At 44.5% G+C, this 288,358-nt stretch overlaps 3 protein-coding genes, 1 long non-coding RNA gene and 1 pseudogene across 9 annotated transcripts; 3 read left to right on the top strand and 2 right to left on the bottom strand.

The window, feature by feature from the left end:
- The first annotated feature begins 543 nt into the window (after window positions 1–543).
- Window positions 544–37,222, top strand: cdk5rap1 (CDK5 regulatory subunit associated protein 1). 4 transcript variants are annotated; one of them, XM_070896065.1, is made up of 14 exons: window positions 544–873; window positions 4,148–4,251; window positions 7,037–7,071; window positions 7,974–8,074; window positions 11,163–11,373; window positions 12,836–12,956; window positions 14,138–14,368; window positions 15,507–15,604; window positions 16,914–16,969; window positions 18,130–18,260; window positions 18,971–19,120; window positions 29,692–29,832; window positions 30,303–30,548; window positions 36,621–37,222. In XM_070896065.1, the coding sequence occupies exons 1-14, from the start codon at window positions 573–575 to the stop codon at window positions 36,732–36,734; spliced, it is 2,040 nt and encodes a 679-aa protein (XP_070752166.1). In that variant the 5' UTR covers window positions 544–572; the 3' UTR covers window positions 36,735–37,222. The 4 variants fall into 4 exon arrangements, 3 of the variants coding, with proteins under 3 accessions (XP_070752166.1, XP_070752167.1, XP_070752168.1); XR_011596101.1 differs by lacking the exons at window positions 30,303–30,548; window positions 36,621–37,222 and adding an exon at window positions 20,012–21,332 and having other exon boundaries at window positions 29,692–29,778; XM_070896066.1 differs by lacking the exon at window positions 30,303–30,548.
- Window positions 22,992–24,832, bottom strand: LOC139277695 (kinesin-like protein KIF15-A; annotated as a pseudogene).
- On the top strand, window positions 36,916–102,977 carry LOC139277520 (bactericidal permeability-increasing protein-like). Of its 3 annotated transcripts, XM_070896068.1 has the most exons (17): window positions 36,916–36,994; window positions 56,262–56,326; window positions 56,833–56,980; window positions 60,930–61,038; window positions 62,894–63,022; window positions 72,677–72,829; window positions 73,812–73,875; window positions 77,195–77,255; window positions 77,338–77,429; window positions 84,174–84,350; window positions 86,674–86,733; window positions 88,686–88,853; window positions 92,023–92,090; window positions 94,433–94,475; window positions 94,752–94,815; window positions 98,183–98,259; window positions 101,771–102,977. In XM_070896068.1, exons 3-17 carry the CDS (start codon window positions 56,857–56,859, stop codon window positions 101,852–101,854), a joined length of 1,473 nt encoding a protein of 490 aa, XP_070752169.1. In that variant the 5' UTR covers window positions 36,916–36,994; window positions 56,262–56,326; window positions 56,833–56,856; the 3' UTR covers window positions 101,855–102,977. The 3 variants fall into 3 exon arrangements, with proteins under 3 accessions (XP_070752169.1, XP_070752170.1, XP_070752171.1); XM_070896069.1 differs by lacking the exons at window positions 92,023–92,090; window positions 94,433–94,475; XM_070896070.1 differs by lacking the exons at window positions 94,433–94,475; window positions 101,771–102,977 and having other exon boundaries at window positions 98,183–98,258.
- A 10,049-nt stretch (window positions 102,978–113,026) lies between these two features.
- Window positions 113,027–129,774, top strand: LOC139277026 (uncharacterized). The gene is made up of 3 exons (XR_011596017.1): window positions 113,027–113,127; window positions 115,536–115,629; window positions 126,495–129,774. It is a non-coding gene; the product is annotated as an uncharacterized lncRNA (long non-coding RNA).
- Window positions 129,775–206,215: 76,441 nt separating this feature from the next.
- LOC139277027 (iroquois-class homeodomain protein irx-1-B-like) lies at window positions 206,216–210,355 on the bottom strand. Its single transcript, XM_070895031.1, has 4 exons — window positions 210,113–210,355; window positions 207,626–208,442; window positions 206,893–206,948; window positions 206,216–206,319 (listed from the first exon to the last, which is right to left on the bottom strand). The coding sequence occupies exons 1-3, from the start codon at window positions 210,353–210,355 to the stop codon at window positions 206,911–206,913; spliced, it is 1,098 nt and encodes a 365-aa protein (XP_070751132.1). The 3' UTR covers window positions 206,216–206,319; window positions 206,893–206,910.
- Window positions 210,356–288,358: the final 78,003 nt, after the last annotated feature.

Genomic DNA, 288,358 nt, shown 5'->3' on the forward strand with positions numbered 1-288,358 from the left:
ATGCCTTTTATTGTTAAAAATTGAGTTTTATTTTGAATGAGTTTTCAAACTTTATGTTAATATAATTTTCAAGCCACACATTCGCTCCTTATTGACAGCTTTCATGAAGAAATATTTCTCCAATCACTTCTGACCAACCTTATTTGCTTTAGGAAACGCTTTGCTAAATACCCCAGGAATAGAAGCAGACGATTCATATATTATGCAACTTGGTGGACATTCATTTTAACTAAATTCTCTTTCACTAAAATGGCGATGCAATGGCGTCATTAGTGCTTCATGCGTGCGGGGAAGGGTTAGCTCAATCTACTATACTAAAATGGCGGCGAACTGGCATCACTGCTGCTTCACGCGTGCGGGCAAGGCGGAACTCATGTGCCTTTACCAAGATGGTAGCGGCTATCCTACACGCGTGCGAGAAGCCAAGACTCATCCTCCTTCACTAAGATGGCCGCGGATCGACGGCACTGCTGCTTCACGCATGCGGGAAGGCGGGACTCCGCCAACGAAGTCTCGTCCATTGCCAAGTGTCGCGATGAGAGTGGCCGCGGGCCAGTGGTGCTGTCACCGCGATGGGGACTTTAAGGGCCGTGAGCAGGCTGTTGGATTACAGCGTGTCGCGGGTTAATGGCCAGCTTGGAGTCGGGCTGCGTGCTCCGGTGGCCGGCACCGCGGTCAGACGGTACAGCCCGGACCCGCCTGCCAGCGCCAACACCTTAACATTGGCCGGCGGGAGAGCCGGAGCCGGCGACGGGCTCGGCCTGCGGGACTTCATCCGAGCGGCGTCCGATGAGCCGGCCGGCGGGCTGGCCGAGGATGAGGACGAGCCGCCCTACCTGAGCGGGGTCACGGCGGCGGGCGGCGGCCGGAAAGGTGGGTGCCCAGTGCGGCTCCCCCGTTACCCTGGAGACGGGATTTTCCAACATCGGAAACACCCAGTTTGGATCAGCCGGGAGTTGCCTCAACATTCAACAACAACAACAACTTGTGTTTATATAGCGCCTTTAATGTAGTATAACATCCCAAGGCGCTTCATAGGGCCATTATAAAACAAAAACTGACCCGCCCATCCTGCACTGTTCGATCCCAAATTTACTGCCGCATTCATATTAGCAAACGCCAGAACGTTAAAAACCAGCCTGGGAAAAGCGCAAATCGTGCACCGTATTTTTAAGTCCCTCTTAAGTATGACAATTAATGTTTGACATCATCAAACCATCATATACACATGTTAGGTACAGCATGTCTTTTAAAATGCACCTGTGGAAGCTTTATCATTTTTAATGTGAGGCATTCTGATGCCATAAATACAGAACCGTCACTTGTCGTCATCATCATAGGCAGTCCCTCAGGGTCGAGGATGACTTGCTTCCATACTAAAAATGAGTACTCGGGTGACTGATGAATTCATTTTAAACGTGGAAGATGTCTGTGCATGAATTCTTTTAACATGGGGTGGCTATTGCACATCAGCCACCACACGGGCTTGACAGAGCAAGGTCTTGATCCAGTGGTAAGGGGATCCAAGACAACTGGAGACTAGGCTCTGTTGCATGTGCCAATACATACACACAAACTCAAACATACTCCTCCTGTCCTCCTTCCCACAGGACCTCTCTCTATGTGGAATTCATAGTACGTAGTGTGAGCCTCATGACCTCACAGCCTCATTTTTGGCCCGTGCTGCACTTTCCCTTGGTCTTGACCATGCTGCTCCACCTCTGGACTCTGAGCCTCGTCCGTCCTCTCCACTTCCGATCTCCGGACCTCGCCCGTCCAGACGTCGCCGGTCCCTCCTTCCGCTCCTCACCGCTTCCAACCTCCGCTCCTCGTCACTTTCGAGAACAGTTGCTAGGATGCTTGAAGTTAACATGGACCAAGGGGCTGACACTGCTAGTGGCAGTAACTACCCGTTGTACTGTTAAGCCCCCCTACCTTTGCCTCCTTCCGTGCTGCCTTATAGTAAGAGTGCCCTGTGGCCTTCTCACGTGCCTCAAACTGCATCACCTCTACTTTGCTCGCCATCAAACAGATGATTGGAGTGTTGTGCCACTCCATCACTTGGCCATTTACTTGATTTCTTGTTGCCATATTTCTTATGACAATCACTGGGTTTTACCAAGCATTCACAAATGCTGAAATTATAGTTTTTTTAAAAAGCCAACCTTTATAATCGCCATAAATATTTTTATTGCCACATACACCTGCTTGTCTTTAACTGGCAACATTACTTCAAATTTACCCATTCCACCCCCCCCCCCCCCCAGTAAAGCTTCCTGCACACAGTTTTCCCATCCCTTCACCCTTTCAGTGAGCTAATGCCAGGTCCAGTGTGGGCTGGAGCTTGCCTATAATATGTAAGTGAAGCTAACCCTGCATACGAATAGTCTCTGCCTGCTCTGGCCCAAATTGAAAAATCACCCAATTGTCTTGGTATACTCATACAGTCAATAAAGGCTTCTTTCTCAGATCTGAAAGTATTGGTTTTAATCTTAACTAAACAATGTCATCTGATTTCTAGCTCTACTCACATTGGGTTTAACATTAACGATTTAGATGAAGGAATTGAGTGTAATATCTCCAAGTTTGTGGATGACACTAAACTAGGTGGTGGTGTGAGCTGTGAGGAGGGCGCTAAGAGGCTGCAGGGTGACTTGGACAGGTTAGGTGAGTGGACAAATGTGTGGCAGATGCAGTATAATGTGGATAAATGTGAGGTTATCCATTTTGGGGGCAAAAACACAAAGGCAGAATATTATCTGGATGGCGGCAGATTAGGAAAAGGGGAGGTGCAACGAGACCTGGGTGTCATGGTTCATCAGTCACTGAAAGTGGGCATGCAGGTACAGCAGGCGGTGAAGAAGGCAAATGGTATGTTGGCCTTCATAGCTAGGGGATTTGAGTATAGGAGCAGGGAGGTCTTACTGGAATTGTACAGGACCTTAGTGAGGCCTCACCTGGAATATTGTGTTCAGTTTTGGTCTCCTAGTCTGAGGAAGGATGTTTTTGCTATTGACGGAGTGCAGCGAAGGTTCACCAGACTGATTCCAGGGATGGCTGGGCTGTCATATGAGGAGAGACTGGATCAACTGGGCCTTTATTCACTGGAGTTTAGAAGGATGATAGGGGATCTCATAGAAACATATAAGATTCTGACGGCACTGGACAGGTTAGATGCGGGAAGAATGTTCCCGATGTTGGGGAAGTCTAGAACCAGGGGACATAGTCTTAGGATAAGGTGTAGGCCATTTAGGACTGAGATGAGGAGAAACTTCTTCACTGAGTTGTTAACATATGGAATTCCCTGCCGCAGAGAGTTGTTGATGCCAGTTCATTGGATATATTCAAAAGGGAGTTAGATATGGCCCTTAACCACTAAGGGGATCAAGGGGTATGGAGAGAAAGCAGGAAAGGGGTACTGAGGGCATGATTAGCCACGGTGCAGGCTCGAATGGCCTACTCCTGCACCTATTTTCTATGTTTCTATAAATTTGTGTTATCTTTAGGGGTGCAAGAAAAAGGACATTGACTGTTTCCGATGATTTCGGCCCGTGTTTGTTTTTCTAATTTGAGTATTTTCTAATTCGAATAGTTGGAACTGTCCAATAAAACCAGTCCGATCAACAGCAGAAAACTTATCTGCTTTGTTTATAATGTAGGGGATCCAAAGGAAAATTGTTGTGGAAGACTATTTTCAGCATTTTTATATGGTGCATTTTGACATTATTTGTGAGAGACCCTGAAATAAATTGTACTCTTTTGCTGGAAATAAATGAGATTTCACAAATTGTCAAGTCTAGAAATGAATTTTGATGAAATTGGGCAAGGTATAATACTTCACTTGTCCTCACAGCAGGGGAAAATGTACAATTGATGGGTGCTGAAATAGTTTGTTATTATTGAGTGTATTGCTGAAATAGTTGGCATTTATATACCAGTTTTAACTATTAAACACAAAACTACACAACAACTTGCATTTATATAACAAATGTAACATCGTAAAACATTCAACAAGAAGAGGAATACATTCAAGAGATTGCAAGCATGTTCCTTTTGAGTTATGCTACACTTGAGCTGCTGTTACCCACAGCTTGTCTTGATTCTTATTTCTAGCATTTGATTTGTTTTATTGTTTTGTCGTTTTCAGTGTATTTTGAAACCTATGGGTGTCAAATGAATGTTAATGACACAGAAATTGCTTGGGCCATCCTCCAGAAAAATGGTTATGTGAAAGCCAGCAGCTGTACTGAGGTAAACTACATTAATATAAAACAATTATTGTTGATCTATGGCTATTACTTTAGACATTAAACCACATCGTAGGCAAACCCAAAGTCTATTGGAAACAGAGCTTTACAATACCTCATATAACAAGTCATTTTTTAAAATGTAAGCTTTAAAATTAGTTGTATTAAAATAATTTGTTTGTCTTGGGTGAAGTGGGGAGATAATACATGAATAATGACCAGAGTTAACTGAATGTCAAAATTCGATGTGCGTCTCTGTTTCTGGAATTGTCAGATCAGAATCTGATCTCGTCATTTGGGTTATTACCACGAATCTCAAAATGTAAATACTTGCAAACTTGTTGAACCCTCGGGAGTTGTTCTCAGAACTAATTTGTTGAATGTACCGGGCAAGTGTCAAAAGCAATCAAAACGCAGCACAAAAACTGTGTGTCTATTCACAGTCTTCAATCTAAAAAGTAACATTGATTAGTAGATAATTATCTGCCTAGTGTTGTAGAACTCCTTTGATCTTGTGTGTTGTATTCTGCCTTGGAGACAGAGAGGAATTATGTAGTAAGTATCAATTTTTCTCTGTTTCATCAGTTATTTATATGACTTGTCAATTTTTGCATTGTAGCAGTGGGAGGGGTTATGTGGGGCTGAAGAACCCATATGATCTTTAGCCACAACTACGTTAAAAGTTTAAAAAAATTATTTTCAGAATCAGTTTAAGTATTATGGAAATCCAGCATTGTATTCCTGATTATTGTCTGGAATCTCTTGCTTATATGTAATCTTATTCCTTGCAAATAAATTTGACTCGCAGTTTTTCCCCGATCTGTACAATGTGCACAGGAGTACATGGTGGGCACTGCGCAGAACCTCTGGTGTGAATTATTGTGATTAAAAAGGTGACGATTAATCCTGTGGAACATTATTCCCACTCGTTGGAGTTCAGAAGGATGAGGGGTGATCTTATAGAAACATTTAAAATAATGAAAGGGATAGACAAGATAGAGGCAGAGAGGTTGTTTCCACTGGTCGGGGAGACTAGAACTAGGGGGCACATCCTCAAAATATGGGGGAGCCAATTTAAAACCGAGTTGAGAAGGAATTTCTTCTCCCAGAGGGTTGTGAATCTGTGGAATTCTCTGCCCAAGGAAGCAGTTGAGGCTAGCTCATTGAATGTATTCAAATCACAGATAGATAGATTTTTAACCAATAAGGGAATTAAGGGTTATGGGGAGCAGGCGGGTAAGTGGAGCTGAGTCCACGGCCAGATCAGCCATGATCTTGTTGAATGGCGGAGCAGGCTCGAGGGGCTAGATGACCTACTCCTGTTCCTAATTCTTATGTTCTTATGTACTCCATGCATAAGATTGCAAATTGCAGATCACAGCAAACAGCACAGCAAGAGAGTTAGGAGAAACTCTGAATTGTGCCACAAAAGTTATCTGATTTTCACATTGTTGGCCTCTACAGATGTAATGAGGCTTCACTTCTCCAATAGTTTACTTGCTAGTTTTCCTGTTTTCACCCTCCATAAGCTAAAACAGGATCAAAATGCCACTGCCATCTGCACAAAACACCCCATTTCCATTGTTCCCAACCCCAGTAAGCTCCATTGACTTCCTATGACCCAGTCAACTGATTTTTAAGGTCCTCATTCTACATAGCTTTATCCCCCTAACCTTGGTGATCTCCAGCCGTCCTTCACAGCACACATCCTCCACTCCACCAATATTAACTATCTGCTTGTTTCCCTCACCCTTCTGCGATCAGTCAATGTTCCAGATCCTGTGCCTCGGCTCTCTGGAACTCAACATCTCTGCTTGGTCACCTCTTTACTGCTTTCTAAAGCTACCTAAAATCCTTTCTGTACAGCTTTGCCACCCTCCCCTCCCCCATCCCCACCAACTCTCCTCTGCTTTCTGCTCAGTACTGATGGCCAGTAATAGTGTAATTGTGTGTAAATCTTAATATTGTGATTTTGCAACATAAAATTGTCAGGATTTCGCTATTCAGATTATAAGCACTTTTGCTTAATAAATATGCTCAGTGCCCTCTAACAGTTAAGTTTTTTTTAATGGACTTTTCAGTTTACTTTTATACTTGAGAGAGAAATCTATCAGATTAATTTCAGTACAGGTATTACAATATGCAATATAATAAATTGTTGAATGACATTTAAAATCCAATAAAGTGATGTTTCTGCCATGAATCATTGCATAACCTTCTCTCAGTTTGGAAGCATTATTTTTGATACGTGACATTCCACCAATCTTCTTTATAAAGAATTAGCTGGAACAGGCAAAACCACAAGTGTGTGTTACAAGACAGCAGCACCTCCCTGGTTCAGATGATTTTGTGCTTTGCTATTGTGGGAGGTCATCTGAATCTTTATCATGTATTCCAACAAGACTTCAGTTCAGATGTGTGGTGCAATCACAGGAGGCTGTCATTTGCCATGAAACTTGTCAGAAACAAGGGAATAAAGTTTCACCCAAGAACAGAATAAAACCACTCGCTTCACCTGTATGTGTTTAATGCAGTAATAGGCTAGTGTGTGGTGCAGGGCCACGAAACTTGTTTGGGTTTGAATTATGTTGATAAACTGGTCAATATTTATGTTCCTGCCTGGCACAATAATCAATTCTATGTGTTAGCTCATTGTTTCAGGGTATGGCTGCAACACTGGGCTATAACTGTATAAAGTACACTCTGTACATGATTACTTTGCATTTCTATTCATTATTGATCGAATGAGTTCTCGAGAACCATTCTGACTTGTATTTCTTTTGTTGCAGGCAGATGTGATTTTACTCGTAACATGTTCAATCAGGTATCTTTTTCCATAATCTTTGTATTATTTTATGCATTAACACTGTTTTAATCAGTATTTCTGAAGTTGTCTTTGCAAGTATTACATTGAATATACAGCATAGAAACCGGCCATTCGGCCCAACCAGTCCGTGTTTATGCTCCACTCATGCCTCCTCTCGTCTTTCCTCGCCTCCTCCCATCTTTCCTCATCTAACTATCAGCATAACCCTCTATTTGCTTATTTGTCATCTGCTTATCTATTCTCCCCTTAAATGCATCCATACTATTTGCTTCAACCACTCCCTGTGGAGCGAGTTCCACATTCTCACCACTCTGGGTAAATAAATTTCTCCTTATTCCCCTATTTGACTTCTTGGTGACTAGCTTATATTGATGGCCTCTAGTTTTTCTCTTCACCACAAGTGGAAACATTCTCTCTTATCCACTCTATCAAAACCTTTCATAATTTTAAAGACCTCTATCCAGTCACCCCTCAGCCTTCTCTTTTCAAGAGAAAGGAGACCCAGCCTGTTCATCCTTTCCTGATAGGTATCTATTGCTAACAGTTGTATATCCAACTTAATCTCATTCAGATACATTGTAGGGTAAATTTTACAAGAACACCTGTTCTGGCAGGGTATTGCGGGCATTGGTTGCAAAATCAAGCACCTTGCCTCCCACCACTGATTTCTGGGATAAAAAATAAGGCTGTGCTGGCAATGTGCACACAGATGCAAGATCTTCCTTACATTGGCCATCCAGCCGAAAGGAAATTGAAGACCTCTTTATTAGCTGCTACCTACATGTTGGATGAGGGAGGGAAATCATTTTAAGACAACCATGGGGAGACTGCAACGTTGGTGTAGCACAATGATAAAGATAAGTTGTGAATGTAACATAAGACTTTACTTTTAATTGCAGGGAGAAGGCAGAGCAGACCATCTGGAACAGGTTGAAGCAGCTTGCATCCCTGAAATCCAAGCGGACAAAGTCTCAAGTTCCACTTAAAATAGGAATTTTAGGTAAGTTGGTCTCTCTAATGTTCTTGATACAGACATATAGGTAACCAGGCAGGTAATCCATCTATCTCATTTTGTATCTGTGTATGAAAGTTGTCCAGTCCTTTTTAACTAATCCAATCAAATCATCCATGAAGAGATTTTAGATAGAATCATGGAAGTTTACAGCACAGAAGGAGGCCATTCCGGTCCGGTCCATGAGCTCCTGACAATGGTTGTCGGAGGTAAGGGTGAGGGCGACAGGGGAGAGGGTTTGGCAGTGGAGAATAGAAGCCAGGGTTTATCTTTACATTCCGGAATGGCTAAACCAGTTGTCTGCCATATTCCTTCAAGTCTGCGTCCCTTGGATTTAAAGGAGCAAAGATCGGGGCTGTACCAGGGAGAACGGCCGGGGTGAGAGGGAGTAATTGTTTTAACGGGGACTAGGGCATCAAAGGTGGTGGTGAGGGTGTGATTGAGCAGATTGGTAGCTGCAGAAATGTCATGGTGAATGGAAAGCCAAAGGCTGGACAGTTGGGAGTTGATAAGTGCAGCTGTAAGAGAGTCGACGGGGAAGAGTTTTTTTCCGGGGCGGACACAGGAGGAGATAGGGTTGGGGGTGGAGGGTTGGAAGGGGGCAATTCGAGGAAGTGGTCAGAGATGGCCTTATCTGTGATTAACATGGTGGGAGTAGCAAGGCCATGAGAGATGGCAAGGTCAAGGGGGTGGCTGTGAATATGGGTTGGGGAGTTTACATGGAGGGAGAGATTAAGGGAGGATATGAGGCTAGTGAACTCAGAGGAGAGAGAAAGCATGATGAATTAAGATGGAGTTGAAATCACTGAGGATGAGAAGTCATTTGGTGCAGAGGGAGAAAAGTGGTGAAGAAATAAAACATTTATGGTACTCGGGTAGGCCCTAGAGAACGAGAATTTGAAACGCAGAATTCGCACAGACAGCGAACAAGAAACTGAGTAAGCTTTTAAAATTCTAGCTTAAAAAATTTTCGAGAGCAAAACAAATAATGGGGAAAAGACAAACCTGCAATAAAGATGAACAACATTTAAAAACATTTAAAGTGTCTTAATTTTAATTAAAATGATAAATTTCACACTACATAACATTAACATTAGATTTACAGGCCCACAACATTTGTTTAGCAGTCAATATGCTGTTAAACCCCCAGTTACACCTAATCCCTTTGGGTCTAACTTTTGGTGGGGAATTTAACAGCGTAATTACCGTGGAAGAGCCAAAGTTTTTGTCAGTTTCCCTGATGTGATTTCACTGATTGCCGGCTCTTTGCGGGGCGGGTTGGTGAGGACGGTGGGGCAGAACATAGCCTTTATCGGAGCTGTGAATGACAGTCCACAACTTCAGGACTTCCACATGCGCCTGCACAGGCGACAAATCCCGAAGTTATGGTCAGTTTCAAAGGCAGAATGACGGCGAACGCTGCCAGTTCACCATCATCCAGACCGCAAATTCCAGGCCATCACTTACAGGGTGTTGAGTTGTCTATCTAGAGCCAAAGCAGTACACATCAGAAAAGGTTAGAAGGAATATTGAAGGAAACAAGAGTGACCCACTGATGGCGTTCACATGGGGATAACCTACATCTATAATAAATTTATGTATGTAATGCATTCCTTGTAATTCTGTCATGCCTCTGACATTTCAATATGATTTTCCCATTGTCAACCTACCTGTTGCGATCATGCACATTTGAATAGTGCGTCATATAGGTATGAAGATCTGTTGCTCCTAAAGCAACAGATCTTCATACCTATATGACGCACTATTCAGATAGCGGGGATGGAAAACTGGAATGGGGAGCAACATCGGTCCAGCAGATGATGACAAGCAGTCGTGCCAGGACCGGTGGAAGCAGTGGTTATCAGGCTGGTGCTCTCGGCCAGCTTGCCCGCCGGGCAGTTTTCAGTTTTATGAAGAGCAGTGGGGGAAAAATGCCATTCCACAACAGGCTGGTAACTGATGCAGCAGTCAGCTGAAAACAGCCAGGGTGCAAAGGAGTGTGAGGGGCGCTCTCTAGAATTGGGAGGTTTTGGGGCGCAAAGGCAGTGGGTAGCCAAGCCAATGGCCCAAGGAAATAAATTTTGGGGGCAAAAATCTCCTAGAGGGGGACAAATAAGAGGTTAGTATTATTTGCAGTTAAAATATAAATTTAAAAACTTGGAAACTAAACAAAGTAAAGCAACCATCTTGTAAATCAGAAATTTATCATGCTGGAGAGGAACTGCTCTGACGTACCGCATAGTGGCCAGAATCTGCAACTGCAGGCTGGCTCAAAGCTGTTTTTTAAAACCATATTCTCACTATTAAAGAGCAGCATTTGTGTCATACTAGGGGATCTACATTGTGACTGAAAACACATCATTGCACCACCTATAGGTTTAACGGATATTGCTCGTAATGTGGACACCTTTCATAAAGGGATTTCCTGTTGGAGATGGTTGACTGGAGTGTTCAATGCAACCAGCACCAAAAAATCCTGAATTTAATCCTGAAACAAAACACATGCAATATTTGGGTTTAAAGACACTGGTTCATTTTTGTTCTGGTTATTAACTTTATCTGCGGCTTGTGGCTTCATTGTTATCGAACAGTGTACATTATTTTCTCTGGATAGTAATATTTGATTTGAATGTAGCCACAGATGTTTCAATAATGTAGGTCCAGTATAAACTTTTACAGTGTTTAAAATTAAATTGCGTGTAAATGCTGAAAGTTTAGAAGTGATCACAACATGACCTCTAATTAAAAACAGAATAGATCATACTTTTGTTATAAAAGAAATCACCATTTTTAACCAAGATTTGAATCAGTTATAATAGAAAAGTGTAAAATATCTGCTTACGCTTATGATTTGCAATAATTGAATCAGAATATGCCTGCACTACTGAAACATCCAATAGTGCACATTGTTAAATAAACATTTCTTTGTTTAAAACATATCCATTCTGGTGAAAATGATGCAATAATTTAAAAATGTAGAAGTGTGGGGTTGCATAATGACATGAATTACTCACTTTTAAATTCTTTGAAAGCTGAAATTGAGCGGATTAATACTATTCCTGTATTATGGCGATAGGCTGCATGGCTGAGAGACTGAAAGAGGAGATCCTGGAGAAAGAGAAGCTTGTCGATGTACTTGCTGGACCAGATGCATACCGCGATCTTCCAAGACTCCTGACGGTGGCCGGCGCAGGACAAAAGGCTGTGAATGTTTTATTGTCATTGGATGAGACCTATGCAGACGTCATGCCAGTTCAAGTCAACTCTGAGACAAAGTCTGCTTTTATGTATGTGTAATCTCAATTTACTCATTTATATTTTGGAATGGGAGCCGTAACGTACTGATCGAAGTACATGCTGATCCTTTGCAACCAGTCCATTAAGAGGCAAGCAAGGATATCGGGGAACTGTAGGGAAAGCACCATACCATCACTTAATAATTCTCAGGTGGAACAAGTAAGATCATAAATTTGCCATGTTTGGAACTGCAGGTGTGTTACTGACCCCAGTACTTTAGGGCAACAGGCATGATTCAGAAATTGCTATGTTACTGGGCTTCTCTCATTTTAGATGTGTTAACAATATTTGATTGGTGATGATGTGACAGGAAGCTATGTTAAACTCGTATAGATCCTTGGTTAGACTGCACTTGGAGTACTGTGAACAGTTCTGGTCTCCATATTATTAAAAGGATATAGAGACACTGGAGAAGGTGCAGAAAAGATTCACTATAATGATACCAGAACTGAGAGGTTATGCCTATCAGGAAAGATTGAACAGGCTGGGGCTCTTTTCTCTATTATAGGTTTTTAAGATTCTGAAAGGAAATGACAGGGTTAATCGAGAAGATATCTGCACTTGTAGATGAGACCAGAACTAGAGGTCATAAATATAAGATAGTCACTAATAAATTCAATAGAGAATTCAGAAGAAGTTTCTTGACCCAGAGAGTGGTTAGAATGTGGAATTCACTACTACAAAGAATAGTTGAGGTGAATAGCAGATGTGGAAGCTAGATTATCAAATGAGGGAGAAAGGAATAGAAGTATCTGCGGATAGGGTTGGATGAAGAAAGGTGTGCGGAGGTTCATGTGGAGCATAAACACCACATGGACCTGTTGGGTCGAATGGCCAGTTTCTGTGCTGTAAATACTTTGCAATAGTTTTGTTTTCAGAACCCATTTAATACTTTCCCATTTTCAAAAATTTAGAGCCGCAAAAGCTTTTTTAAAAAAAACAGTATTCCTATTGGCTGCAGAGATATAAAAGGTATTACGTTCTGGTTTCCCCCCACCCAGAGAATACCGTTGCCATTGATCTTTTTATTTTATAATTTATACTCCCTCTTTCCCTTTTGAACTTGAAGTAGTATCCACTATTCCTGTTTGGTTAAGGAGAGTGGTCAGACAGTAGGACTTGCAGAAGAATGTCACCATGTGATTTGTCTCTATGAAAGAGTGCCGAGCTTCTGCTTGATGCTCCATCATCGTGAAGTGGCTGAGATCATAGTCTCCATGCGATGAATCTCGGTGCTGAGCTCTGTATCTCACTGCTTTGTCTCAAAGCATAGTGGAGATAAACTTTTCAGCGCTAGGGTGCTTCCATACTCTATTAAAGTTTGTTTAAATATTCAGCAGTACCGTATATTATATAGGTGTTACTGCTCTCCAGGGGTAATTACTAGGGGGAGACTAGCATGGATAAAACTGAACAGACTCTAGCTAAAAGCAAGTGTTTCTCTTGTTCTAGCTCTATCATGCGGGGGTGCAACAACATGTGTAGCTATTGTATTGTTCCTTTCACCCGAGGACGGGAGAGAAGCAGACCCATTGCTTCTATTTTACAAGAAATCAGAATGCTTTCAGATCAGGTAACCCCAGTTGTGAATGCTTAAGATTTATAAAGCTTTGACCTTAAACCAGAAAGGAAGGTGCAGTGAGATTAAAATTGTATATATTCTTGCCCATTCGATATTCAAAAAAAATAACTGAGAAATTGTTCTTGACTTTTTGTTGAAACGACATGCCAGATCAGATCTTCTTTCCACAGAGCTGCTCTGAAGTCACAGATTGCAAGATGCCCCAAGCAATTCCATTGAAATCAGCAGCTAGGAAGTGTTATCAGCCTAGAGGTGTACCTGACTGGTAGCATGCTTCATAAACAAAAGCAAAATACTGTGGATGCTGGAATCTGAAATAAAAACAGAAAATGCTGGAAATCTTAGCAGGTCAGGCAGCATCTGTGGAGAGAAACACATGTTTCCTGTTTATTGGCTAAGGATCAGCTCCTAGGCCAAATTGTCAGAAGTGTTGAAGCAGTTTACCTAGCTGACCTTTTGGTTGACAAATAATTCACATGGGATAATTAAAGAAGGAAAAGTAACTTCTAAAAGTCACTTCATATAAAACTACTAACATTTTTGTCTTGGATGATGCATATTATGTCGAATCTGAAAGTTTACAATAACATAATCTGACTCTAATTTTTAACTGGAACGTGCATAACTTAACTAAATGAATATGGAGTAAATTGATTAGGTGAATAAGAAACAGCTGAGAATTTTTTTTAGTTGCAAAATGGAGTGACCAATGAAATGCATGACTTTACCAGTGATGCTTGGTTCTTTTAAGCAAATCCATAAATATAATTGGAGTGGAATTCTCCTGAAAGGGGAAAAAACATCAGACAAGCTGGCACCAAGAGTTAACCCGCTGAAGGACTGTAATCTTTACAGGCTGGAATCCACTTCATGTTCTAGATTCAGCACGTAGTGAATTCTCAGTTTGACATCTGCAGAAGCAGCCAGTTATTGTGTTTTTTTTCTGTGGACAAGTGATGCAGTGATTTCATGTGTCCCAACTCTGGCTAACCAATTACAAAATTACCATGATGAGACGTGGAAGCCCTGCCTATCCTCTTGAAGAGTAGCAGGTGTGTTGTGTGAGTGATCATCTATAGGGACTTGTAAAAGCTATTCCAAGATAGGGTGAAGATTAATGTAAGAAAGGTAGATGGGATTCACAGTAATTAGTATGTGCCTCTTGATTACAGGGAATGAAGGAGGTTACGTTACTGGGGCAGAATGTCAACAGTTACTGTGATACATCGGAGGTTCCATTTGACATGAAGGAGCCTACACATCTGAGCCGTGGGTTTAGGACCATCTACAGGAATAAACTTGGAGGCTTGCGTTTTGCTGACTTATTAGATCAGGTTTCGAGAATTGATCCTGAGATGAGAATCCGTTTCACATCTCCTCACCCCAAGGATTTCCCAGATGAGGTATAATAGTTAGTTTTGCACCAAACAGGTGCAATGTCCCAAATCCGGAACCCCAAAAACCAGACATTTTGCACTTAGCTGATGGAGTTGAACAGACTTGTTGTCCAAAATCCAGACATTTTGCGCATCCCAGATGCAGTCGTCTGGAATTATTGTCTGAAAACTGGACATTTTTGAGGCAGCCAACAGTGGGGTGGTTCAGTTTAGTAGGAGGAATAAAGAGGCTACTTACTGATAAAAAGCGCAGCGCCCGGGTGGCTGTGGGCAGTGGGAATCGGCGAGGAACAGAGTGAATCGGGGAGCGGAGTGAATCGGCGAGCAGCAAGGTCAGAAATCCAACAAACCCCGAAATATGGCACGGATTCAGTTGAGGATTCCGGATTTCAGACAAGAAAATCAGTAGTCTGAAATCTGGAATCCTCGACCGAATTCCTGCTGGATTTTGGGTTTTGCCAGATTTTGAACCTCGCCGCTCAAAACCCAGCATGGATTTGGTCGAGGATTCCAGATTTCAGACTGATTTTCTTGTCTGAAATCTGGAAAAACCCAAAAAGCGGCACGGACACGGTCCTGAGGATTCCGGATTTTGGATGTTATACCTATACCAAAGTTTCTCAAAAGTATTGTGGTACTTTCTATAGTTATGCATAAATATATTTTGCAATGGTGTGTCAGCAAAATATCACTTGAGGTTTGATTTTGAAGCAGTTGTACATACTGGAAATTCTGGGAGCAATGTTCCATGAAGCAAAGGGGAACAAGTCCAAGAAGAAATTATAATTTTAAAATTCTATGATTGATGTATACAGTAGGAAACAATCAGCAGACAAATCCAGAGATATCTACTACATGGTCCATCTCAATAAAGAACTCACTGTTACAGCGTTGGACAGGCTTGTAGTAAGCTGGTAGAATCTGATCACATTTTGTTTATATTTTAGTTTCACTACTCTTTGCATCTTGTTTGCTATTCTCGTAATAAATTTCAAAAAAATGAAATTTGTGCAACATTTATATCTAACTGCGGATAACTGTTCAGTTGAAATCTTTACTTTTTTTCTTTTGGTTCAGTATTTGTTAGTGAGTGATCTATCTTAAATGGTGTTTTTTTTCCCTTTTTTCATTTCCACCTTCATAGGTTTTACAACTTATCCAGGAGAGAGCCAACATTTGCAAACAGATCCATTTGCCAGCACAGAGTGGGAGCACTGCTGTCCTTACAGCTATGAGACGAGGGTAAACCACTTACTGCTAATAGAGTTTATAAAAGTCCCCTGTTAAATAGAGTTCATATTATTGACTTGGAGATTACATAGAATATACAGCACAGAAACAGGCCATTTGGCCCAACTAGTCTGCTGGTATTTATACTCCCCAGGATTGGTAGCATTGTTACAATTTAAGGGTGAGGCTATACTGCAGATTATAGCTAGGTTGTACTCTGTTTACACTGCCTGGCTGAAACTTCCATTTTGCTGCCCAGGAGAAAACTGCATGTGCATTCTTGTTCACAGCTGCTCTTCCAACAATTAAAATGTAAATGTTGAGTCCCTAAACATTTAAACTAACTCCAGGAAAATGAAGAAATACTCAGAGGAGCAACCTGTCACTGCCTCAGACATTGCATTGAACTGTCTGAGCCTTGCTACTTCTTTCCAGAATCTAGTTGGGCACTAACTCCATATTTATACTGCACTTTTACAGTTGCTGCAAATGGAAGCCATTTCACAGAAATACTGAAAATACTGTTTTTACTTTGTCAGTATCACAGCACCGTGCATGAATAGAACTCCTCTCCAACTCACAGGAAGTGTACTAATTCCACGCTAGCAGATGTAACGTAACCTGGATCTAAACGTTCTGATCAGTTACGATCTGAACATCTGACATCGGAGTCTCAAGCTACTCTCAATCTCTTCAGTTGGCAAATGTTAAGTGTCCAGATCAGATTTTGTACAGGCTAAAATTAGTTCTTTATACTTCAATCATATGCACAAAAGGCAAGAATTGAACAGGGTTAACTAGGTGGTGAATTGAGATGTAGCCTTATTGATCCCAGGGAATGCATAAACAATGGCCTAGGTCCAAAACCTGGCCTGTATCTCATTTACCTATTGCCCTGTTTTTATTGCCCTCTAGTGGCTTCTCTGTCTCCCAATACATTAAATTCAAAATCCTTCACAATTCGCTTCATCATCCTATCTTGCCTTGCCCTCTGCAACCTCCTTCAGCCAAATTTATCAGCATGTTCTTCTGTCTGTGGCCTCCTTTGTATCCCCCACTTCAAATTCTGTGACAGAGCTACTACTCTCTGGAACGCTCCAATCCCTTCAGCTTGCAAAATATCTCCCCATCTTCAAAAATGTCGTCTTCCCCACCCTCAAATCTCGATGTTTGATCATGCCTGCAGTCACCTCTTCTATTCCACTACTCTTGGCGTATGTTTTCATCCATATAATATGCCTTTCCTACATTTTAAAGGTGCTAAATAAAAGCTAATTCTGTTGGTGGACTGTGTTCTTTAATTGTCTACATTTCATCACAGGTATACTAGAGAAGCATACTTAGAACTTGTTGAACACGTGCGCAGGATCATCCCAGGTAACTTCACCTTCAGGATTTTATAATAATGCCTTACTACAATATGTGGTATTATTGAATTTAGAAGTTTGTGCATTCAACTTTTTTAAATTTTGCTTCTCTGAAAGTAGAGAGATCTAGGTATGCATGTTTTTTTTTAAAAATAAGTTAAGATAGAACTTGTCTGATGGCCACAGGCAGGCTCTTGTGATCTGAAGATTAGTTAGGATACAGTAAATTTTGTTTTAAAGGTGGTGGTTGAATTTGTGGTCCCTGGAAAGCCAATTGTTTATTATTTGTAGAATGCTATCTGATACGAAGAATTGTTGAGCTTGGATGTCAAAAGCAAATGAAGCTCCTGATGGCTGTGATCACTGGTCACTTGTTATCTAAAATGTTAGAAATTGTTTAGCTTAATTTCCCAGCCATTGAGAATCCTTCTTATTTCGGGGGGTTTGCTGGATGTGAGCAATGTTGGCATGATCACATTTATTGGCTTCAGATCAATGGAGGTAGGGGAATTGAGGTGTGGAATACCCAATAGGGTATTGAAAAATAAATTGAGGGGTGGGGGGGTGGAATTCTGTCGTTGGGTGGGGAGGAGGTTTCTGTAAAAGGGGAAATGAAGTGAGATATGGGTATCATGTGAAGGCCAGCTGCAGCCAGTGGGAGATTGGGGCAGGAGAGACTTGAGAAGGGGGTGGAATTTGTCAGCCAGTGGGTGTTAGATCAGGAAATGCAGCCACTGGGATGGGGAGTGGGGTGGGGTTAGAAAATGTGACCTCAGCAAGAGGAGGGGCTGAAATCTTTTTCCGATGAAGTTGCAGGCACCTAAATTCTTGTTGGGCTGAGAGCCAATAAATTGACTGCGGGAGGGTCTGAGGGTGAAACAATTCCACAGTGGGGAGGGGGTGCTTGAGGTCTGAGATTTGAATTCGTGAGGTGGGCAGGATTAGGGCCAAATTCTGGCTGAGTGACGGTGGGCTATAAAATAGTTCTTTTGTGGGTGGATGTTGGGTCTGACCCCATTGAAGCCAAATGTTCATGTAATGTTACACTTCTAGCGCCACCTGCAGTTGCAGTACTATTCAAGGCTACATGCTGTTTTTAATTTATTATAGCCGGCTTACTGTATTTATATTTAATTTATATTTTCCTGTGAATGTACTTTATAAAAACAGGTGTAAGCTTAAGTAGCGATTTCATTGCTGGATTTTGTGAGGAGACTGAGGATGATCACTTTCAGACCATATCTCTTCTTAGACAGGTCCAATACAACGTGGGATATCTTTTTGCCTACAGCATGAGAAAGGTGAGCTACACAGACCATTCAATCTTCCTGATATATTTAGAAGAGGTGGCAATGGCGGAGCATTGAATTTTGTAATAGCATATCTCCATTACTACCATTCTTTTCATTTGTAAGTTGCTTATTCACCTCTGTTTTAACTTGGCCTATTCACAAAAAATATAAGTGACTTTAGGATGCATAATTTAGGCACACTTATTTAGATCCTTCACTAGCTGTATTCTATTTCAAAACCAGCTCGCAAAAATAGACTTCTTCCTAAAATGCCTGAGCTTGCTTGTTCTTTAGCCCCATTCCATTCCTCAGCAGAACATGCCCCCATAATTTGGTATTTACTGATTAAACCACCTCATTTAGAAAGTTATAGCATGGGAAAATTAAAAAGTCATGGGCGGCCACTTTTCTGATTTTACAATTCAGGCTGATTGTAAAGCCAAATTACAGGAAGCTTTAAATTGCAGTTAATTTTACTCTTCCCAAAACGTAGATAATTTTCCATTCCTTCATATTGTGGCCTGTCAAATTTGCAACAAAAAGAAAAAGTTATTCTGAGGGAAGTAGCTAATGTGATGTATAATTCACTGTATTCTTTACCGTCATCTAAACCCCTCAGTTTGCTGTGGACATCATTGCTGTCAGTGGTTAGCCACAGAAGCCTACAATAAAGTACATTGCCTTGTAAAAAGTCATATTGTAATTTTTGTCTTTTCTAGAAGACACACTCATATCATAGACTGCAGGACAGTGTTCCTGCAATTGTGAAGCAGCGTCGTTTGGAAGAACTCATCGCTGTGTTCCGAGAGGAGGCAGCTAAACTCAACTCTGAACTTATTGGGACTGAGCAAGTTGTGCTAGTGGAAGGGGTAAGTAGAAGCAATCTTAAAGATGTTTGAAATGGGAGTGTATTTCTTGGAATAAATTTCATCAGCAAGAAATAGTGAAATAGTAACATGATCCAGATCAGAATGCTGTGCCGAAAGTTTAAAACAAAATGTAATTCACATATATATAAACACTTGTGTTTATATGAATTAACAGCGTCATGGAGCTTACAAAAATGATGATCTGTCCTCTGACTTTGCGAATACCTCATGTCCCTTTACATCCCTGTGCAAAATATTGGAAAAAATGTCTCGATTGGGACGTGTATCCAAAGAACAAGTGAACTAACTGGGGATGGGACAAAAATAACAAGCAAAAGTCTGCAGGTCAATCAGAGAAAAGATGATTAAGGACCATGATTAAGGAACTGAAACAGAAAATGATAAAAACGATTACAGGTGTGCTATGTTGGTCTCCCTGAACTTCACAATCATTTTGTTTAATTGAAGTATCTTTTCTTTTTTAGCACACACATCTTTAAGTTAACCAATTTTTTCCTTCAGGATCTCCAGAAAGCAATTCTTCCATTCATCACCACCAACTTCATTTTTGTCCTCCGCCACGGTATCTCTCTCAGCCTCTACCCCCTGCGATATTGGTCCTTTTGACAGCTCAGAAAGCTGTTCCTTAACTTTCTTGATTTCTGCCTGTAGCTGGTGGACGTTGTTTTGAGTATCTTCATTCACTATGGCCGTATTTTTGATTAACTTAGTTCTACAAGCAAACTGAAGTGTAGAGAGTGTTTCACTAAAACACCTCGATCCAAGGTGAACACTTGCAATGATGTAGGTCTTTGCATTTCCTCCAAGCGAGTCCCTCAAAAGGAACGTCAGCTTAGAATCTCTAACAGATGTGTCTGTTTTTTCCATTAGCCACGTAGATTCCGCAGGTGAGGGAGGATTCCTATAGGGATGCCCGCCTCAACCGCACATATCGTTTCTTTCGGACCCTTACTTCAGGATAGGGGTGGCCATACCCTTATCGAGGCATGTGTGGAAGGGCAGTGAGAAATTAACACAGGGTCTGCCGGACAAATGAAGGTTGAGGTGGTCCTAGAGGAAGGGGATTCCCCTCTTCAGAGACAGTACCCCATCAGTCCAGATGCATCAGGATCAGTTACTGAACAATCAGAGATGAAAGCAGTGGGAGAAGCTTGTTCAAAAGCATTTAAAGTTTCTGTAGGAATGGGCTGTCTCAGAACTGATGAGATGTTCAGTGAAAAGCTCAAATGTGCGAGTTACAAACATGATCTTAAAGGATGCGAAATAGAAGTTGGATCGTTGTAAATGTCGATCGTTACAAATTCCGAAGGCTGAACTGAAAGAAGGACTGACTATTCAACATTTCCGTTATCCTTTACTTTATATTGTTACACTTCTCCCACAAAGCAGAGGAAATTGTTAAAAACTGCAGAGGGCAACAGACTTGGTCGAAGACACCGATTGCGAGTTTACATTTCTGAATGTAAACATCATGGAATTCAGTCGAAAGCATCAAAAATTGAAAGTTGACTTTTAAGTGAAAATGGATATGGTGATCACAGACCAACGGATTTTAAAATGGCATCCTGAGAATCTGCATCTGCAGCAATCCTACTTTGACCCTAATCGTGCTGCTATTTGGAAGAAGGAAATGCCGAAATGGAGTACAAGATTTCAACAGCTACAGAGTTTGAATCAAGCAATCAAATTAGACATGTAAGCTGGTGGGAGTCATTGTTCGGATGGAGTCCGACGGCAACTAGCGTGACGAACACAATGATACACCCTGTCCTTATGCTGGTGCTGTTTCAGTTGATTGTGCTGGTCATTTTGATTTATTGGAGAATGCTGTTGAACGAGCTCAAATGGCCATACAAATGTTACCCAGATAAGACCTGCAGAAAGGCAAAGAGAATAAGTGGTGGAATGTGGGAGCGCAAGCCTGCATTTCTGATTCCATTTAGAAGTCTTCCAAGGGACAGAATCCCTTTCAACGTCCATCAACGTGGTGCTTAAAACCCATAGCATCTTAAGTCAGCAAGTTTCTCCCAACGTCCTTGCACCAATGATGGTACACTCATGTGCATTTGAAAACAAAACAGCTAAGCCATACAAGACTCCAATCCTTTCCTGACTTTGCTTGCCTGTCCAGGATGTCTAACTTGTAAGACAAAGTATGGCCAGACTCATCATTGGCACCTTAGAAAATAGAGTAAGTAATTTCAGAAGTTCATTTTAATTTCAAACAAAAATCAATGTACTTTTATTTCATCCAGAGCCACGGTTTAAATTATGCACTTCTCTCTGTTCAGGCATCAAGACACTTTACTTAAGAACAGAGCACATTATCTGTGAAAACTTGTTTCAGCCACTGGGAAATGCTGGAGAGGGGGCAAATGTGAATGACACCCTCTTCCCTCTTTCCCTGTTGGAAAGTGCTTGCTCTCTATTTGGCACTGATCCCCCAGATAGTATGGCGAGATAGGAAACTCGGTGTGTGGTAAATTGGGCAAGTGCATCCATAGCATACCAAGTGCTGCACCACATTTACAATGGTTTCCAGTTTTCACATTGTATGGAATAAGGAGTATTAGGACATGCTACAGTCCAAACCTTTTGCTTGTTTCCATTTCTCAGATGAAAGTGAACAATGAATCAGATGAGGTACTAAGTTAGCTCATATAATTGCTAAAGTGTGTCTAAACAAGCGGTAGGAGGCCTTTTGTCTGTTGTTGTCCCCCAAGATGACAGCCCGTTAACAGCCTCACATTGTCCACTAATTTACATACCGTATACACACACACACACACACACACACACACACAGATATGTATCTATATCAATAAATACACTCTCTTGGGAATATCAATGTGTCCCACTGTACTATTCTGATTCGCTAGCCAATGATACTTAGGTGGTTGCAACCAAGCTAGCAGGAGGTAGGGAAAAAAAACAGCCTTTCTACTCCTGATTGCCATCTGGAAACCTGTGCTGAAAGTCTGTGTGTGTGTGTTCTCGATGATCAAATGTCAGACACCATTCAGGCCACTCGGGCAGGGTACTGGAGGGCTGCTAGTTCTCAATTATACCCTTGCAGTCATCCTTTTCAGGAGAGATTGTTGGAGGGGAGGGGGGTGCGGGGGCGGGGGAAATATGGGATGGAATCCAACAAAAGCATGGCACGGTCAGTGAAAGATTTTATCTGCCGCCAGTCCTTGGCACAATACTGAAGTCAGGAATTCAAAGGAACTCTTAGAATTCAAACTCCAACTTGGAGTGCTGCAGCAGTCTGAAAATGATCACCGAAATGGGGTGATGGAGACTCGCAAGTTATTTTTGAGTGCCTGCTTGGGTATTTTAATTTCATTGTGTACTGCTGAGAGTCAGCGGCAAGATGTTGCAGTACAATTACCTGGTAGGAATTGTCCAAATTTAAAATTCCCCCCAAACCAACCAATCAAAACAGTTACTGGCCATGTGCAGAGACATAAAAAGCGAAACCGCAATACTTTGATACTAATTAAAGGATAGTTAAGGACAGTAATCCAGTGGTGACAAAAATATACCACTTTCAAACTGTTCAGTGGAATAAAGAGACAACCATGCCACAAGCTATAGGCTTCGGGAAAACTTTAGCATTAGGTAATTGAAGTTAGTTTAATATAAAATGAAGCACCTCACTGGAGGGTAGCTATGCACAGTGTAAGGATTGCAGCAATTGTGACGTAATCAGTTTGACACCATCAGCTTTGCTCAAGGATCCGATACGATGCTTCAAATCCGATTGGCGTTAAGAGGTTAAAAAAGGGCAGAATAGGTTTGATAGCACCTAGTAGAACGTGAAATAGAAAAACCCACACACATCTACACATTATTCCTGCACGTTTTCATTCTATTCCCTCAGCACACAGTCTGACATATCGAGCAAAGTAAACTTATTCAGGTCATGTTTCTTGAGCTCTTTTTAGCTTGGAGTTCTCCAATTTCAGCACATTCACTTCCTCTAGGAGTCTAACATGGTCCTTCTTGAGCTTAACCAAATCCTGGATTTTTTTGGTGCAAGTTCTGATGTCCCACCAACTTTCCATTCTCCAAGGCTGACCACTTGTTCCCTCAGAGTTTCAACTTTCCAAGTAAGTCTTTCTTTCTCTTCACAAGCAGATTCGAGCGCTGACCAAAACACTTCCTTGTCATTGAAAGCTTTGACTTCTAAACTCCTGGTCCGCTCCAGCTCCTCCTGAAACTCTTTCATGGAGCACTGAATTGCTTCCAGCGTTGTGGTTTTCTCCGTCAAGTCAGCTTCCACATTGGCCAGTGCTGCTTCCTTGGCCTTTAATTCTTCTATTAATTTCTTCTCTGGCTCGTTCGGATGCTGCGACTCGGTGATAGCATTGCTTTTCTGTGCATCTATATGGCTTTCCAAATTCCGACAGTGTCTCTCCAAAGGATCCGTTTCCAGCCGAAGATTTTTTGATTTGCATAAGTGGCTCTTGAGTTGTAGAATTTATTCATTCTTGGCCGTCCTTTCCAAATCCATCTCTGACAACAACATTTCCAAGGTGGCCTGGGAATGCCCTTCGGTCATACAATTCCCTCTGCTGCAACTCCAGGATTCTGACGGGAAATGCTTGGAAAGTCGAAGGGGTTCTTGGAGTCTGTGGCAGACCAGCAGAAATCTCTGAAGGATTCAATCTGCCTCAGTTTATTTTGTATTCACAAATTTCAACGTTTTTCCCCTTCAGCTGGTCCTGAAGCTCTTTCACGGTTGTTGCATTTTTCTCAGCTTCTTCCTGCATCATCGGCAATATCGCTGCCCGTTTCTGGGAGTACTCTGTCAGCTGTTCGAGCTGCTGGGTGGCATTGGTCAGATCTTCACAAACCATCTCCATCTGCACATTATAAGAGTTCTCCTTTCTTTCTGCAGCCTCTCTCATCTCCAGGATTTCTTTCTCCTTTCTTTCGATAATGGCTTTGTTTTCCTCCTTAGCAGCCATAACAGTGCTGTACTTCAACCTGATATCCTCCAATTCCTCGGTCAAGACAGAAATAGCTTCAGTTTTCTGACTACATGAGCTTCTCATTTTCTGTATTTGATTCATCAGCACGATTACCACTTCCTTATCGGTGGCATTCTTCTTCTCCAGATCAGTAATAACCCTTTTGGCATCCGCCAGGCTCTGTTCCAGATTTTTCAGCTCCGTGGCCTGTTGCTCAGACTTCAACAATAGTCCAGAAGACTGCTTCTTTAACAGATCTTTTTCATCCAAAGCCTTCAAAAGCTCTTTGGAGTTGTTCTCTATGTCCTGTTGAAGTTGTGAGCCAAGTTTTTGGTTTAGTTTCTTTTCAGTTTCTAAAAGCTCCATTAAAGAACTAATTTCAGTCCATAATGTGTCAGCTTCATCCTTCATTTGTTCCAGATTCTCACACAGCTGATCAATTTCATACGCTTTGAACTCCACAACCTCCTGTCGATTATCGTAAGCGTCTTGGAGTGGCCGCTTCTCTTCCAATATTTTCTCATGCACCAGCCCGAGTTTATCCAACTGTAACTGGACATTGATGAACTGGTCAGAAAGTTGACTGCTCTGCATCTTGTTCAATTTTGTAGGAGCTGCATTCATTCTTTACGGTCGTAAGTTCCTTGTCAGCTGAATGCAGCATAACACATATGGACAGTTCTAATCCCAATGATGATCCCCTTTTCAATTTCATATCTGTATCAATAACAGAATAACAATGATGCGTCTCGTGTGCAATTCCTGTCTATCACACCATGTCATACACTCATATCTGTGTCACAATGTGTTTTTAAACAAAGCAAGAAGAAACCAAGGCAGTCATTTTGAATATACAGGTGCAATGTCCTGAATCCAGAACTCCGAAAACCAGAATTGTCCAAAAACCAGACATTTTTGAGGCAAAACCCAAAATCTGGCATGGATTCAGTTGAATATTTTAGATTTTAGACAAGGAAATCAAGTCTGAAATCCAAAATCCTCAACCGAATCCGTGCAACGTTTTGGCAAATTTCAGATCTCGCCGCTCAAAACCCGGCACGGATTCAGTTGAGAATTCCGGATTTTAGACTTGATTTTCTTGTCTGAAATCCAGAAATCCCCCAAAACCGGAACGGATTCGGTCCCGAGGATTCCGGATTTCGGACTTTGTACCTGTATAATAAAACCAGTCACAATATTTTTTTAAACAAAGTAAGAAGAAACCAGGACTGTCATTTTGAATATACAAAGAAACACTTCAGAAACAATAAGTATTGGAGCCAAAACACCATATTTGAACTTTTAAGAACTAATCCTGTGTTTATCAGCAATTAGACTTTTGATGGCTTAAAAGGGGATACAGCTTCACTTTAGCAGCATATATTTTCAGCATAATGCTCCTTTGCTTATTAAATAGTGTCATCAGACTTAACATGAACAATGTCAAAGCGATACACTAATATAATACAGAATGTAAAAGCAGTACGCTGTTGGCACACTATCTGCTACGTGTGTTTGTCTATCCATCTGCAGTGGGAAAAGCACTTAATTATTTCCCAGGAGCCAATCAAAAAATAATATTTCACAGCCTCTGTATGGAATTCTCTTGCAAACTACTGTTTCCAAATTCAATAATTTCTGATATGCACCCATCCTGTATTCCCACGCTAGTCCTCGTTTCCTCTCTTTCTCTCTCACAATCCACCTCTCCTCCCCCCCCCCCACCCACCCCCTTTGGAACACTATAACCTAAGTCTGCCTCTCAATACTTCCTGCTGTCCCTACTTCCCCATTCTCTTCCAGCATGCGTGTCTAATCCTCTACTTTCTATTTCATTTCCATATCCTCTTTTGAATTCTAAAAAAGTAAGCCTAAAAAGGTAAGATTAAAAAGTGAGGACATGGGTAATAAAAATATATAATAATAAAAAGTGATGATTTTTATAGAAAAAGCAAAGCACTCAATTTGTTCTCAAAACACTGGTGATATTTCCAGAATAAAATATGAATGCAATCTGATGTATTTAGTCACTAAGTCAGCACCCCTGATAATACATTGTTCATTCCGTAGCATAATGCCCTTATGAAGCAAGGATCCTCCATACACTGCCCAAATTGCCATAGCAGATCTGCTGATAATATAATCAATACAGTTGTGTGCACTTTTTGTTTATCATATTTTGTTCACTGGTTTAAATTTCATATTCATAAAACAAGAAAAATCAGAACTGAAGAGTAGGGAACGTATGAATCAAAAGTGAGGAAAGCGACTAGAAAACAACCAGTGAGGAATTACTAAGGATGTGTGAAAACTGTCTATCCTAAATGGCCAGTCAGGAAAACATACTGATAAAAGTAAGAAGCAGCAAGCCAATGAAATTAATCCAAAGAATTTGGTTTTAACCGACATCTCAAATCTTCTTCCAGCATAACATTTACCGGTAAAAGTTATGTTTAACACAAACTCACTTTAAAAAGATTTTTTATTTTTTTAAGTTCAGCAACACTAAATAAAATGGTTAATAATAATAATAATCATCATCGTCATCATCATCATCGCAGTCCCTCGGAATCGAGGAAGACTTGCTTCCACTCCTGAAGTGAGTTCTTTGGTGGCTGAACAGTCCAATACGAGGGCCACAGACTCTGTCACAGGTGGGAGAGACAGTTGAGGGAAGGGGTGGGTGGGACTGGTTTGCCGCATGCTCCTTCTGCCTGCGCTTGACCTCTGCACGCTCTCGGCATTGAGGCTCGAAGTGCTCAACGCACTCCCGGATGCACTTTCTCCACTTAGGGCGGTCTTTGGCCAGGGACTCCCAGGTGTCAGTGGTGATGTCTCACTTTATCAGGGAAGCTTTGAGGGTGTCCTTGTAACGTTTCCGCTGCCCACCTTTGGCTCGTTTGCCGTGAAGGAGTTCCGAGTAAAACACTTGCTTTGAGAGTCTCGTGTCTGGCATGCGAACTATGTGGCCTGCCCAGCGTAACTGATCAAGTGCAGTCAGTGCTTCAATGCTGGGGATGTTAGTCTGAACGAGGACACTGATGTTGGTGCGCCTGTCTTTCCAGGGGATTTGTAGGATCATGCGGATTCATGGAGTTGCACCATGAGAAAACATTTTATCCTGAGGCTCAATTTGGAGCAGTGATTGGAGTTTTAGTTGGACTTTGCTGTCGTCGTTGTGGGAGCGCAAGTCTGCATTTCTGAAATGCTTTGCTTCGGCCGCAGTCTGGAGAAATCAAAAGGGTTAAAAGTTGGAAGATTCAAGATTGGATTAAAACAGGCTGCTAGACGATATGGGGTCATATATCTTGAGTATTTGAGTGTAACTTGTTAGTATGCGAATAATCATTTGATGACATCGTCTGTACGTTAAACGATCTGGTTCGTGTATAGTAATTCAGAAAGCTGTTAGCCGTGATTTCAGGACAATGCCATTTTGATTCTACATCATCTGCATGTTAATTGTCTAAATGTACTATGCAAAGAAATAAGCGTTTAAAGGCTTTTTTGGTATAAAGATGAGAGTTTGACACTAGACACTGGAATCTTGGAAGGTGTGTGTCACAAGCAACCATGGAAATTGGAAGAGCTGCCTTTGTGACGTGTCTCAGTAACTTTCATTTAGTATGAATGTCTGAATAAAAGACCTGATCCTGCATTTACTACAACTTTGTGTGTGTGTGTAATTCGACGTTTAAAGCAACGAAGTGAAAAGAGCACGACAGCCGTACAAGAGCAATCACATTCAACATATTTTCAGTTATGCAGTTGTTCTTCCATCTAGTCACTACCTCTGTCCTTTTTCCTTTTTAATGCACTCTGAACTTTCTCAGCACTTAATATGGCGATAGCTCCTTTTTTCTGCTCTTCGGGTGGCTGTTTCTTTCTTTTATGTTGTGGTTGTTGCTGTATTATTCTTTCATTTTGTGGTTAAGGCTTTCTTTTCTGTCTGATGGTGCTGGTAGCTTTCAGCTTTCTTTCTACAGCATCTTCTGCTGGCCCTGATGTGGCAACTTTCTCTGTCCCAGGTTTAGTTATTTGCAAGCCCGAGGAATAATCAACATCAACATCACCACCGCCACCACCAGCATTGCTAACACACCCCCGACAGCTATCTTGCCAAGACCACCGTCCCAGTGCTAGTAAAATGCAAGACTTCCACTGTTCTCAAACTCTAGACCCCCTCACCCCACCTATGCTGTCAGAATTCAGGAACGATCCAAGTATTCCTCCATCATCCCCGAGTGCTCCCTGATCCTAGGATATGCCTGACTTTTTTTTTAAACTACACTCAGTTTTTGCCAGTACTGACATCCACCTGTAGGGTGGTGTCAGACAGACTCTCTCCCCTGCAGTGCATCAACAACCCAATGCTGCTAACCCGCTGAGGCCCCATTCACCATGAGTACTTACAGATGGCTACCCTTCATCCAGTACTTTCGTATCCCATCCCTTACTCCACTCCTTCCATGGAACAGCTTCCTGGTTGGGTATTTCCAATGTTTAAACCTGTCATTTTTGGACAGAAGGTGATGCCAAAAGAATTTGTGAGAGGGAAAGAAACAGAGAAACAGTTACAGGAAGAGATGACCCAATATCACAGAGGATCAAATGTTGTAATACATTCTCTGTTGCACGGCATAATGCTCTCATGTCAATATAAAATTGCATATCCCCCAATGAAGCATCAGCGATGACATGTGAGATCTGCCAAAATTATTGGTTAAACATTTTTTTTGTTGATTTAGTTCTGAGTACAATCCATATAAAAATTCTTCATTGGTTAAATGCAATTTAATATTTTTTTAGCTTTTTTTTGCAAGAGTTAAACAGTGCTGTTTTTCACCGGACAAAAATTATTTTCCAATAGTATTTGTAGTGTAGAGCACAGAGATATTTCAGAAAACTGCACCCCTAACTGATGGCACGATTTTCCAAGAAGCTCCACAGTGGCTTGCACATCAGTTTGAAGTTGCTGCTCTTTGTAGTGAAGCTGCCACCAGGTATTACCTTTAATTGGCATTAAGGGAGGCCTTGTTCAAAGGTCTCCTAAGCTGGTAGGAAAGCTGACATGTTCAAAAATTAAATTTATAGTAAGTTCTTCTTATGATAAGGGAAGAAGGAACAAAAAGTACTTTCCTTCAGCTTTTCTTTCCCTTTTAATAACATACATTTACAGGGTTGAGTTGATATTAGTATTTTTTGTGAATGTTTGCCCTAAGCATTTGACTATTCTGACTTTCTTCTTATCCCAGCAGTTAATAGTGTGGGATATTTTCCCAACTCTGCCTTTTGATAAAATGCGCAATAAGAGAATGGGGCTAGTTTGATACTGTAAAACGTAGCTATTGAAAATGTAACCTACAATGTACGGCAAGCATTTTATGCCTGTAACCAATGTTCTCTCTAAGCTGCGCGCGAGCTCGGCCGACAGCAAATTTAAAGATACAGCGCAAAAAAAAAAATTTTAGAGGGAACATTGCCTGCAACTGTCCTTAGATTTTGTGTCCTAGTTTTAAAACCAATTGTACAGAAACCCATTACCAATTGTTTAATTTTGTCACACATTCGCAGGCTAGTAAGCGGTCGACGGTGGAATTGTGTGGAAGAAGTGATGGTAACATTAAAGTAATATTTCCTGCTGTGGAGATACCATGCGACTGGTCATCTGGAATGCTTGCTCCTATCAGACCCGGAGACTATATATCAGTGCAAGTAAGTGAATAACTGAGGTTTTGTAGGAATACTCCTGATGTGCATTGCATGTTTGTGAAATTATGTCACATTTTTGTAGAATACAAAATATGCAGTGCAAGCAAAACAGGTATTACATTAATGGTTTTTATTCGTCAAACTGTTTTTAAGTTATGGGGAAGCAGAACGTCTGCGTCTGTATATCAAACTATTCTATTAATACAACAGAAAATATTGCAAGAATACTGTTAGCCAAATCTCTTGAGGCTTGTTAAAAAATCTTTGAAACAATGACCATTTTATAAAGAAAATGTTTACTTTGTTAATGGAGACCTAAACATCTTGTTTTAGAGAGCATGATATGACCTACCACTGCATTACTTCGAAGAGGCTGTAACAACAGTTTGTGCATCTAATACTGCACCTGCCAGTGTAGCACTGATAACATTACTGCATCAGTGTGCAGTTACTGTTGCCCTATTGTTTATTAGGAATACCTCCGCAGGTCGGGATGTAAAAGAGCTGGAGCGCCGGGCCCTGGAACATCGTGGCCCCCCCGACCTGCAAGAGAACAGCTCCGCAGGTCGGGCTATAAAAGAGCTGGAGCGACATACCACTTCAACCTCCAGTGCGAGCTGCTCCAAGTGTGCGACAATTTTGAGATGGGCGACTGGATGACATCATCAAAACCCTGGTCGCCGTTTTGGAGTGTGGGTAGGAACATCGGCAGGACCCAGGTACAGAGGAGTGGGAAGGTTGGGGCGGAGCGGATGAGTGGCAAGTGTTTGTGGCGAGATGCGGTGAATGTTTATGGCGATGAGCGGCAAGAGATTGTGGCGGAGGTGCGACAGATGAGGGTACGGGGCCCAGAAGAACCGAAGGCCCAGGTGCAGTACAAGCCTGCTCACACTGTAATATGTGAGCGCGCTAGGTCCGTGCAGCAGAGTAGGTCTCCAGTCGTCTTGGTTAATCCTTGCCACTGGACCAAGGCCTAGCTCTGTCAAGCCTGTGTAGTGGCTAGTGTGCAACGGTCACCACGTTGTTAAAATTCACGCACGGGTATCTTCCACCCCTCAATTGGAGTTCAGGACTGGAACATCGGGTCCTTCATCGAAACACCTGTGAACTCGTGGAAGCAAGTCATCCTCGTTCGAGGGACCGTCTATGCTTGTTTATTTTGCTGTGGAGTGGTGGTGCAAGTTTTGAAATACTGGCACAGAGCACAGCTATTGACCACCAACTGATTCACATCACCACTTTTCAATTCCGAAGAGCTGACAAGACAGTCAACTCTCTTCACTTGCAGAAATTACAAGGTAGTTTGTTTTATTACCAAAATATTATTTTTATTTTTTTGTTAAAATTAAGTTTAAAGAGCAGGCTTTGCATTGTTTGCAGTTATATTGTTGCCAAGTATCAGCAGAACAGAGCACTGGCCATCTTATTACTGATGTGGCATCAGTGCCAAAGGTGCAGTTTAAGGACAGCTTAACTAAGTAACTTTGTGAATTGGTGTGTTTGTATGTTTGAAAGATATTGTGATTGACTTCGTATATTTGAGATTTATGTTAAATGTGAGACAGTGAGGCCAATATGGTCTTGTAGGCAAATAAGTCTTGGAAAATTGTAATTTTATATTTTGTAATAAATTTATTTTGAGCTATTGCCATTCCAATTTATGAAGTATTTCTCCTTCCTTCCTCTAATGATTCATTGAGTTATATTTCCATGTATGATTTGCTCAGTTCAATAACTTTCTCGAGGAGCTATTATTTGTTATTGAAGCCAGACATTTACATTGTTTTGAATGTGGGGTCCATCACAGTCAAGCCTGAATTTCTCACCCGACAACATCAGGAAAGGATGAACAAGACTGGGTCTCCTTTTTTTTTCTCTTGAAAAGAGGAGGCTATGGGGTGATCTAATAGAGGTCTTTAAAATTATGAAAGATTTTGATAGAGTAGACACAGAGAGTGCTTCCACTTGTGGGGATGGGGAAGAGCAAAACTAGAGGCCATCAATATAACATGGTCACTAATAAATCCAGTACACAATCCAAGAGAAACTTTTTTACCCAGAGATTAGTTACAATGGCCCCAAGTTTCCACATGATTTGCTCCTGATTTTTAGGAGCAACTGGTGTAGAACGGAGTATCTTAGAAATTGGAATTCTCGTCATTTAGTTTGCTCCAGTTCTAGTCAGTTAGAACAGTTTCACTTTGGAACAGAATTTCTTTTTCAAAAGGGGGCGTGTCCGGCCACTTGCGCCTGTTTTCAAAGTTTCGTCAGTGAAAACTTACTCCAAACTAACTTAGAATGGAGTAAGTGAAGATTTTTGTACGCTCCAAAAAACCTTGTCTACACTTTAGAAAATCATGCGTAGTTTACAAATCAGGCGTAGGGAATGGTGGGGGGGGGGGGTGTTTAAAGGGAAGTTTACAAACATTAAACACTTCAGTTTTACAAATAAAGAGCCATCATCAATAATAAATGATAAATACATCAATAAATCAATCAAAAAAAATTAATAAGAAATAAAAAAAAATTTTAATCAATAAATAAAACATTTTCTACTTACCGACTGCAGCACCGGGAGCCCTCCAACAGCGTGCTGGGATGCCCCTCTCAGTGTGTCTCTGTCAGTGTCTCTATCTCTCTGTCTGTCTGTGTATCTCATTCTCTGTCTGTCAGTGTCTGTGTTTCTGACAGCGAGGGGGGAGTAGGGGGAGGAAGGGGGGAGGGTGGGAGAAAGGAGAATTGGGGGGGGGGAAGGAGATTGGGGGGTGGGGGGGAAGGAGAAGGAGGAGGGAGGCTGAACGGGCCGGGCCCGAGACTTCGGGCAGGGCCCGTCCCCAGCACCAGATTTACAGGTAGGTGGCGTTGGGTCGGGCCGGGGGGGTGGTGGGAGGGAGGTCGGTTCGGTTTGGGTCGGAGGGAGGGAGGGAGAGGGAGGTCAGGTCGGGAGGAGGGAGGTCAAGTCGGGACCGGGGCGGGTGTCGGGTCCGGTCCGGGGAGGGGCGGGTGTCGGGTCCGGTCCGGGGGGGGTGTCGGGTCCGGTCCGGAGGCGGGAGTCGAGTCGGGTCGGGAGGAAGCAGGAGCTGGCCGTGGGAGGAGCCTTATTCATGCAGCCCCAGTGAGGCCATTCGGTGAGGGCTAGGGGCTGTGTGCTTCGGGCCCCTCCCACACAGTTTCGCGCACCTGGAGCTACTGCACTTGCGCGCCCAATGTAGCGCGCATGTGCAGAGGTCCCGGCACTGTTTTCAGCGCAGGGACCTGGCTCCGCCCCCGACAGCTCCTGCTGCGCTGCGCCGAGGGCCAGAAGACCTGCAGGGAGGTGGAGAATCTGGAGGTTTTTTTAGGCGCACTTTGTGGCGTGAAAAACGGGCGTCCAGGTCGGGACTGCGCCGTTCTAGGCGCGGCTCGAAACTTGGGCCCAATGTGCCACTTGCTACCACATGGAGTAGATGAGATGAACAGCAGCACGGACTATTAATCCAGAGGCCTGAACGAATGATCCAGCGACGTGAGATGAAATCCCATCATGAAAGCTGGGTAATTTAAATTAAGTTAATAAATAAAATCTGGAATAAAAAATAGTATCAGTAATGGTGACTATGTAACTACTGGATTGTTGTAAAAACACATCTGGTTCACTAATGTCAATTAGGGAAGGAAATCTGACTTCCTTACCCGGTCTGGTCTATATGTGACACCAGATCCACAGCAATGTAGTTGACTCTTAACTGCCCTCTGAAATGGTCTAGCAAGCCACTCAATTAAGGGCAATTGGGGATGCGCAATAAATGCTGGCCTCGCCAGCGACGCCCACACCTCTTGAATGAATTTTTAAAATGAATAGCATAGATGCATTTAAGGGGAAGCTAGATAAACACGAAGGAGAAAGGAATAGAAGGAGGACATGGACAGATTTGAAAACAAGTATGAGAACTTTAAAATTGAAGCGTTGCTGGAGTGGGAGCCAATGTAGGTCAGCAAGCACAGGGGCGATGGGTGAACAGGACATGGTGCGAATTAGGATACAGGCAGTAGAGTTTTAGATGAGTTCAAGTTTATGGAGGGTGGAAGATGGGAAGCTGGCCAGGAGTGCAGTAAAATAGTCGAGTCTGGAAATAACAAAAGTATGGTTGAGGGTTTCAGCAGCAGATTAGCTGGGGCAGCGTTGGAGATGGGCGATGTTACAAAGGTGGAAGTAGGTAGTCTGGGTGATGGAGCGGATATGTGGTCGGAAGCTCATCTCGGTGTCAAATAGGATGCTAACGGTCTGGTTCAGCCTCAGTGATCAAGGAGTGGGATAGAGTCGGTGGTTAGGGAACGGAATTTGCTGCAGGGACAATCGCTTTGGTCTTCCCAATGTTTAATTGGAGAGAATTTCTGTTCATCTAGTACTGGATGTCGGAGAAACTGTCTGACAATTTAGAAACAGTGGAGGGGTCGAGAGAGATGGTGGTGAGGTAGAGCTGCCTGTCATCAGCGTACGTGTGGAACCTGATGTATTTTCCAATTATAAGAAATAATAGGGGACAAGGACAAATCCTTGAGGGACTCCAGTGGTAATGCTGCAGGAGCGGGAAGAGAAGCCATTGCAGGTGATTGTCTGGCTATAACTACATAGATAAAAATGGAACCAGGCGGGAGCAATCACACCAGCTGGATGATGGAGGAGGGTGGTGTGGTCAACCGTGTCAAAGAATGCAGACGAGTAGATAAGGATGAGAAGGGACAGTTTACCACGGTCATAGTCACATAAAATGTCATTTGTGACTTTGGCTAGAATGCATGAACTCATTTCTCTTATTTGGAAGGAGGAGAGCATGCCAGGGGATCTCAGCGACGTCATAATCGTGACCATCTTCAAGAAAGGGGACAAGTCCGATTATGGTAATTACAGAGGAGTTTCCCAACTGTATGCCACAGGAAAAGTCATCGCAAGAATCTTCCTCAACTGCCTTCTCCCTGTAGCTGAAGAGCTCCTCCCAAAGTCGCAATGCGGATTCCGCCAACTAAGGGGCACAATGGACATGATCACCGTGTGTCAAATCCAAGAGAAATGCAGGGAACAACATCAACCTCTACATGGCCTTCGACACTGTCAACCCTGAGGGATTATGGAGCGTTCTCCTCAAGTTCAGCTGCCCTCAAAAGTTTGTCACTATCTGCCTCACGATGACATGCAAGCCGTAATCCTGACCAATGGATCCACGACAGACCGAATTCACGTACGGACCGGGGTCAAGCAAGGCTGTGTCGTCGCACCAACGCTCTTTTCGATTTTCCATGCTGCAATGCTCCACCTCACCCTCAGTAAGCTCCCCGCTGGAGTGGAGCTAATCTACAGAACGAACGAGAAACTGTTCAACCTCTCGCCTGCAGTCCAGATCCAAGGTCGTCCCATCCTCTGTCATTGAATTACAGTACGCAGACGACGGTTGCATCTGCGCACACTCTGAGGCTGAACTCCAAACCATCATCAACAATTTCACGAAGCGTACGAGAGCATGGGCCTCGCACTAAACATCCGTAAGACAAAGGCCTCTACCAACCTGCCCCCACCACACAGTAACGCCCCCGATTATCAAAATCCACTGGACAATGTGGACCATTTTCCATACCTCGGGAGCCTACTGTCAACAAGGACAGATGTCGATGACAAAGTCCAACACCGCCTTCAGTGTGCCAGTGCAGTTTTTGGTCGCCCGAGGAAGAGAGTGTTTGAAGACCAGGGCCTCAAACCTGGCACCAAGCTCATGGTCTACAGAGCAGTAGTGGTACCCACCCTCCTATATGCTTCAGAGACATGGACTATGTACAGCAGGTACCTCGAAGCACTGGAGAAGTACCACCAATGCTGTCTCCGCAAGATCCTGCAAATCCACGCCAGCATCTCCAGCATCAAAGCATTGACCACGCTCGATCAGCTCCAATGGATGGGCCACATTGTCCGCATGCCCGATTCGAAACTCCCAAAACAAGCTCTCTACTCTGAGCTCTGACACAGTAAGCGAGCCCCAGGTGGGCAGAGGAAATGCTTCAAGGACACCCTCAAAGCCTCCTTGGAAAAAGTGCAACATCTCCACCGACACCTGGGAATCCCTGACCCAAGACTGCTCAAAGTGGAGGAAAAGCATCCGGGAAGGCACCAAACACCTAGAGTCTCTTTGCCGGGAGCAAGTGGCAGGAGCGCATGACAACCCAAGCACCTCATCCAACATCCCTTCAACTACCATCTGCCCCACCTGTGACACAGACTCGGTCCCTCATTGGACTCATCAGTCACCCAAGAACTCATTTTTAGTGTGGAAGTAAGTCATCCTTGACTCCGAGGGACTGCCTAAAAAGAATAGTAATTTCAATACCTTGATGGGGGCGAATTCTTGATTTCAGGGGGTTCAGTACAAACACTATTTTCAGCAGAGATCACTAAATGAAAAATCTTGAGTGGCATTTATTTATGCAGTCCTTAGCCTGATGGTGCTGGGGTCAATTATATAGCCATTAAAAAAAAATAATGGCTCCTGACTGAGCCTTTAACCCAACCTGCTGCAAGGTTCTATCAGTACTGTGCTTGACTGGCCCACTGGGACGTACATCAGAGCAGCTCAGATTCACTTTGTTGCTGATATATTGCTTTCTCTTCTCTTTCCTCCTCCCTCCCCCCCCCCCCCACCAAAGAAAGTGGTAATTGCAAATATATGAACTATTTTAAATAGCATGAAATTATTATTTGTTTTCAATAAAATAAACTGTGTTATGGATAATATTGAATTCAATTGTTGTGCCTTTATTTTCAGATAACATCTGCCAGTTCTCAAAGTTTAAAGGGTGCCCCCATCTGCCATACAACACTGAACGATTCAGCAAAGATGATATCTAAACAATTGCGAACTGTCAGTAGTGGACAATAACATTTATCCAGGACAGAAGTTGAAAGAAAAGTCTTTTATGTGCTGAAAGATAATTTGGAGAAAGTATCAAGTATGTGCTTCAGCACTTGATATAATACTGAGGATTGCAAAGTGGAACTTGATGCATTCTTTCACCATTGAGGAAGTACATGTCATTTGGAATTCACAGCCAGTGCGTCTGTGCTTTTTGAGTTCAGATCCTGATGATGAGTTCACTTCCAATTCAAATCGGAGATGTGATTAAAGGCTTCAGATACTTGGTTGGTATTAAAATAAATGTAACAAATTATTCTGGTGATGAGAGACAAATAATTGTAAAAGTAATACATATGTACTTTGTGATAGAGAGATTTCAAAATGTATGCAGTTGGTTTCTTTCATTTAGGGTGAGGCATTTTGCAATCAAGCTCGTCAGACTTAAGAAGAAATTGAAATATTGAAGTTGTTCAAATCATTTGATTAATTGAAATTATTGAGATCTGTTTTCACCTGATTAGTCATTGTGTTTTATTTTGTCTCAGTTAAACCTCAGTAGTCTTTTATCATTTTTCAATCTCAGTAATGGGGAAGCTACCAATAAGCACTAGCTGTGAATATTGCTTTAGGCCAGTTGATGATTTTATTATTTCTGAAGAATTGTGTGTGCCACTTGTGCATTATATAGTCTCAGATCTCTTGAGCTTGTTGCCTCCCTCAAGCTCATCCTTCACTTTCCCAGTCGCAGCTTTGGCTCAGTGGTAGCATTCAAACCTCTTAAGTTAATGTACACTTAAAAAAAAATCCCATTGCACTAGTCAAAGAAGAGCAGGGAGTTCTCAGTGGCTGGGCCAATATTCGTCTCTCAGTCAACACCACAAAAGCAGATTATCTGGTCGTTTACCACATTTGCGGTTTGTGGACCGTACTATGTACAATGTTGGCTGCTGCAATGCCTTGCACTACAACAGTGACGATACTTCAAATGTACTTCATTGGCTGCAAAGTGCTTTTGGAAGTCCAGAGGACCTGAAAAGACGCTTTATAAATGCAAGTTTTTTTAATTTAACATTCCCACCCACTTTCGTGATCATCTTTTCAATCTCATCTACACACACAATATCTCTCTGGCCTTTTATCAACAATGAGGTTCTTTCTGAGCACTTCAACTCCCTTCTGGTATATCACCCTCTTTTTGCTCCAAATGTTTCCACTTCCAACTTGCACCCCTGGACAAAAACTTTCCCAACTCCCTCACAAGCTCTAATCTTTCCTTCTCTAGTCTGCCAGCTTTGCTGATATTGAAGCCTCTGTCTATCTCTTTCACAACTGCATCATCTCCACCCTTTGCTCCTAAATGATCTTGCTGCTTAAATCTATGAATCTAGCTCAACTGCACATGGTCTGTGACTGACCTTGCTATCCATCCCCTGATCTAGCTGACCACTGTTAAATTTTTTTAGGGGTTTGCCAAATATTTCCCTTTTGCCCAGCACTGGAGATCACTCCTGCATGCAAACACTCACCCCCTAGAAACCAGAATAGAAACATAGAAACATAGAAAATAGATGCAGGAGCAGGCCATTCAGCCCTTCTAGCCTGCACCGCCATTCAATGAGTTCATGGCTGAACATGAAACTTCAGTACCCCCTTCCTGCTTTCACGCCATACCCCTTGATCCCCTGAGTAGCAAGGACTTCATCTAACTCCCTTTTGAATATATTTAGTGAATTGGCCTCAACTACTTTCTGTGGTAGACAATTCCACAGGTTCACCACTCTCTGGGTGAAGAAGTTTCTCCTCATCTCGGTCCTAAATGGCTTACCCCTTATCCTTAGACTGTGACCCCTGGTTCTGGACTTCCCCAACATTGGGAACATTCTTCCTGCATCCAACCTGTCCAAACCCGTCAGAATTTTAAACGTTTCTATGAGGTCCCCTCTCATTCTTCTGAACGCCAGTGAATACAAGCCCAGTTGATCCAGTCTTTCTTGATAGGTCAGTCCCACCATCCTGGGAATCAGTCTGGTGAATCTTCGCTGCACTCCCTCAATAGCAAGAATGTCCTTCCTCAAGTTAGGAGACTAAAACTGTACACAATACTCCAGGTGTGGCCTCACCAAGGCCCTGTACAACTGTAGCAACACCTCCCTGCTCCTGCACTCAAATCCCCTCGCTATGAAGGCCAACATGCCATTTGCTTTCTTAACCGCCTGCTGTACCTGCATGCCAACATTCAATGACTGATGTACCATGACACCCAGGTCTCGTTGCACCTTCCCTTTTCCTAATCTGTCACCATTCAGATAATAGTCTGTCTCTCTGTTTTTACCACCAAAGTGGATAACCTCACATTTATCCACATTATACTTCATCTGCCACGCATTTGTCCACTCACCTAACCTATCCAAGTCACTCTGCAGCCTCATAGCATCCTCCTCGCAGCTCACACTGCCACCCAACTTAGTGTCATCCGCAAATTTGGAGATACTACATTTAATCCCCTCGTCTAAATCATTAATGTACAATGTAAACAGCTGGGGCTCCAGCACAGAACCTTGCGGTACCCCACTAGTCACTGCCTGCCATTCTGAAAAGTACCCATTTACTCCTACTCTTTGCTTCCTGTCTGACAACCAGTTCTCAATCCACGTCAGCACACTACCCCCAATCCCATGTGCTTTAACTTTGCACATTAATCTCCTGTGTGGGACCTTGTCGAAATCCTTCTGAAAGTCCAAATATACCACATCAACTGGTTCTCCTTTGTCCACTTTACTGGAAACATCCTCAAAAAATTCCAGAAGATTTGTCAAGCATGATCTCCCTTTCACAAATCCATGCTGACTTGGACCTATCATGTCACCATTTTCCAAATGCGCTGCTATGACATCCTTAATAATTGATTCCATCATTTTACCCACTACTGAGGTCAGGCTGACCGGTCTATAATTCCCTGCTTTCTCTCTCCCTCCTTTTTTAAAAAGTGAGGTTACATTGGCTACCCTCCACTCAATAGGAACTGATCCAGAGTCAATGGAATGTTGGAAAATGACTGTCAATGCATCTGCTATTTCCAAGGCCACCTCCTTAAGTACTCTGGGATGCAGTCCATCAGGCCCTGGGGATTTATCGGCCTTCAATCCCATCAATTTCCCCAACACAATTTCCGGACTAATAAAGATTTCCCTCAGTTCCTCCTCCTTACTAGACCCTCTGACCCCTTTTATATCCGGAAGGTTGTTTGTGTCCTCCTTAGTGAATACTGAACCAAAGTACTTGTTCAATTGGTCTGCCATTTCTTTGTTCCCTGTTGTGACTTCGCCTGATTCTGACTGCAGGGGACCTACGTTTGTCTTTACTAACCTTTTTCTCTTTACATACCTATAGAAACTTTTGCAATCCGCCTTAATGTTCCCTGCAAGCTTCTTCTCGTACTCCATTTTCCCTGCCCTAATCAAACCCTTTGTCCTCCTCTGCTGAGTTCTAAATTTCTCCCATTCCCCAGGTTCGCTGCTATTTCTGGCCAATTTGTATGCCACTTCCTTGGCTTTAATACTATCCCTGATTTCCCTAGATAGCCACGGTTGAGCCACCTTCCCTTTTTTATTTTTACGCCAGACAGGAATGTACAATTGTTGTAATTCATCCATGCGGTCTCTAAATGTCTGCCATTGCCCATCCACAGTCAACCCCTTAAGTATCATTCGCCAATCTATCCTAGCCAATTCACGCCTCATACCTTCAAAGTTACCCTTCTTTAAGTTCTGGACCATGGTCTCTGAATTAACTGTTTCATTCTCCATCCAAATGCAGAATTCCACCATATTATGGTCACTCTTCCCAAGGGGCCTCGCACAATGAGATTGCTAATTAATCCTCTCTCATTACACAACACCCAGTCGAAGATGGCCTCCCCCCTAGTGGGTTCCTCGACATATTGGTCTAGAAAACCATCCCTTATGCACTCCAGGAAATCCTCCTCCACTGTATTGCTTCCAGTTTGGCTCGCCCAATCTATGTGCATATTAAAGAATGTGACTCTGGAGACAAAGTTTTCGTTAATATAGCATTGCCCAGGGTCAAATAGAAATCTATTATTGTAATTAGCTCACTGAATTGTCACAAGCCCCCTTGTGTTTTTCTAGCATAAAAAATAAACATGCCAATAGCCCCTGCAACTTAGGATATAAACTACAAATCAGGTTTATTAAAATTAGTGACTAAAAATCAATGTAGCAGATTTTCCTTAATAACTTTTGATTAAAACTTGCAACAATAATGAAAAGAACAAAACTTTGCTAACTTTCTTTGTGAACCTTGATCAGTGTATGCAACATAAAGCAACGTTAATATTTTATCCAGCCACCTTGGAGACTCGAAACTCTTTAAGATAATGGCTTCAGACGAACTGAAGAGCTGGGCACATGCTGCCTGAGATTTGCCTCTCATAACTTGAAATCAACCTAGGATCTGGAAGTAAAAAAGGTGTCTTCTGCAGTTGAACAAAGGTTGAAATGCCAAGGATGATGTCATATGGTGTAGTGACTAAGGGTTAGAGAATTCAATGAGGAAATCAGCTGGGGGCTAGTAGATGGAGTGAATCTTGAAGAGTGGGTGTAGTGATAAATGGTGATAATATTGATCTTGGGCAGTGAGCCAGCGGGTAATTGAGATCTGGAGACGGAAGTCATGCTTACACGATGATGGTTTGGGAGCATATGATTGAATGGGCAGGACGGCCCTTGGTGAGGGTAAAGAGGTTGCTGTCCTGCGACAGTTGGAGCTGGTGCTCTCCACACTCCTGCGACAGTTGGAACTGGTGCTCTCCACTCTCTCTCCTGCGACAGTTGGAACTGGTGCTCTCCACTCTCCCGTCCTGTGACAGTTTGGACTGGTGCTCGCCACTCTCCCGTCCTGCGACAGTTGGAACTGGTGCTCTCCACTCTCCCGTCCTGTGACAGTTTGAACTGGTGCTCGCCACTCTCCCGTCCTGCGACAGTTGGAACTGGTGCTCTCCACTCTCTCTCTCCTGCGACAGTTGGAACTGGTGCTCTCCACTCTCCCGTCCTGTGACAGTTGGAACTGGTGCTCGCCACTCTCCCGTTGGTGTAGGAGGGAGGGCTTTAGTTTCTTGAACAATTGGGACCGCTTCTGGGGAAGGTGGGACCTGTACAAGTCGGACAAGTTACACCTCAAGAGATGGTTGGGAGGGCTTTAAACTAGCTTGGCAAGGGGATGGGAACCCAGGAGAGGGCTCTGAGCTAGTTAGAGTGGATGAGAGCTCAGATGAACAGAACCCCAAGAAAGAATGCAAAAGGTAGGAGGTAATAGAGCAGAGTAGCACTGGGGTAAGTGTAAACCACAAGGTGATAGGAATGAACAATATGTATGAATATAAAGGGGCTGCAGGAGGGGTCAAAACTAAAAATCATGGTTTAAAAACTAGTATTAAAACACTCTACCTAAACGCACGCAGCATTCGAAATAAAGTGAATGAGTTGACGGCACAAATCATTACAAATGGGTATGATTTGGTGGCCATTACAAAAACGTGGTTGCAGGGTGGCCAAGACTGGGAATTAAACATACAGGGGTATCTCACAATTCGGAAAGACAAACAAGAAGGGAAAGGAGGTGGGGTAGCTCTGTTAATAAAGGATGATATCAGGGCAGTTGTGAGAGATGATATTGGCTCTAATGAACAAAATGTTGAATCATTGTGGGTGGAGATTAGAGATAGTAAGGGGAAAAAGTCACTGGTGGGCGTAGTTTATAGGCCCCCAAATAATAACTTCACGGTGGGGCGGACAATAATCAAGGGAATAATGGAGGCATGTGAAAAAGGAACGGCAGTAATCATGGGGGATTTTAACCTACTTATCGATTGGTCAAATTAAATAGCACGGGGTAGCCTTGAGAAGGAATTCATAGAATGCATACGGGATTGTTTCTTAGAACAGTATGTTACAGAACCTACAAGGGAGCAAGCTATCTTAGATCTGGTCCTGTGTAATGAGACAGGAATAATAAACGATCTCCAAGTAAAAGATCCTCTCGGAATGAGTGATCACAGTATGGTTGAATTTGTAATACAGATTGAGGATGAGGAAGTAGTGTCTCAAACGAGCGTACTATGCTTAAACAAAGGGGACTACAGTGGGATGAGGGCAGAGTTGGCTAAAGTAGACTGGGAACACACTAAACGGTGGCACAATTGAGGAACAGTGGAGGACTTTTAAGGAGCTCTTTCATAGTGCTCAACAAAAATATATTCCAGTGAAAAAGGGCGGGAAGAGAAGGGATAACCAGCCGTGGTTAACCAAGGAAATAAAGGAGAGTATCAAATTAAAAACCAATGCGTATAAGGTGGCCAAGGTTAGTGGGAAAATTTTAAACGACAGCAAAGAATGACTAAGAAAGCAATAAAGAAGGGGAAGATAGCTTACGAATGTAAACTTGCGCAAAACATAAAAACGGATAGTAAAAGCTTTTACCGATATATAAAACGGAAAAGAGTGACTAAAGTAAATGTTAGTCCCATAGAAGAAGAGAAAGGGGATTTAATAATGGGAAATGTGGAAATGGCTGAGACCTTAAACAATTATTTTGCTTCGGTCTTCACAGTGGAAGACACAAAAACCATGCCAAAAATTGCTGGTCACGGGAATGTGGGAAGGGAGGACCTTGAGACAATCACGATCACTAGGGGGTTAGTGTTGGACAGGCTAATGGGACTCAAGCTAGACAAGTCCCCTGGTCCTGATGAAATGCATTCCAGGGTATTAAAAGAGATGGCGGAAGTTATAGCAGATGCATTTGTTATAATCTACCAAAATTCTCTGGACTCTGGGGAGGTGCCATCGGATTGGAAAGCAGCCAATGTAATGCCTCTTTTTTAAAAAAGGGGGCAGACAAAAGGCAGGTAACTATAGGCCGGTTAGTTTAACATCTGTAGTGGGGAAAATGCTTGAAGCTATCATTAAGGAAGAACTAGCGGGACATCTAGATAGGAATCGTGCAATCAAGCAGACGCAACATGGATTCATGAAGGGGAAATCATGTTTAACTAATTTACTGGAATTCTTTGAGGATATAATGAGCATGGTGGATAGAGGTGTACCGATGGATGTGGTGTATTTAGATTTCCAAAAGGCATTCGATAAGGTGCCATACAAAAGGTTACTGCAGAAGATAAAGGTACACTGACTCAAAGGAAATGTATTAGCATGGATCGAGAATTGACTGGCGAACAGAAAGCAGAGAGTCGGGATAAATGGGTCCTTTTCAGGTTGGAAATCGGTGGTTAGTGTGCCACAGGGATCGGTGCTGGGACCACAACTGTTTACAATATACATAGATGACCTGGAAGAGGGAACAGAGTGTAGTGTAACAAAATTTGCAGATGACACAAAGATTAGTGGGAAAGCGGGTTATGCAGAGGACACAGAGAGGCTGCAAAGAGATTTAGATAGGTTAAGCGAATGGGCTAAGGTTTGGCAGGTGGAATACAATGTCGGAAAATGTGAGGTCATCCACCTTGGGGGGGAAAAAAAACAGTAAAAGGGAATATTATTTGGATGGAGAGAAATTACAACATGCTGCAGTGCAGAGGGACCTGGGGGTCCTTGTCCCAAAAAGTTAGTTTGCAGGTGCAGCAGGTAATCAGGAAGCGAATGGAATGTTGGCCTTCATTGCGAGAGGGATGGAGTACAAAAGCAGGGAGGTCCTGCTGCAACTGTACAGGGTATTGGTGAGGCCGCACCTGGAGTACTGCATGCAGTTTTGGCCACCTTACTTAAGGAAGGATATACTAGCTTTGGAAGGGGTACAGAGACGATTCACTAGGCTGATTCTGGAGATGAGGGGGTTACCTTATGATAATGATAGATTGAGTAGACTGGGTCTTTACTCGTTGGAATTCAGAAGGATGAGGGGTGATCTAATAGAAACATTTAAAATAATGAAGGGGATAGACAGGATAGAGGCAGAGAGGTTGTTTCCACTGGTCGGGGAGACTAGAACTAGGCACAGCCTCAAAATACGGGGGAGCCAATTTAAAACTGAGTTGAGAAGGAATTTCTTCTCCCAGAGGATTGTGAATCTGTGGAATTCTCTGCCCAAGGAAGCAGTTGAGGCTAGCTCATTGTATATATTCAAATCACAGATAGATAGATTTTTAACCAATAAGGGAATTAAGGGTTATGGGGAGCGGGCGGGTAAGTGGAGCTGAGTCCACGGCCAGATCAGCCGTGATCTTGTTGGGTGGCGGAGCAGGCTCGAGGGGCTAGATGGCCTACTCCTGTTCCTAATTCTTATGTTCTTATTAATGTTGGAAGTCCAGAACCAGGGGTCACAGTCTAAGGATAAAGGGTAAGCCATTTAGGACCGAGATGAGGAGAAACTTCTTCACCCAGAGAGTGGTGAACCTGTGGAATTCTCTACCACAGAAAGTTGTTGAGGCCAATTCACTAAATATATTCAAAAAGGAGTTAGATATAGTCCTTACTACTAGGGGGATCAAGGGGTATGGCGAGAAAGCTGGAATAGGGTACTGAAGTTGCATGTTCAGCCATGAACTCATTGAATGGCGGTGCAGGCTCAAAGGGCCGAATGGCTTACTCCTGCACCTATTTTCTATGTTTCTGTCAGCCAGGTTTTAGTCAAGCACAGGATATCTGCTTCTGCAAGTTGAAATCAATGTATCGGGAAGGCCTTGTTCACAAGAGAGCAATTATTTTGCAGGTTGATGTGAGGGAGGTTAGCCAGAGATTTGTCTGAGGAGTCGGGATGACTAAGGGAAACTTGCTGCAGTGGGAGGAATTAGAAAGGGGTTGGAAAAAGGAGAGTGGAATTGGGACGAGCTCATTTCTGATCAGGAAATGGGAACTAAAAATTATTGTATACTGGTTTGATACTGTAATGAAGAATATGACCAAACATACAAATATGGATGTGCAAGACTTTAAAATTTAAAATTACAGAAAGGAAAATCAATTTGAGGAAAGACTTTCAGTATAATTAAGATCTCACTAATCTCACTCTAGTACAAGAAGAACTGAAATTAATGGAAAATTTATTTTTACTTATTTTGTTAACTTTGCTTACTTCTGTTTTTTTAGTGGTTGTCATTCCAGATATGAAACTAAAAATTACCGATTTACTGAAATATCAGAAATCCTAGCAATGTATTTTCCACTTACATGTAGTACTGCTAAGGTTAGATTCATGTCAGTATTTAGATGTGAGGGTTAAAGACTATCCAGTCAATAACTATCAGTAGTGATCGATAGTTCTGTTTAAAGTTCCATTGAGCACATTATAATGCAACCAGGGAAAATAATTGCACATGGTTCAACGTATAGTGAAATTGGAAACACGTTCTTGAATGTTGGTGTACAAGACCAATTCCCTTCTCCGTGTCCCTGTGTGCCTGTTTTGTTTACACCCAAGTAAACATTGGCAAAAATTGAATAATTGTACCAGAATCGATTGCCAAATATCTTGAGTCTTGAACTAAGAACTGTTCAAAGAGTGCTATGCACAAAAAATAACAATGTTTGTAATATTCGGACAGCTATGGCAAGTTTACACAAATCAATGATGGTGTCCAAATGTTATATAGTCATACATGAGGTATTATGGCTCCGCTGGGCAGGCCACATAGTTCGCATGCCAGACACGAGACTCCCAAAGCAAGCGCTCTACTCTGAACTCGTCCACGGCAAACGAGCCAAAGGCGGGCAGAGGAAACGTTACAAGGACACCCTCAAAGCCTCCCTGATAAAGCTTCCCTATTGACACCTGGGACTCCCTGGCCATAGACCGCCCTAAGTAGAGGAAGTGCATCGGGAGGGCGCTGAGCTCCTCGAGTATCGTTGCCGAGAGCATGCAGAAATCAAACGCAGGCAGCGGAAGGAGCGTGCGGCAAACCAGGCTCCCTGCCCACCCTTTCCCTCAACGACTATCTGTCCCACCTGTGACAGAGACTGTTGTATTGGACTGTACAGCCACCTAAGAACTCATGCTAAGAGTGGAAGCAAGTCTTCCTCGATTCCCTATGATGATTATGGCAAAAAGACAAAGCCAGAAGAGGATGATTTGAAGTCCCATATTAAACTAGAACCATGATTAAAAGTTGTTATGCTGCATTTAGTAGCTATAATGTGATTTTAAGGCCGCAAGAAGGAGCACATATCAAGGGTATTATCATTATGGACTAAAGGATAACTCTAGAAAATATGTGACTGGGGGCAAAATGGAAAAATTTTGAAATCACACAGTTACGCACAAATGGACTCCAGGATTGAAAGCAATGCATTCCATTCTGTAATGTCAGGTTGACAATTCAACCTCCCGGACACTTGATAGGTATGATAAAAAAACTTTCAGTTGCCTCTGTTGTCTTTTCCTCACTGCCCCTGGACATTTTACTGAAGGGAAAAGGCTGCAGACCTGTTTGATAGTATAGGTACTGTGGACCATTCTTCATCCGTGTTGTGCATTAAAAATTGTCTAAATCACTTGTAAATTACATGCACTTGCATTTAGCAACTCCACATAGGAGTAAGTCTACATGCGCTTAATAATGAGCAGATGGAGCAGAGCATGATCAAAGAGATTCTTTTTTTAAAGGCTTTTGAAGGAAGTGAGAGCAGAGGCAAGAGCAAGTGATTTAAAGAGGGAATTCTAGAAGACAGGAGCATAGTGATTAAAAGATCAGCCACCAAAGAAAAATTGAGGGGATAAAGAGTAAATCGTAAGCTGGACTCAGAGGTGTGGAGAGTAACCTCTGGGTAAGGAGATCATACAGGTAGGAAGATGCAAGGCCATAGAAGGATTTGTAAATGAGGACATCAAAATCAATACATGGGAACAAGGAGCCAATAGAGCTGGACAAGGTAATGAGAGTGTGATCTGCTGCAGAAACGGACTTCTGTCATGGAGTTTTGGATCAACTAGTTTGTGGAGGGGAGAGGCTAGTAAGAATGGCATTCAAGAAGTTGATCCATGATGTGATGAAAACATGATTTAGGATTTCAGTGGGAGAGGGACAGAAGTAAATTGTATGCAGGCAATGTTCTTTGGTAGGAAAATGTAGTCTTAGAAACAAACTGGATGTGAGGTTTAAAAAAAAATCATTTGGAGGTCACACTGAAAGACAAAGTTGCAAACCACCTAATCAGGCAGCTGAGAAAGTTGATGGAAGCCATGCCAGCTGTGCTGGAGGAACCAAAAATTCATTTTTGCTACAGTTGAGCTGGAGGAAATTACCACTTAACCAGACCTTAGTGCAAGGGATGCAGTCAGATAGAAGAGATACCCTTAGGGTCAATGGAACACAGAATTGAGAAATAAAAGTATCCCGAGACCCAGAGGATGTGTAACAGCAGAATAGATCCCCTCTTGATACACGGCTAGCACAGTCTGCACTTCTGTTGTTGCCTGCTTTTTTTTTCACCATATTCTTGGGCAACTGGAACTTTCTCCACTTTGCCTGATTTTCCAAGCTTCCCTCCCCTCTGCTATTCGGCTATTACCATTTCAGATAAATTGTTTATTTCTCACTATTGCCTCCTTTTGTCCTACACCATTATCATTTCTGTCACTGAATTATTTCATGTCCTCTACCTAATCACAGACCGTTCTTTTTTTGTTTCTTCCTGTCTCGTGTTCCCGAGCTCTGTTCATCTTACACCTTCCGGTCATCGACCTGAAATGTGAACTCTACCTTCCTCTCTCCACAAATGTTGCCTGACTTGCTCAGTGTTTCCAATATTTCAGATTTCCAGCATATGCAGTATTTTGCTGCATCTTGAAGTCTTTTATAGTCCTACCCGCTGTTTGCCAAATCCCCTACCTTTGTGTTAACAGATTTTGAAATTGTGCTCCCTATGTCCAAGTCCAGATCATCTAATTATGCTGAGAGCAAAAGTGGATGGAGCACCAGGGAGAGAATGAGATGGTTTTCGAGGTGTCAGGTGAATGTGAATGAAAAAAGAGATGAGTAAGTGTGTGGCGATGGCCTTGTCAGTTCTAGAAAATAGGTAGGTACTGAAGTTTAACATTATACAAAAAGTAGAACTGCAATCGATCCATCATCAACCAAACCAACCCAAAGGGACTTTTGCCTTAACAGTTGTTGGAAACCCAAGTACAGCCCTGACATTTAAATTTTAAATGCCCCCGTTGCCACCAATAGCAATGCTTTCTACAAGAAATACATTGGTATTTCTTGTATCAGGTGTTGCTAGGGCACAAATGACACAGGTTATGCCGTATGACATATTTACGTCAGTTGCAAAGCACTTGAATACATCTGTGCAAATATGGGATGGCAGGACATCCCTGATGTGGTGGGGACAAGCACTGACCCGGTGGAAAAAGTTTCCACGAGTATTAGGCCTGAGACAGCAGGCCTAATCTGGATCAAGAGCCAGCTGTATATACTTAATAAGGCTGATGTCATAAAATCCAATAAGGATAATCTACTACAACTTTAACAATTGAAAAGCTCACTGTATTCCAGTTTCACTGCCTCAATGCCAGGACTGGAAAATCCATTCTTTAATTAAATTCGAATGTTACAATTACGGTATTACACTGTAAAGTACTTTGGACCATCCTGATGCCATGAAAGGCGCTATAAAATAGAAACATAGAAAATAGGTGCAGGAGTAGGCCATTCGGCCCTTCGAGCCTGCACCGCCATTCAATGAGTTCATGGCTGAACATGCAACTTCAATACTCCATTCCTGCTTTCTCGCCATACCTCTTGATCCCCCTAGTAGTAAGGACGACATCTAACTCCTTTTTGAATATATTTAGTGAATTGGCCTCAACAACTTTCTGTGGTAGAGAATTCCACAGGTTCACCACTCTCTGGGTGAAGAAGTTTCTCCTCATCTCGGTCCTAAATGGCTTACCCCTTATCCTTAGACTGTGACCCCTGGTTCTGGACTTCCCCAACATTGGGAACATTCTTCCTGCATCTAACCTCTCTAAACCTGTCAGAATTTTAAATGTTTTTATGAGATCCCCTCTCATTCTTCTGAACTCCAGTAAATACAAGCCCAGTTGATCCAGTCTTTCTTGATATGTCAGTCCCGCCATCCTGGGAATCAGTCTGGTGAACCTTCGCTGCACTTCCTCAAGTTAGGAGACCAAAATTGTACACAATACTCCAGGTGTGGCCTCACCAAGGCCCTGTACAACTGTAGTAACACCTCCCTGCCCCTCTACACAAATCCCCTCGCTATGAAGGCCAACATGCCATTTGCTTTCTTAACCGCCTGCTGTACCTGCATGCCAACCTTCAATAACTGATGTACCATGACACCCAGGTCTCGTTGCACCTCCCCTTTTACTAATCTGTCACCATTCAGATAATAGTTTGTCTCTCTTTTTACCACCAAAGTGGATAACCTCACATTTATCCACATTATACTTCATCTGCCATGCATTTGCCCACTCACCTAACCTATCCAAGTCACTCTGCAGCCTCATAGCATTCTCCTCGCAGCTCACACTGCCACCCAACTTTGTGTCATCCGCAAATTTGGAGATACTACATTTAATCCCCTCGTCCAAATCATTAATGTACAATGTAAAGAGCTGGGGCCCCAGCACAGAACCTTGCGGTACCCCACTAGTCACTGCCTGCCATTCTGAAAAGTACCCATTTACTCCTACACTTTGCTTCCTGTCTGACAACCAGTTCTCAATCCACGTCAGCACACTACCCCCAATCCCATGTGCTTTAACTTTGCACATTAATCTTGTGTGGGACCTTGTCGAAAGCCTTCTGAAAGTCAAAATACACCACATCAACTGGTTCTCCCTTGTCCACTCTACTGGAAACATCCTCAAAAAATTCCAGAAGATTTGTCAAGCATGATTTCCCTTTCACAAATCCATGCTGACTTGGACCTATCTTGTCACCTCTTTCCAAATGCGCTGCTATGATATCCTTAATAATTGATTCCATCATTTTACCCACTACCGATGTCAGGCTGACAGGTCTATAATTCCCTGTTTTCTCTCCTTTTTTAAAAAGTGGGGTTACATTGGCTACCCTCCACTCCATAGGAACTGATCCAGAGTCGATGGAATGTTGGAAAATTATGGTCAATGTATCTGCTATTTCCAAGGCCACCTCCTTAAGTAGTCTGGGATACAGTCCATCAGGCCCTGGGGATTTATCAGCCTTCAATCCCATCAATTTCCCCAACACAATTTCCTGACTAATAAGGATTTCCCTCAGTTCCTCCTTTCTAGACCCTCTGACCCCTTTTATATCCGGAAGGTTGTTTGTGTCCTCCTTCATGAATACCGAACCAAAGTACTTGTTCAATTGGTCTGCCATTTCTTTGTTCCCCGTTATGACTTCCTCTGATTCTGACTGCAGGGAACCTATGTTTGTCTTTACTGACCTTTTTCTTTTTACATATCTATAGAAGCTTTTGCAATCCATTTTAATGTTCCCTGCAAGCTTCCTCTCGTGAACTCTATTTTCCCTGCCCTAATCAAACCCTTTGTCCTCCTCTGCTGAGTTCTAAATTTCTCCCAGTCCCCGGGTTCGCTGCTATTTCTGGCCAATTTGTATGCCACTTCCTTGGCTTTAATACTATCCCTGATTTCCCTTGATAGCCACGGTTGAGCCACTTTTCCTTTTATATTTTTATGCCAGACAGGGATGTACAATTGTTGTAGTTCATCCATGCGGTCTCTAAATGTCTGCCATTGCCCATCCACTGTCAACCCCTTAACTATCATTCGCCAATCTATCCTAGCCATTTCACGCCTCATACCTTCAAAGTTACCCTTCTTTAAGTTCTGGACCATGGTCTCTGAATTAACTGTTTCATTCTCCATCCTAATGCAGAATTCCACCATATTATGGTCACTCTTCCCCAAGGGGCCTCGCACAACAAGATTGCTAATTAATCCTCTCTCATTACACAACACCCAGTCTAAGATGGCCTCCCCGCTCGTTGGTTCCTCGACATATTGGTCTAGAAAACCATCCTTTATGCACTCCAGGAAATCCTCCTCCACCGTATTGCTTCCAGTTTGGTTAGCCCAATCTATATGCATATTAAAGTCACCCATGATAACTGCTGCACCTTTATTGCATGCACCCCTAATTTCCTGTTTGATGCCCTCCCCAACATCACTACTACTGTTTGGAGGTCTGTACACAACTCCCACAAACGTTTTTTGCCCTTTGGTGTTCTGCAACTCTACCCATATAGATTCTACATCATCCAAGCTAACGTCCTTCCTAACTATTGCATTAATCTCCTCTTTAACCAGCTCCTTTTCCTTTTATTCTATCCTTCCTGAATGTTGAATACCCTTGGATGTTGAGTTCCCAGCCCTGATCATCCTGGAGCCACGTCTCTGTAATCCCAATCACATCATATCTGTTAACATCTATTTGCACAGTTAATTCATCCACCTTATTACAGATACTCCTTGCATTAAGACACAAAGCCTGCAGGCTTGTTTTTTTAACACCCTTTGTCCTTTTGGAATTATGCTGTAGTGTGGCCCTTTTTGTTTCTTGCCTTTGTTTACTCGGCCTTCCACTATTGCTTTTTACCTTTCTACCATCTGTTTCTGACTCCATATTACTTCGCCCTGTCTCGCTGCATAGGTTCCCATCCCCCTGCCATGTTAGTTTAAACACTCCAGAACTGCATTAGCAAATGTTACCCCTAGGACATCAGTTCCAGTCCTGCCCAAGTGCAGACCGTCCCTCTTGTACAGGTCCCACTTCCCCCAGAACTGGTTCCAATGTCCCAGGAATTTTAATCCCTCCCTCTTGCACCACTGCTCAAGCCACGTATTTATTCTAACTATCCTGCTCCCTCTATTCTGATTAGCACGTGGCACTGGTAGCAATCCAGAGATTACTATCTTTTGAGGTCCTACTTTTTAATTTAACTCCTAGCTCCCTAAATTCAGCTTGTAGGACCTCTTCCCGCTTCTTTCCTATATCGTTGGTACCTACATGTACCACGACAACTGGCAATTGCAAGTTCTTTCTTAGAAAAGGTGCAGAAATGAGCAACAAAACGAATCCTAATTGTAATGGGGATGGAGCAGGTATTAGGAAAGATAAGGGAAGCTTAATCTTTACAATCAAACTTTAAAATCAAGCTTTACAACCATTTACCATTGCCGATCTCTCGAGAACAAAAGTAAGTAAGGGGCAAAGTAAGACGTAACTGGAAATTAATGAGAAGTAAACTTACAACAGGTATCAAGAAAAAGTAGCCAAGCAAAGTAAAGGAAGCAAAATATTATGATGAGAGACCAACCATAATATTTTGCTTCCTTTACTTTGCTTGGCTACTTTTTCTTGATACCTGTTGTAAGTTTACTTCTCATTAATTTCCAGTTACGTCTTACTTTGCCCCTTACTTACTTTTGTTCTCGAGAGATCGGCAATGGTAAATGGTTGTAAAGCTTGATTTTAAAGTTTGATTGTAAAGATTAAGCTTCCCTTATCTTTCCTAATACCTGCTCCATCCCCATTACAATCAATGATGAGAGATACTATACTGTATTGGAGGGTTAACATAAGAAATAGGAGCAGGAGTAGGCCATACAGCCCCTCGAGCCTGCTCCGCCATTCAACAAGATCATGGCTGATCTGATCTTGAACCCAACTCCACTTTCCTGCCTGTTCTCCATAATCCTTGACTCCCCTATAGTTCAAGAATCTGTCTATTTGAGCCTTGAATATATTCAATGACTCGGTCTCCACAGCCTCACGACCCTCTGAAAAAATAAATTTCTCCTCATCTCTGTCTTACATGGGCGACCCCTTATTCTGAAACTCTGCCCCCTAGTTCTACATTATCCACGAGGGGAACCATCCTCTCAGCATCTACCCTGTCAAGTCCCCTCAGAATCTTATGTGTTTCAATAAGATCACCTCTCATTCTTCTAAACTCCAATGAGTACAGGCCCAACCTGCTCAACCTTTCCTCATAAGACAAACCCCTTCATCCCAGGAATCAACCTCGTGAACCACCTTTGAACTGCCTCCAATGCAAGTATTTCCCTTTTTAAATAAGGAGACCAAAACTGTACACAGTACTCTAGGTGTGATCTCACCAACGACCAGTAGCAAGACTTCCCTACTTTTATACTCCATCCCCTTTTCAATAAAAGCCAACATTCCATTTGCTTCCTAATTACTTGCTGCACCTGCATGCTAACTTTTTGTGTTTCATGTACGAGGACACCCAGATCCCTCTGCACCGTAGCATTCTGTAATAATGTTTAAATAATATTTTGCTTTTCCAGTCTTCCTAGCAAAGTGGAAAACCTCACACTTTCCCACATTATACTCCATCTGCCAAATGTTTGCCCGCTCCCTTAATCTATCTATATCTCTTTGCAGATTCTTGTGTCCTCCTCACAATTTGCTTTTCTACCTATCTTTGTATCATCAGCAAATTTGGCTACAATACACTCTGTCCCTTCATCCAAATCATTAATATAGATTGTAAATAGTTGAGGCCCCAGCACTGACCCCTGTGGCACCCCACTAGTTACAGTTTGTCAACCTGAAAATGACCCATTTATCCCAAATCTGTTTTCTGTTAGTTAGCCAATCCTCTATACATACTAATATATTACCCCTAACATCACGAGCTCTTATCTTGTATAGTAACCTTTTATGTGGCATCTTATCGATGTCTTTTTGAAATCCAAATACACTACATCTACTGGTTCCCCTTTATCCACCCTGCTCATTACTTCCTCACAGAGCTCTAATAAATTTGTCAAACACAATTTCTCTTTCAAAAAAAACATGTTTATTGTGCTTGATTATATTATGATTTTCTAAATGACCTGCTGCTACTTCCTTAATAATGGACTCCAGTATGTTAGGCTAATTGGCCTATAGGTTCCTGTTTTCTGTCTTACTCCTTTCTTGAATAAATGCGTTAGATTTGCAGTTTTCCAATCTGCTGGGACCTTTCCAGAGTCTAGGGAATTTTGGAAGATTACAACCAATACATCCACCATCTCTGCAGCCACGTCTTTTAAGACCCTAGGATGCAGGCCAATTGGTCCAGGGGACATATCAGCCTTTAGTCCCATTAGTTTGCCTAGTACTTTTTCTCTAGTGATAATGATTGTTTTAATTTCCTCCCTCTATTTTGCACCCTGATTTTCTATTATTATTGGGATGCTTTTAGTATTTTTTACTGTGAAGATAGATACAAAATATTTGTTAAAAGTCTCTGCCATTTCCTTGTTCTCCAGTCTCATCCTCTAAGGGACCACCATTTACTTTAGCTACTCTCTTTTTATATAATTGTAGAAGCTCTTATTGTCTGTTTTTATATTTCTTGCCAGTTGAGTTTTGATGGAGCAAATTACTTTTCTCATTCATTTTTCATTGAACTTGATGTTTCTTCTCTTATTGCCAAATAATTAAAGCAAGTTCAGCTACTGAGTTTTCACCCTTGATACTGCGTATGTTTGTGTGGTGAAACCACTTCAAATGAAGTCTATATATGCACATTGCTGATGACGGTAGATCAGGACAATATTCAACTCCAGCTCACCCATTAACCCGGTGCTCGCTGACCTACATTGGCTTCTGGTTAAGCAATGCCTTGATTTAAAAATTCTCATCCTTATTTTCAAATCCCTCCATGGCCTCGCTCCTCCCTATCTCTGTAATCTCCTCCATCCCCACAACCCCCCCGAGATGTCTGCGCTCCTCTAATTCTGCCCTCTTGAGCATCCCTGATTATAATCGCTCAACCATTGGTGGCCATGCCTTCTGTTGCCTAGGCCCCAAGCTCTGGAACTCCCTGACTAAACCTCTCTGCCTCTCTTTCCTCCTACCAGACGCTCCATAAAACCTACCTCTTTGACCAAGCTTTTGATCACCTGCGGTAATTTCTACTGATGTGGCTCACTGTCAAATAGTTTATCTCATACTACTCCTGTGAAGCGCCTTGGGACATTTCACTATGTTAAAGGTGCTATATAAATGCAAGGTGTTGTTGTTTATAGCTGTGGCTTAACATTATATTTGACATTTGTCTAGCAAGTTTGATAAGTGGGATGCATGCCTGTGTGCCGTAGTATCCACATTCTTCAGAAACTTGTCTAGAGGAGGGTTCAGTTTATATAGTTTTCTCGGGAATGGAAGGAAAGGGAACACTAAACATTGAAATAGCCTGTACGTGCACGCAAGGTTGAGGACTGTGTGTTGCCACTTTCTAACTGTTATCAGTGCTTAGAAAAGAAGCAGTTTGTGATGGTTGCATATTTATATTAAGATCAATTATAAAAAGAATACAGTGGATTGGTGTTTCTCTTGTGTTCACTGCCCATTTATAAACATCTAAATTCTTCTTAATTCATTTGCATTAATCTGCTACTCTCATCAAAGCTCCTGTTTTGAGACATTGAGTTAAACACACTGTGGTTAACACGATGGTATCTGTTCTGTCGTTGATCTAACGTTTCTTCCTGTTTCTGTTGAAATGAAATTAAAATACTTTTGAGAAGTACATTTTGCTCACATGAAGAATTGGCTGCATTTGAATGCTGCAGATACTCTCACTACTGGGAAGGTAAGCTTATCGTGATTAAAAACATCTTCCAGTCCTTCATTTGATATTTGCAATATATTTATTTTAAAACTGTACTTTGTAAAAGTAAACATTACAACTGTTTGTGCACTTTTATTGCACATAATATAGATCTTGACATGTTTAATCCCTTCAAAAAGTATGCTATGTATTGCAGAAGCTGGCTTTAGAAAGCCTGTTTGCTCTGAAGTTGACCATTGACTTTTTCCTGTTACTATAGTTTGAGAATCACATTATCTGAGTAAAATATCTGGAACCAACAACAGCAAATCCTTCAAACCCTAGTTCTCTCATTACACAATAAATTATGCCAAGTGATAATCTAATACTGCAGGGGATTGTTTGGACCACCAGTGTTGGAGGTTACCAAGCAAGAAATGTTTCTTTTAACAATGTAATCCTGAACTTTTTGTTAACATTACTGATATATGTGTGAACTTCAAAAAGCGTAAATAGGAATCTTTGTTATTTAATGTAATATTTTGCAGCTATATCCTGCTGATTCAAATTGAATGTTTGAAGCAAAAATGTACCCATCAGTCTGTATTACCCTTGTTCTGATTGGAACTACACTTGGAGAGTCTGGTCCCAATCCAGGAATACAAAGTAAAATTACACAGAAAGCTTTAGAATATGGTACGTATACTATGAATACTTTAAAAAAAAATCTGTGTTTCATTTTGAGTCATAGCAGAATTCTGAAATGTCATTGTTTTTATCGAAGTTCTGAAGGACCATTCTGTGTGTGTGATTTCTGCATTATAAACTGGGCAAGAGATTGTGGCCTACCCATTTCAAACTTACATTAGAATCGTGTAGAAAAATAGATGCCATATTTTAGCCATATTTCAACTGAAGAAAAAAAGAACAAGTGACAAAAGATCCGAGGAGGCTAAGTTGAAGGTGCCAAACTGAGCTAGGCATTAGCAATACGTTCGTAGTGTCATTTTCTGGCTCCAGTCAAAGGGAGGATGGTCTATTCAAGCACCCATGCTGTAGATTTTAAGACACTCTAGCTCAGGAAATCGGATTGGTACTTTTGAAAAATGAGGTTGATAAGTCATGGGTGCTGTGTGATTTTAACATGTGCTGGAGACATACATGATAAATTGAAGGAATAGATGCAATAAATGTATACTGATCAAAAAATGTAAAGAAAGAGTTATGATCCTGGAGAGAAGAGTACTGAACATTATGGTGGGAGGGGGGCTGGTGAATGTGAGGGAATTTTACAGGTGAATGGCTAGAACTGGGCTTGATAGGTAAAGCATATCAGGTCACTGAAGGAAATGAGACAGGGCAGTGGTGAGTAATGGGCTCAGTACCTCAAGAGCAAGCATATAGGGCCCAAGTTTCCACATGATTTGCGCCTGATTTTTAGGAGCAACTGGTGGAGAACGGACTATGTTAGAAATCGCAATTCTCCACATTTTATTTTTCTGCAGTTCTAGTCAGGTAGAACAGTTCTACTTTGGAACAGAATTTTTTCTTCAAAAGGGGGCGTGTCTGGCCACTGACGCCTGATTTGAAAGTTTCCACAGTGAAAACGTACTCCAAACTAAAGTAGAATGGAGCAAGTGAAGATTTTTGTAGAACTGAAAAAACCTGTTCTACACATTAAAAAATCAGGCGCAGGTTACAAATTAGGCGTCCAGAACGAGGTGGGGGGGGAGGGAAGTCATTAAATTCTATAATAAATCCTTATTTATACTTATACAAATATTATACAAATAAATCCAACCTGAATAAACATTTATAAGCAAAGAAAAGATTAAATAAACCATCTTCCTACCTGTGTGAAAGTGCTTCAGGCAGGCCTTTCGGGACCGAAAGCTGAACGGGCCGGCCCGAGACTTCAGGCAGGGCCCGTCCCCAGCACCAGATTTACAGGTAGGTGGCGTTGGGTTGGGTTGGGTCGGGTCGGGGAGAGATGGGAGGTTCGGTTCGGAGAGGGAGAGGGAGAGGGAGAGGGAGGGGGGAGGAGAGAGAGAGAGAGAGGGAGGGGGAGGAGAGAGAGAGAGAGGGAGGGGGGAGGAGAGAGAGAGAGAGAGAGGGAGGGGGGAGGAGAGAGAGAGGGAGGGGGGAGGAGAGAGAGAGGGAAGGGGGAGGAGAGAGACAGGGAGGGGGGAGGAGAGAGACAGGGAGGGGGGAGGAGAGAGACAGGGAGGGGGGAGGAGAGAGACAGGGAGGGGGGAGGAGAGAGGAGAGAGAGAGAGAGAGAGAGAGAGGGAGGGGGGAGGAGAGAGAGAGAGAGAGGGGGGGAGGGAGGGGGGGGAGGGAGGGGGGGGAGAGAGAGAGGGGGGGGGAGAGAGAGAGAGAGAGGGAGGGGGGGGAGAGAGAGGGAGGGGGGGGAGAGAGAGGGAGGGGGGAGAGAGAGGGAGGGGGAGAGAGGGAGGGGGAGAGAGGGAGGGGGGAGAGAGAGGGAGGAGGGAGAGAGGGAGGAGGGAGAGAGAGAGAGAGGGCGGGGGGGAGAGAGAGGGCGGGGGGGAGAGAGAGGGAGGGGGGGAGAGAGAGGGGGAGGGGGGGAGGGAGGGGGGGAGAGAGAGAGGGAGGGGAGGGAGGGGGGGAGAGAGAGGGAGAGGGGAGGGAGGAGAGAGAGAGGGGAGGGAGGAGAGAGAGAGGGGAGGGAGGAGAGAGAGAGGGGAGGGAGGAGAGAGAGAGGGGAGGGAGGAGAGAGAGAGGGGAGGGAGGAGAGAGAGAGGGGAGGGAGGAGAGAGAGAGGGAGGGAGGAGAGAGAGAGGGGAGGGAGGAGAGAGAGAGGGGAGGGAGGAGAGAGAGAGGGGAGGGAGGAGAGAGAGAGGGGAGGGAGGAGAGAGAGAGGGGAGGGAGGAGAGAGAGAGGGGAGGGAGGAGAGAGAGAGGGGAGGGAGGAGAGAGAGAGAGGAGGGAGGAGAGAGAGAGAGGAGAGAGAGGGAGGGAGGGAGAGGGGAGGGAGGGAGGTCAGGTCGGATCCAGTCCGGGAGCGGGAGTTGGGTCGGGTCCAGTCCAGTAGGGGGCGGGAGCGCAGGTCGGGTTGGGTCCAGTCGGGGGGGGGGGGGGGCGCGGGGAGCGGGAACAGGAGCGCGGGTCGGGTCGGGTCCAGGCGGGGAGCGGGAACAGGAGCGCGGGTCGGCGCCTGGAGCTACTGCACTTGCGTACCCACTGTAGCGCACATGTGCAGAGGTCCCAGCACTGTTTTCAGCGCAGGGACCTGGCTACGCCCCCCCCCCACATCTCGTGCTGGCTGCGCCGAGGGCCAGAGGAGCTGCAGGGAGGTGGAGAATACCGAGGATTTTTTTAGGCGCACTTTGTGGCGCGAAAAACGGGCGTCCAGGTCGGGACTGCGCCGTTCTAGGTGCGTGTGGAAATTTGGGCCCAATATAATGAATATACAGAATATTTTCCTGATCCACAGTCTTCAGTACTGTCCATATATAGGTTTCAATGAAGTAGTTTCACCACACAAACGCACACAACATCAAGGATGATGGGCAAAGCCCGGTGTTAGAACTCACGTTTTGTTTTTTTTGGCAATAAGATAGAAAAACATATTGGCCCAGATTTTGCAGTCAGTGTCGAGTGCACGACACCACATTCATTACATTTAAACTTGTCCATAGACCTTTGCACTGGAATGTACTGTGATTAGATAGCCATTTTGGTGCAGTGTCCCCTACAGAGGATATGGGACTTGTGTGAACAGGGCATGCAACTATATATCTCCTTAGCCAATCAGATTAAAGAATCGTTAATAAGACGGCAGAGTTTGAACCAGGAAGTGTCAGTTAGAATATTAAATTCAATGTCAATGCAGGTACAGAGAGCAAAATAAAGAGAGGAAAGAAAGATGTGATTAAGAGAGAAATAAAAGAAGCAGAAAAAAAAATGTAGTTACATTTTTAAATCTCCAACAATAATTAAAAGCTGAAGGAATGAGACGCCACACTTGTAAAGCTGGAAGTTGCTGTCCAATTTACACTTTAATAACAGTAAGCGCTGATAGCCTCGCTGTTATTTTTACCACAAATCTGAGCCCATGTGAAAATGATGGTATTGCAATAGCACAGTATGAAATATCATACTGGCCACAGATTAGTTTTGTCTTAACTTCATCAGCATTATCTCGTGAATCAAAAACTGGTCATTAAAACTTGGAAATACACTGTTACCTAAAATATTGGTTGGTTCCAGTAAAAAGATACTTTACCTGTGCAGGTTAATACGGGGAAACTGTATATGATGAACATGGTCAAAATAACAGATGGCTATAAGACAGTAAACTGATTCAGATAATTGATAAATGGTGAGAATGCAGTTTAGGAGGTTTGGAAATATCACCTAGCGTGACCCCTTGAACATACTCCCAGAAATCTATTATTTTTAATATGTGCAGATTTCTGTCAGAGTTTATGTTCTCTAGCAATGCTGCTGATGCAGCCTTCTGATTGGCAATCTTCATTGTGCTCATTCACATTTTATAGGACAGTTTTCCGAAGCTAGATCAAGGTTTTATTTGCATCTAATGGCAGAAAGCAAGAAGTTTAATTTAAAATGTTTAATGTGGGTTTTACACTCTACGTATTATATCCCTGTTTTAAAATAATTAGCCAGGCAAATTGGCATCAATGTTGCTGAGAAGATGATTAAAGAGTTTCAACTGCCAGAATTAAGTGGGACAATAGACCTCCTTGGGTGGATAGAATATCGAATCACAGGGTATGTATGACAAGAGGTAAACATGTTTTTTATTGCATCAACAGCTCTTACTGCATTATAACCTGCTGAGCCTAAGTTCCATTGTAAGGTCACAAAGTGACTATACTGTAGAAAGTGATGAAATACTGACTGATTTAAGTTTATTACTACAGTTCCCTTCAAACTACCTATCAGAAGGTACCATGAATCAATAAGGAAACAAAAATCTATCTTTGTAATAAAATATTCTATGTCTGTTTATGTCTGTGTCTATCCTATGTCTGTCATGATCATCATGACAATATGTCTTGACTGTAGTGTCAATGTTTTTCATTAGATAAAATGTGTGTACTCTTTTATTTTCTGCTTTCTAATTGTTTATTTTCTACTTTTATTATCCTACCAATTATATTGCACAAAATCTTTCTTCCCAGCATGTTGCTTTCTGAACACTGAGGAGTCCACAAATCACACCTGTTCAGTGGTGTTTGACAGCTTTTGAGAACAGGAGTCCAATGTGGAGCATGTAGCTCCTCTATGGCTGAGCACTCCTTAACAGTAATCCTAAGAACAGCCGTGATTTCTCTTGGGAATATTCTAACCGATGCTCCGGTCAGTACACTGGTGTGGGCTCTAACAACTTCATTGCACGCTGCAGTCTTCTCCAGCACAGATCACAGGACTTGCTGAAGGTGCACCAACAGCAGAAGTACGTGGTGGTAGGCACAGATCAGCTTCTCAAGGCTGATGTAACATCTATGCCACTCAACCAAAACTCAAGTGACCTATGGAAGTTTAAATCTGCACTACTCTCGGATGTGATGCAGTTGGTTGTAGAGCCATCTTGTGAGCTTACACAAGGAAGTGCACAGCCACTGCTCTCCCAAGAGCCATCCTTTGAGAGCGAGGAGCCTGCCACCTCACTTCCTCCTTTCCTATTAGGTAGTACGAGATTAGACACAAACCATGAACAAACCATACACAACCACCATGGGGAAACCCCAGGGGAGAAGCAACCATTTTGAACACTCCTAGCACTGTTAAGTGAAAACATTATTTGAAGTCCATTTCCATGAAGGGGAATAATTTATTCACCAAACGATGGGCTCAGTCCAACTGAATCCCCAACTGAAATCAATGGAATGAAAATCGGGTGGGTTCTATAATCGGATGGCAATCTGCTCCTTCAGATTACTGCCCATTCAAAAACTTACCCCATAGTTTTCTCCCAAAAAAGGAATGACTTTTCATCTAAATGTTGCTATTGGTTGCCATTGAAACTGAGAGTATAGGAAATACTTGCAGCACACCTTTACCATCACCTCATTGTTTCTGAATCTTGGCATAAACCGAGTGTGCTGGGTTTCTTTTCTAGTATTGACAACATTTTACAGTCAAATAAAAAAAGATATAGGTGGCTTATCTATAGTTTCATAGACTGGAGTTTCTTACAATTAAGTTTTTGTGGCAGTTGTGTGCCAACAGATAAACAGAATATTGTGCAACCTAAGGTGAGTTGTAGGTATTCTTTCATTAGTGCCAGAGACTATCTCACCTGCTGTAGTGCTCATCAGTCGTGAGTCTTTCATGAGAGTAACATATTATCACCAATGAGGTGTTCTTGATACACACTATAGTCTCCATTATAATGGTGTGTAGGTCTCTCCCATTTTTTGTGGCTGCTGTTTCAATAAGAAGTAAAAGTCACAATCTATGTTTCAAGGGTATTGAAATGTTCCTGACAGTGTGACTTTACATTGGATTTGTGATAATATTATTAGAAACTACTTCTGTTTATTTTGAAATCAATCTTCTTATAATATTTCTCCATCCTTGTTCATAAACGTACAAAGCTAATGTTTGTTTTTATTCACAGGATGTACATTAAGAGTTTTGGATTGCCTAACTCTGACATAGGACTCGTCCCCAACTCTGGTGTCAAATTTTCAGTGGACAATTCCCACATTGACATTGGCGGAAATTGGCATGTGACATTTGGACTGATGTAAGTTTTTCTGATAGCCTAATGTTGAAGGATTTAGTGTATAATATTCTGTTAAATGTCAAATGTTTATCATGGACAGCAGTGCAACATGTATGATCAAAATACAGCAAAGTATTAACCTCTCTGACTGAGAAGTGTGAAAAACAAATTAGCATTTTGAGGTTGCTGTATACCTCACTTCTGTGACGGCAATACAAAGACTTTTCCTGATGTGTGCCTCTGTGCATTCATTTTAACGAATATATAAATATATCTGCAGTGTGTTTCTAGATTTGTTAAATGTAATACATAGAGCAAAATGTTGGGGCTACACTTAGAGAACATCGTAAAATTTGAGAATGCCACCTCCAAAAAAGGGACAATGTGATTACAAAGTGTCAGCCATGGCTCTCAGTGGTAGCACTCTTGGCTCCGAGTCAGAAGGTTGTGGGTACAAGAGCACGACATCTAGACTGATGCTCCAGTGCAGTACTGAGCGAGTGCTGCCGTGTCGGAGGTGCCGCCTTTCAGATGAGACTTTAAACTGAGGTCCCGCCTGCTCTCTCAGGTAAATCCCATGGCACTATTTTGAAGTAGAACAGGGGAGTTATCACCGGTATCCTGGCCAATATTTACATAAGAACTTAAGAAATAGGAGAAGGAGTAGGCCATTTGTCCCCTCGAGCTTGCTCTGTCATTCAATAAGATCATCGCCTCAACTCCACTTCCCCACCCATTCCCCATATCCCTTGACTCCCTTATTTTTCAAAAATCTGTCTATCCCCACCTTAAAGGGATATAGACAGGCTAAGCGAGTGCGCAAAACTTTGGCAGATGGAGTATAATGTGGGAAAATGTGAGGTTATCCACTTTGGCAGAAAAAATAGAAAAGCAAATTACAATTTAAATGGAGAAAAATTGCAAAGTGTTCTGGGGGTTCTTGTGCATGAAACACAAAAAGTTAGTATGCAGGTACAGCAAGTAATCAGGAAGGCCAATGGAATGTTGGGCTTTTATTCAAGGGGGATAGAGTATAAAAGCAGAGAAGTCCTGCTACAACTGTACAGGGTATTGGTAAAGCCACACCTAGAGTACTGCTTACAGTTTTGGTCTCCGTATTTAAGGGACGATATACTTGCATTGGAGGCTGTTCAGAGAAGGTTCACTAGGTTGATTCCGGAAATGAGGGGCTTGACATAAAGATAGGTTGAGTAGGTTGGGTCTATACACATTGGAATTCAGAAGAATGAGAGGTGATCTTATCGAAACATATAAGATAATGAGGGGGCTTGACAAGGTGGATGCAGAGAGGATATTTCCACTCATAGTGGAAACTAAAACTAGGGGACATAGTCTCAGAATAAGGGGCTGCCCATTTAAAACTGAGATGAAGAGGAATTTCTTCTCTGAGGGTTGTAAATCTATAGAATTCTCTGCCCCAGAGAGCTGTGGAGGCTAGGTCATTGAATATATTTAAGGCGGAGATAAACAGATTTTTGAGCGATAAGCGAGTAAAGGGTTATGGGGAGCGGGCAGGGAAGTGGAGCTGAGTCCATGATCAGATCAGCCATGATCTTACTGAATGGCAGAGCAAGATCAAGGGGCCAAATGGTCTACTCCTGTTCCTATTTCTTATGTTCTTATGTAAATACATTCAATGACCCAGCCTCCACAACTCTCTGAGGTAGAGAATTCCAAGGATTCAAGACCCTCTGAGAGAAGCAATTCCTCCTCATTTCTGTTTTAAATGGGTAGTCCCTTATTCTGAAACTATGCCCACCAGTTCTAGATCCCCCCACGAGGGGAAACATCCTCACTGCATCTACCCTGTCAAGCCCTCTTAGAATCTCATACATTTCAATAAGATCACTCCCTAAGTCTTCTAAACTACAATGAGTGTAGGCCCAACCTGCTCAACCTTTCTTCACATGACAACGCTTTCATCTCAGGAATCAACCTCGTGAACCTTCTCTGTACTGCCTCCAGTGCAAGTATATCCTTCCTTAAATAAGGAGACCAAAACTGCATGCAGTACTCCAGGTGTGGTCTTACCAATGCCCTGTATAGTTGTAGCAGGACTTCTCTACTTTTATACTCCATCCCCCTCGCAATAAAGACCAACATTCCATTTGCCTTCCTAATTACTTGCTGTACCTGCATGCTAACTTTTTGTGTTTCATGTACAAGGACCCCCAGATCCCTCTGTACCGCAGCATTTTGTAATCTCTCCCCATTTAAATAATTTGTTTTTTTATTTTTCCTACCAAAGTGCATAACCTCAAATTTTCCCACATTATACTCCATCTGCCAAATTTTTGCCCACTCACTTAGCCTATCTATATCCCTTTTGTAGATTATTTGCGTCCTTCTCACAACTTGCTTTCCCACCTATCGTCGTGTCATCATCAGGAAATTTGGCTACATTACACTTGGTCCCTTCATCCAAGTCATTAATATAAATTGTAAATAGTTGAGGTCCCAGCACTGATCCCTGTGGCACCCTACCAGTTACAGTTTGCCAAGCTGAAAATAACCCATTTATCCCATCTCGCTGCTTTCTGTTAGTTCGCCAATCTTCTATCCACGATAATATATTACCTCCAACCCCCTGAGATCTTATCTTGTGCAGTAACCTTTTATGTAGCACCTTATCGAATGCTTTCTGGAAATCCAAATACACGACATCTACTGGTTTCCCTTTATTCACTCTGCTCGTTACATCCTCAAAGAACTCCAGCAAATTTGTCTAGCATGATTTCCCTTTCATAAAATCATGCTGACTCTGCTTGACTGCATGATTATTTTCTAAATGTCCTGTTACTACTTCCTTAATGGTGGACTCCAGCATTTTCCCAATGACAGATGTTAGGTTAACTGGTCTATTGTTTCCTGCTTTCTGTCTCCCTCCTTTCTTAAATAGGGGCATTATACTGGCGGTTTTCCTGTCTGCTGGGACCTCTCCAGAATCCAGCGAGATTTGGTAGATTACAACCAATGCACTATTTCTGCACCCACCTCTTTTAAGACCCTAGGATGCAGGCCATCAGGTCCAGGGGATTTGTCCACCTTTAGTCCCATTAGTTTGCCTAGTACTTTTTCCTCTAGTGATAGTGATTGTTTTAAGTTCCTCCCCCCCCAATAGCCCCTTGATTAGCAATTATTGGGATGATTTTGGTGTCTTCTACTGCGAAGACCGATACAAAATATTTGTTCAATGTCTCCGCCATTTCTCTGTTTCCCATTATTAATTTCCCAGTCTCATCCTCTAAGGGAACAATGTTTACTTTAGCTTCTCGCTTCCTTTATATATACCTGTAGAAGCTCTTGCAGTCTGTTTTTATATTTCTTGCTAATTTAAGCTTAAAGTATCTTCTCTTGTTTTATCATTTTTTTAGTAATCCTTTGCTGGTTTCTAAATATTTTTCAATCCTCTGGCCTTCCATTGTTCTTTGCAACACTGTATGCCTATGTTTTCAATTTGATACCATCCTTTACTTCCTTAGTTAGCCAGCGATGGTTCATCCTTCTCTTAGAGCCTCACTAGAATATATATTTGCTGAGAGTTATGAAATATCTCCTTAAATGTTTGCCACTGCTTTTCTACAGTCTTACCCTTTAATATATATTTCCCGATCCACTTTAACCAGCTCTGCCTTCATAACTTTGTAATTACCTTTATTTAAGTTCAGGACACTAGTTTGAGAACTAGCTTTCTCACCCTTGGAACAGTGGAGGACTTTTAAGGAGCTCTTTCATAGTGCTCAACAAAAATATATTCCAGTGAAAAAGAAGGGCGGTAAGAGAAGGGATAACCAGCCGTGGATAACCAAGGAAATAAAGGAGAGTATCAAATTAAAAACCAATGCGTATAAGGTGGCCAAGGTTAGTGGGAAACTAGAAGATTGGGAAAATTTTAAACGACAGCAAAGAATGACTAAGAAAGCAATAAAAAAAGGAAAGATAGATTACGAAAGTAAACTTGCGCAAAACATAAAAACAGATAGTAAAAGCTTTTACCGATCTATAAAACGGAAAAGAGTGACTAAAGTAAATGCTGGTCCCTTAGAAGATGAGAAGGGGGATTTAATAATGGGAAATGTGGAAATGGCTGAGACCTTAAACAATTATTTTGCTTCGGTCTTCACAGTGGAAAACACAAAAACCATGCCAAAAATTGCTGGTCACGGGAATGTGGGAAGGGAGGACCTTGAGATAATCACTATCCCTAGGAGGTAGTGCTGGACAGGCTAATGGGACTCAAGGTAGACAAGTCCCCTGGTCCTGATGAAATGCATCCCAGGGTATTAAAAGAGATGGCGGAAGTTATAGCAGATGCATTCGTTATAATCTACCAAAATTCTCTGGACTCTGGGGAGGTACCAGCGGATTGGAAAGCAGCTGATGTAACGCCTCTGTTTAAAAAAGGCGGCAGACAAAAGGCAGGTAACTATAGGCCGGTTAGTTTAACATCTGTAGTGGAGAAAATGCTTGAAGCTATCATTAAGGAAGAAATAGCGGGACATCTAGATAGGAATAGTGCAATCAAGCAGACGCAACATGGATTCATGAAGGGGAAATCATGTTTAACTAATTTACTGGAATTCTTTGAGGATATAACGAGCATGGTGGATAGAGGTGTACCGATGGATGTGGTGTATTTAGTTTTCCACAAAAGGCATTCGATAAGGTGCCACACAAAAGGTTACTGCAGAAGATAAAGGTACACGGAGTCAGAGGAAATGTATTAGCATGGATCGAGAATTGGCTGGCTAACAGAAAGCAGAGAGTCGAGATAAATGGGGCCTTTTCGGATTGGAAATCGGTGGTTAGTGATGTGCCACAGGGATCGGTGCTGGGACCACAACTGTTTACAATATACATAGATGACCTGGAAGAGGGGATAGAGTGTAGTGTAACAAAATTTGCAGATGACACAAAGATTAGTGGGAAAGCGGGTTGTGTAGAGGACACAGAGAGGCTGCAAAGAGATTTAGATAGGTTAAGCGAATGGGCTAAGGTTTGGCAGATGGAATACAATGTCAGAAAATGTGAGGTCATCCACCTTGGAAAAAAAAAACAGTAAAAGGGAATATTATTTGAATGGGGAGAAATTACAACATGCTGCGGTGCAGAGGGACCTGGGGGTCCTTGTGCATGAATCCCAAAAAGTTAGTTTGCAGGTGCAGCAGGTAATCAGGAAGGCGAATGGAATGTTGACCTTCATTGCGAGAGGGATGGAGTACAAAAGCAGGGAGGTCCTGCTGCAACTGTATAGGAGGGTATTGGTGAGGCCGCACCTGGAGTACTGCGTGCAGTTTTGGTCACCTTACTTAAGGAAGGATATACTAGCTTTGGAGGGGGTACAGAGACGATTCACTAGGCTGATTCCGGAGATGAGAGGGTTACCTTATAGAAACATAGAAACATAGAAAATAGGTGCATGAGCAGGCCATTCAGCCCTTCTAGCCTGCACCGCCATTCAATGAGTTCATGGCTGAACATGAAACTTCAGTACCCCCTTCCTGCTTTCTCACCATACCCCTTGATCCCCCGAGTAGTAAGGACTTCATCTAACTCCCTTTTGAATATATTTAGTGAATTGCCCCAACCACTTTCTGTGGCAGAGAATTCCACAGGTTCACCACTCTCTGGGTGAAGAAGTCTCTCCTCATCTCGGTCCTAAATGGCTTACCCCTTATCCTTAGACTGTGACCCCTGGTTCTGGACTTCCCCAACATTGGGAACATTCTTCCTGCATCTAACCTGTCTAAACCCGTCAGAATTTTAAACGTTTCTCCGAGTTCCCCTCTCATTCTTCTGAACTCCAGTGAATACAAGCCCAGTTGATCCAGTCTTTCTTGATAGGTCAGTCCCACCATCCCGGGAATCAGTCTGGTGAATCTTCGCTGCACTCCCTCAATAGCAAGAATGTCCTTCCTCAAGTTAGGAGACCAAAACTGTACACAATACTCCAGGTGTGGCCTCACCAAGGCCCTGTACAACTGTAGCAACACCTCCCTGCCCCTGTACTCAAATCCCCTCGCTATGAAGGCCAACATGCCATTTGCTTTCTTAACCGCCTGCTGTACCTGCATGCCAACCTTCAATGACTGATGTACCATGACACCCAGGTCTCGTTGCACCTTCCCTTTTCCTAATCTGTCACCATTCAGATAATAGTCTGTCTCTCTGTTTTTACCACCAAAGTGGATAACCTCACATTTATCCACATTATACTTCATCTGCCATGCATTTGCCCACTCACCTAACCTATCCAAGTCACTCTGCAGCCTCATAGCATCCTCCTCGCAGCTCACACTGCCACCCAACTTAGTGTCATCCGCAAATTTGGAGATACTACATTTAATCCCCTCGTCTAAACCATTAATGTACAGTGTAAACAGCTGGGGCCCCAGCACAGAACCTTGCGGTACCGCACTAGTCACTGCCTGCCATTCTGAAAAGTACCCATTTACTCCTACTCTTTGCTTCCTGTCTGACAACCAGTTCTCAATCCACGTCAGCACACTACCCCCAATCCCATGTGCTTTAACTTTGCACATTAATCTCTTGTGTGGGATCTTGTCGAAAGCCTTCTGAAAGTCCAAATATACCACATCAACTGGTTCTCCTTTGTTCACTTTACTGGAAACATCCTCAAAAAATTCCAGAAGATTTGTCAAGCATGATTTCCCCTTCACAAATCCATGCTGACTTGGACCTATCATGTCACCATTTTCCAAATGCGCTGCTATGACATCCTTAATAATTGATTCCATCATTTTACCCACTACTGAGATCAGGCTGACCGGTCTATAATTCCCTGTTTTCTCTCTCCCTCCTTTTTTAAAAAGTGATGATAGATTGAGTAGACTGGATCTTTACTCATTGGAGTTTAGAAGGATGAGGGGTGATCTTATCGAAACATTTAAAATAATGAAAGGGATAGACAAGATAGAGGCAGAGAGGTTGTTTCCACTGGTCGGGGAGACTAGAACTAGGGGGCGCAGCCTCAAAATACGGGGGAGCCAATTTAAAACCGAGTTGAGAAGGAATTTCTTCTCCCAGAGGGTTGTGAATCTGTGGAATTCTCTGCCCAAGGAAGCAGTTGAGGCTAGTTCATTGAATGTATTCAAATCACAGATAGATAGATTTTTAACCAATAAGGGAATTAAGGGTTACGGGGAACGGGCGGGTAAGTGGAGCTGAGTCCACGGCCAGATCAGCCATGATCTTGTTGAATGGCGGAGCAGGCTCGAGGGGCTAGATGGCCTACTCCTGTTCCTAATTCTTATGTCCTAATGTCCTTACCCTCAAACTGAATTTGAAATTCTACCATGCTATGATCACTCTTCCCAAGAGGATCCTTCACTACGAGATCATTAATGAATCCAGACTCATTACACATTACCAGATGTAAAATAGTCTGCTCCCTGGTTGGTTCCACAACGTATTGTTCTAGGAAACCATCCTGCATACATGCTATGAACTTTTCCTCCAGGCTACCTTTGCCAATTTGATTTGTCCAATCAATATGAAAATTAAAATCGCCCATGATTCTTGTCGTACCTTTCTTACAAGCCTCTATTATTTCTTGATTCATCCTCTGTCCTACAGTGTGATCTGAAGTAAAAAGGGAATGAACTACACAGAAAGGTTAAAGAAACCTTACAGTCTAGAAAGAAGAGGGTTAGTGAGGACCTCATTGCAGAACACAACCATTAAATGGTACAGATTAGTAGCTCAAGTGCACCAAGAAAGTGGGACCAGAAAAAACAAATTAAAATTAGTGAAAACTACATTTATAACTGATGTCAGAAAAACTTAATTCAAAGAATGAGAGATGTTTGAAATAATCTACCAAGCAAGGTAATAGAGGCAAAAGCATTGGAGTTATTAAAATATAACCAGAGATGTAATGTGAGAGATAATGTAGCAGAGAGATGAGCTTTGATGAGCTGTATAGCCTTTTCTCATCCCTGACTTTTCTTCTGCTCACTTTCCTCCTGAATTGTCACAATGCCCATTTCCATTGATTCCCTGTGAAATCAGGAATCTGAGCACATCTTTTATAAATGCTTGAATGGAATCTCCACTCACAGTAGTTCACCAAGATCCCAGATGCCTCGTTGCCCTCGGCTTGCCGTTATCAGCTCACATTTCCAGCAACTTTGTGGGCAAAAAATGTTAAAACCTAAACATGCACAAACATGTCTAACTAACGGGGTACAGATGGCCCGCTCCCACAAAATCTGGCCCCATGTGTCCCCTGCCCTTTCTGTTTACAATGAGAACAGAATGGGTTTCTGTGACAACACTTCATTGTTGATTTAAGACCCCAATATCATCCTTGGCACTTTGTTCTGAGCTTGTTTCAGTGCCTGTATTTTTTTTCTCACAGGTATGGGAATCAAAACAAGACTCAGTATTGCAAGTGAGACCTCATTGGTGGATTTATGCTCTGTGTTTATATTTACATTTAACAAAAAGACTTGCATTTATATACCACTGTTTACGACCACCGGATGTCTCAAAGCGCTTTACAGCCAATTGAGTACTTCTGGAATGTAGTCACTGTTGTAATGTGGGAAACTCGGCAGCCAATTTGCATACAGCAAGTTCCCACAAACAGCAATGTGATAATGACCAGATAATCTGTTTTTTTGTTACGTTGACTGAGGAATAAATATTGGCCAGGACACTGGGGATAACTCCCTTGCTCTTCTTCGAAATAGTGTCATGGGCAGACGAGCCACAACTGGCACTATACCCAAATATTTCCCGATGTAACATTAACTCAATTGTTTTAATATTACATAGCAACATTCTACAGTGTTCTGTTGCGTTGAATAGCCATTCTAACAAGATTCACATGACTGAAATAATGCACCATTCCTCTCTTAACATGTTCTGGTTCCTGATCTCTGCTTTTGTTATGGCCATTAATGGGTGCATAGAAAGAGCTTAGGGCAATCAACCTTTGTATTTTCTAACTACATGTGGCAAAGCCCATAATGCTAGCCCATAATGTGGTACCTCACCCAATACTAGAACTGGATAAGAATAAGAACTCTTAAGGTAGGGATTTGGGGGCATCCTTTTTATGAAAACCTCTATTGTAGTTATATTAAATTTTTGTTAATCTCATTAGTGTTCAAAGTGTTAACAGGCCCATTTAATTATGTGATAGTGGTTAAATCATCTACATTTGATTGTGCTCTGATTTTAAAAAAAAACAAAAGAAGGTTCTTCAAGTTTATTTTCCTGCCTTGTATCTGCCACAGAATCCATTCTATAATATTCTGCATTATGTGGCAGAACCTGGACTTAATTTTACAAGTATAAAGGACTTGAATTGGTTGTTAACTACTATTCTGTATCTATTATCATCAAAGCTATGTACATAGGTGCGAGGGACAAATGCTGCAAGGAAGATTAACGTTCAGAAGGGGAGACAAAAGATTATGACAACATTTAACAAGTCAGGAAATGATTTTAGTGTGAACAGCATTATGTAAGATAATATATTCCTCATTTTATTGATGCGTGATGATGCTTTGTTTTGGACACAAGTAGCAGTTTGGAAGACAAACTGCACTGGTGAGGGTTGACTATTTTATACATGATTGTGGCAGATGTATCAGCAATTGTTTCATGTGCATTACCTTTCAATAGAAAAGATGGAGGAACCTTTGAGCTGAACATTAATGATCTTTCAGCTGCATTCTTAGTCAACGTTTCTCAGGACAGCTCTCGACCAGTGCTGAGCTACAATGACTGTGACGCAAGCTTAAACAGCTTCAACCTTCAGCTTCATGGAGGGGGCAGGTAGGCTCAGTGCATGTTTTACCTTCTATGATGCACAAAGTATATGCATTGTGAGACACCCAAGGTGTACACATTGTGAGACGCCCAAGGTATGCACACTTTGAAACACCCAAGGTATACACATTGTGAAATGCCCAAGTATACATATTGTGAAACATGTATAACAATATAGCAGTTTCCATAAAATGTCAGTTTCACAGTGACCTGATGCTGTAGGTTACTTCACAATGGGGGATAATTTTCATTTTCGATGCGAGCAGAAAACTGGCGTTAGTGGATCGATGGTCCGTTATAAACCTCTGCTGGATTGCTTTCCATTAATTGCAATGGAACAAAAATCAGGCAGTTTTTATAATGGGTGCCGCCATGTTGTGTTAATCAGAGAATGTAATGCAGTGAGGATTGGAAGGGAAGAAAATAGCTAAATGTGGAAAGGTATTTGAGTTGCTTCCTATCCTGAAGGTGTTGGATCATGTTGTTGTTTAGTTTCACAGTAGCTGGCAGCTTTCTAGTACCTCGTCCAATGGCAGTTCTTCATCTGTCAGCAGGTATTTGCATCCTTGAGTAGGACTGCAGTCAAGCCCAGTCCTATTCTTATACACCATCGACAGTGTGCACTTTACACCAGAAATGTTGGAATCAGGAGCAGAATTCCTGTTTCCCATTCAGCCCCCTCCCCAGTTCCTAGTCCAACAATAACAAGTTGGCAATTGTAATCTCCACACTATATGTACTTTGTCCGAAGTTAGCTAACTTATCTGGGGACCTGCCTTGCCTGTACAGCTCAACATAATACTGGGTGGTGAACTAAGTCATTGGGGATTAACTAGTAGTTTTACACATTATACAGCTTAATAAAAATCTAAAAATGTGGTTCCAATGCCAGTCACTCTTAGAAGCAAAGCATGGATTGGTAACAAAGAATGTTATTGTCTCGCACCATGTTACTGAACTTCTGATAACTTTATTTTTCTTTACAAAGCTGGTTTTACGATATGTTCCTTGCTCAAATGAAAAATGAAATTAGACAAGTTGTTCCCCAAAAGGTAAGCCAAGACTCTCTTATTCTTTGTCCCTTTAGATCCAAAGTTCTAATCAACTCTAGAGCAGAATGCAGTGCATGAAATGGAGCCTGTGATAGTCACTCATAGGATTGTGTGTGCCATAAGAAGATGGATATAATTGAATTAAGGCCAGAGATTTTCATATTATCTGAGTGTAAAATGCTTAGAAAGGATCGAACAGATAAGCCGGGGTGGGAGAGAGGGTAAGGAGTAAAAGGGGATCGTTGTTGGTAAGGGAAAAGTTAATTATAATACAGACTTTAAAAAATTTGCTCCTGGGATGTAAGTGACACTGACAAGGCAGTATTTGTCGCCCTGAGGCCATTAACAGTTACCCACCTATTGGAATCACATGTAGGCCAGACCAGTGAACCAGTAGGATTTTTACAATAATCCAGCAGCATTTTAATGGTGATTTTCTAGTGCTAGCTAACATATTAGTAGACTGGGTAAAGTGAGATCCAAATCAGTCTGAATGAAAAACTGTGGCAGCACAGGATGAAAGCTGATTACTGGCAACTCCTACAGCCTGCCTACAAGAAGGTGATTGATATGCATTCACTTGAAAGAGTGAAAAGTCCATCAGAAACTGAGGTTGGGGGTGAAATTGGTCTTCACCAGTAGCACAGAACACAGCCATAGCGAATCAGCAGCCTGCTTTACACCACGCTCAAAAATTATTTTCCACTAACGTCAACGGGAAAGGTAATTGGACGCAATGTAAAATGGGCTGACGATAAAATGAGTGCGTTTCACTCTATCGGTGAAGAGCAATTTTACCCCTAGTTTTATCCTCACTAGAACTGCTGGTCACTTCAGCCTGATTCAGCTCAGCTCCCATGAAAATATTATTGGATAACCAGATGGATGGATATTGAGGACTAGAAATTCGAGTCGTTTGCATCTCCCGTTAGTGCCCCCATGTGACGGTGCTAACGGGGCGCAAATAACTTTTGGCCCAGGCGCGGGCCGCAAACAACTAGCACTAAATTCCGTAGCGCCCTGCTCCGCTGCGCCAGTAATGACAGTCATCACCGTGCGCAGCGCCCCATTAGCACTCCGGACCCTAAATTGGGTATCGTCCCCTGAAACTGCACCGGGCGATGCTAGCAACAGCTTCAGGGGATGTGTACCGGGCGGCAGACCTCTCGCGGGGCAATACACAAAGGGCGGGTGTTGGCCATTGAAAAAAAAATTTGCCGACTTTCTTCTGCGCTGGTGCTTCGAACACGGGGTCCGTGCCGCGATCGGTCAGCTTGGCACTCTGCTTGAGTGCCGGACTGTTTGCACCAAACCCCCATTCCCAGGTGGTCCAGGGAGGCCTGTTTCTTCACTGAAGAGTTTGCAGCTTGGGCTCTTCCCTTTGATGAAATAAAGAGCCCCTCCTACGTGACAACGCTGCGTGGCCCAGTGCATAGCGCCACGCCCTGCTCCTGACCCATCCGCCCCACTACCGCCACACAAAGGAAGTGAAGTGCGTTATTTTGCGCTCCACTTCTTTTCGGGGGCGGTATCCTGAATTTTTAGAGCAGGGCGGGACTTCCTTGCTTGGCACAAAATGTCCCGCCTCCCAGATATTACCACCCCCAAACGGGGTGCAACGGAATTTTTCCCCGAGTGTGCAGTAGATTAAAGTTGTAAATTTCGGAAAGATGTGATGAGACTTAACAATTGTGCAGACAAATTTGAAATGACACTTATTATGAAAAATGTAAAATTATATATACTGATACTGGTATGGTAGCTTCATGATTACTGGACTAGTCCAGAGAATATGAGTTCAAATGCCATCATGGCAGTTTGAGAAGTTGAATTCAGTTTGAAAAGTCTGGAAATCGTAAAAGTGACCATGAAGCTGTCAGATTGTCGTTCATTAATATTCTTTAGGGAAAGAAACCTGCCATCCTTACCTGATCTGCCTTATGCAACTCCAGTCCCACACCAAAGCGGTTGAAACTTCCCTCTGAAGTGGCCTAGCAAGCCACTCAGTTATATCATCACTTCAAGCATGGACTGCAGAAGGCCCACAGCCACCTTCTCAGGGCAACCATGGATGGTCAACAAATGACAGCCTTGCCAGTCCTAATAATGAATTTTTAAAAGCTAAAGATAACATTAAAGGTTTGTCACTAAATAAGTTGAGTAAATAAAGATATCTAGGTGTAATAGTTGGCCAACAATTGAAAGCCTTAACACAGTTTATAGCACCCATTGCGAAGCGGATTGTTATTAGGTCATAGAATATAAGTGCAAGCAAGTAATAGGAGCAGTCTATAAAGTATTAGTATAACCATGTTGTGTTTAACTCTAGTCACTATATTTAAGAAAAGCTGCAAAGGCAGTGGGAATGACTGAAAGACACAAATTACTCCAGAAGGCTAATTTTCCCAATGCATCCTCCTGGCGTGAAGCCTCACCCACCAGGAGTGCATATCAGGAAATACATAGGAAATCATGGACAGCAACAACAACAATATTGCATTTATGTAGCGCCTTTAACGTCGTAAAATGCCCTAAAGCACCCAAGGAGCGTAATCAGACAATAATTGACACCGAGCCAAAGACAGAGACATTAAGACAGTTGACCAAACACTTAGTTAAAAAGGTAGGCTTTAAGTAGCGTTTTAAAAGAGAAGAGAAAGGTGGAGAGGCAAAAAGATTTGGAAAGAGAGTTCCAGAGCTTAGGGCCTTGGTGGCTGAAGGCACGGCCACCAATGGTGAGGTGAATGAAGTGGAGGATGCACAAGAGGCCAAAGTTGGAGGAATATGGAATTCTTCAAGGGTTGTCGGGCTGGAGGAGGTTACAGATTTGAACACGAGGATGAGAATTTTAAATTTGAGGTATTGGTGGACCGGGAGTGAGGTCAGAGGTGATGGGTAAATGTGACTTGGTCCGAGTTAGGATACGGATAGCACATATGTGATTTCCTACGCTGGGAGCATCCATTCACAAATCAGTCCTCAGATTTATTGAGTTGTGAAGAGAAGCTAAGGAATTCAAATTTATTTTCAGGCAAAAGGAAATTGACTTTTTTCTTGTTCCACACTTTCTTATAAACAACAACCCCGGCTGAATAATGTTAAAATTCAAAAGCTGATAGTTCTAATCTGAAGCTATTTTGAAAGACAGTACTAGAAGGAATATTTTATCTGAAAAGCATTTTTTTCAGCCAGCACAGATGCAATGGGCCGAATGGCCTCCTTCTGTGCCGTAAATCTATGATTTTAAGGATTGTTGATGAATTTCTCCATACATCTCTCTCCTTATCATTTTTAATTATTCATTGTATGTATTGTGCAGCTGTGTACTGAGTTTAGAAATGAGATTGAAAAGCTTGAAGCCTACATCCAGACACTGAACAGTGAGTATATCCATAAGACACGTTCACTTTTTGTGCGAGTGTCTTCTGCGGACTTTACAGTTTGTACTCTTTTTCTTTTCAGTTTCACGGCAACTGGACCAGTACGTAGAACTTGATTATTCTTTGGTTGGAGAGCAGGTGATCACAGCTGATTCCATTGGTCTTCCCATTAAGGTAGAGTTGCCACTCCTGATTAAAGTCCCTAATGGTAAAAATATCAATTGTTGAATAGGAAGTTATTTTCTTAAGTTTGGTGCAGTTTTCCCAAACTTGCATTTTGAAATGCAGTAGCATTTATTTTTAAATGTATTTTTTTGTATAGCCATCAATGCATTCACTCCACAGGCATAATCTGAACAAAACGAAATTCATAAAAATCCCATTGCAGAACCACGGCATTTAGAACGTAACTAAGGGAACTAAAACTACATTGCCCTTCTGCTGTGAGAGTGCAATGAAAGGGCCCCAAAATAGACCAGGAAATGTCAGGTCCTGGCCTACACCGGAAGTTGCCACAAGGCCTTGTAAGTGGTGGAACCTCCACCCACAAGGCCAGTGATGCAAAGTGGGATTTAGCCGGGGATGGAGACTCCCTCAGTGGGACCCAACATAAGGTCGACAGCCACTACGCCCAGTGTGATGTGATGTACCGATCCCCAGGGGGATGGTGCAGGTGATGCTCACTGAGGGAATCTAGGCCAGGGATGGAGCCCCCACCTCCGAAGATCAGGCACATTTGTTTATTATGTTGCATTATGATGGGGGTCAAAGAGAGCACAGAAATAATATTTCCGGGGCTGGGGGAGGAACTGTGTAATTACCTCCAGGTGATAAAAGATGCTAGGGCTTTAGACGGGTTGGTAGGCACCCAAGATCTGTCCATAGTGACACGGGCACCTGCCGACCCCATACCAATGAAGTGCTCTCCCACCATCCACACACACTCCGACAGGGTCAGTGTAAATTTGAGGTATTGGTGCACCGGGAGCGAGCACAGAGGTGATGGGTGAATGTGACTTGGTTCGAGTTAGGATACTGATAGCACACATGTGATTTCCTACGCTGGAATGGAGTCCATGCAATTTTGGGACCACGACACCCAGAATACTTTCACTAACTGAAACATAACCCAGGCAAGAAGCAATGTTTTGTGCTTTTATCAATTAACTAGAAGTGTTAAAGGCCACATTTATAGGAGCTGTTATTAAAATAATTAGTATGAAGAGACAGTACAGTACCTCTTTATAATCACTAATTACTTTTTGGCCACTTTGGAAAGGCTTTGCTCTCTCTCTATATATAAAATGTCATATCTCTCTATGGCAACTTGCGCCTGTAACTCGTCAACCTTATTTGTAACACTTCTCGCATTAACACACAGGCATTCCAACACCATGCTTTGTTTTTTTCCTCCATTTAATTCCTGCTCTTTCTGCACTATTAATTTTGTTGCTGTTTGTCCCTCCTAGTTTTCTATGCACCTTGTCTCTCCTCTGCTGCTACATCCTGGTTCCCATCCCACTGCCAAATTAATTAAAACCCTTCCCCCACAGCACCTGTTAACCTTCTTGTGAAGTCATTGGTCCCAGCCCTGTTTAGGTTCAATCCGTCCAGCTTGTATATGTCCCTTCTGCCCAACTTCCCCAGGAATCTGAAGCCATCCCTCCTGCACCACTCCTCCAATCATGCATTTCCCTGCACTATCTTCCTGTTTCTGTACTCACTAGCACGTGGCACTGGGAGTAATCCAAAGATGATCACCTTTGAGGTCCTGTTCTTTAATCTCTTTCCTGACTCATGAAAGTCTACCTGTAGGACCTCAACCCTTTTCCTACCTATGTTATTGGTTCTAACATGGATCGCAACTTCTGGCACCTTCCCTTCATAGAATGTCCTGCACCCATTCAGTGATATCCAGTACCCTGGCACCAGAGAAGCGGGACTCATGTCTGCAGTTGCAGAAATGCCTGTCTATTTCCCTGACTATTGAATCCCCTATAACAATTGTATTTCTACACTGTATTGTGGGCCCCTGTCCAGTTGAGTGTCTCGTAGTACCATGGATTTTCTTCTGACTGCACTTCCCCGAGGTGCCACTGGTCTTCAACACTGAGTGCCGGTTTGTGAGTGCCACAATCCCAGCGGATTCCTGCATCACCTGCTTGTTCCTCCAAGTCTGCCTGGTGGTCACCCACTCCCTCTCCTCCTGAACTCTCTGTAGCTGCAGGGTGGCCACCTCCTGAAACCTGCTACCCATAAAATTCTCAGCTTCCCGTATGCACTGTAGTGATGCCAATCGCCCCTCAAGCTCCGAAACTCTGAGCTCGAAATCGATCATTGCCGGCACTTCCTGCATATTGTGGTTTTCCAGGACACACAGTGTTCTGGAGTTCCAACATGGCACAGGATGTGCATTCGGCAGGCCCCAGCTGTACTGCAAAGTTAGCCAACAGTCATTTCAAACTGCTTATTTTTAGCTTTAAGGCTATTTAACTGTTTAACTAACACTAACTCTAACACTAAAAAAACAAACCAATAAGCTAAATACTTAGACTAACCATCAAAAATACTAACCAATAAACTACTAAATACTTACCTGTAAATACTAACCAATAAACTACTAAATACTTACCTGTAATTTACCTGCGCTGATCCACACTCAGTGCTGACTATGATGACATATTGGCCTGGATTTTCTGGGGCCTATAACCATGTACATGGTGTGTACATGGTAGTAAGTGCACCGCAGGCTCCGGGTTTCTGCATGCGCTGCACATGCACGAAAATCTGGAACTTGCGATCTGTCAAGATGTAGCTTGGCAGATCCACCGTGAACTCGGGAAATGGACATTCGCTGGTGGTGAGTTGGGCTATTTGCCCAACTATTGCCCTACCCTTGAGCAACTATTGCCCAGTGTATGGCCATGATCCTCTTACTCCTGGTAAAATCAGGCCATTATGCCTTTTACCAGCATAAGAGTTTAAATAAATATTACATTTTTAAAAGATTATTTAAACATAAAAAATGTAAAATTAGTTATAGGTGATTTTTAGCCCCTTTAAATCATTTACATTTATTTTTCAAAAAATTAAAAGTTTGTTTGAAATGTTTAATTTAATTGCAGTTTAATTAATTTTGAACATATAATGATTTATTTTTATTTAACTGGTGTGGAATTGTGTTTTTAGGGATTCCTATTCATGCTTATTTGGATTCCGTACTTAAATGGAATCCCCATAAGAATAATGGGGATCCTCTTTTTCATTGGTTGGCCTAGCCCACGTGATCCCAGGGGCGCTTGCGAACCACCTGCGCCTCTGGGATACGTGGGCCTGTACACGTACACGTAGAGGCCCAGGTGCGTGAGTCTACAAACCTCGGGAACCATCAGGTAGGTTCTCTTGAGGTTCGGAGGCATTCGCCCGCAGGAAGCCTCTGACCGCAAATTCAGGCCCATCGAATTTTTCCCTCTGTTTGTCTGGTATCTGCTGCTCTGGGTCTGTTGGTGTTCTTCCAAAATTCTTAATGAAACATCTTTTACATTTACATTGAATATGAGTTATATATATTAAACATTCTGAGTAGGTTGCAATATTTCATGTCAAAATCTATTGAAAACTCTTATTCCAGGCTCCGTCTATGGCAAAATCCAGCTTAAGTCGTGAACATGCAGTGTCAATTACAGCTTTTCTTCTAAATGGCTTATGGGCTAGACTTTAAGTAGGAATACCTGCTTCCAATTTTTTGGGACACTTACTACAACTCAAAGAAGATCAAGATCAAGATTGCACTGTAATCATAGAAACATAGAAAAATAGGTGCAGGAGTAGGCCATTCGGCCCTTCTAGCCTGCACCGCCATTCAATGAGTTCATGGCTGAACGTGCAACTTCAGTACCCTCTTCCTGCTTTCTCGCCATACCCCTTGATCCCCCTAGTAGTAAGGACTTCATCTAACTCCCTTTTGAATATATTTAGTGAATTGGCCTCAACTACTTTCTGTGGTAGAGAATTCCACAGGTTCACCACTCTCTGGATGAAGAAGTTTCTCCTCATCTCGGTCCTAAATGGCTTACCCCTTATCCTTAGACTGTGACCCCTGGTTCTGGACTTCCCCAACATTGGGAACATTCTTCCTGCATCTAACCTCTCTAAACCCGTCAGAATTTTAAACGTTTCTACGAGGTCCCCTCTCATTCTTCTGAACTCCAGTAAATACAAGCCCAGTTGATCCAGTCTTTCTTGATAGGTCAGTCCCACCATCCCGGGAATCAGTCTGGTGAACCTTCGCTGCACTCCCTCAATAGCAAGAATGTCCTTCCTCAAGTTAGGAGACTAAAACTGTACACAATACTCCAGGTGTGGCCTCAGCAAGGCCCTGTACAACTGTAGCAACACCTCCCTGCCCCTGTACTCAAATCCCCTCGCTATGAAGGCCAACATGCCATTTGCTTTCTTAACCGCCTGCTGTACCTGCATGCCAACCTTCAATGACTGATGTACCATGACACCCAGGTCTCGTTGCACCTCTCCTTTTCCTAATCTGTCACCATTCAGATAATAGTCTGTCTCTGGTGTTTTTACCACCAAAGTGGATAACCTCACATTTATCCACATTATACTTCATCTGCCATGCATTTGCCCACTCACCTAACCTATCCAAATCACTCTGCAGCCTCATAGCATCCTCCTCGCAGCTCACACTGCCACCCAACTTAGTGTCATCCGCAAATTTGGAGATACTACATTTAATCCCCTCATCTAAATCATTAATGTACAGTGTAAACAGCTGAGGCCCCAGCACAGAACCTTGCGGTACCCCACTAGTCACTGCCTGCCGTTCTGAAAAGTACCCATTTACTCCTACTCTTTGCTTCCTGTCTGACAACCAGTTCTCAATCTATGTCAGCACACTACCCCCAATCCCATGTGCTTTAACTTTGCACATTAATCTCTTGTGTGGGACCTTGTCGAAAGCCTTCTGAAAGTCCAAATACACCACACCAACCGGTTCTCCCTTGTCCACTCTACTGGAAACATCCTCAAAAAATTCCAGAAGATTTGTCAAGCATGATTTCCCTTTCACAAATCCATGCTGACTTGGACCTATCATGTCACCTCTTTCCAAATGCGCTGCTATGACATCCTTAATAAGTGATTCCATCATTTTACCCACTACTGAGGTCAGGCTGACCGGTCTATAATTCCCTGTTTTCTCTCTCCCTCCTTTTTTAAAAAGTGGGACTACCCTCCACTCGATAGGAACTGATCCAGAGTCAATGGAATGTTGGAAAATGAGTGTCAATGTATTCGCTATTTCCAAGGCCACCTCCTTAAGTACTCTGGGATGCAGTCCATCAGGCCCTGGGGATTTATTGGCCTTCAATCCCATCAATTTCCCCAACACAATTTCCCAACTAATAAGGATTTCCCTCAGTTCCTCCTCCTTACTAGACCCCCTGACCCCTATATTTGTAGTGTAATTTGTTACTGTTGCTTGACGCACTGCTTCACTTACATTCTATCTTGATGATCTTTGAGTTGTAGTAAGTACCCCAAGAAATTGGGAGAAGGCAATCCTACAAAGTTTAAATCTTATAGGCCATAAGCCATTTAGAAAAAAAAGCCTTATTGTTCCAAAAATGATAAAATCTCGGCTCTGTGGAGTCCCTCCACCACCCACCTTGTGGCCCCTGGTTCTAAATAGAGTAAGATGGCTATCCCCATAAATTATTATAAATCTATTGCTTTACTGACCCAATCCCCTTCCTCCTTTCCATTCCCTTTCCCCTCTCTCTCATCTCCATCACCTTCCCCCCCCTTCTTCACCTCCAGTCCTCTTCCCCCTCCCCATCTCATCCATCCTCCCTCTCACACCCCACCCCTCTTTGCCCTCCTCCGGTCCCCACTCTCCTCTTAGCCTTTCGCACCCTCTCCTCCAAGTCTCTGTCCATTTCTCTCCCCCCCCCCCCCCCCCCCCATCCCTCCACTCACCTGGTCATGGCCCAATCATCCCCCTACCCTCTAATCTAGCTTCACCTGGAGACTACACTTGAAAACTTCACAACACCTTGAGAGATCAAGGGAGTGAAGGGTTATGGGGAGCGGGCAGGGAAGTGGAGCTGAGCCCAAGAACAGATCAGCCATGATCTTATTGAATGGCGGAGCAGGCTCGAGGGGCCAAATGGCCTACTCCTGCTCCTATTTCTTATGTTCTTATTATCAGCTGGTAATTTATAATTATACATGATCAGTGCAACAGAATGTGAATATACATTGCATAACATAGCCATATCTTTAGTGATGAGAAATTGGAAATTGTGTTGAATAATATGAAATAATTCCATGCTACCTTGTAAAATATCTTTCTGGGTTCAGTTACAACTAGCACCATTGCAACATTGTCCTTGGGGACTCCATTATTTGGTACATGCTATCCTGCTTACTGTTCTATCTCTTTCTACTTATTCCACCATTGAGTTTATAGTCAATCAGTTCTGGAATTTTTTTTTATTTATTCATTCCTGCGATGTGACAAGGCCAGCATTTATTTCCCATCCCTAATTGCCCTTGAGAAGGTGGTGGTGAGCCACTATTTCAGAGGGCAGTTAAGAGTCAACCACATTGCTGTAGGTCTAGAGTCACATAAAGGCCAGACCAGGTATGGACAGCAGATTTCCTTCCCTAAAGGACAGCAGTGAACCAGATGGGTTTTTACAACAATCCGATAGTTTCATGGTCACAATTACTGATACTAGCTTTTTTTCTAAATTCCAGAAATAATTTAATTGAATTTTAAATTCCCCAGCTATCGTGGTGGGATTTGAACTTTTGTCTGCAGATTATTAGTTCAGTAACATTACCACTATGCTACCATTCCCTTTATAATTATTGAGAATCTTCTGTGCTTTCCTTCAGGGTGAATTGTATGATGTTCGGCACCATCAGGAGTCTCCGTTTACTGCACGATCATTCAACCTCCCGAACACCACTGCCCATATGTTGATCCTTGGCCTGTCAGAGTACTTTGTTAACACAGGAGGATTTGCATATTTTGAAGCTGGAGCTATGCAAATCAACATCACGGATGATATGGTAAGTGAATTACTCTTTTAAAGTACACTGATTGGAAAGAAAAGCTGTGGTGATTGACCAATTCACTCCCAACCAGGAAGTACAAGTTGAAATCCCAGGCTATGCCTTGTCATTGGAATGTGCTTACCCTCTTTAGATGCATTTTGCCAGTTCTTGACTAAGCTGTTGGTTGGAACCATCTGCTGCTTTGTCAGTGGCTCTAACAATAGTCTAGCTCAAAGATCCCTACATGTTTGACTGAGGAATACATAGTGATAACGTGGACAACTCTAACCCCTGTTCACTGAAATTAGAACCAAGGAGCCTTTAATATCTTACTTGATAAAGAGATGGTTGTCATCAGTGCTGATTATCATTACCAGGTGTATAGGTGAGAATCCAAGTCAATAGGTTAAACTCTAACAACTCTAAATGTATGCAGTCTACCAAACAAGTCAATCTGAGGCTGCATATTAATAAAATTGGTCAACATTTTCCTCTGCCTTGTCAAAGCTTTCCTATTCAGAATAATCACAGTAAGGTTCACATAGCAGGGCAAATGCGGGTGATCTATCTGTTAGTGTTTCTTTACATTTAATTTCCATCTGCATTGTCGATTATCTGTATCTTTCATCACATCTCTTACTGCAGGTTCCTGATTGAAACCGGGCAACACTGAGTTAAACTGTGTTCTCAGGGAAGATGAAACTTTACACAAGAATGGTTAAACATATGTCCACTCAGACTGTTGGTTCAATCTTTTAAGAACATAAGAACATAAGAAATAGGAGCAGGAGTAGGCCCTATGGCCCCTCGAGTCTGCTCCGCCATTCAATAAGATCATGGTTGATCATCGACCTCAACTCCACTTTCCCGCCCGATCTCCATTTCCCTTGATTCCCCGAGACTCCAAAAATCTATCTATCTCAGCCTTGAATATATTCAAAGACTCAGCATCCACAGCCCTCTGGGGAAGAGAATTCCAAAAATTCACAACCCTCTGAGTGAAGAAATTCCTCCTCATCGCTGTCTTAAATGGCCTACCCCTTATTCTGCAACTGTGCCCCTAATTCGAGACGCTCTCCAGCCCAGGGGAAACAACCTCTCAGCATCTACCCTGTCAATCCCCTTCAGAATATTTTACGTTTCAATTAGATCACCTCTCATTCTTCTAAACTCCAGAGAGTATAGGTCCATTCTACACAATCTCTCATCATAAGACAGTCCTCTCATCCCAGAAATCATTCCAGTGAATCTCCATTGTACTGCCTCCAAGGCAAGTATATCCTTCCTTAGATAAGGAGACCAAAACTGTGCACAGTACTCCAGGTGTGGTCTCACCAAGGCCCTGTACCAAGGCCCTGTTAAGTTAGTGAAGCTTTAATAACATTAAAAACTCAAAGGGCAGTGCCTAGGATCTTTCTAAACTTTAAAAATAAAGTTTGATAAGTTATTTTTTTTATGCCAGTTGAGGATGTACTGCAGCCAGTGTGAAACCCTTCTCCAAGTGATCTTGTGTCACTGGTCATATTTTGGTGCAATGTTGGAGTTTCCTGCCCCAGTCTTTGTGTCAATGTAATATGAATGTCATGGGCCCAGAATTTCCTGGGAGCTGCTCATGCTCCACCGTGCAGTTTAACCGGGCTGCTATAAACTGCAGAACACCAAACAAAAATCACGACCGGAAGGGAGTTAAACAGTTCAGTATTCCTGCAATGACCACCTTCAGTTGAATAATCTGTGCTCTGTAATCCTCTTGTTAGCACCTTTGCTAACAGCATCCACGCACATATAGAACACATGCAAAGTGCATTGGTCAGACAATGGGCATATTTATAATGTTGCATTTAATTTCAGAGCTTTGCTGTTCACTCCTTACTAGTTTGTATGTAGTACTACGGCACACATATCTAATAACATTTACTGTTTATACAAAAGAATAGTTAAGAATATCTGCATTGACAAGCTGGAAGAATTCAAGGATATTTTTACAACAGTACCTAAGAATGCAGCATATCATATTGAGGACATGTGCACAAATCCTTCTTCCCCGATCCTAGGTCAGTCTCCAAATCCAGAGTAAAGCCTGTTAAAGTGACGCAATATCAAACCAGTGCATATAGGTAATATGCCAAGAACATCTTGATGCTGCATCACTTCACTTACTCTTATTCCACGATACAAATCTAGTTTTTAAAAAAGCAATTCATCCATCAGGACGATTGATAGCTAAAATGTTGAGGTCGGACTCCTGATTAAGTTGCATAGCAGGACGAATTCCTCAAGAATTCTCAGGCAGTATCCATATTTCATATGGATGTTACATTTTTCCATCTCATTTCAGATTCCAAAGGATATACCAGTGCGACTCAACACATCCAGTCTGAAACTTCTAATGCCCGAGGTACTAAATATCAGTTTGATTTACGTGACCAGTTTTGTAAAATATTTGGGTTTGTATTTATTCAAATGATACTACTGTGTATTAACTTTTTTCTAGATGTAGGAATCTTTTGTAAACTACGAGAATATAAATTGCATTTACCAAATAATTTAATATTACATGCATTCTGATTTTTAAAGTTGTTTTCTTCACTTTTGTCCCATATTCCTCCCTCACACATGGAAAATGAGCAAATACTGGCATCTTAAAGATATAAACATAGACGGAGTCTCTCACCATCATTTTCCAATACACTGGTTGAGTTTTCTTTGACCAATGTAAAGACCACTAAAACACTATCAGTTGCTACTGATCTGAAATCATTTGGTTAATATTTGACTTTGCCAGAAAGCAATTTGTCAGCATTGGTCAAGTTGATGGAAAGGATGGTGGCAGCTTGGTTCAGTTTGTAGCACTTTTGCCTATGGTTATGGACTCAATCCCCATTCAAAATTGGAGCATATAATCTAGTTGAGGGAATGCTGCATGGTTGGAGGTGCAATTGTTTGGATGAGACTGCTGCGCGCTCTGGTGGTGCGGCTGGCATTAAGGATCTCTATCAACATAATCAACATAACAAGATTATCTGGTCGATATCACATTGCTGTTTGTGGGAGCTTGCTTGTGCGCAAATTGGCTGCCGCATTTCCTACATTACAACAGTGACTACACTCCAAAAAGTACTTAATTGATTTTGAGACGTCCGGTGATCGTGAAAGGCGCTATATAAATCCAACTTTTCTTTCTTTCTATTCAAAGAAGAGCAGGGAGTTCTCCTGTTGTCCTGGCCAACAATCTTCCCTCAAATAATACCACAGAAACTGATCATTCATCTCACTGTTGTTTGTGGGAACTTGCTGGGGTCAATTTTCACTTCTATCGCCTGGAGCTGTAATGGCCTCAAAATGGTGTCAGTAGCCATACTTGGACACTAGTGGGCATTTCCAGTTTGAACTGGTCAATGCATGTGCCGCGCCGTGCGCACTTCGTCCAGTTGCACGGGCGATGAAGACGAAGAGGCCCAGCCAAGGTAAGTTTTGGTTGGGCCTGAAAGAAAAGGTGTGCGCTTCTGTGCCCCACAAAAATAATCTGGGCCACTGCTACCACAGAACCCCCACCCTCCACAATCGTGATTTTCCCCCCCCCCCTCCCCCCACCTACCTCACTGGTGGCTGGGACAGCCCAATATTGGGAGGCCTCAATCCAACGAGCTATATTAGGATGCTCATTTGGCGGTCCACAGCACTTCGGCCTCATGTTAATGAAGCCAGTTCATCAAAATCGTGCCCACCTCTTCACCGTGGGTGCAGGCGATAGGCCGCCACGTTCTGCCAGGTGGTGCCCAAAAGTCAAACTCGACCCGCTGGATGCAAATGGCTGCCGTGTTCACCCACTAAGCAGCAGTGACTGCATTTAATAGTAGGTGACGCACTTTGGAATGCTTCTGAGAAATATAAGATACTATGTAAATGTCACTTTCTTTCCTGCTTTGTTTTGGAATGCAATCCTGAACAAGGTTAAATCATTGATATTGTCTTACTGTTTTTTTTTGATAAATGGTTGTGCCTCAAATCTGACTTGCTCCTCTAAGCAACCAATCAGAAGACAGCACCCGCCACCATTCACGTCTCAGATTTAGTGGGCATGTGGTTCTCATGAACCAAGTACAGCAGCAAAACAGACCATTATTTACAATTCATTTTTGTAGGCATACAGATCTGCATATTCTACACAAAAGTACAATACTGTAACATCAATGTGCAGACCGTATGAGGTTGGAACTGTCTGAAAAACTTTTGAAAAGGAAGAAAGTCAATTAATTTGTTATCTTACTCTTTCTTTTGGGATGTTAAACAAATCGATATTGCAATACTCTTGTTAGTCTACTATAAGATGTCCTTGGCTACTTCCAGGTTGCAAAGCAGTATCCCAACCTGCTGATGAAAATCGCAGTCAGTGCCACGAAGCAACCGGTTGTGAAGCTCGTTCCGGGAAAGTTTATTGCCGATGTGTTTACTGCAGCCAAAGTATTTGCAATCCTTCCAAACAAATCCTTAGCAGAGCTATTTGTGCTGGGTATTGTAAGTATTGTTATCTTCACCCACCCTTTCTGTTAAAACAAGAATGAGTAAAAGAGGCGAGACTGAGGTTGTAGGAAACAGATCAGAAAAAATAATAGACTGTGTGCTAGCCAAAATACACGTTTAGTGATAAATCAAGATTTTTTATTCATGTCCATGTGTGTACAGCCAGGTCTGATTTGGACCCCCTTTGAAATCAAAAAAACTCCACCTAAGTGTATTTTTAGTTTCCACGTGGTTTTGAGCTATGATGTTTTAAGTAGAAAATCTTAAGTACATTTGAAGCATAAAGATAATTTTAGAGTAGGGCTTACCACTATTTTGCTTCAAACTAATAGCCATTGTTTGGCTTGACCACATCGCAATCTACCTACAGGCCTTACACTGCTCTGCCAAAATGGCCCACTACTCTAGGATCATCCTAGAAGGCAAAGATAACCCAGGTTCCTTTTCTCAACTATTAATTGCCTCTTTAAACCCTTCTCCTCTGCCCTTATCTCTAATAAGAAGTATGAGGAGCTCCCAAACCTATATTGTCTCCATCGAATAGACCTTCTACTTATACATCTATAAAATCCCCCATCTCAGTCCATCTACCGCTAAAACCCATATCCATGTCTTTGTCGCTTCCACACTCAGCTATTCTAGTGCTCTCCTCCAACCTCCAGAAGCCTCAGCTCATCTAAAACTCTGCCACCTGTATCCTGTCCCGCACTAAATTACACTCACCCATCACCTTTGTCCTCACTGACCTATATTGGCTACTTGTGTCACATATTTTAAATTTTCCTCTCTTTGTTTACATCCCTACATTGGCCTTGCCCTCCATATGTCTGTAACTTATTCCAGCTGTACAACCATCCCCCCCCACCATTACTTTCCATTCTTTTGCTGCTTGTATCCCCCCCACCAACCATGCCCCACACCACTATTTGCAACAATGCCATCAACCAACTAGGGCTTATTCTTTGGAATTCCCTCCCTAAACCCCTCCAACTCTCCCCTTCTAATTCCTTTCATAAATGCTTTCTTAAATGCTTTTGGTCATCTCGCCTTTGGTTTGGTGTCAATTTTCTCTTTTGGCTTTATTAAGCACCTTGGGACGTCTTTCTAACTTAAAGTTGCTATATCAATGTGAGTTGTTGTTGTTATCATCAAGGGTTGGGATTCGTAAAGTGTTGAAACTATTTATTTTGGTGACGGATGGCATCAGTAGCAAATGGGGCCTTTTTCCAGTATGAATACACTAGCAAGATCAGTGGATATGATGTCAGATGAAGTGTACAGTTGTACCAGCATTTCTCAAGGAATTTGCCTGAACTCCCAATGACCTTTTCGCTGTGCTATTATGCCTTCATTTTGCATGTTCTATTGCATGATCTCATCAGACATTTCAAAATGAATAACTTAAAAATATCCCACCTTCTTCCTCACTTTATATGTAAGCTTTTCTATTCAAATATATTTGTTAACCGCTTTTGGATTTTCCATAAATACTGCAACAAAAAATGTTGAGGGATGAAGGACGATAACTTTGTTAAAATGTTCCTATACTTTGCTATGGTCTGCTGAAATACTTGGAAGAATTCCCCTGCACCATTAATAAAAATGATAGGCGAACTCCATTTGGAGTCTCTGACATCATGTAAAGCTAACCAATGTCTCCCCTCTCTGCAAGTGCAGTAAACTTATATTGAAGAAATAGAAAGATGTATTGAAGTATTCACAAATAGTTCCCCCTGCCCTCTGACCCCCCCCCCCCCTTAGTCCCAATCAACATCACTAATATTTTACTCTGCCATCGGAAACAATGTATACGGTTACCGGGTAAATAGCATGCACGTGACCTCTCAAAGTAAGATTTATCAAACTGATTTGCAGATTTCTTTTTTTATTCGTTCCGGGATGTGGGCACACTGGCATGGCCAGCATTTATTGCCCATTCCTAATTGCCCTCGAGAAGGTGGCAGTGAGCCGCCTTCTTGAACCGCTGCAGTGTGTGTGGTGAAGGCCCTCCCATAGTGCTGTTGGGGAGGGAGTTCCAGGATTTTGACCCAGCGACGATGAAGGAATGGCGCTATATTTCCAGGTCAGGATGGTGTGTAACTTGGAGGTGTTGCTTGTTCATCAGAAAATATCCCAGCTCAATGTACTTCGACAAGGGTTAGGAGTTGTCATAAAGTGGGGACTTGTCTGACCTTGATTGAGACATAATTCACTAAGTCCAGCACAGTACTTGAAAACAACCATTCTATAGCGAATAAATCTACTTCACCCTTTTCTTCAATCTGTTCCAATCTGCACATACAAAGTGTGCTATTCAAAGTGTTGTATTGGTGTTCTAAATCACTGTCAAAAGATATCTTTAGGAGAGCATGAGCCTTTAGCATAGTCATTTTTAACCTCATCAGTGACCTTTACACCTCATATTCTGCAAATTAAATACATGCGAGATTGACAATATTCAGCAAATAAAAACAGAAAATGCTGGAAATCTCAGCAGGTCAGGCAGCATCTGTGGAGAGGAAGCAGAGTTAACGGTTCGGGTCGATGATCCTTTGTCAGAACTGAAGAATGTTTGAAAAGAACAGATTCTTAACAGGCACTGAAAGGGGGAGGGGAAGAAATAAAAGCGAAGGTCTGTAATAGATTGGAAGACAGAAGAGATTAGAAAGATAAAAGGGATGATGGCCCAAATTCAAATGGTAATGCCAGGAGTTAGAAAAACATTAGTCAAGATAGAGTGTGAATGCCGGGTTAATGACCAACTGCCATTAGAGACAAGGAGAAAAAAAGAAAGAAACAGGCTCTGAGGTGGCCTGGGGGTGGCTGGGGGGGAGGGGAGGAGGGAGCGGGGGAGAGGGAGCCAGAGATTAGCAGTTACGCTCTGGACTCAACATGGAGTTCAAAAATTTCAGAGCCAATCAAGATTTCCAGCATTTTCTGTTTTTATTCCAGATTCCAGTATCTTGCTTTAATATCCAGCAAAGTTTGGCCGATTGTTTTAAATAATTAAAATTAAGATCATAGACATCAGCCTGAATCTGGTGCAGTTAAAAATGACCTTTGTTCAATACAGAAAGGCAAAGATCAGGGAATTCAAGTTGTTTTTCTTGTGATCAAAATTCATATGTTGTTATTGTTATAATAAATTGTGTGTTGATCACAGACAGGCAGTGTGCGTGGGCAGATGTTCACTTCAGACAGGAAACTGTGTGGGTCACTGTTTTTGAATAGGTAAGAATTAAATCAGAAAAAAATATTTTCTTTCTTTAAGTAGATCCTAGCTTTACTATTTTAGGCCACAAAACTATAGTATTTAGCTCGACACGGAAAATAATCTGTAATTGCTGACAATTGACAAACATTAATGCTACAAGATAGCTCTCTGGATATCTCTACCTCCTCGAGTAGTGCAATATATTTGCATAAAACATTAAGGTATGTCTGTTTTTAAAACAAGTTCTGCTTCAATTTATCCGTATGAATAGAATCCTCACATCAATCAAAGATATGTCTGTGGTTTTCACCAAACGATTTGTGAGGAAGAGGTCAAGTTAGTTATTCCCTTGTGTTGCTTCTCTCAATCACAAGAGAAACTCCCTAAAAATTTGTTGACTATAAATTGCTTAAAACTATTAAACTGGGACATCTCAAGGATTGTTTTTGAGGGTTTTTAAAATTCATTGGGATATAGACATCGTTAGCAAGGCCGGCATTTATTGCCCATCCTTAGTTACCCTTGAGAAGTTGGTGGTGATCCACCATCTTGAACCGCTGCAGTCCACGTGGTGAAGATACTCCCACAATGCTGTCACCTAGGGAACTCCAAGATTTTGACCCAGCAAAAAAAGAAGGAACAGTGATAAATGCAGCCTCGGACGGTGGGGCCATGGGTGTGCCTTGCTGCATCCCACTGGGACCTGCAGCTTTGGATGGTGGGAAACCATGGAATGTTCCAGCAACACTCGTACCACTCAGGAAAGGGGCTGGCACCTCAATGGGCGACCTTAAACAACCTCCAAAGTGAGTACAAGAGATGGGGCTTCATCCATCCCCTCCCCATCCCCATCACCCTCACCCCCATGCTCTTGGTCTAGAAGGTGGGATTGGAAGATGATCTCCACTTCAGGCTCATCCTCGTCTGAATCTTCTTCTGCATTGTCAGGGTTGGCCTCAAGTTCTGCAAAATATAACAGAACAGACAAATGGTTAGCAGCAGAGGAGGGGGCAGGGTGGGTGGCATGAGTAGGCTCACACAGCCCAGGCAGCAGGCTGATTTGAAGGACCACGATGGCTGATAGCATATTGCATCAACCGAAGCATAGCTGATGGAGACATCCCCAAGAACCGAAGCATGGCTAGCCTGCGCAGTGCGTAACATTTAGCAAAGCCAGACTGTGGAATTTGCAGGACTTACCCTCTCCCTCGAGTGTGGGCCTAGCTTGTGCAGTGGTGGTTGCTTTTCTCCAGGCAGGACCCATCAAAGCAGCGACCCTCTCTTCCAAAGGTGTTGATGGGTGCAGATTTGCCAGGCCTCCTCCTGTTCGAGTTCTTTCCCTTTTGTTATGCGGCACTTCCTCTGCAAAGATGAAAATACAACTTTTTAGAGAGGGTGTCTTTCAGCTGAGTGGGACATTACAGCTGTTCACATTTACAATTGCAATTCCATTGAAAAATGAAAATATTACTTACACTAACTACTTCACCAAGATCCTGCCACTTTTTGCACTAGCCTCCAGATCGCGGGGTGGTCACCATTGCACAGTAATCTTTGCAAGTTGGTTCCAGCGTTTTTTCATTTGTTTTGGTGGAACTTTTATGTGACCTCTGCTTGTGCCCAGCTCATGCCATCTGCCCTCAACACAGTAACTAGTGCCTCCACTTCATCCTATAAGAAATTCTTGGTCCTTGCATCGCGTTGCATCTTATGTTGCAGCACTGATTTTTCCAATGATAATTGAAGTTCTCACACAGCACTCAACATTCTCAAACACACAACTGGCTCTTTAAAAATGGCCGATTGCAGACCGGGAGCTGTACTGCGCATGCGCGCCCATAGAAATCACGTCCAAAACGGCCGTTTTTTTTGTCGCACATGTGCAGAAGGTGCGGCATCGTTTTTTCGGCGCAGACAGCAGACTCCATCCCCCGAACTGACTGGACTCGCTGCGCGCCGCCAAATTTGAAAAATACAGCTCGGAAACTTGGCACACATATTTTTGGACTTTTTCTGGCTGAGAAAAATGGGCGTAACTGTGGCAATACGCCAAAAAACAGCTTTGGGCAAAATTGAGCTCCATAGGAGGCCAATAAAATGTCCCTTCGCTGGAGAAAAGCACCCCGGCATCCACTGAGGCCTTTTTTCCACAGAAGGTCCAGTTGAGAAATCAGGAATTCACCATAAAGAACACTGTTGGCTCAAACACACATCCACCGTTCCATTGCTCAGGGCACTGGAGTCCCAGCATGATTTGCCAAGGACCTCACTTTGTTGCAATTCATCCATTTATGTGATTTGCACGGTTAATCCATATAAAATTGAATCATTAAAAATATCTTTCTAACTTTTACATTAGCGTGGACCTCACTGCTGAAGAGTCGACAGTGGGACCCATTCCTGTAAGTCTGATTTTCCTCGCTTATGTCCGTAGTCATTATAAACTGACTGTGAATTACTGCTTGTTCATTTTTCACAAAAAAATGCCATTGCTGCAAAGTCCTGCTTTTATTATAAAGAAATCCTCACTGCTAGGAGTGACCCTGATTTTATTAGTCATTGTAAACCTTCGAGTTGTTCATTCTTAAGAGAAATTTTTCTGGAATATAAAAAGGTCGTCTTAGGCAGGGCGCTTTGTTAAATTAATTTTCACTATAATTTACTCTTATCATACAAAGACCATGGCAATGGAACTAGTTCTGAAGATGGGATTGCAGAAGATGGTGCTTCCAAAGATAAATGGTACGTCTGTCTGAAGATGAAAATTCTATTGCTTAAATTGTATTTGTACAGCGATAATGGTGGCGTTTCGGTCAGGAAACCCTGATGCTGTGGTCTTGTAAATCCACGGCGTGCGTATACTTTTTCATGACAGGATTCCCACCCAGAAGTCAGTCTGATTAACAGGCTTGGCTTCCAATCGGGTGGGGAGCACTCCAGAGCAGGTCACATCTGCAGGTAAGGAGCTTGCAGGTGCTAGTGAAAGTGTGTGTGGGGGGGGGGCGGGGCGGAGGGGTTCAATCCGTGGCCCCAGGGGGGGATTCCGATCCATGATGGGGGTAGGTGTGATGATGGGTGGAGTCCGATCCCCAACCCGGGGGATCCAATCCTCGATCGGCGGGTGGGGGGGCTGTCTTTGAATGAGGGCCGGGGGGTGGCGGGGGGGGGAGGTGTCTGATGGGAAGTAGGTTTGCTTGGGAGACTGGGGGGAGGGGGGCGCCGCACGGTTGCGGAGAGCACTCCCGCTGCTCCTGACCCGCAAGCAGTGCTGTAAGGGCACTGTACAGGTTAAATGGCTAAAGAAAACGCTGTGGGCTAGGAAACCTGTATGTGGGGGGATTGTGGGGATGTGGGGGGGGGGGGTGCGGGGGTGGTTTGGTGGGGGCTGCCTATGATCTCCACTGCCTTCTCCATGAAGCTGACCTCGCCTCCATGCCAGCCGGCAAGGATTAAACCTGTAAGGGAAACTCCCAGCCTCATTGTAATATTTAAATGGCCAACCCACCTCCTGGGAGCAAGTTGGCTGCCTGACCCACCCACACCCCCAACCTATCTCTGTTAAATCCGGAAATGGGCGGGTTGAAGGTGGGTTGGAGTCGGGTTTGAGATTTTAAACACTTTTACATCTCACCTGACCCCAAACCCTTGTTTTTGGGGTTTAAATTTCTCCCCAATGTCTCTTTGCAGGCCATATTTTTATTCAAGTAGTCCAGTATCTCTGCTGTCATAGGTATGCAAGAGCATTAGAAATTATAAATTTGTCGTTTAGATACAAAATATAAGATAGTGAAGAAATATTATATTTTAAAACAGTATGGTGCAGAAATCCCGGTTTCTTCTTCCTGCGGGCGTTCGACTAAAAATAAGAGAACATTTGCGCACTTACCTTTTGGTCGAACGCTCACCAAAGATCCTGGACTTGAGGCCTCCTCTTCTTGCACAATGGAGCGCGTTCACGTTGGTGCATCCTCAGGAGTTGCGTGGGCCTGAACACCCAATCACGATAAAGTATTTTCTCATCCATAGTAGTAGGAGTTTCGTAAGTCCGAAACTTCTATTGCTATGAATGAGAAACACACCCAAACACTACATAAAACATTTAAAAAACACCTCACATAAATCCATTATAGAAATTAAAGTTGATAGAAATGTTTTTGAAACAAAAATATTTGCCGATTTTTTTTAAAGTTTTAATTATGGTTTAAAATAAAATTGCCTGAGCGGGCAGGGTTTTTAACAAATATGTATTTTTAAATTTTATTTTTATATGTTTTTAAACTCTTACACTGGTAAAAGTAGGCGATGCGCCTGCTTTTACCAGGCGCAAGAGTTTTAAGGACATTCGCAGGGCAAGTGGGCAAATAGCCCAATCTTTGCCGTGTAAATGTCCTTCCCCCCGATATGTGGGAGATCTGTCAAGCCAGAAACTTGACAGATCGGAAAAGCCAGTTTTCGGCGCATTTGCATTGCACGCGGAAAACTGGCTTTTCCGATGCCTTCTCGGGTCTGTACACACTCCATACGGACCCGGAGAGGCCAGGATTTCAGGGCCTATCAGATTTCCTGTGGTGGTGTTCAGGTTGGGCCTGAGGTGAATCTGTGGTGGGGAAGTCTTCATATCTCCACTGTAAGAATTTGGAAAGTCATCATCATAGGCAGTCCCTCAAAATCGAAAGACTTGCTTCCACTCTAAAAGTGAGTTCTCAGCTGACTGTACAGTCCAATACGGGAATTACAGTCCCTGTCACAGGTGGGACAAACAGTCGTTGAAGGAAAGGGTTGGCGGGGAGTCTAGTTTGCTGCATGCTCCTTCTGCTGCCTGCGCTTGTTTTCTGCATGCTCTCGGCGATGAGACTCGGTGCTCAGCGCCCTCCCGGATGCTCTTCCTCCACTTAGGGCGGTCTTTGGCCAGGGACTCCCAAGTGTCGGTGGGGATGTTGCATTTTATCAAGGAGGCTTTGAGGGTGTCCTTGAAACGTTTCCTCTGCCTAAATACTTTAAGTATTTAGCAAATGGCCTCCTCAGAGACCATCCAGTTAGTGTTTTCAGAATGGTTCCTGGATGTTAAATAAATAGAAGCTGAAAACATTCCCTGGCAGGTTACTCATGGCCTTCTCCTCCTGACCCTGTGAACTTGAGGGATCAGCGTGGAGATCATAGGCAGCACATGCCAGCACCCACCAACACCATTTCCCCTCCACACCCAACCGCATGCACCCCCACCCCCTCCACACACACAGGTTTTCTAGGCCACGGGGTTTTCTTTAGCCATTTAACCCGCTACAAGTTAGTAAGTACCACAGTTACATAAAACTCTGCACGAATGATAGAGGAGCAGCTTTTTAATCATTTATTTGTTGTCTGGATTTACACAACACTGGCAAGGTCAGTGACTGTACAGCACTGCTTGTGGTACGGGAGGTACAGGAGTGCTTTCTCCTTGGCCCCCCCCCCCCCCCCCCAAGCATACCTGCTTACCTAGAATCAGACCCCCCCCCCCCAATCAGACCCCACCCATCCAAAGAGCAATACCCCCACCCAGGAGTTAGAGATCGGACCCACCTCTGTGTGTATGTGTGTATGTGTGTATGTGTGTGTGTATGTGTGTATGTGTGTGTGTGTCCCACGCTCCCACTAGCAGCTGCAGGCTCCTTACCTGTGGTTGCGGCCTGCTCCAGAGTGCTCCCTGCATGAATTCCACTCCCTCCTGCCCCTCGCAAAACCCATCTCTGTCGCTATTGGAGCCATAGAGGTGAATGTCTGTGGGGTTCTCCTACCTGTCCACTGTAACTTCTTGAAAAAGCCGCGGAAACACTGGGAAATATGGCATAAATTCACCCCCAGCGTGATTGCGCACAGTAACCAAATAGAGAAAAGTTCCTCAGGGCCTGTTCTTCATCTTCATTCCACTCTGAACTACTTAATTTTATCATTTTTGCAGGTAACAAACTGATAAGCAGCCAGTTTTTTTCTCAGAAGCCAAAGCTGGTCATTTATATCGCCAAAGAGATAAACAATGTTTTTATTTAAAATACTTTTTTATTAACAAAATTGATATTTGGTTATAACAAATATATTTTTCCTCTTTCTTATTCTAAATGTTTTATAGCAATGCTGAAAAAGGGACTCATCATACCAACCATGCTCAATGCATCATTGATCAATACACTCCTTACAATTGACCAGGTAAAAGATTCACATTTATAACGTGCTAAGGAAAGGGAAGCTACAGATTGTTCTTAGCTCTCATTTACTCAAACTAGAGACCTAGATGTGTAAATTAGCACATGTATATATATGTCACAGTGGAGTACACATTAACATTTTATGTATAGTGTTATGGGAATCAATAACATTTTAAATGTTAAATTGTGCTTAAAATATAATTAAACCTGAGGTCACCATACGAACGCAAGAGTTTTAAGATAATATTACTGATTTAACAATGTAATCGATCTGAATTATTTTCAACTAGTCATTAGTTTGTTAATTTATCAATTGTTGTAGGACCTTTGCGTGTTTGCATTTTTTGCTTTATGACTATATGCCTTCTCCAAAAACAATCATCAAATAACAATATAAATAACATTATGATCAACTTGTGATTCAAAATGCAGCAAATGATTCGAGATTGGTTACATTTTCTTGTTTTTTTTTCAAAAAGTTATTAGAAGTTGGCCTAGAAGTCGGATTAGTCACCCATCAACGTTCCCGCTAAGCTGCGTGGCCGCGCAGTGATCTGGAGGTCCCGCACAGGCCGCTCAACGGTTTTATAATAGAAAAAAAACGCGCATGCGCGATCATTTGAATAGGCTGCACTGCCCCTTAAAGTGGCCGTGCATCCAAAAAAAAATGAATGAAACATTGCCGCCTGTTATACACTGCGCCTGATATTCAGTATCAGGCACTGCATATAATCGGTGGCCGATCCAATACCAACTGTTTTGCACCACCGCCCAAGACAAATTTCTAGGCCGTTGTATCTAAGCTATTTTAGAAAAAAGCAAGAATCCTTAAAGGTGTGCAGAATAGATTCCTTTGCACTAAACAATAACAACAGCAACAACTTGCATTTAATAGCGCCCTTAACATTGTGAAACATCCCAAGGCGCTTCACAGGAGCATTATGCGATTAAAAAAAAAATTTGACACCAAGCCGCATAAGTAGAAATTAGCGCAGGTGACCAAAAGCTTGCTCAAAGAGGTAGATTTTAAGGAACGTCTTAAAGGAGGAAAGCGAAGTGAAGCCAATGTAGGTCAGCAAGCACAGAGGTGATAGGTGAGCTGGACTTGGTGCAAGTTAGGACCCGGGCAGCTCTGGATCACCACTAGTTTATGTCAGATAGAATGTGGGAGCCCAGCCAAGAGTGTGTTGGAAAAGTCAAGTCTAGTGGTAACAAAGGCATGCATGAGGGCTTCAGCAGTGGATGAGCTGAGGCAAAGGTGGAGACGGGAAATGTTATGGAGGTGGAAATAGACAGTCTTAGTTATGCTGCAAATATGTGGTCGAAAGCACATTTCAGGGTCAAATATGACACCAAGGTTGCGAACAGTCTGGTTCAGCCTCAGACAGAAACACAACACATTCAATGATATTCTGTCCATTCACATTATTGGAGGGAAAATCACGGTCTGTGGACCACGATATCCTGGCTAGCGCTCCCTGCAAGTGCTGCTTCTTGCTCACTCGTGGAATCAGCCCAGCCATTTTATAGTCCAGTTCTTCTCCTTTGTTGATGGGTCATTGCTAATACTGAATGAGCTGATTTTGTGAATACACACCAGTAGCAGGGAGCCTTGCCCATGATTTCCTGCCTTCACATGCAGTCAACATGTGAGTCTTCATTAGTGCTGTCAACTCTGGTTGGATGCTTTCCTGAAGGTTTCATCATGTGACCTCATGCCTCCAATCGCCCCGCCTTCACATTTCTGCCATCAATCACCTAAGACACCTAGATGAAGAGACCGAATGAAATGTTTGCTGATGATACAAAGCAAATTGTGAGGTGGACACAAGAAATCTGCAAAAGGATATAAACAGGCTAAGTGAGTGGGAAAAAAATTGGCAGATGGAGTATAATGTGAGAAAATGTGAGATTATCCACTTTGGCAGAAAAAATAGAAAAGCAAATTATAATTTAAATGGGAGAAAATTGCAAAGTGCTGCAGTTCGGAGGGACCTGAGGGTCCTTGTGCATGAAACACAAAAAGTTAGTATGCAGGTACAGCAAGTAATCAGGAAGGCAAATGGAATGTTGGCCTTTATTGCAAGGGGGATAGAGTATAAAAGCAGAGAATTCCTGGTACAACTGTACAGGGTATTGGTGAGGCCGCACCTGGAGTATTGCGTACAGTTTTGGTCTCTGTATTTAAGAAAGGATATACTTGCATTGGAGGCTGTTCAGAGAAGATGCATTAAGTTGATTCTGGGTTGATGTATGAAGATCGGTTGAGTAGGTTGGGCCTATACACATTGGAGTTCAGAAGAATGAGAGGTGATCTTATTGAAACATATAAGATAATGAGGGGCTCAACAAGGTAGATGCAGAGAGGATATTTCCACTCATAGGGGAAACTAAAACTAGGGGACATAGTCTCAGAATAAGGGGCTGCTCATTTAAAACTGAGATGAGGAGGAATTTCTTCTCTCAAAGGGTTGTAAATCTATGGAATTCTCTGCCCCAGAGAGCTGTGGAGGCTGGGTCATTGAATATATTTAAGGCGGCGATACAGATTTTTGAGCGATAGGGGAATAAAGGGGTTATGGGGAGCAGGCAGCGAAGTGGAGCCGAGTCTATGATCAAATCAGCCATGATCTTATTGAATGGCGGAGCAGGCTCGAGGGGCCGTATGGCCTACTCCTGCTCCTATTTCTAATGTTCTTATGACACCCATCCTTGCGGTTTACCGTTTTTCCCTACCAACTGGAAGGCAAACAGATTCTTCATTGCCTGATCGGATGATTCTTGACTGTGTCAGAGCGCCTCTTTTCCAATCCCCAATATTTTTATAACCAATAACTGAAAGTGTCCAAATAAAATGAAAAAAACACTTTTTTAATATCCCATGATGTTTCTCCTGGGGTGCTCACAGCAGTGACCTGGAGACCATCCTGGAGACTCTGGGATAACGATGGAGGGTTTGCAACCCTGCCAGTAATACTCATCGAGCTAAGGTTGCAAGAAAGTGAATTTCAAAATGGACAATCATGGTAATTAAAGCGTTTTTTTGTGATTTTAAATTATTTCTTAAAAAGGTTAAATTTCGCAGGAAGCAAAATAATGTTGTTGAAAGATGTATGGGATGACTTGATGCTCACAGAATGGTGCCATCTGCACTCACATCTACGACATGCCAAACATTAAGTTCCTAGTTTCACTGTGGCTCTGAAACGAAAGCTGCCATGATGGAGGTGGGGATCTTCCATACTGGCACTAGAAGAAATTCGGTAGCTGGCCCGTGTCACTCTCAATCAACTCCTGACGGTTGTTAAAAATAATGTTGGCAGAGACCTGGCAACAGTTTGCCCCACCTGCTCTTTCTATCTTTGAAAGGTGGGTGGGGGAATGAGGGGGAACTATAGGCACCACAACAGATAATACGCTGAAAGTCTACAACTGTATCAAACATGTAACAGTGTGGGGTATCAAGTTGTGAACATACCTCTGATTTAATAGTTCATCTGTTTATCTTTCAGGATTTAATTGTGATTGCTACTGATATCCAGTATGGAAGCAAGTTTACCTCAAAACGTAACACCAAACTGAAGACTAACTATTAAATTCATCTGTAATTAACAAACAACATCTTCATTTATCTCATTGTGCTCTTATATGCTTCATCTGAACGACAACATAAATTAAAATAGCTTTGCACCAATGTGAAACTAGGCCGAGAACTGTGTCTCTTTGTACTAATGCTTAAAATTCTTAATCAGAGCTTCCCTGATGGCTCAGCAGACCTACACAATGAGTAGATGCAGTATGCACACCTGGAAGGAACCAGATTCAATCCCTGGTTCACTGATTGGGCAATGGTTGGTGTTCTACAATTGGTCTTATTAAACCATCGGCTCGCCAAGAATTATTGAATATTATCTGGACATTGCGTTTTAAAATTATTCACTGCAGAAAAGCTGGAAGCCTGTTTGTGGGAGGGGCCCAGGTACTTTTCCATCCAAGTCTGATGGGCGGGGCTGGTCTGGGAAGACAATGGCCAGGATAAGGCAACTCACCACAGATAATGGGCAAATGGAGGGTCCATTGTTAAGCAATGTGAAATCGTCAGAGTTAGATCAGATGAACTGATCAGTGATCAAGCCATTAACTGGATGAGAAAGCCATTAAGCCCCAAACCAGTCGGAAGCGAAAACTCATCACTGGACTCAAAACCCGAAGCCTTGAAACAAGGAAAACTTTATTGGGCCAGAAGAGGCAAACAAACAGGATCCTCGAAACAAGGAAAAACTTTATTGGGCCAGAAAAGGCAAACAGTTTTTGCATATAAAAGGGGCCATGTGGCCACATCTCTCTCTCTCTCTTGCTCTCGCTTGCTTCGCCTCTACAAGAACCGAGCACTCCATGTGGGACGGAGAGAAGAAACCAGTACGGAACCAGAAGCGACACGTTTTCACCAGGGGAAGCAGCGAGTAAGCCAACAAATCAGTGAGCATCATCCCTGCCCACGCATCTTTAAGATCACAGCCACTGTGTGAGGAGGTGTCGTGGGTTCTCCCAACCAAGCCTTAGTAAGGTTTTAGTGGGGAGGTTTTGCTGCAAGGACCATAGGGGCGTACACTGGATCGAGCAGAGGGTTTAAATGGGTACTTCGCGATAGGGGCGATTTAGACACGCCAAGGTATTGTATTGTACTACATCATCACTGTGTTTACTTGTTTTGCTATGTTGGGGTAGCTTTAATAAAAGCATTGCCGGTTGAGACCGAGGTATTTGTCCATGACTCATTCATCTGTTAAGTACAGTAATCACTCCCAGGTCGAGAACTATTGTAATACTCATTCATCTGTTTAGTATAATAATCACTCCCAGGTCTAGAACTATTGTAACGTCAAACACCTATTGCCCTTGAGATGGGGAAGTGAAAATTGGCTCCTGCTCCTGATCAGTATCAATTGATCAGTTCTGAAAATGCATGGACATCACTGAGGACATGAACTGGCTTGGCTGTGATGGACTCCCCTGTGGACAAATTGCATGTTGATGAATAATTGGCACTTAAATAAGGTATCAGAAAGTACCCATTGAATCATGTCCCAGCAAAGAAGACTAAGCGGTGGAAATTCGGTCGCGCCTCATTTGGGGCGGTAACCAGGCGGTGCGATACGTTTAGCGCCTTGAAATGTTTGCAGCTTCCATCCAGAAATTCGGCAGAATCGGTTGAAGAGCTAACTGGGACGATAAATCAGCCGTTGTACATCAGAGTTGGGGGGGATCATAACAAAAGTTCGGTTGGTAAATTTGGCGGACCCATTGCGCATGCACGGAAATCCGAATCAGATCCCGGGAAAGCAAAGTCTTAAAGGCACGGCATAGTAATGTACCCATTAAAGTTTTCAAAATCACTTGTTTTCAACCTGCACTGTTATGTCTGTCTGCCGCTGCAAACTCGGAGGCTCACGCACTGTGCTGTGTGTAAACATTGCACTGACTGTGACCTCTGAGGGATGCGCCTCCTCATCCCTTTAAGTAGCCACCCAATAACGATTCTGCAAGCCTGCACCGAGTGTCGGATCCAGCTGTTGTTCTTGGCAGCCGCTAAATGAGGCGGCCGCACCAAATTTACCGACCGGGGCGCAAGCATGGGCATTGCACCAGGACTGATGTCAGGGTCGCACTGATCATCAGCAGGCAGGCACTACTGTGAGCCTCTAATGAATTTTCGGTCGGGGCGCTAAAAGCAGCGCTCCCAGTCGGTAACCACTTACCATTACCGGCTCCCATTAACGCCCCCTCTGGCCACTAACTGAGGCATCAGTCCAAATTCTTTAGTAGAGGACAGAGGAACATTGGTGCCTTATATGAAAACTAAAATACATATCTACGAGCATGATAATATGATTAAATGTAGAATTTATTGAAATAAAAGTGATGATAGAAAAAGTATGAGTCATTAGAGAGGCAGATGCAGAGCTGTGCCATGTGCTGCAAGGACCCCTGTAGCTACCATATAGCTCCGGCACAATAATGGTCAGCTCTAGGCTCAAACTTAACTGCAGTTCTTTACAAGTATGCTCCAATGCTGACCTATGGGGATTATACTATTGACACTTACTCACCAATAACTTGTTCACCGATGCTCAGTTTGGGTTCCGCCAGGATCACTCGGTTCCAGACCGCATTCAAACCCAAAAGTTAATGCACCATTCCCATTGAAAAACCTCCGTTATCAGGATTTGTATTCCTGTGTGTTTCGTGTACAAGTGGCAAGTAATTTCAGAAAGAACATGCTTACCATTACTTTTCCCTCCTCCCCAAATCTCAAATCTAACTAGTTCCCAGTAATCAGGACCAAGCTACTAGCCTCAACCCTCTGAACTACACTGTTCCCAACACCTGAGGCTGTGGAAAGAAATGATGGGCTGGAAATCCCGGCCTTCTTGGTCCATACTGAGTGTTTACGGACCCAGGGAGCCATTGCAAAAACCGGTGTTGAGCACACAATGCGCATGCGCTGAAAACCAGTTTTTACGATCTGTCAAGCTGGAGCTTGATAGATCCAACACATATCGGGAGCGAGGACATTTGCAAGGGCAAGATTGCGGGATTTACCCATATCTTGCCCAGCAAATGTCCTCAAAATGTAAAACTCTGACAAAAAAAAATTTTCTAAGCTATTTATTAACTTTAATTTCAATTAATTTTAATTGTGAGGTGTGTTTTTTATTTTTTATTACATGTGTTTAGTGTGTTTGGGTTTTTCTTCTCATTAATAGCAATGAGAACTCGTAGATACGCAGTTATTAATGAGAAAGCTGTGGAATACAGTACCTGATTGGCTGAGCAGTGATCATCAGCAGGCAGGCACTACTGTGAGCCTCTAATGAATTTTCGGTCGGGGCGCTAAAAGCAGCGCTCCCAGTCGGTAACCACTTACCATTACCGGCTCCCATTAACGCCCCCTCTGGCCACTAACTGAGGCATCAGTCCAAATTCTTTAGTAGAGGACAGAGGAACATTGGTGCCTTATATGAAAACTAAAATACATATCTACGAGCATGATAATATGATTAAATGTAGAATTTATTGAAATAAAAGTGATGATAGAAAAAGTATGAGTCATTAGAGAGGCAGATGCAGAGCTGTGCCATGTGCTGCAAGGACCCCTGTAGCTACCATATAGCTCCGGCACAATAATGGTCAGCTCTAGGCTCAAACTTAACTGCAGTTCTTTACAAGTATGCTCCAATGCTGACCTATGGGGATTATACTATTGACACTTACTCACCAATAACTTGCTCACCGATGCTCAGTTTGGGTTCCGCCAGGATCACTCGGTTCCAGACCGCATTCAAACCCAAAAGTTAATGCACCATTCCCATTGAAAAACCTCCGTTATCAGGATTTGTATTCCTGTGTGTTTCGTGTACAAGTGGCAAGTAATTTCAGAAAGAACATGCTTACCATTACTTTTCCCTCCTCCCCAAATCTCAAATCTAACTAGTTCCCAGTAATCAGGACCAAGCTACTAGCCTCAACCCTCTGAACTACACTGTTCCCAACACCTGAGGCTGTGGAAAGAAATGATGGGCTGGAAATCCCGGCCTTCTTGGTCCATACTGAGTGTTTACGGACCCAGGGAGCCATTGCAAAAACCGGTGTTGAGCACACAATGCGCATGCGCTGAAAACCAGTTTTTACGATCTGTCAAGCTGGAGCTTGATAGATCCAACACATATCGGGAGCGAGGACATTTGCAAGGGCAAGATTGCGGGATTTACCCATATCTTGCCCAGCAAATGTCCTCAAAATGTAAAACTCTGACAAAAAAAAATTTTCTAAGCTATTTATTAACTTTAATTTCAATTAATTTTAATTGTGAGGTGTGTTTTTTATTTTTTATTACATGTGTTTAGTGTGTTTGGGTTTTTCTTCTCATTAATAGCAATGAGAACTCGTAGATACGCAGTTATTAATGAGAAAGCTGTGGAATACAGTACCTGATTGGCTGAGCAGTCACATGTGACTGCATCTTCTGCGTGGGAACCTGGAGGATGGGAGCGCGCTTCACAGCGCGGGAAGAGAAGGCCTCCCCACCGGAATCTCACGCTCCTCTCTGACCACTAGGTACTTTCGTAGAAATGTTTCAGGTCGGTGGCATCCGCCCGTGGGAAGCTTCTGACCGCAGTTTCAGCCCCACTGTGTGGAAACAGAAAGAGCCTGCCTAGCAACAAGCCAGTTTCCATGTCAGCCCTATACCAGAACACTTCAACTTATGGACTCACTTGTTGAAAAACCTGTTCACTTGCATTACATGCCTAGGTGGGGTGCAGCACAGGTCTACGTTTGAGTGTTGCAACCTAACACTGGCCTCTCTCACAACTCAAGTGTACTGTGAAACCAACCGGCTAAGAAAAAAAGGCTTTAATAAATTTGGGAACATAGGAACAGAATTCGGCCATTCAACCTCTCGAGTCTGTTCCGCCATTCAATTAGGTCATGGCTGATCTGTATCTCCACTCCAATTACCGGCCTTGGTTCCATAGGTTTGAAATTTTCACAGCCCTCTTCAGTCCTCCTGCAGCGTGCCTTGTTCTATGGACAGAAGCTTGGTCATCAAGAACATGATGTTGAGTCCCTATCTTTCTGTTTCATCAAACAACACCTTGCTCATGACAATGGTTCCACCAAGGATGCGATCATTTCCATTTTCACAGTGGCAATGAACGATGAAGTAAATTTTATAAATTCACGTTCTTGGTGTAGAGCATCAGGCTGCGATTCCGTATTAGAAATTCGGGGGTGGGGGAAATCAATCGGCCCCGCATACATTTCTGGCCATTAAAATTGATGGATGGAAAATCCTAAGGTGCCTGCTGATCCTCCCTCCATCCCCTATGCCCCACTCCCCGTTCACCCTCCCCCAACCCCCACCATCCCCAACCTGAATTCCTGATAGGCATGGTCTTTCATCCAGGGTGCATATCCCACTCCAGGGACTTGAGCGCATAAATCCCGGCTGACACTCCATTGCAGTGCCTAGGGAGTGCTGCACTATCAGTGGTGCCATCTTTCAGATGAGACATTAAGCCGAGGCCCCGCCTGCCCTCTCAGATGGATGTAAAAGGTCCCATGGCACGATTTTGAAGAAGAGCAGGGGAGGTTATACCCAGTGTCCTGGCCAATATTTATCCTTCAATCAACATAATAAAAACAGTTTATCTGATCATTTTCACATTGCTGTGCGTGGGAGTTGCTCTGTGCAAATTGACTGCCGCGTTTCCCACATTACAACAGTGACTGCACTAGTATTCATTGATTGTAAAGCACTTTGAGACGTGAAAAGCACTATATAAATGCAAATCTTTCTTTAAGTCTTTTATTTGTAAAATCCACCCATAAATGTGAACACAGTTGGATACAGCACAGTAACTGCAGCAATGACTGCAGACAGAGCCTGGGGAAGGTTTCAGGCTTAAGTTGTAAAAGTAATTGGAGCTTTCAAAACTGAGATTTTTGTTAGGTAAGGGTATCAAAGGAGTTGGAGCTAAGGATATGGAGCTAAGGTGGGTAAATTAAGTTGAGATTTAATGGAATGGAGGAACAAGCTCAAGGGGCTGAATGGCCTACTCCTGTTCCTATGTAAGCAAAGGTTTTATTATAGTAATTCTGTACGGGAATAATTTAGTGTTTTGTAATAAAGTCTCCAGTAAGCCATAAAGCAATCTAAGTGTTATTTCTTTCTGTTGTACACCACTTTCCACACCTTTTTCCTTGTAGTATTCATTTTAGTTAGTAAGAAATTCCTTCCATCTAAAACCTTCTCATGGGCCCAGCCCCCGCCAACACGCACCCCCCCCCCTCCCCCCCAACCCTTGCAAATACCTGACTCTTGTTTCCCACATTTTTTTCTTCTTGCTGCAGTTCCTCTGTGAACTCTATTATTCCTTTCTCTTAAATGTCATCCATGGCTCATTAGTAACATTTTTGCCACTGAGTCAGAAGGTTGTGGGTTGAAGTCCCACTCCAGAGACTTAAACACAAAAATCTAGGCTAACACTCCAGTGCAGTACTGCGCTGTCAGAGGTGCTGTCTTTTGGATGAAGTATTAAACCGAGACCCCTTCTTTCCTCTCAGGTGGATATAAAAGATCCCACGGCACTATTTTGAAGAAGAGCAGGGGAGTTATCCCCGGTGTCCTGGACAATATTTATCCCTCAATCAACATCACAAATGCAGATTATCTGGTTATTGTCACATTATTGCTTGTGGGAGCTTGCGGTTCGCAAATTGGCTACTGCATTTCCCACAATACAACCGTGACTACACTTCAAAAGTATTTTGTTGGCTGTACAACGCTTTGGGATGTCCTGAGGTCATGAAAGGCATTACATAAATGCATGTCTTTCATTCTTTCATTGGACCCAGTCCTTGGCCTCTGAAAGGCCTCTCTTCTTTGCTAAGTCACAGCTTCCTCTGATTCAGCCTCAACCCACTGTTCCCTTGGTTGTCTTTGAAATAGCAGCGAACCTGGGGACTGGGAGAAATTTAGAACTCAGCAGAGGAGGACAAAGGGTTTGATTAGGGCAGGGAAAATGGAGTATGAGAAGAAGCTTGCAGGGAACATTAAGACGGATTGCAAAAGTTTCTATAGATATGTAAAGAGAAAAAGGTTAGTAAAGACAAACGTAGGTCCCCTGCAGTCAGAATCAGGGGAAGTCATAACGGGGAACAAAGAAATGGCGGACCAATTGAACAAGTACTTTGGTTCGGTATTCACGAAGGAGGACACGAACAACCTTCCGGATATAAAAGGGGTCAGAGGGTCTAGTAAGGAGGAGGAACTGAGGGAAATCTTTATTAGTCAGGAAATTGTGTTGGGGAAATTGATGGGATTGAAGGCCGATAAATCCCCAGGGCCTGATGGACTGCATCCCAGAGTACTTAAGGAGGTGGCCTTGGAAATAGTGGATGCGTTGACAGTCATTTTCCAACATTCCATTGACTCTGGATCAGTTCCTATAGAGTGGAGGGTAGCCAATGTAACCCCACTTTTTAAAAAAGGAGGGAGAGAGAAAACAGGGAATTATAGACCGGTTAGCCTGACATCGGTAGTGGGTAAAATGATGGAATCAATTATTAAGGATGTCATAGCAGTGCATTTGGAAAGATGTGACATGATAGGTCCAAGTCAGCATGAATTTGTGAAAGGGAAATCATGCTTGACAAATCTTCTGGAATTTTTTGAGGATGTTTCCAGTAAAGTGGACAAGGGAGAACCAGTTGATGTGGTATATTTGGACTTTCAGAAGGCGTTCGACAAGGTCCCACACAAGAGATTGATGTGCAAAGTTAGAGCACATGGGATTGGGGGTAGTGTGCTGACATGGATTGAGAACTGGTTGTCAGACAGGAAGCAAAGAGTAGGAGTAAATGGGTACTTTTCAGAATGGCAGGCAGTGACTAGTGGGGTACCGCAAGGTTCTGTGCTGGGGCCCCAGCTGTTTACACTGTACATTAATGATTTAGATGAGGGGATTAAATGTAGTATCTCCAAATTTGCGGATGACACTAAGTTGGGTGGCAGTGTGAGCTGCGAGGAGGATGCTGTGAGGCTGCAGAGCGACTTGGATAGGTTAGGTGAGTGGGCAAATGCATGGCAGATGAAGTATAATGTGGATAAATGTGAGGTTATCCACTTTGGTGGTAAAAACAGAGAGACAGACTATTATCTGAATGGTGACAGATTAGGAAAAGGGGAGGTGCAAAGAGACCTGGGTGTCATGATACATCAGTCATTGAAGGTTGGCATGCAGGTGCAGCAGGCGGTTAAGAAAGCAAATGGCATGTTGGCCTTCATAGCAAGGGGATTTGAGTACAGGGGCAGGGAGGTGTTGCTACAGTTGTACAGGGCATTGGTGAGGCCACACCTGGAGTATTGTGTACAGTTTTGGTCTCCTAACCTGAGGAAGGACATTCTTGCTATTGAGGGAGTGCAGCGAAGGTTCACCAGACTGATTCCCGGGATGGCGGGACTGACCTATCAAGAAAGACTGGATCAACTGGGCTTGTATTCACTGGAGTTCAGAAGAATGAGAGGGGACCTCATAGAAACATTTAAAATTCTGACGGGGTTAGACAGGTTAGATGCAGGAAGAATGTTCCCAATGTTGGGGAAGTCCAGAACCAGAGGTCACAGTCTAAGGATAAGGGGTAAGCCATTTAGGACCGAGATGCGGAGGAACTTCTTCACCCAGAGAGTGGTGAACCTGTGGAATTCTCTACCACAGAAAGTTGTTGAGGCCAATTCACTAAATATATTCAAAAAGGAGTTAGATGAGGTCCTTACTACTCGGGGGATCAAGGGGTATGGCGAGAAAGCAGGAATGGGGTACTGAAGTTGAATGTTCAGCCATGAACTCATTGAATGGCGGTGCAGGCTAGAAGGGCCGAATGGCCTACTCCTGCACCTATTTTCTATGTTTCTATGTTTCTATTTACATCTGTTTATTCCAAAGATGAAATTATAGAATCATAGAAGCGTACAGCACAGAAGGAGACCATTTGGGCCATCATGCTTGTGCCGGCTCTTTGAATGAGCTATCCAATTAGTCCCACTTTCCCTGCTCTTTCCCCATCACTCTGTAAATTTTTCCTCTTCAAGTATACATACAATTTACGTTTGAAACTTACACACATCGCCAAAATACTTGGCAGTCTACCACCAATCCTGCAAATCCCACCTGTGTAATTCAAGTGTCCTGAGGGTGTGGACAAAATTAAATACAAACACGGCCTTTGTGATTCATTGCAAATGTTCATGTGGCAAAACTGTAGCTGGTTTTCTAAATCCAATTTTCTCCCCTTTCCTCTCCCCAGACCTGTGCTGTGCATCTTGCCCTTTGATCTCTACATACCTCTGCTACCTCACCAAGTGGCCATTTCTCATATGTGAGCCTAGGAGTGGGCGTCTTCAGGGTATGTGACCATGGATAGGCTGGGTTTGTTCTCATTGGAACAGAGGAGGTTGAGAGGAGACCTTATTGAGGTGTACAAAATATTGAGGTGGAGGGGTCTATTACGAGGGAGCATAGTTTTAAGGTGGTTGGTGGAAGGTTTAGAGGGGATTTGAGGCGGGGGGGGGATATCTTTATGCAGTGGGTTGTGAGGATCTGGAACTCACTGCCTGGAAGAGTGGTGGATGCAGAAACCCTCACCACTTTTAAGAGATGGTTGGATGGGCAATTAAAGTGCAGCAACCTGCAGGTTTGGCAATTGGGATTAGACTGGATAACCTCTTGTTGGCCGGCGCAGATATAATGGTAAGTACTGCATGGAATCGAATATGGCCAGGGTGATCTCCTGGACTAGTTTCGATCACCTGGATGGGTCGGAGAGGAATTTTCCCAGATTTTTTTCCCTAAATTGGCCTGGGTTTTTATCTGTTTTTTGCCTCTCCCAGGAGATCGCATGGCTCCGGTTGGGGTGGAATGTAGAATGCTTTAGTGTAAGGGATGTCGCAGTTTTGTGGGGCGGTCTGATTGGGCTGGGTGCTCTTTACCTTTCCACTATTGCTTATTGTTCATAGGTTTATATGTAACCTTCAGGGCTGCTGACCGAGGGCCGTACGGCTCTTTGTTGGTCGGCGCGGACATGATGGGCCGAAATGGCCTCCTTCTGCGCTGTAAATTTCTATGTTTCTACGGGAGCCATCGAAGCTGAGTCACATCCTGTCCTCACCCAGGGCTGGATTATCCATTTGGCAGTGCGTGAGCAGAGTGAACATTCTCCATCAGTCGCTGTTGAGGGGAGAGGCAGAGTAAGATAATTCATTTCAGAGTTAAGTGATCTAACAGAAACGATGCAGATCTCAGCTAAAGCAGGTTTATAGAGTGATTCTAGACATTCTCAGGCTCTCGGTTAAGCAATGTCTCAATTTTAAAAGTCTACTCTTTATTTTCAAGTCCCTCCATGGCCTCACTCCTCCCTATCTCTGTAATCTCCTCCAGCCCTACAAACCGTCGGAATCTCTGTGCTCCTCCAATTCTGGCCTCTTGAGCATCCCCGGTTTTAATCGCTCCACCATTGGTGGCCATGCCTTCAATTGCTACACCCTGGAATTCCTGCCCTGTATCTCTCCGCCTCTCTATCCTCCTTTAAGACGCTCCTTAAAACCTATCTTTTTGACTAATCTTTTGGTCACCTGCCCTAATATGTCCTTATGTGGCTCGGTGTCAATTTTTGTTTATAACAAAGCGCCTTGGGATGTTTTACTATGTTAAAGGCATTATATAAATACCCTGTACAAGTTTTGTAGATGTTGCAGGGTGAAATAAAATCAGCCAAGGTTCCAGTGCATGTTCAGGAAAGGAGGGGAGACTGACCGAAATACTGACACCAATTAAAAAAGATACCGTCAGCCACCTTTAAAAATAATTTGGAAATGTCGTTAATAATTCTGCTGGTGTTAAGTTGCTGATATAAGTGGGGTGCTTTGGTAGTCTGACTTCCAGTTTGTAAATGAAGGAGATTTTGTTTGCCACTGACGTTTTAAGAGGAGGAAACTTTTTTTCCTCACTGAATTTGCTTTGTGTAGACAAGTTCCTCCCAGTCATTGGCTCTATCACAGTAAATATGGGACGGACGAGGTGTGGTTACTGGTTCTCTGAGATGTCAGTTAAACACATACCGTGCATTGTTTCCCATGTAAGGCTGTGTGTTGCCCTCCCTTGTTCTGGGTAGCGGTTCCTCCTCTGGATCTCAAACACAGGAAACGGAAAGTTTATTCTCGACTTGGCAACAGGTGGAGTGTGCGCGGCGCAGGGAGCTACAAGATAAGCAAAGCAACTTCCACCAGGAACCGAGAACTCTACAGTAGGTAAGTGCCCGATATGTCGGTTGTGCAGTGAGTTGGAGCAGCCTTGCTGGAGAGGGTCGGAAAGTTAGCAGTGGGTGTCAATTTCCACGTTCATTCTCAGTCCAGCGTTAATCTCCGGTTAATTTCAAGTTTGAGAGAGTGCATTGCCACAAGGGCACTTTGGAGCCTTTTGTCGTTTTAACATAGACGTGGTGATACATGAAGCAATTGCCCCTTGCGTTGTGTAGAATGGATGTCTGCAGATTAATCATTTTGTCAAATATCAGTATCTCAAAACAGCAACCCAACAATCATCAGTCATCACAACTTTAGAGAGGGAAATTGTTGCCTGATCTCCGTGACGCAGCGACAGGTTAACTATGGTTACCCCTATGACGTTGTGTACTTTGCCTTCCAAAAGGTATTTGATAAAATTCTGTATGTAAAATTACTAATTACGTTCAAAACTGTGGGGATTCGGGGCAACGGCTTGGGTATCAATAAGAAACTGACTGCAAGGTAGAACATAGCAGGTACTGGTTAGAGGGATAATGTAAGGGTGGTGGATGGCGGGAAGGAGGAGACGTGAATGAGGTGTCGCAGGACTCTGTGCTGGGACCCCTAGTGTCTCTAATTTACATTACTGACTTGGATTCTGAAACTCCGATGCAAATTGGTTACATTTGTGGATGATGTCCAACCAAGAGGGGCAGTGGAATCGAGGGAAGCAGCTCAGAAACTGCAGAATAAGCTGAACAAATTACCTGAATGAGCCACAGAACAACTGATGACATATGGTCAGGCAAGTGCAAGGAACATAGGAACAGAAGCAGGCCATTCAGCTGCTTCAAGCCTGCTCCGCCTATCAATGAGAGCATGGCTGATCTGTACCTCAACTTCATTGACCTGTAGCTTCATATCCCTTGATACCCTTACCCAACAAAAATTTCTAGTAAGGTATCGCGCACAAGAAAAAATTGTGCATTCTTCATGAATGTTGAAAGAGGCAAGGGTGCAGTTCAAAGAATCCGAGGAATCCTAGTAGACTCAATTGCAACAGAACATAGTCAACGCAGTAGATCACAAGTCAGAGGAAGTTATGATCAAACTATGTAGTGCTCTAATTAGACCACACCTTGGTTACTGAGTCCAGTTCTAGTCATTGAGAAACAAGTACTGGAGGCAGTACAGAGAAGAGCCACAAGGCAGCAATGATTCCTCGTATTGGGGGTCTGAGTTCTAAGGAAAGAAGGGAGACGAGCTTTTCAGCCTGGAAAGGAGACATCGAAGAGGTGATCTTATGGATGTACCGAAAATAGTAAATGGTATGGAGAAGGTTAATCCAGTCTACTACTTTAAATTAAACTGTGGGAGTAGGACAAGGTGAAAACTAGTATCTTTATGACTGATATCAGGAAGATCTTCTTCATGCAGAGAGTGCTCCATCCTTGGAATGGACTCCGGGGCAGAGTGGTGGAAGTGAAAACCCTGGAATCATTTAAGAAACAATTGGATGCAGTACTGGGGGAAGTGTAGGGTTGCTCAGGATGGATGCAATAAGATGGTCTGAATGGCATCCTGATCTGCTTCAATAGGAAGTAGCCCTTTTTTTTAAATCTGTCACTGTAGCTTTGCTCAACTTCGAGATGAAATGAGAAGAGGCCACTGTTTAGAATAGGTGAATGAACCCATTCATCACTCCTTCAATCATTCACATTCCCATATGAACAAAAGAAATTCAATACAGAAAGTTTATCTTGAAGCTCACCGAAAGGCTCATTTGCTAAATTCAGTGTTTAACTCAGCTGTACTGGAAGATCCCAGAATCCATTACATGACAAAAGTCCCTTCCTGGATTTTTTTTATCCCATGTAAAGTACTTTGCATTTCTCTACATTGAATTTCATCTGCCACCTGTCTGCCCAATTTCCAAATACCGGTATATTCAAAACCTCCTGTAGTTTTTCTGGTTCAGCTTTGGAGTCTATCACCTTCCTCATCTGTAAATGGAGCCATTGTGCGTGTAACTCCTCGCTCCAGATCATTTAGAAAGATATTAAACAAAATAGGTTCCCAAACCGATCGCTGTGGGACCCTACTTGTAACATTCTCCCAGGCTGATGATAATCCCTGTACCACCACCCTCTAGATTCTATTGGTAAACTGTCATGTATGTATGCTTGGGTTTACTAGCCACCAGGTGGCGCCACTGTCTGAGGTCAATGAGCTGTGCGCACGTGTGCGACCCAGGTATAAAAGGTCAGCCATTTTGTAATGTAATCACTTTGGGCCCTAATAAAGTAGAGCAGGTTTGTACCTGTTCGGAGTTTACAGTATTCAGTCTATTGCGTTATTGCATACACAACATAAACCAATTTCGTGTCGGTAGTAAAATATTTCCCACTGATTCCCACTTACTTTATTTTCAGTACGAGCCTTCCAGAGCAACTATATCAAGCGGTTTACTGAAATCTAAGTACAGCACATCCACTGCCTCATTATCAAGCTCCTTCAAGAAAACCAGTAAGTTAGATTGATAATGATATTATATTATAAATGAAAATAAAGAAATGGCAGATATGTTGAATAATTACTTTGCTTCAGCATTTACAGTAGAAGTAACAAGGTAACTAATACTGAATCAGGGATGGGAACTCACCAAAATTAACGTAAGCAAAAATAACAATAATGAAGAAGATAATGGCACTCAAGTGTGACAAATTCCCAGGACCAGATGGTTTCCATCCCAAGGTTTTAAAGGAAGTAAGTGAGAACTTTGCAGATATGGGTACAGGTATGATGGTTACATTACTAGACGAATAATCCAGAGGCCTGAACGAATGATCTGGAGACTTGAGTTCAAATCCCACCATGGCAGTTAGGGAATTTAAATTCAGATAATTAAATTTTTTTAAATCTGTAATAAAAATCAGTAATGTTGACCATGAAACTACCACATTGTCGTAAAAACCCATCTGGCTCACTTTAAAATGTCCTTTAAGGAAGGAAATCTGCCATCCTTACCCGGTCTGGCTTCAGACCCACAACCATGTGGTTGACACTTAACTACCCTCTGAAAAGTCACTCAGTTGTATAAGGCAGCTCACCACCACCACCTTCTCAAGGAGAATCAGGAATGAACAATAAATTCTGGCTTTGCCAGCGATGCCCACATTCCATGAACAAATAAATTAAGAAAAAAAAAGCCCTAACTATAATTTTCCAAAGTTCTCTCGATTCAGGAACCATTGCTTTAGATTGGAAAATTGTGTATTCACTCCGCGATTTAAGAATGGCTAGAGAGGGAAACCATAGAAACATAGAAAATAGGTGTAGGAGTAGGACATTCGGCCCTTTGAGCCTGCACCGCCATTCAATAATATCATGGCTGATCATTCCCTCAGTACCCCTTTCCTGCTTTCTCTCCATACCCCTTGGTCCCCTTAGCCGTAAGGGCCATATCTAACTCCCTCTTGAATATATCCAATGAACTGGCATCAACAACTCTCTGCGGCGGGGAATTCTACAGGTTAACAACTCTCTGAGTGAAGAAGTTTCTCCTCATCTCGGTCCTAAATGGCCTACTCCTTATCCTAAGACTCTGTCTCCTGGTTCTGGACTTCCCCAACATTGGGAACATTCTACCTGCATCTAACCAGTCCCGTCCCGTCAAAATCTTATATGTTTCTATGAGATCCCCTCTCATCCTTCTAAACTCCAATGTACAAAGGCCCAGTTGATCCAGTCTCTCCTCATATGTCAGTCCAGCCATCCCTGGAATAAGTCTGGTGAACCTTCGCTGCACTCTTTCAATAGCAAGAACGTCCTTCCTCAGATTAGGAGACCAAAACTGAACACAATATTCCAGGTGAGGCCTCACCAAGGCCCTATACAACTGCAGTAAGACCTCCCTGCTCCTATACTCAAATCCCCTAGCTGTGAAGGCCAACAAATGCCAACTGTCAATGACTGATGAACCATGACACCCAGGTCTCGTTGCACCTCCCCTTTTTCTAATCTGCCGCCATTCAGATAATATTCTGTCTTCGCGTTTTTGCCCCCAAAGTGGATAACCTCACATTTATCCACATTATACTGCATCTGCCATGCATTTGCCCACTCACCTAACCTGTCCAAGACATCCTACAGCCTCTTAGCGTCCCCTTCACAGCTCACACCACCACCCAGTTTAGTGTCATCTGCAAACTTGGAGATATTACACTCAATTCCTTCATCCAAATCATTGATGTATATTGTAAAGAGCTGGGGTCCCAGCACTGAGCCCTGCGGCACTCCACTAGTCACTGCCTGCCATTCTGAAAAGGACCCGTTTATCCCGACTCTCTGCTTCCTGTCTGCCAATCAGTTCTCTATCCACGTCAGTATATTACCCCCAATACCATGTGCTTTGATTCTGCTCACCAATCTTTTGTGTGGGACCTTGTCAAAAGCCTTTTGAAAGTCCAAATACACCACATCCACTGGTTCATCCTTGTCCACTCTACTAGTTACATCCTCAAAAAAATTCCAGAAGATTTGTCAAGCATGATTTCCCCTTCATAAATCCATGCTGACTTGGACCGATCCTATCACTGCTTTCCAAATGCGCTGCTATTTCATCCTTAATAATTGATTCCAACATTTTCCCCACTACTGATGTCAGGCTAACTGGTCTATAATTAGCTGCTTTCTCTCTCCCTCCCTTTTTAAAAAGTGGTGTTACATTAGCTACCCTCTAGACTATAGGAACTGATCCAGAGTCGATAGACTGTTGGAAAATGATCACCAATGCATCCACTATTTCTAGGGTCACTTCCTTAAGTACTCTGGGATGCAGACTATCAGGCCCTGGGGATTTATCGGCCTTTAATCCCATCAATTTCCCTAGCACAATTTCCAGCCTAATAAGGCTATCCTTCAGCTCCTCCTTCTCACTAGACCCTGGGTCCCCTAGTACTTCTGGAAGGTAATTTGTGTCATCCTTCGTGAAGATCGAACCAAAGTATTTGTTCAATTGGTGTGCCATTTCTTTGTTCCCCATCACAAATTCACCTGAATCCGACTGCAAGGGACTACATTTGTTTTCACTAATCTTTTTCTCTTCACATATCTATAGAAGCTTTTGCAGTCATTTTTTATGTTCCGGTAAGCTTCTTCTCGTACTCTATTTTCCCCCTCTTAATTGAACCCTCTGTCCTCCTCTGCTGAATTCTAAATTTCTCCCAGTCCTCAGGTTTGCTGCTTTTTCTGGCCAATTTATATGCCTCTTCCTTCGATTTAACACGATCCTTAATTTCCCTTGTTAGCCACGGTTGAGCCACCTTCCCCGTTTTATTTTTCCTCCAGACAGGGATGTACAATTGCTGAAATTCATCCATGTGATCTTTAAATGTTTGCATTGCCTATCCACCGGCAACCCTTTAAGTATCATTTGCCTGTCTATTCTAGCCAATTCATGCCTCAAACCATCGAAGTTACCTTTCCTTAAGTTCAGGACCCTAGTTTTTGAATTAACTGTATCACTCTCCATCTTAATAAAGAATTCTACCATGTTATGGTCACTCTTCCCTAAGGGGCCTCGCACAACAAGATTGCTAATTAGTCCTTTCTCATTACACATCACCCAGTCTAGGATGGCCAGCTCCCTAGTTGGTTCCTCAACATATTGGTCTAGAAAACCATCCCTAATACACTCCAGGAAATCCTCCTCCACCGCATTGCTACCAGTTTGACTAGCCCAATCAATATGTAGATTAAAGTCACCCATGATAACTGCTGTACCGTTATTGCATGCATCCCTAATTTCTTGTTTGATGCTGTCCCCAACCTCACTACTACTGTTTGATGGTCTGTACACAACTCCCACTAGCGTTTTCTGCCCCTTGGTATTCCGTAGCTCCACCCATACCGATTCCACATCATCCAAGCTAATGTCCTTCCTTACTATTGCATTAATTTCCTCTTTAACCAGCAATGCCACCCTGCCTCCTTTTCCTTTCTGTCTATCCTGTCCAAATATTGAATACCCCTGGAAGTTGAATTCCCAGCCTTGGTCACCCTGGAGCCATGTCTCCGTGATGCCAATTACATTATACATGTTAACTGCTATATGCACAGTTAATTCATCCACCTTATTCCGAATACTCCTCTCATTGAGGCACAGAGCCTTCAGACTTATTTCTAACACACTTTGCCCCTTTAGAATTTTGTTGTAATGTGCCCCTTTTTCCTTTTTGACTTAGGTTTCTCTGCCTTCCACTTTTACTTTTCTTTTTTCTATCTTTTGTTCTGCCCCTATTCTACTTCCCTCTGTCTCCCTGCATAGGTTCCCATCCTTCTGCCATATTAGTTTAACTCCTCCCCAGAAGCACTAGCAAACACTTCCCATAGGACATTGGTTCCGGTCCTGCCCACGTGCAGACCGTCCGGTTTGTACTGGTCCCACCTCCCCCAGAACCGGTTCCAATGTCCCAGGAATTTGAATCCCTCCCTTCTGCACCACTCCTCAAGCCCCATATTCATATGAGCTATCCTGCGATTCCTACTCTGACTAGCACGTGGCACTGGTAGAAATCCTGAGATTACTACTTTTGAGGTCCTACTTTTTAATTTAGCTCCTAGCTCCCTAAATTCGACTTGTAGGACCTCATCCCGTTTTTTACCTATATCGTTGGCACCTATGTGCACCACGATAACTGGCTGTTCACCCTCCCTCTTCAAAATGTCCTGCACTCGCTCCGAGACATCCTTGACCCTTGCACCAGGGAGGCAACATACCATCCTGGAGTCTCGGTTGCGGCCACAGAAACATCTATCTATTCCCCTTACAATTGAATCCCCTATCACTATAGCTCTCTCTCTTTTTCCTGCCCTCCTGTGCAGCAGAGCCACCTACGGTGCCATGAACTTGGCTGTTGCTGCCCTCCCCTGATGAGTCATCCCCCCCTCCCAATAGTACCCAAAGCGGTGTATCTGTTTTGCAGGGGGATGACCGCAGGGGACCCCTGCACTACCTTCCTTGCACTGCTCTTCCTGTTGTTCACCCATTCCCTATCTGGCTTTGTACACTTTACCTGCGGTAAGACCAACTTACTAAACGTGCTATTCACATCATTCTCAGCATCATGGATGCTCCAGAGTAAATCCACCCGCAGCTCCAGTGCTGCAATGCAGTCAGTCAGGAGCTGCAGGCGGATGCACTTCCCGCACACGTAGTCATCAGGGACACCGGAAGCGTTCCTGACTTCCCACATAATACAGGAAGAGCATAACACGTGTCCGAGCTCTCCTGCCATGACTTAACCCTTAGATAAACTTAATTTGGCAACAACAATGCTAAAAGGCTACTTACTGATAAAGAAAAACTACTTACCAATCACTTACCCCCTTGGCTGTGACCTTACCTTTCGATTTCTTTCTACTTTTTTGCCTTCTCTCCCTGCTGCAGCTGCATCGGCTCACCTCCTCGCCGAACTCCCGAGCCTCTCCGACGTTGGGCCTCTTGTAGGCATCCTTGATCTCCCCGCTCCGCCTCCTCGCCGAACTCCCGAGCGCCTCTGACGTTGGACCAAGGAATATAGACCAGTTAGCCTAACATCTGTTGTCGGGAAATTAAGAGTCTATAATTAAGGATAGGGTGACTGAATACCTTAACGTAGCATCAGTTGTCATACCCTCACCCAATCTCACTTTCCAAGACCCCACTTTATCCATCTTTTTATCTTAATATAACTAAAAAGCATTATTATGATCCTTCACTTCTCCTGCCATATTCAATTCAAATTTATTCTTTGCCATTTTGATGCCCTTTTTACACTCCAGGCATGCCTTTGGTATTGAATCCATCTTAATTCTGTGCCTATTTCATTCAAGGCCTTAAATGTTTTTTTTTTGTTATTTTATGAGTTGCTTGGTAGACCTGTTCTACCTTGGTACCTTTGCTTTGTGTGGATACAGATTAGCCCATTGCATTCAGAATCACCTCCTTGAAGGAACTCCATAGTTCATCTGTTCTCTCATATTCAAAACTTCCAGGCCCACTCTGACAAGACTTCTCAAGTACATAAAGTTGTCCCTCTTAAAGTTTGGCAATTTTGTTTGGGTTTTAGTAACCTCCAATTCTTGTAATGTCACGTACGATCACACAATAATCACTAGTACTTAATGCCTCACCCACCTTTGTGTTGATGATTTGATTGTTACTATTACAATGTTTTCTCGTTGGCTCTCTTACACACTGAGACATAAAACAGTCTTCCATTAACTCCAGAATTCCCTCCCCTGTCTTACCAGTAGAGACATTATTGTCTCAGTCAAGTTCTGGTAAGTTGACATCTCCAGCTCGTACTTTCGGTCCCTTACTGGTATTTCAGGGCTTTCACCCTGGGGTCTATAGCGTACCCCCAGAAATAGTTTACCTTTGTTAGGGTCTTAAAAGAAGTAGCGGCAAGGATTGTGGATGCATTAGTTGTAATTTACCAAAATTCCCTGGATTCTGGGGAGGTCCCAGCAGATTGGAAAACTGCAAATGTAACACCCCTATTTAAAAAAAAAAAGGAGGCAGACAAAAAGCAGGAAACTATAGATCGGTTAGCCTAACATCTGTGGTTGGAAAAATGTTGGAGTACATTATTAAGAAAGCAGTAGCAGGACATTTGGAAAAGCAAAATTCAGTCAGGCAGAGTCAGCATGGATTTATGAAGGGGAAGTCATGTTTGACTAATTTGTTGGAGTTCTTTGAGGATGTAACAAACAGGATGGATAAAGGGGAACCCGTGGATGTGGAGTATTTGGACTTCCAGAAGGCATTTGACAAGGTGCCACATAAAAGGTTACTGCACAAGATAAAAGTTCACGGGGTTGGGGGTAATACATTAGCATGGATAGAGGATTGGCTAACTAACAGAAAATAGAGAGTCGGGATAAATGGCTCATTCTCTGGTTGGCAACCAGTAACTAGTGGGGTGCCACAGGGATCAATGCTGGGACCTCAACTATTTACAATCTATATTAACGATTTGGAAGAAGGGACTGAGTGTAACATAGCCAAGTTTGCTGATGATACAAAGATGGGAGGAAAAGCAATGTGTGAGGAGGACACAAAAAATCTGCAAAAGGACATAGACAGGCTAAGTGAGTGGCAAAAATTTGGCAGATGGAGTATAATGTCAAAGTGTGAGGAAAAATCAAAGAGCAAGTTATTATTTAAATGGAGAAAGATTGCAAAGTGCCGCAGTACAGCGGGACCTGGGGGGTACTTGTGCATGAAACACAAAAAGTTAGTATGCAGATACAGCAGTGACCAGGAAGGCCAAGGGTATCTTGGCCTTTATTGCAAAGGGGATGAAATATAAAAGCAGGGAAGTTTTGCTACAGCTATACAGGGTATTGGTAAGGCCACACCTGGAATACTGCGTGCAGTTTTGGTTTCGATATTTACGAAAAAATATACTTGCTTTGGAGGCAGTTCAGAGAAGGTTACTGCAGAGATTGATTCCAGGGATGAAGGGGTTGACTTATGAGGAAAGGTTGAGTAGGTTGGGCCTCTACTCATTGGAATTCAGAAGAATGAGAGGTGATCTTATCGAAATATATAAGATTATGAGGGGGCTTGACAAGGTGGATGCAAAGAGGATGTTTCCACTGATTGGGGTGATTAGAACTAGAGGGCGTGATCTTAGAATAAGGGGCCGCCCATTTAAAACAGAGATGAGGAGAAATTTCTTCTCTCAGAGGGTTGTAAATCTGTGGAATTCGTTGCCTCAGAGAGCTGTGGAAGCTGGGACATTGAATAAATTTAAGACAGAAATAGACAGTTTCTTAAACGATAAGGGGTTATGGGGAGTGGGCGGGGAAGTGGAGCTGAGTCCATGATCAGATCAGCCATGGCGGAGCAGGCTCGAGGGGCCGTATGGCCTAATCCTGTTCCTATTTCTTATGTTCTTATGTTTCCATCAGTTAATTCAACCCAAAGTGATTCTGGGTCTACCAATCTTCCCTCTAATTGTTTTTTCATGCGTGGTTCACTTAAATTTATCGCACGGCCACTGTGCGGGACCTCCCGATTGATGGGCATCTGCGCGGCCACCCACCTTTTGGGGGAACATTGGTGCCTACCCTTTCTTAAATCCTCTCTCACTTGTGCCTTAGTACTGTTTATATATACCTGATATGATCTCTTCTAAAACTATCCTTCCAGATATGTATCAGTAGATAAAATCAAAAGAATGAGCTTTTATCTAATTTGTTGAACCTTGGAACTGCTCCAACAATTGGAGTAAACTTTCAATTTCATCTAACTTTGGTATAACAGAAAAATGTTGGTGAATTACTTGAAAAGCACCTGTTTCCAGTAGATCATACGTACTGTAGCTACAGTCCACCAGTGGTGCAAGGGGGTGGCTATTGAGCCTGGTTACAGGGTGCCAGTCAAGCAAACTGTTCTATCCAAGATGGTATTTAACTTCTTGAGTGTTGTTGTGGCTGTACCTATCCAGGTGAGTGTTGAGCATTCAATTACACCCCTAACTTGACCCTTGTAAGTGGTGGAGAAGCTTTGAGAGGTCAGGAGGTGAACCACTGATCAAGAGTACCCAGGCCCTACCTTGCACTTAGTGCTGTGGTGTTAATACGGCTGGTCCAGTTAAACTTCTAAAACTGCTTTGATAATTTTGCTGTTAGATTACTCCTAATCAGTGCCGTGCCTTGAGATATGCCTGAGTTGATTTGAATGACTAGAGGTCCCTTATATGGTGGACTATAAAGGACCTCATTTTCAAGTGTATTTAGAGTTAAATAAGTCCATAATCAAGGCCTCTGTAATCCTTTTTGATCTGTCCTTACTGATCCAAAAGTTTGGGTATCCTGCTGTACACAAGATCGCAAGATAAGTAAAGGTGAGGATAGACATTCGGCCCATCTTAGTTCATCCATCCACAAAGAACCTGCTACCTCAGTCCCCCCCAACCCTCCTATTTTGGGGGGCTGTCTCAGCATTCTGAAGATTTTCAACAGTATTTTTGAGTTTTGTAGGTTAACGCCGATGAGGGAATGCTATAAGGCAAAACACAGCTTAAGCAGGGAATAATGAGAGACTTAAACAAACAAATGAGGCAAACTCATGATGCTAAACCATACTATTGTGAAACCTGAAACTAAAATATCAGGATATTTAATTTAGAAAGCTACTAAAATGGCTCACAATTGTCAGATTTCCCGGTTCACTTGGTTGGAAAAGACATTGTCCAGATGGAGCTGAACCACACTGACCAGGATGATTCACAGGTTCAATTTTCAATTCATGCTGAGTCACTTAACTTCAGGCAAAGCAGCTCTAGCTGTGCAATAAGTGACCTCAGTGACCCAAGAAAAGAAAGGGGAGATAGCTTTGGGGTTCCCAAACGTGGTCACTATCCAGTAACCCCTGTATCCAGTACACATAAGGTAAGTACAGGATTGAGCTGGGTCATGTTGCACCAGATGTTCAAGTATCCTCACTGCCTAGGCTCACACGTGAACATAAGAACATAAGAAATAGGAGCAGGAGTAGGCCATTTGGTCCCTTGAGCCTGCTCCGCTATTTAATATCATGACTGATCTGATGATGGACTCAGTTCCACTTCACTGCCCACTCCCCATAACCCTTTATTCCCTTATCGCTCAAAAATCTGTCTCTCTCCACCTTAAATATATTCAATGACCCAGCCTCCACAGCTCTCTCTGGGGCATAGAATTCCATAGATTTACAACACTCTGAGAGAAGAAATTCCTCCTCATTTCAGTTTTAAATGGCCATGGCCCTTGGCTAGGTACTGGAGTACTGCTGGCACTTTGGGTAAATTCAGCAACCCCACATTCCATGGGGTAGCCGCATTCAAGAGGAAGGTGGTTCAAAATACTGCTGCAGCAGTGTTGTAACCCTATATGCAACCTGTGCTCCCATCAAGCACGGCTCTCCGCTGAGGGGCCTTCACATTTGAGCATAAGTCAGTGCTTTTAGGAGAAAGGAAAAGAAAATTAGATTTTCTTTCGGCTACTATAAGTGGTTTGTTCTGGTTAATGGGTTGCCACGGCAATTTTCATTTCCAGTGATTACTCACGCAGGGGTTGAAGTTCTTGTGTATGCTGTTTGTAGCGTACTAGTTCGTCTGCTCACATGATCAGTGATGTAGAGGCTACGGAAAAACTTCAGAGTAAGGCCACTATGATTCGCAGCTTACAAAAACGTAGTTACTCAGAGAGGCTTTAGAAGTTGAGTCTATTAACTGTAGAGATGTGTAGACTTGGGTGATTTGATAGAGATAGACCAAATAGATAAAGTACTAAATTGATCGATTATCAATAGATTATTTCAATTTAATAAATTGGAGATGACATGAGGTCATTACTAGGTTCAATGTTAGGGGTTCTTTTCCCAAAGGGCAGTGGATCTTTGGAATATGTCTCCATCTCGTAAGGTGAGTCTCTGCAAACACTCAGACGAGAACTGAACCAGTACCTGGCTTGGGTGGTGATCACATCTTATAAAAGGCAGGTGAAATACCAGGTAATATAATCATGGTTAATGTGGTCTTCTGCACTCATTTTTGATCACCTAGAGGCATCTGAGATGATTTTCCCATTTTTTCCCCTAATTGGCCAGGGTTTTTAATCTTTTTTCTGCCTCATCCAGGAGATGTCATGGCTGCTGTGGGAAGGGGCTCTTTATTCCTGATGCTTCCTGATGACTGTGTGGGGAAGGCTTGGTGGACTAGATGGTCTTGTCCTGCCTGTCAGTTTTGTATGTTCCTATGAAAATTCCCATGGGTGCTGGTATTTAGTATACTGGCCTGTGTGTTCCCGTCAAATTCCTCTCTGCTGTTTTCCCAAATCTTTAATCTTGTGAGATGAATTACGTGTTAAAATAACATGCACAACAATTTGATACAATGCACTTTGGCTAGTGGTTAAAAATAATGCACAAAGGAATTTCAACTCTGTGTTTTCCCAGCCTCGTCCATTACATCATGGTTCTGGGCTAAGGCCATGATTCTCTAACCCCTTCCCAGGTGAGAAGGAAAATCAGTGGTCATGTCCTGTCTGACTATTATCCCTCACCTCCTAACAACTACTACCAGGGATCTGGGACCTCATCTCCAGGGCACCCCCTTGGATAGGCAAGGAGCAAGGAACACTTTAGGAAAACTAAAACTGTTCATTTGACTCTGCCACCAAGTTGGTCTTCAGCTTTCCTCCTCAACCACGCTGGTCTCTCTCTCTCTTTGTCGTCTCGATCTCCCTTCTTCATCTCTCCATTTCAGCCACTTTGCAAATCAAAGAAAAAAATAATTGACAGCTCAGTGAATAATGAGGTTGATTTTCCTAATTTATTTTTTAACCTTCTCTTTCAGCAAAATTAAAAAGATGGGAACCATCACCAGCAAAAAAGGAAAAAGAGCAAAGCCAGATCAAACTTGGATGACGACTGGACTCTACGATGGGAAGAAGAAAAAGCAAAAGAGCAAACTCGGCTCTCATAATGCCAGCAATGTGCATAACTCACACTTGTTCTACTCGACTAACCACCACCATGACTCTTACTTTAGCGGAGACACGTCTGACTCAGGAGGAGGTTTCTTTTCAGGGGATGGTGATTATTCCGGGGGATGCGATTCCGGGGGATGCGATTCCGGGGGATGCGATTCCGGGGGATGTGACTAGCTATTTCTCAGAACTGAGGCCAATAAATTTTGAGGGTTTCTAGCTGCTCTGAAACCTATCAGCGGTAGTAACTGTACGACCATTAAACTTCAGAGACCAGCTCATAGAATCATAGAAACTTACAGCACGGAAGGAGGCCATTTCGGCCCATCATTTCCGCACCGACCGACCAAGAGCTATCCAGCCTAATCCCACTTTCCAGCTCTTGGTCCATAGCCCTGTAGGTTACGGCACTTTTAAAATGTGGTGAGGGTTTCTGCCAATACCACCCTTTCAGGCAATGAGTTCCAGACCCCCACTACCCTCTGGGTGAAGAAATTTCCCTTCAAATTTCCTCTAAACCTTCTACCAATTACTTTAAATCTATGTCCCCTGGTTGTTGACCCCTCTGCTAAGGCAAATAGGTCCTTACAGACATAGATCCAATATCTACATCGCCCCTCTCTTTTGTGAAAACAGATGCAAAGTATTCATTAAGAACCATACCCACGTCTTCCGCCTCCACGCATTACCTTTATGGTCTCTAATAGGTCCTATTCTTTCTTTAGTTATCCACTTGCTCTTAATGTATTTATAAAACACCTTTGGGTTTTCCTTGATTTTGCTTGCCAAATTTTTTTCATGCTCTCTCTTTGCTTTCCTAATTTCCTTTTTAATTGGATCCCTGCACTTTCTATACTCCTCTAGAGTTTCTGCAGGATTGAGCCCTCAGTATCTGTCATAAGTCTCCCTTTTTATCTTTATCCTACCCTGTATGTCCCTTGACATCCAGGGGGTTCTAAATTTGTTAGTCCCACCCTTTTTCTTTAAGGGAACGTATTTGCTCTAAACCTTCAGGATCTTCTTCTTGAATGCCTCCCATTGCTCTGACACAGATTTACCTTCAAGTTTCCAGTCCACTATGGCTAAATTCCATCTCGGCTTAGCAAAATTGGCTTTTCCTTAATTGAGAACTTTTATTCCGGGTCTATCTTTGTCTTTTTCCATAACTACCCTAAATCTAACTGAATTATGATCACTAGCATCAAAATGCTCTCCCACTGATACCCCTTCCATCTTCCCAGTTTCATTCCCTAAAACTAAGTCCAGAACCGCCCCCTCCCTTGTTGGCCTTGTTACATACTGGCTAAAAAAGTTCTCATGAATGCATTTTAGGAACTCTGCACCCTCTGTACCATTCACACTAATTTTATTCCAGTTAATATTAAGGTAGTTGAAATCCCCTACTATTACTGGCCGATTGTTTTTGCCACTTCTCAGAAATTTGCCTACATATTTGCTCTCCTATCTCCCTCTGACTGTTTGGGGGTCTATAAGTACAGTCCCAGCAGTGTGATCGCCCCTTTTTTGTTATTCAATTCAACCCATATGGCCTCATTTGATGATTGTTCGAACATATCATCCCTCCTCACTGTTGTAATTGTTTCTTTAATCAATATTGTGACCCCCCCCCCACTTCCTTTTTTTTAATTCATTAACGGTTCCTTGGATTTATCCATAATACCTGAATCATACAGAAAAATCCCAGTGTGCATTGGAATGGGAGCACATAGCTGTTAATGCCCCATCCTGGGAAGCCCTGCGTCGAGAGCACTAAATCATAGTCTGTTAGTGCCAGATAACTGCTGTGGCAGTGATCAGAACTGTACAGTCCACTCACTTTAATTCACAGTCACCTCATTCATATTATCTGTCCATTCATGTTTTTTTTGTGCAAAATATGACTTTGAATTAACAAAAGTCGGAGGGGCCGAAATTGCCCCGCTTCCCGATCGAGGGAGGTAAACTTCCCGGCCGGTACTTTTATCGCCCGGCCTGGACGTCCCTCCCCACCCGCCCCCCACCACCACCGAGGCACTGCATAGCGCTAACCCACTACAACGCACCTCCCCTTCCTTTAAAGAGGAGCGCCGCTGCAAACACTGCAGGCCCTTTGGTGGCCGCCACTGGGCCACCAGGAAGACAATCGACCGGGCCAGCACCCCTGCACCCATGATGACATGTCGGGCTGCACAATGGCAGCGCGGTCGATGCGAGGGCCACCATTGTCAGGCCAACGGAAGAGTCAGCCGGCAAAAAACATGCCAGCCCACAACGCAAATGCCTTCCCTTTAAAGGGCGCCTCAGCAAAGCTGCCGGCGAGATCTGCTGGCACCATCCTCGTGGCCCACGGGCAATTTCCCCTGCGAGGCGAAAAGGGGTCGGCGTGTATGGCGATGACGTCGGTGCCGTACGCGCCGACCCGGGACAGAAATTGTGTTGCCAGTACATCACCTCCCAAGTCTCCAGGGCAATTTCCAGGGAGGCGTCATCATCCCCCTCGCCCGGGTAAAAGTTTCATTGTGCTCCGTTACTGCCTCCCGGAGGTGCTAACAGGGCAATAAAAAGGGGCAATTTTGGCCCCGGACTGTTTTGCATTGGTTGTACTGGAATATTCTGCCTATTGTTACTTCTTGGCATCATTCCCATTGAGTTTATGGTATTGTTCTGTATTCCATCCATTATAGCCTAGAAATTCATGGTGTAGCTTTTAGCACATGATTGCTCAAGACTTGGCTGACTTTCCTGTCTCCTATTCTAATAGAAGCACTAATCCATTTATTTTAAGCTAGTTAACATCTCCGTTAAAATCTCGGAGGAGTGTTGTATAAAGTGTGACACACTAAGATCGCTAACAGTAATTTTTAAGCTTTGCAGTTAATGTTAACCTAATTTGCCGGGCTGGAAGCACACAGGATCGGGTGGAATGGCAGTTTTACACCCCGCCCAATGTGACACTCCATTAACTTCAACGGAGAAAAATATTGGGCGGGTTGTAAAATCAGCATTGCACTCAATCTTGGCAATTTAATCAAACGTGAGCTCTTGAATATGATCTTTCATTATTTTATTAGAATTAAACCCATTATTTGTTTCTGACTTATTCATGTATTGGATTTCATGTATAAAAATAAACCTTTTATTTGTGCACTTGTTGCTGGTATCTTTTCTGGAAACTGAATAAAGTTAGTATAATGTATTTATCCTTTTCTACTTCACATGCACAATATGAAACATTATTATTAGTCATAACCATTTGAAACCAATGGGTGTTGGTGAGGGTTAAAATTCTTCCCACTGATTTCTGGAATCTGGGATTGAGTTCTGCTCAGATTCGGTTTGAAAAGGAGGTGAATTCACTCGGTCAGCAGAACTCGGAGGGAGGTATCTCAACAAATCACAAACTTACAGAAATCACAGATTGTAGGATAATGACTAAATGCATCAGGGTAAGAGTAGACTGCTACATTCCAACCTTGTCTAGCTGGCTAACGTAATCTATTGATCCAGCTCATGCAAATTGTAGCCTAGCACAAAATTACATCGCATATACAGCACAGAAACAGGCCATTCAGCCCAACAAGTCTGTGCTGGTGTTTATACTCCACACAAGTCTCCTTCTATTCCCTTTCCTCTCATGTACTCGTCTAGTTTCTTTTTGAAAGCACCTAAGCCATTTTCTTCAACCACTTCCTGTGGTGGCAAGTTCCACATTCTAACCATTCTGAGTAAAGACATTTCTTCTTATTTCCCTATTGGATCTATCAGTAACTATCTTGTATTTATGGCCCCTAGTTTTAAATTCTTCCACAAGTGGGAACATTCTTTCCACATCTACCCTGTTCAAACCCATTCATAATTTTAAAGATCTCGATCAGGTTATCTCTAAGTCTCTTTTTTCTAAGGAAAAAGGCACCAACCTGTTCAAACTTTCCCAATAGCTATAATCTCTCAGTTCTGGTACCATCCTTGTAAATCTTTTTTGCACTTTCTCCAGTGCTTCTCTGTCCTTTTTATAGTATGGGGATCAGAACTGTGCACAGTACTCTACCAGGGTCCTATACAAGTTTAACATAACTTCACAACTTTTGAATTCTATACCCCTAGAAATAAATCCCAGTACTTTGTTAGCATTTTTAACTGCTTTGCTGACCTGTGATGCTGCTTTGAATGATTTGTTCACCTGTATCACTGGATCCCTTTGCTCTTCAATCCCATTCAGTTTCTTGTTTTCTGAGGTGTTTCTGCTTTTCCAACCAAAGTGCGTCACCTCACATTTATCGATGTTAAAGTTGATTTGCCACTTAGCTGCCCAGTCTGCAAGTTTTCTAATGTCTTCTTGTATTATGTTGCATTTTCCCTCAGTGTTTGCTGTATCTCCCAGTTTGGTATCATCTGCAAATTTTGCTAGTGAGTTACTTATTCCTAAATCCAAATCATTAATGTAAATTGTGAATAATAGTGGTTCCGGCACTGATCCTTGTGGAACACCGCCTTCTACCTTTCTACCTACCATATATGTTTGACCAGGATTCACCTCCTCTCCCATCGGCATACTCACAACAACTGAGATTCATCCCCCTTCTCGACAGGAGGTTCCATCACACACACACACGGGCACACACATACACACACACATATATACAAAAATCTGAACTGACCAATGATGAGAGATTTGCATTTACAAGAGGCAGCTTACCACCAACAGTGGGAATATCTCAATATGCACATTTATTGCTGACTACCTGTTGAAAGCCATTGCGTTTCTTGTTCAATTTAACAGAATTATCAAATTCAGCATGAAATATGGACAGTAGAACTCAAATAAGGATCGCGATAGAGGCGTTAATATAAAGTCAACTCCATATGTGGAGGGGGGAGGATTTTGGGTTGGGGCCCAGTTGGGTGTGATATTGGTGGTGCATCCACCCAAGGCCACAGTTGAGAAGCTTGAACCGCTTTTAGGTTCAACTTCATTTAAATTTTACTGGCAAACAGAGGGAGCCAAAATGGAGCTGCAAAAAAATGAATGGGGAGTGTGGATCCTAGGGATGAAGAGGAACCTGGAGACATAAATGATCCACAAAAATTAGTTTTTAAATGAAGTGAGTATTGACCTCCACTGTTCCTAGCTTTTCACCATTTAAAAACTACTTGGATGTATCCTTTTTTGGTCCAAAGTAGGATGATCGAATACTTACACTTGAAATCCCTCTGCCACAATTTTGCCCACTCACTTAATCTATCAATGTCTCTTTGTAATTTTATGCTCCGGTTCTCACTACTTGCTTGCTATGCAACCTATCCTTGTGTCAGCAGAAAATTTGGCTATAACAACAACAACTTGTATTTATATAGCGCCTTTAATGTAGTAAAACGTCTAAAGACAAATAATTTGACACTGAGCCACATAAGGAAAAATTACGGTAGGTGACCAAAAGCTTGATCAAAGAGATAGCTTTTGTTTGGGTGTTAAAGGGGGAAAGAGAGGTGGCGAGCCGGAGAGGTTTAGGGAGGGAGTTCCCAGAGCCTGGGCCTAGGCAGCTGAAGGCACAGTCACCCATGATTCAACGATTTTAATCAGGGATGCTCAAGAGGGCAGAATTTGAGGAGCGCAGATATCTCCGGGGTTGTGGGGCTGGAGGAGATTACAGAGATAGGGAGGGGTGAGACCATGGAGGAACTTGAAAAAAATCTGAGAATATTGAAATCGAGGCTTTGCTTAACTGGGAGCCAGTGTAGGTCAGCGAGCACAGGGATGATGGATGAGCAGGACTTGGTGCAAGTTAGGACACGGACAGCCGTGTTTTGGATCACCTCTAGTTTACGTAAGGTGGAACGTGGGAGGCCAGCCAGGAGTGCATTGGAATAGTCAAATCCAGAGGTAACAAAGGCATGGATGAGGGTTTCAGTAGCAGATGAGCTCAGGCAAGGGCAGAGACGGGCAATGTTACAGAGGTGGGAATAGGCCGTGGATATGTGCTCGGAAGCTCATTTCAGGATCAAATATAACACCAAGGTTGCAAACAATGTGGCTCAGCCTCGGACAGAAGTTGGAGAGAGCATTGGAGTCAGTGGCTAGGGAACAGAGTTTGTGGCGGGGACCGAAAACAATGGCTTTGGTATTCCAAATATTTAATTGGAGAAAATTGGATGTCGGAGAAGCAGTCTGACAATTTAGAGACAATTTGGATGGGTCGAAGGAAGTGGTGGCGCGGTCGAGCTGGGTGGCGTCGACGTACTTGCGAAAATTGATGCTGTGTTTTTGGATGATGTCGCCTAGGGGCAGCATGTAGATGAGAAATAGGAGGGGAGCCAAATATAGATCACCAGAACTAACAATGCGGGAGTGGGAAGAGAAGCTGTTGCAGGTGATTCTCTAGCTACGATTGGATAGATAAGAATGGAACCAGGCGAGTGCAGTCCCAATCAGCTGGACGATGTGGGAGGGGCGTTGGAGAAGGATGGAGTAGTCAACCGTGTCAAAGGCTGCAGACAAGTCATGAAGGATGAGGAGGGATAGCTTACCTTTGCCACAGTCACAAAGGATGACATTTCATGTCGGTACTGTGGCAGGGGCGGAAACCTGACTGGAGGGATTCAAACATGGAGTTGCGATAAATTTGGGTAAAGATTTGGGATGCGACAACACGTTCAAGGACTTTGGAGAGGAAAGGGACGTTGGAGATGGATCGGTAGTTTGCAAGAACTGAGTGATGAAGGATTTTTTGAAGAGAGGGGTGATGATGGCAGATTTGAGGGAGAGGGGGACAGTACCTGAGGAGAAAGGACTGTTAACAATGTCATCAAATATAGGAGCCAGAAAATAAAGTTGGGTGGTCAGCAGTTTAGTGGGAATAGGGTCGAGGGAGCAGGAAGTAGGTTTCATGGACAAGATGAGTGCGGAGAGGTCATGAGGGGAGATCAGAGAGAAACTGGAAAAAGATGTGAGTTCAAGTCTAGGGCGGGTGGGAGGGAACTTCGAAAAAGTTTGGCCCAGTGGGTTAGGGGAAGAAAGGGAAGTGGCAGAGGCAGCTGAATGGATGGTCTCATTCTTACAGACAAAGAAGACCATGAGCTCCTCACACTTATTGTCGGAGGTGAGTGTGGAGGCGACAGGGGAGAGGGGTTTAAGAAGACAGTTAGCAGTGGAGAATAGAAACCCGAGTTTATCTTTGCATTCCAGATGGTGAGCAATTTTGGCAGACGAGAGCAGGACACGATAATGGTCCAAAAGTTGTGGTCGGAGGCTTCCCGCGGACGCAAGCCTCCGACCACCGAATACGATGTGCACCTACCCTCAGTCCCTGTGCACACAGAGAATTACGGTTAGAACCGGCAGCGTCCTGGGCAGCGCATGACATGACACCACCCAGGAACGCAGCGCACACGAAGCCTGTGGCTTTGTTCGGAAATAGTTCCGCTCACAAGACCTGTCACAACAGTTAATTTGAATAGGCCACACCCCCAGTTTAGTTTTTTAACTCCAGTCTTATTGTATGGAGCTGCCATTACTATGAATGGGAATAGCCCCAAAATCAAAGAAAACATTTAGATAATTTTTTTTTAAAAGCTCACCTATTTAAAATTAATAGTTGAATTAAATTAAGTATTTTAGAATTTTTTTTAGTATTTTAATTTTTTTAATGTTTTAATAGTGTTAAAAATAAACTTACTTTAATGGACAGGGTTTTTAATATAAAAATTAGTCGCAAAATTAATTTTTTTCTATCTTTTAAAACTCTCATGCCTGCTTTTAGCAGGTGTAACAATTATAAGGACATTCACTGGAGGAGTTGGGGAAATAGTGATTAAGGGAGGATAGGAGGCGAGTGAACTCAGAGGAGAGAGAGCATGATAAGTGGTATGTATGTAAACATTGTAACTGTGTAACACTTGCCACCAGAGGGCGCAACTGTTGGAGGTCCTTGGGTCACCTGCACACCTCGTGCAAGGGAGTATAAAAGGTTGCCATGTTGCTTAGGCACTCTGGAGTTGTATTAAAGCGACTAAGGTCACATCAGTTTTAGCTCACAGTACTCAGTCTTGTAGAGTTCTTCCATACCTAACAATTGGCAACGAGTAACATTACGAACTTTCACGCGGTCATGGCTGCCGTTGGTAATTTAGAGAGATTTGTAGAGGGTGATGATTGGGAAGCCTTCATTGAGCGTCTCGACCAGTACTTTTTGGCCAACGTGCTGGATGGGGACGATAAAGCGATCAAGCTCAGGGCGATTCTCCTCACCGTGTGCGGGTCCACAATGTATGACCTCATCAAGAATCTGCTAGCACCGGAGAAACCAACGGAGAAGACATATACAGAGTTGTGTATGCTGGTTCAGAACCACCTCAAGCCGAAGGAGAGCGTCTTAATGGCCAGGTATCATTTCTACAGGCACCACCGCTCCAAGGGCCAGGACATGGCAAGTTATGTCACCGACCTGAGACGCCTTGTGGGAACTTGCGAATTTGCTGGATTTTTGAGGGAATTGCTGCGGGACTTTTTTGTGCTTGGTATCAGCCACGAGGTCATTCTTCGCAAGCTGCTGTCCGCCGAATCCCTAGACCTGAGCAAGGCCATCACGATAGACCAGGCATTCATATCCACGAGCGATAATACTAGACAGATATCTTCCCAGCATCGAAGCTCACCGGCAAGTACTGTGCATAAAATAACGTCGCTAGCAGGCAGAACTGCATATGGCAGGGCCTACACGTCTGCAACTGCAAGACCTAAGATGACTCAAAGTCCGCCATCGGGCGTGAATGCAAATCCATTAGCATCATGTTGGCGCTGCGGGAGTAATCATCGAGCCCATCAATGTCGATTCAAGTACTGCGTGTGCAAAGGTGCAAAACAATGGGGCACATCCAGCGAATGTGCAAGAGTGCTGTGACTCACCACATGGCAGACTCGGCAGTGGATGATCGATCTGGGGAGGGTCACGCAGAACAAACAAGAAAGGCAACTCAACCCGAGGAAGAAGTGTATGGGGTACACACCTTCACCATCAAGAGCCCTCCTATCATGCTGAAAGTCAAATTGAATGGTATTCCGGTATCAATGGAGTTGGACACGGGGGCGAGTCAGTCAATTATGCGCCAGAAGGCTTTTGAGAAACTGTGGGGCTCAAGGCACAAAGGCCCAAACTGAGCCCAATTCAGACAAAGCTGTGCACCCACACCAAAGAGCTCATACCAGTCATTGGCAGTGCGGCAGTTAAGGTATCGAACGATGGAGCTATGCATGATTTATCACTGTGGATTATACCAGGTGATGGCCCAATGCTATTCGGCAGAAGCTGTCTGGGAAAGATTCGATGGAACTGGGACGACATCAAAGCACTATCTTCAGTGGATAATGCCTCATGTGCTCAGCAAGTTTCCATCGCTATTTGAACCAGGCATCAGCAACTTCACAGGGGCCAATGTGCAGATCCATCTAGTCCCCGATGCAAGGCCGTTCATCACAAGGCTCGAGCGGTTCCATATATGATGAGGGAAAAAGTCGAGATTGAACTGGACAGACTTCAACAAGGGGATTCATATCGCCAGTCGAGTTCAATAAGTGGGCCAGTCCGATTATTCCGGTGTTGAAAAGCAATGGCACGGTCAGGATCTGCGGAGACTACAAGGTAATAATCAACCGAGTCTCGTTACAAAGCCAGTACCCGCTACCCAAGGCGGATGACCTGTTCGCAATGTTAGCAGTGGGGGAGGGGCGGTGGAGTTGGACCTAACCTCTGCCTACATGACACAGGAGCTGGCTTAATCTTCGAAAAGTTTGACGTGCATCAACACGCACAAAGGACTGTTTATATACTACAAGTGCCCTTTTGGGATTCGCTCGGCTGCTGCCATCCTCCAGAGGAACATGGAGAGTCTGCTGAAATCGGTTCCGCGCACCGTTGTGTTTCAAGATGACATCCTGATCACCGGTCATGACACCACCAAACGCTTGTACAACCTGGAAGAGGTTCTAAGTCGACTAGACAGAGTGGGACTCAGGCTGAAACTCTCCAAGTGTGTTTTCCTGGCGCCAGAGGTCGAATTTTTGGGGAGAAAGATTGCGGCAGACGGCATCAGACCCACAGACTCTAAGACAGAGGCCATCAAGAATGCACCCAGACCACAGAATGTGACGGAGCTGCGTTCGTTCCTGGGACTCCTCAACTATTTTGGTAACTTTATACTCGGTTTAAGCACTTTGCTGGAACCGTTGCACATGTTGCTACGTAAGGGTGATGACTGGGTTTGGGGTAAATCTCAAGAGACAGTCTTTGAGAAGGCCAGAAACCTACTTTGTTCTAATAAGTTACTTGTACTGTATGACCCGTGTAAACGATTAGTGCTAGCTTGTGATGCATCTTCGTACGGGGTCGGCTGTGTGTTACAGCAAACCAATGTATCGGGCAAACTTCAACCGGTTGCATACGCATCTAGAAGTCTGTCTAAGGCTGAAAGAACCTACAGTATGGTCGAGAAAGAGGCGTTAGCATGTGTATATGGGGTTAAGAAAATGAATCAATACCTATTTGGACTTCGGTTTGAGCTTGAAACCGACCCACAAACCGTTCATTTCGCTGTTTTCAGAAAGCAAAGGTATAAACACCAATGCTTCGTCCCGCATCCAAAGATGGGCACTAACATTGTCCGGCTATGACTATGTTATCCGCCACAGACCAGGCACGGAGAACTGTGCTCATGCCCTCAGTCAGCTACCATTGCCCACTACCGGGGTGGAAATGGTGCAACCTGCAGACTTGCTGCTGGTCATGGATGCTTTTGAGAGCAAGGGGTCACCCGTCACTGATTGCCAGATCAGGACCTGGACCAGCCAGGATCCTGTGCTATCACTTGTAAAAAGTTGCGTCCTCAATGGGAACTGGTCAGCCGTTCCCGGGGAAATGCAAGATGAAATTAAGCCGTTTCACCGACGCAGAGATGAAATGTTCATCCAGTCGGATTGTCTCATATGGGGTAATCGCGTGGTTTTGCCAAAGAAAGGCAGGGAAATGTTTATAAACAACCTACACAATACCCACCCAGGCATAGTCATGATGAAGGCTATAACCTTGTTTGGTGACTCGGCATTGACTCGGACTTAGAGTCATGCGTACACCAGTGCAACACGTGCTCACAATTGAGCAATGCGCCAAGGGAGGCGCCATTGAGTCTGTGGTCATGGCCTTCCAAACCGTGGTCCAGAAACCACGTAGATTATGCTGGCCTCTTTCTCGGAAAGATGTTTTTAGTGGATGCTTATTCTAAATGGATTGAATGCAAAATCATGTCATCCAGCACATCTACTGCCACCATTGAAAGCCTCTGGGCTACGTTCGCCAACCATGGTTTGCCCGATGTCCTTGTCAGTGACAATGGACCGTGTTTCACCAGCTCGGAATTCAATGAATTTTTGACCCGCAATGGCATCAAGCATGTCAGGTCTGCCCCGTTTAAGCCCGCATCCAATGATCAAGCAGAATGGGCAGTCCAAACTATCGAGCAGTGCTTGAAATGCATGACGGAAGGCTCCTTGCAGACCTGCTTCTCTTGGGTTCTGCTCAGCTACCGGACGCGACCGCACTCACTCACTGGGGTTCCCCCTGCAGAATTGATAATGAAGAGAGCATTCAAAACCAGGCTCTCCCTAGTCCACCCGGATCTAAATGATCATATGGGAACCAGGCGTCACCGGCAAAACATGCACCACGATCGCACGGCTGTATCGTGTGACATTGATGTTAATGACCCTGTGTTTGTCCTTACTTACGGTCATGATCCTAAATGAGTCGCTGGCACTGTTTTGGCCAAGGAGGGGAATAGAGTGTTTATAGTCAAACTATTGAATGGACAAATGTGCAAAAAGCCTTTGGATCAGACCAAACTGTGATTCACCGACAACTAGGAACAACCTGAAGAGGACATCACCATCATAGATCCACCAACACACACCCAATCAGCAATCAACCTCGCTGTCAATCAAGAAGATGAACCCACCATTCCCACCAGTCCTGTCAGGCCAGCCGCACCGCAGTGGAGCAATGGTCCGACCAACTCACCCATGCCAGAGTTTGAACTCAGACGATCAACCAGGGAGGGTAGGGCCCCGGCTCATCTCAACTTGTAAATAATTTGTATCAAAGACTTTGGGGGGGGGAGTGATGTTATGTATCTAAACATTGTAACTGTGTAAGATTTGGCACCAGAGAGCGCAACTGTTGGAGGCCCAAGGGTCACCTGCACACCTCGTGCAAGGGAGTACAAAAGGTTGTCTGCCATACTGCTTAGGCACTCTGGAGTTGTATTAAAGAGACGAAGGTCACATCAGTTTTAGCTCACAGTACTCAATCTTATGGAGGTCTTCCATACTTAACAATAAGAACATAAGAAATAGGAGCAGGCGTGGCCCATACGGCCCCTCGAGCCTGCTGCGCCATTCAATAAGATCATGGCTGATCATCGACCACAACTCCACTTTCCCACCCGATCTCCATGGGCCCGAACTCGGTCGAAGCCAAAGCCTGCCCAAGTGTTGCCCAAAGGACTGCCGATGGCCGCCGAAAGACCGGGCGGTACTTTGCCTGGAAGATTCCTCTAAAAGAGATGGCAGTACCGCCCGGCGACCAAACAACGGCTTACGCCGTCAATCTCGGCGGCAAATGCGCATGATGGAGTCGGGCCCAGGGCGGGTTGAAGACCTGCAAATAAAAATCATGGCAGAAAAAAACACCGCAACACCTTCAGGGGATCCCATCCAGGTAAGTCGCTGTAAAAAAATGTTTTAAAATATGTTCACTAACCTTTTTTTCCGTCCTTCATACCTGCCGTCGGGGTTAGAACAGCCTCCATGCAGCGGTCCTTCCCCCTGCTGGCGCCGACTCCCTCCTGCAACAATCTGGCAGCTCAGCGGACGGGAGGCCACTTACACTACTTGGCCACTAGAGGATGTCAGTGGGCAGTTCCTGGCAGTGCTCCCCTCCAGTCCATGGAAAATGGCAAAGAGGGGAGACCAGCAGTAAAACTCGGTGGCAGCAGGTGGCAGTGGGCGGTAAGGCCACCAATATCGGGGCCCACATCCCTTGATTCCCCTGGAGTCTATCTATCTCAGCCTTAAATATATTCAGAGACTGAGCATCCACAGCCAGCTGAGGCAGAGAATTCCAAAGATTCTCAGCCCTGTGTGTGAAGAAATTCCTCCTCATCTCGGTCTTAAATGGTCTACCCCTTATCTTGAGACTATGTCCCCTAGTTCTAGACATTCCAGCCGGGGAAACAACCTCTCAGCATCTACCCTGTCAATCCCCTTCAGAATCTTGTATGTTTCAATGAGATCACCTCTCATTCTTCTAAACTCCAGAGAGTATAGGCCCATTCTACACAATCATCATAGGACAGCCGTCTCATCCCAGGAATAAATCTAGTGAATCTTAGTTGCACCGCCTCGAAGGCAAGTATATCCTTCCTTAGATAAGGAGACCAAAAGTGTGCACAGTACTCCAGGTGTGGTCTCACCAAGGGCCCTGTACAATTGTAGCAACACTTCCTTACTCTTATACTCCAAACCCCTTGCAATAAAGGCCATCATGCCTTTTGCCTTCCTTATTGCTTGCTGTGCGTGCAATTTCCCCAGCAGGGCACAAAGGGGTCATCGGGAGGTGGTGAAGGGTCGGCGTGCTGGGCGATGTCATCGCCGGTTTTGCGCCGGCCCGGGGCACTAATCACGGGATGTGGTGCTGCTGGGGCAGCGCTCCCTCCAAACCTCCTTGCCAATTTCCCCAGGGGCGGCCCCTCTCACCTGAGCAAAAACAACATTGTGCCCCATTAGCGCCCCCTGTAGGCGCGAACTGGGCTTTAAAAAAGGGGTAATTATGGCCCCTCTGTGTTCTCACAGCTTACTATCCCACCGAGCCTTGTAACTTCAGCAAACTTGGATACATTACACTCAGTCCCTTCATCTAGATCATTAATATAGATTGTAAATAGCTGAGGTCCCAGCACTGATCCTCGTGACACCCCACTAATTACAACCTGCCAACCTGAAAATACCCGTTTATCCCTACTCTCTGTTTTCTGCCCGTTAACCAATTCTCAATCCATGCTAATATATTACCCCCATGAGCCCTTATCTTGTGTAATAACCTTTTATATGACACTTTATCGAATGCCTTTTGGAAATCCAAATATACTACATCCACTGGTTCCCTTTATCTACCCTGCTAGTTACATCCTCAAAAAACTAATACATTTGTCAAACATGATTTCCCCTTCATAAACCCAAGTTTACTCTGCCTAATCATGTTATTAATTTTCTAAGTGCCCTGATACCACTTCCTTAACAATGGATTCCAGCATTTTCCAAAGACTGATGTCAGGCTAACTGGTCTGTAGTTCCCTGTTTTCTCTCTCCTTCCTTTCTTGAAAAGTGCTGTTACATTTGCTACCTTCCAATTCACTGGGACCGTTCTAGAATCTAGGGAATTTTGGAAGATCAAAACCAATGCATCCACTATCTCTATAGCCACCTCTTTCAAAACCATAGGATGTAGGCCATCAGGTCCAGGGGATTTATCGGTTTTCAGTTCCATTAATTTCTCCAGTACTATTTTTTTTTACTAATACTAATTTCTTTCAGTTCCTCATTCTCACTAAACCCCTATTTCTAGGAGTTTTTTCGTGTCTTCTTCTGTGAAGTCAGACACAAAGGGCTGGAAATTACTCAACCTTCAGCCACGTTTTTCGGTGGCATTTTGCTGTTTTGGGCGGAAAACGGCACAGCAGGAAATTGCCTGAAGTCTTCCGCCGGTGGTTTTGAAATACCGCTTGGGAGCGAACTGTCAGCATGCAAGACTGGAAAAAGCGCTTTCGCCTGAGTTTGGCCACAGCGGTGACCGGTAGATAGGTTTTTTCTCTGCGTTTTTTTGAACTTGTCAGTGCAGCCCTTGGAAACGGCGGTAGATATGAAAACCTGCAAAAAAGGTAAATTAAAGTTTATTTTTTAATTCTTTTGCCGCGATTGACTAGAAAATGATCTTTTGAATGTTTTGCGATTTTTTTGGGGGGGGGGTTTTTTGGAAAAATATTTTTTGTGTTTTCCCCGCTCCCTAGGCCCAATTTGCAGCAGTATCGGCCTCGGAGAAAAGTTGCAGAAAATTCGCGACTTACACCCGAATCTTTGTGCAACGCCAATTTTTCCCGCCGGGTGGATTTCTTCCCATTTTTTTCTGAATCTTCCACCTCGAAATCATAGAAGAGTCATAGTTGTATTTTCCCGCCAAAAAAAAACGCCATGACCCAAAACCGAATTTCTAGCCCTTTAAAGTATTTGTTTCATATTTCTGCCAGGTCATTATTCCCCATAATAATTTCTCGTGTCTCAACCTCTAAGGGACCAAAGTTTCCTTTTGCTACTCTCTTCCTTTTTACCTACTTGTAGAAGCTCTTACATCTGTATTTATATTTCTTGCTATTTTTCTCTCATATTCTATTTTTTCCCTTTTTATCAATTTTTTGGTCATTCAATGAATGATTTGAGGTAGAAATTGAAATCACCAAGGATGAGAAGTCGCTTGGTGCAGAGGCTGAGAGACGAAAGCAATGAAGATATCTTGGTGCTAAAATGTTTATGCTATTTGGGTGGGCCAGAATAAGAACACGTGAGAACGACAATTTTAAATGAGAGGTGAAAGAGGTGGAATAAGGTGAGATGCTCAAAGGAGGAGAAAGTGCTGGAGGAGTAGGGGGACAGACCAAGATGTGACTTGGTGATGAAAGCCACACTGCCACAATACTGATTTTAGCGGAGCAAGTGGTGGAAGGTATAGCCAGGTGGGGAGGTTTCATTTAAGAGTAAGGTGTAATCGCCCCTCAGTCAAATTTCTGTCAGGGCCATGATGCCGATGCAATCATCCACAATAAGCTCATGGATGGGAAGGGCCTTGTTCGCAAGCAAACGGACTTTCTGGAATGAGATGCAGAAAGGGCCAGTAATGGCTGATCAGTGTCCACATGGGCAGCGCTAGGAGGGTGGAGTTGGACGGGGAGGAGATTGGCAAGATTAGCCCCCAGGATGGGAAAGTTAGGGTTACTGCTAGTAAGGAGGCAGCAACGCTGGCCTCGATGGACCCTTCGTAGGATGCCACGAGAGACACAGAGGGAAGCTGTAGGCTTATGTAAGAGGGAGTCGAGCCTGGGATGGCGGCAGCAGAGTAGGAAGGTCAAAGAGTAATGAAGGATTGGGGTAGGAATTTTGGAGGGCAGACTATCCGAGAGAGGAGAGACGAAAGGAGACTTGACGACAGGAGAGCGTGGTCAGGGAGGGATAGCGAGAAAAGGAAAAGGGGCAGAAAAAAGTGGAAAAAGAAATGAACGGCTTGGGTCCGGAGCAGCAGTCAAAGTGCACATGAGAATGGACGCAGGGAAAAGCTCAAGTTACATAGGTCTGGTTATGTAGTAATTAATGGGATACATATATGGCTCTAGTGTGTTCCCTAAGTCATTAATAAATATATTGAATAGTTGAGGGTGAAGCCCCAGTACAGATCCTTGTGGGACACCACTCATCACTTTCTTCCAATTCAAGTACATACCCATTATCTCTACTCTCTGTCTCCTACTGCCTAATCAATCACCTAACCAGGTCAATCATTTACCTTCAATTCCATGAGCTTTAATTTTAGCTAACTGTCTCTTATGTGGAACCTAATCGAATGCTTTCTTGAAGTCCATATAAATTACATCCATAGACATTTCCTTGTCTACCACTTTAGTTACCTCCTCAACAAATTCAATTAGGTTTGTTAGACATAGCCGACATGACTTTACAAATCTACATTGGCTCTCTCTATTCAGCTCACATTTCTCCAAGTATTCAGTCACTCTGTCCATAATTATAGATTCCAATAACTTCCCCGCAACAAATGTTTGACTAACAGGTCTCTAATTTCCTGTTTTTCCCTCTCATCTTTCTTAAATAATGGAGTTACATTTGCAATTTTCCAATCTAAAGGGACAATTCCTGAATCGAGAGCATTGGAAGATTATGGCTAAAGCATCTGCAATTTCTTCACCTACTTCCTTTAAAACCCTGGGGTTCCAGTGAGTTCCAGTCCTTGATTCATTATTATTTCCCCTGGAATGTCAGGTAGGTTATCCTCTTCCTCTGCTGTGAAGACTGGCACAATGTAATTATTAAAAAGTCTGCCATTTCCTTATTTTCATTTACAATACCTGTATTACCCGCATCGGTTTTAAAAGGCCCACATTACCCTTAGCTACCTTTATTTTTCTAGTATAATTGCAAAAATGTGTTAATCTTGATGATCTTCACAAGTTTCTTTTCGTAATCCTTTTTGCAGCTCTTCTTATATGTTTTTGTCTTCCTTTGCTGTTCTTTAAATCTATTCCAGTCTCCTGGATCGACACTATTTTTTACATTTTTGTATATGCTTTCCTTTCGTTTTATATTATCTCTCACCTCTTTTGTCAACTATGGCTTCTTTTATTTTGTAACTAGTCCTGTATTAAGTTAAAGCCTTTGAGCATCTCCCACTTTTCATCTGTGCTTTTACCCAACAGCAGTTTTGACTAGTTTGCTCATCCCGTTAAAGTTAGCCGTACCAAAATCTAGAATCATAGGGCCCAAGTTTCGGACTGCACCTGGAACGGCGCAGCTCCGAGAGCCATGCCTGTTTTCAATGTTGAAAAGTGCGCCAAAAACTCACTGAGTAATTCTCCAATGTAAATCTGCTCCATTCCAGGTCGGCACGGCGTGGAGAGATCTGTGGGGGGGTGGCGCCGATTCTGTGACTGCAGTGGGGTAGGGCTAGGTCGGAGAAGCCAACGTCGTGCCGGCAGCCCTGCGCATGCACACTGGAGTGTGCGCGCATGCGCAGTGTGAAATAAACATTGGCATTCGGCCATTTTTAAAGCTACATCTGCAAAAGTGCCGGCGTCTATCTGTGGCCCGCCTCACGAACGTCTCCCGCCACTGTCTCCTGGCCGAACGGCCTGGCAGCCTACAAATAACTTTGCAGCTCAGAGGCTGCTGCTGCTGCTGCTGCTTCAGACAGGTAGGAAAATTAAAACATTTTATTATTTGTTTTATTTATCATTTATTATTCAGGATTGCTCTTTATTTGTAGAAGTGAAACTGTTAAATGCTTGTAAAATGTAATTACTTCCCTTCCCTTCCACACCCCACCCACCCCCCCTACCCACCCGGCACCGCCCCCCCCATCTCTCGTTCCCTACACCTGACTTGTAAATGTAGGCAAGGTTTTTCTGAGCGTACAAAAATCTACACTTACACCATTCTAAGTTAGTTTGGAGTAAGTTTTCGCTGCCTAAACTTGCAAAACAGGCGTAAGTGGCTGGACACGCCCCCTTTTGAAAAAAATCTGTTCTACAATGAAACTGTTCCAACTCACTAGAACTGGAGCAAACTAAATGCCGAGAATTGCAATTTCTAAGATGCTCCATTCTAAACTAGTTGCTCCAAAAAAATAGGAGCAACTCAGGCCGAAACTTGCCCCCATAGTAATTGTGTCAAATTTCTCCTTTTCAAACCTAACCTTGAATTCGATCATATTATGATCATTGTTGGATAAATGTTGCTTACTATTAAACTATTAATTAAATCTGGCTCATTAACATAATAATAATAGTCTGTGTTCCACTGTTAAAGGCCTTAATCGTCCCATAAAACAAACAAACAAACCTAAAGACAGTGGATTCGAATACCTCCAGTGCTGTAGCAGCAGCTTAGTCATGTAAATCACAGCAAACAGATGGCAGTGATATGGGGAGGTCCTTAACTGTCCCTCTGCCAAAGGCAAAGATTGGCAATTCAAATTCAAGAAAGTATTCACTTTGATCACTCACAACAGGCCCAGGTGTCAGCTATGTTCTAGCCTCAAGGGAATTAGCTGGGGGGCTATTACTTTTCTAAAACTAAGTTTTTACATGACGAATGTGACGCTTTAGTCAGAAAGAGAGAAAGAGAAAAAGAAAAAAAGACTTGCATTTATATAGCGCCTTTCATAATCACTAGACATCTCAAAGCACTTTACAGCCAATGAAATACTTTTTGTGGTGCAGTCACTGTTGTAATGTAGGAAACGCGGCAGCCAAGATGTGCACAGCAAGCTCCCACAAACAGCAATGTGATAATGACCAGATAATCTGTTTCTAATGATGCTGATCGAGGGATAAACATTGACTAGGACACCTTGGGATAAGTCCCCTTCGAAAAAAAGAAAGAAAGCAAGAAAGCAAGAAAGAAAGACTTGCATTTATACATCGCCTTTCACATAGAAACATAGAAACATAGAAAATAGGTGCAGGAGCAGGCCATTCAGCCCTTCTAGCCTGCACCACCATTCAATAAGATCATGGCTGATCATTCCCTCAGTACCCCTTTCCTGCTTTCTCTCCATACCCCTTGATCACTTTAGCCGTAAGGGCCATATCTAACTCCCTCTTGAATATATCAAATGAACTGGCATCAACAACTCTTTACGGTAGGGAATTCCACAGGTTATGAACATGAAACTTCAGTACCCCCTTCCTGCTTTCTCGCCATAACCCTTGATCCCCCGAGTAGTAAGGACTTCATCTAACTCCCTTTTGAATATATTTAGTGAATTGGCCTCAACTACTTTCATGACCTCAGGATGACTTAAAGCACTTTACAGGCAATGAAGTACCTTTTGAAGTGTAGTCACTGTTGTAATGTAGGAAACGCGGCAGCGCATTATCACACAGCAAGATCCCACAAACAACAACATGACAATGAGCAGGTAATCTATTTTAGTGAATGTTGGTTGAGGGATAAATATTGACCAGAAACATAGAAACATAGAAAATAGGTGCAGGAGTAGGCCATTCGGCCCTTCGAATCTGCACCACCATTCAATAAGATCATGGCTGATCATTCCCTCAGTACCCCTTTCCTGCTTTCTCTCCATACCCCTTGATCACTTTAGCCGTAAGGGCCATATCTAACTCCCTCTTGAATATATCCAATGAACTGGCATCAACAACTCTTTACGGTAGGGAATTCCACAAGTTAACAACTCTCTGAGTGAAGAAGTTTCTCCTTATCTCAGTCCTAAATGGCCTACCCCTTATCCTAAGACTGTGTCCCCTGGTTCTGGACTTGCCCAACATCGGGATCATTCTTCCCGCATCTAATCTGTCCCGTCCCATCAGAATCTTATACATTTCTATGAGATCCCCTCTCATCCTTCTAAACTCCAGTGTATAAAGGCCCAGTTGATCCAGTCTCTCCTCATATGACAGTCCAGCCATCGCTGGAATCAGTCTGATGAACCTTCGCTGCACTCCCTCAATAGCAAAAATGTCCTTCCTCAGATTAGGAGACCAAAACTGAACAAAATATTCCAGGTGAGGCCTCACCAAGGCCCTGTACAACTGCAGTAAGACCTCCCATCTCCAATACTCAAATTCCCTAACATACCATTTGCCTTCTTCACCACCTGCTGTACCTGCATGCCAACTTTCAATGACTGATGAACTATGACACCCAGGTCTCGTTGCAGCTCCCCCTTTCCTAATCTGCTGCCATTCAGATAATATTCTGTCTTCGTGTTTTTGCCCCCAAAGTGGATAACCTCACATTTATCCACATTATACTGCATCTGCTATGTATTTGCCCACTCACCTAACCTGTCCAAGTCACCCTGCAGCCTTTTAGCGTCCTCCTCACACCGCCACCCAGTTTAGTGTCATCTGCAAACTTGGAGATATTACACTCAATTCCTTCATCTAAATCATTAATGTATATTGTAAAGAGCTGGGATCCCAGCACTGAGCCCTGCGGCACCCCACTAATCACTGCCTGCCATTCTGAAAAGGACCCGTTTATCACGACTCTCTGCTTCCTGTCTGCCAAGCAGTTCTCTATCCATATCAGTACATTACCCCCAATACCATGTGCTTTGATTTTGCACACCAATCTCTTGTGTGGGACCTAGTCAAAAGCCTTTTGAAAGTCCAAATACACCACATCCACTGGTTCTCCCTTGTCCACTCTACTAGTTACATCCTCAAAAAATTCCAGAAGATTTGTCAAGCATGATTTTCCTTTCATAAATCCATGCTGACTTGGACCGATCCGGTCACTGCTTTCCAAATGCGCTGCTATTTCATCTTTAATAATTGATTCCAACATTTTCCCCACTACTGATGTCAGGCTAATCAGTCTATAATTACCCATTCTCTCTCTCTCTCCTTTTTAAACCGTGGTGTTACATTAGCTACCCTCTGGTCCATAGGAACTGATCCAGAGTCGATAGACTGTTGGAAAATGTTCACCAATGCATCCACTATTTCTATGGCCACTTCCTTAAGTACTCTGGGATGCAGACTATCAAGCCCCGGGGATTTATCGGCCTTCAATCCCATCAATTTCCCTAACACAATTTCTTTATAAGGATATCCTTCAGTTCCTCCTTCTCACTAGACCCTCGGTCCCCTAGTATTTCCGGAAGGTAATTTGTGTCTTCCTCTGTGAAGACAGAACCAAAGTATTTGTTTAACTGGTCTGCCATTTCTTTGTTCCCCATTATAAATTCACCTGAATCTGACTGTAAGGGACCTACATTTGTTTTCACTAATCTTTTTCTCTTCACATATCTATAGAAGCTTTTGCAGTCAGTTTTTATGTTCCCAGCAAGCTTCCTCTCATACTCTATTTTCACCCTCCTAATTAAACCCTTTGGCCTCCTCTGCTGTATTACAAAATTCTCCCAATCCTCAGGTTTTCTGCTTTTTCTGGCCAATTTATATGCCTCTTCCTTGGATTTAACACTATCCTTAATTTCCCTTGTTAGCCACGGTTGAGCCACCTTCCCCTTTTTATTTTTACTGCAGACAGGGATGTACAATTGTTGAAGTTCATCCATGTGATCTTTAAATGTTTGCCATTGCCTATCCATCGTCAACCCTTTAAGTATCACTCGCCAGTCTATTCTAGCCAATTCATGTCTCATACCATCGAAGTTATCTTTCCCCAAGTTCAGGACCCTAGTCTCTGAATTAACTGTGTCACTCTCCATCTTAATAAAGAATTCTACCATATTATGGTCACTCTTCCCCAAGGGGCCTCGCACAACAAGATTGTTAATTGGTCCTTTCTCATTACACATCACCCAGTCTAGGATGGCCAGCCCTCTAGTTGGTTCCTCGACATATTGGTCGAGAAAACCATCCCTAATACACTCCAGGAAATCCTCGTCCACCGCCTTGCTACCAGTTTGGTTAGCCCAGTCAATTTGTAGATTGAAGTCGCCCATGATAACTGCTGTACCTTTATTGCACACATCCCTAATCTCTTGTTTGATGCTGTCCCCATCCTCATTACTACTGTTTGGTGGTCTGTACACAACTACCACTTGCGTTTTCTGCCCTTTGGTATTTCATTGCTCCACCCATACAGATTCCACATCATCCAAGCTAATGTCCTTCCTTACTATTGCATTAATTTCCTCTTTAACCAGCAACGCCACCGCACCTCCTTTTCCTTTCTGTCTATCCTTCCTAAATGTTGAATACCCCTGGATGTTGAGTTCCCAGCCTTGGTCACCCTGGAGCCATGTCTCCGTGATGCCAATTACATCATATCTGTTAACTGCTATCTGTGCAGTTAATTCATCCACCTTATTCCGAATACTCCTCGCATTGAGGCACAGAGCCTTCAGGCTTGTCTTTTTAATACCCTTTGCCCCTTTAGGATTTTGCTGTAATGTGGCCCTTTTTGCTTTTTGACTTGGGTTTCTCTGCCCTCCACTTTTACTTTTCTTCTTTCTATCTTTTGCTTCTACCCCCATTTTACTTCTCTCTCTCTCTCTGCATAGGTTCCCATCCCCCTGCCATATTAGTTTGGCCCCTCCCCAACAGTACTAGCAAACAGTCCCCATAGGACATTGGTTCCAGTCCTGCCCAGGTGCAGACCATCCAGTTTGTACAGGTCCCACCTACCCAGAACCGGTTCCAATGTCCCAGGAATTTGAATCCCTCCCTTCTGCACCACTCCTCAAGCCACGTATTCATCTGAGCTATCCTGCAATTCCTACTCTGACTAGCACGTGGCACTGGTAGCAATCCTGAGATTACTACTACTTTTGAGGTCCTACTTCTTTATTTAGCTCCTCGCTCCCTAAATTCGTCTTGTAGGACCTCATCCCATTTTTTACCAAATTGGTGGTACCTATATGCACCACGACAACTGGCTGTTTACCCTCCCCCTTCAAAATGTCCTGCACCTGCTCCAAGACATCCTTGACCCTTGCACCAGGGAGGCAACATACCATCCTGGAGTCTCGGTTGCGGCTGCAGAAATGTCTATCTATTCCCCTTACAATAGAATCCCCTATCACTATAGCTCTCCCACTCTTTTTCCTGCCCTCCTGTGCAGCAGAGCCACCCATGGTGCCATGGACTTGGCTGCTGCTGCCCTCCCTTGATGAGTCATCCCCCTTAACGGTACACACATATCTGTTTTGCAGGGGGATGACCGCAGGGGACCCCTGCACTACCTTCCTTCCACTGCTCTTCCTGTTGGTCACCCGTCCCCTATCTGGCTGTGTAACCTTTACCTGCGGTAAGACCAACTCACTAAACGTGCTATTCACGACATCCTCAGCATCGCACATGCTCCAGAGTGAATCCACCCGCAGCTCCAGTGCCACAATGTGGTCTGTCAGGAGCTGCAGGTGGATGCACCTCCCGCACACGTAGTCGTCAGGGACACTGGAAGCGTCCCTGACTTCCCACATAGTACAGGAGGAGCATAACACGTATCCGAGCTCTCCTGCTATGACTTAACCCCTAGATTAATTTAATTTGGCAACAATAATGCTAAAGGTTACTGACTGATAAAGAAAAAGAAAAAACTACTCACCAATCACCAGCCAATCACTTACCCCCTTGGCTGTGACATCACCTTTTGATTTCTTTCTACTTTTGTGCCTTCCCTCCCTGCTGCAGCTGCACAGCTGGGCCTTTATAGGCCGCTCTGACGTCCCCGAACCTCTTGCTGTGATGTCACACTTCGTTTTCTTTTCCTCTCAGGTCGGGGAGTCAGCACTGGTGGGAAAAACAAGACAAAGCAACAGCTCCCGCTCCCACTTGCCCGAAATCTCCCACTTACTAAACTCTTACCTTTGCACTCTGACCTGCCGCTGCACTCTGAGCAAGACTGCACCAAGCTCCCTCTTTTTATGCTCATCTTCGAATAGTATCGTGGGATCTTAACGTCCACCCGAGAAGGCAGATGGGACCTCGGTTTAACGTCTCAACCGAAAGAGAATCTCAGAGTAACAGTAACAGTCACCACGAGATTGAGGTATATGCATAACTTTAAATTTCCTACAGAATTTCTGTTGCTTTCGGAATTATCATCTTGATAAACAGGCCCTATAGTTTAAACAGAGGGCTTTCACTACTGCTGTGAATGATGGGATAACCCTACCTCCATGGCCTTCTCTGGTTTTCTCTCAGTCTCCAGCTAGAAGAAATACCGACAGATTCCACAGCTAGTGGGAGCTCTAAAGAGAGAAAGGGAAATACAGAAAAAGGAGAGTGGAAGAAGAGGAAAAGGAAAGATTGAAAAAAGATGAGAGAAAAGAAGAATATATTGCTGCCTTGTGTCAAAAGATCACAAAATAAATACAAATGAGGAAAGCCCATATTAATCCTATCTAAGCTTTTTAATATTTGTATATTATTAGGTTCTCTCTCAGTCACATCCTTTCAAGGCTGAAGAGCTCCAGTTTCTCCAGTCTTTCCTTGTAACTTAATCCTTCGACATTGAGACCGTTACTGCACCCACCCACAGGTTGGATGTATCCATTTTGTTTTAGTGACCAAACCTGAATACAACACTCAAGGCCAATCCATTACTGTGCCACATGACGGTGTTTCTGTTGCACATTGACACAAGTTTATGCTGCCCGGCTGGTAAATCTCACTACCTCGGATCTGTATGGCGCTGGCAGGTCGGCAAACTATTCTGTCGGAAATTCATAGTTGTGGATATAGCACAGTCCCGAGGTTACTGTTACACTGAGATTCTCTGTAATTCAAAGTCAAAGAGCAACAACAACAACATAAACTTGCATTTATATAGTGCTTTTAACATAGTAAAATGTCCCAACACAGGAGCGTTATCAAGCAAAATTTGACACCGAACCACATAATGAGATATTAGGCAGATGACCAAAAGCTTGGTCAAAGAGGTAGGTTTTAAGGAGTGTCATAAAGGAGGAGAGAGGTAGAGAGGCGGAGAGGTTTAGGGAGGGGATTCCAGAAATAAAGCTCGAGGCAGCTGAAGGCACGGCCGCCAATGATGGATCATTGAAAATCAGGGGATGTACAGGAGGCTAGAATTGTAGGGGGCAGAGATATCTGGCTACAGTGTTTACCATATACATTGGGCAGGCCACATCATCCGCATGCCCAATACGAGACTCCCAAAATAAGCACTCTACTCAGATCTTCAAAACGGCAAGTGAGCCCCAGGTGGGCAGAGGAAACGCTTCAAACACACTCAAAGCCTCCTTGAAAAAGTGCAACATCCCCACTGACACCTGGGAATCCCTGGCCCAAGACTGCCCAAAGTGGAGGAAAATCATCCGGGAAGGCGCCGAACACCTCGAGTCTCTATGCCAAGAGGAAGCTGAAGCTAAGCGTAAACAGCGGGAGGAGTGCACGGCACCCCACCCACCCGTTCCTTCAACCACCGTCTGCCCCACCTGTGACAGAGACTGTAGGTCCCGCATAGGACTCATCAGCCACATGAGAACTCATTTTTAGTGTGGAAGCAAGTCATCCTCGACTCCGAGGGACTGCCTAAGAAAGAGAAGAAAGTACCATTAGAAGATGCACTGCAGCAACTCGCCACAGCTTCTTTGGCAGCACCTCCCAAACCCACGACCTCTAGCACCTAGAAGGACAAGGGCAGCAGGTGCATGGGTACACCTGCAAGTTCCCCTCCAAGTTACACACCATCCTCACTTGAAAATATATCGGCCATTCCTTCATCGTCGTTGAGTCAAATTCCTGGAACTCCCTCTCTAACAGCACTGTGGGAGTACCTTCACCACATGGACTGCAGCGATTCAAGAAGGTTAGATGATGTACTGATTAAAGATAATGTACTGATATTTCAATGTCTGCTATATATGGAATAATGTGACTGACCAATTATATTTAATGTGGATTGTTTAAATTATTCAGAATGTAATGTGACCCAAGCGAACAATTCAGATTGTATCTGCAATAAAGTATTGATCTTGTAAAAAAAAATCCAGTACGGTCTCGATGCTATACCATGCTATAACCATTCTATGACTCTAAGGCAGCTCACCACCACCTTCTCAAGGGTAATTAGGGATGGGCAATAAATGCTGGCCTTGCCAGTGATGCCCACATCCTGGAATGAAGATTACAGAGATAGGGAGGGCTGAGGCCACTGTGGGACTTGAAAAGAAGGATGAGAATTTTTAAATTAAGGCATTGACGGACCGTGAGCCAATCTAGGTCAGCGAACACAGGGGTGATGTGAGTTAGGATAAGGCCAGCAGAGTTTTCGATGAGCTCAGGTTTACAGAGGGTGCAAGATGGGAGGCCGGCCAGGAGAGCATTGGAATAGTCAAGTCTAGAGGCAACAAAGGTATGGGTGAGGGTTTCAGCAGCAGATGAGCTGAGGCAGGGGCAGAGATGGGCGATGTTACGGAGGTGAACGTCTTGGTTAAGGAGAGGATATGGGGCTGGAAGCTCAGCTCAGGGTCAAATAGGACAGTAAGGTTGCAAACAGTCTGGTTTAGCCTCAGACAATGAAAGCAATGAGCTGTATGGCCTCATGTGACAGCTCATTCTGAGTTGAGTTAATATTACAGAGAGAATGCTCCTTCAGAGGTTCAGTACTGTGTGCTGCCATGCAGTGGAGAAACCCAGCTATAACATGACACTTCACACCAGCAGAGGGTAGCATTGCTTCAGATCAATGTATTTCGTTGAATGTACAAGTTTATTTCTGAAAGCCAACTTTGAAAATGAAGACCCAGTACTATATGTACTCAGTGAGGCAAGATTTTGAATGGACCATTTATCCCTGGATAGGGTAGATGTAGAGAAGATGTTTCCACTTGTGGGGAGACCAAAACTAGTGGTCGTAAATATAAGACAGTCATTAATAACTCCAATAGGGAATTGAGAAATCTTCTTTACCCAGAGAGTGGTAAGAATGTGGAACTCGCTACAACACGGGATAGTTGAGGCAAATATTATAGGTGCATTTAAGGGGAAGCTAGATAAGCACTTGAGGGAAAAAAGAATAGAAGGTGATTGGGTTAGATGAAGAGGGGTGGGAGGAGGCTCGTGTGGAGCATAAACGCTGGCATGGCCTGTACTCATCTCTTAAGAGCTTTATTGATTGTTGTCACCCTGTGTTCCAGCTGTGGAACAGGAACTTTAAAGGTTTTGGTTATAACTTTTCAATTAGACAAAGTTAGTAGCACTTGCCTGGTGGTTGCACATTTATCTTTGTAGTTGGCTTCTCCCAGCTACTGGGCTTTTAGAGGTGGTGCTTTCTGTCTTCGAAACTAACTGAACATCTCACACTGAGTCTCGCTCTGTGGGATCCACTTGTTTTTCTCTCTTATACACTTACACACACTCACAAGCTCACACACACAGTTATCATCTGCTTCTCCAACTCTGTGTCACACCTACACACATAACTGTCTCACTCTCTCATGCTCTCTCTCTCATTCACGTACACATAATCCATAGAATTACTTAGAATCTATAGCACAGAAACAGGCCATGCCAGCGTTTATGCTCCACACGAGCCTACTCCCACCCCTCTTCATCTAACCCTATCACCTTCTATTCATTTTTCCCTCAAGTGCTTATCTAGCTTCCCTTTAAATGCACCTATAGTATTTGCCTCAACTATCCCGTGTTGTAGCGAGTTCCACATTCTTACCACTCTCTGGGTAAAGAAGATTTCTCAATTCCCTATTGGAGTTATTAATGACTGTCTTATATTTACGACCACTAGTTTTGGTCTCCCCACAAGTGGAAACATCTTCTCTACATCTACCCTATCCAGGGATAAATGGTCCATTCAAAATCTTGCCTCACCGAGTACATATAGTACTGGGTCTTCATTTTCAAAGTTGGCCTTTATTTGTCAGCCATTTGGTCCAGGATACAAGTGTCACCTCTTAAAGGGTCAGCTCTAATATCAGCTCAGGGATGATTCGGCGGGAGGTAGGGAGGGTGGTTTCACCCAAGTTGGCTTTATAAGAAAACAAATGAGCAGAATTAACAAAAATAACAAACTTGTTTTAAATCAGTAAAACTGATGCAAATCAAAAAAAATTCCAAGAAAGGTCACCTGATTTCTGGCAGAAACAGGAACTTTAATTTTTCCCCTTCTTATATTACAATCCAGCTATCACAGTGCAGGCTAGAGATTGAGCCTCGGGTCTCCCCTGGTTTGTGTTCAATGCCACAGTGGGCAGCGAATGTACTCAATGAATCATTGGGGAGATGCCTATTCAGTTTATCGCAATGCTTTCCCATACTGACACACCAAGACACAATAGTCCCCTTGCTTTCCAAATATACGCTTCCAATCCCTGTGAGTCTATCTTCAGTCTGCTGAACTCTGCTTCCTGTCCTGTGTTTACAGCAACAGAAAAGGAGAAACTTTAAATGATTTGGATCCAGAAAGAAAAGAAAGAAAGAAAAAGTTCAGAGGCCGAAACTGAGGTCAGAGCTGAGAAAGGCCCAGTTGGATCTTGACTTGGAATAAACTGTAAAGTTCTCAGCTGTATCAGTAAACATGCATCCGTTTCCCCGGCACAGAAACAAGCGGATGTTTGTGTTCACGTTACACAATAAATAATCTAAATGCACCTCTGGGGTGGTCTGTGCTCGTCAAGCAGAACAGCACGTTGACACAGCCAAGCAGCGAGTGATTGGTGCTGGCTCACAGTGTGAATATATTCACAGGCTTGGCAGTCCAGGCCGTGCATGGCAGTTTTCTGGGCCTTTCTTTCAATCATTCATCTTAAAATCCCAAGTGATTTTGATTGTTCAACGTCTTTATTCCAAACCTGCTCTCCGTATTGTAAACTCTGCTGCAGTTTGAAAAGACATAAACATAAAATCGACACTGAGAACCATAGAATCGTACCGCTCAAAAGGAGGCCATTCAGCCCATCGTGCATGTGGCCGGCCCTTTGAAAGAGCGATCCAATTAGTCCCACTAGCACGGCTCTTTTCCGCATAGCCTTGCAATTTTTTTTCCTTTCCAATATTCATCCAATTCCCTTTTGAAAGAAATCGATCATTTTCTGCCATTTGCTGCCCAGTTCCGCCTGTGTCAAACTCCCCAGTCACAGCTTCACACAATCTATGTGCATATGAATCAGTTGCTCAGGAACATTACTGTAATGGGTTTTTTTATTTACATTTTGGTCCCTGGAAGTCCGACATGTTGTGAGGTGCAGCAGATGAAAGCAGTGTCGGTAAAAGTAATGAACAGACACTGAGGTGAAGAGGTTACTGTTTGTTTTCACAGTAATGGTCTATTTTACTTGTTGCAGATGTGGCCTTATGGAAATCTTGTTGAACAGAGCATGTCACTCCTGGTCTGAGTGCAGATTTAACTATGTTAATGGTAAGAAGCCCTTGTCAAATTTGCCCTGCTCAGGTGGATGTAAAAGATCCCAGGGCACTAGTTCAGAGAAGAGCAGCGGAGATCTCCCCGGTCACTGAACATCCCGAAAAAACATTATCTGATCATTATCTCATGTATGTTTGGGAAGCTTGGTATATGTGAACTGGTTACCTTACAACAGTGACTACACGTCAAAAGTACTTCATCGGCTATACACCACTTTTGGACATCCTGGGGTGGTTCTTTCAAATAACTGAAAATGGCATCTTATTAACATCAACTGTTTCTCATTTCAGAAGGAAAAGAGACGATAGCTAACGGTGAGGTAGGAGTAAATCGAATTCAGTAAATAGAATATATCCTGAAAAATAACATTTATCTAGGGACTTATCACACCTCAATCTTGACCTACAGTTACTTTGCAGTGCAGTGTTATGTAGTCAAACACAGCAGCAGCATTTTGCACATACCAAGATCCCACTAATCTTAAATCCACCACCTTAAACATCCACGCCCTACATGGCTGCAGTCTGTACTATCTACACGATGCACTGCAGCAACTCGTCAAGGTGTTTTCACAGCATCTCCCAAAACCGTGACCTCTACCACCTAGAAGTACAAGGGCAGCAGGCACATGGGAATACCATCACTTGCGAGCTCGCCTCCAAGGCACACACCATCCTGATTTGGACACATATCACCCATCCATCATCGTCGCTGGGTCAAACTCCTGGAACTCCCTCGCCAGCAGCGCTGTGGGAGCACCTTCACCACACGGACTGCAGCAGTTCAAGAATAAGGCTCACCATCATCTTCTCAAGGGCAACTAAGGATGGGCAATAAATGCCGGCCTGGTCAGTGACGCCTATTTCCCAAGAATGAACTTAAAAACCAGCGTTGAGGTGAAAGACCAACATTTGATGCCGCTGGTTAAGGGAAGCTTGTTGGACGGGACAACCTCCTGCGCCTCTCCAAGTAGTGTCACAGAATCTTCATCATGACAGGGCCTCAGTTAAACATGGCATCCAAAGAACAACAGCTCTGACAATGCAGCACTGCACTGGAGTGTCAACCTAAGATCAGATAATCAAAGACTAATACAGCACAGAGGGAGGCCCTTTGGCCCATCGTACCAGTGCTCTTTGGTAAAGCTATCCGATTAGTCGCACTCCCCTGCTCTTTCTCCATAGCCCTACACTTTTTCCCCCTCTTCAAGTATATATCTAATTCCTTTTTGAAAGTTACTATTGGTTCAGGCAGTGCATTCCAGACCATAATAACTCGCTGTGTAAAAAAAGGTTTCCTCATATCGCCTCTGGTTCTTTGCTAATCACCTTCAATCTGTATCCTCTGGTTACCGTCCCTTCAGACACTAGAAACAGTTTCTCCTTATTTACTATATCAAAATGCTTCATGATTTTGAACACCTCTATCAAATCCCTTCTTAACCTTCTCTGCTCTAAGGCAAATAACCCCAGCTTCCCCAGTATCTCCACATAACTAAAGTCCCTCTTCACTGGTACCATTCTGGTAAATCTCTTCTGCACCCTCTCCAAGGCCTTGACATCCTTCCTAAAGTGTGGTGCCCAGAATTGGACACAATACTCCAGCCTAACCAGTGTTTTCGAAGGGTTTAGCATAACTTGCTTGCTTTTGTACTCTATGCCTCTATTAATAAAGCCAAGTATCTCATTTAAACAGCCTTCTCAACTTATCCTGCTACCATCAAAGAAATGTGTACATACAGCCCCAGGTCTCTCTGCTCCTGCATTCCCTTTAAAATTGTGTCATTTTATATGCTCAAGTCCTGTAGGGGGCTTGAAATTCACATATCTTCTGACTCAGAAATAAGAGTGCTACCAACTGAGCCAAGCTGACAGCCTAAAAAGTAGCTGCCTGTGACTCTTGAGTAACACACTGCTGGCTGTGGGACTGAGCTATACAGACTAGGATGGTGCTGCAGAAAGGGAGGTTCACTGCACTGTTAAAACCAGGCTGATTGGAAAATCTAGGCTCACACATGAAGAATAGATGTTTGTTTGAGAAAGAAAGAAGGACTTGCATTTATATTGCGCCTTTCACAATCTCAGGCCGTCCCAAAGCGCCGTACAGCCAAAGAAGTACCTTTGAAATGTAGTAGCTGTTGTAATGTAGGAAATAAATCATCCAATTTACACACAGCAAGCTCCCACAAACAGCAATGTGATAATGACTACATAATCTGTTGTTTAGTGATATTGGTTTAGGGATAAATATTGGCCAGGACACTGGGGAGAATTCTCCTAATCTTCTTCAAATAGTGGCATGAGATCTTTTATATCCACCTGAAAGGGAAGATGGCACCTTGACAATGTTCCTGCACAGGCCGCTTGCCGGTTTCTCAATGAGCGGAAGTTTGAATGGGCCACACAGCCCCTTAAAGGGACCGTGCACTCCCCAAAAAATTAGAGGGAACACTGGGACTAGGTTTAACGTCCCATCTGAAAACAGCACCCCTGACAGTGCAGTACTCCCTCAGTACTGCTCTGGAAACGTCAACCTAGATTTTGTGTTTAGGTCTGTGGAGTGGGACTATGAACTATGCTGAGTGTGAGGCGAGGGTGTTACCCACTGAGCCTTGGCTGGCACAGATGTTTACTGGGAAACTGCCAGCTTCCTGTGCAACCACATAGCAGCACGAGTCAGCACCTTCAGGGGAGAAAACTGGCAGACAAAAATGTTAATATTTATGATTAAGGTTGAAATATGAATGTTTTTATTTCATCACCTCTTCATCTTCAGCCCTGGCTTTCACAGAAGCAATGTGTCAGTGTACCAGCAGATGGCAGCGCTGACACTCTTAGCCCCTAGCTACAGGTTCTAAGCAATTATGTCCAGTTACCCCGTTATATTGGCAGTGCAGGCACAGAACTGGCCCACAGTGAGGTGCAAAGGTCAGTGGTGAGGGATCTCTCGGAATAGTTTAACTCGTCAGTAGCAATGCTCCTCGTTTCAGGGTGTCATCATCATTATAGGCAGTCCCTCGAAACAAGGATGACTTGCTTCCATGCCAAAAAAGGATGAGTTCACAGGTGTTTCAATGAAGGACTTAATATTCCATATCCCGAACTACATCCTGAAGGTTGGAAGATGCCTGTGTGTGGATGTTTATAATGTGTGGTGGCCGTTGCACACCAGCCATCACACAGGCTTGACAAAGCTAGGTCTTGGTCCAGTGGCAAGGATTAACCAAGACGACTGGAGACCTGCTCTGCTGCACAGACCTAGTGCGCACACATATCGCAGTGTGGGCTGACCCGTGCTATCCCTGGGCCCCTGGCCCCGAACTCATGCTTCCCCTGGACCCCGATCACATCCCTGTACTGTCTCTCGCTGCTCCTTCACCCCCATCTCGCCGCTCCTGCTGTATCTGCCCATGATCCAATCACCGACCTGGACCTTGACGATGTCACTCTTCGCTGCCGTTGCCCTCCTGCACCAGCTCGCACTGCCCCCTGGAGTAGTATGCCTCCATGCTGCTCCCGAGGCCTCAGGGTGTAAATAGATAATGGCCAGCAGTGAGGTAAAGATCGAGTTAAACAGCAACCAGAATTCAGCCAGCCAACTCCCATCCCTTCCCTCAATTAGCATGAGCCCTCATACCAAGGTCCTGCATCAGTGAGACAACCAATCGGCAGCTAAGAGGGGCTTTTGATGTATTTTTTTTTACCAGGAGAGGTGGTTTTAAAAACTGCTGTTCTTGATTTTATCCTGAATAGTTTTTAAACAGAAAATTAAAAACTGACAACAATTACATAAAATGCTGGAAACATTCAGCAGGTCAGGCAGCCTCTGTGGAGAGAGAAACAGAGTTCACGTTTCAGGTCAGTGACCTTTTATTAGAAGAGAAATTATAAGGAGCTGGCTCTTCCTCTTCTATGCCCCCATTTTATAGAGTGGATGGGATGGACCAATTTCCCTCAGCAGAAGGGTCAATAACCAGGGGGCACAGATTTTAAATAATTGGTAGGAAGTTTAGAGGAGATTTGTGGAGAAATGTTTTCACCCAGAGGGTGACAGGGGTCTGGAACTCACTGCCTGAAAGGGTGGTAGAGGCAGAAACCCTCATAGCATTTAAAAAGTATTTGAAGTGCCGCAACCTACATGGGCAGCCGAGTTTTGGATGATCTCAAATTTACGTACGGTAGAACGTAGGGGGCCAGCCAGGAGTGCACTGGAATAGTCAAGCCTCGCGAAAACAAAGGCATGGATGAAGGTTCCAGCAGCAGATGAGTTGAGGCGGGGGTGGAGACGGATGATGTTACAGAGATGGAAATAGGTGGGAAGAAAGGAAGGAAAGAAGAGAAGAAAGAAGAGAAGAAAGAAGAGAAGAAAGAAGGAAAGAAAGAAGAGAAGAAAGAAGGAAAGAAAGAAGGAAAGAAAGAAGGAAAGAAAGAAGGAAAGAAAGAAGGAAAGAAAGAAGGAAAGAAAGAAAGAAAGAAGGAAAGAAGGAAGGAAGGAAGGAAGGAAGGAAGGAAGGAAGGAAGGAAGGAAGGAAGGAAGGAAGGAAGGAAGGAAGGAAGGACTTTACAGCCAATGAAGTACTTTTTGTGTAGTCACTGTTGTAATGTGGGATATGTGGCAGCCAATTTGTGCACAGCAAGCTCCCACAAACAGCAGTATGATAATGACCAGATAATTTGTTTTTGTTATGTTGATTGAGTGATAAATATTGGCCAGGACATCCAGGAAAACTGCCCTGCTCTTCTTCGAAATAGTGCCACGAGATCTTTTACATCCACCTGAGAAAGGGGGGCCAAGATTTAACGTCTCATCCTAAAAATGGCATGGATATGTGATCGGAAGCTTTTTTCAGGATCAAATATGACACCAAGGTTGCAAACAGTCTGCTTCAGCCTTAGACAGATGCTAGGGAGAGGGCTGGAAGTCAGTGACTAGCGAACAGTTTGTGGTGGAGACCGAAGACAATGGCGGAGAAATTCGGTCGTGTCTCTGTTGCGGCATTAATCCAGGCGCCTTAAAATTGCACCACCTGCCCAGAAATTCATCAGAATCGGTCGAAGAGCTGACAGGGGTGCTAAATCAGGCTTTACACACCAGACATGGGCAGTGGTGGGCGGGGGGTGCACTAACGAAAGGTCGGTCACTACATTTTGCGGACCCATTGTACGTGCTCAGAATTCCAAATCAAATCCCGGGAAAAGCCGACTCTTAAAGGCGTGGCATAGTAATGCACCCATTACAGTTTTCAAAATCAGTTGTTTTCAATCTGCACTATTATGTCTGTCTGTCGTTGCAAACTCGGAGGCTCACGCACCGTTCTCTGTGTAAACGTTGCACTGACTGTGACCTCCGAGGGAAGCGCTTCCTCATCCCTTTAAGTTGCCACCTGTCAACGACTCTGCAATCCTGCACCGACTGTTTTTCCAGACGTCGTTCTTGGCGGGCGCTAAATGAGGTGCACGCACCGAATTTACCGACCGGGGCACAAACGTAGGCATTTCACCAGGCCTGATGTCAGGGCTGATCATCAGCAGCCAGGCGCTACTGGTTTGCGCCCCCGTTGAGCCCCTAATGAATTTTTGGTCTGGGTGTTAAAGCTGCACTCCTGGTTGGTAAACTCTTACGCTTTCATTAACTCCCTCTCTGGCCGCCAACTGAGGCGTTAGACAACCGAAAATCCAGCCCAATGGAAATAAAAACTGGGACAGATGTGAAGTGGGCTGCCGATTCGCTATTACCCACTTTACACTTTACCCGCTTCAAGAAACCCCTCAAAGCCTCCTTGAAAAAATGTAACATCCCCACTTAGGAATTCCTGGCCCAAGACCATTCAAAGTGGGGGAGAAGCATTTGAGAGACACTGAGCACTTTGAATCTCTTTGTCGGGAGCACGCAGAAGCCAAGCACAAACAGTGGAAGGAGCGCACGACAAACCAAGCACCCCACCCACCTGTCCCTTCAACCACCACCTGATCCCACCTGTGACAGAGACTGTAGATCCCACATTGGACTCATCAGTCACCTTAGAACTTATATTACTGTGGAAGCAAGTCATCCTCGACTCCGGGGGACTGCCTAAGAAGAAGACCCACTTTACACTATAAAACAAAGTCAAGATTTGGTTGAGGGAGAAATTTTGTCCGGGGGACACCAGGAGAAATTCCCTGCTCTTCTTCGAATGGTTTAGTGGGATCTTTAAAGACTGCTTGAAAATACCGACATTAGATATTTTAGGGAGCAAATTAACCCTCTAGTCTTTCAGGAGACAGATTTAGAGAAGAGGAATGGTGTGGTCTGGATACCAATATAAATGGGAACAAATCATTTGCTGAGTCACCTTCCCGAGGTACTGAGAGGCCTGCAGAATTACAGCTCGGTTTACTACCTGTTGATGGCTTTGTTTCTCACCTCTTTCATATGGTTTGTGAGCGGTAACAGCAGGATTAGGCAGCTGATGGGCTTGTTGATAGGCCGCTGTCCTCAGATGAGATTTCTAATTATCTATAGATTAGTGGGGTGGACTACTGAATTTCCATGTAAACTGAAGGGAGTGTCCCTTTCATCCTATCTGTCTCATTCAGTGCGGCTGAAATGCTCACCCTGGGGACCCTGGGCCTAATCCCTCTGCTGCTTGCTAGATGGTCAAGATAATACAGCCAGGACCTCTGCTGGGAACCCCTGTGCTTGTCACTTTACTGCTACAGGAGCTTTAGACTGATGGTGGGGGAGGGGTACGTAAAATGACACACTCATAGTTTTACTAAACTTCTCAAAATTATTATTTATTTAAAGGAAAATAAATGAAACCTGCAACCATGTCTAAATATTGTACTTGGCAAACAAGGACTGAATTGAAGGGGCCTGAACAAAAACCGAGGAGAATTGCTTTTTCCCACTTGTCATTTTCCTCGCCTCCCTTCCTGAATATTTTTACTCTCTCATACAAAGAAAGAAGACTTGCATTTATCCTTTCACAACCTCAGGATGTCCCAAAGCAGGTTACAGACAATGAAGTACCGTTCTAGTGTAGTCACTTTTACAACCATAGAATCATAAGAACATAAGAAAGGAGTAGGTCATACAGCTCCTCGACCCTGCTCCGCCATTCAATAAGATCATGGCTGATCTGGTCTTGGCCTCAACTCTACTTTCCTGCCCACTCCTCATAACCCTTAACTTTCTTATCGTTCAAAAATCTGTCTTTCTCCACCTTAAATATATTCAATGACCCAGCCTCCACAGCTCTCTGGGGCAGAGAATTCCAAAGATTCATGACCCTCTGAGAGAAGAAATTCCTCCTCATCTCCATTTTAAATGTTTCTGAAACTATGCCCCCTAGTTCTAGATTCGCCCACGAGGGGAAACATGGCATCTACCCTGTCAAGCCTCCTCAGAAACTTATAATTTCATTAAGATCACTTCTCATTCTTCTAAACTCTAATGAGTATAGACCCAACCATGGAATCATACAGCACAGAAAGAGGCCATTCGACCCATCGTGCATGTGCCAGCTCTTTGGTAGAACTATCCAATTAGTCCCACTCTCCTATTCTTTCCTCGTGGCCCTGATTTTTTTTTTCCAGGATGTCAAAGAATCCTTGCCCTGTTTGAAATAGTGCCATGGGATCTTTTATGTCCACCTGAGAGGGCAGATGGGACCTTGGTTTCACATCTCATCTGAAAGACGGCACCTCCGACAGTGCAGCACTCCCTTAGCACTGCACTATAGATTATGTGCTCAAGCCTCTGGAGTTAGATCAACTAAATTAGCACAACCTGGAGCTTGAACCTGGGATGATCCTGGTCTGAAGGTTACTGGATAACCTTGCTGAGCCACTGGAGAAGCAGGGAAGTGAAAAGAATGCAGCAAAATCTGCAGAAATGGTCGGTGATGCTTGCCATTATTTGGCACCAAAATGAGAACATAGGTTTGTGCTATACCCACCTCCTCCAATATCATAGGTACAGGAAGATGGTGGCATAAGAACTTATGAAAAGAAATAGGAGCAGGAGTAGGCCATAACGGCCTCTCGAGCCTGCTCCGCCATTCAATAAGATCATGGCTGATCTGGTCTTGGCCTTAACTCCACTTCCCTGCCTGTTTCCCATAACTCTTGACTCCCCTATAGTTCAAGAATCTGTCTATCTCAGCCTTGAATATATTCAATGACTGAGCCTCCACAGCTCTCTGGGGTAGAGAAGGGGTAGTGACTGTCATTTGTATCTTGTTTACTGGTGCCCAGATCGGCATCGTTTCCCTATAGATGGAGAATAACAAAGACTAACAAGAGTAATCTCTGCCATCCAGTTTTGTAATAACACTGATTGGGCGAGCACAAATGTAAAGATGTTTTCTATCTTTCTCCCTTTCTCTCCTGAAAGTGCTGAATCTTGCTGGCAATATATTTTAAAACAACGCCCCCACCCCGCCCCACCCCCACCCATGTCCATCATCCAAGTGTCCATTCTTCATGAGGGCAGCCCAGACAGGGAAAGGTTCGTTTTCACTTTTGGCAAGGGGCAGAACACTGGTAGCAGTGGATTGGCCATCCAGTGTACAACCTGCAAGATTTTCGCTTCCATTGAATTCAATGCAAAGGAAAACGGAGCGGGTGTGCAATGGGAGGGTGATCCACCATTGCCAGTTTGCCACCCATATCGATAGTGAAAATTACCGTTGAGTGTCACAGGTTATTCAGCTGTGGAGGGCATCACAATATGCAAGACCCTTGCACAGCGGACAAGCACACATTCAACTTCCCAAGCCACCCAGTTTCAATTATTGGTCTGTTCACAGTTAGTTGATCTCAACCAGCAAGGCTGTAACAGTTGATCTCAGAGCTTCTAGGGTAGGAAGAATTTATTTTGTGGGGGGGGGGGGTCAAATCACCCAGGATATCCATTCCCAATTACTAACTGGGCAAAAGTTCGCCTGGGTTCGGGACCAGTTTCGGTGCTGCGCAAGCTGCAACCAAGAGGCTCGAGGCCGGTCTGCAATTGGGCCTCGGGCCCCATTAACGTTTTACACAAGAGCTCCAGCACCTGTGGCACCACCATGAGCAGCTCACGCAGTTGAACAGCACCAACATGGAGCCGCTTGCCAGCCAGCAGTGGACCAAAGGTCAGTCCTGGGAGGAGGGTTGAAGTAGGCAATAGGGAGAGGAGGCGATCGCGATGACTATGGAGTCGGAGAGCGCTCCAACTCTTCCTGGATCCACAAGAAGGTTTTTCTTTAAAATTTTGTTAAAAAAATCAGCTGCCTTTTATTGGCAGCCGTTGCCGAGGCCTGAGTGAGATAGGCCCAGAGCCTGCCCAGCTCATCGCTGTCCAGTTTCTGTAAGGGGACCTAAAACAGGCATTAGGCCCTCATTTATATTTTTGTGGATCCTAATATATGTGTTACAACCCAATTGCAGGTCGGATATTTTTCAGCTGTTCTTGGGGTGCAGGACATTGGGCCTCATTGCACCCATTTTACTGCTTGTAAAACATGCACAGCAAGGTCCAATTTGTACCTCAATAAGTGTACCCAGCCTCATGTTGGTGTGGCCACATGGGACACAGGCTGCGCAGATACAAAGTATTGCAAAGTATTTACAGCACGGAAACAGGCTATTCGGCCCAACAGATCCATGCCGGTGTTTATGCTCCACATGAGCCTCCTCCCGCCCTTTTCATCGCAGTTCATCAACATATACTTCTATTTGTTTCTCCCTCATGTGTTTATCTAGTTTCCCCTTAAATGCATCAAGTGTCAGCTGTGGCTCAGTTGGTAGCAACCTCGTCTCTGAGTCAGAAGGTTGTGGGTTCAAGTGTCACGCTAGAGACGTGAGCACAACAATATAGGCTGACACTCCAGTGCAATGCTGAGGGAGTGAAGCACTGTAAGAGGTGCCGTCTTTTAAATGAGACATTAAACTGAGGCCCCGCCTGCTCCCTCAGGTAGACTTAAAAGATCCCATGGCACTATTTCGAAGAAAAGCAGTGGAGTTATTCCTGGTGTCCTGGCCAATATTTATCCCTCAATCAACATCACTGAAAATAGAGTATCTGGTCATTATCACATTGCTGCTTGTGGGAGGTCGGAGCATCACCATCATAGGCAATCACGCGAGCAGAGGGGCACAAAATCAAAGTGTGACATCACAGGAAAGCAGGCAAGTGATTGGCTGGTTGTGAGTATCTCTCTATTTCTCTTTTTTTAACCTTGGGCATTGGTGTAAATTAAGAGCTGCAATTTAAAAAGTAAACATTGACAAGTGATATTTCTAAACTTAAAAAGCTCACTAATTAAAAAAGATATTAGGAAAGCAAAGAGACCATGAAAGGATGTTAGCAAGTCAAATCAGGGAAAACCCAAAGATGTTTTATAAATACATTAAAAGCAAGAGGATAAGTGTGAGGTGATGTATTTGGGGAGATCTAACAAGGCAAGGGAATACACATTAAATGGTACGACACTGAAAAATGTAGAGGAACAAATCCCTGAAGGTAGCAGGCCAGGTAGATAAGGTGGTTAAGAAGGCAAATGGAATACTTGCCTTTATTAGTCGAGGCATGGAATTCAAGAGCAAGGACGTTATGCTTGAACTGTATAAAACACTGGAGAGTCTGGACCACCCGTTAACTCTGGACGAGATGACAAAGGCCGGCCGGTCCATTGCGACAAGTAAAACTCCCGGAAGCGACGGCTTACCGGTCGAGTTGTATTGGGCTCTGTGGGACTGGATGGGCCCAGACCTGCTGGAAGTGTACGAGGGTATGCTTCTGGCTGGCAGTATGTCAGAATCTATGAGGAAAGGCATTATCACCCTCATCTACAAGCAGAAGGGGGAGAGGGAGGAAATCAAAAACTGGCGGCCCATTTCGCTGCCCAATGTGGACTACAAGATCCTGTCAAAGGTCATCGCCAACAGGGTCAAGTCTGCTCTTGAGCTGGTGATTCACCCAGACCAGACCTGCGCTGTCCCCGGCAGGAAGATCTCTGATAGCCTGGCGCTACTCAGGGATACGATCGCCTACGTGCGGGACAGGGGGGTGGACACCTGCTTAATCAGCTTAGACCAGGAGAAGTCCTTTGACAGGATATCGCACACGTACCTGATGGACGTGCTCTCCAAAATGGGGTTTGGGGAGGGTATCTGCAATTGGATCCAACTGCTCTACAGAGACATCAGTAGCGCAGTTCTAATCAACGGGTGGGAAACTGAAAGCTTTCCGATCAGATCTGGAGTCAGGCAAGGCTGTCCTCTCTCATCTGTCTTGTTTGTGTGTTGTATCGAGCCCTTTGCCGGGTCCATCAGGAAGGATGCAGGCATTAGAGGGGTGACGATCCCAGGCAGCGGAGGCGCTCGGGTCAAGACCTCCCTGTACATGGATGACGTGGTCATCTTTTGCTCGGATCCGCAGTCGGTCCGCAGATTGCTCACAATCTGCGACCAGTTTGAATTGGCCTCGGGAGCGAAGGTCAATCGCAGCAAAAGCGAGGCCATGTTCTTTGGCAACTGGGCCGACCGATCCTTTATTCCCTTCACCGTTAAACCAGATTACCTGAAGGTGTTGGGAATATGGTTCGGAGCGAATGGGACGTACCCCAAAAACTGGGAAGAGCGTATCGCCAAAGTGAAGCAAAAACTGGGATGGTGGAAGCTGCGCTTCCTCTCCATGGCAGGAAAGAACCTGGTCATCAGGAGTGAGGTGCTCTCGGGGTTGCTACACGTGGCACAGGTCTGGCCCATCTCTCGCTCCTGTGCTGTGGCAGTCACCCGGGCCGTCTTCCACTTTATCTGGAGGTCCAAAATGGAACGTGTCCGCAGAGACACAATGTAAAAATCTCTGGACAGTGGAGGAAAAGATGTTCCGAACGTGGCCCTCATCCTGATGGCCACCTTTGTGTGCGGCTGCATCAAGCTGTGCACAGACCCCCGGTGCGCAAACACCAAGTGTCACTATGTGCTGAGGCATTGTTGCGAAGGATGGGTCTGGCCACGCTGCCGCGAAACGCCCCCACCAGTTGGACCATGCCTGTCCACCTGTCCTTCGTGGAAAAGTTTTTCACAAAAAACCCCTTTGACCACAAGGCCATAAATCAGTGGTCAGCACGTAACGTCCTGGACGCCCTACGAAAGAAGGAGAGGGTGAACCCTGTCGGGTGGTCCCCTGAGCGGACTGTCGAACTCGTTTGGCAGAACGTCTCATCGCCAGAGCTTTCACACAAGCACCAAGATGTAGCTTGGTTGGCGGTGAGGAGGGCCTTACCCGTCAGAGCAACACGGCACGGTGCCCCCGAGTCGGCTGCAGGACGGACAAGACTGTCACTCATCTCCTTCAGGATTGCGCCTTCGCAAGACAGGTTTGGAAAGAGATGCAGTGTTTGCTGTCGAGGTTCATCCCGAGCAGCTCCATAACACAGGACTCTGTGCTCTACGGGCTGTTCCCAGGGACACACACCGAGACAGACATCACCGGCTGCTGGAGGGCCATCAACTCAGTCAAAGACGCTCTTTGGTCTTGCTGGTCTTCCAGAACAAGGAGATGTCCATGTCTGCGAGTTGCAGACTGGCGCAATCCAAGATCCAGGATTACATGCTGAGGGACGCACTTAAAATTGGTGCAGTCGCCGCAAAGGCATGGTGGGGATGGGCCACAGTTTAAAGCCCTTCTGCCACGGTAAACCCGGGGGCAGGAATCAGTACAAAACTCCCCTCGGGCTGTACTTGTAACCTCCTTTTTGTGTGCATGGAGCACCATGATCTGTAAACACCTATGTAGTGCCATGTACAATGCAAGGTCTGTTTCGTAATGCACGTTGAAATGAAAAATGTAAATGTACCGTCACCCATTCCGTGTACTGTATAGTGACACATGTAATGTAATTTGTTGAATATATCCCGTATTGTACCGAGTTGTACTTGAACTGAAAAGCAAGGAAATGTATCGAACGGAACTGCCGTCAGCACCCAAATGTAGTGTATGGGATTGCTGACCGCAGCTAAATGTACTGAACTGCTTTTGAATGTACGGTACACATTTTTATATGAATAAAGTATATTTTGAAATTTAAAAAAAACACTGGTTAGGCCGTAGCTGGAGTACTGTGTGCAGTTCTGGTCACCGCATTACAGAAAAGATGTGATTGCACTGGAAAGGGTGCAGAGGAGATTTACAAGATTGTTGCCCGGACGGGAGAGTTTTGGCTATGAGGAAAGATTGGAGATGCTAGGTCTGTTTTCTTTGGAACAGAGGAGACTGAGGGGAGACCTGATTGAGGTGTATAAAATTATGAGGGGCCTGGATAGAGTGGATAGGAAGGACCTGTCCCCCTGGCAACAACCAGGGGGCATAGATTTAAAGTAAATGGGGGGAGGTTTAGAGGAGATATGAAGGGAAATTTCTTCACCCAGAGGGTGGTGGGGATCTGGAACTCAATACCTGAAAGGATGATAGAGGCAGAAAGCCAGCACATTTAAACAATACTTGGATGTGCACTTAAAGTGCCGTAACCTACAAGGCTATGGACCAAGAGCTGGAATTAGGCTGGATAGCTCTTGAGCAGTTGGCATGGACACAATGGGCCGAAATGGCCTCCTTCCGTGCTGTAAATTTCTATGATTTCTATGATTACAACAGCATCAAAGATGGCTGTAATGCGCTTTGGAACATCTGGTGGCCATGAAAGGTGCTATATAAATTCAAGTCTTTCTTTCTTTCTATCTTTGCTATTTGCCTCAACTACTCCCTGTGATAGTGAGTTCCACATTATCACCACCCTCTGGGTAAAGAAGTTTCTTCTGAATTCCCTACTGGATTTATTAGTGACTATTTTATAATTTATGGCCCCTAGGTCATGTAGATCTCAACCACAAGTAAAAATATCTTCTCTACGTCTACCATATCAAACCGTTTAATAATCTTAAAGACCTCTATCAGGTCATCCCTCGGTCTTCTCTTTTCTAGAGGCAACCTTTCCTGGTAGGTATAGTCTCTCAGTTCTGGTATCATTCTAATAAATCTACTGACCAGATAGCCACTGACCAGTGCAAAAGCAGCCCCAAACATTGACCCGTCTTCTCTTTGTCCAGAAGCTGGCAGAGCTGCTGTCCATCATCACAGAATCATACAGCAGAGGAGGCCATTCAGCCCATCATACTTGTGCCGACTCTTTGAAGGAGCGATCCAACCATCTCACACTCCCGCTCTTTCCCCATAGCCCTGCAAATTCAGCATATTCTGTTTTCATTTCCAATTGCTCCAGCATCCAGATTTTCTTTTCAACTTTACTTGATCAGGATAATATTACATCCTTCTCAAATAGGCCTGTGGGAACTTGAAAGGACTTGGTGCTTGGTCTCTCTGCCCTCAGTACACAGGATCATTAGTTAAATTTAAATGGATTCATTACCTTTCAGCTGTAAGGAACAATAAGCAGGCTTCATCGCTGCTAATTTCAGAGGATTAGTGATTTATTTGCAGCTATGCAAATCCCTTAATGATCTAATCAGGGAATTAAGGTCCAGTACAAAAGAAGCCCGTGAATGATAAAAGAAACATTTTCCCTTCAAATGCCAATGTCTCCAGGACACAGATAATTCCTCTTCAAAGTAAATTCTGCAGATAAACAATTCAAATTAAAAGCTTCACTCAAAAAGTCAGTGATGAAGGAAGATGTTGCAGTAAGCTGTGTGGTACCTTCTACAGCTGATTGTTCTGTGAAGTTACCCTATTATTAGTTTATTTACTACATCCAGGTAAACCTGTTTCTCTTTTTTTTTTGTCTCGTACTTACCGGAAACTCTACCATGTTAAGGTGCTTTGTTTAGTTCAGATTGCTGGAGAGGTGCTCTCATTCCTTAGACCAGGTCCCTTAAAGCAGCGACAGAAATATAGGCCCATGCTCGGTTCTGCGGCCATGAATACAACGGCAGTTCGAACAGTGTGAATGCGGGGAGCCAGACTACTGATCACAGTCTGAAATAAACAACAACAACAACAACCTGCATTTATATAGCACCTATAACATAGCAAAACATCCCAAGGCGTTTCACAGGAGCATAATCAAACAATATTTGACACCGAGCCATATAAGGAGATATTCGGGCGGATGACCAAATGCTTGGTGAAAGAGATAGGTTTTAAGGAACGTCTTAAAGGAGGAGAGAGAGAGAGGCAGAGAGGATTAGGGAGGGAATTCCAGAAAACAAGTGCTAAATGTTCAAAAAAAAGTCTTTACTTGTGTTGAAAGGTTTCTTTCCTCATTAGTTATTCTCCCAGTGTGATTAAATCCATATTAATGAATGCAAACGGAATGTAGCAGTGCACACCTGAAGCTAATAGCTGGCAATGCGTTTATATCACAAAACTGCTTCAGGAAGCATTCACATGTTCGAGCTGTTTCTAAAAATGATGGTTTTGAAACTTGTATAGGAACCTTAGTTAGACTACACTTAGAGTACTGTGAATAGCTCTGGTCTCCATCTTATGAACAGGATACTGGAGAAAGTGCAGAACAGATTTATAAGAATGATACTAGAACTGAGAGGTTATAAATTATCAGGAAAGACTGAACAGGCTGGGGTTCTTTGCTCTAGAAAAGATGAGGCTGAGGGGTGACTTATAGAGGGCTTTAAAATGATGAAGGGGAAGAGAAGATGTTTCCAGCTGTGGGCAATGTTCCCTCTAAGCTGCGCTTTGTTGTGTGTGGCCTGTTTATTTCAATGGGCAGTCTCTTTAAGTTTCTGCGCATGCGCGGTATTTCCAAAGAAGAAGCTTGTGAGTGCAGCTTTGGGGAAACATTGCTTGTGGGTTAGTCCCAAACTACTCCCTATGGTAGCTAGTTCTACATTCTAACCACTCTCTGGGTAAAGAGCTTTCTCCTGAATTCCTTATTGGATTTATTAGTGACGATCTCATATTTACGACCCCTAGTTTTGGATTCCCACACAAGTGGAAATACTCTGGGCTAGAGTTTCCTCTCAAATCGTCCATTTACCACCCAGATTTCGACCGGCAGTAAATTCCACAGTCATTACCACCGGGTGATATTCGATATTGTCCACCCATATATTACCGCCTAAATAGTGCCCAAAATGGAAGTTTCATCATTAAGATCCGTTTACCACCAGACCTTAATACTGTTCTGAAAAAGCAGGTCTTACTGGATTTTAAATGGATCTTAAGTGGGCGGTATGTACACAGAGCTGACAGGTTTGTTTAATATTACACAGATCTTTATTGTTCTCCACAACTTGTATTTTTAAATGGATTGTAGTATTTTCTAGTGTTAGGCAATAATATAAATGGTCGAATAAAGCCTTATTTACTCGTTTAGTCTCTCTTTCTCACTAGTCTCACTCCAGTCTCTGCACCCCCCCCAACCCCGGTCTCTCCCCACCCCCAGTCTCTCTCACCCCTCCAGTACCCCCCCATACACCCCCCCCAGTCTATCTCACCTCCTAGTCAGTCTCACCCCCTACTGTGATATCTCCTCCCTCCCACCCCCCCCACATCGATCTCACTCTTCCCCCCCCCCCACAACGATCTCACTCTTCCCCCCCCCACCACCCCTCACAGCGATCTACACTCCCTCCACCTCCCCACAGCGATCTCAGGCCGGCACAATTTATGCGACTATAAAGTAAGAGGTTAATAAACTTAAGTATTCTGAGATTAATTCCTTTGACCCACCAGTGATAGGAGTTACACTGATCTTTGGTAAATTGGGGAAACTGAAATCGGAAGATGTTAAGGCGGAAGAGCAAGGATTCATGAGTAAACTTGTAGAGGAACCCTGCTATCAAGGCCTATAACTTTAACCATCTATCCTGTTCTATACAATACTTGAATAAATAAGAAATGTATCCTGACCATTGCTGGAAGCCTCGTATGTTTTTGCATGATGTGTATCCTAAAGCGAACAAACAGAGTTTATGTCTCTGACGATCTGTGTAATTAGACAGATTAGAGAGGTGCTGACAGAAACTAGAGTCAACCTGTAATTAACAGTGACTGAGGGGATATGATTCAGTTACATGGGACCGCTCTGACTAGCCTCGGGCTGGTAACCTGCACAGTGCCTTCTTTACACAACCAAAAACATTCATTAGCTTTTGACATTTTTTTAAATTATTATTATTAATCTTCTAACCAAAACTGTTACCCACATTTGCAACTAATAGAGCCAAGATACTGAAATAAGTTTTGTGTTTTCCCAAACTCTGCCATCGGTTGTCTGGTTAAGAGCTTGGAATTGCCATTTGGTTCAGTCAATAGAACTTCCTAATACTAGGATTGAACTGTTTATATTAAATCAGGCTTTGACTTCAGGTAAAGGTGTCTTGAAATAGAACATGGATAATCTACAGCTGAAATTCAAAAAGAGAACGAGATTAAAGTGAATGGTGCAAATGTGGTCCTGAGCTACCTGTGGAGCACCGCTTTAACTCCCCCGCCTATTCCCACACTGATCTCTCTGTCATTGGCTATGTACACGGTTCAAACATAGCTCAACACAGATTTCAAGAACAATATCTCATCTTTCTCCTAGGTATCCTGCAACCTTCTGGTCTAAACAGTGACTTTAATAACTTTCAGCTTTAGCTATATCCTGTTTACAAACCTGTTTGCATCCCACACCTGACCCCCAGGTTTTCCATCGTTCCCATGTTCTTGCATTTCCCCAGGCCCCTTGAATCCTTGGTTATTTACACAGCTTTTGTCTCTTTAATGACTCAATGTTTGTGTCCATTATTTGACTGAGGTTACATCATTCCACTCATGATTCCTCTCTGGATTTTCTATATATATATTCCCATTTCCCCATTTTCTGATTGCAATAATTCGTCTGATCATCTCTTATTGTTTTGTTTTGAAGAGCATCCGAAATGTTAACTCCACTTTTTTCTCCACAAAGAAAGATTTGAGAGAAAGATTTGCAGTTCATGACCTCCGGATGGGCAGGCCACATAGCTCGCATGCCAGACACGAGACTCCCAAAGCAAGCACTCTACTCGGAACTCGTCCACAGCAAACAAACCGCCAAAGGTGGGCGGGGAAACGTTACAAGGACACCCTCAAAGCCTCCTGATAAAGTGTGACATCCCCACTGACACTTGGGAGTCCCTGACCAAAGACCGCCCTAAGTGGAGGAAGTGCATCCGGGAGGGCACTGAGCTCCTCGAGTATCATCAACGAGAGCATGCAGAAATCAAGCGCAGGCAGCGGAAGGAGCGTGTGGCAAACCAGGCTCCCTGCCCACCCTTTCCTTCAACCATTGTCTGTCCCATCTGTGATTGAGACTGTGGCTCTCGTATCACACAATACAGCCACCTAAGAACTCATGCTAAGAGTGGAAGCAAGTCTTGCTCGATTCCGAGGGACGGCCTATGATGATGATGATGATGATGATGATGATGATGTCCCAAAGCACTTTACAACCAATTAAGTTCTTTTCAAGTGTGGTCACTGTTGTAATCTAGGAAATGCAGCAGCCAATTTGTGCACAGCAAAGTCCCAGAAAGTGCGATGTGATAATGACTAGATAATCTGTTTTAGGTGTTGGTTGAGGAATAAATATGGGCCCGTTTATTTGTACTGCAAAAATGGCCAACATGCTCCACCCTATGTTTCTGATTGGTCCCCTTGGAGGTAAGCCACACCCTGAAGTTTCACAGGAATGTGTCATTGGAACCACCCATCCCAAATTGTAACTCGATCCACTTTGACTTCCTGAAGCGACAAGAGGACAGAGCTCCCCAGAAGACAGCAAGGGTCAGCCAAAGTGCCTTACCCCGGTCCAAGTACATCCAAGTGTCTTACCCCAGCGCACGTGCAACCTTCCCACCATCCCACCCCTCGCCCACCATCCCACCCCTCGCCCACCATAGATGGGGCATTGTGTACAGATTGTTAACAGGTTTATTGGCTATGAAGTGAATAGTGATAGTGTCGTGACTTCTGGATATCATCACTCCAACGATGTCTCTTGTAGGGGGTTGGAAGAACGTGATCCATCTTCCCTGAGTTCCCTCTCTCCCCATCGATTTCCCTCCCCCCCTCCCCACGCTGTGTCTCTCTCTCTCTCCCCCACCCCTGCCTCTCTCCCCACCATCCCCCCCCCCAGCCTCTCTCTCTCACCCAGCTTTATTTCTCTCTCTCTCCCTCTCCCCAAGCTCTCTCTCTCTCTCGCTCTCTCTCCCCCAGCTTCTCTCTCTCTCTCTCCCTCCCCCAGACTCTCTCTCGCTCTCGCTTCCATCCTCCCCCCAACCCCAGCCGCCTGCCGCCGCTCAGGACTAACGGCCCTCGGGAGGCCAGAGAAGCAGGCTCGTGGAAGAGCAGCTGCTCGGTCGAAGAACCCGTGGAGTAGCAACGTGGTCAGACTGATCTCAGGGCCCTATTACTCTCTCTCTCCCAGCCTCTCTCTCGCCATTGGCCTCCCCGGCCGCCATCGGGCCCAGGCTGGCCGGGGGTGGGGGCGCGGAGAGAGTCGGAGCCTCGGGTCCTGCTTCTCGGCACCACGCGCATAGAATGATTAGGCCAGGATGAGGTGCGGGGCTTGACAGGGGGCGGGGCTTGTCACCTGTCAGTCAAAAAGTGCAGTACAAATAGCCCCATAAATATTAGCCAGGACATTGCTCTTATTCTAAATAGTGCCATGGGATCATTTGTGTTCACTTGAGGGGGCAGAGGGAGCCCTGGTTTAATGCCTCATCCAAATGATGGCACCTCTGACAGTACAGCACTCCTTCATGTGCTCAAGCCTCTAGAATGGGACTTGAACCCACAATCAGCTGACTCCAGGAAGGCGAGAGCGCAACCTCTGAGCCACAGCAGACTGACCTGCTGAGTGTTTCAAGCATTTTCTGTTCCTTTCAGAATTCCAGCATCTGGAGTATTTTGCTTTTTACTTGCGAAGTAAATGTTCCTTGACTATTTTGGATGCTTGGACAAGGTATTGAAGGGTGGGTGACAGATACAGAACTATTTCTCTGTAGGAGTTAAGATTCAGTGGCATCAGGAAAGGTGAGGAGAAACAGAGGAAGAAAAATGAATCACCAGTAAATACAAAGGAGAGGGGATACTTTATATTATTATATCCCTCTGCACTTAATAACTGGGTGACTGAATATATCTTGCAGAGGTCAAGGTTCATAGCAATGCTTGATGGCTGAGCTTCAAATGTCTGCTCAGCTTCTGGTGAGCACAATATATTTATACAATACATCCCCTCATGAATTATTCATTAAGTGCCCAATATTGTGAGTGTTGTAGTAGGGACTGGATGTTTATTTAGCCAGCATTGCTCCTTCTCACTATAGGCTGGTTCCTGCACTTGCTGCCAGTTGTACTGTGCCAGATACTAAGCCTTTACAGCACGGCAGAGGAAATATGAGTGATGCCATTTGAACAGTGTTATAATTATTATTAACTTCATCATGTCCCTTTGTGGAGGGTTACATTGAATTACAGCTGACTGAAAGTGTGTCACAAGGCTGTAATGCGATCTTAGCGACCTAATAGCAATCTGTTGGGTTATGGGGAAAGAGCAGAGGTGTGGAACTAATTGAATAGCTCTTTCAAACAGCACGATGGGCTGAAAGGCCTCCTTCTGTGCTGTGTACTTCTATCCAATGTTGCTTTATCTCCAGAGGCCCCTTGGCCATCCATCTTGTGAGGTGGGTCTTGATGGGCATTGCAGGGCTGCCCTTTGAGGCAGTGACATAGTATAAATTCCTGCACAATTCCCTTTTTAATGTTATTATTGAATCTGATCCACCACCCTTTCAGGCAATGCATTCCAGATCATAACAACTCGCTGCATTAAAAAAAATCCTCGTGTCGCCTCGGTTTCTTTTGCCAAATACCGTAAATCTGTGTTCTTTGGTTACGGACCCTTCTGCCACCGGAAACAGTCTCTCCTTATTTACTCTATTAAAATTCTTCATGTTTTTGAATACCTGTATCAAATCTCCCCTTAACCATCTCTGCTCTAAGAAGAACAACCACGGTTTCTTTCGTCTCTCCACATAACTAAAGTCTCTCAACCCTGGTACCATTCTAGTAAATCTCCTCTGCACCCTCTCACAGGCCTTGACATCCTTCCTAAAATTTGCCCAGAACTGACCATAATAAGCCAGTTAGGGCCTAACCAGTGTTTTATAAAGTTTAGCTTTTAATGTTCATGAGGGTAACTTCCTTGCTTTTATACTCTATCATAACATTTTGCAGTGGTGGGCGAACAGCTAGAACTCATGGGCTTAATTTGGCTGGGGAAAGGGCACCTGGATGAAGCATTAAAGAGGGGGGATAGAACAATAACTTGTATTTGTATAGCACTTTTAATATAGTTAAATGTCCCAAAGTGCTTCAAAGGAGTATTATGCGATAAAAATTTGACACCGAGCTGCTTAATAGAAATTAGCGCAGGTGATCAAAAGCTTGGTTAAAGAGGTATGTTTTAAGGAGCGTCTTGAAGGAGGAAAGAGAGGTGGAGAGGTTTAGGCACGGATTTCCAGAGCTTGGGGCCTAGGCAATTGAGGGAGTGCAGCGAAGGTTCACCAGACTGATTCCCGGGATGGCGGGACTGACCTATCAAGAAAGACTGGATCAACTGGGCTTGTATTCACTGGAGTTCAGAAGAATGAGAGGGGACCTCATAGAAACATTTAAAATTCTGACGGGGTTAGACAGGTTAGATGCAGGAAGAATGTTCCCAATGTTGGGGAAGTCCAGAACCAGAGGTCACAGTCTAAGGATAAGGGGTAAGCCATTTAGGACCGAGATGCGGAGGAACTTCTTCACCCAGAGAGTGGTGAACCTGTGGAATTCTCTACCACAGAAAGTTGTTGAGGCCAATTCACTAAATATATTCAAAAAGGAGTTAGATGAGGTCCTTACTACTAGGGGGATCAAGGGGTATGGCGAGAAAGCAGGAATGGGGTACTGAAGTTGAATGTTCAGCCATGAACTCATTGAATGGCGGTGCAGGCTAGAAGGGCCGAATGGCCTACTCCTGCACCTATTTTCTATGTTTCTATGTTTCTAAGGCACGGCCACCAATGGTTCAGCGATTATAATCAGGGATGCTCAAGAGGGCAGAATTAGAGGAGCGCAGACATCTCGAGGGGTTGTAGGGCTGCAGGAGATTTCAGAGACAGGGAGGGGTGAAGCCATGGAGGGATTTGAAAATAAGGATGAGAATTTTGAACTTGAGGCATTGTTTAACTAGAAGCCAATGTAGGTCAGCGAGCACAGGGGTAATGGGTGAACGGGACTTGGTGCGAGTTAGGACACAGGCAGCCAAGTTTTGGATCATCTCTAGTTTATGTAGGGTAGAATATGGAAGGCCAGCCAGGAATGCATTGGAAAAGTCAAGTCTAGAGACAATAAAGGCATGGGCGAGGACTTCAGCAATAGATGAGCTGAGGCAGAGGCAATGTTACATAAATGGAAATAGACAGTCTTAGTTATGCTGCGGATATGTGATCGAAAGCTCATTTTGAGGTTAAATATGCCACCAAGGTTGCGAACAGTCTGGTTCAGCCTCGGACAGAAGTTGAGGAGAGGGATGACTAGGGAATGGAGTTGTGACAGGGACGGAAAACAATGGCTTTTGTCTTCCCAATATTCAATTGGAGAAAATTTCTGTTCATCCAGAACTGGATGTCGGACAAGCAATTTGGCAATTTAGAGATCATGGAGAGGTTGAGAGAAGTGGTAGTGAGGTAGAGCTGGGTGTCATCAGCATACATGTGGAAACTGATGCTGTGTTTCTGGATGATGTCACCAAGGGGCAACATGTAGATGCGAAATAGGAGGGGGCCATGGGTAGATCCTTGGGGGACACCAGAGGTAATGATACGGGAGCAGGAAGAGAAGCTGTTGCAGGTGATTCTCTGGCTACAATTAGATAGATAAGAATGGAACTAGGCAAATGCAGTCCCACCCAGCTTGGCGATGGTGGAGAGGTGCACAGAGGACTGTAAGAGACAAACAGCATTCAAATAAAGAGTAAAGAAAGAAAGACTTGCATTTATCTAGCACCTTTCTTGACCACCGGACATCTCAAAGCACTTTACAGCCAATGAAGTACTTTCACTGAAGTGCAGTCACTGTTGTAATGTTGTAGTTCAGAAATAGGAGGGATCAGGCAGAGAGAAATGCGAGGCAGACTAAGATGGGTCTGGAATGCATGTACGTAAATGCACGGAGCATGATAGATAAGGTTGGCGAGCTGCAGGCACAAGTAACCACATGGGATTATGATATAGCAGCAATAATGGAGACCTGGCTCAAACAAGGGGAGGAATGAGCACAATTTATTCAGGAAAGATAGGGAAGGAAAAAAAAGGAGGGGTGGGACTATTGATCAACAATATTGTTACAGCACTAGAAAGGGATGATATACTTGAGGGTTCAAAGACAGAATCTATTTGGTTAGAATTAAAGAACAATAGAGGAGTTATTTAAAAAAGGAGGCAGACAAAAAGCAGGAAACTATAGACCAGTTAGCCTAACATCTGTGGTTGGGAAAATGTTGTAATCCATTATTAAAGAAGCAGTAGCAGGACATTTGGAAAAGCAAAATTCGGTCAGGCAAAGTCAGCTTGGATTTATGAAGGGGAAGTTATGTTTGACAAATTTTCTGTAATTCTTTGAGGATGTAACGAACAAGGTGAATAAAGGGGAACCAGTGGATGTGGTGTATTTGGACTTCCAGAAGGCATTTGACAAGGTGCCACATAAAAGGTTACTGCAGAAGATAATAGTTCACGGGGTTAGGGGTAATATATTAGCATGGATAGTGGCTAACTAACAGAAAACAGAGAGTCGGGATAAATGGTTCATTATCTGGTTGGCAATCCGTAACTAGTGGGGTGCCGCAGGGATCAGTGCTGGGACCCCAACTATTTAGAATCTATATTAACGACTTGGAAGAAGGGACCGAGTGTAATGTAGCCAAGTTTGCTGACGATAAAAGATGGGAGGAAAAGCAATGTGTGAGGAGGACACACAAAATCTGCAAAAGGACATAGACAGGCTAAGTGAGTGGCCAAAAATTTGGCAGATGGAGTATAATGTTGGAAAGTGTGAGGTCATGCACTTTGGCAGAAAAAAAAATCAAAGAGTAACTTATTATTTAAATGGAGAAAGATTGCAAAGTGCCGCAATACAGCGGGACCTGGGGGCACTTGTGCATGAAATACAAAAGGGTAGTATGCAGATACAGCAAGTGATCAGGAAGGCCAATGGTATCTTGGCCTTTATTGCAAAGGGGATGGAGTATAAAAGCAGGGAAGTCTTGTTACAGCTATACAGGGTATTGGTGAGGCCACACCTGGAATACTGCATGCAGTTTTGGGTTCCATATTTATGAAAGGATATACTTGCTTTGGAGGCAGTTCAGAGAAGGTTCACTAGGTTGATTCCGGAGATGCGGGGGTTGACTTATGAAGAAAGGTTGAGTAGGTTGGGCCTCTACTCATTGGAATTCAGAAGAATGAGAGCTGATCTTATCGAATGGTATAAGATTATGAGAGGGCTTGACAAGGTGGATGCAGAGAGGATGTTTCCACTGATAGGGGAGACTAGAACTAGAGGGCATGATGAATAAGTGGTCGCCCATTTAATACTGAGATGAGGAGGAATTTCTTCTCTCGGAGGGTTGTAAATCTGTGGAATTCACTGCCTTAGAGAGCTGTGGAAGCAGAGACATTGAATAAATTTAAGACAGAAATAGACAGTTTCTTAAATGATAAGGGGTTATGGGGAGTGGACAGGGAAGTGGAGCTGAACCCATGACCAGATCAGCTTGGTGGTAGATTTGAGGGCCTGGTCTTCGAACACTCTTTTCCTCAGGCGGCTGAAGGCTGCACTGGCGCACTGGAGGCGGTGTTGAATCTCCGCATCAATGTCTGCTTTTGTTGATAAGAGGCTCCCAAGGTATGGGAAATGGTCCACGTTGTCGAGGGCCGCGCCGTTGGTCTTGATGACTCGGGTTCAGTGCTGTGTGGCGGGGACAGGCTGGTGGTGGACCTTTGTCTTATGGATGTTAGCGTAAGGCTCAGTAAATACATTGACTATATCCTGGAGTTCAGCCTCAGAATTTGCGCAGACGCAGGCGTCACCCACGTACTGTAGCTCAATGACAGAGGTTGGGGTGGTCTTGGACCTGGCCTGAAGACGGCGAAGATTGAACAGGTTCCCACTGGTTCTGTAGTTTAGTTCCACTCCAGTTGGGAGCTTGTTGACTGTGAGGTGGAGCATGGCAGCGAGGAAGATTGAGAAGAGGGTTGGGGCGATGACGCAGCCCTGTTTGACCCCAGTCCGGACATGGATTGGGCCTGTAATGAATCCGTTGATAAGGATCACGGCCTGCATGTCATCATGGAGCAGGCGAAGGATGGTGACAAACTTTCAGGGGCATCCAAAACGGAGGAGGACGCTCCATATACCCTCACGGTTAACAGTGTCAAAAGGCCTTTGTAAGGTCGAAAAAGGCCATGTATAAGGGCTGGTGCTGCTCCCTGCATTTTTTCTGCAGCTGTCGCGCTGCAAAGATCATGTCCATTGTGCCCCGTATGGGACGAAATCTGCACTGTGACTCCGGGAGGAGCTCCTCGGCCACAGGGAAAAGACAGTTGAGGAGAACTCTAGCGACAACCTTCCCAGTGGCTGATAGCAGGGAGATTCCCCTGTAATTGCCGCAGTCGGACTTGTCCCCTTTTTTAAAGATGGTCACAATCACTGCATCTCTGAGATCTCCCGGCATGCTCTCCTCCCTCCAGATGAGAGAGATGAGGTTATGTATCTGCGCCAACGGTGCCTCTCCGCCATACTTTAGCGCCCTCCTCAGCAGGGATTCCATCCGCTCCCGTAGCCTTGTTGTTCTTGAGCTGTTTTATGACTTTTCCTACCTTGTGCAATGTTAGGATTTCATTGAGTGGTGGCAGGTCGCATGCTGCGGGATGGAGTTGAAAACACTCGAGTCAAAGGCAGAGTCTCTGTTCTTTAGGTCCCGCGTTTTTTGTTGGACCTTAGCCTTGAGCCGCCTGTAATGTGTTTTGCTGCTTCCGAGTTGGTTGTTGCTTGAGGCTCAGAAATGCTCTGCGCTTACGATCTATTAGTTCTTGGATCTCCTGACCATTCTCATCAAACCAGCCCTGGTGTTTTCTGGTTGAGTGACCAAGTGTCTCTTCACAGGCACTAGTTATGGAGGCCTGGAGGGCAGACCAAGCATTGTGGGCATTCTGCGTCTCGGGGTCATCAATGCACGCCAGGTTAGCTGTGAGGCGCTGACTGTATAGGGCTCTCTTAGCTGGGTCTTTCAGTGCTCCGGCTTTGCCTTTTTTGCGGCACTGCTTCTGCTGCCCCCTCCGCTTTGGGGTTATGTTGATGTCGATGATGGATCGGATTAGGCGGTGGTCCATCTAGCAGTCATCAGCTCCTGTCATGGTGTGAGTGATGCGTACATCCTTGCGATCCCTGGCTCGGACGATGACATAGTCGAGCAGGTGCCAGTGTTTGGAGGGAGGGTGTTGCCACGATGCCTTGTAAATGTCCCTCTGGCGGAACAGGGTGTTGGTGATGAGAAGTTCATGTTTTTGACATTTTGTCAGGAGTAGGGTACCTCTGGAGTTGGCTTTCCTTACCCCCCTCTCTGCCAATCACGCCTCCCCAGAGGGCTGTGTCTTTGCTGACCCTGGCATTGATCCACCTAGGAGGATCAATTTGTTGCCTGCGGGGATGCGGGACAGGGATGTTTCGAGGTTGGAATAAAAGCCCTCTTTGGTCTCATCCATTGCATCGAGTGTTGGGGTTTACGCACTGATGACTGTGGTGCATTGGTTCCGGGATAGGGTGAGTCGAAGAGTCATGAGGCATTCGTTAACCCCGCAAAGGGAGTCTTTGAGGCGGTCGACCAGCTCATTTTTGATGGCATAGCCAACTCTGTGAAGGCAGTGTTCTTCCTCTGGTTTTCCTTTCCAAAAAAAGGTGTAACCTCCACCTTGTTCCTTGAGCTGGCCTTCCCCTGCCCGCCGGGTCTCGCTTAGGGCAGCGATGTCAATGTCAAAGCATCTAAGTTCCCGGGCATCTATGGCAGTGCGGCGTTCCGGCCTGTCTCTGTTGGAGTTGTCCATGAGGGTCCTGATGTTCCAGGTCCCGAACTTCAAGTGGAAGATGCCTGTGCGTGAGTTCTTTTAACGTAGGGTGGTCTTGGTCCAGTGGCAAGAGGGTCCAAGATGACTGGGGACCAGACACTGCTGTATGAGCCTAATTGCCTATGGCGAGATGTTGGCCGCAAGCTCGGTGCCGAGTAGCAGCCTTGATGGTAGATGGCCCAAGGCTTGGTTGGAGGCAGGCATTAGGAAGGTCAGTTGTCCGCTGGAGTTCCAAGGGATGTTTTAAAAGTTTCTTCCAAAGTTTCTGAGGGTGAGTGTGAGGGGTGGCTATTGAGATGAGGATGTGATAATATAGATAAGAGAGGGATGATGGAGGTGCAAGGTAAGTTGGTGTGAGTAAGGATGTGCAGGAATAGGGTAGGAAAGACAGAGCGATGGGGACGTGATGAGAAGCACAGCAGGATGAAGGTGAGTGTGGCTTTGTACTAACATTTCGTGATCGATTGAGATCATTGAAAGGTTCGCGGCACAGTAACCAGGTCCTCCTGACGACATCCCTGCTGTGATCTCCTCTGCAATGTGCAACCAGGCTGTGTTGTCCTCCTGGGGAGGTCTCTTCTGCCCATGGGATGTGAAGAGGACCTTCCTGCGTGCACAGAATCCCTCCATAAGCATATGGGGGGAGTCATGGGAGAACCTGGGTGCAGCCCTGCACCTCTGTGCAGTGATTGTCAGTGTTTGCAGCATTTCAATGCTGTAGAACACTGACAGCACAAACGTCAAAAGTAAGGTGGTGATGGTCCCTTTAAGGAAACCGGCTCAAGACGCATCATGAAAGACATCACCAGAGGCACTCCTTAACGAGCCCTATCAATGTAAATTCATTTTCCAGAGCGGGATGGAGCCAGCAGCAGGGCCACGACCCGCCATCGACCTTCGCCCACTCTGGACCCGCTGAGGTAAGGAAAATATTGGCCATAGAGTACAAAAAGAATTTATGCTAAACCTTTATAAAACCTTGGTTAGGCCCCAGCTAGAGTGTTGTGGCCAATTCTGTGCACCACTATTTAGGAAGGATGTCAAGGCCTTAGGGAGGTTGCAGAGGAGATGTACTATAATGGTACTAGGGATGAAAGACTTCAATTATGTGGGAAGACTAGATAAACTGAAGTTGTTCTCCTTAGAAACAAAGACATGCACTTATGTAGTGCCTTTCATGACTTCAAAATATCCCAAAGCACTTTATAGGCAATTAAGTACTTTTGAAGTGTAGTCATGTGGTAATGTAAGAAATATGAGAGCAGAGAAGGTTAAGGGGAGATTTGATAGAGGTGTTCAAAATCATGAAGTGTTTCGATAGAGTAAATGAGGAGAAAGTGTTCCCAAGGCAGAAGTGTCGGTAAGCAGTGAACAGAGTCTTAAGATAATTGGCCAGAGGTAGTATGAGGAAACAAATGATACAGTGAGTTGCTATGATCTGGAAGGGTGATGGAAGCAGATTCAATAACAACTTTCAAAAGGGAATTAGATCAATACTTGAAGTGCAAAAATTTGCAAGACTATGGGGAAAGAACAAGGGAGTGGGACGAATTGGATAGCTCTTTCAAAAAGCTAACACAGCCACAGTGGGCAAAATGGGCTCATTCTGTGCTGTATCATTCTATGATTTATAAAGCCAAAGATCCCTTATGCCTTGGAACCAACAGCACTAACACATACTTGTCCTGCCACCTTCAAAGACTTGTCTCTCAGTTCCTGCACTCCTATTACACCATTTAGTTATAGTGCCTCTCTTCATGCTTCCTACCAAAATGAATCACTTCATACTTCTGATGCCACTATTTTTCTGATCATGTGCAGGTTTGAACACCTGACCTGGCTGTGATCTCATTACTTAGTTTACTGGTATATTTTGTACAAAACATTACAACATAAAAATGAGTTTGTGACAACTCAAAGCTCTTTAACGTAAGAACATAAGAATTAGGAGCAGGAATGGGCCATTCAGCCTCTCAAGCCTGCTCCGCCAGCCAATGAGATCATGGCTGATCTTCTACCATAACACTTGCTCTATCCCCATATCCCTTGAGTCCCTTAATATCCAAAAATCTGTCGAGCTCTGTCTTAAATATACTCAAAGACTGAGCCTCCACAGCCCTCCAGAGTAGAGAATTTTAGAGATTCACCACCGTCTGAGTGAAGATGTTTCTCCTCATCTCAGTCCTAAATGGCCGACCCCTTATTCTGAGACTGTGACCCCTGGTTCTAGACTCCTCAGCCAGAGGTAACATCCTGCATCTGATAAACCCTGTAAGAATTTTGTATGTTTCAATGAGATCACCTCTCATTCTTCTAAACTCTAGAGAATATAGGCCTAGTCTACTTAAGACTGGATCGACTAGGCTTATATTCACTGGAATTTAGCAGAATGAGAGGGGACCTCATAGAAACATATAAAATTCTGACGGGATTGGACAGGTTAGATGCAGGAAAAATGTTCCCCCCAATGTTGGGGAAGTCCAGAACCAGGGGTCACAGTCTAAGGATAAGGGGTAAGCCATTTAGGACCGAGATGAGGAGAAACTTCTTCACTCAGAGAATTGTGAACCTGTGGAATATATATTCAAAAGGGAGTTAGATGTGGCCCTTATGGTTCACTCAAGGGGTATGGAGAGAAAGCAGGAATGGGGTACTGAAGTTGCATGATCAGCCATGATCATATTGAATGGTGGTGCAGTCTCGAAGGGCCAAATGGCCTTCTTCTGCATCTACTTTCTATGTTTCTAATCTCTCCTTGTAGGACAATACCCCCATCCCAGGAATCAGACTGGTGAACCTTTGTTGCACTCCCTTGATGGCAAGTATATCCTTCCTTAGGTAAGGAGACCAGCAGCCCTGGCTTAAAGCAGCCCTGAATTCCAGGCCAATTTGGTTACATCTCGCCCCTTTAGCACTTGGCTAAGTCTTCACTCTCAAAAGAAATGTTGTGCTTGGGTCGGCAGGTCAATGGCAGTTCAAACTTTTATATTGCGTCTATTGGTGTTCGAACCCAGTGCAAGGGGCTCAGCACAGCACATGGCAAATTTGCCAGATTGACTAAGGTCGGTCACCAAGAGGACCTGCTATAAAATAAACTATGGCACTAACACTTAAATCAGCCCAATATAAAAACAGCTATAAATGTGCCCGTACAAATATTGATCGAAGTCGTTCACTCTTATGCAAAGGTCATTAACAGTCTTTTATCACCAGATAATGATGTAACTGTGCTTACTCAGTGTGAATTGTAATAGGTAGCAGTATCAATGCAGAGGAGCTTTCCAACTAGGGCATTTCATACAAAAGCAAAAAACAGAAAATGCTGGAAATCTCAGCGGGTCACGCAGCATCTGTGGAGAGAGAAACAGAGTTAACGTTTCAGGTCGAAGACTCTTCGTCATGAAACTGTCTTTGGTAGCGACTGAGCAAATTACTTGTTTTTGTATGTTAATGGGCATCTCATCCTCTTAATTGTCTTTAAAAAAAAAGAATTTCAAGCATAATAACGTCTAGATATCCCTGTGGATCAGTCAGCCACGAGCAATATGATAATATGTGACACTAGGCAGTTGCCAATCTCTGTAAAACAATAAAAGCCCACTCTCATTAATAGGAAACAATCACTTTGAAAATGTTCAGATGAAATTGCAAATACTAAATATCAGAATGTTTTTCTGTGTATTAGAAACCAATTACTTAAAACCTGGAATCTCTTTTAATCTTTTTTTTAAATTCCCCTCAGTTTAGTTGCTAAGAAGAAAATAAACCCCTCAGGGACAAATACATTCACCATCGTTGAATCTTGCTCCATTAATACTCAGTGTTCTTGGCCAACCATCTTCAGCTGCTTCATCAGTGACCTTCCCTCGATCATAAGATCAGAAGTAGGGATGTTCGCTGATGACTGCACAGTGTTCAGTTCAATTCACAACTTCTCAGAAAATGAAGCAGTCCATGCCCACATGTAGCATACCTGGACGACATTCAGGCTTGGGCTGATAAATGGCAAGTAACATTCACGCCACACAAGTGCCAGGCAATGAGCATCTCCAACAAACGAGAGTCTAACCATCTCCCCTTGATATTCAACGGCATTAGTATTGCCGAATCTCCCACCATCAACATCTTGGGGGTCACTATTGACCAGAAACGTAACTGGACCAACCACATAAATACGGTGGCAATAAGAGAGGGTCAGAGGCTGGGTATTCTGCGGCGAGTGTCTCACCTCCTAACTTCCTGAACTTAAGGAAAGGTAACTTCGATGGTATGAGATGTGAATTGGCTAGGATAGACTGGCAAATGATACTTAAAGGGTTGATGGTGGATAGGCAATGGCAGACATTTATAGATTACATGAATGAACGTCAACAACTGTACGTCCCTGGCTGAAGGTAGCTCAACTGTGGCTAACAAGGGAAATTAGGGATAGTGTTAAATCCAAGGAGTACTGAGGTTGAATGATCAGCCATGATCTTATTGAATGGTGGTCCAGGCTCGAAGGGCCGAATGGCCTGCTCCTGCAACTAATGTCTATGTTTCTTCCCAAAGCCCTTCCACCATCTACAAGGCACAAGTCAGGAGTGTGATGGAATACTTTCCATTTGCTTGGATGCGTGCAGCTCCAACAACACTCAAGAATCTCGACACCATCCAGGACAAAGCAGCCCGCTTGATTGACACCCCAACTTCAACATTCACTCCCTCCACCAGTGGCTGCAGTGTGTACCATCTACAAGATGCACTGCAGCAACTCGCCACGGCTTCATCAGCAGCACCTCCCAAACCCGCAACCTCTACCACCAAGAAAGACAAGGGCAGCAGGCAAATGTGAGCACCATCACCTGCAAGTTCCCCTCCAAGTTACACACCATCCTGACTTGGAAATATATCGTCGCTGGGTCAAAATCCTGGAACTCCCTCCCTAACAGCACTATGGGAGTACCTTCACCACAAGGACTGCAACTCTCCAAAAGATAACTCACCACCACCTTCTCAAGGGCAATTAGGGATGGGCAATAAATGCTGGCCTCAACAATGACGCCCACATCCTGGAACAAATAATAAAAAAAGGGAAGTTCTGAGGGCACTTGCTTCTGGTCAGCAGCACGGGTGGTATTCTTGAAAGATGTGATCAAGTGGGCTGAAGATTCTCCTTCACCTGAACCTATCAAGTCTATGGGCAAAGAGCAGGGGAACAGGACTGATTGGATAGAAGAGCCAGCACAAGTATGATGGGCCGAATGGCCTCCTTCCCTGCTGTATGTTTCTTTGATCTGTGACCTGTAAAAAGGAACAATATTTTTAAAATTGTAAAAGTCATTACGCTTCCCCAGTGATTCTGTTGGGAAGGAGAAAGCCCACTGTGGAGCTAAGCCACACAGACCAGGTTTGATTCACCGTCTGTTGGTGTTGAGTTCACTGATCACAACCAAGGCAGCAGTTGAGATCCTACAATTGGCTGTATTGCTCACAAACTAGGGAACAGAGTGGGGGGAAATCATTCAGGGCATTCCACTCCTGATTGAGATCCAGTACCCTTTTGCTGGAAGGTGAGAATTTGTCGCTAGCAGGAGAGGGCAGGATCAGCTTGGATGTGCTGTATTTCATGGTGGAATAGCTTGTCAACACTTGCTATCTTGACTCATAAGTGAAGAATGGTCATGGCGGAACGTACAGGATGGTGATAGTTTGTACAAAGCAGTTGTGGTTTGGCTGCTCCACCTGTACTGAGACCCACCTGGACAGGTATCTCAGGGCTGCAGTGTGTCCAGTCTGTCAGCTGCACCAGAAACTTTCCCATGTACTTACTGATATGTGAGTCTGACCCCCCCACCCACCCCCACCGCTCCCACCCTCGGCCCCCTCCCCCCAACCACCAGCTTCTCACATTTGTGGCCAATTAACTTTGAAATGGGCTGTACGCATTAAGTGCTCTCTTTTCCTCTCAAATTCCTGTATCCTTGAGTAGGGCGAATGGAACTCCAACTTTCAGAGGTCTGGCTGCTACAGCTCGGGCAATGTTAATTCATGGCCCAGTGAATGTAACAGCAACATCCTGGTTACACGGCACATCAGAAAATGGAGTAGCTTGAAATCAGTTGTACAATTTAGTTAATGCAATCTCTGGAAAAACAGATCAGAGGAAACCAGTGTTCCTTTTTGGTTTCTATCCAATTTCCCCTAAAATTATTTGGACTATATCTGCAAGTAGTTCCTTTTCTGAATGTTGACCCCCTCCCCATCCCGTATGCATCACAGCCTGACAGTGATAAGATTCTCTATCAATATACATGGTAAGATTTTCCCACATTTTGCATTTTAGTACCTGCAACAGTTCAAAACTACCAAAGCCTGATTCTCTGGAATGGAACCAGGACTATTAGAAACCAATATTGCTTATGCTTCCCGTTAATCATACTCATATGGTATAGTAGTCCTGTTAATTAATTGGAGGCACTGATGACACCATTACTAAATAAAGATGAATCTAATAACTCAGCAGGATTGGAGAGTGCAGTTGGTTGGACAGTGTCATTTCACCTCTGGGACCTGGATTCAAATCCAATCCAGAATAATGGAATACATATTTCCTCCTTCTGCTGCTGTAAATGTGGTGCATGTATATTGTATGAGGAAAGGATCAGTCTTGGCTGTGATGCCATGGACAGATGACTGTTGCTAGTCATTGTCTGGACTCCCATGTGACGAATGACCAAGGTACTGGAATGGGCTGCCACCTGTGGAACTTGTACCTCAGCACGGGTCAGTGGCCACCGGAGAGGATGGATATGAAGACATAATCTCGTGAAATCGCAACAGAATCAACCTGTCGAATGCCAGCTTTCTGCTTGCTGGGCCTGCCACTGTGTACTGAAAGCAGCAATGACCTTGGACCTTGAATGCAGCGACAACATAAGGCCTTTAACCCCGTTGTGCCTCACTCCATTTATCTTTTGGTGAGTGCGCAGTAAAGCTCGTCGCTTCGTGACCACCTCCCTGGTGGTCTGTTCTGGAAACAAAGAAATGCAGTTTGTACACTCCTATTGCTCTTTAGCCCCAGGGCACCTGGGCCTCAGAGGTCAGAGTACAAACTGCATGGTCCTAAAATTGATCGGCACGGTCAAAACATCCATTTCTTTGTTTTACTGTGCCTTGGAAGCAGAGCAACGAAGGTTCACTAGATTGATCCCTGAGATGAGAGGGTTGTCCTGTGAGAGATTGAGTAGATTGGGCCTATACTGTCTGGTGTTTAGAAGAATGAGAGGGGATCTCATTGAAACATACAAGATTATGAGGGGGATTGACAGGGTAGATGCTGAGAGGCTGTTTCCCCTGGCTGGAGTGTTTAGAACTAGGGGGCACAGTCTCAGGATAAAGCCATTTAAAACTGAGATGAGGAGGAACTTTTTCACTCAGAGGGTTGCGAATCTTTTATCCCAAAGGACTGGATGCTCAGTCATTGAGTATATATAAGGCTGTGGTCAATAGATTTTTAGACTCTAGGGGAATCAAGGGATATGGAGATCAGGCGGGAAAGTGGAGTTGAGGTCAAAGATCAGCTATCATCATAGGCAGTCCCTCAAAATGAGGATGACTTGCTTCCATGCCAAAAAGGGATGAATTCACAGGTGTTTCAATGAAGGACCTAATATTCCAGGTCCCGAAATACATCTTGAAGGGTGGAAGATGCCTGTGCGTGGATTTTTTAAACATGTGGTGGCTGTTGCACACCAGCCACCACACGGGCTTGACAGAGCTAGGTCTTGGTCCAGTGGCAAGGATTAACAAGACGACTGGAGACCTGCTCTGCTGCACGGACCTAGTGCGCACACATATCGCAGTGTGGGCTGGCCCGTGCTGCCCCTGGGCCCTTGCCTCTTCTGGGCCCCGAACTCACGTCTCTCCTGGGCCCCGATCACGCCCCTCTACGAACTCTCGCCATTCCTCCGCCCCAACCTCATCGCTCCTTTGCCCCGAACTCGCGCTCTAGCTGTACCTGCCCGCACTCCAATTGGTGATCTGGATTTGAGTGACATCAAATCCAATTGCCCTCTTCACAGCCGTCGCCCTCCAGCAACACCATGTGCTGCTCCCTGCAGTGGCATGCCGCCGCACGTTCCTCCCTCTAATGGCCTCGGCCTGCTGATGGTCTTGCAGGCTTGCAGGCCGGGACCGCGCCGATATCCGGCCCAGATCGCCACACATTGCTCCCGCTAATGGCACTTATCATAGAGGGAGTGCAGCAAAGGTTCACCAGACTGATTCCTGGAATGCAGGGATAGTCCAAATTCTTACAGGGCTTGACAGGGTAGGTGCAGGGAGGATGTTTCCTCTGGCTGAGGAGTCTAGAACCAGGGGTTACAGTCTCAGAGTAAGCGGTCAGCCATTTAGGACTGAGATGAAGAGAAACTTCTTCACTCAGAGGGTGAAATTTTGTGCTGTGGCTGTAGCCAAAGGAACTGGGAGGAGGTTGCCCAAAGTCATTCAATATAAGAACATAAGAATTTAAGCAGGAGTAGGCATACGGCCTCTTGAGCCTGCTCCACCATCCATTCTATCCCGCGAGGCACAAGAACATAACAAATTGGAGCAGGAGTAGGTCATTCAGCCCTCGATCTTGCTTCCCCATTCAATGAGATCATGACTGATCTTCTACCTCAACTCCACTTTCCTGCACTAGCCCCATATCCTTCATTTCCTTAATATCCAAATATCTATCGATCTCTGTCTTGAATATAATCAAAGACAGAGGGCTAGACTTTCGCCTTCATTGTCGGTGATTTTCTCGGTGGTACAGCAGTTTTTCTGCCTGGCGAACGTTTCCACTGAAGTTTTTCAATGTTATCGCCCACATCTGAAGTTGTCCGCCGGGACCAAACCGCCCACGTGCAACGCCAAGAAAAACCGTAAGTTTGGCCTCAACCACTGATGTCCAGGTCGCCGAGAGAACCACCCGGTAAAAGCTGCTTAAACAGGGCGGTAGGTAAGCACCCTGCAAAGAAAGGTAAGTTAAAGATTCTTTATTTTTTTTAATTTTAAAAAGGCGATTAGGTATAAAACTGTCTTGGGAATGCTTTGTACATTTTTATTTTTTTTTATTGAAAATTCTTTTGTTAAGTTTGCCCCCCTTCCTTGGGCCCAACCGCAGCCTCGGACTAAATTTTAGTACTTACCATCCATTCTGGTAATGGCCGCCCATGTTGCTAACTTTCCACTTAACCGCCGAGAAAACCACCAACAATGAGTGTGCAACGGCCATTTTTTTGCCGGGCGAATAATTTTAATTACTTTAAACATAAAAATGAAAATTCTCACCAGCGTTACTCACCGAACGTTAGCGGTTCTTCTCAATCGGGTGTTGAGGGGCTTTAGGGAAAGTCTAGCCCAGAGCCTCCACAGCCCTTTGGGGTAGAGAATTCCAAAGATTCAGCCATGATCTTAATGAATGGCGGAGCAGGCTCGAGGGGCCGTATAGCCTACTCCTGCTTAAATTCTTATGTTCTTATATTAAATGGCTTTGGGCAACCTCCTTCCAGTTCCTTTGGCTACAGGCCCACGGCACAAATTTTCCACTGCTTTGATACTAATTGACACACAGTCACAGGATGATTGTTAGGGGAAATAAAGGCAAAGGATGCTCTTCTGAGATTAGATCTGAGGAACATCACTGGGGAAGCATAGTGGTCTGTGTGGCTTAGTAATACACCCGCCAGAAATGAAAAATGTTCCATTCCCCAACATTACATCTATTCCTATAGTGCAACGCGTTGAGAGAAAGAAACATCCTAGAGCCCTTTAATGAAGAATGTGTAAGTACTAAGAGGGAATGCAAAGAGAGTAGATGGTAAGGGGTCAAAGAGTAACCTTTAGGAGGCTTTGAAGGTAGGGAGGGAAGTGACGAGGCACAGAGGCTGAGGGAGGGAGTAATGCGTGGGGAGTTTGAGCCTGCTGATGCTGAGGCAGAGGGAACGAGAAAGAAAAAGTAGGCACATGTTGGAGGAGCAGAACGTGTGCACTGAAACCTACAGCTGGAAGACATGACAGAGGCATGGAGGTGCAAAGCTATGGAGGGATTTGAAAGTGAGGATGAGAATCTTAAAGGCAATTCTTTGGGGCACAGGGAGTCATCGGAACTTGACAAGAATGGGGGTGTGGGCCTCAGTGCAAGTGAGAACTAACATCTCTCATTTTCATGAGTATATCATTTTTTGTAGGAAATTAATTACCTAAAAAGTAATCAAATACCAATTGTACTAACAACAGTGACTACATTTTGAAGGAAATATATGTTGGCTGGAGAATGTCATAACAGATGAGGCAATCAGTATCCCCATGGTTACAGGGATGGTGGAGGACAGCTGTTACCAGGGGGAAGAGAGTAAAAAAACAACAAGGTCCCACAAGAGCAATGAGATTATATGGAGATAATCTGTTTTAGGGATGTTGGTTGAGGAATAAATATTGGCCAAGACGAACTTCCTTGTTCTTCTTCCAAATAGTGCCATGGAATCTTTTACAACCACCTGCGAGGGCAAACGAGGCCTCGGTTTAACATCTGAATTACGGCACCTTCAACAGTGTAGCACTCCCTCAGTACTGCACTGGAGTGTCAGCCTAGATTTTGTGCTCAAGTCTCTGGAGTGGGACTTGAAACTTCTGACTGAGAGGCATGAGTGCTACTACTGAGCTGTGACTGACACAGAGAGTGAAGCCAATTGAGCACCACAATTGTTGTCTTGGCTGGGATCAGATAACTCAGTACAGACCACATTTTGAGTTTGAACTGTCCTCTTTCATATGATTCAGTCTGAACGATCAGGATATAATATTTTTAAAAATAATTTAAATTATAACATTTTTAAAACTAAAACTTGAAGAAGAATGCCAACTAAAACTGTAGTATTTTAGACTTTGACTTACCCCCACCCCCACCAAAGAGCCTATGGTTGGCTTTATTATCTTATTTAGACTTCATGGAGTTATGGAGGCAGTCAAATTCAAAACATTTTCACTCACAAGTGAAATATATATTTCAGCAAATACATTTGGTAGAAATGTAGAAATAATCAGTCAGATAAGTGGAGGCAGTGCTCAGAATATGGAATCCACATGTCTTGGCTGAGTGCAATAGGCCCACTTATATTCCATGTTCCCCATAGAACAGCTCCACAGCAGAATAAATTTGGTGCATGTCCACACAAACATCTACAAGTTTGTTTATAAGTTTAAATCTAAGGGCTCAATTTTGCACAAAGCCGTTTTTTGGTGTATTGCAGTGTTATGCTCATTTTTCTAGGCCAGAACTACTCCAAAAATAAATGTGCCAAGTTTCCCCACTGTATTTTTCAAAATTGGCACCGCACAGCCTGTCCAGTAGCCTCAGGAGGTGAAGCCTACTGTCTGGTCCGGAAAAACGATGCTGCCCCTTCTGTGCATGGTCGGAAAAAAAAAGGACGTTTTTGACGTGATTCCTATAGGTGCACATGCTCAGTACAGCTCCCGGTCTGCAAACGGCCATTTTTAAAGAGCCAGTTGTGTGTGAGAGAATGTTGAATGCTGTGTGATAACTGTAATTATCATTGGGAAAATGGGAGCTGCAATACAAGATGTAACGCGGCGCCAGAACCAAGAAGTGGAGGCACCGGTTACTGTGATTGAGGCCAGATGGCAGGAGCTCGACACCAGCAGAGGTCACATAAAAGTTCCACCCAAAGAAATGAAGAAACACTGGAACCAACTTGCAGAAGATTACTGTGCAATGGTGACCACCCCGAGGTCTGGAGGCCGGTGCAAAAAGTGGTAGGACCTTGGTCAAGTAGCTAGTCTAAGTAATATTTTCATTTTTCAATGCAATTGCAATTGTAAATGTGACCAGCTGTATATGTCCCACCCAGCAGAAAAACACCCTCTCTAAAAAGTTATATTTTCATCTTTGCAGAGGAAAGTGGCACACAACAAATGAGAAAGAACTCGAACAGGAGGAGGCCCGGAAAATCTGCACCCACTGACACCCTTGGAAGAGAGGGTCGCTGCTTTGATGGGTCCTGCCTGGAGAAAAGAACCACCAATGCACAAGTTGGGCCCACACTCGAGGGAGAGGGTAAGTCCTGCAAATTCCACAGTCTGGCTTTGCTAAATGTTAAGTACTGCGTGGGCTAGCCATGCTTTTGTTCCTGGGGCTGTCTCCGTCAGCTACGCTTCGATTGATGCAATGCGCTATCATTCATCATGGCCCTTCAAATCAGCCTGCTGCCTGCACTGTGTGAGCCTACTTATGCCACCCATCCTGCCCCCTCCTCTGCTGCTAACCATTTGTCTGTTCTGTTATATTTTGCAGAACTTGCGGCCAACTCTGACGATACAGAAAAAGATTCAGATAAGGACGAGCTGAAGAGGAGAACATCTTCCAATCCCACCTTCCAGATCAAGAGCATGGGGGGGAGGGGGAGGAGATGGAGATGAATGAAGCCCCAACTATTTTAATCACTTTGGAGGAGGTGCAGGTGCCACCCATTAAGGTGCCAGCCCTTTCTCTGACTAGTGGTTTGAATGTTGGTGAGATATTCCATGGTTTCCCACCTTCCGAGGTTGCGGGTCCCACTGGGATGCTGCAAGCCACGCCCAGGGCGAGGAGAGGAAGGAAAGCTCGACCACGCTCTCCTGAGCTGCAGGATCTAACAGATGAGGTCCACATGATGGCAGTGAGTGTGGAGAGCACTGACCTTACGCACTCACTCCTGGACACCATCAGTGCAGTGGGTGATGAGGTATCGGGACTGTCGGGAGAAGTAACAACACTCTCATGAGAAATGGAAACACTGCCCAAGAACATTAGGGAGGGAATATTTCAGCCAGCTGAAACCATGTCGGTGCACATGAGGGAGGGAATGTTGCAGGTAGTTGACACATTTTTCCTCAACGTGAGGGAGGGCTTGTCACAGATAGGTGAGACATTGTCAGGGCACATGAGGGAGGGAATTTTGGAGTTAGCTGCTGCAATAAGGGAACATGCCTAGATCCTGCGCTCATTGACAGAATCAACTGTCACTCCCACTCCAATCCCCAGACCAGCCTTTGAAGAGCCCCAAGCCGGGCCTTCCACATTGCTGCCTGCAGCCTCACCACCGCCCCCCCCATCAACAGGTGCGCATTACCCGAGGTGTTAGGCAGGGTTGGTGGAGTCACCGAGAACAAAGTCGGTGGGCGGTCTTAGAATAAGGTGGAGGTGAGATGGGTGCAGCCTTTCTTTGTTGCTGTTGCTGTTGTTGTTGGTATTATTGTTGTTACTGTTGTAACTGTTGTTCTCAAATTAAAAGTTTTTTGGAAGTTATGTAAATTTACAAGTTTAAAACTTAGTAAGTGATCTTAAAGTTTTATGTGCTCTTAGAGTTTGTAAGTGATCTTAAGGGAAAACTTCAAAGTTTGATACAAGAATACATTTATTAACGTTAAGTTAAGTAGAAACAGATATTTGTTAACTTTTGAATAAAATATATTTTAAATTATAACTGAATCATTTCCATTATTTGTTTGATTATTAACATAACTTTTGAAGTAAACAAGAATCATTTCCATTATTTGTTCCATTAACACAACACAACATTACGGAACAAATCCAAACAGTAAACATGGTTTATTTGGAGTAGTTGCCGCTGAGCCTTCAGGCAGCAAAGCGTTCACAGATAATCTGCCATCGCAAGGCTCGAGCAATCATTAAAGGGGCACGACGGCCCGCCCTCCTCTGTCATCATGCTCTGGTTTTACTCCAAATTTACTCCACAACCCCCTCCCCAAACCTCCCAGGCTTCTTTTGCAGCCGAGCCCCGAGCCCCTGTGTCCAGATGTGAGACCGATTCTGCCGGCCGACGCTCAGACCCTCCAGCCCTGTTTGCAGACGTTCGATGGTGGTGTGTCAGTTGAAAGAATATGAAAAGTTACAGAATTCCATCAAACTTCCATTATAAGGTAAAAAAAAATTAATCTTTATTATGTTTATTTAAGACTTCTTGACTCCCTCCAAAACTTGGCTGAAAAACAATGGCGTCTTTCTGCACCGATTTTTCAATGTGTGCAGCTTTTTCATGACTCACCAGAAGGTTTTCTGGGAGTGGTCAGATACGCCAACCTAGGAGAAATTTTTGGGCGGCAAACTTCCATAATTGACAAAAACTGGTGCAGACATCAGGTTATCTATGTCGCCAAAAAAAACTAACCTAAAAAAATCATAACTAACTGAGATATGCTGGCGCAGAGTCCTTGAGGAAACTTGAATTTTTTAACTTATGCCAAAAAAAGCGGCGCATGCCAAAAAAAGCGCAAATCACTGGGGAAAATTGAGCCCTAAGTGTTGGGAAATACAGTACTCGAGTGTGCAGAATAGGGAAGGAAGAGTGGCAATTGGTCTTGAATTATACCGAGGTGAGTCTGGCATAAAACCAACTCCTTTTTTAAGCCAATTCAGAATGTGTTAATCCATCAGAATATATTGGGCCTGCAATCGCTCTCCCACGGGATGTACAAGGTGCATACGTGTCCGTGGGGTCCCTGCAAATTCGGGTCTAGGTATGCGAAGCGCATGCGCCTAAAACTGCCACTTGCGATCTGTCAAAAATTTGACAGATCGCACGCATCTGAAACTAAAGGGCCTGCGCGAGTGAAGTTGGACTATCTGCCCAGCAAATGTCCTTCAAATTCTTATGACGGATAAAAGCAGACGTAAGGCCTACTTTTATCAGTGGAAGACTTTTAAAGTGCAGAAAAATATATATATTTAAAATAATTTAAACATTTAAAATCCTGTTAAATAAGGTAAGTTTATTTTAAAACCCTTTAAAATATGCACATTTATTTTTCAAAAAATTAAATTTTTGTTTTAAATAATTAATTACTTTCCATTTTTATTAATTTAAAATATGTGAGGGTTTAAAAAAAATGTCAGTGTTTCTGTGCTTTTTAGGGGTATTCCCATTCATAATTATGGTGATTCCGTACATACGGAATTAGAACATAAGAACATAAGAAGTAGGAACAGGATTGGTCCTACGACCCCTCGAGCCTGCTCCGCCATTCAATAAGATCATGGCTGATCTGATCATGGATTCCGCTCCACTTCCCCGGCCGCTCCCCATAACCCCTTATCGTTCAAGAAACTGTCTATTTCTGTCTTAAATTTATTCAATGACCCAGCTTCCACAGCTCTCAGAGGCAGTGAATTCCACAGATTTACAACCCTCTGAGGGAAGCAATTCCTCCTCATTTCAGTTTTAAATGGGTGGCCCCTTATTCTAAGATCATGCCCTCTAGTTCTAGTCTCCCCCATCAGTGGAAACATCCTCTCTGCATCCGCCTTGCCAAGCCCCCTCATAATCTTATCTGTTTCGATAAGATCACCTCTCATTCTTCTGAATTCCAATGAGTAGAGACCCAACCTACTCAACCTTTCCTCATAAGTCAACCCCCGCATCTCCGGAATCAACTTAGTGAACCTCCTCTGAACTGCCTCCAAAGCAAGTATATCCTTTCGTAAATATGGAAACCAAAACTGCATGCAGTATTCCAGGTGTGGCCTCACCAATACCTTGTATAGATGTAGCAAGAGTTCCCTGCTTTTATACTCCATCCCCTTTGCAATAAAGGCCAAGATACCATTGGCCTTCGTGATCACTTGCTGTACCTGCATACTATCCTTTTGTGTTTTATTCATAAGTACCCCCAGGTCTCGCTGTACTGTGGCACTTTGCAATCTTTCTCCATTAAAATAATAACATGCTCTTTGATTTTTTTCTGCCAAAGTGCATGACCTCACACTTTCCAACATTATACTCCATCTGCCAAATTTTTGCCCACTCACTTAGCCTGTCTATGTCCTTTTGCAGATTTTGTGTGTCCTCCTCACACATTGCTTTTTCTCCCGTCTTTGTATCGTCAGTAAACTTGACTATGTTACACTCAGTCCCTTCTTCCAAATCATTAATATAGATTGTAAATAGTTGGGGTCCCAGCACTGATCCCTGCGGCACTCCACAAGTTACTGGTTGCCAACCAGAGAATGAACCATTTATTCCGACTCTCTATTTTCTATTAGTTAGCCAATCCTCTATTCATGCTAATATATTGCCCCCAACCCCGTGAACTTTTATCTTGTGCAGTAACCTTTTATGTGGCACCTTGTCAAATGCCTTCTGGAAGTCCAAATACACCACATCCACTGGTTACCCTTTATCCAACCTGGTCGTTACATCCTCAAATAACTCCAGCAAATTTGTCAAACATGACTTCCCTTTCATAAATTCATGTTGACTCTGCCTGACCGAATTTTGCTTATCCAAATGTCCTGTTACTGCTTTTTTAATAATGGATTCCAACATTTTCCCAACCACAGATGTTAGGCTAACTGGTCTAGTTCCCTGCTTTTTGTCTGCGTCCTTTTTTAAATAGGGGCGTTATATTTGCAGTTTTCCAATCTGCTGGGACCTCCCCAGAATCCAGGGAATTTTGGTAAATTACAACCAATGCATCCACAATCCCTGCTGCCACTTCTCTTAAGACCCTAGGATGCAAGCCATCAGGTCCATGGGATTTATCTGCCTTTAGTCCCATTATCTTACTGAGTACCACCTCCTTAGTGATTGCGATTGTGTTAAGTTCCTCCCCCCCCCCTCCCCCCCCCATAGCCCCTTGACTATCCACTGTTGGAATATTGTTAGTGTCCTCTCCGTAAAGACTGATACAAAATATTTGTTCAGAGTTTCTGCCATCTCCATGTTCCCCATTACTAGTTCCCCGGTCTCATCCTCTAAGGGACCAACATTTACTTTAGCGACTCTTTTCCTTTTTATATACCTTTAGAAACTCTTGCTATCCGTTTTTATATTTTGTGCTAGTTTACTTTCATAGTCTATCTTCCCTTTCTTAATCATTTTTTTAGTCGTTCTTTGCTGGCTTTTAAAAGCTTCCCAGTCTTATGTCCTCCCACTAGTTTTGGCCATCTTGTATGCCCTTGTTTTTCATTAGATACCTTTCTTTACTTCTTTAGTTAGCTATGGGTGGCTAATTACACCCTTTCCTCCTCACTGGAATATATTTTTCTTGAGAGTTGTGAAATATCTCCTTAACCGTAAGTATGAATGGGGACCCCCTATTCTGATAGGTTGGGCCGGCCCACGTGATCCCATTGATGCATACGAAACCCATAGGCTCCTGGGATATGTGTGCCCCTATGAAGGCCTTCGTGTAGAGCCCCAGGACCACAAGTCTCCAAACCTCTGGGACCACCGGGTACTTTCATAGAAATATTTGCGGTCAGAGGCAGCTGCCCATGGGAAGCCTCCGACCGCAATTTCTGGGCCATTGTGTTTTAGCTACGTTTGGGGAAAGATATTTTTGGTGTTTTTAGGTGTCAGCCTCATCTCAATAGTTGTACACTTGGCTCTAAATCAGAAGGTCATGGATTTAAACCCCACTCCAGGAATTGAGCACTTAATCGAGGCTGACACTTCGATTCAGTACTGAGGGAGTGTGACTATCAGAGGTACTATCTTTAGAATGAGATGATAAACCAAAGCCCTGTTTGCCCTCTCAGCTGGATGCAAAAGATCCTGTGGTACTATTTAGGGAAAGTAGGGGAATTCAACCAGTTGTCCCTGCTTATCATTTATCCTTCAACCAACAGCACTAAAACAAATGTTCTGATCATTTATGTCTGCTATTTGTGGGAGCTTGCTGTGTGTAAATTGGCTGCCATGTTCCCTACATTACAACACTGACTCCACTTCAAAGGTGCTTCATTTGCTGTCGAGCAATGGATGTCCTGAGGTTGTGAAAGATGCCAAAAACAAAATGCAAGTTCTTCCTTTTTAAGATTTCCACTGTGTTTTATATTTAACAAAATTGTAATCCTATTATTTAAAAACTGATTTATGATTTTACTACAAAGAACATAACAAAGAAATCTTCCCGCGTTGTGTTTTACCCTACTGTCAAAACACAATGAAATAACTTTGCCACTTTTTTCGGAGCAGGTGAGGCTTTTGACAGATCCAGGGCTTCAGAAAAGAGTTCATTCATGTTTACGTTGTTTCTCTCCCAATCTCCTGTTTCCCTTTCTCTGTGCTGCATTATTACCTCAATGTTTTTACAATAAAAGAGTAAGAACTCAAATGCTGGGATGTATTCATGCTCTATACATGATGCCTCTGGTAAACACCAACCTGAGTTACAGATGATCATCAACCAATCCTATAGTCATCTGCAACTCAGGCTGGTGTTAATCTACACGTGTACACAAGGAAACTTTTTATAGCCATTGGTACCATCCATTAACCCACTGAATGTGAAGTTCAGGTAATGTCTGCACATTACTTAGCACATAAGAACATAGAAATTGCTGGACAGAAAAAAGATCAAGATCCAACTGATCACTTTCTACCATCCTGGTCGTCGCATGATACAATGATAATGGACTTGTGGACTAATCATAGCGATCAATCTCTATCAATTAGCCTACAATAGATCCAGTGAGGAGGCGAGGAAAATCCCAGCGGTGGGAAATTTTTGGAACCACAGGTCCAAAATCACCTGTTCCAAGCTTGCTACACTTATGTCATGTCACAAATTACTCATATACTATATCCAAAATATTACTTCTGAAAAAATCTTTCTAATTTGCATTTGAATGAATCAACACTATCTCCTTCCACTGTTTCCTTAAACCTGTTCCATAGATTAACCACTCGTTCACTGAAATAATGCTTCTGCAGATTAGTTTTACATTTACCTTTTAACGGTCTCATAATACAATTTAAGGTATATGTGACAAAGTGGGTTTACCTAATTATATTTTGCTGAATGGAATGAGTCAGAAAACAAGAGTTTTTCTTCATTAACCCGGAGTATTATAGTTGAACAAAGAAATTAATCACCCACTCAGTTTTGTTTGTGAGGAGGGGGGATGGGGAACAGAATACACACAGTTTCTATTCACCACTAATCCAAATGGTGCTTTCAGCAGTACCTGATCTTTCAGAGCCACTGAGCTTTACAGAGTCAAGACTTCTTACCCCAATCTCTCGACAACTGGCTGATAGGCAGGGAATCAAGACTTCAGTCGCACCCTTCAAATCTCCTCTTTGCATACATTGGATTTCAAATCTAAAAAAGCTCCAACTCTTCAATCCAAGGTACATGTGGCCTCGAAAACCAAATGAAAATTGGACCACCCACTCAATAAATGGGCTCTTGATACCCAGTTTAAAATTAGGTAAAGGAAATATACAGACCACTAAAAAATTGACTGGGCAAAACAGAGATGGGCAGTAGCCTACAGTACAACAATGGTGGTTGTTGAACTGCTTGATGGTTTTAGCTGCGGGGATCATTGTGAGTGAGAGGCATGAATATATTGCAAGCAGACTTGTGATAATCTAACAGTTACTGTACCAAGGAAGGGTCAGAAAAGAAGTTCATTCTAATGTTATCAAGGTGCTAAGGACAACTTGTAGATTAGAAGGTATAATAGAACGTCATGATGAAGCAGCTAATGGGCAATAATTACATCACTACCTAGGATAGTTATTAACAATGATCATGGCTTAAGTCTTCCCAATCAACTGGAGGAAATTGCAGCTCATCCAAGCCTGGATGTCAAACAAGCAGTCTGGCAGCACAGAGGCAGTGGAAGGGTCAAGATAGGTGTTGGAGAGGGAGAGCTGGGTGTGATCTGCACACATGTGGACATTAACCTCATGTCTTTTCATGATATCACCATGGGGCAGCATGTGGGTGAGGAAGAGGATAGGGCCAAGGGTCGATTCCTGGAGGACTCCAGAGCTAACAAATATGGGGGTGGGAAAAGAAACCATTGTTAGAGATCCAATTGGCTATGATCAGATAGGTAAAATTGGAACCGTGTGAGGATAGTCCCAATGAGTTGAACAACGAAGATGTGTTGGGAGAAGATGGTATAGTCGGCCATGCCAAATGCTGCAGGGAGTTCAGGGAGAATGAGTAGAAATAGGGCACTATGGTCAGTCACAGAGGATGCCATTTGTGATTTTTGATTAGGACCATTTCTGTGCTGTGAACACTTAAATTAATTTCTGATAAAGCTGATAGAAACATAGAAAATAGGTGCAGGAGTAGGCCATTCAGCCCTTCTAGCCTGCACCGCCATTCAATGAGTTCATGGCTGAACATTTACCAGGTTAACTTGACTGTAAATGGAATGTGTAACCGCCTATGAATATATGAAATTATTTACATGACAGGATTACCAAGATAGATATGCAGTTTTCCCTTTTTATTTCAACTTCCAATTTAACTCATAAATAAGGATGCGCTATTCTTAGATGGACTGAATTCCACAAAATAACACATAGGGCTGGAAATTCCCCAACCTTCCACCACGTTTCTCGGCAGTATTTTGCCGTTTTGGGCAGAAAACGGTGCGGCAGGAAATTCCCTGACGTCCTCTGCCGGTGGTTTTAAAATACCGCTGGGGAGCAGACCGCCGGCGTGCAAAATTGGCAAAAGCGCTTTCGTCCGAGTTTGGCCACAGCGGTGACCCATAGATAAGGTAAAAAAAAACGCAGAGGAAAAACCTGTCGGTGCAGCCCTTGGAAACGGTGGTAGGTATGAAAACCTGAAAAAAGGGTAAATTAAAGTTTATTTTTTAATTCTTTTGCAGCGATTCACTAGAAAAGGGTCTTGTGAATCTTTTGTGAATTTTTTATTTTTTGTTCGTTGGAAAAATATTGTTGGTGTTATCCCCCCTCCCTGGGCCCAACCTTGCAGCGGTATCGGCCTTGGAGAAAGGTTGAAGAAAATTTGTGGTTTACGCTGTGAACCTTCTGCAACACCAATTTTTCCTGCCATGTGGATTTTTTCTCATTTGTTCCTGAATTTTCCACCTCGAAATCATAGCGGAGTCATAGTAGTATTTTTGGTGGCAGAAAACCGCTATTCCAAAAAGGAATTTCCAGCCCATAATGATAATACGGGTTTTATTATTATTTTCAATTTAGCAAGGAATCAATCTGTTTTATATATTTCCAACCCACCTCCCATTTCCTCCTCTCCCAAAAGGTGGTGACTCATACTGGAGTAAAGGTTCAACACAGGCTATCAGCCTTCTGGTATCCCAGCGAAGTGGGTATTTTTTATGGAGAACCCAGACAGAGAGCATGGATTTTCCTATCAGCATCTTGTGTGGAATATCTAGGCTTGAATATTTATTCAACCATAATTAAGGTCAGGGCAGCCACATCCTTCCTTCACCTACGTACTTCCCATAGAGATTACCGACCGCAGGAATCCTGGCGATTATCCCACGGTTACCTTGGAAATGCTGAGTCATCACTTATAATTGAGATTGTCTCAGCGCAAACTAGGGATCAAAGCTGGCACCTTCCTGATGGGCACCCTCCCACATGATGCATTTCAACACTAAGCCACCCGGAGAGTCGATGGAGCTGAAATAAAGGGGGTGGGACATTGGCATAGGAACACTTAGTGGATTGGTCCTGAAAATCTTCCCTGGGGTAATTCAATGAAGGCTTCAGTCCATTTATTTTAAACCGACCAATGCCTCCACTAAACTATGGGAAAGAGGAATTTCAGAGCAATGGGTTAAATGTTCATACACTGCGATCCCCCCTATAATTTCTAGGGCTTTATTTCACAGGTTTTTTTCTTCCTTTCATTTTCAAGATGTAGGTGTCGCTGGCAAGGCTGGCATTTATTGTCCAACCCTCATTGACTTGAGGTGGTGGTAGTGGGTTCTTCTTGAACCGCTAGTAGCGGTTTCATACAACTGAGTGGCTTGCTCGGTTATTTCACAGGGTAGTTAAGAATCAACAAAGAGTGTCAGCCATGGCGCATTTGGTAGCACCCCTGCCTCTGAGTCAGAAGGTTGTGGGTTCAAGTCCCACTCCCGGGGCATGAGCACAAAAATCTAGGCTGACACGACAGTGTAGTACTGCGGGTCTCGGCTGCACTGGCGAAGGTGCCATCTGTCGGATGAGACATTAACCTGAGGTCCCTTCTGCCCTCTTAGGTGGTTGTAAAAGATCCCACGGTACCATTTTGAGGAAGTTATCCCCGGTGCCCTGACCAATATTTATCACTTAATCAACATTTAAAACAGTATATCTGGTCATTATCCCATTGCTGTTTGTGGGACCTTACTGTGCACAAATTGACTGGTATGCTTCCTACATTACAACAGTGACTACATTTCAAAAAGTACTTCATGTAAAGCATCTTGGTACGTCCAGTGATCGTGAAAGGCGCTATATAAATGCAAGTCTTACTTTTCAACTATGTTGGTGCGGGGCTTGCCTCACAAATAGACCAGACCGGGTAAGGTCGGCGGGTTTCCTTCCTTTAAGGACATCAGTGAACCAGTTGAGTTTTTAGGACAATCCGACAGCTTCATGGTCACTTTTACCGGTTCCAGGTTTTTAAAACTGTGATAGCCTCAGTTAATTCACTTATCTTCTGAAGCACTCGTCACCACCAGAGGTCGCTTTTTGTCTCGTTCTCTCCTGAACATCTCTCATCAAAGAGAAGGCGACATGGTCACAATTAAACGGCACAACTGAGGAGAAACCCCTGCTTAGTTTATTAGGCAAAATATAAAGTATTTATCTCCCAATGTTTATTTACAGTTTTATTTTTTGTATAAACACTTTTTATATATAAAACATACTGTATAAACTATGACAGAAGATAAGAAAACCTCCGATTTATGTTAAACGATTGTGGAGCGAGTATCTTTATGAAATCTGGAACACGTTGGGTCATTTTAACAGCAACAGTCTGCAAAGAAAGGATGCGGAAGGTCAGTGGATCATTCACGGGCTGTGTGGCAATTGTTATTTAAAAGGATTAAAATATGTGAGGACATACCAAAAAGTACACTTAAGAAATTGTTAGAACCAATTATTTCGATGAAGTATATTCTATTTCACGAAACTACAGATTTAAGATGCAATTTTTTATGTATATTCTCAATTACCAGGATACTAGATTGAATTCATTACCTTATATTCGTGGGTGTCCCTAATCTAGTGTCCTTTCTCAAATCTTTCTCATCCCTTAAAGCGGCCGTGTTGATAAATACAACCGTTCCTCTTGTGTTTCAACAAAAAAGTCTTGGGAGTGTAAACACCTGGAGATAGTTTTCAAGAACGCAGTTTTTCTAAGGTAATCGTTTCAGTGCCTGCTCTTACAGCTCCACAAAGAGCAGGTTGGGGTAATTTAACTCTGATCAAAGGCCATGGGGATAGGTTTTCATTTTTAAAAACTCTTACCCAACCCATGAAAAGTAAAAACAATAAGTACATGCACCCCGGGTAGAATTGGACCCATTTATAGTGAAATGATACCTACCATGGCAAGATCTCCTGATTAGGACCTGTCTGAATGGGTTTCACTAGAACTGGGATCTGGCGAGAAGTAAAAGCATCGAGATATATATTTAAAATTCCTAAAAAAAACACGAAGTACATCTGTTTGGAGAACATTACATACATTGTCATTCGGGGACCCTTCAAATGAAGTATTTCCTCTTCCGTACTGCTACTAGTTTAACCAGGCCACTGTGTGAAGTGTGATAATACAATATTATTGCAGCAGTTGGTCTATAGACCGAGTATTGCAGTAATGTAGACGGACCGGTCTGGTAATCATCTGTGTGTGTGTATGTATATATATATATATATACAACTTGGGATCACAGACATTTATAATATTTACACATTTTTACCAAAATGTCCAGCTTGTGGCTTGTGTTTTAGCAGTGTGATGAGTAATGAACACGTGACACTTTTTCTAAAAAGTCAGTTGTAACTGCGCTGTATTAATTGTCGAGTCTTGTATTAAAATCGCGATAATTGCTATAAATTAATCCCTGGGGCCATCGGCCGCTTCATTTACACCACAGGTATTGAGAACAAAAGCACACGTGTGGCTTCACTCTCATTCCCAGCACTAACAGGCAGAGATGCATCATCGCCCAGGAGAGAGAAAGTGCAGAATATCAGGGAATGATGAAACCGACCAAAACTTTCACTTTGCCAGTTGGATTGCGGTTAGCAGTCTGACTCTTCTCATTGGTCAGTACCTGCAAGGTCTCTCTTTTTTGATTCCCCCCTGGAACGGCTGTTTAACACGAGCTGTCCCTCTGTGAAACAGGCACCGGCCCAGATCTGGTAGTGGCCAAGCGCAGGGCTGTGGGCTGACTGGTCACCGAGCAGACCTGCTCGGTTGTTTTTCCCGTGGTCTGAGGTGGCCGTTTCCGCAAGTGACCAAATCTTGGGTTTGAGTGCTGGACTGTCTTTCGATTCAGCGCTGGTTGCCTTTTTTACAACGCGTTCCTCCTCACATGTTCCCCATTCGGATTTGTTCACCTCATTTCCCTCCAAGTTTGTCCTCAGATCGCTGTTTTGTTCCTTTTCACAGTCTGTCACCTCTTTGCCTCCCTGTCCGGGGCAAGGTGTCTCCAAATCCCCCTGGCCTCCCTGCCCACCAAGCTGCTTGGCATCAGCTTTGCCCTGTTGCTCCTCCTGATCTTCCACCTCCTTCTTCTCTTCTTCGTCCTCGCTTTCGCTTTCCTCCTCGTCGGATTTCGTTTTGGGGACCCAAGTCATTTTATTCTCTTTCTTCAGCCGCCTCCGGGCATTGGCGAACCAAGTGGAGACCTGAGTCAGGGTCATCTTGGTGACAATCGCCAGCATGATCTTCTCCCCCTTGGTCGGGTAGGGATTCTTCAGGTGTTCGTTCAGCCAGGCTTTCAGGGTGCTGGTGCTCTCCCGGGTGGCATTCTTGGCGCGGCCTGGGTCCCCGTGTTGGATGGGCCGGTATGGAGAATACAGAGCGCCGGCGGGCGAGAAACTAGCCTGGGAATAGACGCAGCCAGCCTTCAGATCGTAGGGGGACCCCTGAAATCAGAAGGAAACGGAGTTTATATAATAATACATGCGTTAGAATATAATATACAAGAATGGTTAATATTTTATTCCGATTTAATATAATGCACATTATCTAATAGAATGCACAATACTATCTACTCGCTGCCTACATTACAACAGTCTAATGCATGTAAGAACTTCAAAAAGTATTTCATTGGCTGTAAAGCGCTTTGGGACGTTCGTTGATACTGAAAGGCGCTATATAAATGGAAATCTTTCTTTTCGTTTATCTACTACAGACACATCATACTATTTAATATAACCGTATATAATAAGATGTATTTCAACTTTTCTACAAAGAGCGTGCATGTATATAGTATATTTATCACGCCTGTCAAAAACATCCCAAATGCTTGACATTTAGTGAATGGCCTTTTTTTAATTTATTCAGATTGTATAATTTGAACTTTTCGATAAATCTGTATTCGAATAGTTTCCACCAATCTCTATTTGTACCTATTGCATAACTAGACAAATGGAAGCCTTTATACGGTGTCAGAGTCAGGAATGAGATATGTATTCTGACACATTAACTCATTTAGGACCTTACTCTGGAGCCGAACGCTTGAATCTACCAGCGAACATTGGGCAGAGATACTCTAGACAGAAGATTAATGAAACTGCTCAAGCTGCTACCCTCTTTTAAAAGTTGTAACAGGCCCGACACAGTTGACCATCACACGGTTCCTCTAAAGCTGTCCCGTATCTGTGTTGGGACACAGCGGAGATCAGCCTTCCAATCACATGAATACCCTGCTACAGTCCAGCATTGACATATTGCACTAAACATCGCTTCTTATATCAATATATGCGCAACAGAGATGCGGATGCTAAGGAGATTAAAACCGAACAGCGCAAACGTGCAGTAATACCGGAACTTTTAATTAAAGTTGGGAGTTAATGCACAGCGTTTTAAGAAAACTTGTTGCCAATTTGAAAATGTGCAAGTTCCACTTAAAGTATGTCCGGGTCTAAAGCTGGTGTCCCAAATTGCATAGTATATTGTGTTGAAGTAAAAAGACTTGCATTTATATAGCGTCTTTCACAACCACCGGATGTCTCAAAGCGCTTTACAGCCAAATAAATACTTTGGGGTGAAGTCACCTGTTGTAATTAAATAATATTGTGCATTAAAATGTTGATGTATATCATATTAAACCGTACTGTATATTCACATAAAAATGCTGATGTATATCATATTAAACCGTACTGTATATTCTATTAAATCGTTGTTTATTATATTACAGCGTGTTGTATAAGATATTAAATAGTATTGTCATATTATAGTATTTAAGTATGATAAAATCAGCTCCACGAACATTCAACCTGATATCGGTGTTATTAACGGTGCTTAGTTTTATTTTAACTAGCGATCCTAAGAATATGCTTTAACTATTGCGAACATCAACCGACAACCTAATGCTTGGTCTTTACAGAATGAATCGAGGTGAGTAAAGTTCACGGTGAGAGATGAGACTGCTGTAGTCAGTAACTTTAAACACACGAGCGATGATCCCGTCTTGTTACAAGTGCAAGTTAAACCATTACAGTGCCGGGGTTGCCTTTTAAAAAATAGTTTTAAAAAATCGCCAGGGAATTTCAAACTTTTCAAAATACAATAACAAGAAGTGCTTCCTTACCAAATGAGACAGATGCCTGAGATCGGGATAGGGCTGGAGGCTGTATCCCTGTGGAATGGGATATGTGCCGGGGTACCGGGCCAGCAGCGCATGGAGAGGCTGGGGGACCCCGAGACTGAGAGCGGCTCCGGGAGAGCCCAGCATCGCCGCCTGTCGCTCCACAAACAGCGCCTGCAGGCCGCTCATTGCAGTCCCCTTCCCGGCCGTCACCACGTCTCCATATCCCAACTGAGGCATAGCCATAATGCGATTCAGCCTAAAAACACTGCCAAACTAATCCACCTTCTGTCTCTATATATCCCCTTCTGTCCACTCCATTGGAGAGCGCTGGCGTGATTGACGGGAGCCTTGTAAATGATATTTACATACGATTAGTGAGATTTAACCATTGAACCCCCAGTAGGATACTGTACTCACTGCAGGGTTTACAAACACACATGGATTTGCACTGGCCTTAAACTCACTCTAAAGAACATAACGCCAAGGGCAATTCTATGTTAATCTCAGAATCAAATTAATCTGATCTTTCATATTTGACTGCACCTTTAAACAGATTTAAATCAGATAACACGATAGTAACATCAATGGGAATATTTTCTAAACAAAACTACGCGGTTTCACGGTATTTTCAATTTACAAGTGCCCTGAAATAATTAAAACTGTTGGGAGGTAAAGTAATGGCCCAGACACCGACATACATTAGAGATGCTTCAACTTCAGCCACTCAAATTGTTTAGTCATCCTAATTCCCTGTATTTGTTTGAAAGTTATCTGACTTATTTTTATGGCACATCAACTATTTTTCGCTTTTTTTTCTGATATAATTAAATCGCGATCAAAAAAGGAAACTGAACTGAAACTGAAAACCCGCCCGGTTCCGAGCACAGTAAGAGCGGTAAACGAGTGCTGTCAACGAGTGGGACTTGTACCCAGTCACACAGTGCGCAGCGGGCATGGCATTCGCTGGGGCGGGCTGTCAGATTTCGGGAACGCTGTCAAACTCTCCCGCAGCCTAAGAGCAATGTCAGTATCTTACAATAATATCATTCTGAAACAGAAGCTTTGAGAGAGTGTGTCTAACTATAAACACTTCGATAACTGTATGAGTAGAATTGTAGAATTGCTCATTTGCTATAAGTACTCTCTTAGTAAAACATCAACCGAGAGATCGATTCCAATTGAATAATCAATAGTTGGACTTTTAAAGGAGCGTCCAGGGAATCAATTTATTTCACACTTTTTGAGTTTAACTGGATAATTATTAAATACAGTTCCCGCTAAAATTAAATGCCTACTTGGAAGAATTGCTTCAATGCCGTTTATTATTAATAATATCAATTATCATCCCTTAAAATGCAGCAATGTTAGAGTCAGGGTCAAACGTTGTTCAGTACAGATTATTAATCCGTTTGACTTTGTGTTAATTCATTACAAATCCTTCTGCATTCACATTTCAGCTTGGGTTGGTGTCGTGATTTCTTCTGCAAAGTGCTCACGACACAAAATGCGGTATTGTTTTACTAAATGAGATTTGTTTGAAAATTCTCAGAGATCTTTTCTTGGATTGTAAAACAAACATCTTGCTTATTGTAATAACTGCCCCGTGGTTTATTGTTGGATTTATTAACTGCGTTCGCCCGCCGCTGGGTGAAAGGAGTCCATAATGTGCAAAATTGCCCACAGCGTCGCCTCTTCTATTGTGTGTCTATAAATTGTGACACATCGGTCATTCTGCAAATCGTTACTAAGAATTGCTGCCGATCAAAGTGTGATATCCCCCCGCCTCTCCATTCTGCGGTCTTTGAGTAATTGATCCACCTGATTGTATCCTGCTACCTATCTCAGCGGTCCTTTCATTGGATTTTATTGAAATACAAACACTGATTGTATTACAGTCACCTCATCGAGGACCGATGCTAACTACTGAGCAGGAGGGGAAAGTGTTTTAAAATGGTTCACTCCCATGTGCAAAGCCAAAGGTCAGTTTGTGGCTTTTCCCATAACAAACTGAACTTTTCTTATTCTGAGTTGCAGATTGCAGACTGTAATATTAGGAAGATGAACTTGCAGTAATATCGCACCTTATCAATCTCCCATCCTCAAAGTGCTTCACATACTCGACTTATCTGTTGTCACAGGCAAATTTGGAAACAAAAACAGAAAAAGGCTGGAAATACTCAGCAGATGAGGCAGTATTTGTGGAGAAACGGAATCAGCTATTCAGGTCTTTGACCCTTCCTCAGTTGAGGAAGAGAACATAAGAACATAAGAATTAGAAACAGGAGTAGGCCATCTAGCCCCTCGAGCCTGCTCCACCATTCAAAAAGATCATGGCTGATCTGGCTGATGACTCAGCTCCACTTACCCGCCCGCTCCCCATAACCCTTAATTCCCTTATTGGTTAAAAGTCTATCTATCTGTGATTTGAATACATTCAATGAGCTAGCCTCAACTGCTTCCTTGGGCAGAGAATTCCACAGATTCACAACTCTCTGGGAGAAGAAATTCCTTCTCAACTCGGTTTTAAATTGGCTCCCCCGTATTTTGAGGCTGTGCCCCCTAGTTCTAGTCTCCCTGACCAGTGGAAATAACCTCTCTGCCTCTATCTTGTCTATCCCTTTCATTATTTTAAATGTTTCTATAAGATCACCCATCATCCTTCTGAACTCCAACGAGTGAAGACCCAGTCTACTAAATCTATCATCATAAGGTAACCCCCTCATCTCCGGAATCAGCCGAGTGAATCGTCTCTGTACCCCCTCCAAAGCTAGTATATCCTTCCTTAAGTAAGGTGACCAAAACTGCATGCAGTACTCCAGGTACCCTGTACACTTGCAGCAGGACCTCCCTGCTTTTGTACTCCATCCCTCTCGCAATGAAGGCCAACATTCCATTCGCCTTCCTGATTACCTGCTGCACCTGCAAACTAACTTTTTGGGATTCATGCACAAGGACCCCCAGGTCCCTCTGCACCGCAGCATGTTGTAATTTCTCCCCATTCAAATAATATTCCCTTTTACCAGTTTTTTTCCCAAGGTGGATGACCTCACATTTTCTGGAATTGTATTCCATCTGCCAAACCTTAGCCCATTCGCTTAACCTATCTAAATCTCTTTGCAGCCTCTCTGTGTCCTCGACACAACCCGCTTTCCCACTAATCTTTGTGTCATCTGCAAATTTTGTTACACTACACTCTGTCCCCTCCTCCAGGTCATCTATGTATATTGTAAACAGTTGTGGTCCCAGCACTGATCCCTGTGGCACACCACTAACCACCGATTTCCAACCCGAAAAGGACCCATTTATCCTGACTCTCTGCTTTCTGTTAGCCAGCCAATTCTCGATCCATGCTAATACATTTCCTCTGACTCCGCATACCTTTATCTTCTGCAGTAACCTTTTGTGTGGCACCTTATCGAATGCCTTTTGGAAATCTAAATACACCACATCCATCAATACACCTCTATCCACCATGCTCGTTATATCCTCAAAGAATTCCAGTAAATTAGTTAAACATGATTTCCCCTTCATGAATCCATGTTGCGTCTGCTTGATTGCACTATTCCTATCTAGATGTCCCGCTATTTCTTCCTTAATGATAGCTTCAAGCATTTTCCCCACTACAGATGTTAAACTAACCAGCCTATAGTTACCTGCCTTTTGTCTGCCCCCTTTTTTAAACAGAGGCGTTACATTAGCTGCTTTCCAATCCACTGGTACCTCCCCAGAGTCCAGAGAATTTTGGTAGATTATAACGAATGCATCTGCTATAACTTCCGCCATCTCTTTTAATACCCTGGGATGCATTTCATCAGGACCAGGGGACTTGTCTACCTTGAGTCCCATTAGCTTGTCCAGCACTACCCCCCTAGTGATAGTGATTATCTCAAGGTCCTCCTTTCCCACATTCCCGTGACCAGCAATTTTTGGCATGGTTTTTGTATCTTCCACTGTGAAGACCGAAGCAAAATAATTGTTTAAGGTCTCAGTCATTTCCACATTTCCCATTATTAAATCCCCCTTCTCATCTTCTAAGGGACCAACATTTACTTTCGTCACTCTTTTCCATTTTATATATCGGTAAAAGCTTTTACTATCTGTTTTTATGTTTTGCGCAAGTTTACTTTCGTAATCTATCTTTCCTTTCTTTATTGCTTTCTTACATTCTTTGCTGTCGTTTAAAATTTTCCCAATCTTCTAGTTTCCCACTAACCTTGGCCACCTTATACGCATTGGTTTTTAATTTGATACTCTCCTTTATTTCCTTGGATATCCACAGCTGGTTATCCCTTCTCTTACCGCCCTTCTTTTTCACTGGAATATATTTTTGTTGAGCACTATGAAAGAGCTCCTTAAAAGTCCTCCACTGTTCCTCAATTGTGCCACCGTTTAATCTGTGTTCTCAGTCTACTTTAGCCAACTCTGCCCTCATCCCATGTAGTCCCCTTTGTTTAAGCATAGTACGCTCGTTTGGTGGGAATGGGGCCAAGGGAGCAGGAGGTGTGTCTTGTGGACAAGGTGAGCTCTGAGAGGGCTTGGCTCATTGGTTAACAGGCAGAAGCAAGAACCCCGGTTGATTTTGCCCTCTCCGACCCAAAGTACTGAGACTAAATGTAGTGCTCCAATCCCAGCCCAGCTCAGCCCAGCTATCTCAACACAGGCTGAGGGTGAAACCCAGGACCTTTCTGGTCAGTTATCTTCATTAAAGCAATACCATCAATTAGTAGAGTTTAATTCTGTGCTGGCTTTACTCAGGAGTAAGTGTCTTGGAAGGATTCTCTGTAACTATTCCAGAACATACAAGGATCGGGGTCCACCAGAATAGCCTGCATAGCCCTTTTAATAGAAAATTATGTACTGTAAACCACCAAAAGATGTCTTATAGTATATAATAAGATCCTGTGTGCAAATTTGCTGTTGTCATTAAGGACACCTGTTTTTTGTCACGTTATATTTTATAGCTTTCCTACATTCATGTTAGAGTATCTAGTACAATAATCAAAATCCCATCACCGACACTCTTCTTTACCATCTTAAGAAGATAAATACAATAAAAAGAAAACCTTTGCTTTCTATCGAAGGCTTTCTCTGACCAAGACCTTCTCCCTCGTGTCATATAAATTAGAAATCTCAGTACAGTCTCCCAATGGCCTAGGCGGTTAAGGCCCTGCCTTTAGCAATGTTAGTACTAAACTACATCGAACAGGTGGTCCCATTCTGTGCTGAATTACCTCATCTCAATCGGGCAATAAGTTGGGGCACTTCCATTGGCCGAGTATTCCTCAAATAAGTAGGGATCTGCAGCCAGGTTACTGCTAATAATCAATATCCATTGCTCTTGATTAAAAGTTATATGTGGAGATCAGGTGAGCAAAGGAGTCAGTTTGGCTCTGATGCCCTCCATGGTGGAATATGACTTTCCCAGTGGCCGACAGCAGGGAGATTCCTCTGTTGTTACTGCAGTCGGACTTGTCTCTTGTTTTGAAGATGGTCATGATTACGGCATCTCTGAGATCTCCTGGCATGCTCTCTTCCTTCCAGATAAGAGAGATGAGGTCATGCATTCATGCTAATAGTGCTTCTCCACCATAATTTAATGCCTCGGCGGGGATTCCATCTGCTCCTGATGCCTTGTTCTTGAGTGACGGATGGCCTTTTCTACCTCGTGCAGGGCTGGGGTTTGCTGAGATGGTGGTGGGTAGCATGCTGCGGGATGGAGTCAAGGACACTCGTATCGAAGGCAGAGTCTCGGTTAAGGAGATCTTTGAAGTGTTCCTTCCAGCGGGCACTGACTGCCTCGGTGTCCTTAATAAGTGCCTCTCTATTCTTGGTCAGCAGTGGGGTGGAGCCTTGGGTGCTTGGGCCGAGGGTGGTCTTGACTGCGCTGAAGAATGAAGAATCCTCATACGTCGTGCTTGTCGGCCAGCAGCTGGATCTCCTGTGCTTTCTCCACCCACCATCTATTCTTTTGGTCACATTGAACCTCGGCCTTCAGCCATCTGTAAAACTGCTTTTGCTGCTCCCGAATTGGGTTGCTGCTTTACGTTCAGAACTGCCCTGTGCTTGTGGCTTATTAACTCCTGGATCTCCTGGTTTTTCTTGTCAAACCAGTCTTGGTGTTTCCTGGTTGAGTGACCGAGCATCTCTTCGCAGGCACTGATTATGGTGGCCTTGAGGGCAGACCAGGTGTTGTGGGCACTCTGCGTCTCGGGGTCATCGAGGTCGCCAGGTTGGCTGTGATGCGCTGGCTGTATAGGGCTTTCTTAACTGGGTCTTTGAGTGCCCCAGCATTGATTTTCTTGCGACATTGTTTCTGTTGATGTCGCTGTTTTGGGGTTATATTGACGTTAATGACGAGAAAGTTGATGGTAAAGTTGATGGGAAAGTCATCGCAAGAATCTTACTCAATTGTATTCTCCCTGTGGCCGAAGAACTCCTCCCAGAGTCGCAATGCAGATTCCGTCCATTAAGGGGTTTAACGGACATGATCTTCACCGCGCAATAACTACAAGAGAAATGCGGGGAACAGCATCAACCCTTGTACATGGCCTTCTTTGACCTCACAAAGGCCTTTGACACTGTTGGCAAGCTAGAGAGTAAGAGCAAATGTTTTATCTGTTACTGAAAGTGTACGTCACTCATATTTGAAAAGATTTCCCTGGACAACAACAAATTTGGGGCTCTCCAAAAAACCTGTGGGGCATCATTGGGAACTGGAGAATATATTTTAATGATTTGACATCTGACCCAACAGGACATAGTAAAGATCCATACACATGGAGGTTGGAAAAGCCAATGTATTCTGCTGAGCAGATAGAAAACTTAATGAACCAGTCGACTGAAAGGAAGTAGACTCCAAAATGCAATCCCTAACTAATGGTAAGGGGGCAGGCACAGATGGTAGTCATGCAGATTTCCTAAAAGATGCTCTGGATAAGGAGAGAGGATGTGATGGCAATGGGCTCAGAACCATTGACTTGCTTTGGAGGCGCTCCGCTGAAGCTGACAAATACAATACAGTTTGAGGCACACATAGCCACACTGTTCCAGAGCACAGCTGTAGTATCTACCCACGAGAATTGAGGTCCCAGTGAAGTTAAAAAAACAGCAAATAATCTTATTGATATTATTTGTTCTTGATGTGTTCTTTGAGTTGTCAAGGCATGCATATTGGATGCCTGTAGATTAATGAGAAAGGAACAGGCTAAATTATATTCCCTGAGGAATGTGATGGGGAGGTTATGGCTTTATATGAGAGTATAGAGTGTTGTGGAGCTCAGAGGAAACTCACTTTCTTTGTTAGCATTGTTTTTGAAATCAAGTGCTCATGCAACGTTCACGAGAAGTTGGAGCCCATGGTAGTACATGGCCACATTTTATTTGGATGTGTTCTCCAGTTCCAAGGGTGAATGAGGGACTTACTGAACCTACTTTACATGAACGAGGACAAAGGAAAGGCTATGGGCTAGAAGCTCCACTTTTGTGCTTTTCACCCATTCCGGTGTGGGCGGTAAAAAAGGGTTTTCAGATCGCCGGCTTCTTGCCCATTCTCAAAGCACCTAGTCTCCATTTTTGAAAATGGGCGTTACCGCGAGCGATCTGAAATGGGCGTTCGTGTTAAATTTTTTTGACCTTCTGCCGTAAAGTGTCGCCGTTCTTAGCAACAGCATGGCAACGCTCAATTACCGAGATTCAGGAGGTCAAGGGTCATCATGACATGCGCAGAAGAGGAGGAGACAGAGAGAGAGGGAGGTCAGAAAGTGTGTGTGGCTGTGGTATGTGCTTGTTTGGCTGTTCTGGGAGGCACGAGGGAGATTCACCAGCAGCAAAAAGCTTACAAAGCACCAAGAACATAGTTGGCACCGAGTTTTTGTCCAACAAATAAGATATAATATGGAAGAGATGGAGGAGGCCCTGGAGCTGGTAGCCAGTAACACTGGAGGGCTCCCAGTGGTCCTGGAGCACGGCACTGCAGCCCAAGGTGCCGCACCCCCATTGCCAACCACACAAGAGCCAGCAGCAACATCTTGCTTCTGGCTCAGAGCACATTCCCACCTTGGGACCGTCCTCTCCCGTATCCGTCCAAGCAGCATTTTGGCCGTCACTCCGCCCCCCCCCCAATGAAGCATCGCCTGAGGAGCTCCTCGGCCAGGCGACTTGGAGTCAGGAGGGGAAGGGGTAGGGGTAGAGGTGGGGAGGAGAAGCGGAGGGGGGGAAATGGGGGGAAACATTGGTTTGTACAGAAATACTGATGATTTCAGACTAATGTTCGGTTTAAATGTGTTTTATTTAACAAAACCTTGTTGCGCATTGGCTCAGATAGCTGCACCGTTACATGCTGATGATTCCTTATCAAAGGGTATAATTACACTTAACTTCAATCAGCTTAAACTTTAACTGTCACCAAGGTGATGCCCACCATTGATGTATCACCTGCACACCCAGCAGTGTGTCAGCCTTGTAAATAACACCAACGTTGTTTCAGGCAAAGCGATCATTGATGAGCTCCTGATGTAAGGCTCTTGCAGCTATCATGCCATCACGGGCCCTTTCATGCGGCCTACAGGGGGGTGGGGGCATGGCTTCAGCATCAGCCTGATTGTCTGGGTCGATGTTAGCGTCTGCCTCCTCATCCTCTTCTTCCTCTCTCTGGTGAGGTAGACTGTCAGACTCATCAGGCAATTCTTGTCCCCTTCTGATAGCCAAGTTATGCAGCATGGAGCACACCACCACGAATTGAGCTACCTGCTCAGGGAGGTATTGGAGCTCACCTCCTGAGTGGCCCAGGCATCTAAAGCGCTGCTTCAGCACTCCAATGGTTTTCTCCATGATATTGCAAGTTGCTCTGTGGCTCTCGTTGTATATGTTATGTATGTGAACATTATAACTGTATAAGACTTGCCACCAGAGGGCGCACCTGTTGGAGACCCAAGGGTCACCTGCACACCTCATGCAAGCGAGTATAAAAGGCTGTCTGCCATTCTGCTTTGGCATTCTGGAGTTTTATTAAAGAGACTAAGGTCACATCAGTTTAACCTTACAGTACTCAGTCTTGTGGAGTTATTCTAAACATAACAGTATGGCCTCTCGGCTTCGGTGTGGGCGTCACACAGTGGGGTCATCAGCCAGGTGGCAAGGCCACATCCTTTGTCACCAAGCATCCAGCATTGACCTTGTGGCTGATTGTTTAACAAGTCAGATACAGTGCTATCACGCATGATGTGAGCATCATGGATGCTGCCCGGAAATTGAGCATTCACTGTCAGTATAATTTGCTGGTGGTTGACAACCTGTTGGACATTCAGGGAGTGGAATCCCTTGCAGTTTCTGAAAACCTCTGCATCCTGAAAAGGTGTCCGCATCACGTACAGTCTATTGCTCCCTGCACTTTGGGGAAATTTGCAATTCTGGAAAATCCTCGAGCCCTCTCACTCTGTGCCTCCCTGGTCATAGGAAGCTGATCAAGTCCCTCCTGCATGCGTATAAGGCTTCAGTGACCTGTCTAATGCAGCGATGTGTGGCATGCTGAGAAAATCCGCAAATGTCTCCAGCTTTGGCCTGAAAAGAACCCGAGGCGTAGAACGACAGTGCCGCAGTGACCAAGACCTCGATGGACAGTGCAGTACTGATGGTGTTGGCAGGCTGCAGATCTGCCCTTATCAGTTGGCATACCTTTAGGGAAGCGCAGTCTCCGAAGGCAGGTGGTGTCGAACAAGTCAAGGTAAGAATGCTTCTCCTTGTACTTGCGGGGGGTGTAACGTCTGGTCCTCCTCAATAGTCTGTCACATCTTACATTGGGCACGTAATGCAGTGGAGCGTACCTTCGGCGATCTCGAGTCTGCTGCATGTAATTGGTCACCAAGAGAGGGTGAGAAAGGATAGGCCCCCATTGCAGTAGCTCTCTGTTTTCCACCGATTGGTCACAAACAAGGAATGGCCCGACGAAGACACCTATTCAATTCCAATTGGTCACAGTATGTTTGTAGAGATGTTCACATCAATTCCAACGACCTACAGAGTACATCCGAACTCCGCCGAGGTTGAAGCACAGCAGCCTTTTAAAGGACGCGACATGTGATCTAGAACATGGCGTCCATAACGCTGTGATTAGTTCAGGTTAGCTCCACCGTTTCTGGCCGTTTTTTTGGGCGGGCGATATTGTGGGCGATATGTGTGCAAGGTGGTGAAATTAACGCTGGACGATCTCATGGCCGCTAGTTTCGGTAAATATGCTCTTTACAACAAAAAAAAGTGGGCGGGCGGTATTATTGAATTGGCGTTAAATCGGTGCGGAAAGTAACACTGGCCGATATTTTGGCATTGATTTCACCCATTCTGCTGATTCCGCCCAAAAAAGTGGGCGGGCGATAATATTTTTTCCCAGCGTTAAGCACATGGGGAAAGTAACGCTCGGTGATTAGTTTCCTAAAATGCCCGTCAGTTTCCATTTTATGCCAAAATGGGCAATATATGGGCGATATACGTCATTTTAGCAGTAAAATGGCCGTTAAGCAGATGTTAAGCATGCAAAAAAATTGGAGGTTCTAGTCCATAGTCACTCATCCTATTCAATGTGATTGATTAAGGGATGGTCTCAGAGTTTCTGCTTTAGACATCTCAAAAATATTGCAGCTCTCCTTTTCACTGATGATATTGTGTTGTTCGGGACTGGTGTGATCCTTTGTCATCTCAAACAATGGGCTGACCAGTGGGATATGTTGGTAGGTACCCCAAGTACTGTATAATGTCTTTCTATGGCTCCAGAGAAAATTACATTACATAGGATTACATAAGATATACGGCACAGAAACAGGCCATTCGGCCCAACCAGTCCATGCCGATGTTTATGCTCCATTTGAGCCTCCTCCCATCTTTCCTCATCTAAATCTATCAGCCTCGAGTCCCTTCTCCCTCATATGCTTGTCTAGCCTCCCCTTAAATGAATCGATACTATTCGCTTCAACTCCCTGGAATAGCGAGTTTCACATTCTCACCACTCTTTGGGTAAAGAAGTTTCTTCTGAATTCCCTATTGGATTTCTTGGTGACTATCTTATATTGATGGCCTCTAGTTATGTTCTTTCCCACATGTGGAAAAATTCTCTCTGTAATCACGTTATCAAAACATTTCATAATTTTAAAGACCTCTATTAGGTTACCCCTCAGCCTTTTTTTTAAAGTGAAAAGAGACCTAGTCTGTTCATCCTTTCCTGATATGTATACCCTCATATTTCTGGTATCATCCTTGTAAATCTTCTCTGCATCCTCTCCAGTGCCTCTATATACTTTTTATAATATGGCGACCAGAACTGTATGCAGTACTCTAAGTGTGGTCTAATCAAGGTTCGATACAGGTTTAGCATAGCTTCCCTACTTTTCAATTCTATACCTCTAGAAATAAACCCCAGTGCTTGGTTTGCTTTTTTCTGGCCTTGCTAACCTGCGGTTCAACTTTTAGTGATTTGTGGATTTGTACTCCGAGATCCCTTTGTTCCTCTACCCCACCTAGACTCGCACCCTCCAAGTAATAAGTGACTTCCCTATTCTTCCTACAAAAATGTAGTACCTCACATAGCCAGGAACCCTGGATTCAGGAGATAGATATAAAGGCACTTCCCTCCTGAATCCAGCAGTCCCCACCTTCACCTTGCTGTAACTGCCGGGTTTAGCCTCATTATAATATTTAAATTCGCACCCCACCTCCTGGCAGCAAGTTGGCTGCCCATCGCCATCCCGCCTCCCCTCCCTTTCCGCCTCTGTTAAAATTGGATGTGGGTGGGTTCAAGTTGGAACTCCCAATTTTAACAATTTACCTACCCCAGACCCCCAAACCACCCGTTTTTTTTTGGTTAAAATTCTATCATCCCCATGGAAACTGACCAATGGTTGGGAGAGTTAGGATAGTTAGTGACAGAAATGGGATGTAAAAAGTCTCTTATAGGTGGCAAAATAAAAGAGAAATTGAGGGGTAACCATTGCATTACTGGTGAGTTATTCCACTGTCTGCAGGAGTGCAGTGCAGTGAGCCCAGTACCATCCCTACACACTTTGAAATCTCCAAATAAGACATCTACCAAGAAGTAACTGCAGCCAGCATGTCCTAATACATGCACAATATCAACCATTCTCCTACACGAGGATCCCCACTTCCTCCCCAACCCAGGATTGCTTTTCATTATATATCTATCTATGTAGATCTCTATTGCTATCTATATAGATCTCTACAGAGAGAAAGATAACATTGGCATGTTATCTTAAGTCTCCATTTCTCATTTTGTGCGTGTGCATGCCATGCATGTGCAGTGCTCTTTTGCAAACATGCAGCTGCCCACGTGAATGGCCAGGCTCCTCCTTGCCAAATCGCAATAGTGAAGGCTTGCAGGTGAAAAATCTGTGCGCGAGACTCTTAAGGTAAAAACAAAGATAATCGGGGGATGTGCAGTTAAATGAGTACATCACCATAGGCAGTCCCTCGGAATCACGGAAGACTTGCTTCCACTCTAAAAATAAGTCCTTAGGTGGCTGGACAGTCCAATACGAGAACCACAGTCCCTGTCACAGGTGGGACAGATCGTCTTTGAGGGCAGGGGTAGGTGGGGCTGGTTTGCCACACGCTCTTTCCGCTGCCTGCGCTTGATTTCTGCATTCACTCAGCGATGAGACATGAGATGCTCAGTGCCCTCCCGGATGCACTTCCTCCACTTAGGGCGGTCTTTGGCCAGGGACTCCCAGATGCCGGTGGGGATGTTGCACTTTATCAGGGAGGCTTTGAGGGCGTCCTTGTAAACATTTCCTCTGCGAATGAGTACAAAGACCTCGGTAATAGCATACAATCAGGCAGACATCATGCCTGATGACGACAGAATCGGCCAATCAGCAAAAGGTAGACATTATCCCTGGCCAGACAGAAACTGGATACCAGGAAGAAGCATGCAGGACAGTATATGAATGAAGAGCAAAGACTGCAGGGCATGCGACTTCAGGAGGAATCAAGGGAGGTGTTCGATCAGGTCAGTCAACTCTCGGAGTCTACACCGAACTCGAACTGATCACTCGAGAAGGATTGTACGTATACCAGCTAAATTCGGCACATACTTAGTGCAGGGAAGTAATTTAAGTCAGTCGTTTTTGATATTTTTAAATCAGTACTCAGCAGTGTTAAACTAGGTAACTAATGGGGCTAGATCTTCCACTATTTTTGTATGCTTAACGCCCACTTTACCGCTGCAATGACATATAATGCCGAGATATCGCTCATTTAGCCACAAAATGGAAACTGGCGGGCATTTTTCGGGAACTTATTGCCGAGCGTTACTTCCCCCATGTGCTTAACGCCGAGATTCAATAATACCGCCTGCCCATTTTTTTTTGTCGTAAAGACCACATTTGGCGAAACTAACCCCAGGAGATCGCTGAGCGTCACTTTCACCACCTCGCAAACATATCGCCCACAATATCGCTCACCCAAAAAACACCCAGAAAAAGTGGAACTGTTCTGAACTAAAGCCAGTGGTGTGGCTGCCATTTTTAAAATCGCAGGTTGTTTCATTCAAAAGGCTGCTTCAACTTCGGGGGAGTTTGCATTGATGCTGGAGTTCTTCTCGGGTGAAGTGACCATCTCAACAGACATATTTTCAGACTCTGGACTATTGGAGGTTTACTCTAGGTGTATTTTAGTGAGGAAATGATTGCTTCTGATCAATCGCTATTATACTTTCATTGCAATGGGGCCAGCCATTTCTCAGCCTGCATCGATTAATATGCAGATGCTGCAGGGTGCAGATGGCTCAATGTGTGATGCACATCATTATGTCTCCAATTTAAGACTTGCAAGAATGAGGAGGAGATCCAGACCATACACACCCCGTACGTACAGGGAAAAGAGGTCTTACCTCGACGTCTCCGACCACACCTACCTTCGGAGACTGCGCTTCCACAAGGTGGTGATCAATGACATATGTGAGCTCATCAGGCCACATATGCAGCCTGCCATCAGGACATCAGTGTCGATCGAGGTCAAGGTCACTGCGGCACTGTCTTTCTACGCATCCAGTTCCTTTTGGGCCTCCACGGTCGAGATTTGCCCTCTGGCTCACCATGCAACCCATCGCTACATTAGACAGGTCACGGAGGCCCTGTACATGAGAAGAATGGACTTTATCAGCTTCCTCATGACCACGGAAGCTCAGACTTACAGGGCTGGAGCATTCTACCGCATTACTAAGTTCCCCAGGGTACAGGGAGCTATACAGTGCACTCACATTGCCATGCAGCCACCTTCTCAGGACCCGGAGCATTTTCGTAACAAAAAAGGATTTCACTCCCTGAAAGTCTAATTAGTTGTCGACCACAAACAGATCATACTGGCAGAGAATGTCAAATGTCCGGGCACCTTCGATGAGGCTCACATCCTGTGTGAGAGCACTGTCTCTGACATCTTTAAGAGTCAGCCACAAGGACAATGCTGGATGCTTGGTGATAACCGATATTACCTAGCCACCTGGCTGATGACCCCCCTGCGTGATAGCCACATCGAGGCCAAGAAGCTATACAACCGGAGCCACAGAGACACATGCAATGTGGATCAGAAAACAATAACTGTGCTTAAGCAGCGCTTCAGATGTCTGGACCATTGCGTGATGTGAACCATGCCCACGACCCCCTCCAGACCACAGGAAAGGGCCCATGGTGGCTACATAGCTGCAAGACTCTTACGTGAGGAGCTGATATCTGATCGATTTGCCTGAAAGAACGTTGATGTGAGTGATAACGCTGACGCACTGCTGTGTGTGTGCAGCTCAGACATCAATGGTTCCCAACACCTTGGTGCCAGTTAAAGTTTATGTTGATTGATTGAAGTTAAGTTTTATTTAACCCTTTCATGTTAAGGAATCACCAATGTATAACGGTCCAGCTATCCGAGACAACGTGTAACAAGGTTGTGTTCAGTAAAAAAAAATTTATACCAACATTGGTCTGAAATCATAAGTATCACAGGCAATAACACCCAACCCCTGCCCACACTCCACTTTTTCCTCCATTGACATCAATCTAATGTTCAACATGTCCAGCAACACAGAATACAAAGACAAAGCAGGAGCGTGGTCCCCAGCCCCCATACATTACAACAAATTGCATACACCCAGATGGAGATATAATACAGCCATCACCTGCGGACATGCACCTCACTTTCCTTCCCCCTCCACTTCTTCTCCCCACCTCTACCCCTTCCCCTCCTCGCTCCACGGCGGTGCCTCATTGGAGGGGATGAAGGCAGATGCGATGGTTGCACGGGTACGGGAGCGGGGGATGCCGAGGGAACAACATTCTCTGATGCAGAAGCAGGATCTTGGTCCTTCCTCTCATCTGTCATTCGCAGTGGTGGTACGGAACCTAGGGGTGGAGTGCCGCGCTCGGGGACCACTGGCTATTGCATCCAGGGCCTCAGCCATGCGTGGAATGTACTCGGTCATGGTGGCCAGCTGTCGGGATATGCCTCCCAATGCTTCGATGAGCTGGTCACCAATGTCTGCAGTCCTCCTGGACAACTGTACCATCTCTCCGCTCTCGTGACGCTCGTGGAACAGACCTGCCGCGTCCACGAGGTCTCTGCGGGGTCGGCGCCATCCTGGGGACAAATGGGGTGCCCTGTGGCGAGATGCTTGGGGCTGGTACCTCCAGAGTGGAGCCGGGAATGACCGGAGGACCACTAGACGGCCTTGGGGTGGAATGGCTTCTAGAGCGTGGCGATGCAGGTTCCTCGAAGTCCGCGCTCTCATCCGTGGAGAACAGACCCAACGGATTGATGGGCGAGAATTGGAGCTCCTCAGCACCAGTTGTAGGATCGTCCGGAGAGTCGGGCCCCACGCCACCACCTTCTGGCCTCTGTGGTCTTGCCTGGGGCCACGCTGCTGGCTGAGCTGCAAAATACAAATTAGGTTATTAGAGGAGACGGGGGTGCTAGGGTGACAAGGTGAGTCCAGCGCTACACACAGCATATGCACGACAAAAGCACCACCGCTCTCAAAATCATCACGGAATCACATTTCATGACCATCAACACATTTGCATTGCAATGATTTTCATTAGGCCAGTATTATTTCTATGACAATTTTAGAAATCATCTATCATATATAATTACTACTAGGGGGATCATATTACTACTAGGGGAATCAAGGGGTATGGCGAGAAAGCAGGAATGGGGTACTGAAGTTGCATGTTCAGCCATGAACTCATTGAATGGCGGTGCAGGCTAGAAGGGCCGAATGGTCTACTCCTGCACCTATTTTCTATGTTTCTATGTTTCTAATTGTTCGGATATGAGCGAGTGTGGCATTTATTGACTTCACATCACGCAATGTGTAAGTTTTACTCAGGTGGCATCACTTCAGGGTATGCAGATGCTTCCGTGGCTGTCCGGGTGTGCTTCCCCACGAGTGCAAGCACTCGCTCCTCCATCTCAGTGATGGCGCTGGGGACTGGTGGCCCCCCCAACGGTTCGCCTCTCCACAGACCTCATCATCGATAGTTTCTTCTGTAAAAGGCGACAGGACGACATGGCATGAGATCATTGCGTGAGATCATTGCTCAGTACTGTCACAGGGACTGATACAACACATAACCGACAGATGTAATCATGCTTATTATGGTAATTATCATTCTTTACCTAAAGACCTGCACCGTCATCGCAGGCTTTGAGTAAAACATTCCTGGTCAAAGTGAAAGACCTCACATCTGCTGATAGTCACTCATGACTCTTACAAATCAAATTATATAAATACATAAGTACATGTAAATCAATGTAATACTTACTCTTGCAGATCCCGCAAGGTTGTTCCATCGTTTACAGCATTGGTTGCCTCACGAACCTCGTTGCTCGCCGACGAGACCACCTCTGCTCTCTCGGTCCATAACTTCTGGTAGGCCTTTGGGGTGGGCTTCCCACGTCCTCCCTGTGTCAAATCACCCCAGTGTAACTCGACTTCCTGCAGGAGGGAGGCATTTGCCTCGTCTGAGAACCTCCTGGCTGTTTTGCGCCCTCCAATGTGCTCCTCTCCCACTTCACTGCTCTCTCCAGCGTCAGTCTTCACAGTGTGCTGTGATGCCTCCTCCTCTCCCTCCATTATAGGCCAAATTCGGGCAAATATGTGGCCTCTGAGCTTCCTCTCTCTCAGTCTCCTCTTCTGCGCATGCCATGACCTCCTGAATCGCGGGAATCGAGCGCTGCCATGTTGTTGCTAAGGGCGGCAGAAGGTCATCAAGATTTAACGCTACCGCCCATTTCATATCGCTTGCAGTAACGCCCATTAAAAAAAATGGAGACTAGGTGCTTTGAGAATGGGCGTGAAGCCGGCGATCTGAAAACCCTTTTTTAGTGCCCACGCCGGAAATAGCGCCCATTTTAGGACAATAAGCACAAAAATGTAAAATCTAGCCCATGGTCTTTTTGATACTTTTAATAAAGTCCATTCTAGTGGAAAAATCAACTCTTTGTCTGTGTCTCATTGTTCTTATAAGTCTTGGAGGTAGAAATTGCCCCACGCCTGAAATGGGGCACTCCCACCCCGTTTCAATGGTTTTTACCGCAGCTACAGTTCAGGTCGCCTCTTGAGCGACTTTTGGCTCTTTGTTTTTTTTTGTCTTCAATCTGGAACTCGATCATAACGGGGGCGGTGACAGCTATTGAGGGGCGGAAGTTGAGGGCGGATCGGAGTAACCGCCATGATGACGTCATCACAGCACCGTGTCACCACAGCTCTCCCCTTCACTTAAAGGGGAGAGCCTCCGCCATTATAACATTTCAGGCCATTGGGCAACCAGGGAGGGTTTCGGCTAGGCCAGTGGCTGGTACCCAAGAGAGGGTGCCAGGCTGCCTGTTGGCGGCCCAGCTGAACCTGGAGGCATAATTGTCGGCCACATCTGGAAGACGGCCGACAAAAAAAAAAATGGCAGCCATGGTAGTTGGTCCTCCCCTTTAATGGCAGCCGCATCACTATTTTAGAAGCACTCCAAGCGCAGTGCACCAGCAGAAAAAGCCATCGGTGATACTGAGCAATGGCAGCAAGATTTTCTCTTTGGAATTTCGGGTTCGGAGGGGGGATAACATCAGTGGTGCTTGCTTTGATGACGCACTTAGGACGGATCGGCAGCAGCGGAGCAGTAGTAGGGGGAGCAGGTCACCATGGGGATACCACAGGAACGGAATCTTCAAAATGGCGGCCATTCCACGAAAAATCGGCGGTCATTCCACTCTGCAACATGGCCGCCAAGTTCTGGTAGTGACAGATCTTAAGGGAAGGGGCAATTTCGGCCCCCAGGAATCCCAGCACCAACCTCCCATGGGGCCCCATTCAACACCAGCCTTCCATTCTGGCATTCTCACCAGTACTATCTATTTCCTGTTTATTAACCAGATTCTGAACCAGTCCCATCCATGGCCGACTTGGATTGTTTTGGTTTTTAGTTTAATTAGCCAGGGAGGTTTTCGGCTGGGCCAACGATTTGGCACCCAAAATGGGGTGCCAGGCTGCCTGCTGGTGGCCCGACCGAACTCGCGGGCATATTTGGTGGGCCGGCCTAGCAGTCACCCTACAGAAAAACACATGCGGCAGCGGCAGTGCATCCGCCCCTATAAGGAAAGCCGCACTGCCACTGTAGAAGGCCACAGCTTGTTTTGGCACCGTCGGTTGGGCTGAAAATTTTCCGAGGGGAATGTCACCATCTGGAGTTTAGATCAGCGACGTATTTACTGAGGCATACGAAAGCATGGGCCTTACGCTAAACATCTGTAAGACAAAGGTCCTCCACCAGCCTGTCCTCGCCGCACAGCACTGCCCTCCAGTCATCAAGATGCACGGCGCGGCCCTCGACAACGTGGACCATTTCCAATACCTCAGGAGCCTCTTATCAACAAAAGCAGACATTGATGCGGAGATTCAACACCACCTCCAGTGCGCCAGTGCAGCCTTCGGTCGCCTGAAGAAAAGAGTGTTCGAAGGCTAGGCCCTGAAATCTACCACCAAGCTCATGGTCTACAGAGCTGTAGTAATACTCGCCCTCCTGTATGGCTCAGAGGCATGGACGCTGTACAGAAGACACTTCAAGTCACTGGAGATATATCACCAACGATGTCTCTGCAAGATCCGACAAATCCTCTGGAAGGACAGGTACACCAACATCAGTGTCCTCGTCCAGGCTAACATCCACAGAATTGAAGCACTGACCACACTCGATCAGCTTCGCTGGTAGGCCACATAGTTCACATGCCAGACACGAGACTCCCAACGCAAGTGCTCTATGCGGAGCTCCTTCACGGCAAACGAACCAAAGGTGGGCAGTGGAAACATTACAAGGACACCCTCAAAGCCTCCCTGATAAAGTGTGACATCACCACTGACACCTGGGAGTCCCTGGCCAAAGACCACCCTAATTGGAGAAAGTGGGTCCAGGAGGGCATTGAGCACTTCGAGTCTCAATGCCGAGAGCATGCAAAAATCAAGCGCAGGCAGCGGAAAGAGCATGCGGCAAACCAGTCCCACTCACCCCTTCCCTCAACGACTATCTGTCCCACCTGTGACAGGGTCTGTGGCTCTCATATTGGACTGTTCAGCCACCAAAGAACTCACTTCAGGAATGGAAGCAAGTCTTCCTCGATTCCGAGGGACTGCCTATGATGATGGATGGAGATCGGCGTTGCGCACGGTGATGATGCGCTTAATACCGTTCGGCAGCAGCAGAGCGTTTTTGGAGGGGGAGGAGGGAGAGATCGGGGCATCGCCAGGAAAGCTCAGGAGGGTAATTGGGCTATCAGCGGCCATTCCATCAAAAGTCGGCGGCCACTCCATTCCACAGCGTGGCCACCGATTTGTGGTGGTAACAAGCCTTAAGGAGAGGGGCAATTTTGGCCCATTGGTATCTAAAACCCAGAGGGAAAAGTCCTATAGTTGTAACTTGAAAACTTTGTAACTGTTGATGACAATGACAGCAGCCACAATCTAAGGTGATTTTACTTTGCTAACAATGTTGCCCAAGAATATATCAATTGCTCTATTTCATGCTGCGACTCCATTTCCATTATTCTCTTCAGATGCCTTGAACCATCAGTCAGCACTAAGGGGCAGGTGTGGAGCTGGGTACATGGCAAAGGATTGGGTCAAAGGTTAAAGCATCATCAGATGTTCCCACAGGAATATGGACTGGAGGGTAGCTAATATAACACCACTTTTTAAAAAGGGAGGGAGAGAGAAAGCGGGTAATTATAGACCAGTTATCCTGACATCAGTAGTGAGGAAAATGTTGGAATCAATTAGTAAGAATGAAATAGCAGCGCATTTGGAAAGCAGTGACAGGATCGGTCCAAGTCAGCATGGATTTATGAAAGGGAAATCATGCTTGACAAAACTTCTAGAATTTTTTGAGGATGTAACTAGTAGAGTGGACAAGGGAGAACCAGTGGATGTGATGTATTTGGACTTTCAAGAGGCTTTTGACAAGCTCCCACACAAGAGATTGGTGTGCAAAATCAAAGCACATGGTATTGGGGGTAATATACTGACGTGGATAGAGAACTGGTTGGCAGACAGGAAGCAGAGAGTCAGGATAAACGGGCCCTTTTCAGAATGGCAGGCAGTGACTAGTGGAGTGCCGCAGGGCTCAGTGCTGGTACTCCAGCTCTTTACAATATACATCAATGATTTGGATGAAGGAATTGAGTGTAATATCTTCAAGTTTGCAGATGACACTAAACTGGGTGGCGGTGTGAGCTGTGAGGGGGATGCTAAATGGCTGCAGGGTGACTTGGACAGGTTAGGTGAGTGGGCAAATGCATGGCAGATACAGTATAATGTGGATAAATGTGAGATTATCCACTTTGGAGGCGAAAACGCAAAGACAGAATATTATCTGAATGGCGGCAAATTAGGAAAAGGGGAGGTGCAACGAGACCTGGGTGTCATGGTTCATCAGTCATTGAAAGTTGGCATACAGGTACAGCAGGTGGTGAAGAAGGCAAATGGTATGTTGGCCTTCATAGCTAGGGGATTTGAGTATAGGAGCAGGGAGGTCTTACTGCAGTTGTACAGGGCCTTGGTGAGGCCTCACCTGGAATATTGTGTTCAGTTTTGGTCTCCTAATCTGAGGAAGGACGTTCTTGCTATTGAGGGAGTGCAGCGAAGGTTCACCAGACTAATTCCAGGGATGGCAGGACTGACATATGAGGAAAGACTGGATCAACTGGGCCTTTATACATTGGAGTTTAGAAGGATGAGAGGGGATCTCATAGAAACATATCAGATTCTGATGGGATGGGACAGGTTAGATGCAGGTAGAATGTTCCCGATATTGGGGAAGTCCAGAACCAGGGGACACAGTCTTAGGATAAGGGGTAGGCCATTTAGGACTGAGATGAGGAGAAACTTCTTCACTCAGAGAGTTGTTAACCTGTGCAATTCCCTGCCGTAGAGAGTTGTCGATGCCAGTTCATTGGATATATTCAAGAGGGAGTTAGATATAGCCCTTACGGCTAAGGGGATCAAGGGGTATGGAGAGAAAGTAGGAAAGGGATATTGAGGGAATGATCAGCCATGATCTTATTGAACGGTGGTGCAGGCTCGAAGGGCCGAATGGCCTACTCCTGCACTTATTTTCTATGTTTCTATGTTTCCATGTTAATCTTTAATGCAACACCTCACTCAGGCACTTGTAACATAATTATCTCAGTGCACTACATGAAATGAGTAAACCAGATTAAACTGTCATCAGAGTATGAAGGGAGATAAGGAGATTTTACTCTACTTCACAGCTAGATATCGTCTCTAGCAATCTAGTGTAATAGGTATAAATCTATGCATAACAATAATTTGCATTTATTTAGTGCCTTTAACATTTAAAAAAAAGTCCCATGGCAATTCACAGAACCATGAGCAACAAAAAAAAAAATCTCTGAGCCAAAGAAAGAGAGATTAAGAGAGATAACCAAAAGCTTGGTCAAAGAGGTGGGTTTTAAGAAGAGTCTTAAAGGAGGGGAGGAAAGTGGAGAGGTTTTAAGAGGTTTAGGGAGGAAATTCTAGAGCACTAAATCTAAGCTGTGCAAAGATGACTTCCATCATTTCACAAAATACTCTCTGATTGCGATAGGCTTCCTGCCCACAGCACACTCATCCACAAAGTATTTAGCACAGAGGAAAATTTAAGCTAACTTAGCTCTGACAATCGCTTTGTCAGCAATCACGCGGAATTGGATGTCGTGAGCGTGGGGGGAGGGGGGTGGGAGTTCCTCTATCCCCCACCTGGTCTCTATGATCCATTCATTCACACATTCACACTCCCACTTGCAACAGTATTCTTGGATGCTGAAAAGCTTGCTGTATATTTCCAGCATTTTCAGTTTATATTTCAGATGTGTGTTTTATGCCCCTCTTTTTGATTCCAATTCAATACAAATCCACTTACTTTACTGTAATCAGGACTTTAGTGAAGTGGAATATTGGCCTAGCCAATAGGTAAATGGGAAACTTGCATAATTAATACATTTGTTTTTAATTGTGTTTGGTCCCTTCTCCTCCTCACACCTTCTTGTACTTTCCTATGGTGCGTCAAGGCTGCTCTTGGCCCTCCCCTTGAGCCAGCTCCTCGAATGTCTGTTCATTGTGCTGGTCCTCACATCTCAGTTGAACACGAAGTGCAGTTTTAAAAATTTAATGAGGTCTGTTGTCTGACAAGTAAATGGCTTTAACATATTTAACACAAATAAAAGATAGAAAAGGGCCACACAGTTATTAGCTGGTTAAAATGAGACTCTTTTTCCAGTTGATCGCCTCTCCCCTCCTTTTCTACAGTTACACAGACATCCTCATCAAGGATCTCATCTAGGGGAACATTTTATCTGCAAGATTGCAAACTTCTCTCCCTCTCTCCGAAGAGCAGTGACTGCTGTTGAAGTAAGGTCCATGTTCTGGCAGCACTTGATATGGCATCCAGCCATTCTTCAAGTACGAGTGCAGACGGTGAATGTCAATAGGCTGTTAAACTGGCCAAAATAAAATGGTGGCTTTTGCGTTCACTGTCCCTGCCGATGTCACCTTATCCCTTGCACCAGGGAAGTTAACCCTCTTGTGAGATGGTATCCTCTGAGAGTGTGGTTGCGTAGGCTAACTAACTTACCACAGAGCAGAAATGAAACCTCAGATCTTGGTGACCTGTATGGCTCAGCACCACATCACATGGTGCATTAACCTACTGAACCATAGCAGAAACCAGATGACTTTCAACTCATTAACTACTGCCTCATAAAGAGCTGCTTTGGTCTTTAAAAAAAAACACTGTTCCCTTAAATATCAGTCATCCATTTAATTTTCTCATAAAAATGTCCAGCTTAGAATAATCATCACATAAAGCAAAAACATTTTGAAAGGTGTACAAAACATTCACGATAACAACTGTCTGTGAGTCTTAGTTTCTAACGATTTGATGTCACAATTCATTAATAAGGTTTTGGTGCAAATATCTCAATTACTGTCAACACCAAACACTATCACCTTCTTTGTACTGAGACCAAAGACAGAATTTTTAAAAAAAATTCATTCACGGGATGTAGATGTCGCTGGCAAGGCCAGCATTTATTGTTCATCCCTAATTTCCCTTGAGAAGGTGGTGGTGAGCCACTTTGTTGAACCACTGCAGTCCATGTGGTGAAGGTCCTCCCACAGTGCTGTTAGGGAGGGAGTTCTGGGATTTTGACCAGCGATAATGAAGGAACCGTGATATACTTCCAAGTGAGGATGGTGTGTGACTTGGAGGGGAACTTGGAGGTAATGGTGTTCCCCTGTACCTGCTGCCCTTGTCCTTCTAGGTATTAGAGATTATGGATTTGGAGGTACTGTCGAAGAAGCCTTGGCAAGTTTCTGCTGTACATCTTTTAGATGGTTCACACTGCAGCCATGGTACGTCGGTGATGGAGGGAATGAATGTTTAAGATGGTGGATGGGGTGCCAATCAACCAGGCTGCTTTATCTTGGGTATTGTCAAGCTTCTTGAGTGTTGTTGGAACTGCATTCATCCAGGGAAGTAGAGAATATTCCAAAATGTTGGTTGTAGGATCGCTGAGCTCTGTCTATAGCATGCTGCTTCTGCTGTTTAGCATGCATGTAGTCCTGTGTTGCAGCTTCACCAGGTTGCACCTTATTTTTAGGTTTGTCTGGTATTGCTCCTGGCATGCTCTTCTACACTCCTCATTGAAGCAGGGTTGGCTCCCTGGCTTGATGATAATGGTAAAGTGAGGGATATGCCAGGCCATGAGGTTACGGATTGTGGTAGAATGCAATTCTCAGGCTGCTGATAGCCCACTGCACCTCATAGATGCCCAGTTTTGAGATGTATGATCTGTTCTAAATCTATCCCCTTTAGCACGGTGCCACTAAATCCTGAATTTAGTGTGAACTGTATTATGGTGCATGGATTGAAAGTTTTCACATCGGCTTCAAGTCTTTTTTGCTTTGCAGAGTCTAGCCCTCTGTTTACTCTGAAGATTTATCTCTGATGACAGTCCCAAGCACGGGAACTGCAGAGTAATTAGGGTGGAAGTCCGAATTTTGAAACTTAATGGTGGCTCTGAAATTGAAGAACATAAACCAGTTAAAACACTATACAACTGTTTTCTAGCAATATTCATCAAAGAGGTTAACACTAACGTGCTGTCCAATTTATGTAGTACACCTAATTTCTTTCAAGCCAATGAAGAGGAGCTATTTGACAAAGACTTCAGCCATGATCTAATCGAATGGTGAAGCAGGCCCAAGGGCCTGAATGGTCTACTCCTGTTCTTAATGTTGCTAACAAATATCCTGGTCCAAATGGCATCAATCTTAAGGCTCTGAGCGAAACCAAGGAAGAAATCTGTGGAGCACTGGCTTTAGGCACAAAGGAACAGGAGACACTGAGGTGACTCTGTTTGTAGGAGGTTTGTACATTCAAAACATCCAACATATCTGGCCCATTAGATTTACATCAATAACAGGTAAAATAAGGGGAACAAAACTTGAGGGTAGTTTGGAAGAATTCCTGTATTATAGATGCTTGATAAAAAAAACAGTTAATGTAGATTCAGAAGAAGGAATATCAAGCCTAGGAAACCTCCTTGACCTCTTTGAGGATGTTATAGATAAAGTAGATTGCAACACTCCTTGTTATCCGGACTTGCAAAAAGCTATTGACAAAAGTGCCACTTGAAAGACAACTAATTAAACTAAAAAACAAAACAATCCAAGTCGGCCATGGATGGGACTGGTTCAGAATCTGGTTAATAAACAGGAAATAGATAGTACTGGTGAGAATGCCAAAATGGGAGGCTGGTGTTGAATGTGGTCCCACAGGAGGTTGGTGCTGGGATCCCTGTTGTTTTCAATCTTCATTAATGACCCAAGTGTTGAAACTAATGGCCAAATTGCCAGATTAGATGGCAACACTAAAATAGGGAGAGAAGCAGGGACAGAGGATGTAGCAAAGATTTGCAGATTATTTAGACAGGGAGCAATACCAGATACAATTCAATGCTGAAAAATGTAAAGCATTGCATGTTCGTTGTAAGAGTGAGCATTCTAAGTGTACAATGAAATGAATTGAATTGGCAGATGGAGACTTAGAAAAGAACTTGGAAGTGATAAAAGACTCATAACTTTCAATGTCTGCAGCAATTAAAAGAGCAAATAGAATGCTGGGAGACAAAATCAGAACAAAAGAGTACAAGTCTCTGGAGGTTATGCTGGGGAATTATAATGCATTGATCAGACTAGTGCATAACCTCTAGCGACTTAAGGGTATTCTATTCAATTCTGGCCACCATGCCACAAAAAGCAAACAACAACCTGCATTTATATAGCACGTTTAATGTAGTAAAATGTCCCTAAGCGCTGTTGTGTTCATACTCTATTTGTTTGTTACAGCTCACAGGACGGGCATTAGGACCCTGCGGGAGCTATTCACAGTTGCTGTACTCACGCTGGTTCATGTCGGTTTGAGACTCCATTTTTGGGTTGTTGTATAAAGCACACGGTTTAAATTACTTTTCTCCTGGCTTAGTTTGTCAGTTATTTACGCATACACAACATAATTTGGTTATGAGGATGATTCAAATTAACCTCCCCAACCCCTGCCCACCTCCCACCTTTCCTCTCCACACCCGGGGACCCTCCTATTCCGTTTTTCTACCTACATCATGGCGAGTGAGTTAGACAGTGACAACGTAACACCAGCTCGCCGCCGTGCAATACTTATCCACTGCCTCGGCACCGAAGGCCAATGGATCTTTGGCCAAATCGAAGACACGGAGTCCTACAACAAAACGGTAAGCGCCCGAAAGAACTATTTTGGGCCAAAGATACGTATCGTGATGGAGAGATACCAATTTTGTAAAAGGGAGCAAGGGAACGGTGAACCAATCAAACAATACATCGTTTCATTAACTGAACTGGCCGCTACGTATAACTTTGGAGCACTTAGAGGAAATGATCAGGGATCAAATGATTGAGAAAACAACAATCCCCCTCATTCAGGAACACTTGCTAATGGAGGATGAAACATTGACATTGGACAAAGCAACTAATTTGGCCATCCAAATCGAATCAGCGCTTTCCGATTCAAAAGTGATCAGATCCCCTGCTCCCCCCTGTGCAACAGACTGCAACTACAGCCCGTGTGCAAGGCGTTCGTCTAAAGCGGAAATGACAGCAGAGACCCAGGGCTAGTAATAAGCCACCCACTATGGATCGCGGGCTTAACTTCCAGTGCTTAACTGGGAGGACAAATCACACTCCTGCACATGGGAAGAAATACTCTGCATGTGGTAAAATGAACCATTTTGCTAGTGTCTGTCGCTCATCGCAGCATATTCGACATGTGGACAACCCCGATAGCGATAAAATCAGTATAGTTTACATCGTTAGTGACATTTCACACCTCGGATTAGGGCAAATTTAAGGACTGTGAGGTAAACATTGACGGCACGCTCTGCTGCCTCCTCATTGACCTTGGAACCAAAGTCTCCATTTTGAGCGAGGCTGTGTACAAAATCACTTCATGCACTGTTAACTGCAGCCCGCAACTTCCACTCTACATACGTACTCCAACTCTAAAATTGAGGTACTTGGGATCATATCTGTCCTAATACATTACAAGGACAGAACATTGGAAAATGTTTCCTTTTATGCCGCGAAGAGACAAAGCCTCATGAGTGTTGATCTATTTGACAAGCTCAGGTTCAAAGTTTATGACCCAACCAGCACACCTGTGTACACAGTGGGCTTTGACAAGCAGTATTCCTCAATCTTTACAGGCTTTGGAGTGACAACAAAGTTCTGCCATCGTCCCAGCGTTGATCTATCTGTCAAACCGGTTACGCAGCGACTTCACCATCTCCCATTCGCAGTTCACGACCAAGTATCCACAGAATTAACGCGACTCGAATCTCAGGAAATCATTGAGAGCATCAACTCCTCACCCTGGATCTCAAACTTAGTCATTGCTTGACGTAAAAATGGGGAGGTCCGCCTATGCATCGACCTGAAAGAGGTCAACAAGGCCATCATCCCCGACAAGTACCCTCTTCCTACTATCGACAAACTGTCTTCAGAATTCCACGGCTCAATAGTCTTTATGAAACTCGACATGCATCGCAGTTACCTGCAAATACCCCTAGCGGAGGACAGCAAACCGCTCAAGGCATTCACGACGCATGATGCTCTATCAGTATCAACGCATGCCCTACGGACTATCTTCTGCACCAAGTGCATTTCAGAAGATTGCCCTTACTATGCCAGCAGGCATAGAGGGGGCCCTCAATCAACTTGACGATATCGTCGTCCATGGACGGACAATAGAAGAACACGACCAGCGACTTCACGCAGTTATGGCTAGACTTGTTACACACTTAATGCTGATAAGTGTACATTCGCTGCTGGAGAAATAAACTTTCTGGGCTAGAGTCACAGCACAACGGACAACATTGATGCGATCCAACAAATGCAGGATGCTACCAACGTCAAAGAACTTTCATCATTCCTCGGCACTTGTAATTTCTATCTGAAGTTCGTCCCACACTACATGCACATTGTCGAACCACTTCGCAAGTTGATGCACAAGGATATCCCATGGGAATTGACAGATTCCCAGGCTCAGGTATTCACCACGCTTAGAGAAAATCACATTCCCTCTTATCCTCGCGCACTTTGATCCGAATGCCACTACGCATGTCACCACGGAAGCATCAGGCACCATCTTGGTGCTGTGCTCTCGCAATAGATTGATGACCTGGTACACCCAGTCGTCTTCGCCTCTCGCAGGCTCTCATCTGCAGAACGTAAATACTCTACAGGTGAACGCGAAGCACTCCCTTGCATCTACGCATGTGAACACTGGCACATCTACCTCTATGGCAGGAAATTTACCTTCCGTACAGGTCACCAAGTGCTAACTACGCTACTGGCTACAACTGGATCTGGGCAGAGACCACTATGAATCAGCCGATGGTCAGATCGCCTATAACTTTGATGTACAGTACATTGCTGGCTGGCAGTTGCAACCACATAGCTGACATGCTCAGCCGCTCGACACCTGTTTCGGACTCTGGTGCTGACTTGTTCACAGATGACAACACATATGTCACGTCGATCATCGCTCAGTCCATCAGAAACAGTGTCTCCTGCGACAAACTCAAAACCGAATCACAGAGTGATGCTACGCTCCAGCACGTGAGCTACTTCCTCCAGACAGAGTGGCCTAAGCAAATTCCGGAAGAGCTGAAAACATTCCACAGACTTCGCGATTAATTTTCCGTTTGGAACAATGGCTGCCTAGCTCGTGGTGATAGAGCAGTAATTCCCAAGTCACTTCAACAGCACGTTAGCTCACGATGGACATCCTGGCATTGTCTGCATGAAGCAGAGATGTCGCGATTCAGTATGGTGGCCTGGGATTGACACTCGCATCGAGGAGTTCATCTCACACTGCGAAACATGCAGTCTGAGCGAAAAGGCCACAAAAACTTCCGACCAGCACTAATGAAGCCCATTCCATGGCTACAAAGACCATGGCAACAACTTCAGTTGGATATCTTCGGTTTAGTTGAAGCAGCTCCACAAAACCAGCGTTTCCTTGTTGTAGCACATGACCTGCATTCCAAATGGCCAGAAATTTCTACAAGTTCAGTGACCTCATCAACGATCGTCACTATTCTGCAGCATATGTTCACAAATTGGGGCCTCCCAGAGGTCATAATCACTGACAATGGACCACTCGTCAAGCTATCGAGCATTGCCTTACTGCTCGGTACAATCCTCAAAGCTTCGGAGGTGTTGACCGATTTAACCGTGTCATCAAAGAGGGTTTGAAAGCCAACCTCGCAGCAGGCCAAACATTCGACGAAGCGGTTCAAACCATTCTCCACACATACCGTTGAACAAAGCACTCGCTAACGGGGAAGACACCCGCTGAGATCATGATTAGGCAGAATCTTTGCTGGCTACTGGACATTCGCACACCCCCAGTCAAACCTAGCGTGAAGATAACCACACTCGCATCCCAGATTTCGGAACGCCAACGGAAAGCGAAGTCGTACACTGACACAAAATGACGCGCTCAAAAGCCCCAACTGAAGAATGGAGATTGGGTCAGAGTTAAGTGCCCAAACCGTAGTCATAAGCTTGTATCTTCATTTTCATCTCCAAAACACATCGGGTGAAAGTTCAGCCCTCACACCTGCGTGCTCAATGATGGAACCTCGATGGAACGCTCAGAGACTGATTCCAATTCACAGGCCGACAGACCAGCAGGATGGAACAGAGGTACCGTTATGTTTCCCAACCAAACACCGCAAGCTCCACACCAGTCTCAGCGTATCAGAACATGACCTGGCTATCTCAATGATTTTGTCTGTACATAGACTGTGGTTTTAAAAAGAGGGGAAATATGTTGTGTCTATTTGTTTGTTATAGCTTACAGAACGGTCATTAGGCCCGTGCGGAGCTATTCACAGTTGCTGTACTCATGCTGGCTCATGCCGGTTTGAGACTCCATTTTTGGGTTGTTGTATAAAGCACACGGTTTAAGTTACTTTTCTCCTGGCTCAGTTTGTCAGTTATTTATGCGTACACAACAGGCGTTTCACAGGAGCGATAAAAGCAATGGAGAGCGTACAGAGAAGAGCAGCAGGAATTATCCTGTGTGAGAATGGCTTGAGCTATGAGGAAACATAGAAACATAGAAACATAGAAAATAGGTGCAGGAGTAGGCCATTCGGCCCTTCTAGCCTGCACCGCCATTCAATGAGTTCATGGCTGAACATTCAACTTCAGTACCCCATTCCTGCTTTCTCGCCATACCCCTTGATCCCCCTAGCAGTAAGGACCTCATCTAACTCCTTTTTGAATATATTTAGTGAATTGGCCTCAACAACTTTCTGTGGTAGAGAATTCCACAGGTTCACCACTCTCTGGGTGAAGAAGTTCCTCCGCATCTCGGTCCTAAATGGCTTACCCCTTATCCTTAGACTGTGACCCCTGGTTCTGGACTTCCCCAACATTGGGAACATTCTTCCTGCATCTAACCTGTCTAACCCCGTCAGAATTTTATATGTTTCTATGAGGTCCCCTCTCATTCTTCTGAACTCCAGTGAATACAAGCCCAGTTGATCCAGTCTTTCTTGATAGGTCAGTCCCGCCATCCCGGGAATCAGTCTGGTGAACCTTCGCTGCACTCCGTCAATAGCAAGAATGTCCTTCCTCAGGTTAGGAGACCAAAACTGTACACAATACTCCAGGTGTGGCCTCACCAATGCCCTGTACAACTGTAGCAACACCTCCCTGCCCCTGTACTCAAATCCCCTTGCTATGAAGGCCAACATGCCATTTGCTTTCTTAACCGCCTGCTGTACCTGCATGCCAACCTTCAATGACTGATGTACCATGACACCCAGGTCTCTTTGCACCTCCCCTTTTCCTAATCTGTCACCATTCAGATAATAGTCTGTCTCTCTGTTTTTACCACCAAAGTGGATAACCTCACATTTATCCACATTATACTTCATCTGCCATGCATTTGCCCACTCACCTAACCTATCCAAGTCGCTCTGCAGCCTCACAGCATCCTCCTCGCAGCTCACACTGCCACCCAACTTAGTGTCATCCGCAAATTTGGAGATACTACATTTAATCCCCTCATCTAAATCACTAATGTACAGTGTAAACAGCTGGGGCCCCAGCACAGAACCTTGCGGTACCCCACTAGTCACTGCCTGCCATTCTGAAAAGTACCCATTTACTCCTACTCTTTGCTTCCTGTCTGACAACCAGTTCTCAATCCATGTCAGTACACTACCCCCAATCCCATGTGCTCTAACTTTGCACATCAATCTCTTGTGTGGGACCTTGTCGAACGCCTTCTGAAAGTCCAAATATACCACATCAACTGGTTCTCCCTTATCCACTCTACTGGAAACATCCTCAAAAAATTCCAGAAGATTTGTCAAGCATGATTTCCCTTTCACAAATCCATGCTGACTTGGACCTATCATGTCACTTCTTTCTAAATGCACTGCTATGACATCCTTAATAATTGATTCCATCATTTTACCCACTACCGATGTCAGGCTGACCGGTCTATAATTCCCTGTTTTCTCTCTCCCTCCTTTTTTAAAAAGTGGGGTTACATTGGCTACCCTCCACTCCATAGGAACTGATCCAGAGTCAATGGAATGTTGGAAAATGACTGTCAACGCATCCACTATTTCCAAGGCCACCTCCTTAAGTACTCTGGGATGCAGTCCATCAGGCCCTGGGGATTTATCGGCCTTCAATCCCATCAATTTCCCCAACACAATTTCCCGGCTAATAAGGATTTCCCTCAGTTCCTCCTCCTTACTAGACCCCCCGACCCCTTTTATAACCGGAAGGTTGTTCGTGTCCTCCTTCGTGAATACCGAACCAAAAGTACTTGTTCAATTGGTCCGCCATTTCTTTGTTCCCCGTTATGACTTCCCCTGATTCTGACTGCAGGGGACCTACGTTTGTCTTTACTAACCTTTTTCTCTTTACATATCTATAGAAACTTTTGCAATCCGTCTTAATGTTCCCTGCAAGCTTCTTCTCATATTCCATTTTCCCTGCCCTAATCAAACCCTTTGTCCTCCTCTGCTGAGTTCTAAATTTCTCCCAGTCCCCAGGTTCGCTGCTATTTCTGGCCAATTTGTATGCCACTTCCTTGGCTTTAATACTATCCCTGATTTCCCTTGATAGCCACGGTTGAGCCACCTTCCCTTTTTTATTTCTATGCCAGACAGGAATGTACAATTGTTGTAGTTCATCCATGCGGTCTCTAAATGTCTGCCATTGCCCATCCACAGTCAACCCCTTAAGTATCATTCGCCAATCCATCTCAGCCAATTCACGCCTCATACCTTCAAAGTTAGCCTTCTTTAAGTTCTGGACCATGGTCTCTGAATTAACTGTTTCATTCTCCATCCTAATGCAGAATTCCACCATATTATGGTCACTCTTCCCCAAGGGGCCTCGCACAACGAGATTGCTAATTAATCCTTTCTCATTACATAACACCCAGTCTTTTGAAGACGTTTAAGAGAGTCTAGAAAGGAGGCTGTGATGACCAACTGAAAGAAGGCTGTATACTAAACATTAAGTGGTAGAGTTGGAATAAATTTTGAAAATTCAAAAAAAGCCAGAAAAGCAGGATAAGAGGATATAAATTTAAAGTAGTGGGAAATAGTTTTAAAATAGGTACTTTGCATAGCTTCTTTGCTCATAATAGTAAATTTAGTTATGTAGTGATTTTCACATTCTCAAGATATCCTAACACTTCACAACCAATCAATCAATTACTTTGAAATGTAGTTACTGCAGTTGTTTACACTAACCTAAAAAGGTGATAGATATTTCAATCAATCTATCAGGGGGTTAGTAGTTGCAAATACATTAGTGAATTCAAAGTGATTTAACATGCCCAAGAAGCCATTCTTCACGTGTCAGCTTGTAAAGTACTAACTTAGCATGAGGTGCATCATAGCCAACCCCTATCCTGTGCACACACATGCATTTTCGAGCACGGGTCATCGGAGAGTAACCAAATGTACAACTCTGAATGATTTTCTTAGCCCACGACCAACTGAAGTGAGGTATCTCGCCACAGAACAGGAGTCAAGCTTCTGACCTTCTGCTCTGTATGCCTCAGTACCATATCAGGCAGTGTATTTATCCGGTACACTATCAGACCAGCGAGTTCAGATTTGCCTAATTTCCCTGTGTGGTGCCATTTTTACTTGCCCAGTGCATCTCCAGCATCGGCTTCTCTTCCTGCTGCCACACCTTCACCTCCAGAGTCCCACAAGGATTACATAGAATTTATAACACAGAAATAGGCCACTCGACCCAACTGGTCCATGCTAGTGTTAATGCCCCACGCAAGCCAATTCTCACCCTTCTTTATATAACCCTCTCAGCATAACCTTCTATTCCTTTCTCCCTAGTGTGTTTATCTAGCTTCCCTTTTGATGCATATTTGCTATTCACCTCAACTACTCCCTGTGGTAGCAAGTTCCACATTCTCACCACTCTTTGGATAAAGCTTCTCCTGAATTCCTTATTGAATTAATTAGTGATTATTTTATATTTACGACTAGTGCTCCCTGTAAGGTGCGTGGCAGCGCACTGCTTCAGGGAACTCACACAGCCCACTTGCCAGTATTTCAATGTAAAAACCGGGCATGTGCGGTATGTTGAATGGCCTTAAAGAGGCCGTGCAAGGCCGAAAAAATTACAGGGAACATAGTTTATGACCCCTAGTTTTGGTCTCCCCCATAAGTGGAAACATCTTCTCTACGTCTACCCTATCAAACACTTCCATAAGTTTAAAGACCCTATATTAGGTCATCTCTCAGCCTTCTCTTTTCGAGAGATAAGAGTCCAGCGTTCAGTGTTTCCTGATGGTTATAATCTCTCAGTTCTGGTATAATTCTTGTAAATCTTTTTTGCACCTTCTTCAGTGCCTCTATATCCCTTTTGTAATATTCACAATACTCCAAGTGTTGTCTAACCAAGGTTCTATATAAGTTTAACAGAACTTAATCTGCTTTTTAATTCTATTCCTCAGGAAATGAACCCCTGTGCTTTGTTCCCAATCTATACTTGGGCCCACTCAGCTTTCTCATCTACACGTTGCCCCCAGAGGCAACATGTACAGACATGAGCTCAGCTTTTATAAGCTTGTGGACGACACCTAACTCTACCTCTCCGACCTCCACAACCACATCTCTGCCTGTCCAACATCAAATCATGGACAAATCATAACTTTCCCAGATAAACTTTGAGAATACCAAAGCCAGTGTTTTTGATCTACTTGCCCCCGACTCCATCCTCGACCAAGCTACTCACTCAGATTGAACCAGAACAAGCAAAACCATGGTATCGACCCGGTGCTCAGCTTCAAACAACAAATCTTATCTATCACCAAGATTGTTTATTCCACCTCTGTAGCATTGCGCACTTCTGCCCTTAATCTCAATTCCTCCATCAATGAAACTCTTATCCGTGGTGTTATTATTTTTAAACTCAATTTCTCTATTGCCCTCCTCACTGAATTCCCATCCACCACCCTCTATAACCTCCTACTCCAATATCCAGCCACACTAAGTCCTATTCATCCATCACTTCCATCCTAAGCCTCTCAGTCTCCCTTATTCTCTCTCCACCTTTAAAACATTCTCAAAAAAACATTTTTGCCTTAGGATCCTTTACGTTCATCTGCGAGGACAGAGGTGCCTTGGTTTAACGACCCATCTGAAACTCGGTACTTCCGACAATCCAGCACTCCCTCAGTACTGCACTGAAGTGCCAGCCTACACTACGTGCTCAAGTCTCTGGGGTGGGACTTGAAGCCTCAAACTTCTGAATCAGAGGCGAGAGCCACTGAGCCACGGCTGACACATTTTTTAAGTGAATAAAAGTGGCAGTCAGTAAAACTTATGACTCAACAAGAATGTTTAGAAACATGTGGTAATCACGTGGAAAAAGTAACCCTTTGACAGATGCAGAAATATTGTAGAATGGAGAAATGTTAAGAATTAGTGAGATTGTAATAACAATTGTCCCTTCCAACAAAAACAGTGAGATTCGCCAACAATGAGACCTGGCATGCCTGAAACAACTGTTAACCTTGAAACTTTCATGAAAACACTTACTAATGGTCCCATTAATCCCAAAGTTAACTGCTTTACGTTCTCCGGGAGAACTGTTTAATAGTGTTTAGTTTGCCACCTGTAACTTGCTGTTTTTTTCCTCTCCTCATCACAAGGGGTTACCCATTCCTCAGGACCATCACCTGGTGCCTCACCCGAGTGGCCATTGTTCTTGTTCGACAGCAAGCTGACAGCTGAACCCAGTCCTGTCCTCACCCCGATATCCATGCACACCACAGGAATGGGAATCCTGGTTGATGTTTCCTATTCCTAACCCTAGGCAAGAGCTACTCTTTCTAAATACACCGACAGTAATCCCATTGAGTCCCATCAGAGGCCATCCTGTTGGACCACCCTCGGCCCACAACACGCACAAAAAAATAATTCATCTATGGTGTAACTAGATCCCTGGTCAAACTGCTACAAATTAGTCTCACCCCCCCAGTGATGATCAGAGTTGTCTCTAGTTAATGAAAATCAGGATTTATGGATGAAGTATGAGATTTGTGAAATTGATTGAGATTTGCTGGTCAGTTCATTCAGACTAGATTCCCTTCACAGCTCTGTTGGTGAAGGAAGTGTGCAGCTATGCGGAGTTACATGCTCTCAGTCAAAGGTTGGTAGAATTGACCTCAGCCTTCCTTCCCCGCTGAACTAGACAGAGGGAAGCAAAGAGCAGCCAGGGTTTCTGTTCCTGATCACTATCCATTGCCCACTGCTGGCAAACTGTCCATGGATGGTCGTTGGGCTGGGTAGAATTGAGTTTAGTTGCGATATCTCCAAATTTAATTGACCTCCCAAAATTCACCATATTTCACCACTGGTAATGTGAGAGCATTACTGCACTGTGCCAGTGCTGCTGTCTCCCAAAAACACTTCCACTCACTGCAAATCTCCATAAGGCTCCAGGCAGAAGCAGATTTGGTGAAACAGGCAGTAGACCCTAACATTCAGGAAAAAGGAAGTCTCCATTTCCAGTGGAACAAGGCAAGCCAGTATTACTTGCAACCGGAAATGGTGGAATCCTGGGGTATGGTATCATAGTAGATGAATAATCCAGAGGCCTGAAGTATTAATCCGGAGATGTGAGATCATATCCCACCACACAGCTGGGGGATTTAAATTCAGTTATTTTTTTTTTAAAGATGGAATTTAAAAGCTAGTGTCAGTCATGGTGACCATGAAATTGCTAATGTCCTTTAGGGAAGGAAACCTGCCATCCTTACCGGTCTGGCCTACATGTGACGCCAATGTGGTTGACTCTTAACTGTTCTCTGAAATGGCCGAGCAAGCCATTGTCCCAAACCGCTGTGACAAAGTCAGCACTGTCAGAGTAACTTCACCACAGGACTGCAGCGGTTCAAGGTAGCGGCTCACCACCACCTTCTCAAGGACAATTGGAGATGGGCAATAAATGTCTGCCTTGTTAGCGACACCCACATCCTGTAAATGAATAAATTATTAAAAATCACACGTCTGTTATTGATTATCGTTTAAAAATGTAAAAGTGCCTACTGTCCAGAATCAGACATGTTACAGGTTTAGTGGATTGCCTTGGATATAAAGTGCTTTTTTGAAATGTAGTCACTAGATTAGGTGTCAACTGTGGCTCAGTGGATAGTGCTCTTGCTGCGCTCTCGTCAAAAGGTAGTGGGTTTAAGTCCCACTCTACAGATTTGAGCACAAAATCTAGGCTGGCATTCGAATGCAGACCTGAGGGAATGCTGCACTGTCGGAGGCGCCATCTTTTAATTAAACCGAGGCCCCATCTTCCCCCTCAGGTGGACGTAAAAGATCCAATGGCACTATTTCGAAGAAGAGCAGGGGCGATCTCCTAGCCAATATTTATCCCTCAACCAACATCGTTAGAAAACGATTATCTGGTCATTATCACATTGCTGATTATGGGATCTTGCTGTGCACAAATTGGTGTTTCCTACATTACAACCTTTCAAAAAAGCACTTAATTGGCTGTGTGGCGCTTTACGACGTCCTAAGGTTGTGAAAGGTGCGATATAAATGCAAGTCTTTCATGCATTTGGGTACAGATATGAATCGTTAAATTAGTGTGAAATAAAGCAGTTTAAGCAATTTATTGCGCTCAGGCTCGGAGTCCCCAGTAATGAGTGTTATTTTTCCACTCTATGAAAGGTACGCACACCAAAACATTAGAATCGTTCTTTGCTGTTTACAAGTGCTGGTTAGCCTGTTGCATCTTTCTGTTTTGACTTTAGATTGCCAGCTTTTGCAGATTTAGCTTTTTATTTAGTCATTTAACATCTAGTTGCCTTTCCTACCTCTCGCCACTACAAAGCAAGGAGTCAGTGTTTTCGGGAGAAGAAGGGAGAAATTAGGAAAAATAAACTGGAGAAGAGCCACGAGGACAAATGCAAATCATTATTACTGCCGAGCTGGTCTTTTACCTCAATCACTCAACATCTAGTGGATATTAAAATCACCACCAGGACAATTATTAATGTTTGTTCATTTACATCTATCTATTTGGGTAGAAGGTGAGATTCTCTCTTCTTTATTTTCTCCCCTGCCCATTTTCTGTTTGTTTTTCTATGATCAGCACTATCCCAGCTGAGAGCTTTGGTAGCTTGGTGTTCCCAGGCCTCTATCAATAAGATTCTATTACTAGAAGGTTCCTGAATGCAGCCCAAGTTGAGTTTACCTTCATATTTTTTCTTTCCTCCCCATTTGGAAGGCCAGAACATCACCTGTGGGAAATTATGGGTAAGTATGCTTATGTTACCCTTTAATTTAATTTGTTCAATTTTTCATCCATTCTTGAAGACTGTGACTCATGATGGGTTCCAGTTCTACAGCAAGTTTCAACAGCTCAGTACACGGCCGTTCTTTATGGGTGAGCCTGGGCAGTGAGTGTTCAGCAGGAATGCTAATGTTGTGAACCGTCAGTCAAATCTAGTATGTACACACAAGCACTACCAACAAAGGTGGGAGCAGGGGGGCGTGGGGAGGATGGGGAGGGGGGGGGGGTGGGCAGGGAGTTGATGCTGTGCCATGGCACTGAATAGCTTTCAACAATGGGAGTGTTGGCTGACTTATCTCCTCCCTGGCCTGATGAACACTGAGGGCAATTCTTGCACCCCCAACCACAACTCCAGCAGAGATCAGCCAACCCAGCACAGGCCTGAATCAAGTCTTCTTGGCACAGCATCACATCACATGACACATCTGCTCACCGAGTCACTGGAAAAACCGAGGAATTCGTTATTGATTTTTGGCTTTACTATTTTACAAAAAAACCCTAATGTCCCAGTGGCATATACACACATAGCAGCATTTCAAAAATTAATACAAGACAGAAAGGACTTAGGAGATGAAACTGGACACATTTTTCTGTACTCTGGCTTAACCAGTGCCAATAAATAAACAGCATCTTTTCTAAAGCAGCTCTGTTGCATCCACTGGAACTTCTCACTAACAATAAGTTATAGGTGCTGTAAACCAATGTTTGAATTTGAATGTTGTTTATGAGTTGGCTGGTATTTGAAAGAACTCTGTTATACTGTTTACTACACAGCATCTGTTGCATGCATCCCTCAAATGTGGCACAGCTGTAAAACATTCTCACTACACGAAAAGGCAAGCAGCAGTTCAGTCCTAAATAAGGGGGAATGCAGGCCAGGAGGTATTTTTATTCAAACCGTGATGAAACTTAATTCTTCTTCCACTCTTGCATAAAATATTCCATCTGCGACCCTGAAGGGTCAATGTATTGTGTAGCGTGCGATACTGAGCAGCACACTCCAAATCAAGTTCAATCCCTGGCCAGTGCTGAATTACCTGATCTCAACCACCACCACCAATATAACACCATCTTTAAATATGCTGTTTGCATCCTCCATTTCCTTCACCCCACCATTGGCAGCCGTGCCTTCAGTTGTCTAGGTCTTAAGTTCTGGAATTCATGCCCTAAACCTCTCCCCCTCTCTATCCTCCTTTAAGAAGCTCTTTAAAACCTACTTCATGTGCTAATGTCTCCTATGTAACCCGGTGTCTGATAACACTCCTGTGAAGTGCCTTGGAACGTTTTACTAAGTTAAAGGCACTATATAAATGCAAATTATTGTTTATGTTTCAGGTAATGGAGACTGCACATCGAGATATCATTGGCTCCACCACAAGTACACTGAGCCTCTATTAACCATAATCATCCACAATATAAGTGCGACTTGTTGGCATCACACGCAATAGTTTTCACTATCATCTGTCAAGTGCTCAAAAGTACAACAGGTCGAGCTGAACTTGATCTGATTCCCATGTAATGGAGCTTTATTGGAATTAGCAACATCCCAATAAACAAGACTAATGGCTGTGCACAGATTAGATGTTGATAGAGGCACTGGTTACTCTACTGAAAAGCAATCACTGCTTTTATTATCAGTGATAAAGGGAGATGTCAAATCAGTCCCTCCCTTCCCCCGCCCCAGCCATTCACCACTTAGTTGATGTGCTGCAGCAACAGGCTGGGTGATGAAAGGCCTGTTATGTGAAGCAAAGCTGCTAAGCACTTCTCCCAGCTGAATAGGCATGGACAATGCAACAGTCAGGTGATTAGCGAGCTTCAAACACTTCACAGCAGCAGGATGCTGTGAGTGAAGGCCAATAGACAATGGGTTTGGTTCATGGTAAAGGTGTGGAGCTTGGCTTTGAAGCTATGTGAAGTTAGGATCAGCTGGGTGTGCGCTATGCTGAACACCGACACTACCCTCTGCATTGTACAAATTACTTAACCAGCTTTGAGGACAAAACAAGCTGGAGAGTTGAGTTTTCTTTTCTGGATTAATGCTGTTCTTTTTGGGACTGCTTTTTGACTACACAAGACCTCTGCTAGCACAAAAGCAAAATACTGCGGAGGCTGGAAATCTGAAATAAAAAGTGCTAGCACCTCTGGTTCCTGACTCATAGGCTTCAACAGACAGCTCGCAAGCACCAGTGCGTCATGAACTGTTGATGATAGAATGGCCGGCTACAACAGCAGCTGTTAGCTAACCCGGGAAAGGCCCTGTAGTTCTCACATTGGGCTCGTGGATCACCAGACCCTGCCACAGTACCGAGACGGCTCTCATCAAAGTCACAAATTACATCCTTTGTGACTGTGACAAAGGTAAACCATCACGCCCCGTCTTTCTCAACTTATCCACAGCCTTCGACACGTTTGACCCCTCACCACCGTCATCCAGCTGGATGGCACTGAACTCGCCTGGTTCCATTCTTATCTATCTAATTGTAGCCAGAGAATCACCTGTAACGGCTTCTCTTCCTGCTCCTGCGTCGTTACCTTTGGTATCCCCCAAGGATCTATCCATGGCCCCCTCCTATTTCTCATCTACATGCTGCCCTTTGGCGACATCATCCGAAAACAGTGTGTTTCCACATGTATGCTGGCGACACTCAGATCTACCTCACTACCATTTCTCTCGACCTCTCCACGATCTCTAAATTGTCAGACTGCTTGTCTGAAATCCGGTACTGGATGAGCAGAAATTTTCTCTAATTAAATATTGGGAAGACTGAAGCCATTGTTTCCGGTCACCGCCACAAACTCTGTTCCCTAGCCACTGACTCCATCCCTCTTCTGTCTGAGGCTGAACCAGACTGTTCGCAACCTTGGTATCATATTTGATCCTGAAATGAGCTTACGACCACATATCCACAGCATAACTAAGGCCACCTATTTTCACTTCCATAACATCGCCCATCTCTGCCGCTGCCTCAGCTCATTCATTGCTTTTGGTCACCTGCGTTAATTGCTACTTATGTGGCTCGGTGTCAAATTTTTATCGCATAATACTCTTGTAAAGCGCCTTGGGATGTTTCACTACGTTAAAGGCGCTATATAAATACAAGTTGTTGTTGGTACCTCTAGACTTGACTATTCCAACGCACTCCTGGCTGGCCTCCCACATTCTACCCTCCGTAAACTAGAGGTGATCAAAAACTTGGCAGCCCACGTCCTAATTTGCACCAAGTCCCGTTCACCCATCATCCCTGTGCTCACTGACCTACATTGGCTCCCGGTTAAGCAATGCCTCGATTTCAAAATTCTCATCCTAGTTTTCAAATCCCTCCATGGCCTTGCCCCTCCCTATCTCTGTAATCTCGTTTCACGCACCCCCCCCGCCCGAGATGTCTGCGCTCCTCTAATTAGCCCTTTTCAGCATCCCTGATTATAATTGTATAATTGCTCAACCATCAGTGGCTGTGCCTTCTGTTGCCTGGGCCCTATGCTCTGGATTTCTCTGCCTAAACTTCTCCGGCTCGCTACCTCTCTTTCCTCCTTCAAGACGCTCCTTAAAACCTACCTTTTGACCAAGCTTGTGTTCATCTGCCCTAATTGCTCCTTGCGTGGCTCGGTGTCAAACTTTGTTTCATAATATTCCTGTGAAGCGCTTTGGGACTTTTCACTATGTTAAAGGCGCTATATAAATACAAGTTGTTGTTGTAGTTTTATGGTCACCATTAGTGATACCAGCTTTTATTTAATTGATTGAATTTAAATTCCCCAGCTGCCGGGTTGAGATTTGAACTCCTGTTGCTGGATTATTAGTCCAAGCCTCTGGATTACTAGTGCAGTAACATAACCAACATGCAACTGTACCCCGTAAGACATCCCAAAGTGTTTTAAAAAGCCTTGCATTTATAAACACTTGCATTTATATAGTGCCTTTTCACAACCTCAGGATGTACCAAAGTGCTTTACAGCCAATTAAATACTTTTGTAGTGTAGGCACTGTTGTAATGCAGGAAATGCAGCAATCAATTTGCGCATAGCAAGCTCCCACAAACAACAGTGTGATAATGACCAGATAATCTGTTTTCATGATTGTAATGTCCTTACACACTACTATAAATTCACACGAGGCACATTCTACAGACAAGGTCATTCTGTGACCTGAACCTTTATTCACAGGACCAAGAAGTGATGACCCTGCGTGGGACCTCCCTTTATATACCTGGATGACCAGGTGAGGAATGTCTCCCACAAGTTCACCCCTGTGGTCAAGGTGTGCATTTCTTAGGTGTATACAGTATGCAGCGTTGTTATGAAGGTTAAATACATGACATCACCTCCCCCCACCCCCCCAACATCTTATGGGGTCAAAGGTTAAGTCTTTCAGGCGGTCGACGCTCTCTCGTGGAGCGCCGCAGTTGGGGCTCTGGCTGTTGAGCCTTGGCATGCGTCGCTGTCACCTGTGGTGATTCCGGCTTGTCCGGGCTGGCCGCAGGGACTGTGCATGCTGCTGAATGTTCTTGTTGCTCGTTCACTGGTGGTGATGTGGGCAACATCTCATGATCTTCCTCAGGTTCCTCAGTGTCCATGCTGAACCTTTTTTTTTTTTACTTGGTCCAGATGCTTGTGGCATATCTGTCCAATGTTAAGTCTGACCACTCTGACCCGATTCCCCTCTTTGCCAATTACAGTACCCTCAAGCCACTTGGGCCCCAAAGCATGATTAAGAACAAATACAGGGTCATCGATTGCTACACATCTCCCCTTTGAGTTACGGTCATGGCACTCATTTTGGGACTGGCGCTTGCCCTCAACAATGTCTGACAGGACAGGATGAATGAGGGACAGCTGAGTTTTAAGTGTACGTTTCATGAGTAATTCTCTGCGGGCGGGACTCCCGTGCGCGAATGCGGTCGGGACCTATAGGCCAGCAGGAGGTGCGATAGGCGGCATTGAAGGGAGGGTCCTTGAATCCGGAGCATGCCCTGTTTTATGATTTGGACCGCATGTTCCGCCTGGCCATTGGAAGCCGGCTTGAACGGTGCTGTCCTGACATGTTTGATGCCATTACCCGACATGAACTCCCGGAATTCATAGCTAGTGAAACACGGGCCGTTGTCGCTAACCAGAATGTCCGGCAAGCAGTGGGTCGCAAAGACCACACGCAGACTCTCCACAGTGGTGGATGTCGTGCATGAATTCAATATGATACACTTGATCCATTTCGAGTACGCATCAACAACAATGAGAAACATTTTTCCCTTGAACGGGCCCGAGTAGTCTACGTGAATATGTGATCATGGCCTGGTGGGCCAGGGCCACGGGCTGAGTGGGGCCTCCCTGGGGGAATTGCCCAGCTGGGCACACGTTGTGCACCTGCGAACAGTGTTCCAGGTCTGATTCAATTCCCGGCCACCATACAGGTGACCGGGCAATGGCCTTCATTAGCACGATGCCAGGGTGCTCACTGTGGAGTTCCCTGATGAATGCTTCCCTGCCCCTCTGGGGCATGACTACTCAGCTGCCCCATAGTAGGCAGTCGGCTTGGATGGAGAGCTCATCCACCCGTCTGTGAAACGGTCTGACCTCCTCGGGGCATGCTCCTTGTGCGGGCGACCAATCCCTAGTCAGGACACATTTCTTAATCAAGGATAGGAGGGGATCTCTGTTGGTCCAGATTTTGATCTGGCAGGCTGTCAAAGGCATCAACAGCCATGACCATCTCAGCGCTTTGCTCCGTTGCCCCCTCAGTGGTGGCCAGTGGAGGCCTGCTGAGCGCGTTAGCGCAATTTTCGGTGCCTGGCCAGTGCCGTATGGTGTAGTCATACGCAGCCAGCGTGAGAGTCCATCGCTGTATGCGAGCTGACGCTTTGGCATTGACACCTTTGCTGTCTGACAACAGGGATGTTAACGGCTTGTGGTCCATTTCTAACTCGAACCTTCTGCCAAAAAGGTACTGGTGCATCTTTTTCATCCCGTAGACACATACGAGTGCTTCCTTTTCAACCATCCCATTTCCCCATTCTGCTTGGGAGAGCAACCTGGAGGCATAAACCACAGGTTGGAGTTGGCCCTCATCATTACTCTGCTGCAACATGCACCCAACCCCATAGGATGATGCATCACATGTCAAAACCAATTTCTTACAGGGGTTGTACAGAGTCAACAGCTTATTCGAACAAAGCAGGTTCCGCGGCCAATTGAAAGCCTGCTCCTGACAGTCCCCCCAAAACCAATCGCAACCCTTACGCGGAGCACGTGTAGCGGCTCCAACAATGTGCTTAAGTTCGGCAGAAAGTTCCCGAAATAGTTCAAGAGTCCCAGAAATGAACGCAACTCTGATGTGTTGCCGGGTCTGGGTGCATGACGCATGGATTCGGTAGGCCGGATCCCATCTGAGGCAACCCTCCTGCCCAAAAACTCGACCTCAGGGGCCAAAAACACACATTTGGACTTCTTTAATCGCAGGCCTACCCGGTCCAGCCAGCGTAACACCTCCTCCAGGTTGTAGAGATGTTCCTCGGTGTCTCGACCCGTGATAAGGATGTCGTCCTGAAATACGATTGTTCCAGGGATGGATTTGAGGAGGCTTTCCATGTTCCTTTGAAAGATAGCAGCCGCTGATCGAATGCCAAACGGACACCTGTTGTAGACAAACAGCCCCTTGTGCGTGGTGATGGTGGTCAGTAGCTTGGATTCTTCGGCCAGTTCCTGGGTCACGTTGGCTGAAGTGAGGTCCAACTTGGTGAACAGCTTGCCGCCTGCCAGCGTGGCAAAAAGATCCTCCGCTCTCGGAAGTGGGTATTGGTCTTGTAGTGACACTCGGTTGATAGTGGCCTTGTAGTCACCACAGATCCTGACCGAGCCATCCGTTTTTAGGACAGGGACGATGGGGCTTGCCCAGTTGCTGAATTCAACGGGCGAAATTATGCCCTCTCTTAGCAACATGTCCAACTCACTCTCAATTTTCTCCCGCATCACATACGGCACAGCTCTGGCTTTGTGGGGCACTGGTCTGGCATCTGGGGTGATGCGTATCACTACTTTGGTACCTTTGAAAGTCCCGACACCAGGTTGAAATAGTGACTCAAATTTCTGTAGGACCTGTGAGCATGAACTTCGCTCCACAGATGAAATGGCGTACACATCCCCCCATTTCCAGTTCATCTCGGCTAGCCAGCTCCTCCCCAAAAGTGCGGGACCATTTCCCGGGACAATTCAGAGTGGCAGCGGTTCTCTGATCCATTATGTGTGACCACCAACATTGCACTGCCTAGCACTGGGATGATCTCTTTGGTGTACGTCCGTAATTGCGTGTCAATGCGTTCTAGTTTGGGTCTGCTAGCTCTGAGTGGCCATAGTTTCTCGAATTATTGGACACACATAAGCGACTGGCTGGCCCGTGTCCAGCTCCATGCGTACCGGGATGCCGTTTAATAGGACTTTCATCATCATAGGTGGCATTTTGGTATATGAGCTGTGGATGTTTGACACATGAACCCGCTGAACTTCAGTGTCCATTGCTTTGTCCCAATCAACCACCTGCCTTGCAGACCCCTCTTCTGGTTCATCTGCCTCATAAATTAGCCTCGCTGCAGGCTTCCTGCACATTCTGGCTAAATGTCCACTGAAGTTACAATTTCTACAGATAAATTGTTGGAATCTACAGGTTTTTGCAGCATGTCTGCCCTCGCACCTCCAGCATGAGCTGAGATTGTTGTGAACAAAAGGGCTGTTATCAGGCATTCCTATCTGATTGTCTCTTTGCTTACTCTTGAGCACTCTGTTAGTGGGTGTCAATGGCCCCATCCCGGGACGCATTGTCCACCATGATGGCACAAATGTCCGTTCAACCTGCCATTGTGTCTGTTGAGGACCCACTCTAGAGTCTGTTGCTGCCTGGGTGGTGTCGAATTGCCCTTGCCTGCCTGTGGGGTTCTGAATCACGTTTACAATGTTAACTCCCTGATGCATCGCCACGTTGGAAGCAGAGTTGCACGCGTATATTATCTTGGTTTCCTCCTCCCCCGCCATGAAGGTTTGAGCCATCAACGCCGCCGCTTGCAAGATCAAGTCCTTGGTCTCAATTAGCTTTCTGAAAATCCCGGCATGACCAATGCCCTCAATAAAGAAATCCCTTAACATCTCTCCCCTGCAGGCGTCTGTGAACTTACAGAGGCTGGCCAAGCGCCGAAGGTCCGCAACGAAGTCCGGTATGCTCTGTCCTTCCCGATGTCTGTGTGTATAGAATCGGTGTCGGGCCATGTGTATACTGCTCGCTGGTTTGAGGTGCTCACCGATCAGTTTGCTGAGCTCTTCAAAGGTTTTGTCCGCCGGCTTCTCGGTTGTGAGCAGGTCTTTCATCAGCGCGTACGTCTTAGGTCCACAGCTGGTAAGTAGATGCACCCTTCGCTTGTCAGCCGTTGCATCTCCTAGCCAGTCCTTCATGACAAAGCTCTGCTGGAGCCTCTCAACGAAATTGTCCCAGTCCTCACCAACACAGTACCGTTCCTCTGTGCTACCGGTGGCCATTCCCGTGAGTCGTTGATTCCCGTTTCTCGTCGCCAAATGTAATGTCCTTACACACTACTATAAATTCACACGAGGCACATTCTGCAGACAAGGTCACTCTGTGACCTGATCCTTTATTCACAGGACCAAAAAGTGATGACCCTGCGTGGGACCTCCCTTTATATACCTGGATGACCAGGTGAGGAGTGTCTCCCACAAGTTCACCCCCTGTGGTCAAGGTGTGCATTTCTTAGGTGTATACAGTATGCAGTGTTGCTATGAAGGTTACAGTTACATGAAGGTTACATACATGACAATGATGGTGATTGAGGGATAAATATTGGCCAGGGCACTGACATCTGACAGTGCATCGCTCCCTCAATACTGCACTGGAGTACAGCTAATGAAGTATGTTTGATGTGTAGTCACTGTTGTAATGCATACACCACCACTTAGTCCAATTGTTCTTGTCTGCAGCATTTTTTTTACATTGCCAGATTTTAATGGATTATACCAATATGTAACAACATATAATGTTCATAAATAACTGCAGTGATTCTGGTAAAGTTCCCACTACTGCTGCTGGGATAATCAATTGAGTTTGTCCCTTTTACATTGCAGACACAGCAGAGTGGCTCTGAATAATGGCATGTAGCAATGGCCAAATGCCAGTAGAATGATGTCAGACACCGCTGGCATCATATTATTCACGTTGCCAGGCAGTGATAGTGCTACTGGGGCAGAGTTTCTTGGTTGTGAGCTACGTGATGTGTTTTTTGTTCCCTTCTTAATTCCCCCTCACATTTTGCTCACCTTATTCCTCTTCTCCTAAAGACAGTGATTCACAGCTCTACAAACACAGGTCCTTTGTTATCTTACCAAGTGGCCACTTTTCATGTGTGAGGCTAGATCGAGAGCGTTGTAGGCTACCTAACTACCTGTAGCGAGCAGAACAGCAGAGCCCAGTCCTGCCCTCATCACATCCATACATAGGGGGTCATTGAGAAGGGATCTGAAGTGAAAAATGTAGCTTTTTTTTCCTTTTGTAGTCCATCGTGTACTGATGAAACAAGTTGTCATGTATGTACATGCTGTTTGTAGCCACCAGATGGTGTCGGTGAGCAGCAGGCACATGGTGCTGCTCTGGCATAAAAGGCCAGCCATTTTGTGAGTCAGGCTCTTTGGGCCAGAATAAAGCAGAAGCAAGGTTGTACCTTGCTTAGTTAAAACCTTTATTGTATACATAACACAAAGGACCTAATTTGTAGCCTCATCTATCAACGACCTTCAGTACCAGACAGTTGCCCATCATTACTTAATTAGCAGTGACCATCATATCAGTACAGCACATTTACCCTGATATGGAGCTTTCCATTTTCATGGAGAGGGAAGAAAAAAAGCCTCGTGTGTCCTTTATAAAGAAAACAAGTGCATTAATATTGCCCCTCATCACGTCCTAAAACACTTTACAACCAATGGAATCCTTTGAATTGTAGTCACTGTTGTTATCTACTCAAATGCAGAGCCAATTTGCTCATGACAAGTCACTACAATCAGCAAATGAATGAATCACAAGATAGTTTGTCTCAGCTCAAAGTCCCAGTTTGTACCTCATCTACTATTCCAACTCTTCCCTTCTGCATGTCTCCCCCACCCCCCCCCTCTCTCCTTCTGCTCCACCACTACAGAACTTCAAGTCTAATGTCCCCAGCCTTGCCAGATCTCTCTCCATGTCAAAGCCCTCCCCGTAACTCACCTCTTCAGTCACATCCCTTAAGCCTCCACCCAAAGTGGTGGCTACTCCCTCTTTGGAGCTTCACAGAGTGTTTTAGGCAAGTTGTTGATGCTGTTTGAAGGTTCCCTATTTCTTTAAGGCCTGTATAAACACTTCTATCTGCACCACTGACAAATCAACTCAAAACCAAACTGGAATCATGTAAATGTATTATAGCCCACTTTTGATAAGCCCTCGATTCCGATGATGATGACTTTGGACTGCTTATATTCGAATTATATCGAATAATATGCAAAACCCTTAATAATTGTAATCTAATTTATTATTTCGATAACTGTAAACACAGTACTATTGACATGCTAATTGATAATTATAATTTGAAAATCTAAAGCCTTCAACACACCAGCCAGAAGGTTCAGTGTGTAAATACACCACCTAGTGTTCTATTGAACCATAGAAACCAGGAATGTTTCAGGTCTGATTCATGGACTATGCCGAGTTAGATCATCTGAGCCAAAGCGACAGTTAAGAGCACTACAACTGGCAGCAATTGCAGTGCTGGATCTTCATTAGTGTCCAGGTGGACGATGGACGTCAGGATGGGATTTGATTGTGATGCTCTCCATGTTGAATAGTCCATCAATACCCACTATCCAGCTTCACACCTGAGGAATAGCCACACTTGTGTGAGGTCATGGAGTCCAGTCAATGCCCACAGAACCATACTCCAACATAAGCTGGCATGGGCTTGATGGGCTGAATGGTCTTCTTCCGTGCTGTAACCATTCTATGTTTCTATGATAAGCCAGTGCTTCAGGAAAAATGGGGAGAGAAGAAGAAAAAAGACCACAAGCCAAAAGAAAATTCTTCAGTTGCTGCTGTGGGTTAAGTTTCCACTCTGTTAGTTAGCACCCATTCTGCAAATGCATCCATTATCTCATATTCTGGCCTAGAAGAACTGGTCCTCTCCTCACTCTGGAATCTATCTGTTAAGAGATTCGGGCAGCTGAAGATTATATCGGGTATGCAGGCATGGCTGGTGCAGGAGTGAAGCAGATTTGACAAGTTAAAGGAAAAGGGTTAAAAATAAATAATGTAAAGATCACGTAATGCTTGTAATTCGTTATTTTCCATTTCTGTTTTCTATAGATTCCAAAACTTCTTGGAAACTTTTACGTTGTGATGTCATGCAGAGAACTAATTACTGACTTTCATGAACATTTTTAGGCAAAACATAGAATGCAAATTCTGAACAAGGCAAACGGAGAGCTCTGAACAACAAAGGGAGCTGTAATCTCAGTCTGAGCTGCGCTCCACACAATGCTCAGTTGTTCAATAGAATGTGCAGCCACTGTAAGACAATGAGGGTCTAATCTTCTGAGCTAAAGGATCAGGCATTTACACAGCAGTTTGCGCTCTTCCAGCCTCACGCAGTGAGCCAGCATTCTCTTTGCCACAGCATGACACCTCGGGCTCCCCAACAGCGAGTCCGAGTTGCCCATTTGTTCTGCGGCCTACAACAGTGGTGTCTGAATGCATTGAAGGGACAGCACAGAAGTTTTGGATTATGGCTAATGTGCCACCCTGGGCCTATAATCTCTTCAGAGAACTGGGTCGAAATAAGTATCGGTTACAGAAACTGCCTTCATCTTACCCCCTTCTGAGTCGCCCAGCTCTGATACCTGACACTGAAACAACTGGGACCATTCTGCACTAATCAGGCATTAGCTGCTAAAGCCGTATGGAGAACAGTTAATCTCCATATTTACTCCATCTGTGCACCTCAAACTGATTTACACTGGGCTTTGTAGATCAAAGGAACTTTGTAAAGTCAGATTATTGGGGTAAGGGGATGAAGAACTGTGCTAGTGGCCCAGCTATCCACTGATCTCATTAATGCTGCTAGAGTGTGTAAAAGACACTTCTTATTAGTTAACCCTCAACCAGTTGTTTAGTGTCTTCAATCCTGTTAACATTTACTGCAGCATTCCTGAGCTGAGCTGGAAAGACTCTTTAATCTGAGTTACGCAGGACTGCATTTTTTCATATAATGTATATATAAAAAATGATGCAGTCCTGTAAAACACAAATAATAGCTCTTTAAGATCTCTTAAACAACAACTTGCATTTATATAGCGTTTTTAACATAGTAAAATGTCCCACGGCACTTCACAGGAGTGTTATCAAAATGAGACACATCTTTGTTGGGCTTTGTTGCAGAATTCCCAACTTCAGCATTTATTGGGAGTTTGTGAAAAGTGATGCACTATATATATTGTACCAATGTTGAATGAGATGTGCATCCTGTTATTTTTGTAACACAAGATGCACAGTTACCATTGACGTAAGTTTAATATCTTTAGGTTATTTGAAGAATCATGATCCAGAACCCCTTCTTTGTCAGACAGGGAAGAGGGAGAACAGTAAATAAACATTTCAAGTACTTAACATATCAAACAGCACCAAAATACATAAAAAAAATAAAGCCCCACTCTCTGTCGAGTGGCTAAAAGCAATGCCTGGTTTGGTGCTGAGCTATGCAGACCAGAAAGACCCAGGTTTGATCTCAGCTGGGGCAACCATTAAGATGCTACAATTGTTTTTCAGTGGCCCTGGTCTACGAGGTGGAAAGATCAACCCATTCTCATCATTGTTCAGTCATCATCATCATAGGCAGTCCCTCGGAATCGAGGAAGACTTGCTTCCACTCCCAAAGTGAGTTCTTTGATGGCTGAACAGTCCGATACGAGAGCCACAGACCCTGTTACAGGTGGGACAGACATTCGTCGAGGTAAGGGGTCAGTGGGGCTGGTTTGCCGCACGCTTCTTCCGCTGCCTGCGCTTGGCCTCTTCATGCAATTAGTGTTGAGATTCGAAGAGCTCAACGCCCTCCTGGATGTACTTTCTCCACCTCAGGCGGTCTTCAGCCAGAGTCTCTCAGGTGTCAGTGGTGATGTCGCACTTTACCAGGGAGGTTTTGAGGGTGTCCGTTTAACGTTTCCGCTGTCCCCCTTTGGCTTGTTTACCATGAAGGAGCTCCGCATAAAGCATTTGCTTAGGGAGTCTCGTATCTGGCATGCGAACTATGTGGCCTGCCCAGCGAAGCTGATTGAGTATGGTCAGTGCTTCAATACTGGGGATGTTAGCCTGGTCGAGGACACTGATGTTGGTGCGCCTGTCCTCCCAGGGGATTTGCAGGATCTTACAGAGACATCATTGGTGATATATCTCCAGTGACCTGAGGTACCTTCTATACATCGTCCATGCCTCAGATCCATACAGGAGGACGGGCATTACTACAACCCTGTAGACCATGAGCTTGGTGGTAGATTTGAGGGCCTGGTCTTCAAACACTCTTTTCCTCAGACGGCCGAAGGCTGCACTGGCACACTGGAGGCGATGCTGAATCTCCACATCAATGTCTGCCTTTGTTAATGAGAGGCTCCTGAGATATGGGAAATGGTCCACGTTGTCGAGGGCCACGCCGTGGATCTTGATGATTGGAGGGCAGTGCTGAGCGGCGGTGACAGGCTGGTGGGGGACCTTTGTCTTACGGGTGTTAAGAATAAGGCCTATGCTTTCATATGCCTCAGTGAATACATTGACTATATCCTGGAGTTCAGCCTCTGAATGTGCGCAGACGCAGGTGTCGTCCGCATACTGCAGCTCAACGACAGAGGTTGGGGTGATCTTGGACCTGGCCTGGAGGCGGTGTAAGTTAAACAGCTTCCGACTGGTTCTGTAGTTTAGTTCCACTCCAGCGGTGAGCTTGTTGATTGTGAGGTGGAGCATGCCGGCGAGGAAGATTGAGAAGAGGGTTGGAGCGATGACGCAGCCCTGTTTGATCCCGGTCTGGATGTGGATTGGGTCTATAATGGATCTGTTGGTAAGGATCATGGCCTGCATGTCATCATGAAGTAGGCGAAGGATGTTGACAAACGTTTGGGGGCATTCGAAACGGAGGAGGACGCTCCATAGACCCTCACGGTTGACAGTGTCAAAGGCCTTTGTAAGTTCGAAAAAGGCCATGTATAAGGGCTGGCGCTGCTCCCTGCATTTTTCCTGCAACTGTTGCAAAGATCATCTTTGTTGTGCCCCGTCGGGGATGAAATCTGCAGTGTGATTCCGGGAGGAGCTCCTCGGCCACAGGGAGAAGACGATTGAGGAGAACTCTAGCGACAACTTTCCCAGTGGCCGATAGGAGGGAGATTCCCCTGTAGTTGCCCCAGACGGACTTGTCCCCTTTTAAAAAAAATGGTCACAATCACTGCTTCTCTGAGATCTCCTGGCATGCTCTCCTCCCTCCAGATGAGAGATGAGGTCATGTATCCGCGCCAACAGCGCCTCTCCGCCATACTTTAGCGCCTCAGCAGGGATTCCATCTGCACCCGTATCCTTGTTATTCTTGAGCTGTTTTATGGCTTTGCCTACCTCATGCAATGTTGGCGTTTCACTGAGTTGGTGGTGGGTCATGTGCTGCGGGATGGAGTCGAGAACACTCGAGTCAGAGGCAGAGTCTCGATTGAGGAGATCCTCAAAGTGCTCCTTCCATCGGGCCCCGACAGCCTTGGTGTCCTTGATGAGTGTTTCCCCGTTCTTGGCCAGGATTGGGGTGGGGCCTTGGGAGTTTGGACCGTAGATGGCCTTGACTCCAGCGAAGAATCCTCGCATATCGTGGCTGTCAGCCAGTTGTTGTATCTTGTGCTTTCTCCATCCACCACCTGTTCTTTAGGTCCCGGGTTTTTTTGTTGGACCTGAGCCTTGAGCCGTCTGTAATGTTGTTTTGCAGCTCCCGAGTTGGGTTGTTGCTTGAGGCTCAGAAATGGTTTGCGTTTGCGATCTATTAGTTCTTCGATCGCCTGATCATTTTCATCAAACCAGTCCTGATGTTTTCTGGTTGAGTGACCAAGTGTTTCTTCACAGGCACTGGTTATAGAGGCCTGGAGGGCAGACCAAGCGCTATGGGCATTTAGCATCTCAGGGTCATCAAGGCACGCCAGATTGGCTGTGAGGTGCTGGCTGTATAGGGCTCTCTTAGCTGGGTCTCTAAGTGCCCCGGCATTAACTTTTTTGCGGAACTGCTTCTGCTATCCCCTCTGCTTTGGGGCAATGTTAATGTTGATGATGGATCAGATTAGGCAGTGGTCCGTCCAGCAGTCGTCAGCTCCCGTCATGGCACGGTGATGCGCACATCCTTGCGATCCCTGACTCGGGCGATGACATAGTCAAGCAGATGCCAGTGTTTGGAGCAAGGGTGTTGCCACAATGCCTTGCATTTGTGCCTCTAGCGTAACAGGGTGTTGGTGATGATGAGTTCATGTCCTAGACATTTTGTCAGTCGTAGGTACCGCTGGAGTTGGCTTTCCCTACCCACTCTCTGCCAATCATGCCTCCCCAGAGGGCTGTGCTTTGCCGACCCTGGCATTAAAATCACCCAGGAGGATTAATTTGTCGCCCATGGGGACGCGGGACAAAGATGTCTCGAGGTTGGAATAAAAACCCTCTTTAGCCTCATCCGTTGCATCAAGTGTAGGGGCGTATGCACTGATGACTGTGGCGCATTGGTTCTTGGATAGGGTAATACGAAGTCATGAGGCGTTCGTTAACCCCACAGGGGGAGTCTTTGAGGTGGTTGACCAGCTCATTCTTGACAGCAAAGCCGACTCCATGAAAGCGGCGTTCTGCCTCTGGTTTCCCTTTCCAGAAGAAGGTGTAACCTCCACGTTCCTTCAACTGACCTTCCCCTGCCTGCCAGGTCTCGCTTAGGGCGGCGATGTCAATGTCAAAGCGTCTGAGTTCCCGGGCAACTATGACGTTGCAGAAAATTGATCCTCCTGGGTAATTTTAATTGTCCATGAGGGTCCTGATGTTCCAGGTCCAGAACTTCATACTGACGAAGTGGAAGATGCCTGTGCGTGAGTTCTTTTAACGTGTGGTGGCCACTGCACACCGGCAACCACACGAGCTTAGCTGAACAAGGTCTTGGTCCAATGGCAAGGGGATCCAAGACAACTGGAGACCAGGCTCAGCTCTATAAGCCTAATTGCCTAAGGCAAAATGTTGGCCGCAAGCTCGGCACCGATTGTTCAGTGACCTCTTTAGGAAGGCATGTGTGTAAATAGATTTTGGGCAGGGACAAGATCAGGCTTGACTGTGATGCCTTTTATAGTCAGATAATTTGGCCATAAGTATGTCCAGCCTCATACATGGCAAATGGCCACATTGATGAGTTACCAGAGGCCTGCTAACAGCTGTGGAACTGTACCCCAGCACGAGCCAGTGCCTTTAGGTGAAAAAGGGCTCTTCAGTTGTCAGTGGAAGTGCACGTGTAAGGATAACCGGTCCGGCTGATTCAAATATCCCCGGTTGCTGGTTGCCTCATCAATCACCACAGCCCCCAGGGGTTAAGTTTATACAAGCACTGCTGCTGACAACCAGAGCATTATGCTCTGTCGCTTTCTCTAGCGCTGCCTGACCCTCTGCCCACCAGCAAGTACAGGTAAGATTACAGTAAGTGTGACCAGAGGGAACACCGATTTGAAAACGCAGAGCATGTGCAATAGAAATTTAATTTGCATTTGGGATAATTGGATGAGGTTTGATATTTCATGTACTTGCCCCAAAAAGACAATCTTGTTGATGGTTCTCAAAAGGCCAAAAACCTTAAAACCACCCCTGAACTGGGGAAAAAAATTAAATGGAAGAACTAAATAATCATATGGAAAGAAAATAAAACACATACCAAGTCCTTTTACATTTGTACATTTGAAATGCATTTCTCACCATATCTGCTCTTCCATTTCTCTCTCTGTCAGAAATATTTTCCTGCTATTTGTCTATTTATTTAATCCCATGAGTATTTAAATTATATTTTCATATCCAAGAATGAATAAATGAGAGTGAAGATTATAAACTGCTTCCCATCAACATTTCATATTCAGGCATAATAAAATATTAGCAGAAATTGTGGATATAACTAAAGTAATTATTTCTGATGCTATATTACTATTTTGTATAAGGTTGATGAGTCGCAGGACCTTCATGGAAGTCTGATTAATAAGTTAATTAGCTTGAATCCAAATAAGCCCCCTGACCTCAAGTGGTTTTCCCAAGTCCCACCTAAGTAGTTGCCTTGCCTTTTGCACAAGTCTTCAAAACCAAAACTTGGAACTTGCTCAAGTGCAGCTGTATTGATTCCAGGGTGCAGTTTGTTAAATTGGCATTTTATGTTATGATGTCAATATGCATCTCCATATATATATTTTTGACAGCATATGTTTATATCTAGAATGCGTCAGCTGTTCCCAATGAAGCAGACAAGGCAAAGGGAGGGAAACAACATTACCACCAGGGTGAAGGCCAACTATAGGAAGGTAGCATGTTCAAGAGTCAGTTGTGGCTCAGTTGGTAGCACTCTCTCCTTGGAATCAGAGGGTTGTGGGTTGAAGCCCCACTTCAGAGACTTTAGCACATAATTTAAGCTGACACTTCTGTGCAATACTGATGGAGCGTTGCGCTGTCAGAGGTGCCGTCTTTTGGATGAGATGGTAAACCAAAGCTGTATTTGCCCTCTCAGGTGGATGTAAAAGAACCCAATGCACTATTTCAAAGAAGAGCAGAGGAGTTATCTCCAATGTCCTGGCCAATAGTTATCCCTCAACCAGCATCACTAAAACAGATTATCTGGTTATTTTTTCATTGCTGTTTGTGGGACCTTGCTGTGTTGCCTACATTACAATAGTAACTATACTTCAAAAGTGCTTCATTGGCTGTAAAGCACTTTGGGACATCCAGAGGTCGTGAAAAGCACTGTATAAATGCAAGGTTTTTTAAAATAAAATGAGAGAGTTAGTTAAATGCTAGTTTTCAGGGCCTCTAGGGTCATGGATATCAGAATGTAAATTTGGCCAAATCCAACATCCCTTCCTTTATTTTTCTCTTTCCCTGAAGGGCTCTATGGGTGGCAGCAGCCCATTGGTATCTCACCCATTAGATTATTCTTCATGTCTGGGTCTAGACAGTGTCAGCAGGCGATTTGACTGTAGTGAACATCACAGCTGAGCCGGATCTGGTTTTGATCCGAACATGCACACGTTCCAGCAGGAGTCACTGAACAGTGATCAGGAGCTAGAGCCCTAACCGGTTTTACCCGTGACACTAAAACCAATTGCAGCGTACAATAGTCCATCTCAGCGAAGATCAACACACACCAAAGTTCAAAGCTGAAACCTTTGGGTCTGTATGGCCATTCGGCAAACTCCACCATCCTTTTCTAAACAAAGCACAGCAAGTGGCACAAACCCTGGATCCGCAACACAAAGTTTCAAAACTACTATAGCCTAAATCTTAGTGCAGTGCAGTGTAGATTACTGCACTCTACAGGGTTTTAGAAATCACAACATAGCTACATAGGGCTTTAGATTAATTCATAGAACTTTTGTGCTTCAGGAAACCATTTTGCAATAAAAGCTCAGATATTGGGCACTTCTCACGTCAGTGTGGTAAAATCCCATCATGAAACGCAAGTGCATTAGTGATGTCCCAAGTGAAAAAGATCATTAACTCCCCAAGGTCATGGAAACTGCGGGTGAAGACTGCTCTTGTAGGTTGGACCATTGCCTTTAGACTTTCTGCACTAATATGTCATTATTAGGGCATTCAAGCTCAATCATACATATATAATGCTAAACAGTTAAATTAAAAATGTTTTTGGCAAGTAATTTTATTCACTTAACCGTTCTATTCTTTTATCAGTTTTAACTGTTGTATTATGTTTGGCAAGAAGCCAGCAATGGAATGCGAACTCTATTGCAATGACAGGACTGTAAAAAATGGTCACACAGTTGTGGATAACAGAAAATGTATTTATGTCATTTACCTCATTACACTTTACAGAGCAGTACAAATGTTTTTAAAAAGCAGTTGTAAACACAGGTAAATCACATCTAGCAATACTGAATAGTATAACAGTTAATAATTTTTTTAAGAAAACTGTTCATCAATTCATGCTGGCTGTTTAGTTGGAGACACCTCTAGCTTATAGAACAGAATGACTGGATTCACGACCACCGGACGGCTCAAAGCGCTTTGCAGCCAATGAAGTACCCTTAGAGTGTAGTCACTGTTGTAATGTAGGAACATTACAACGCTCTCAACATGTGTTTGATAATGCAGAATGACATCCAAGTAACGTCTCTATTTAGCAAAACACTCAATATTTTCAAATTTTGATAGGCCTACAATCCCATGCCAGTCCTCTAAATCTTAAGAATTATTGTCTTCTGGTGTGGCCCTTTCATTACAAAAACATAGACATTTACAGCACAGAAGGAGGCCATTTCGGCCCATCGTGTCCGCACCAGCCGACAAAGAGCCACACGGCCCTTGGTCAGCAGCCTTAAAGGTTACATATAAACCCATGAACAATGATGGAAAGGCAAAGAGCACCCAGCCCAACCAGTCTGCCTCACACAACTGTGACACCCCTTATACTGAAACATTCTACACTCCACCCCAACCGGAGCCATGTGATCTCCTGGGAGAGGCAAAAACCAGATAAAAACCCAGGCCAATTTATCCAGGGGAAAAAAATCTGGGAAAATTCCTCTCCGACCCATCCAGGCGATCGAAACTAGTCCAGGAGATCACCCTGGCCATTTTCTATTCCCTGCAGTACTTACCATTATATCTGTGCCGTCCAACAAAAGGTCATCCAGTCTAATCCCAATTACCAGCTCAAGGTCCGTAACCCTGCAGGTTACTGCACTTTAAGTGTCCATCCAACCATCTCGTAAAAGTGGTGAAGGTTTCTGCATCCACCACGCTTCCAGGCAGTGAATTACAGATCCCCACAACCCTCTGCGTAAAGAAGCTCCCCCCCACCCCCAAATCTCCTCTAAATCTTCCACCAACCACCTTAAAACGATGCCCCCTCGTAATAGATCCCTCCACCAATGGAAATAGACCCTTACTATCCACTATGTCCAGGCCCCTCAATATTTTGTACACATCTTCTCTCAACCTCCTCTGTTTCAATGAGAACAAACCCAGCCTATCCAATCTGTCCTCATAACTAAGATTCTCCATTCCAGGCAGCATCCTAGTAAATCTCCTCTGCACCCTTCTCTAGTGCAATCACGTCCTTCCTATAATATGGCGACCAGAACTGCACGCAATACTCCAGCTGTGGCCTTACCAAAGTATTATACAATTTAAGCATAACCTCCCTGATCTTATATTCTATGCCTTGGCCAATAAAGGTAAGCATTCCGTATGCCTTCTTAACCACCTTACCCACTTGGCTTGCTATTTTCAGGGGATCTGTGGACCAATGGTGGAGCTTTGGAGGCGTGGCCTATTCAGTTGGAGCTCTGTTGCTGTGAGAGAAGGAGCTCCCTGCTTTGCTCCTGCCTGGAAGGCCTAGAGTGAACCCTGAGACCAGTCCAGGAAGAGGAGGAAGGGGCTGGCTTACTACAATTCAACGTCCAGAGGGAGAGGAGAAGAGCAGAAAATTTATCAACTTATTACTACTACAGAGAGTTGGAGAGAGGGGGGAAAAGAACAACCTGAGAAAACACCATCCAGTGTGGAAGGAGGGAGAGCCATTTATACAATCTTCGACAGGTGGGTATGTTTTGGTGCATTCCCCGAAAGACTTTGTTGCATCGGTGGGGGGAGGAAAGAAGACCATCTCGAGGGCTGGAACATCGCGGGGGGTGTGTGTGTGTGGAAGTGTGTGTGGGGGTCTTGCTCACAGCTAGGCCCCACACACCACTGAAGCTCCCCCCCCCCATTGCCTAGCCTGGGATAGCTGGAGCTACCTGGCTGAAGTATTACTAATCACCCTATTTAACATCGTTGGGAGTGTGTGCCTAGGTGGCTCCAGCTGCCCCAGGTGAAGACATCTTCTCCCCCCACCCGAAGACCATCTACCAGGACTGTGTCTTGTTTTTTTTCCATCATCTGGGGAGTGCACCCCAGGAAAACGCCCACCCATCGCTGTGAGGGGAGACCTGCCCTCACAGCTTCCCTCTTTCCCACCCCTCTCTCTCTCTCTCTGTCTCTCTCTCTCTGTCACTCTCTCTGTCTCTCCCCTCTCTCTCTGAGAGCCCCTTTCCTCCTTAAATTAAAGTTAATTAAGACAACTGAGCAGAGGGAGCAAGGCCCCTCCCCATTCGTTAACTAGGGGAGAGGTGTGCCCCATTAAGAGCTCCCTCTGCTCAAAACACCAACGAGGCCAATTAAAGACCATTAAGGCTTGTGACTTTGGGGTGGGTGTAGCCCTTAAAGGGACCCAGTGATGGTGACCCCATCCACACCGGTGGCAGGGCCAGCTAAGACGTACGCGCAGGCGGCGTCCACATCCACGGCGCCTCCTGCGCCTCCTGCTGCCCTGCCACCATTTAGACTTATAACAAAAAAACACGGGGTCAAGAGCTACACTCACCCCACAATGAGCGTGCGTGCGGGCGATGGCTGGGGTAGTCGGCCCCTCGGCCATTGTCGCGGCCTCCAAGATGTTTGGGAAGGCTGTATTCTTCCTGGGGTCGGAGCGGGCGGTGTCCCTGGCCCTCGAAAAGGGGCTCACGGTGGGCGGGACGTTCCTGCCGGTGGACCCTCTCGAGGCCACCGCGCAGAGGGTCATCATTTCTAACGTCCCACCCTTTGTTCCCGCTGGGCTCCTCCCTCACCTACACCAACTGGGGGAGGCAAGGTCAGGGATCAAGCCCATACCGCTCGGCCTCAGGGAGAACAGCCTGCGCCACTTCTTCTCCTTCCGCCGCCAGCTCTTTGTCCGGCTGGCGCGGGAGGAGACGACGGAGGGAAGTTTTAATGTGGTGCATGAGGGGACTGCCTACTGCGTCTTTTGGACGTTGGACGGCGTGCGGTGCCATGCCTGCAGGGAGGTGGGGCACGTTCGCAAGAACTGCCCCGCCTCCAGGGCCGCCAAACCACCGAAGGCGGCCAAGGTTGGCGCCGCCGCCACCCCTCCCCCTATTTGCGTCCGCGTGCCGGGAGCTGTAGGTGCGCGGGCATCGTCGGGGGCCTTTGTTTTCACGGCCTCCGGCGGGGGGGGAGGGAGAACGTCCGATCGGAAAGAAGGCGCGGAAGAAGGCGAAACATCGCGAGGCGGGTCCCCTCAGCGCGCCAGACAGCTTGAATACCGCGCTCAGGCCAACCCTGACACCGGCGAGCGTGGGGTGCCCTGAGCCCGTGCCCGAGCCCTTGACCAATATCACAGAGGGGCTCGGGTGCAGGCAAGAAAAGAAAAAGGGGGGGGGGTGGAGCGGTAGGCCTCGGCAGACATGGGGGTCTCCCTGCCTCCGCGCATCCCCAGGAACAAAAGGAGGCGCCGCTCCGATGAGGCGGAGGGGGAACAACATCCCTCCGCGGAGGAGTCGGTGCCCGCCGCGTGTCCCGCGTCCCCTACCAGCGCCCCCAAACTGCGCTGTAGGCGAGAGGAGTCTGTCCCCGGGGAGGGTGAGACAGTCGAGGCTGCCCAGCCTCTGCCTCCCGGGGATGGCGTGGAGGACCTGCCTGTCGTGGGGGGCGTGGGGCCAGCGGAGGAATGCGTAGCCGCCGGGTTGAGCGTCCCGGGGACTGAGGCGGGCGGGGCCGAAAAGGCCGAACCTGAGCCCGCCCAGCCTTTATCCAACTTCCCCAGGGATTTGCTCGACTCGGCAGAAACTGAAAATGTTAATTTTACAGAACATCCACACGCTGGGCCGGGGGGTGGCGGCGGGGAGGGGGAAGAACAACTCTCGCCCCCTACTTTGGAGCTGGGGTACTTGGAGGACCAGGAGGATTTCTTTGGCCGGGTCTCTCCGGATGCCCCGGCTCCTGGGGCGGAGGTGGAACCCCTTCCGCTGTCGCTTCCTGACCCAGCACCGTTTTTAAAAGAGCCCAGTGGGGACTCCTCTGCCGACGATCCTGGGGGTGGGATCGGGGCAGAGCCAGGGTCGGATGGAGCGGCCAGGCCATTTGCCGTACCTCGTGCGGTCGACGGGCCGGCTGCTGGCGGCGACCTCCCGGAGGGAGACGGGGACTCGGTGGGGGACGAGGGAGAAGATCTCGAGTCCATTGCCAGTGAGGCGGTGGATCTCCTCGTGCCCGCCGCTGAGTCCCCCCTCATTCCTGCAAATGAACTCCGGGACTTTTTGGTCCAGAGCCAGGGTCGCCACAACCGAGCCCACCTGGCCCTGGAAAGATGGTCCGAGCCGGGGCTGCTCATCGCGTCTGTCCGCGCCGCCGCTAAAACCATGGCCGCTGGCGGGCCCTTATCAAAGGCGCAAGGCCTTGAGCTGCGCCAGCTCAAAAGGTTCCTCGCTGGGCTGCTGAAGGAGTGGAGGTCAACAAACGACTCCACTCCCCTCCCCCCCACAATAGGTTAGGTAGAGGTTGCACTATGCTCCAGTCATGAAGATAACCATAGCCAGCCTCAACATCAACGGCGGCAGAGAGGCACGCCGTAGATTTAACAATTTTTCGCTCCTACGGGAGGGGAAATATGTGGTGTGCTTCCTGCAAGAAACCCACACCGTTCCGGGAGACGAAGCCACGTGGCTTCTGAAATGGCAAGGAGAGGTCCACATGAGCCACCTCACCGCCACTTCTTGTGGGGTGGCCATCTTGCTGGCCCCGCATTTTCAGCCGGAGATCTTGGGGGTCGAGGAGCCCGTGCCAGGCCGCTTGCTGCACATGACGGTTCGCCTGGGGGACGTGCCGCTCCATCTCGTGAACGTGTACGCCCCTCAGCCCGGCCCGCAGCAAACGCGTTTCTTCGAAGAAGTGTCCGCTCTTCTTGGCTCCGTCGACGTCGGCGACTGCATTGTCCTCGGGGGGGATTTTAACTGCACCCTCGAGGCGAGGGACCGCTCCGGTGCCCCGCAGAGCATGACGGCGATGGAGAAGTTGGGGGACCTGGTCAGGTCCTTCGACTTGGTGGATGTCTGGCGAAATCTCCATCCCTTTACTTGGGTGAGGCCTGGAGTAGGATGGTCCAGAGTCGACCGCCTTTATGTGTCTCGGGCGTACGTTTCCTGCGTCCCGGCGGCCTCCATGCGACCGGTGCCGTGTTCGGACCACCACCTGGTGTGGGCGGAGCTCACTTCGCTCCGCGCGAGGACGGGGTCCGCGTACTGGCATTTTAACAACCAGCTGTTCTAGGACTCTAGGACTCGTTCCGTCGTTTCTGGGCCGACTGGAGAAGGAAGCAGGGGGGCTTCCCCTCCTTGAGGCTATGGTGGGACGTGGGCAAGGCTCACGTCCGCGTCTTCTGTCAAGAGTACGCGAGGGGGTCGACCAAGAAGCGGGCGGCCAGAGTCGGGCGCCTAGAAAAAGAGGTGCTCGACCTGGAGTCCCGTCTCGGTCAAGTCGTCGAGGACCCGGCCCTGCGGATGGTGTACGAAGCGAAGAAGACAGCGCTGAATGACCTGCAGCTCGTCGGGTCCCGAGGCGCGTTCGTGAGGTCGCGGATCCGGTTCCTGCGGGATCTGGACCACGGCTCCTCCTTCTTCTACTCGCTGGAAAAAAGACAGAGTGTCCGTAAGCAGCTCTTGACGCTGCTGGCCGACGACGGCTCTCTCGTCTCGGATCCGGAGGGCGTCAACAACAGGGTCCGTGAATATTACGGGGCTCTGTTCTCTCCGGATCCGTCCAGTGAGGAAGCGCGTAGAGTTTTGTGGGAGGACCTGCCGAAGGTCGTCCCGGAGGGCGCCGAAAATCTGGAAGCTCCGCTAAGCCTGGCGGAGCTGACCGGCGCCCTCGACCGGCTCTCGAGAGGAAAAGCCCCGGGGCTGGACGGGCTGACCGTGGAGTTCCACAGGGCATTCTGGGACGTCCTGGGGGGCGACTACGCGTGGGTCCTGGGGGAAAGTCTGGTGACCGGGGAGATGCCCCTCTCTTGGCGCAGGGCAGTCATCGTCCTGCTGCCTAAGAAGGGCGATCTCCGCCTCCTTAAGAACTGGCGCCCGGTCTCACTCCTCAGCACGGACTACAAAATCTTCACCAGGGCGATGTCTGCTCACCTTGGTGCCGTGCTGGACCACATGATCCACCCCGACCAGTCCTACACGGTCCCGGGCCGGACAATCCACGATAACATCCATCTGGTCCGGGACCTCATCCATCATTCCCAGGAGGCTGGTCTGTCGGTCGCCTTCCTATCTCTTGACCAAGAGAAGGCGTTCGGCAGGGTGGATCACGACTATCTGCTCGGAACTCTGCGCGCTTTCGGGTTCGGGACGCATTTCGTCGCCCGGATCCGACTTTTGTACGCCGCCACGGAGCGTCTGATAAAGGTTAACGGGTCCTTGACGGCGCCCCTTCGCTTTGGGAGAGGGGTGCGCCAGGGATGCCCCATGTCCGGCCAGTTATATGCCATCTGCGTGGAGCCTTTCCTGCGCCTCCTGCGGACGAGGTTGACGGGACTGGCTCTGCAAGGGCCGGGCGTGGAGGTCGTCCTCTCGGCTTACGCCGATGACGTGCTCCTCGCGGTAGAGGATCCCGCTGACCTGCGGAGGATGCGTGAGTGCCAGGAGATTTACTCAGCCGCATCCTCCGCCAGGATCAACTGGGAGAAATGTTCCGGACTCCTGGTGGGTCAGTGGCGGGTGGACTCCCTGCCAGAGGAGCTCAGGCCTTTTGCCTGGAGCACGACCCATCTCCTCTATCTGGGAGTCTACCTTAGCCCCGACGAGGAAGCCTGGCCGGCGAACTGGCAAGAGCTGGAGGCCAAGGTCGCCGCTCGCCTAGGGCGCTGGACAGGACTGCGCCGAGTGCTGTCCTACAGGGGTCGAGCACTAGTCATAAACCAGCTGGTGGCCGCCATGTTGTGGTACCGGCTGGTCACTTTGACCCCTCCCCCTGCATTTGTCACCAAGATACAGAAGAAGCTGGTGGACTTCTTCTGGAACAACAGGAAGCATTGGGTCTCTGCCGCGGTCTTGAGTCTCCCGCTTGGGGAGGGCGGTCAGTCGTTGGTGTGCGTCAGCACCCAGCTCGCGACTTTCCGTCTTCAGACCTTTACGTCGAGCCCCCTCCCAGGTGGCGTGCTCTGGCGACGTACTTCTTCCGCCAGCAGCACGGCCTCAACTATGACACGCAGTTCCTGTTTGTGAGCTTGGGGGGGCGTCAGGACCGCCTTCCAGGAGCTGCCTGTCTTTTACAAGGAACTCACCAGGGTCTGGAACAAAGTCTCCACCAAGCGCAGCTCTCCACCGGCTGGAGTGGCGGCTGTCCTGCAGGAGCCGCTGCTCGGGAATCCGTACCTCCACGACCGAGGTTTTAGGTGGCGGTCGGACGAGAGGGCTGTGGCTGGTGAGGTGACCAGGGTCAGGGACCTGCTCGATGGCGGAGGAGCGGGCTGGATGGCGCCAATCACGCTGGCGCGGCGCCTAAATTCTGCCAACGTCCGCCGCGCGGCCGATGCCATCGAGTTGCTAAAAACAGCTCTGGGCCCCGACTCTGTTAGGTGCATCGAGGAGGCTCAAGCACGTGGGGAAATCCCGTCCGAACTGACCCCCGTCTGGACGGAATTCCTCATCGGCGCCAAACCCCGGAACCTCCCTTGGGAGCCGGCGCTTCACAACTTGAGCCGCCTCGAGGAAATCCCCTCCGTGCCTTTCAGTTCCGCACGGAGGGGTTTCCTGTACGGGCTGCTCCTGCACACTCTCAACTTTGCCATCCTCGCCTGCCGTCCGGACACACCATGGCGTACCATCTTGCCGTCCGGAGGAGGCGGGGTTCCCCGATGGAGGGCACTCTACTCTGGAGTCCTCCCAGTATTTATCGGGGACTTGGCCTGGAGGGTGGTGCACGGAGCAGTGCCGTGCAATAAATTTTTAAGCCGGTTCACGGGCTCCCAGGCCGCCTGCAATTTCTGCGGTCTGGAAGAGTCCATGTTCCATGTTTTTATTGAATGCACGAGGTTGCAGCCCCTGTTTTATTATTTAAAGGGGCTGCTCCTGAAATTCTGGCTGCACTTCAGTCCCACACTCCTGATCTTTGGGCACCCTGTGCGGAGGGGAGCGGGTAGGTCCGAGGGCCTCCTTGTAGGACTGCTCCTGGGCACGGCCAAGTGTGCCATCAGCCGGTCCAGGCAGTGGGCGGTCGAGGGGGTCGTTCAACCTGACTGCCTGCCTCTCTTCTGCGCGTACATCCGCGCCAGGGTGTCCTTGAAGATGGAGCACGCGGTGTCCACCGGTACGCTCGCGGCCTTCCGCGAGAGGTGGGCACCGGAGGGACTGGAGTACATCATCACGCCCGGCAACCAAATTTTAATTTGATTTTATGTTTTAAAGTTTAATTTGTTTTAATTACCGGTGTTTTTAGTGTCCCCCTCCCCTTTTATAGGGGGCACTTGGAGAAAAAATATGAGTTTAGTGCCCAAAAAAAAACTAAAAAAAACACAAAAAATATACAAAAAAAAAGAGCCTTGTAAATGTTTGGTGCGTCCCCCAGATCGGGGGGCCACGATTTAATGTTTTTGTTTCCTCCCAAAAGAGTTCTGTGGACAAGCACTCCAAGGTCCTTTTGTTCATCTACACTATTAAGTGGCTTACCGCTTAATGTGTGTACCCTTTCCTTATTAGCCCTCCCAAAATGCATCACCTCACACTTCTCTGAATTAAATTCCATTTGCCGCTGCTCTGCCCACCTGACCAGAAGATTGATATCCTCCTGCAGCCCATGACTTTCATCTTCATTATCAACCACACAGCCAATTTTAGTGTCGACTGCAAACTTTTAATCATACTTCCTATATTCAAATCTAAATCGTTGATATGTACGACAAAAAGCAAGGGTCCCAGTACTGAGCCCCTGCGGAACCCCACTGGAAACATCCTTCCAGTCACAAAAACATCCATCAATCATTACCCTTTGCTTCCTACCTCCAAGCCAATTTTGGATTCAACTTGCCACTTTGCCCTGTATCCCATGGGCTTTAACCTTCATGACCAGTCTGCTATGTGGGACCTTATCAAAAGCCTTGCTAAAGTCCATATATACTACATCATACGCACTACCCTCATCAACCCTCTTGGTTACCTCCTCAAAAAATTCAATCAGGTTAGTCAAACACGATCTTCCCTCAACAAATCCGCGCTGACTGTCCCTAATTAATCCTCGCCTTTCCAAATGCAGATTTATCTTGTCTTTCAGGATTTTTTCCAATAATTTTCCCACCACTGAGGTTAGGCCGACAGGCCTGTCATTACTTGGCCTATCCCTTTCTCCATTCATAAACAAGGGTATTACATTAGCAGTCCTCTAATCCTCCGGCACCATGCCCAGATCCAAAGAGGACTGGAAAATGATGGTCAACGTCTCTGCTATTTCCTCTTTTACTTTGCTCAACAGCCTGGGATGCATTTCATCCGGGCCTGGGGATTTATCTACTTTCAAAGCTGCTAAATCCCTTAATACTTCCTCTCTCACTATATTTATTTCATCCAGAATATCACACTCCTCCTCGATAGCAGTATCTGCATTGCCCATTTCCTTTGTGAAAACAGATGCAAAGTATTCGTTAAGAGCCCTCCCAACATCTTCCACCTCCACACAAAGATTATCCTCATGGTCTCTAATCGGCCCTACCCTTTCTTTAGTTACCCTCTTACTCTTAATATAGTTATAGAACATCTTAGGGTTTTCCTTAATTTTACTGGCCAAGAATTTCTCGTGCTCTCTTAGCATTCCTAATAGCTTTTAAAATTTTGTCTCAACTTTCTATATTCCTCTAAAGATTCTATAGTATTTAGCCATTGGTATATGACACAAGCGTCCCTTTTTTTCTTAATCCTCCCCTGTTAAGTCCCTAGACATCCAGGGGCTCTAGAATTATTTTTCCCAGCCATTTTCTTTGGCCTGAGCCTTCTGGATCTCCATCTTGAATGCCTCCCACTGTTCCGACACTGATCAGCCCCAACAGATTCAACAATTTCAGAATTACTAAGCCCCCCCCTCCCCCAAACACACAAGTCTGTTGTTAATTCTAATGATTATTGGTATTTGAATAATGTTAATGATGTGAGTTTCCATACTCTTATGCAATCAAAATCTTGCTGCATTTTCATATCATCTCTGGACGTTTTTCTCACTATCACATATATGGCATCCAAAATTGTCACTTGTTTGGACAGTTCCTTCACTGATGCAGCACTCCCACTATTGACTGTTGCGAGTATTCAGGATGAGCATCCTTTTCCAGCAAATTCTGAACGATACCCTGGTCTAGAGGCTGGATTGGCAATGTTGTATGACAGGGGGCAAAAAGAAAATCAGCTTTAGATTAGACAACACTACATGTGGATGAGTGTTACAATTATCAACAGACATTGGCCCAAAATTACTGGAAAAATAATGGTGAATTAACGGCGCCCACCATTAGTTTACAAAAAAAATCTAACAATTTGTGGCGAAGATGAATTTCGATTCTGCCGTTAGCCTTGACAAAACCTGAAATCATTTCAAACTTACCGTGAGCCACTCCACTGAAATTAATTGCTCATCATGAAATTGCTGGAGTTGAGCCGCAAGTGTGAATTAATCTCACTGCTGCTATTTTGGGTTGGTAATTCATGTCGTAATGACCCATTAATGACGTGATTTATGGTCGTGGCATGAATGGAGGCTCAGAAAGGGAACAAATGAGTCTCACTCCAGCAGATAGTGAATTATTCCTATTTTGAAAATTAAAAAACGATCTTGGCAGCATTTTTGTGCCAGTCTTGCTACCCGCACTTCTGATAGTGTCAGAAGGCAATAATTTTCATGATGTAAAGCTGTTTTGACACTCAGAAATGCAAAGTAGATAGATCTTTCAGAAATTAATTTTGGAATAGTGAGCAAGAATGTTTGTACATTTCGCACACTTACCCTGCCATTCACTCATTATTAACTTCTCAAGGACCAATACAATTCCCAAACACAATGGTGTTAATGTTCTCTTCTGCCTGTTCTTTTTAATTATTTTCTCACTTTTCCTTTGTCTCTTTTCTCTCTCTCTTAATCCATTCTTTCTTTTCCTCTTGCTTTCTTTCAGTATCTAATTTGACTCTAATTCACCCTATTTCCTTCTCTGTCATTTGCTGTTTCCTTCCCCATCCTTAAATTTCATTGGTTAAGAAGATAGATCATTGGGCACGATGTTCATGAGGTCCCAGGTGCGAAGTTGACATCACTGCACCATTTCACATTTCCAGCAATTTGCAGTGCGATCTGAAGGGTGAGGGGGCAAAGTCCAATTCTCGTCACTCACTACAAGTACCACTCCAGTGATTTCTGGGCCAATAAAAAAAAAAATTCTTTTTTGTTGCACAGGTTTGTTTAACTTCTGTAGTCACTCTGTGAATGTGGATGTTGTCATCCGAGTGTTGCTATTTGCTCTATATGTCACTTGCATTTGCTCCAAATTATCACCACAAAACATTGTGGATTCTTCTTTTTGCTAACAATTAAAAGGTCAATTTTTTTCCAGAGCGGAGAGAGTTGGGGCACAAACTGACTATGTCTAGTACGTGCTTTTTTTTTACTGCAATTATGGATTATGTTTTAATGGGCAAAGTTTCCTCTGGAATTGCTCTGAAAGAGACCTGAATCATCATTGGTTGTGAATTTCAGATGGGCATAACTTCTTATGAGATCCAGTGTGTTTCCAATGCTCTGTTGCTGGTTGATCAGCACCATGAGTTTTTTTTAAAGGCAATGTTGTGTCTAACTTTGAAATAAGACAATCACCCATTGTTATGACCAAAATCTGACTTACCTGCGTAAGCGGTCCATTTATTAGGTCAGCTGCACAGGCATTCTTAAACCAGCGCAGTAGAGTGGCTTCTACTGAAGTGTCATTCCTTCCTCTTTAATTTTCTTTGAGGATTTGCATTCTGATGTCGTTCATTCATAATTTGATCTTTATTTTGAAACATATTTGCGGCTGTGATACATCAAACTGTGTTTCACTCTGGGAAGCTTTCGGTCAATTCAGCAGTGCAATTACTTTCACCTCATCAGCAAGAGTGAACCTTTTTCTTTAGAGTGGACATTGCTATTACTACCAGAGACAAGGTTTTTCTGCCAGCTTATTGCCAAAGGGTTTGTGCGTCACAAAATCATGAGTAAATTATAAGCATCACAAAGCTTGACATTAGTTCCTGATGAGGCAGTTTTCCCATCTAAACAAAAGTACTGGTCACATTGATTGCCAAAAATGCTCGAGTCCGATCACCTGATGAAAGACTTACATTTATATAGTGCCTTCCACGACCACCAGATGTCTCAAAGCGCTTTACAGCCAATAAGTACTTTTAGAATATAGTCACTGTTGTAATGTGGGAAATGCGACAGCCAATTTGAACACAGCAAGCTCCCACAAAATGTGATAATGACCAGATAATCTGCTTTTGTAATGTTGATTGAGGAATAAAATTGGCCAGAACACCCCCCACCACTCTTCTTCAAAATTGGATCATTTACCCATCTAAACAAAAGTACTGGTCACATTGATTGCCAAAAATGCTCGAGTCCGACCACCTGATGAAAGACTTACATTTATATAGTGAGAGAGCTGACCTTGATTTAATGTCTCATCCAAAAGACAGCACCTCAGCACTGGACTGGACTGTCAGTCTAGATTTTATGTTCAAGTTCCTGGAGTGGGACTTGAACCCACAACCTTCTGACTCAGAAGCAAGTGTGCTACCCACTGAGCCACGGCTGACACTTGAGGTGAAATAGGCTGAAACATCACAGGCTGTATTTTATGCTTTTCTGTTTTTGGGGTGAAAATGGAGTTGGGCGGGAAAGTTACCGGCCGTGAATAGGTTGCGCTTTAGTAAGGACTTTTCGCCATCTGGGTCCTGCGCCAAGGTGCGCAGCACGAAGGGAGACATACAACCTTCAAGGCGCAAAAATGGGAAACTCGCAAACTAAACTGCTGGGCCTTGTGCGCTCAGAGAGGCCGTGGGGGGGAAATCGTTAAAAAAAACACAAAAGCATTCCTAAAACATTGCCTATGCTACCACAACACAAATCGCTAAAAAAATTAAAAGAACACTCGCAATTACCTTTACAGCACTTTACATTCTTCACCGCCGCCGGCATGGTTGCACCACTCTGGTTTCCCAGGCAGTCATTGCGAGGCGCAATTCCAGGCGTGCAGGTCAGGTTTGAGTTAAAACTCCGACTGTGTCGCAATGAGAGGCGTTGCACACCCAGAGCAGCTCTTCCCAAAACCCAGCCTGAAGTTCGTGACCGGACGCAGGAAACTTCACCGCTCCAGGGAGAGACCTGGAGCGTAAAGGTCTGGAAAATCCAGCCACACGGAATTGTTACTAGTTGATTTTCATACCTAGGCAACAACACTTGTATGAGCTCAACAATGATAAAAAAGGCTCGATACATCGGCTTTAGCAAGGCAGTACAACACTTAAATGAATAATTACAGACTTTTGCAATTAGTTTAACTGTTTCATTCATTTAACAGGGATACCTATCATTGAAAGATAGAAAAAGGATTTGTGCATGGAGATTTTATTCTCAAACATTTTATTTTAAAAAAAAATCAGTGTTCATTTAAGCAATCTTGACCGAAGTGCCTTACTCTACTGTTAATACATACAACCATAGTGATAGTGCAGGTCCACAAGGGAATTTACCAATCCAATATTTGAAACTCTTTTAGAGTTTATCTGTAAAACAAAACATTAAACCGTGCCACCCGACCTGGATGACACACCAGACATTTACAAGGCCCTTTTTTTTTTCCTTTTTTTGGAGCTGAAATGCTGCATTGCCAGCTATACTCCTGAATTCTGGCTTGATTACACACTGATTGACTAACTGCTGTGAAAATCATGAGCCCACCTGTTCAAAACCTAATCAGCCTGAGAGAGAGGCAATGCAGATGGAAGGGCTGCACATGTATTCCTGCCAAATAATTAGATCTGATCCTGTACCACCAAGAGATTTCGAAGGATGTGAAATCCATCAACAATGGCTTCATCTGAGGGAGAACTTTTGGGAATATCACTGTGATGACAAATTGAGCTGCAGTCACCACATCAGGAGTCTGACTTCAGAGACTACAAAGATGGTGGCTACTCTCTGAGACACAGTAACCTTTCAAAGGTTACATTTCACAGTGGTTGGATAATCATGAGCTATAACTGATGAATAATTCTACATTTACATTGTGTCAATGCAATGTGGCTTTGGGTGCTTATCCACCCAAACGCAGCGACATAACTCAGACTATGAAGCACAAATGCGGTGAGGTTTGAGACCTCCTGAATGAAACTGTGTCACATTGGTTTGCGTTTCCAAAAAAGTGCAGTATAACTCCAGCTTTGCTTAACCAAGTTATATTCAGTGTAATAATGATTTGTTCAATTGATTAATTTGATATATGTTTCACTGATTTTTTATTAAATAAAAATATAAATAATAAGCTTGTAATTTAAGAAAAGTTGACAGAAGTATCTGCCTAACTTGCCTGTGCTGCTACTTTTTCCATTCTGCTCCTTTGTCTTGTTCAAACTAACACTTTAGGTTTTATGCACTTTCTCCCCTTGTTTCACGTTATTCATTTTTTACGCTTAGTTTGTCGCCATCAAAGCTGCTTCAGAGTAGTATGGCAAGACTCAGATACTGTTCTATGTATAATTGCTAATGTATAATCGTCACTCTAATTAAAGTGACAATATAAAAAGTTCAGTGGGTCATGGTTAAAGAAATGCATCAATTAGCAATGATTATTAGAAGTCTGTTTTTTCTCTTGCTATCCCTCCCCCCTCCTGAAAGCATCGACTATGCTGGGGTATTATTGATGTGTAAGTCTAAACAACAACTGACAGCATCGACAGGCTACTTGACTGCATGGGGCACCTCAACAGAACTTAATCCTGACCTCATCCAACATCTCCACTCATCTACTTCCAGCAGGTGTCATTGGATAGCAATCAGGAGTGGGAACCTTAGCTGACATCTCCACCCCAGTCCTAACTGGCACGGAAGACAATTGCAGTCCCCCTACCATCGTCTCAATTAAAATCAGCTAACTCAGCACAGACCAAGGATCAGAGTTCCCCCACTGTTTGAATCAGCAACTCACTGGACACACTTGCTGAGCCATCAGGGGAGTTCATTGGGAAATCTGTTTGTAATCATTTTCAAAGCGAGTTTAATTTTGCACCATCTGCCAGTCATACAACATTTTCACTGTTGCACTGAATCAGCTCAAAGCAAAGTCAGGATATGCGTGAGGAACAAAGAGAAAAACAAATTCACAAGTCTCTCTACTTTAGGAGATAAACTGGGAACAATAAGGCAGGAGAGGAACAAGAGACACACAGGCAAAGGCTTCATTACTGCATGTTACCAGAGACATACGAATACACATATCTAGAAATATTCGAACTGTACAGTATTTCTAAGCATTTTCTAATAACGTACTTTGAGAAATGTTCTTGCCACATACCAATAGGTGCACAATCAGTGCATATTTTAGGTAACATGACTAATTGTTAGTTTAATCTCTTAAGTAATACTGACGTGATCGCATTCAGGATGGCAGTCGGGGTGCCACAATGATCTCAGTGCCATTAGGTTAGACAGAGGCAGACCTGTCAGTGTTCCCGTTCCTGATTGTCTTCCAGTGACCTTGCTGGATAGCGGTCGCAGTTGAGAGGAGAACCAGGCTTGGCTGTGATGTCCATCAATGGTCGAATAGCCTTCCAACACTTACCAGCTAGACTCACACAAAGAACGGCCACTAGTACAATCCAATTAAGTGTACTGGTTAACATTCATCCCTCAACCAACATCAGCAAAATAGATTATCTAGTCATTTATCTTTTACTGTTTGTGGGACCTTGTGTGCAACTTGGTTACCACATCTGCTTACAAAACAACAGCGACTATACTTCAAAAGTAATTTATTGGCTGCAAAATGCTTTGAGACTGATACGAAGGAGTCTATATGCAACTTTTTGTTACCTTTAAACTTGACTATTCTAATGCTCTCTTGGCTGGCCTCCCATCTTCCACCCTACATAAACTTGTGCTTGTCTAAAACTCTGCTGCCCAAACTTAACTTGCTTGAAATCTCATTCACCCATCATCCTTGTGTTTGCTGGTCTACACTGGCTCCTGGTCTGAAAATGCCTCAATTTTAAAATCCTTATTCTAGTTTTCAAATCCTTACATGACCTCGTCCCTCCCAATCTCTGTAACTTCCTCAGCCTTACAAGCCTTCGAGATGTCTGCGTTTTTCCAATTTTGGTCTCTTGCGTATTCCCGATTTTAATCTCTTCACCTTGGCCCTAAACGTTGGAATTCCCTCCCTAAACCTCTCTGCCTCTCTGCCTCTCCACCTTTCAAGATGCTCCTTAAAAACTACCCCTTTGATTTAATCTTTTGGTCATCTGTCCTGATATCTCCTTCTGCGGCTTGGTGTCAACATTTTGTTTTATTGATATCGCTCTTAGTAAAACGTCTCTAGGCGCTTAATATGTTAAATGCACTATATAAATGTAAGTTGCTGTCGTTTATCTTACTTTTGCATTTGCAGAAAAATTCTTAGTTATTTATTAGTAAGCAGCATTAAAAAAAAGTTTCAAAACATAGGCAGAAAGTCGAGCTACAGATTTAAAACATGTGGTTCTCAAAAATCTAAGCCTTTTATTTCGAGTAGGTGGGGGAACACTATATTATGAAAATGAAAATTTCTTAATATCAAACTGACCACATTACTTTTTTTTTTTTACACGCCAAAGTCTAATTACACATATAAATCAAAGGGTTTGATTCCTTCAGTGTGCTGTATTTAGCATATCCACTTATTAAATTCCTAATCTGTGCTATTTTAACATAGTCAGTTGATATAAAACAAACAAGTTTGTGTCCGTGTTGAAATAGTGCAGACAGGAATTTATGCAAATACATTGAAAATAGCAGAAGGAATTAGGTTTACAACATTACTGTGGTGGCATAATGTGTTTCGATGCACTAAGAGTGGTTACATTGGGCTCTGAAGCACTGTTTGTAGTTTGTTGTGGGTTTGCCTGATTGCCTCTATGATTTTTTTCTTGGATTTTCTACCCTCTTATCCTGAAGGCTTTGTTTCCTGCTAAGGTACAATTCAAAAGTGGCAGCTGGTCCTCATCCAGCACTCATATGCACACAACTCCAGCAAAGGTTGCTATGACCAGTTGTAGATTGCTTATTGATGCCCATATCAAGGAGAGAGTAGGGCCCAAACCTAGGACCGTCCTGTGCAATGATTATGAACTTAGCCATGGTCTCCGATAAACTGGTGGATAAATCATTTATTTCAGGCCACTCAAAGCTACATATTGGTAATCAATGAATAGTCATTTTGGCAGAAACTTAGAAGGCTTTGGCTAAAGAGCTGCCTTACCTGCAGATCTACCCTAAAATAGACAATGCACTATAAGTAACAGCAATCCAAACACAGGAGATGCAATGGAATCTTGCCCATGAAAAAATACACCATGCTATAATATGTAAATATAACTTTATTTAAGATTGGCACCGCAAGTAACACAATTTGTTGATATAACAATTGGTTACAGACATTTCGACCATAACAATTACTGCTTTACTGAAAAGAAAACTGACCTGGCCGAACATAAAATACAGATGAACAAAAACGGAAAAGTACGGCTTTGTAAGGCTTGTTGAACGCCCATGTATTTCTGCCTCTACTTGGGATCATTTACAGCACTGGCTGAGAAACACACCTAGTGCTGTAATTCTAGATAGTAAAGCCATCAACTTTTTCATTGTATTAGATATAAAATGAATGAGTTCCTGAGCAAATGCTCTATTTAATGAATGATTCCATTTATAGAGTCCCCATTAACGAACATGTTCTATATAAACATCTCAAGAAAGAGAAGATTTCTGAGTCAATACTACCTCAGTTCATAATAATATTAACCATTTAAGAGCTGCAATAGCAGTTATGGACCATAGGTAGCAATGACAATTACAGAAGAACGTGTAATGTTTTTTTGAGGAATTTCAGTTATGTGGGGAGACTAGAGCAGCTGGGATCGTTATCCTTGGAGATAAGCTTAAGGGGAGATTTATAGCAGTATTAAAATGCTGAGGACTTTTTTAAAAAAAAGGAGAAACTGTTTTCACTGGTGGGTGGGTCAGTAATCGGAGGACACAAATTTAACATAAGTCTGTTTCTAATTATTTTGTCCCATGCGTTTGTATTTTCAAACACCTTTATCAAATCACCCCTTAATCTCCTCTGTTCTCACAAAAACAGCTCAAATTTTCAAGTCATTCTTCGTATTTGTATTTCCTCATACCAGGCAGCATCCTAGTGAATCTGTGCTGTATCCTTTCTATTGCCTCAACATCCTCCTTATAGGGTGGTGTTCAAAACTTCACAATACTCTGACTGTGATCTTATAAGGGTTTTATATAGATTTAGATCTTAACTTTTATATTCAAAATTTCTTGCCATAAAACCAGTATTCCATTAGCTTTTCCTATGGCCTTATCCGCTGGCAGTGCTACTTTTAATGTCTTGTGAACCTGAACTTCCAAATCACCCAGTTTCCCCCAAAGTATAATGCGCCATCACACTATGAATAAAATCATTACATGAGTTGGCATAATCTTACACCAAGTCCTCCAAAGGATGTAGGGTGTTGATAACAGTGTATAGTTCAGATCTTTAGAGACCATCTAGGATCACATAATACCTCTGCTGTTAACATTAAAGAAAATAGTGCTAAGTACAAACAGTTTAGAGCAATACTATAAACTTTACTTCCCACTCATTTTGTCATGTCCTGCCTCTTTCTAGGATGTGGTCAGTTACACAGTTACATGGCAATATGCACATTTTATTTCATATAATTAGATATTTTTATATTTCCAATCGACCTTTGATGTTTTTGAAATATTTTTAATTGGACAAGACATTTTCCAGTATGTCTAATCCCAGCTACCTACTAGTCACTGCAGGGTTCTAGGGCACAATGTATTTGAATTAAGATGTCACTTTGACTCAGAGGCTGGTGTCTGCCAAGAAACTGCTCTCGGGGAGTTTGTCACCTGGTACCTGATTAAACAAGTTCCACAACCACCCACCCCACCCCCCACTTAGCTCAAATAACAACTCATATTTGAAAAGGATAAAGAAGCAAAATACTTTTTCGACATCACCCTCTTATGGAAAAGGCCACATCATTACTCACTAGTGCAATTTCACATATACACTCATTAAATGCAAAGCTTTCAGAAAAAAACAATCATATTTTGAAAAAACTCAGAACTAATTAATCACTACATATTTTGTAACTGCATGGAACAAAATGCATTTTGCAGGATAAGTGCAGCATTCCTGCAGCCTTTTGTGCTGCTACCCTTGTCATTTACTGCTCAATGATACAGAACAGTTGTACTTCAATTTTAATCTGAATAAAACATTTCCTCTGATTTTCCTGTTATTCCATCAATTCCTGAAAGTTGTGACTCACAGGTCGGACTCCAGAAAGCTAGTCTTCTGGCATCTCATCCAAGTGGACATTTTCCATATAGGAGCCATGTGCCAGTAGTTTATTTGAACTTTGGACCATCTCAGCTGAGCCTGACTTGGTCCTCCTTCTATACCCATACTTGCGCACTTTCAGTAGAACCATTGGCTAGCGATTGACAGTACCTCACTACTGCCTAATAAATGACCAACTCCATAAACAGCAGGGATTAGACCAGAGATTGTTCTGGTCAGCATATCTCAGTGGCATACCATGCAATGGAGTTACAAAGTAAGGCTTCAAGAGGCACTTTAACCTCCATAAGAACATAACAAATAGGAGCAGGAGTAGGCTATTGACCCCTCGAGCCTGCTCCGCCATTCAATTAAGATCATGGCTGATCTGATCATGGACTCAGCTCCACTTCCCTGCCCGCTCCTCATAACCCTTTACTCCCTTATCGCTCAAAAATCTGTCTATCTCCGCCTTAAATATATGCAATGACCCAGCCTCCACAGCTCTCTGGGGCAAAGAATTCCATAGGTTTACAACCCCGAGAGAAGAAATTTCTCCTCATTTCCGTTTTAAATGGGCGGCACCTTATTCTAAGGCTATGGGCCCAACGTTGCCCAAGTCGTTTTTTCGGCGTACTGACCTGAAGCGCGCCGACTTTACGCGCTGGAAAGGGCGGCAGAAAAAAAATGGGCCCCATCCTGGCTGCTTTTCAGAGTCCCCGGAGTCGTGGCGTGGAGACTGAAGGTGGGGAGGCGGAGCAACAGGCCAGCGCAGAAAGCACTGCCGGCACTTGTACGCATGCTCAGTGATGGCCGCGCGCATGCTCTTGCCCTCCCAGCGCATCCAGTGGGCTGTGAGCAGGAATCGATGCTCGCAGCCCCTATCCCATGCCGAAGGGTTGCCTGATCTCGCCGCACTCTATCCCTGGCCGAGTGGCCTTCTGCACTGGCTGGCCGGCCGTCTGAGTTCCCGGGCAGGTAGGAAGGACTTTGCTTTTATTTTTTATTTAGTGGCTGTGCTTGAGACTTTTGATTGGGGGGGGGGACAGGAGGAGAGTTTTTTTGCGGGGGGGGTGTGGGAGGGGGCAGGAGGCGAGCTTTGGTGGGGGGGAGGAAGAGAGAGAGAAAGAGTGCATGGTGGGGGAAAGAGAAGAGAAAGTGTGTAATTGGGGGGGTGGGGGGGAGAGAAGAAAGAGTGTTGGGGGCGGGTAAAGAGAGAAAGTGTTTTGTGTACCAGCATATCTCTCTCTCTCTGACTACCCCCTACCCCCCCGCCGTACATCGCAGCCAGCAGCTCGCATTTCTCCGGTAGGATTTACTTCATTTTTATTAGTATTTTAATTGTTTGAGCCTTTCCTTGCAATGTTTGGTTGTTGAGGTCCTCTCCAGTTCCCTTCCCTCCCCTATCCCTGCCCTAATGTCTGTCGGAATGTGCGCTGCTTTTTCTTCACTGCCCGCAAGGTTTTTCAGAGCTGG

The sequence above is a fragment of the Pristiophorus japonicus genome, chromosome 12 (assembly GCF_044704955.1).
Source record: "Pristiophorus japonicus isolate sPriJap1 chromosome 12, sPriJap1.hap1, whole genome shotgun sequence".
In the NCBI taxonomy this organism is placed as follows: Eukaryota; Metazoa; Chordata; class Chondrichthyes; family Pristiophoridae; genus Pristiophorus; species Pristiophorus japonicus.

Bases quoted from the DNA above. Each gene is read 5' to 3' on its own strand.
- cdk5rap1 (XM_070896065.1), top strand. From the start codon at position 573: ATGGGGACTTTAAGGGCCGTGAGCAGGCTGTTGGATTACAGCGTGTCG. The intron at 8,075-11,162 runs GTAAGTTGGTCT...TTATGGCGATAG, and splicing joins ACTTAAAATAGGAATTTTAG to GCTGCATGGCTGAGAGACTG. The intron at 16,970-18,129 runs GTAACTTCACCT...TTATAAAAACAG, and splicing joins CGTGCGCAGGATCATCCCAG to GTGTAAGCTTAAGTAGCGAT.
- LOC139277520 (XM_070896068.1), top strand. From the start codon at position 56,857: ATGTTTGAAGCAAAAATGTACCCATCAGTCTGTATTACCCTTGTTCTG. The intron at 61,039-62,893 runs GTATGTATGACA...TTTTATTCACAG, and splicing joins ATAGAATATCGAATCACAGG to GATGTACATTAAGAGTTTTG. The intron at 98,260-101,770 runs GTAAAAGATTCA...TTTATCTTTCAG, and splicing joins CACTCCTTACAATTGACCAG to GATTTAATTGTGATTGCTAC.
- LOC139277027 (XM_070895031.1), bottom strand. From the start codon at position 210,355: ATGGCTATGCCTCAGTTGGGATATGGAGACGTGGTGACGGCCGGGAAG. The intron at 208,443-210,112 runs GTAAGGAAGCAC...TTCTGATTTCAG, and splicing joins TCAGGCATCTGTCTCATTTG to GGGTCCCCCTACGATCTGAA. The intron at 206,949-207,625 runs GTACTGACCAAT...ACTTCTCGCCAG, and splicing joins AAAAAAGAGAGACCTTGCAG to ATCCCAGTTCTAGTGAAACC.